Source organism: Sturnira hondurensis, unplaced genomic scaffold, assembly GCF_014824575.4.
Source record: "Sturnira hondurensis isolate 20B ecotype Veracruz unplaced genomic scaffold, ASM1482457v3 Scaffold0004136, whole genome shotgun sequence".
NCBI classification, from domain to species: domain Eukaryota; kingdom Metazoa; phylum Chordata; class Mammalia; order Chiroptera; family Phyllostomidae; genus Sturnira; species Sturnira hondurensis.
In genome coordinates, this window is record NW_028076767.1 from 20654869 (window position 1) to 20875722 (window position 220854).

At 45.5% G+C, this 220854-nt stretch overlaps 6 protein-coding genes and 1 non-coding gene across 15 annotated transcripts; 2 read left to right on the forward strand and 5 right to left on the reverse strand.

Moving 5' to 3' along the window:
* Positions 1-686: 686 nt before the first annotated feature.
* Positions 687-19190, forward strand: PROCR (protein C receptor). Of its 2 annotated transcripts, XM_037043932.1 has the most exons (5): positions 687-924; positions 15240-15468; positions 17621-17872; positions 18207-18482; positions 18720-19190. In XM_037043932.1, exons 2-5 carry the CDS (start codon positions 15390-15392, stop codon positions 18833-18835), a joined length of 723 nt encoding a protein of 240 aa, XP_036899827.1. In that variant the 5' UTR covers positions 687-924; positions 15240-15389; the 3' UTR covers positions 18836-19190. The 2 variants fall into 2 exon arrangements, with proteins under 2 accessions (XP_036899827.1, XP_036899826.1); XM_037043931.1 differs by lacking the exon at positions 687-924 and having other exon boundaries at positions 15169-15468.
* Positions 2677-87879, reverse strand: MMP24OS (MMP24 opposite strand). 6 transcript variants are annotated; one of them, XR_005066112.1, is made up of 6 exons: positions 87766-87834; positions 82402-82538; positions 7554-7636; positions 5657-5757; positions 2869-3065; positions 2677-2782 (listed from the first exon to the last, which is right to left on the reverse strand). XR_005066112.1 is itself a non-coding variant. In XM_037043933.1 (2 exons), exons 1-2 carry the CDS (start codon positions 87859-87861, stop codon positions 87517-87519), a joined length of 267 nt encoding a protein of 88 aa, XP_036899828.1. In that variant the 5' UTR covers positions 87862-87879; the 3' UTR covers positions 86152-87516. The 6 variants fall into 6 exon arrangements, 1 of the variants encoding a protein (XP_036899828.1); XR_005066113.1 differs by lacking the exon at positions 2677-2782 and having other exon boundaries at positions 2820-3065; XR_005066114.1 differs by lacking the exons at positions 2677-2782; positions 2869-3065; positions 5657-5757; positions 7554-7636 and adding exons at positions 62559-65257; positions 69632-69755.
* Positions 44735-86603, forward strand: MMP24 (matrix metallopeptidase 24). The gene is made up of 9 exons (XM_037043928.1): positions 44735-44803; positions 63240-63388; positions 67709-67825; positions 69520-69824; positions 76764-76925; positions 78207-78421; positions 80441-80579; positions 81992-82258; positions 84109-86603. The coding sequence occupies exons 2-9, from the start codon at positions 63333-63335 to the stop codon at positions 84444-84446; spliced, it is 1599 nt and encodes a 532-aa protein (XP_036899823.1). The 5' UTR covers positions 44735-44803; positions 63240-63332; the 3' UTR covers positions 84447-86603.
* A 481-nt stretch (positions 87880-88360) lies between the features above and the next one.
* Positions 88361-94805, reverse strand: EIF6 (eukaryotic translation initiation factor 6). 2 transcript variants are annotated; one of them, XM_037043930.1, is made up of 7 exons: positions 94705-94805; positions 94366-94477; positions 94155-94240; positions 92491-92666; positions 91872-92048; positions 91494-91675; positions 88361-88645 (listed from the first exon to the last, which is right to left on the reverse strand). In XM_037043930.1, exons 2-7 carry the CDS (start codon positions 94470-94472, stop codon positions 88636-88638), a joined length of 738 nt encoding a protein of 245 aa, XP_036899825.1. In that variant the 5' UTR covers positions 94473-94477; positions 94705-94805; the 3' UTR covers positions 88361-88635. The 2 variants fall into 2 exon arrangements, with proteins under 2 accessions (XP_036899825.1, XP_036899824.1); XM_037043929.1 differs by having other exon boundaries at positions 94676-94782.
* A 1837-nt stretch (positions 94806-96642) lies between these two features.
* SACK1C (scaffolding CK1 anchoring protein C) lies at positions 96643-102299 on the reverse strand. The gene is made up of 4 exons (XM_037043934.1): positions 101526-102299; positions 99385-99552; positions 99045-99169; positions 96643-98530 (listed from the first exon to the last, which is right to left on the reverse strand). Exons 1-4 carry the CDS (start codon positions 102021-102023, stop codon positions 97099-97101), a joined length of 2223 nt encoding a protein of 740 aa, XP_036899829.1. The 5' UTR covers positions 102024-102299; the 3' UTR covers positions 96643-97098.
* LOC118986064 (small nucleolar RNA U13) lies at positions 96644-96747 on the reverse strand. The gene has a single exon (XR_005066295.1). It is a non-coding gene; the product is annotated as a small nucleolar RNA U13 (small nucleolar RNA).
* An 8110-nt stretch (positions 102300-110409) lies between the features above and the next one.
* UQCC1 (ubiquinol-cytochrome c reductase complex assembly factor 1) lies at positions 110410-211480 on the reverse strand. 2 transcript variants are annotated; one of them, XM_037043935.1, is made up of 10 exons: positions 211414-211480; positions 196773-196877; positions 187641-187736; positions 186647-186754; positions 179816-179888; positions 173821-173878; positions 158921-159029; positions 122207-122284; positions 115172-115285; positions 110410-111915 (listed from the first exon to the last, which is right to left on the reverse strand). In XM_037043935.1, exons 1-10 carry the CDS (start codon positions 211435-211437, stop codon positions 111781-111783), a joined length of 900 nt encoding a protein of 299 aa, XP_036899830.1. In that variant the 5' UTR covers positions 211438-211480; the 3' UTR covers positions 110410-111780. The 2 variants fall into 2 exon arrangements, with proteins under 2 accessions (XP_036899830.1, XP_036899831.1); XM_037043936.1 differs by lacking the exon at positions 115172-115285.
* Between the last annotated feature and the right edge of the window lie 9374 nt (positions 211481-220854).

A 220854-nucleotide genomic window follows, 5' to 3' on the forward strand; every position in this document is an offset into this window, starting at 1 on the left:
CCCTTTACCATTATCAGGCATACTGAGTTTTGGAGGTGCCAAAACCAGTTCCCTGCTGATTAAGGTATAACTTAGTAGCATTTATTCGTCCAAGCTTCCACACTCGAAATTTCCAGAAATCCTGTCAGTTCTAGAAATTCAAGAGTTCTTGACCTTCCTATCCTCTCATTTGGGATGTGGTTACATCCTTGGGGTCTCTTCAGTCCCCGTCCTAGCACAGAAGCTTCCCCATCCTAATCCCCTGGCCCATTTCAGTGGCTGTAGCCCTGTAGAATATCCCATTCTTCCCAGAATGAAGAAGACCCCAGGGCACTATAGCTTTAAGAAGGTTTGGAGCACATTTGTCCATTTTCGTTCTTGCAAGTTCCCAGAGTTTGATCAGCATTTTAGGCCACAGTAACACCCACAAGTTTGGGCAGCGTGATGTACAACAAAATCAACCCTGGGTTTGAAGTGAGACCTGGACTACAATTCCAACTTCAAGCCCACTTAAAGCTTCTAAATATGACCCTGGAAATTGCCTCTCCTACTCCAAACTCAGCTTCTCCGTTTATAAAATGAAGGGTTTGAACAAATGTACCTCTGAGATCGTTCAACTCTCGCTTTCTATGATGCTAGTGTAATAGGCAGTTAGGCATGAACAGAGTAGGAGCAGATAAGCCAGGTGCAAACGGTCACCTGGCAGAGAGCCCTGGGTGCCTAGCAACCTCAAAACTACAAGCCCATGCATGTCCACTCCCTTAAACATTAAGCCCTGGAAAAGACATCTAGGCCTCAGCTGAGTTTCTTCTCCAGGCCCCCCAAAGCAGCAAAACCAGGTAGAGTGACACTATGGTGGACCTCTGGACCGGCTTCAATGACTAGTGACCCCCTAGTGCCCACCAATTAGTGGAGACCATTCATTGCCCTGAGGGACACAATGAGGTAAGCTGATGAATATGCTATTGAGATCCTCCCCTGAGACCTCCCGATAAAACCCTTAAGAAGAAGGACCCTGCGCAGCTCCCTCTATGGAGCATGCTCTGCTTTTCCCCAGGCCCATCTTTTCCCAAGGGCTCATTCTCTCCCTCTCTCTCTCTCTCTCTCTCTCAATTCCCCCACCTTAGCTCACTGGAAACTTTCCCCCTCTTCTCCCTCAAGGCATATTTTCTTTGTTCTTTGTCTCTTCCTTCTAAGCTCCAAGGGCCTTTCTTTTGCCTCTGTAACTTGTTATCTGAGCCCATTTTTTTCTACAGCTCATTTCTTCTACTTCTGTAAATAAACTTTTTCTTACAGTTCAAGTCTCGGCTCTGAATTCTTTCTTAGCCAGAACTCAAGTACTGAGGTTGCTGAACCAAGGTCTAATATCTGGTGTTGTTTTTGGAATGCAAACAAATACGGTCTCCTTTGGTCAAACATCCTTGGAAAATATCCCACGGATAAATATCCCGAAATGCCATCAGTTGATATGAGAATTAAAACCCTGACTTAACCCAAAGGGCCTGAGGTAGTACAGTGTAGAGGTTAAAAGTGGGGGTTTAGATTTGAGCAGGTCTGAGTTGGAATACTCGCTCCATCACCTATTAGGAATGGGGCTCCACCAGTTTTTCTTCTGAGCCTTATTTTACTCATCCATAAAATAGGAATAATACTACTAGCTCCCTAATGGTATTATGAGGATTCAGTGAGCTATTACATGTGAAGTGTTTGTCATAGTGCCTGGCAGAGGAGACACTAAAAAAAAATTAGGATGCTTTTGGAAACTTCTTGGAGGTGCCAGATGGATGGGAAACAGAGACTGGAATAACAACCCCCAGGGGCCCTGTATTAGTTTCCTGTGCTAATGTCACAGATTACCACATACTGGGTGGCTTAAAGCGACAGAACTTTCCTCTCTCACAGTTTTGGAGGCTGGAAGTCTAAAATGAGTTGTTCTAGGCCGAGTCTGAGATGTTGGCAGGGCTGTGCTCCCTCTGGAGGCTCCAGGGGAGAACCTGCTCCTTGCCGCTCCAGCTTCTCCTGAAGAAGAGAATGGTGCTGGCATTCCTTGGTCTATAGTTGCATCACTCCAGTCTCTGCCTCTGTCTTCACTTTGCCTCCTTCCTTCTCTGTGGGTGTGTGTCACGTCTTTTTCTGCCCCTCTCTTAGAAGGACACTTGTGATTGCCTTTAGGACCCTGGGTAATACAGGATAATCTCCCCTCTCAAGATCCTTGACTTAGTCACATCTGGAAAGACCCTTCTTCCAAATAGGGTAACATTTACAGACTGTAGGGATTAGGACCTAGTTATCTTTAGGGGGCCATTTCTCAGCCTAGCACGGGTTTGGGCCTGGGTCTTTCCCGGCTGTGAAACTCACTCAGGCCCAGTGGTTCTCCAAATAAGTCCTATAGCTCATCTTTTTGTCTCCCATTCAAAACTCTAGTAAGGATAAGATGTTTGCAGGGAGAGTGGAGCCAGGTTGCTTGATGATACAGGTCTTTTTTATGTTCAAGATTGACATACTCAATTTTTCTTTGTTTTCTTTTTCTTTCTTTTTTTTTCAAAGATTTTATTTATTTATTTTTAGAGAGAGGGAAAGGGAGGGATAAAGAGAGGGAGTGAAATATGGATGTGCAAGAGAAACAGATCAGTTGCCTCTCACACCCCCCCCAACCAGGGACTGGCGCACGACCCAGGCATGTGCCCTGATCAGGAATCGAACAGGTGACCCTTCGGTTCACAGGCTGGAGCTTAGTCCACTGAGCCACACCAGTCAGCACTGTTTTCTTTTACTACTTTGATGAAAACGTGCATTTTCCAAACTGTCACAGAACAAATATGACCATGGCTTTATATTTGCACAATTTACATGGTTCATTTCACAGTTATGAGAAAAAAGTTGTTTTACCTTTGGAAAAGGACTCTTTCTTCTGGACTTCATCTCTCACACTGTGCTTAGGTTGGATTCTAGAAGGCTGTAGTCCACCAGAGAAGTGTCAAACTTGAACATTTACTCGTGAAGAGACTCAGCGTACATTGCCCAATGTCTCTGAACCAAAACTGCCAGATTTGAGATTTGGAAATGGACAATAACATAAAGGATTTCTGTGGATTAAATTGTATAGTAGTCAAAATTCTCAGCACTGTGACTGGGACATATTTAGTTATTGATAAATATTCTCTTTCATGCTCTTTTATTCTTGTTTTTTTAGATGGGGGGTGTATTTATTACTTCTATCCACTGAGCATCTGCCCCCAGTAATCCAAAGTGTTATAGGCAGTCATTCTTATCCTCAAGAGTTTGAAGCATAGTGCTGAGCACACACATGACAAAGATTCCAAAGTAGTCAAGCCACAGTCCTTTCTCTTAAGTGTTTGGAATTTTGATAGGAAAGATACCTATTGGTGAATATTTGAAATCACAGAGTGTTCAAGTCTTCCTATGGGCCAATAGAGTTTGGAGGATGCACAGACTGTATCGAAACCCAAGGTCCGTACTCTTGAACTCTGTACTGAGTGGAACAAGCCTCAGACTATTGGTCAGAAGCCCTGGGTTCTATTATTACTTTAGCTAATATCTCTGCATGATTTTAGGCAAGTTGCTTTCCTTCTGGGGACCCAGTTTCCATATCTGGAAAATGAGATCATGAGACTATCTCTCAGCACAAAGAAATATTAACAGATTCATACAGACTTACTGCAAAAAAATAATCGAAAAACAGAATTGGACACACATTCACTGAAGAATATTTCCCCCCAAAAAATCATGAAGCAGAATAAAATGGTAGGACAACACTCAAAATAAAGTTTGACCATTAGCCAACGGAATAATAATGTCAGTAATGCTAGTGTGAAAATGGCTAAAAGATACCAGTGATAACAAGCATTCATATACAGCCTCTACTGTGTCCCAGGCACTATTCTTAGTACTTTCCATGTATCAACACCATTACCCTTACCACAACTCTCTGAGACAGTATTAGTATTATCACCATTTTACAGATTACAAAATTTAAGCTCAGATTTTAAAAACTGAAGGGAGTTTTAGTAACAACTGGCGTCTCACACTGAATAAGTGGTAGAGCCAAGATCAGGACCCAGGCGATGGATAATCTACTGCATTAATGAGAGTAATGGCAAGTGTATGAATAAAAGGCAAGTACGGAATAAAAAAGTGGAACTCTGACTTCTGCAGTGTCCTCTAGCTTTAGCTTCATGTGAGTCTACATTTGACATCGCCTCCCTTTTTGCTAGAAAGTCAGAGTAAAAAGTTGAATTCCCTGAAGCAGGAAGCCAAGGCACTTTTGTTCACCTTTGACCCAGTACTCATGACTACTTAAAGCAGAGAAGTATCTGGGACTTTCTTTTCTAGCATCTGGGGATCATGTGGTTCAAGTGGATTCTCCCAACTGCCAGCACTGAGTTTGCATGCTACATACTTTGGAAGTGCCAAGAAATAACTAGTTTATCCCTGGGAAACTTCCCGTCTTTTGCTCTTCAGAAATGCTTGATTTTCCCCTGACCGCAGCATATGCAAACATTTAGAGCAATGAAGAACACCTTGGTCAGAGCCCCAGAACATGTCTTACGATCTCATGTTTCAAGTGAACTTGGATCTGTGGCTACATCTGCCTAGAGAAACCTAGCCATCCTGGGTGTAGTTAGGCAAAAATACAGACTCAAGAAGTGACCGCAGATGGCCTCACAGTCTGGTCAGTTTCAGGCCCTGGGCCAGACAGTGATCTTGGAGATCTCAAGCCCTGAAACTGGTGCTCATTCCTTATAAGCAATTCAAAACAAAAACAATCTTGTACTATATAATAAATGGAAGCATTGCCAAAAGGTGGAAGCAATGCAAGTGTCCATCAAAGGGCGCATGGAAAAACAAAATAGGATATAAGTAGAATGGAATATCATTTAGCCTTGTCAAGGAAGAAAAATCTTGACATGTGCTACATGGATAAACTTTGAGGACATTATGCTAATAAAATGAGCCAGTCACAAAAGAACCAAACCCCCCACAAATGTTGTATGATACCACATGCATGAGGTACCTAGAGCAGTCAAATTCACAGAGAAGGAAAGTAGAAAGCCAGCTGTTAGGAGCCAGGGATGGGGGGCTGGGTTACTGTTCCGTGGGTACAGAGTGTCAGTTTTATAGGATGAACAGAGTCCTGGAGATGGAGGGTGGTCGTGGTCACACCACAAAGTAACTCGTTAACAACACTGAACTGTACACTTACAACAGTTAGAGTTGTAAATTCTGTGTTATGTGTATTTTACCACATTTTTAAAAACCATAAAATGGAAAAATATAAATGGACAGTGGCCCAACAAATTTCTGATTTGTTTCTATGGTGTCTACTTCACTGCTTGTTTAGGAAATATCCAGTTCTTTCAAAGAAAATATGTTTTTATCACGGGGAAACGGTGCCTGCTTTGCTGATGCCCAGAGCAGACACTTTCTCTGCCTATTGGATGGCACAGAATCAGCCTGGTACCACCCCAGGCTGGTGGAGGGCAGGGCATAGGCATCGCATGAGGGCGTGAGGCTCTGCCTGGGGCTCCTGGCCTTGTCGGCCCCAAACTCTACTACTAGAGAGAAGGAAAAAGCCTACTAGAGTGCAAATCCTTTCAGCAAACATTTATGGAGAGCTGATAATAAGAACATTTAGAATCTGTTAACTTAAACTTACAAGTGTTCAGAAAAACAATCTAAAACATGATGCTAAAGTATCAAGATGATGGTGTGACCTTTCCATACGACAATAAAGCATTGATCAAGAGTCATCTGCCTCTGCAAAATAATTTAACAGTATTTACACAATTGATCTGGGCCCAGACATTTTATAATTCTATAAAGTAATGAGGTGTGATGACTTCCTTTGCTGCCTGGTAGAGAAGATAATCCTAAAGGTTATGGTTTTATTACCCTGTAGGACATGAATCCATTTGTATATAATTTAGCAATCTCACTTCAATGTTTTTCTTTTTCAGTGTTTATATTTTATTTTGAACTGCCTTTGTTATCCCACTAGCCCCCTTATTAATGAATTAAATGAAGCATTGATCTATGCTCCTGTCTATTTGTATGAGAATTATGTTTTTAACATGCTGGTAATTATTCTTGACACTAGGTGTTAGACCCTGGGTTATGCAATATGCAAACCCATGATACTCCTTTGAGAATAGTTCCTATCGTATCCTCATTTTCCAGATAAGAAAGCTGGAAAGATTAAATAACTTTCCATGGGCCAATTATGTGACTTGCATTTTGCTAGTCACAGTTTTCTCTCCTTCCCTGGACATCTGTGTATTTGTTCATTCATCCAATAAACATCTATTGAGCACCTGTCATGTGCCAGATACTGTGCTAGGCCGTTGATACAGAAATGTTAAGACACATTCCCTTACTTATTACAAATTTTGGTGTGGAGGACAGATGCTTAAACATACATTTATCATGGAAGGAAGTAAGGGCTGTGTTGAGGGGAAAGAGTGGGCTGTAGTAGAACAGAAGGAATAGCGAACCCAAATTTGTGGACATGAAATCATAGAAGGCTTCCCAGAATAGGTGATGCCTACATTAATAGTCTTAGGTGGGCCAGAAAAGGGGGTGAGAATCACCTCAAGGTAAAGGTTCAGTTCCTTAGGGTAGCATGACAGGTCCTCCCATGGACTCCTGGCTATCTCTTTACATCACTTCTCCCTCCCCGCTACCTCTTCTGTTTTGGCCATACTGAAGTACCATTGATTCCTCAAGCATGTCATGTCCTTCCTCCTCTCATATATTCTTTTGCACCTTCTTCTCCTTCTGTCTGAAACAACTTTCCCCATGCGTTCTGTCTTAGCCCTATTCCCACCCCTCACCTGTCCTAGACGACCAGCTTAGGCATCTCTGCTCTGAGAAGACTTCTCTGACCCCCGGGCTAAAATAATTAATCATATTGTATTATCATTGTCAGTTTCCAAGGCTCTCCTGCCTACTTAATTATCTGCTTCCTGAGAAGGGATCTCATCTGCTTTAGGTCTTAGCACACAGTAAGTGCTCAATAAATGCCCACTGGATAAAAAAATAAAGCAGCATGTGAGCAGCTTTAAAGGAAATAAAAGAAGAGAGGATGGCTCTCAAAGGCTTTTAGAAATACCTTGTGGCAATTCAGAATAACAGAAACACAGAGTGTAGTGACAATTGCTATGGACTGAGCTAACAAAAATAGTATGTGTCCAGAGCTGTACTAGGTGATTCGCTCACATTACCTCATTTCATTCTCACAACAGCTCTGTGAGGCAGGTACCATTATTCTTTCTATTTTACTGACGAGCTCAGAGAGGCCGAGCAGCGTGCCCTGAATCCGCAACTAGCAAGGGGCAGAGCTGAGATGTGAACCCAGGCAGCCCATGGCCTCAGTCTGTACCGCCTCTGCTCTGGGGCTTGGGGGCAGTGGGGCATGAGCTGAGAAGACAGCGCAGAGATGCCCTTAAGGAGCTTATAGCACAGAAGAGAAGACAAGACAAGGCGGTAGACTGTGGCAATGTAGCTGCAATGGGAGACAGCATTTTACTGGTTTAGTGAGAAGAGTGAGAAGTTACCTCTAAGCTGCCATCCTGAAAGGCTTCCAGAAGGAGGTGGCATCCGAGCAGAGCCTTAAAGAGTGGGAAGGATTTGGAGAGGTCTAGAGAGAAACAGCGGAAGGATAGAACACATGTAGTAATAACTCATAATTCATGCATTTGGCACATTAACAAATTAAATATGGAAAATCATATGATCATTTCATTAGATAATGATAAAGGACCTGAGAAACTCAAAACATTTACTATAAAATCCCAGCAAACTATAGAAAATATAGACAGTAATATTGTAGTAACTACACACGGTATCACATGGGTACTAGACTCATTGGGGTAATCACTTCGTCAGGTACATAAACGTCTAATCACTAGTCGTACACCTGAAGCTAATACACTATCATATGTCATCTGTAATTAGAAAAAAATTAATTTTTATAAACTCAGCAAGCTAAGAATAAAAGGAATCTTCAATAAAGAATATCTATTAAAAACATACAAAAATCATATTTAGTCATAAAAAATCAAAAGCTTTCCTTTTAAACCAGGAAAATGACAAGAATATGTGGCAGACCCTGTCCAGCCAAGTCTGCCTCTTGTGGCTGGTGGCGAGAATGAATGCACAGGAGACAACAGTCCTGTGGGGAAAAAGGGAATGTCACGACTTCTCTCTCAAGGGGAGAGTGCCTATGGGTGCCTCGACCACTCCCTCAAGAGGGGAGCACCCCGACCCTTGCCTAGACAGGCTTTTATTGTTTTCCTGGGGTCTTACATCAGAGAAAGATTTATTATCTATTACATAGAATATTATTGTCTATATTTTAGGTACAATCAAGGAAATAAAAATAACATTCAGAGAGGAATGGCAATGAGCCGATTAGCTCTGTCCTCGGGAGAACTCATACAGGCTTTGGAAATTACCTTGAAGATAGACAATACACATTTGTTGTTTTAGACCAGGGTGAGGGAGTTTTAGCAAGAGCAAACCATAACAGTCTGTATGCATTTTCTAGGCCTGATTCCCACAGGAAAACTTGGTTTGAAGGTCTGGCTCCTGCCCACCACTCCGCTTCTGTAGGTTTTCCATACAGAGCTGAGTCACGTTTGCCAGGTCAAAACAAACTGGTCCCCTACAAGAATACTCTCTTATGTTTTCTATCATTTCTGTTCGACATTGTATTAGAGATTGTAGCAAGAACAATCAGTTCAGAAGAAACTGTGTAAAAATTAGAAAGGAAGAAATAAAACTGTCACTATCTACTAGTAATATGACAATGCATATAGAAAATTCAAAAGAATCTATAAATTATTACTAGAGTAAATAAGTTTATTAAGGCTTCTAGATAAAAATGTCCGTATAACAAAATTATCAGCATTTCTATGTATCAGCAATAAGCAGTTAGCACATGAAATGTCTTCTAAAAACCATTTTAAATACCATTTTAAAATATGAAGGACCTAGGGAAAATCTAACAAGGACTGAACCAGCTTTCTACAAAGAAATTTATAAAACTCTGAAAGACACTAAAGAAGGTGTAAACAAATGAAGAGATGTTCTCTGTCATAAATCAGATGATTCAATATTGCAAAGTTGTCAGTTCTCCCCAAAGCCATTAACACGTGACATGCAATATCAGCCCAAATTCCATCCACTTGATAAAATTATTCTAAAGTTTATGTGTAAAAGTTCAATATACAAAAATAGCCAAGATACTTTTGAAGAACAAAGTAGAAAGACTGGATCTGCAAGATACGAAGATGTGTTATAAATCTATACTAGTTGCAATAATGACATTGATTCAGGGAGAAAAAACAAACAGGCCACTGAAACAGAATGAGCACATTTGCTGTAAGTCAGAGGTGTCCCTGGGAATCATCAGGAAAGGCAGTCTTTCCATACCTGGTGCTGGGACAACTGGACAACCACATGAAAGAGACTGATCATGACCTCTACGTCACACCATACACTTAACGGTGAAAGACAAAATTATAAAGCTTCTGGTGAAAATAGGAGACTATCTTCATAATCCCAGGGTAGAAAAAGATTTCTTTAAGGCACAAAAAAGCATGAACTAACAGAAAAGACGGATAAAGTTGGGACTTTCTTAAAATTGGGGACTTCTGTGTGTCTAAACGCAAGAGAAAGTAAAAAGACAACATTTGTGGGCTCTGTGTTCAGGAAACCCAGAGGAACGGATGTGGATGAGAGTGGGATACATGGAGAGATAAAGCTAGAAAGACAGGGAAAAACCAAGCCAGGAACACCAGGCTCTCACCACTTGCTGGGCAGGCAAGAGCTGGAATCACAGTGACTTTATGAGGCTTCCTAAATTGGGGGGTGTCTATAGGGGAAAATCTTGAGTAACGTTTATATCTATTCCTTTGCCTCCCCTTCCGGAAATCATACTCAGCAGTGTCTGCCCTCCGTTCTTCCTGCTGCGGGGTCAGTTCTGTTTGCTGCCCCAAAGCCAAGCTCCTTTCTTATCTCTCCCACACACCAAACGCATACCGGGTTCTGGCACTTTGTCAGTCATCTCATTTATCCTCACCGGATGGTCTAAGAGTTAAGAAGGCATATTTTGGAGTCCAACTTACCAGGGTTTGAGGCCCAGCTCTGTCTTTTACTAGTTGGGTGTCTCCAAGCAGGTCAGTTCACTATTCTGTGACTCTGTGTTCTCATTTGTAACAAGGGGGCAGTGGCTGTTTTTTCATACTTTTCATAGGGCACTAGTGAGAATAAAACACATGTACTCCGCTTACTTAATACAGTGGCTTGCACATTGCAAGTTCTCAATACAAGTTATTGTTATTCCACGACCTAAGGTGGAGGTGGTCTATGAAGGGACCACATTTTGTTGTTATCTGAGTTGGGCCTGCTGCTTTAAACTGCGCATCCTCAGTACATAGGAGAGGAGGGAGCAGGCTAGTCCCTTGAAGTCTGGCTGGGCTCACTGCCAGTCCCTGGCTCAGCCCAGCTCCTGACAGGGCCTCTATGTACCCACTGGTGCTGCGCAGCCCTGGCCCCGCCCTGCTTCCTGTCTCCCTTATCTTCCCCCGGCATATGCTCTCTGGAGTGGGAAATGCCACCACTTGCTTCCTTCACTTCCTTTTGCTCAGTTAGACCCTCATTCTTTAGCTCTCAGTCAAATCTCAGCTGCTGGCCCTGGGCCCATTCGGCTCCGTGGTTATCTGCCCCTCGGCCACCCAGGCATGGGGCATCGCAGGCTCCAACTGTAGTGTCTCTCTCTTACCTATGCCCAACCCTGGGTGTGGAAGGAGGAAGGGGGCGCCCTTCAAGCAGTCTCCTCACCAGCTCTCCTTCCCCCAGTACTCTCTTGACTCTCCCTGGATGCAGATCCATAACCCCCATTATTTATTTGTCTGTTTGGTTTTTTGTTTGCATATTTATTTGAGATAAAAACATCCATTTGTTGTCCATTGTTGATTATGCACTCATTCGCTGCTTCTTGTATGTGCCCTGACCGGGAATCAAACCCACAACCTTGGGGTATCAGGTCAACATTATAAGCAACAGAGATACCAGGCCTCTTTAAGTTAAAAAATCCCTGCTCTGCACCTCCCTTGGGCAAGTTAGCTAAACTTTCTTGACCTTAATGATCTCATCTGTTACACGGAGAAAATGAGCCTCATGCTATCTACCCCAGAGGAACTGCACACATTTGGGGCATGTTTTATATTATACATAACATAAATACTCAAGCATGTCAAATGTACGTATTCAAAATGTGTTAATGGATTGTGATTCCCCCCCTAATTTTTCAGATACTACGTGTTGGGCTTAGAATTACAAACTTTGGCATCAGACACGCATATGAGCTCAAATTATAGCTTTCACTGTGTGACCTTAGGTCAGTTACTTAGAGGGGAAAGAAGAGCCCCAGTGTGCTTATTAATAAAATAAGAATGTTAACGAAACCTACCTCACAGGGCTTGCAAATGGATAAAGCAGGATTATTTATGTAAAGAGCTCAACGCTGACCTGGCCTATGATCAATGTTAGCCATAATAATAATTGTTGTCTTTGTCATTTGTTTTTCAAGACTCAGGTATGTGAGGAGGGTGCTTGGGATAACAACTCAATAACAACCAAGTGTGGTCCCTTCAGAGATCACTCTCCTCTTAGGACACAGGCAGCAAACACAAGGGCCAAGGGCTGAATCCGGCCCTCCGCCTTGCTTTATCCTGCCCGGCACCTTGTTTCTACCCAGTGGCCGTACTGAGCTCCTTGCCCCTAGTTAAGGAGTGGTTACATTTACATAGTGCTAAAATTACATTCAACCCTTTGAAGGCAACCATGATGCTGATGTGGCCCCCGGTGACAAGGAGTCTGACACCCCTGCCTTAGGACATGGAATAACAATAACTCATGTTGAGAACTTACAGTGTGCAAGGTCAATGTTGCCTCCTCCGTCCATGACAGATCTTAGCTGGTGAGAAAGACCCCTTTGCAAGTAGCTCTGTGGATGGTGGGGTGGTCTCTCCGTAACCCCAGGGACCCAGGCCTTGCCTGAATAGATCAAAGACTCATGGCACTCAGTCGGTTCAATCAGTCCAAATTGGTTCAATCATATACTTTATCACCCTCTGCCCCAAAGTACACTTCAAGCACTCAAGGGAGAAAAAAGGCAAAGCAAAAAGATGCACAGGCTCCCTAGGAATCAGATCAAGGCAAGTAAAACCAAAATGAAGTGCCATTTACACCAAACCATCTGACAATACCAAGAGTTGGCAAGGATTTGGAACAAGGGAACGCTCGTGCATTGCTGGGAATGTAAATCGGCCCAAACTTTCTGTAAAACAACTCGGCAGTATGTAGTAAAATTAAAGGTGCAGATACCCCATGACTCGGTTATTCCACCCCCAAGTTTGCAGCTACAAAGATTCTGCCACAAATGCACAAGAAGACATGCGCAAGAATGCTCATACCAGCACTGTTTGTGATAGTGGAAAACTGGGAGGGGGAAACTTTAATATCTAACAACAGGAGAACAGATAAATTGTGGCATATTGATAAAGTAGCAAATATAAGCAGTGGGGACTAATAAATAGATCTACATATAACAACATGGATGAATTTTATTAATATATCAGATGAAGAAAGCAAGTTACATAGGAGTATGTAACTTGGTACCATGCACTTTGGTACCAATATGCACTTTGGTACTATGTGTAGAAAGCTCCAAATATGAAAAATACTATATATTGCTTAGAGAGATATGTATATATAGATAAGTATTAGAAATGTAAAAAGATGAAAAATAGATTATGATGGGTGGTACTTTGGTGGGCGAGGGGTGAGAGATGCAGTTGGGGAGGCGTGCCCTGGGGACTTCGATCATGTTGGTGACATTTCATTTCTTATGCTGAGTGCTGGGAACATGTATGTTTGTAACAAAATTCTTCAACCATGAAATAATTCTTCAAATATAAAATAATTCATAATATTTCTTAAAGGCAAGACAATAACTGGTAGTGATTTAAGTCCTTCCACTTTTCTTGAGTCCCAGTTCAGGAAACAAGGCCCCCATTCTTCTAAGTAGACCATTTTGGTGAGCTGGGAAAACACTTTGATGTTACTCCTCAGCTCATTTGCAAAAACTAAGAGGTAACCGTGGACACTCTTATGTGCATTCAGATCAGAGAATGGGAGCCTGGTATGCGTCCAGGGTTTGCCCCAATTCCACTATGACATCAGCTCTCCCTCCAAGAAAAAAAAAGTTAAAAGACCCCCCCCCCCAGCCCTTTTTCTAACCCCATTCCTCAGAGGTGATTTCTATTGACAGTAACTTTCCAGGCATTTTTCCTATGTATATGCAAATACTCAGACACACACAGAATGTTATTTTTAAAATACAAGCGGAACTTAATCAACAAAGGAACACACAGGCAAAATATAACCAGAGACATTGAAATTAAGAACAAACTGCCAGTAACCAGAGGGGAGGTGGGAGGGGATAATGGGGGGAAGGGAAGGGTCGTCAGGAACCTGCCTAAAGGACACATGGACAAAGCCAAAGAGGGTGGGAAGCGGGGATGGCTGCGGGGGCAGTGCTGGGGGACAAATGGAGACAACTGTACTCGAACAACAATAAAAAAAAAACAAAAATGTTTCGTGCCTAAAAAAATGGAATTATTACTTGGACAGAAAGAAATATTTTAAACTAAAGAAATGGAATCACAGTCTATGTATCGTTCCCCACTTTATTCACATATCAATACATCTGCTCATAATGATCTTGCTACTCTCTTCTGCCATAACTTATTTTAAACTTTTATTTTTAATTCTACAAGAGATACGTGACCACATTCTAGATGCAAAATTTCCAAATACAGAGAGAGTGGTAAAACCCTTCACCAAATAGAGTGCAAAACTTTTTACAAGATTGCCGCCCCTAGCACGTGCGCGCATGCGCGCGCACACGCTCTCCGCTCCGTCGCGGGCTCCTCCCTGGAGGTAAGGCACTGCTGTATCTGCTGTACATCCTTCCAGACTCATTTACTCCCATAAGGAAATAGGCTGTTTAGATTGTGTGTGTGTGGTTGACACATACATTTCTAAACTGATCATAATGTCCTGCAACTTGCTCTCTGAAATTTATGCATATCATAACTACCTCATTCAGTCATCCATAAAGTGATATTTGTTATAATGCTACCTACTATGCGCACTACCGTAGGCACATAACAAACAAGATGGACAGCCTCTGTCCTCATGGAATTTACATTCTGGTAGGACATTCAGACAGTAGACATGTAGATAAATAAGTAATATAATTTCAGGCTGTGCTAAGTAATCTGATGAAAACAGAGTGAGGATTGGGCAGGGGGAGGTTTTATTTTAACTACTGCATAGTATTCCATTGTACGGACTTTCATACTTTAGGGGAGTAAGTTTCCAATTTTTCTACTTGCTTCCTGTAGTACTAAATACATTTTACATGCTATCCAAACCCATCACAGGAACATACATGCACAAAACCAAAACACACATATACAAACAAATGTTTCACAAAACGATGCTTAACTTTACCAACAGGGATACACTGAAATGTTTTATTCTGTTCTACTTCATTTTAATTGTTTTCATCGTCCACTAACAAGGTTGTGACCTAAGTTTAAAAACTACTGCTTTAAGTAACCAATCCTCTACTGAGATTTAGATTGGTCATAATTCTCTCTTATTACAAATAAATGATGCTGTGGTGAGATGCTCTATACTCATTTTGTGATTCTTACTGAGCACAAAATCCCCTGATTGTGTAACTACTATTTCCTTCAAATTGTTATAAAATGTAGCCAGCGTGCAAGAAAACTGAATTCTAATCCCTGATCTGTGGCCACTAATGATGAGACATAAGCTTTGGTCAAGTCCCCGAAACTCTCTGGGCCTCAGTTTCCCCATTAATAACCTGCTGGTCCCTATACCCTAGAATCTGCTCTAGGCTGAAAACAGATGCCCCACCCTCTGACTCATCGAGGGCAGGACTCCTCTTTAAGCTCCTGCTCCCCCTTTTCCGCCCACTCCCTGCTCCCCAGAAGCAGCTCAGGGAAAAGAAAAGGGCAGGTCTGAGCAGGAGGGGGTAGCAGGGCGGGACTGGGGGCGGGCAAGAGGGAGGCCGGCCCCCTAGTAGGAAATGAGACAGGGTAGGAATAACACTTTATAAGCCTGACGCCCTTTTCCTCCAGGCACCTCCTGGCCATCTTCCAGCCTCCTCTGTTCGGTCCCCTCCCCTCCCGGACAGTCCTCACTTCTTGTCTCCCGAGGCTGCAGGCAGTGGGAGCCCCCAGCCTGCCAGAGCCAGGAGCCCAGGTGGGGTCAAGAGCTCCAGTCCCACGATGTTGACAACATTGCTGCCACTGCTGCTTCTCCTGCTCCTGCCCCACAGGGCCCTTTGTAGCCTGGAAGCGTCAGACGGTGAGTCGTGAGTCGGGGCACATCTCCGGCCTTGGGATGGTGCCGGAGAGTTCAGCCTGTCTGAGTATGAGGGTAAGACCAGAGGAGTGTGTGTCTACAGCTGGCTGGATCTCTCTATAGGGCAGGCAGGGTCCCAGGGACAGGTTTGTAACCTAAATCCAGGTGAAGAAGTACAGTTCAGCACACGGGAAGGGGGAGATGGAGGAGGCTGGGGTCGGGGAGTGCTGGAAGAGGACAGGAATGGAAAGATGGGACAGGGACAGGTACAAGTGGGGAGGGAGTTAGCCTCAAGGAGAGGGAAGAGGCAGGGGTGAAGTCTGGAGAGGGAGAGCTGAGGGTGTGATGGTGGATGGGGGTGAGTCTAGGGAAGAAGGGAAGGCACCCAGAGACGAGGTGAGAGATGGGAGGAATGGGAAGACTTGGAGAACAGAGGAAAGACATGGAGAATGGAGGGAAGACTTGGGAAAAGCCCAGGGCTGAGACACATGATGCAGAAAAGGGGACCAGAGAAGGTGGAGGAACACTGGCGGCAGTGGGTGAGGCGAAGCTGGGGGAAGGAGAAGCTGTGCTCAGTGGGAGAAGTGGTGGGGGATAAGGCTGCCTGAAAGGCTCCATTTAAGCGCAGAAGGGGAATTCTTGCCCTTCATTGTCATTGCACGGTGGCCTCCTTTCCCTTCTCCTACAATCTCTACAGCTTCGGTCTCCCCCCTCTGAGAAGGATTGAATAATAACCAGTATTCAGTGAGGGCTCATTATGGCTAATGCACATATGGACTCACTTAACCCCCACAAAATCTCTACAAGGCATGCAATATTATTATTTCCATTTCACAGAGGAGACTGGGGCGTACAGCAGTTACGAACCTGCCCAGGGTTACCCACGCAGATGTTCTTATTCACACCCGCGGGCACAGAGCACTTCTCAAATGCCAACGTGGTCACGACACATATGCACAGATGTGCAGCCCCAGACTCATACCCTCCTCACACATTCTCCAGGCACCAACTCTGTGCCTGGCCGTTACGAGGTGCAGGAGGCAGAGATAAGCAGACATGATTCTAGACTAGAGGAGCCCAGCGCTGCAGACAGTTATGTGGAGTCTAGGGTCCCTGAAGCAGGTCCACTGTGTCTGGGAGGGTAAAGAAGGAGAGGCACCAGGAAAGCTTCTCCAAGGAGAACACAACCCAGCTGAGCCCTGAAGAGTGACTAGAAGCTCGCCAGGAGGCAGGACAACCCTGACAAGCAATTTACATGTCAGTCAAAAGGCAGCACAAGGAAGTCCAAGGACTTTGACATATGTAGGTACTGGGAAGAGGCTGAAGAAGGCAGCAGGGGCCTCATCCCCAGCAGCCTTGAAGGCTGTGCTAAAGACTTTGGACTTGATTCCGTGAACAGGTACCTTATGGGGAGTCAGTAGAGCTGGGCAGCTAAAAGTGCTAGACTTCAACTGCTCGAATTCAAACCTTGCCTTTACCATTTCCGCCTGTTTCCCATATAGACTGGGGTTAATAATAGTAGCTGCTGCACTAAGTTAATGGGAGGAAGGCACAAATAACATAATAATGTGTGTCGAGTACAGTGCCCAGGCACATAAGCCCAATAATAATAATTATTATAACGATTAATTATTGACAGGGCAGTGTGTCCCCGGAGCATTTTAAGCAGAAGAACACAATCTTAATTCTGGGAGAGGCAGAGGTCAGATTAAAAGGGGTGGCACTGAAGAATGAAGGCAGGAGTGTGTGAAAAGAAATCACCGCCAGGCCAGGTGAGGACCAACGAGGCCTAAAGGAGGGCACTGGCTGAGGAGTCAGAATTGGGATTTTTACTGTAGGTCAGGAATTGCGGACCAACTGGAAATGGGGGAAGGAAGGGGTGAGAGAGAGAAAGGAGATCAGAATGGGTCTTCCACCGACTGCCTGGATTACCCTGGAGCAAGTGGTTTCTCCTCTTCTGGCCTGTTTCCTCACCTGTAAAACAAAGATAATAATCCCTCCTGGCAGGATTACTGTGATCATTAAATGGGAGGGAGGGTGGGAGGATACTTTATGAAGGGCCAAGAAGGTGGGCAGCCAGCCTCTGGGTAGGGGATTATTATCTCGGCTACATGCTGACCAGCGGGGGACTAACCTGCTGACTTCCGCCCCCCAGGCCCACAGAGTTTCCACATGCTCCAGATCTCCTACTTCCCAGACCCCCATCAAGTGTTGCACCGAGGCAACGCGTCGCTGGGAGGGCTGCTGACACACGTACTGGAAGGCCAGGACTCCAACATCACGATCCTCCAGCTGCTTCCCGTGCAGGAGCCCAAGAGCTGGGCGCTCACAGAGGGAAGTGTTCGGCTCTACCTGCAACAGTTCCAGGGCGTGGTGCAGCTGGTGCACAAGGAGCGGGGTGTGGCTTGTGAGTGGGGGCTGCGTGCGGGGGCGGGGCCCAGGTGGAGCAGAGCCTATAGGGGGTCTTGTGGATGGGCGTGGCCCCAGGGGGCGTGGCCTTGTGTGGGCTGGCGGCTCTCTGGAGCCCAGTGGTGCCCAGGCACCAGTATTAGCTTATTGCTACCAGCTGGAGGCTGGAGAGGAGTCAATGTCTTGGACCATAGGCCTTCCATCAGGCCCTCGTCCTGTTCCCACAGTCTTGGGGTAGACCCACCCTGAACCTCAAAAGTTCACGTCCTCCTAATGGACATCCCTCACACCTTCTCCACACAGCCCCTTGACCCTGAATCCCCCATCCACAGTTCCTCTGACCATTCGCTGTTTCCTGGGCTGTGAGCGGCCTTCTGAAGGTTCTAGAGCCCAAGCCTTCTTTGATGTGGCTGTAAACGGGAGCTCTTTTGTGAGTTTCCGGCCAGTGGAGGCCACATGGGTGGCAGGGCCTCAGGCCCACTCCAGAGTGGTCACCTACACCCTGCAGAAGCTCAACACCTACAACCGGACTCGGTATGACCTGCAGGATTTCCTGCAGAACACCTGCATGAAGTACGTGAAGGAATACAACGTAAAAAGTTCAAAAGGTACAATGGCATTGGCAATGGGCCTGTGTATTGGGTGGGTTCCAGTCAAATGGATGGACCTGGGTACCTTGAGAAACAGGAGGCCCAAGAGTGGGGGGTTGGGACTGAGTACACATAGCTTAAGTCACATAGTGAATTAGCCCCCTTCCTTTGGGGCAGAAATTCCTTGGGTTTCGTCTCAAACCGCGGATTCCTTGGGGGTTTGTTCTTCACACTAACCCTCTGCATGTTCTCCAGAGAGCCAAGCAGGCCGCTCCTACACATCACTGGTCCTGGCTATCCTGGTGGGCAGTTTCATCATCACTGGTGTGGCTGTAGGCATCTTCCTGTGCACAGGTGGACGGCAGCGTTAATTACTCTCCAGTCCCCTCTGGCAAACTGTTCGACAGATGGGAGAAGATCTCAGCTCACTGAAACACCAAACAGATTCCCCATCCGGGACATTGTTTCCCAGAAAGTTTGGAGTGGCAGCTTCCTTCTCCCAGATCTGCCCACCCAGACTCCGGGAGAGAAAAGGGGAGAAGACTAGGAGACCGAGTACTTGGTTTATTAAGTACTGAACTGGTCCGAATGCTTCCCTTTCTTTGTGGAAAACAGATGATGGAGTTGCGGTGGTGGTGGGGGGGTCCATGGCCCATCCTCCACAGACGGACAGAATCGCCAAATAAAACAAGTCATCTACAACCAAAATAAATACCATTCAATGTTTCCAGGTGTGTCAGACGTGGGAAGGGACAGTGGTATGACGGAGGTAGAAAGAAATAACCAGAGAAATGGTAGAAGTGAAAACTGTAAGTATTATGGGAGCAAGGAGTTATTAGTTAATCCATCCACTAATAACTAATAAATTCCTTACTTACGTATAAGGCATTATTTTCTCTACTTTGCAAAACTTCTGGAAAAGTGGCCTCTACCCTTTGCTTCTACTTCCTTATTTCCCAAACACCCATCACCCACTGCGGTCTCACGTTTCTGTAAACTGCTCTAATGCCATCAGTGACCTCTAACTGTGAAACGTTCATCCCCCGTGGTATGGGCACATTTCACTTTGTGGACCAGAACACTTCTTACCCTGACTTCTGACATATCATACTTCTAATTTTTAGAAACTGTTCAGCCCCTTCATTATGTTTTAGCTTCCTCAGAATTCCATTGTGGGGGTCCTTTTGGTCTCCTTTAAACCATACCTTTCTGGATGACCTACCAACTTGCATGGCTCCAGATACCATCTATTGGTGGTGATTTCTTGTCTTTGACAGTATGTGTTTTGTCCGGAAACAGACTTGAGTTTTACTTCTTTGAGCTAGGCATTTTAACTTCTTTGGGTCTCAGTTTCTTCATAAACAGAAGGTGTGATAAAATATACAAAGGATACAATACCTCATAGAGGCATTATACCTCATAGAAGCATTATGCATATTAAATAAGAATATAATGGATATATAGAGATACTCAACAAATATAGACTGTGGCAAAAGTAGGTTTATGGTTGTGAGTCCGTGAAACACAGAGTTTATTCTTATATTATTATTTATTAATTATGGTATTCTTTTCCATATGAATGACTATGAAACTACTTTTGCCCCACCCTGTGTAGCACTTACTGTTGGCCCCCAGACACCCCATAGGCACTGATTCTTGCAACTCACTGCTACTTTAATATTTTGCAGACATTTTAGAGTCAAAATGTTCAAAATAGACGCCATATCTTTCTCCCCAAACCTGTTCCTTGTCTTCTGTTGTTTACTATCAGTCAAACAGAATCACCATCAAATCATATCAACATAAAGACCTACTTCCTCCCTCGTCGTGCCCCATGTACAGATTGTAATATCTGTAGACTCTTCTATTCCCTCCTTTCCACTCCACTGCTTTTGCTCCAGTGATCGTAATGCATCTATTTCTTTATGGTAGGCATGGGGGTGTGCCACCCAGTGCTACCTTCAAGGAGAGACTTGCTGCTCAGCCACAGGGAGCAAAGCCAGCAGATCGCCTCTTGCTGCTTCAGGTCCTTCAGTGTGTGCCTCACCTGCAGAGAACAGTCTCATACAAGGTCATGTGATGAATGAGCAAAGCAGGGGTATAAAAAGGTTCAGCCTTTCTGGCCTACTACAGGACAATTCTGATGAGCAGTATTCACTCCAGAACCCCTTGCCAGGTTGGTTGGCTGTGTCTATGTCAGATCTACATTGCAGCTTGACTTTACCCTCTATTCAATCCTGCTTCCTCTCCCTAGTTAATATCTTGCACCTCAAACTCTGCTTCAGCATCTGCTTCCCAAAAAACCCAGCCTGTGACAACCTCATTCTGTCACCAGCAGCTGAGGAATTTTCTCAATCTTTCGTCTGGACTATGGCCATAGCCTCCTCCTAATTGTTCTCCTGGTCTTTAATTTCTCCAAGTTCTCTTTCATCTTCTACGTAACATTTTTTTTAAAAAACATTGATTTCATCATATCATTTTCCTGTTTTATGAATTTCCCATACTCACTGAGCTAAATTCAGAATCTTCAAACTGACATTCAAGGATTTGTACAACTTGGCTCCATCCTAATTTTCAAATTTTATTTCTTACTACTTCTTTTTGCCCAACTCTGCTTTAGTTGATCAATTTTAAGAGCATATCTTTAAATGACAGAAGTAGTATCACAACAGTTGTGATATAGAAGTTTACCAGGAGAAAAGTGAAAGACTCCTGCTTTCTCCTTCACCCTACACCCTTACCTCAAAGTTATGCCAAGGGTCTCAGTTGCAGGCAATGGGAACCAACTCTGCCAAATGCAGGGGGCAATGAATCTATTCCAAGGTTATCAAGTAATTCCTTAGAGTTCATGCGAAGGCCAGCTAATGAGAGCTCAGAAAATAGGGGTCACTACCAAAGTCACAGCACAGGGGTGGTCAAGGTAAGGACACTACAGCTGGAACCACTCCCTCCCTCACCACTGTAGGCTGCCACCTTAAATAAATTCTACTCCGTCCAGTGTCTTTACACTCTGTTCAAGATTCAAAGTCCTGCTGGGAGCATTCAAAGGACCAAGCCTAGATCATGTTGCCTCTGCCTTTGCTGCAAGGAGTTGGGGGGGGGGGACTTCAGGTATGATATTTTTGGCTTCTCTTAGGGGATGTGGGACCCTGTCTCCCATTAAGATTCACACAGAGGAAGAGGTTTCAGATGTTGGAAAACCAAAAATAAACCCTAAATGTTCACCATGTCTCTCATCATCAGTTTATTTACTCATTCAGTATATGCTTATCAGTCACCTCCCTATATAAGGTTGTATACTGTGTACTTTGGAAGCTACAGAAAGATGAAGACATGATTCTTCTTGAGGAGATCATTGTTTACTTGGGATGATACAATATACACAAGCGAGGATAACATTAGGCAGGATATCCTAATAACTGGAATAAACTCATAAATAAATATGCCGTTTTGTGACTTACTGTTATAGCTCTCATTTATGTATTGAGTTAGAGTTTTTTGAATCCTTTAACTTGCATTTAACATATAGTACTGAGATCTTGTAAACTAGGTATTCTCTGCACTTTAGACTAGGAAACATGCTTAGTGAGGATAGTAAACAGAGTTAAGTAAGTACATAAAGTAAATGTCAGAGTCGGTATTCAAACCCATACCTTCGCGTTCTGGAATTGATGCTTATTCTTCTCTAGGAAAACTGAAGAAATCAGAGGAAACTGGAGGGGGCTGTGGCAGAAAATGTAGGATTTGTGGGCAGGCAAGATGTGACTATACAGAGATAGGAAACAGAACAGCTGGAATAATGGCACAGAGTTGAGAAAAGGCAGAATAAATCTTAAGAAGGATAACTAGCCCAATGTGATAGAAGAATAAAAGAATGGTGGGAAATGAGACCGGAAGGGTAGGCTGGGGTTTCATTGTATTAGGCCTCTGAAACCTGGTGAAGGGTGGGGAAAAAACTGTAAATGATTGAAAGTTGGTGGGCAGAAAGCTACAGAACTCTTCTTTTCTGTTTGCTCAATGTTGCCACCACGATAGTTCAGGCCCTCACTAGCTCTGACCTAGACTGCTAGCATCAGATATTACTCATTTTAATTCCCTCAAAAAGTTGCCATCAATATGCTCTTTCTAAAATATGCCAGTTATCTGCCCAGAATTCTTTAGTCCTTCCACTGTGCATAGCATAAAATCCAAACTCTGTAATACGAAGCGAAGACCCTCCACAACTCAGCACCAACCTATATTTTCTCTAGCTTTCTCTTCAACCCCTCTTAGTCCACTTGGGTTGCTGTAACAAAATTACCATGGAGAGGGTGGCTTAAACAACAAACATTTATTTCTTAGTTCTGGAGACTGGAAAGTCCAAGGTCGAGGTGCTGGCCTATTTGGTATTTGGTGAGGGCCTGCTTTTTGGTTCACAGGTGTCCATCTCCTCAGTGTTCTCACCTGGTGGAAGCAGGGAAAGAGCTCTCTGGAGTCTCTTTTTTAAGGGCATTAGTCCCACTCATGAGTGTTCTATCCTTCCAAAATCCCCACCTCCAAATACCATTATATTGGAGATTAGGTTTCAACGTGTGAATTTGGGTGGGGGTAGGAGTCCACAAACACACAGAGAAGGTATAGCAACCTTCTCCTTTCTCAACTCACCTCTTAGCTCTTCCAATTCATTCTTGTTTTCTCAAATATACTCTGTCCTTTCTGGTCATGCCATTTCATCTTGTATTCCTTTCTCTTCCTGGCTCACTCCTATTCATCTTTTGAAACTGAGTGCAAACGTCATCTCTGCTGTGAAGCCATCCATGATTCACCTACATACAGGATTTGATAAAATCTAATATTTTGTCATGATAAGCACTTAACAAACTAGGAATAGCAGAGAACTTATTCAACCTGATTAAGGCTATCTATTTTTAAAAGCCCACAGCTAACACCATACTTGGTAATAAAAGACTAAAACTTTCTCCCTAAAATCAGAAACAAGACAAAAATTTCTATTTTTCCTGCTTCTATTCAACATTGTATTTGAAGTTCTAGCATGAGCCATCAGGCAAGAAAAAGAAATAAAATGCACCTGGATTGGAAAGGAAGAAGTAAAAGTATATTCAGAAATGACATGATCTTATATGTAAAAAAAATCCTAAAGGATCCACAAAAAAAAGACTGTTAGAGTTAATCAATAAGTTTGGTAAGGTTTCAGTATACAAGATCAATATTTAAAAATCAATTGTATTCCTATACACTAGGAATGAAGAATTCACAAATGAAATTAAGAAGAGAATTCCATTTACAATAGCACATACACTCAAAACCATAAATCCTTGTTGAAAGATATTAAAGAAGGCCTAAATAAATGGGAAAGCATCTTGTATTCATTAATCAGAGACTTTATATGTTAAGACAGCAATATTCCCCAAACTACTCTATAGATTCAATAAAATCTCCATGAAAATCTCATCTCTTTTTTTGTAGAAATTGATGTCCTAATCCTAAAGTTCATATGGAAGTACTAGAGACCCAGAATAGCTCCCTCCAAAAAACTTGAATAAAAACTTTGAGGACTCACACTTGATTTCAAAACTTACTGCAAAGCTACAGTGATCAACATGGTGTTTTACTGGTGTAAAGACAGACTTATAGATCAGTGGAATAGGACTTAGACTCCAGAAATAAACCCTTATATTTGTGGTCGATTGACTTCCTACAAGATGCTAAGATAATTCATGGAGAAGGAGTAATCTTTTCAACAAATTGTGTTGGGACAACTGGATAGCAGAATACAAAGAATGAAACTTGAATCCCAACCTCACACTATCTACACAAATTAACTCAAAGTGGATCAAAGACTAAAATATAAGATTTAAAGTCATAAAACTTTTAGAAGAAAACATAGGCATAAATATTGACCTTAGATTAGTGAATGGTGTCTTAGATATGATACAAAAAGCACAAGCAACAAAAGAAAAAAATGGATACAATAGAATTCATCAAAACAAAATACTTCTGCACTTCACAGGACACTATCAATAAAGTAACAAGACACCCCACAGAATACAAGAAAATATTTATAAATCATATGTCTGATAAGAATCTAGTATCCAAAATACATAAAGTACTCTTATAACACAATAATAAAAAGACAAGTAAATCAATTTTAAAATAGGTACTTTCAAAAAAAGATACACCAGTGATCAATAAGCTCATGAAAATATGTTCAGCATCATTAGACATTAAGGAAATGCAAATCAAAACTATAATGAGATACCATTTCACATAATCAAGAAAGGCTATAATTTTTTTAAAAAGACAAAAAATAATAAATGTTGGGAAGATATGGAGAAGTGGAACACTCATACAATTCTGCTGGGCATGTAAAATGGTGAAGCCGCTTTGGAAAACACTTGATAGTTCCCAAAAAGTTAAACATAGAGTAACCATATGATTCAGCAACTCTACTCCTGGTATATACTCAAGAGAATTAAAGATATGTATTTATATAAATATTTATATATGAACGTTCATCACAGCATTATTCATAACAGCCAAAAGGCGAAAACAACCCAAATGTCTATCAATTGACGAATGGATGAACCAAATGTGGTATATCTGAACAGCAGAATATTATACAGCCATAAAGATGAATGAAGTAGTGATCCATGCTACAACATGGAATAACATTGGAAAGAAGAAGCCAGTCATAAAGAGCCACATCTTGTATGATTCCATTTATACAAACTGTTCAGCATAAGCCATCCACAGACAGAGAAAGTAGGTGAGTGGTGTCTAGTGCTGAAGAAATAGGGTGGTGACAGAGTGACTGCAAAAGGATACAGGGTTTCTTTTGGGGTTTCTTTTGGGGTAAATATTCTAAACTTAAATTGTTGTGATGAATGCACAATTCTAAATATAGTTAATTACATTAAATTGCATACATGGGTGAATCTTATAGTATGTAAATTATATCTCAATAAAATGTTTTGAAGTGGTAACAAAATAATCTTCAATATGAAAAAAGAAAGCAATAGCTCTTTAAATCAATGGCTAGCAAAAATTTAACTTGTTTTTTTAATTTGAAAAAAGCTTCTAAGCTTGCCTGGTGTGGCTCAGTGGATTGAGTACAGGGCTAGGAAGCAAAGGGTTGCGGGCCATATGCAGGGCACATGTGCAGGCCACATGTGCAGGCCAGGTCCCCAGTAGGGGGCGCACAAGAGTCCATCACACATTGATGTTTCTCTCTTCCTTCCCCTTTCCCTAAAAATAAATAATTTTTTTTTAAAAGCCCCTAGAGTTAGGTTAGGAGAGGGTAATTTTTTCTTTGTGTTTTCTCAATCCACAGTCTGCTTGATATTTTTCTGAGTCCACAGGGAGAATTAGGAGGTAGAATTATAATAAAATGTTATACCTGAACTGTCTTATACTGGTAGGGAAACCAAAGCTGGGAAAGACTAAGTGGCTTGTCCCAAGTTCCACAGTTAGCTGGCACAACTGGAAATGGACCTTGGGACGTCTCGCTTTTGACCCTGAACTGTTGCTGTGAGACAGGGCAGACGTCATAGGATGTAGCGGTTATGGAATTACTTGTAGTGATCCTCTGAAAGTTCATGTCCACATCCAAAAGGTGAGGTAAAGAGGCAAGAAAACAGTGGGATGAGAAACTGACCTTTTAGGGAGAAGGTATGATTCTCATTTCAAGGAGGTTCTAACAGAGTAGAGAGTGAATAGAAGATTCATCTGCCTATGCTTACACATGTGAATACTTGTTCATAGTTGTTTGACCTTGGGTTAGTCTGTGCCCCTCTCTGAAAGGGAGTTTTTGATTTCTAAAAGACACCTTCCAGCTCTGATAACTAGGATTCTGAGTTTCAAAGTCCAGACAGCTGGCATTTGGGCAACAGTAAGGGCCCCAGAAGTCCTACCCTTAAGCTTCTTGAAACTCGTTTGGAATGTAGCTTAGGTCTGAACTCAGCCCAGCCAGGAGGTCCAGTTGGAGTTTACACAAGAAATAAACAAATCTGGAATAAATTTAAACAAGTGACTTCCCGAATATTCTAACAGCCTCCTTCTGGGTGGCGTGGCTTACAAGTGCCGCTTGTAATTCCCTGCCGTATAATTCAGTTTAACATTTTATGGCTTGCTTCTATGCCTCCTGGCAGGTAGTCTCAGGTCGAGGTTACCGTGAACCATTCTTCCAATTCAGCCAAGTGTTGCCGGGGCCAATTTGATGCTAAGCATTGTGCTCACTGCTCGCAGGGACAGAGAAATGGATAAGATGAGATCTCTGCCCAGGAGCTCACAGTCTTGAGCATGCAAAACCACTCACCGTTTCCTACCTCCATGTCTTGTCCCACCGGAAGGGTTCAGAGACAATAATGCTCGTGGGGGTGTCATCGAGGATAACAGTGCCTCCTTCTGGGATACCTCTTGAAGAACCTGCCTGAGGCTCTTCTTGAGAAGATGTCACTCTTTTCAGTATTATGTCCATGGAGTTTGGCTTGATTTATTTTTTTTATCATAAATGTACTCATAAGCTGATAATAAACCATGAGCATTCCCCATTAATAATAAAAACCTTTCAATGTTGGGGTCCATGTCTTCACACTTTTTAAGGATCTTGTTGAGGTCTGCAAAAGCTTCTGCTAAACCCTTCACTGTGAATGTTCTTGGTGTATCTTCTTTTTCTTCTCCTGCAGTTTCCTTTTCTCTTGCCTCTTCTTCAGTGAGGCACTCCTGTCCCATTTCCATCATGAGGCAGTTCCTCAGGAGCCACACCCAGGAGCACCTCAATGTCACCCTTATCCACAGCCAGGTTAGGCTGCTCACCATGTCAGCCACAGCCTTGTTGACTTTTGCAACCTCTTCATTCTTGGAAAATCCTTTGAAGTCATAGATGAAGCTCTTGAGGGTCTTCCTCCAGATGCCATTTATACACTCCTTGGTGATATCACCCTAAGCCCAAGCAAGGTTCTTGACACAGTCATAGATGTTGTAACCCTTCCAGAACTACACCAGTGTCCTCTCATCGTCTTCCTCAATGGCAGCAAGAGCCTGGAAAAGGTCCTCCTCTGGGAGAAGGCCTAGAAAGCTTCTATAACTCCTTGGCCCAGTGGTTAGATCAAGGAGAAGGTATTTGGAGGGAGACACACCACTTTAACATCGCGATGAGGATGGCCAATAAAGGAGCATGTCTGGGAGCATCATCGATAATAAGCAAAATCGTGAAAGGTCTGTCATTCTCCAAACAGTACTTCTCCATGTCTCCGGCTTAACAGCTCAGAAGACATCGTGGAAGAGGAGCTGGGAAGTCCATGACTTCTTATCGCTCCTGTGTATACTGACAGCCTGTGCTTGCTGGCCTGCTTGAAGGCCCTGGCTTCTCAGTGGGCTACATCACAAAAGGTTTCAATTCATAGCCCGAAACATTGTCCCCAAGCAAGACTGTTACCTGGTCCTTAAAGGCCTTGAAACCTGGCATTGACTTGGCCTCCTTATACATAGAAGTCCTCTCAGGCATCTGTTTCCAGAATAGGGAGGTTTCATCCAAATCGAACACTGGCAAGCAATTTTCCTCCACAGTCAGCTTATCTAGAGTTTCCAAAAATTCTTTGGCTGCCTTCACAACAGCATTCACAGACTCCCTTCTCGTTATATAATGAATAACCACTCTTGAATCATTTAAACCACCCAGAGCTTGCAGTAAATTCACCATCAGCATCAGGTCAGGCCTTTTTTCCCTGCATTGCAAACAAACTTTTGGCTTTGGCCGTGACCTTCATGGTGCTGAGAGGGACACGTTTCTTGTCTAATTTTCAATCTAGTTCTTTAGAAGTTTCTCCATGTCTGACACAGGCCCTTCTCGAATTTTTGTTAGTCTCATTGCCTTCAGTGAGGCAGATCCATTAACAACTTCCATCGCTTTGGTCTTGTTCTCCAAGATCGTAGCTGCAGTGGAACAGGACATGCCTGACTGGTGAGCAGTACCCATCACTGACTTTCTATTTTCGTAATCCTCAATAACTTGGAATGTGGTTTCTAGGTTAATCACTCGACGTAGCCTCTTACTGGCAACAGTCGCAGCGGACTCTGTGCTTGTGGCCACAATAAACAAAACAACACGAGGCTGCATCAAGCCCCGGACGTGATGCAATCGGGAGATGCGGTCAACACAAGATACCCGAGGCTGCTGCCGGCACTCCGTTTTATAGCAAACTACTCTCTTATAAGTAGAAAGAGTAAACTCTAAAATAATAAAACATGTAGTATAGTAAATACTTAAACCAGTAACATAGCTGTTTATTATCACTATCCAGCACTATGTCCTGGACATAATTGTACGTGCTGTATTTTTATAAGACTGGCGGTGCAGTGGGTTTGTTTATACCAGCACCACCACGAATACCTGAGTGATGCTTTTCCCTCCCATGTTATGGTGGCTATGACGTCACAAGGCATTAGGAATTTTTTGGCTTCGTTGTAATCTTCTGGGACCACCATCGTCTATATGGTCTGTCACTGACTGAAACTCACCACCACACAGCATATGACTGTACTTCGATGTTTATTCTGAGTAAGATGGGAAGCCATGAGAGACTTTTGAGAGGAGGAGCGACATGATCTGACTTCCGTTTGAAGAGTGTCATTGTGGCTACCATGGGGGAAATAGAGCTTAGGGGGCAAAGACCAATTCAGGGAGCCCCACGGACACGTACACTCATTCTAGAAGCTCTTATAACAATATGGGTGGAAAATGATGATGGGATGAACCACGTGTTAGCGTGGATGGTGAAAGTACCTGGGCATTGGACGTATAATGAAGACAGAGCTGATAGAATTTGTTAACAGATTGAATGTGGGTATAAGAGAAATAGAAGAATGAATAAATGACTTTAAGAAATGCAAATCAAAGCCAAAATACGATGCTACTACTTACCCCCCAGAATGGTTAAACAGAAAAACGCAAGCCTAGAAAGGAAGGCGGGGGGGAAGACGATACTGGTGAGGATATAAAACAACTAGGATTTTCATACACTGCTGTTTGTAATGCAGACTGGCACAGCCACTTTGGAAAGCTGGTAGGCCCACTAAAGCTGAACATATGCCTCCTAGGTGTAGATCTAATGGAAATGCTTACATAAGTTCAGTGAAAAACATATATATGACTGGTCATAGCAGTATTCCCTGGAATAGCCCAAACTGGAAACTACCCAAACATTCATGAAGAATAGAATGGTGTAACAAATTATCCCATATTTACATAATAGAATATACAGCAATGAGAATGCACAAATTATTATATGCCTTAGTATAAATTAATCTCACAAATATAATATTGAGCAAAGGAAGCCAGACAAAAAAATTATATGCCTTGGCTGGTGTGGCTCAGGGGATTGAGCGCCTGCCTGCAAACAGAAAGGTCGCCAATTTGATTCCCAGTCAGGGCACATGTCTGGGTTGCAGGCCAGGTCCCCAGCTGGGGACAAGTGAGAGGCAAGTGATTGATGTATCTCTTGCACATTGACGTTTCTATCCCTCTCTTTCTCCCTCCCTTCCCCTCTCTCTGAAAATAAGTTTAAATTTCTTTAAATTATATAGTATATGCTTCCATCTATATAAATGGCAAAGACACACAGAACTAACCTATGGTTATGAGAAGCAGGACGTTGGTTCCCCTCAGGGAGCTGTGACTAGAAGAGGACACAAAGGTTTCTGGGGCAATGGTCTGTTTCTTTATCTGGATGCCAACTATGTCAACCTCCTCACTTTGTGCACATTCACTGAGTTATACACTTATAAATTATGCATTTTTCATATCAGCATTAGGTTTCCATAAATTTCACATTAAAAAGGAATGACTATGGTTTTTGGTCTGAGTAACTGGAAGTTAAGTTCTAATTTTTTAAAAGATTTTATTTATTTATTTTAGACAGAGGAGAAGGGAGGAAGAGAGGAAGAGAAACATCAATGTGTGGTTGCCTCTCACACACCCCCTACTGGGGACCAGGCCTGCAATGCAGGCATGAGTCCTGATTGGGAATCGAATCGGTGACCCCTTGGTTAGCAGGCCAGCGTTCAATCCACTGAGCCACAGCAGCCAGGGCTAAGTTCTCGTTTTTTGAAAGGGGCATGCTATAGGAGAAGTAAGCTTGGTGGGAAATGCATCAGTTTTGTACATATTCAATTTGATACTTAATAAGACACTTATTGCCCTGGTTGGTGTAGCTCAGTGGATTGAGCGAGGGCTGCAAACCAAAGGGTAACCAGTTCGATTCCCAGTCAGGGCACATGCCTGGGTTTCTGGCCTGGTCCCAGTGGGGGCCACATGAGAGGCAATCACACACTGATGTTTCTCTCTCTCGTTCTCCCTCCCTTCCCCTCTCTCTAAAAATAAATAAATAAAATCTTCGAAAAATAAGACACTTATTAGTATTATATTGATATTTATTTGTATTTCCATCCAAGTGGAAATGCTGATAGGCACTTGGGACAAGTCTAAAGTTTAGGAAGAAGTCTAGGCTGCAGACCGAACTTTGGGAGCTTAGCCTTTAGGTAATATGCAAATCCATGAAGCTAGATGGGATCACCTAATACCTAGTGTAGATACAGAAAATGTTTGAGGTCTAAACCCTGCAGATGCTCCAACAGCTAAAGACTAGAGATTAAAGATAAACCAACTAAGAAAACTGAGTAGAAGACAGTGAGGTATGAAGGAAACTAAGACAGAGTGGCATCTCAGAAGCCAAGTGAAAAAAAGTTCCAAGGGGAAGTGAACAACTATAACAGATGCTCCTGGTAGGTGGAGTAAGGAAAGGATTGATTCTTGATTCTTGATGGACAGCATTGGTGACTTTGGTGAGAGCCCTCTGGGTGGTGTGGTAGGGACAAAGCCTCATTGGGGAGGGATTAAGAAAGAAAATGAGGAAACTGATTTGAGACAATGAGTATGAGTAACTCTTTTGAGGAGCTTGGCTTGTTTTATTGGAGAGCAGAAAAGCAGGGTATAAAATACAGTGTTAATTAAGGGTATTAAGAAAAATGTGTGAGCCCTGGCTGGTGTGGCTCAGTTGATTGGCATGTCATCCCACAAATGGAAAGGCTGCCGGTTTGGTTCCCGGTCAGGGCACATGCCTGGGTTGCAGGCTTGGTCCCAGGTCGGATCACACACGAGAGGCAACTGATTGATCAATGTTTCTCTCCCGCATTGATGTTTGTCTCCCTCCCTTTCTCCCTCCCTTTTCCACTCTCTAAAATCAATAAGCATGTCCTCCAGTGAGGATAATGACAGAAGTATGTAATTAAGTATTGAAAGGAGTTACAGGGTTGAGAGGAATGTTTTTCTTTTAGATAATACAGCATGTTTGTACACTCACAGGAATAATCAATAGGAAGGGGTGATGTCAGCATCACGCTGACACCAAAATGAAAAGAAGAGACATTACAAGGAAGCTACAGATGAATATCCTGCACGCACATAGACCCAGAGATCTTCAACAAACTATTAATACATGCAATCCAGAAACACAGAAAATGGTTAATCTGTCACTACCAAGTGGGGTTTATTCCAGATAGTGAAATAATGGTACAACATTAAAAAAATCAATGAAGGTAACTCACTACATGGACAGATGAAAAAAGAAATAAAAATACATCTTGGGACCATGAAGGGAAAGTCAAGAGAACAGCAGATAAGGTCATTCAGGGCACTGACGTCATCAAGCTGCTTAATTAATCAAACCCGAAGCCACTCTTGCTGCAGAACATTTCACTGCATGAGCCAAGAAGATAACACTGGAGCTGAGATTCAAAGGCACTGCCGGAGTGAGCCAGGCAGCTAGTCAGGGGAAGAGGCTGCCAGGCAGAGGGGGCCAGCCAGGGCAAAGCCCTTGGACTCCAGTTGACCCTGCTGGAAAGCTGGTCACCTTCAGGGCTGGATTGAAGAGTTCCAGAGTCAAAGATTTCATGAGGTTGGAGAAACAAATTCACTTACTGGGGCAGATCTGAGCATCTCCTTTTCGTCTTCTTGAAAGTTGTGTCACATGGGAGCTGAAGGATCCAGTCACTGGCAATTTTGTCCCTGGGCTCATAAGATTGGAAACAACGCACTGGGTGTCTTCTTGTCAGCACTCGATCTATGAGACATGAAGAGATAAATCACAATAAGGCTTCTGTTTTAAACATTGGCTTTTACTTTATATATGTCCATATTGCCCATCTTAAATGTTTTTTATCTTGATATTTTATTAATATCAACTTAATAACTACATAACATTGAAAGACCATGTTCACTCAAATATTAGTTAAAAATGTATTTGTCAGTATATATTTTTAAATTTATTTGCCCCCATCTAATAATAAAAAATAATATTATGGAAAATATGGAAAACCAAAAAAAGTAGAAAGGAAGGGGGAAAACCAAATTTCACCGATAAATATTACTATTTAGAGATATTTCTCTTTAGAATTTTTCTGTTATCATTAAAGTAACTGGAATCATAGTGTATATTCTGCTTTATTTGTGTATCACTGTGATAACGTTAGTGTCATTACAAAATTTTAACGATTATTTTAATGGCTGCAGAAATCACCATGTCGCTGTGTCATAGCTTCTTAACCAGTCTTCTGTCCTTAGAATCTGTATTTGTTTTTACTTCCTCACCATCACAAATATGTATGGTGGTACATAAAGGTTTTTATCTACTAGTTAAAAAAATAAAGAAGGAAAAACACATGATAATCTCAATTGATGAAGAAAACGCATTAACAGCCCTGGCTGGTCTGCCTCAGTGGATTGAGTGCTGGCCTGCGAATCAAAGGGCCGCCAGTTTGATTCTCAGTCAGGACACTTGCCTGGTTTGTGGGCCAGATCCCCAGTAGGAGGCGATGAGAGGCAACCACACCCTGATATTTCTCTCCCTCTCTTTCTCTCTCCCTTCTCTCTAAAAATAAATAAATACAATCTTAAAAAAGATAAAAAGAAAAACAAGAAAAAGAAAATGCATTAGCAGAATTCAACATCCATTCACGTTGAAACCTCTCAACAAAACAGTAACGGAAGGAAATCTCCCCCTCCAAAGGGGATCTACGGGAGGGCTATTATAGTTTACGGTGGAAGACTGACTGTTTTCTCCTTAAGATTGGAATCATGGCAAGGATGTTCACTCTTGCCACTCCAGTAACATCCAGCAACTTCTAACTAATGCAACGAGGCAAGGGGGGCAGGAGAGACATGTGGAATGGAAAGGAAGAAGTAAAATTCTCTGTTGGTAGCCAACATAATCGTCTATGTAGAAAATGATATTAAATCTACAAAAAAAAAAAAAAACACAAACACAAACCTCTCCCAGAATTAATTAGCAATGAGTCTGGCAAAGTTCTAGAACACAAAGACATAATAAATAAATAAATTATACTTCTGTATACTGGCAATGAGTAATTGAAAAATAAAATTACCTATGGGCTTCTCACAGTGTACCCATGCCAGAGTAAATTGCAGCCTTGAACCATTGCCCAGCCTCCTTATCTGTGGGCTGTGAGCACCAAAGGGGGTTGTACAGTGTGAAAAAATAGACAAAGAAAAGAAAAACAAAATTAAATAAACAATGTCATTTACATTGTGCCAAAATAATAAAGTACTTAGGGATAAATATAACAAAATATATGATAGATATTTATGTGGAAAACTATAAAGCTCCAAGGAAGGCAATCAGAGAGGCTCTAAATACATGGAATGAGAAAACATGCTCACTGATTGGAAGGCTCGGTTCTGTTGCCACTTCTCCCCAAACTGACATAAAAAGTCAACACAAATTCCCTCAGGATTTTTGGGCAGATACCAGTAAGTTGACCCTAAAGTTTATTCAGAAAGGCAAAGGGACTGGAAAGCTGAAACCACTTTGAAAAAATAGAACATTGTTGGAGAGCTCGCACGATCTGATTTCGAGTTCCTCGACCACTCCACTAATAAAGACAGTGTAGTATTGGCAGAAGGAAAGAAGCACAGATCAATAAAACAGAGCAGGGAGTCCAGAAATAGACTGACACAAACACGGTCCATCGATTTTTTTTTTACAAAAGGATAATGGAGAAAGGTTGTCCTGTCAACAAATGATGCTGGAGTAATTGGACATCCATGTGCAAAAATGTTAACCTTGACCTGCGCCTTAATTGTTTTTATTTTAAAACTTTAGTTGGAATAGATCACAGACCTAAATGTAAACCTATGAAATGTTGAGAAGGAAGCAAAGGAGAAAGATCTTGGTCCCTTTGGGTTCGACAGAGTCCTTTAAACGCAACGTTAAAGCAACATTCATAAAAAGCAAATCTGGTAAATTGCACTGTAGAAATAGAGAGCATACCAGTGTTCCAGGGCTTCAGGGGAGAGGGGTTTTGACTACAAAGTGGTAACGTGGAAATTTTGTGTTTTGTTTGTGATGGTTACCTGAGTGTGCATTTGTCAAAACTCACAGAACTATATACCCCCCAAAGTGAATTTTACTGAAGTAAGTTATAATTAAGTTATATATACATATATACAACACACATGTATACATTTTTAAAAAGTTTTCCTCCTCATATTACTATCAGGTCACATCTCTAGATTCTGTATTTGTACAACTAACTTTTCTGAGCCCAAGATTAGGACTGCTTGAATCCCCGTTCACGTTTCGTTTCCTCTCATTCCAGAACCTAAAACGTCACCATTTGGAATGTATGCTTTTTGAGTAGGTTATTCTTCCTGTCTCAAGAAGGTCCAACTCCTATTATTAGGAGTGGTAAAATAACACGCCATCTGCCATTAGCACTTAAGCAGGGATCCGGTTATTGGGTTAACTAGCTGTCGTTGTGGATGGCAGAGGCAGGCCTCTGAGGGCCAGGACACAGGGCAGACGTGCTTTGACGGGAGGAAAGGGAAAGGCCGGCAGCCCAGCGCCAAGATGGGGCCCTAGAGGCTAGATGGGGAGGGGAGCAGGGATGGGAGCGCGCCAAGAACACACTGCGCTAACTTCACAGCTCTGCCTCCGGCTGGCTCTGGACTTCAGCCAGTCTCTTCCTTAAACTTCCATTTCCTCTCTTCTGAATCAGTCCAGTCTCTACTCACATCTGTTCCATAGTGTGACCAAGATCTTCTTCCTCTGTCTCCATTTATTCAACAGATATTTATCATAACGGACTCTAATAACACTCTCTTCTGGTGGTACAACACGAAAACCTTTGTAAGTCTGCTTATCTCTTTTGATCCAAAGGAAGAGGAATTAGCCCTAATTTCCAGGGATGGAAGCAGAGGCTCAGAAAGGTTAAGTGATCTACCCAAGGTCACCCTTTTAATTGAGGCCTGGACTCTTCCCATTATTTATACTCTGCTGCCCCCTACTGTGCACTTAGCATTAGGCAACACATAGTTGCTACCATGTAAGAGTGCTTACATTTATTCGTTAATGTAATGAATAATTATTGAGATCCTACTATGAGCCAGAAACAAAGACAGGCATGGTCCTGTGCACATGGAGCTTATGATGCAGAGGGGGAGGCTGAATTACACAAATAACTACAGAATTACAATTTGGATAAGTATTATGCAGTACAAGGCGCTATATGAGGGTGTAGATTAAGGACTATGTATCCTAGTCTGGAAGATTAGGGAAATCTTTCATGAAGCGGAATTCCTAGGAATGGATCACTTATTGGCTATGGAAGAGGTTAAGGAGCTCTCAGGTTCGAACTCGGCAGACGGAGCACTGTTACTAGATTGGGACAGCCTAGAGGGTGAGATTCTGAATAGAAAGAGTATGAGCTTGGCTTTGCCTTTTGCAGTTTGGAAATCCTGTGAGACATTTAGGTATAGCTGTGGAGTGAGCAATTGGACTTAGGAGTTCAGGAGCAAGGTCTAGGCTGGAGACAGACGTTTGGGAGTTGATGGAATGCCGATGGTATTTGAAACTGTGGCAACAGGTGAAATCTCTAAGTAAGAAAAAATCAGAAAGAGAAGAGGGCTTATAACTGCCCAGAGAAACTCCTGAATGTAAAAGGTCAATTAGAAGAGAAAGAACAGAAAAGGGAACCTGGAATGAGGAGCTTCAGGGTGTGATAGTATCAAAGCCAAGGGAAGAGTGCATTTCAAGAGGGAGACTGGAGAACCGAGGTAGGAGTTCTGCGTAGAAGTCACGTAGAGGTTGTGTGCCTGGCTAGTCTGTGAAACAGAGGCCTAGAGGTTGAGAGGACCAGGCCAGGACATCCTCGGAGACCCTCCAGAGGCCACTGGAGTTTGTTGTCCTGGAGCAGTAGTCTTCGTGCTTTTTCTCACATACCACCAGAAGTAATTTTGATCAATGATGCCACTCCATCATTAAAGGGTAGTTCCCTGAAACTGATAGTTTTAATCGTTCCTCTGTCACCTCCAGGATTTTTTATTGCCCCAGGCAATGTACCATAGTAAGGTCTGGGGATCTCTCCCTCTCTCTCTCTCTCAATGATTTTATTTATTTACTTTTAGAGAGAGGGAAAAGAAGGAAGAAAGGGAAAGAAACATCAATTGGTTGCCTCTCGCTCACCCCCCCAGCTGGGGACCTGGCCTGCAACCCAGGCATGTGCCCTAGGCTGGGAACCAGACCTTTCGGTTCATAGGGCGGCGCTCAATCCGCTGAGCCACACCAGCCAGGGTGGGATATTCCTTTCTTATGAAGATTAGCAGAACTACAATTATGAAGTCAAAGCCAGCTTGGAGCCTTAAGCCCAGGACCTTTCTCAGGTAGAATACATACGGAAGCTGAGGATCGGGAAATTAATTCCTTTAAAAATATCAATACACGAGTACCCTTTAGAAAGTCTTCACGTATCATAGGGATATCGCATACCCCCATTTGAAAACCAGTGTTGCAAAGGATTATGGGCAATCTGAAACTATTGCCAGGTTCCTGGAGCCTGAAACTGACTGATGAGAACAGCTGGCCCTGATGGAATCAGACCCCTACTTTAACTACCTGACACCTATAAGGAGTTTCAGAGATAGGCGTGGGTGGTTTGGGGGATCCTCCAAAGGAGCATCTGTCAACAGTTCAGGCATCTCCCACCAGTCCAGGGAGCCATCTGAAACTCCATCACAGCTCTTAGAAGCAAGAGCCAGCCAGCAGGGCCTGCTGGCCTCAGTGACATCAGAGTCCCATCCAGCTTAGCAACATGAAGGCGAGATGTTAACTGTGAGGCAATATGGCTGATTACGTAGCGCACCCCTCCAAACTATCCATCCCAACTCATTCTCTCAACTCCCATGGGCTTAGGTGGTGTGTGAGGTGTTAGGGTTACCCTCCCCCCCAAAAGAGCATAAACCGTAGGTCAAACCCTTGAGATAATGAGGGAGCTAATTTAAGGTCTTGTCATAACAGTAATACAGACCCACATTGTTCTTTCCGACACCTGTCTAATGCTCCTCTATTTAGACATAGCAGTTTTCCCAGCTGGAAAATAATTAGGTTGCTTTTGATCTTTTGTAATTATGAAGAAAGCTGCAATGAATAATTTTGTATGTTTGTCTTTGTACATATGCAAAGGTTATCTATCTAAGATAAATTCTCAAAATCAGAGTAGCTGGGTCAAAGGTGTGCTCATTTTCAAGGTAATTGAAAAGCTAATTCGTGCTCCAAGATAGTATCCAATTTATGCCCCTTCCAACAGTACTTTGCTCATGCCCTCTTTGACACTCTGTAATATCCAAAGTTTTTTTTAATATCTGCAGTCTTGTGAGAAAACAATAGCTCATTGTTTTAATTTGCCTTTCTTTAAATGCAAATGAAGTTGGTCTCTTAAAAGTATATATAAGTCCGTTCATATTTCTCTTTACCTGGAGCCCATTTGTCCTTTACCACTTTTGAACTGGGTGATATGTCCTTTTCTTATTGGTTCTTAAGAGCCGACGTGTGTTAAGAAAACTAATACTAAATATTTTCCCCAGTTTATTGTAAAACTTACTTTATCTCTGGAGGCCTGAATTTTTGAAACCTCCAACCTAAAGTGAACAGCTCTTCCTTCTATTTCAGTATATGTCCTCTGTTTGGGGAATGGCCTTCAGAGACCGTTACACTAACTTTTTAAAAAATTTAACATATTTATTTATTTAATAGAAAATATATCTGTATGATTTTTAAAAGGACACTAAGATGTCTATAGTAAAAAGTCTCCCTCTCGCCCTGTCCTCACACCACATAACCACACAGTCACCCTCCAGTAAGGCGTTCGCTGTCCCTTCCATACTCCACCTTTGTACCGGCAAACGAGAAAGTTCATTCTCTCTCTCTCTTCCCCCCTCTCTCTCCTTTTCTCCCATAATATCATTACATAAATAGTACCATACTATACCCAGTATTCGGCTTCTCGCTGTTTTTTTCATTTACCATTATATTTTGGAAGTATTTTCTAGCGATTCATAAAGTACTTCCTCATTATTTGTAATGGCCTCAATATTGATCCATTGTATGACCCTCACTTTGATTATGCTCTTAAGGGGAAAATCTAAGTGGAAAATACCCCCAAATCATTTGAAACTGGATCTTGAGACTGAGGCAGGGGACTGAACTGGGATTTCTTTACATCCTTAATGACTGGACCTTTTCCTCCCTCCTTCCTTTACCCCCCATTTTCAGCCAATGAAAACTTCACACAATCTTCCATTGCTTGTAACTTTTAAGCATGTGTGGTGTATATTGCACATAAAAAAATTACCCGTTGACACAGGCTCATCTCACATACCACTTCCTTTCTGAGGCCTCCCTTGATCTCCCCAATTTCCCCCGCCAGAGTGGCCGCACTCCCTCACAATCCTATACGGCATTGTAATGTGTTCAGGGTATCTGTCACATGGAATACCTGCTCAAGTCTCATCTTTTTTTTTTTAACCTGAAAACCGTCTCACTTGCCACAGTACCTTCAAGAGTGGCTGCTTAGTCATGTTTATGGAATCGTTAAGGCGATCGGTGAGCAAAGGTGCAAGGAGTTAAGCACATCCCCTTTCGTGTTGGGCTCTTGGATTTTAGTCCTGGTTTTGCTCTCTTCTAGGTGTATCACTGGATAAATCACCTCCCCTCTCAACTTTTCCTTAGAATCCACTTCATAGGACAGTGGTGAGGATTAAACGAGATAACGTTGAAAAACGGCTGGGCAGGTACCAGGCCCTCATTAAACGCTGGCTGCTGCAATAAGGATTCAGAAGAAGGAGAGAAGTCAGACAGACTTCTACATCTCTCAGATTTCAAAGAAGCACTTCATTCTTTCCTAGTTCTGTTTTAGGTTCTTTGGGGATTTTGTTTTATTTTTATGTTCTGTCTTTATTTGGGGGATAAATTTGGCCAGCTTCAGGCCTAGGGCCCCCCAGCAAGCAGCACAGGCTGCCCAGTGCCGGAGATTTTTGTGATCACCAGTTATTTCCTTCCTTGATAAGAATTATCTCTGCCCTGTGATTGAGCTCGTAAGTCAGTTTCTTCCTGTCAAATGTTAAAGGAAAAACATTCAATGACACTTGTTAAAGCACAGTGAGGAAGACCTGACTCACAGTAGGGGCACTACTGCAGTAGGCACAGGGTGCACTGGGCTGGAATTTTGCAGCGGGTGAGAGCAGTTAATCTCCACTATGAATCCACCATGGTCCAAGTGGAAGTTTATAGTCAGGAAGCAGGTCAAGAGTAGTGGACAGATAATTACTAAGGAGAATCATCAGGGGTCCAGGATTCCAGCTGAACGAACCTAACAGGATTCTTGCTGAAGAAAGGCCAGGATGATTAAACATCACTTAGGGATTGGTGGAGGATGAGGAACCCAAAATCAGATATCAAGGTGATCACCAGCTATCGAGGGTGGGGGTTTCTAATTAACCTGACTTCGCAGGGTTCAAAACTAGATTTGCAAGGAATCTTGGCCCCCAATGGAAGGCATTCTGATATCTGCAGTGAAGGAGCCCATGTGATCTGGGGGGAGGGGGATGGGGATGTTCCACAGCATGAAGAAGAGCACAGTGTCTCGGAACTTCAGAGCTTTTTAGTTCCGTTCTCAACTTTTCTTGCCTCATTGCAACAGCCTCTTAACCCATCTCCCGCTAAGGTCAAGAACTGTTGTGAGGAAAGCAGCCTGCACAGGGCTGAACAAACCAACCAATAAATGCAAGTCCCCCTCTAACTTCCTCCGCGCTGGCACCAGATTTACATGCCCAGAAGTCCTCTTCCGCCCTCTGACTGTGGACGAGTTACCCCAGCTCGCAGCCAACCTTCCACTGGCATCTTTACGTCCTCAAGGAGCTCGCTACCGCAGCAATTCTGCCCCTCTCTCTGCTGGAGCCTTCTCAGCCAATGTTTAGACAGTATTTTTGCCCATCTTGAAAACAAACAAAACAAACAACCTTTTTTGACTCTACTTCCTCCTCCAGCCGCCACATTTTCTCCTTCCATTTGTAGCAAAACTCCTTGAAAAAGGTAAATGTACTCAACATTTTCAATTCCTCTCCTATTCTCTCTTGAGCTTACTTCAATCAGATTTTTGTCCCCTGCATGACACCAAAACTCCTCAAGATCACTGATCCCTCCACATTGGTTAATCAAATGATCGTTTCTTAGTCATCACAGTATTTGATCTCTAAGCACCATTTAGCCCAACTGATTACTCTTTGTCCCTCAAAACACGTTCTTCACTTGGCTTCTGGGGTTTCTCCCAGTTTTCTCATCTTTGCCTGTTCCTTCTCAGTGTCTTGTGTGGATTCCTCTAACTTTAGAGGAATTTTGTGGATTCCTCTAACTTTTGTGGATTCCTCCCTCTATTTTTCCAACCTCTAAATATTAGAGTTGCCCCAGGATTGATTCATCAGAACTTTTTCTTTCTCTCTTGACACTCACTTCCTAAGCAATTTCTTCTGGTCCCTTGGTCTTTAAATATTGCCTATATTCTGAAAACCTCAAAATCCTCTTTCAGTCTAGATCTCTTTCCTGAATTTAGACCCACCTACAAGGCAGGCTACTTGCCAGTTCCACTTGGGTACTTAACCCACTGAACATCACCCACTTTTAGTCAAACCAAAACTCTCAATATTTCTTTTCAGACCTGTCCCTCCTGCAGCTTTCTTTGTGTCCAATAATGGCAACTCCATTTTTCTAGTTACTTGGCTCAAAAAGTTTGGTGTCATTTGTCCCTTGTCTTGTTCTCATACCTCATATCCAACCCATTGCCAAGTTTTGTCAGCTCTACTTCCAAAATTTATTGAAAATCCAACTACACTTCACTGTCTTCCCTTTGACCCTGGCCCAGGCCACCATCAGCCTGTACCTTGATCATAGCAGTAGCTCCTACCTGGGCTTTCCGCGTATTGCCTCTCTACCTGTTCTCGGAGCAGCAAACAAAGTGCTTTTGTTAAAGATAAGTCAGAAGTTGTCTCTTCTATTTTCAAAACCTTCCCTTGGCTTTTTATGTCAGGTAGTTGAAAAACCTTCCCTTTCATAACCCTCATCTTCTAATACCCTCACCTCTCTTCCTGTCCAACCACACTGGTCTCCACGTCGTTCTTCAAATTTACCAGGCGCGCCCTTGCCTCGGGATTCTTCACTTCCTGTTCTCTTTGTCTGAATTCATCTCTCCAAGACACCTGCATGGTCCACTCCCTTGGCCCCTCAGGTCTTCAGTGAAAATATTTCTATGTGATTGTAAATCTCTCTAATAGACTACAGGCAACAACTATAACTTAATCTTCTTTAAGTCTCCAATCCAGCCAGCACCCAAAATACATGTAACAAATATTCATTGAATGAAGAAATAAGAGAGGACCCTGACTGGTGTGGCTTAGTGGATTGAGTGATGGTCTGCAAACCAAAGTGTCGCCAGTTCGATTCCCAGGCAGGGAACATGCCTAGGTTGCAGTCCATGTTTCCAGTAGGGGGCGCACAAGAGGCAACCACACATTGATGTTTCTTCCCCTCTCTCCTTCCTTTCCCCACTTTCTAAAATAAATAAATAAAATCTTTAATGAAAAAAAGAAATAAGAGAAGAGGCGGAGGGAAGGGAGGTCTCCCATTTCCCTAAAGCGAGTCTGGCACAGATATAATGCTTCTTGATAATATTATCAGTATCAAAGTTTTTCCTAATATTCACTCAGTTAACCCTGTAGTTTACAAAGTGAATCTCAGCCCTTCATATGGTCCCTTTCATGAAGTGAAGAGGACAATTGTTATGAGTTTTATTTTACAAATGAGAAAACCAAGGCTCAAAGAGATAAAATGACTCGCCCCAACGCTCCCACGAAGCAGTGACAGCCCATCCCTGAGACCAGGATCTGACTCAGAAAGGGACTCTGCCTCATTTCTGTGAAGACGCCACCATTCATCCTTCTGGAATTGCCATTAGTTACTCCAAACTCTTTTCCCTCTTCCTCTTTGCCCAGTGTTTCCTAAATCTGTCTCCTTCCCTATTCTAGAAAAAAATGGGGTTCTGAGGTCAGATTGCTCCAGTTCTCCCACTTATGAATCCTGTGCATTTGGCAAACTTATTCAGAGTTTCTACTTCTCTATCCTAAATTAAGGGTAATAATAATAGTGTCTATTTCATAGGGTTTGTCTGTGAGGATTAAATGAGATACAGCACAGTAAAAGGTTTAGCCTAGTGCTGTGTACACAGTAGGTATTTAACAAATGTTACTCAACTTCGTTACCAGTAGTTCTTTATACCTAGACTATTGCAGTGGCCTCCCAGGTAATCTGTCTGCCGCCCGTGGTCGGTGTTCTGCACACTGGGATGGGAAGGGAACTGACGTGGAACATCTATTAAGTGCTAAGCACTTCATCCTTACAGCAACCTTAGGCGGTAATATCAGCATCACTTTATAAAGATGGAATAGAGCCAGGAGTTTAACATAGGTCTGCCCCTAAAGCATGTTCCCTCTCCACTCTTCCAAATTACCAGGCAACTATAAAACACCATTTTCCACACATCATCCTGCTCAAAACAAACAAACAAACAACAACAAAAAACCTTCGATCGCCACCACTCCCATTACCCTTCAGAACATAACCCAAATTCCTTATTCTAGGAACTAAGGTTTGGTACTGTTTCCCTCACTTCCCAGCACTTTCCTGTAGGAAGCTGCGTTCAAGAGAAGCTCATCTGCCCCAATCATATCCTGTCTGCTCTCGCCTTCCTACCTGACAAGACCTCTCCAACCCCCTCCTCCTGTTTGAATCCGCCCTTCCTTCGAGGCCTAGCGAGAGGCCCGCCTGCTCCACAACACCCTCCCAGGCTTCCCCACGCCCCCTCAGGTCTGCCCTGACCCCGAAGCTCCTGCCCGGATCCTTTTTGACACTTGGTGTTTGCTGCCCTGTGTTTCCTCGCATGGATGTTTTCCTCGCCAAGCTGTAAACCGCTACACTTCAGGAAGCCAGCCTGCTTTTCTTCTGTATCCAAGTAGTCCAGAGTCCTCCATATATCTAGAAAGTGCCCAATAATATGGGTTGTTTCAGATGACAGATGATCTTCCCAGCTGGGCGATCTCTCTCTCTCTCTCTCTCTCTCTCTCCTTCTCTCTCTCTCTCTCTCTCTCTCTCTCTCTCTCTCTCTGCTGAGGGAAGGAGCTTCACCTTAATTTCCCCTAATGTCTCCCAGGGCCGCCCCTCGAAGCACTCCTCGGCTCTGTTCTTCGGGTTCTCACCCTCCCTGCCCAGGGCAGACCCTCACACCCTCTCCAGGGCTGGGTATTCCTTCAGCTCCTTTCCCTCCGACCCGGCGCAGCTCCGGAGTCCCACGCCCAGCCCACCGCCCCTCCGACTCTTTCCTGGGGGGCCAGTCCTCAGGCTTCGGACCCTACGCCCCAGAGCCACCACGCGGCTCTGTCTCCGGGAGGATTCGCTCAGCCTCTCGCCCCGCCCTCCGGGCTGCCCCTCGGGCCCCCTCCTCCAGTCCCACCCTTCGGACCCGGCCTCCGAGCTGCTCTTTCCGCCCCCGGGACCCCTCCCCGGCCCCGCTCCGCGACCAGCGCCCCCGGCCGGTCGGGAGCCGCCGCCCCGCGNCCACTGTAGGATGATGACGACGCGCCAGACTCAGAACTGAGAGTGCCTTCTCGGCGGCGGGACAGTGAGTCCAGTGAGTGGCTCTTTCTTCCCGCCCGCGAACTCGTGGGCGGAGCTTGGGGTCGGGCTGGGGATGGACTGGAGGATGCCTTGCGGGCAGCACGGGGTGCGGGCGAGGCCGGGAGGCTGGCACTGCTGCAGCTACTGCTGCTGCCCGCGCTCTGCTGCCTCCCGGGCGCCGCGCGGGCGGCGGCGGCGGCGGCGGGGGCCGAGGAACGGGCGGCGGTGGCGGCGCGGGCGGCCGGGGCGGAGGCGCCCTTCGCCGGGCAGGTGCGGCTGGAGCGCGGGGCCGGGCGCGGGCTCGGGGCCTCGGGCAGGGCGGGGGGCGGCGCCGGCCGCTGGGGAGTGGAGGTGGCGCTCGAGGATTCGCGCCTGGGGTCCGGCCGGGTCCCGGGGCCGGGGCGGGAGGCAGCGCCCAGGCCGCGGGCCCGGAGCCGATTCAGCACCGCGGACAGGGGCGGCGGGCGAGGGCGCCGCGGGAGGGTCGGAGCGGGGCGCTGGCGGTGGGGTGTGTGGCCTGCAGGACTGTGTGTGTGAGGGAAACCGAACAACGCCTCGGAGTAGGTAGTAAGCGCAGCCAGTCCGCTGTGGGTTGGGAGAAGAACCCGAGGATATTCAAGCTGGAGGAAAGGATGGGATAGGGGATGGGGGGCGAGGGGACGGGGAAGGACCGGATCGCCGTCTTCACCTCCGAAGCTGTCACGTGCAAGAAGGATAGACCGTGCTGTGCACGGTCCCACAGGGCAGAACTAGAGCCAACAGGGGTGGGGGTAGGCGTCGCAAAAAGGCAAATTTCGGCTCAATATAGGAAGAAGTTTGTAACAATCGGAGCTGCTCAACCAGCTTAGGAGGCGGTGAGCTGCTCATCACTGGCATGTGCGAGCAAAAGCTCCGAGAGAGGATTGGATGGTTACATGCACAACAACTGCATAGATACATGCATAATAATAACAGTAACGCCAACCACCCTTTACTGCGCACTCACTATGTGCCTGGTGCTGTGTTGTATGCGAATTCGTAGTATCTTATTTGATCTTCATAACGACTCTAGGAGATAGCTGTAATTATTATCCCCATTTTACATGCCCACCTGTCCTTCCTTCAGGGGGGATAGAGAACTTAAGTAACTTACCCAGTGTCCCAAAGCTAGTGAGTGATGGAGTTGGGATTCTCACCTATGCATGACATTATTCTATATCCCATGGGGGTGAGAGCAGTGGACTAGGTCATTTCTTTGGCCTATTCCAACCTGCAGGTCTGCAAATCTAGTGAGTGACGTTGGTTTGAGATGGTTGTTTGTTGCTGAAGAAAGCCAGAGTTAGTGCCTTAGGAAATCCTAAGAGATGGAGTGTGCTTGTTAAAGCAGGCAGTCTATTTGTTCAGAAGAATCTGCCAGAGTGGAGATTGAGCACAGAGCTCAGGGGGCCATAAACTCTGAAATGCTGTGCAAAATTGTGTTTGTGTGTGCAAATGTGTTTTTCTAGGAGAGAATCCATAGCTTTCTTCAGACTCTCAAAGAGGTACATGATGCAAAAAAAAATTGGGTTGGGTAGAAAGTCTCTTTAGCTCCATTTGGTAGTTGTCTTCCAGAGACCTTGTAATTGCTGGCTGACTTTTAGTTAAAACTTTCCATAGCCCATTTTTGTTTCCAACTTTATTAGATCTCAACATAATCTATTCGATCAGTTTACACCCTATAAAAAGGATTGCTCTAGTCTTCCTGAGTGCACAGGGTGAAGTGGAAAGACCCTGATTTGGGATTTAGGAGGCCTGGATCCTAATCTGACCTTGGCCCACAGAGGTTTCTATGACCTTGGGCCATTTCCTTGCTTTTTATAGGCATGGATTTTACCATCTTGAATAAGAAGGGAGAGGGGCAGATGATCTCTACTCTAAAACCTTTTTATGCCTATGATATTTCAAGCATTAAGAGGCTATTTGCTTGAATATGTCAGGATTTGGAGAGAAGATTATGTGTGTCCATTCCTTATCCTTGTTAGCTTTACAGGCTTTGATTGTTCCACCTCTCTTAGCCTTTGTCTTTGCACTAAGTTTTCCTCTTACGACACAGGCTTTCCCTAGAGCGGCTATATTCATCCTCCAGGTCATTTTGGTTGCCCTTTTCTAGTTATCCTTGGACCCTAACTTTCAATAGATGTAAACCTGACCGCTGTCCCCAGATGTGGGACCCTGTGGTCCTGCACAAAGGAAGGCCAATTTCCTCTTTGGTGTTCAGGGCCTCTCCTGCTTCTGCCTGTCCCTTTGTCAGTCTCCTGACCCCAAAGCATTAGGCCGCTGCCTTTAGGAAACAATCTAGCTCCTGGATCCCTTTCCTGGGTCAAAACTGATAGCCTGGAACACAACACCCACCACGTGGATGACTTGTATCAGAGCGCGTCCCCTTTCATTTCCCCACACTGACATTTATCTGCCATTCTGCATCTCACTCAATACCTTCCCTCCAGCTCCCACCCTCTCCTTTGACGAAGCGTTCCCCTATCTGAAAGAGCTCCATGTGATCTGCAGCCCTAAAATTTTCACTTTGCTCCACTTCTTCTGGATCACTTATAAAAAATTTAAATCAAACAAGTCCCGGCACAGTCTCCAGGGGCCCCCTGCACTCTTAATCTCCTTTCATTTAGAGAAGTGACCCTTTATTTCCATCCATTGTTCCCTATCTCTAAGTGAGTTCTCAGGCCGTGAGAAAAACACCACCCTGAATGCCGTAATGACTCCATTTTCAAGGCCTAATATTTTGTCCAAAACTTTCTGAAAGATGAATTATACCCACTTCTCTCAACATATTTGCACCTAATTATCCCTGTATTTGAGTATGAGTAGATCACATGGTTGAAACCTGATAGAAATAGTGTTTTTTAGCTAGCAGATAATGTTGCTTACTCCTCTTTGTCTTTTGTAGCTTCTGGAGTCTGACTCCACCCTACCTCTTCACTCGAGGGCTGCCTTTTCCACTGCACATTGGTACACACACTTCGTCTGGAAAGGCTTGACTCTCCTATATTGTAAGACAGTTACCCAGGGTTCTCTGGACATCGACCCATGAAGTTTATGTCTGTGCCTCCACCAATCCATCTGCAGCCTCTCCTTAAAGTTCCAGGACAAGCTCTGCTTCTCCAGCAGACTTTCCTTGACTTTTCTAGTCATTTATGTCTGTCTCCTCAGGGGAACACTTTGAGGAAGCCCTAGCCAGTTTGCCACTTAAGTTTTTTAAATACTTAAACATTACCTGGCCAGTGTGACTCACTTGGTTGGAGCATCGCCCCCGCAAACCGAAAGGTCGCAGGTTCAATTCCCAGTCAGGGCACATGCCTAGGTTGCATGTTTTTCCCTAATTGATGCACATAGTAGGGGTGAGTGCAAGAGGCAACCAATCCATGTTTCTCTCCCCCAGTCTCTCCCTTCCCCTCTATAAGCATGCCCTCAAGTGAGGAAGAAAAAAAATTAGCACTAGCTGGTGTGGCTCAGTGGATTGAGTGCCGACCTGTGAACCAAAGGGTCGCTGGTTTGTTTCCCAGTCAGAGCACATGCCTGGGTTGCAGGCCAGGTTCCCAGTAGGGGGCACATGAGAGGCAACCACACATTGATGTTTCTCTCCTCTTTCTTCCTCCCTTCCCCTTTCTTGAAAAGTAAATAAATAAAATCTTAAAAAGAAAAAGAAAAAGAAAAAAACATTATTGGCAGTAGGGGGAAGTTATAGTTCTTAGGCAGGAACTTCCCCAACCAAAATGTTTTATTTTTTTAGCTCTCACACAATCCCAGCTATCAATGCTCACTGTTAAGTACTCAAGCATTCAATGATTCTACTCTATCCTTGATACCAGAGAGTTGTGTGGATCTCAAATAGACTCTCCTGGGCATGCGACCTCCACATCCTTTCTAAAACCCTTCTTAGGGATAGGTCTTAATGTCTATCTGTCCTTCCTTCAGTGGAAACAGAGGTTACTCCTTTTAGTGGTGGTTCCACAATTTCACCCTTGAGTTCTTTCGTAACCATTACGTAGGTTGTCATCTAGTGACAGTGACATACAGTGAAGAGGAGCTCAGAGATGACCGTGACCTTAGAGACCACTAAGTAAGCGCACAGTAGTACTTAACATATACTTGGTGAATTGCCATTCGTGAATTGCCCAAGAACACCAAGCCTGGAGGTAGGTGACTCAGAACTAGAACTTCCCCTGGTTCCCTGACTTCTTAGTTGAAAGCATCTTTACTATCTTTGGCTTTGGGTTCTATGTCTCTTTCACTATCCAAAGATGAAGCCCCAATTTTTTTTTCATTCAGTCTGTTTTTTCCTTTGCTTTCTTGAGTCTTTCTTTTGTACTTTGCACATCAGGGAAGAGGGTTCCCACCGATTGGCTTCCTATGTTTGGTTTATTTAAAGCATCTCTTTCTCTTATTAGTTGAGTAGAATGCCCCCACAGATAGTTGTTTTGTTTTGTTTTGTTTTAATTTTTGGACCTCCTAGTTTCCCGTTTGATTCTGGGCAAGATCGGTGCAGGTAGAAAGAGATATGCCAATCAAAACAGGCCACATAAGTAACAGTGTGACACCTGGTCCAAGCACATAATGAATGCCTGCCTTCTAGACCAGTCTGAGGGGTCTGCTCCAGGCAGATAGAGGATGTTCTTTGGTTTGTATCTGTGGTCAAGGAAAGCTAGAGCCCTGAATGAGCCTGGGGGGAGGGCAGGCCTCTTAAGAAGCACTATCAGATTCCCAAGCCAAAATTTTATTTCAGTGTGATCGTGGCCTCCAGCATATCTTTATTGTTGTGAAAAAAAATTCTCACTCTTAGACAGTTCTTCCCTTTGCTTAACCTGAATAGAGTTGCTGTATTTTTTAAAGATTTTATTTATTTATTTTTAGACAGAGGGGAAGGGAGGGAGAAGGAGAGGGAGAGAAACATCGATGCGTGGTTCCCTCTCGCGTGCCCCCAGTATTTTTAATTCATTTTATCTTACTATTACTGTGGTTTTTCTTATTCTTATAGGGTGCTTTGCACATTCATGATCCTGGCAACAATGCCGTGAGGTAGATAGGAAAAACACTGTGCTCATTTTATAGAAGAGCAAACAGAGCCCTGGCTGGTGTGGCTCGGTGCACTGAGCATCAGCCTGTGCACCAAAAGGTCATGGGTTTGATTCCCAGTCAGGGCACATGCCTGGGTCACAGGCCGGGGCCCTGCCTGAGGGTGTGGGAGAGGCAACCAACTGAAGTGTCTCTTCCTCTCTCCCTCCCTCCCTTCCCCTCTCTCTAAAATAATAAAAATAATAATAATGATAACAATAATAATCTTTTTTTAAAAAGAAAAGAAGAGCAAATGGAGGCTCAGAGAGGTGATGTGACTAGTTTACATTTGCTCAGGACACATGTGTAATAAACAGTAAAGAGAAGCCCAGAACTAGATTTTCTGTCCTTGGTCTGAGCGCCTTCCCCACGACACTAAGCTGTCCTGTCCTGAGTGACTGTGACAGTGGCCTTTTAGCTAATCCTGTCCACGTTCAGGTATGTCCCACTCCAGACCTTGAAGGGGTGGTTCTAGAGCAAGTAAAAGTCAATGATAATTGTACCGAATATATTAATCTAAGGAAATACTTTGCCTTATGACATGGCATAATTTGAACTGAAAATGAGAGGAACTGAATTCTTAGCAGACTGCAGCCAGTGCCTCCCCATACCTACATGTGCCTGGCACATTCCAGACACTTGACGAACATTTTGAAATTAATTTCATTGTCTGTACCCACCACTCACTTCCCTGAATAGTGCTTGGTACGTTAAAAAAATCAGTCCCTTTGTGGATGCATAAATGAATGCATGCTAGAGGCATACACAAAGTCTGGAGCAACGCTGAAGAGGGAGGAGATGAGGTTCCCCGATGAGGTTCCCCGCTGAGGTTGGGGAAGTCAGGGAATATTTTAGGAAGAAGGTCGATATTGAAGATAAGCCTTTGAGGGAAGAAAAGGATGGAGAATGGGTGGGGGGGGCAGTCCAAAGAGAAGGAAAACCACGAACCAAGGCTCCACAAAAGCATGCGGCATGTTCAGTTACCAGCAAATAACGTGCTGGGCCTCGGGCGTCAAGTTACTCGCTATTTCCAGTAAGAGAGCGTGAGAAGGAGACACTGAAAAGGGAGGCTGAGAGCAGATTGGGAAGCTGGCTTTTTTCCAGAGGCTGAGGGGAGTCATTAAAGGTTTCTGAGCACAGGAGTGACCTGTTCAGAGCCATGTGGACAAGGCGGAGGGACTGGGGCCCATTCCGAAGCTGCTCGGGGGTGTTGGCTCCTGCCCAGGACGCCTTCAGCTTTCTCAGTGCAACGCAGGTCTGTGCACCTGTGTTAGGGACCGGTGAGCAGCTGAGAGCCGCCAATGCCAGCTCTGGCCCTCTCCAGCTGAGAGATGCAGGAGCAGATCATCTGCGTTCTCCGGACTTCAGGACTGATTCCACTTATGTCCTTTACCAGTTTTTCTTCATCATCACTCCGTGCATTCATTTTAAAAGCCAACTTTGAACTAGGCTTTAATGATAGGTAGGATAACAGCAAAACCATCTGTATAAAAGATAATATTTTCTCCGAGATCATGCCATATCGTTATAACAAAGTAGGCAGAGAGAAAGAAGGCATTGTTCTTAACAACCTCTCTTGGCAGTGATCATTTAAAAAGTCACTTCTATACCATAAACACTCGTGTGTGCTGTTCTCTGTGCCCCAAAACACAGGGCCAGGAAGACGGGAGGCATCCTCCACCCCCTTCCTCTCCTCACCCGCCTCAACAGAATTAATCGCCAAGCCCCAGCAACCCCACCTCCTGAACGGATTTTTCCCTGTGTCCACTGTTGTCACCTGCACTGCCTCCACCTTAGTCACAGCTTGTCTCCTCGGGACTTCAGAAACTTCCCACCTGATCAGCCCCTCTCTCTCCAGTCCCTGATCCTTCTTCAAACAGCAGCCAGAGTGACCTTTTAAAAATAAATCTATAGGGAATCAGTCCTATCTGAAGCAAATATGGCAAAAGCTAAGACTTAACAAAGCTGGTTGGTGGTTACCCAGTGCTTGTTTTATTATTTCATATGCTTTGGGATGCTTGCAATATTTAATTTAAAAAACTAAAAACAAACGGAAAGTCTCATCATGTTCCTCCCACCCTCCCCTTGCTTAACATCCCTTTTTGGACAAAGGCTGAACTGCAGTCACTGTGGTGCTGCTGCTTCCCTTTAGTTTGTCTTACGGACATGTTCCGAAGGCACGCAAAAGGAGAGTGGAGGGTACTATGAACCCCCATGTAGCCGGCACCCACCGGGCCAAGGCCCTGCGTCACTGGGTCCTGCCCACCTCCCCGGCTCCCTCTTATGCCACCGCTAGCCACCTGGCCTTCTCTCTCTTTTTCTAATACACAGGCTCCTTCCTTCCCACCTCGGGAATTCAATGAAAGAGGTTTTTTTCCGGGATGCTCATCATTCCATCTTTACCTCTTTCACACACAGGTCTCAGCTGAGATGTCGCCTCCTCAGGGAGGCCATCCCTGACATCACAGCCACAGCTCCTGTCATGCACTGTCACGGCAACTTTTCCTTTTCCTTCATGTCACTGTTTGCAAGGAAGCCGTCGCCTTTCCACGTCTGTCTGCCCCACCAGGCTGTGGGCTGTGTGAGGAAGAGTCCATGGGGGAGACAGGCGTGTAAACCACTATCTGTAATGTCACATGACACGCTGTTAGTGAGGGCTGCACGGAGTGCCACTGGGAGCACGGAGGAAGTCCATGGGACCCCGGGGAGCCCTCCCAGGTGGCGTGGCAACCGAGTTGCATTTTGTAGAATATTTAGTAGTTTATCAAGGAGAGGCCTTGATAAAGAATGCATGTGAGAAGAACATTCTAGAAGAGGGAATGAAAAAGATACAGAGGAGGGAACCTGCAGGATGTGTTCTTGCAACCCAAGAAGGTCTGCAGTGGAGTAGCAGGTCCTCGAGGTGGGCGATGACAGGGTCGGATGTAAGAACAGAAGACAAGGCTGGAAGGGGCATTGGCCTCAGACGGTGAAGCGTGTTGCGTGCCCATTAAGGAGCTTGGACTTTAAGAACGGTGGTGAGGGACCAGAAAGCCGGCTCCACACTGAATCCAATTCCGCTGAAATAATAGAACTTTATAGGATTGCTTAGAGGTTACCTAGTTCAGCCATCTGCCTGTTACAGCTGAGAAGCTAAGGCCTGACTGTGGTCTTTGTCTGCCCTCTTCCCTTTTCTAACTCATCCTGAAGTCAAGCCCCAGGGGGCAGAACACCGGCAGGTCTGCAGGGAGGCCCTGGGAAGGGCAGGGAGATGGCTGCTCCTCACTTCTCAGAGACTGCACGAGGGCATCGCCACCCCTGGCCTTGGGAGGAGGCCTCTCTAGGACTGGAAGACTCACACATCCCAGCGCTGACCCCAAACCCCAAAGTGCCACCTCCCTGGGCATGGCGGTTGTCTGGCTTGTGGTGGCCTCCTGGGAGTGGGCCAAGGACACTGTGCAGGACGCCAGGGGATTCCCGTCAGTGCACTTACCGCCCACTCAAGAGCTCGTGGCAGCCAAGAGGCAACACGGTGCCATTAAGGTGCTTGTCAGGAAACTAAGTTGGGATTTGTGGGCGATCCTGAAAGCCCTTTTTAGATTGGCTGTGAGTGAAAGGCAAGAAAGACACAGTTCTGGAGACAAACCAGAGCCAGTGTGGCGGGTGCAGTGTGACAGCGAGAACCCTCCCTAGGAGGCCGGGATGTCAGGCCCCATTTTCAGTCCCTCTACCAACTTGCTCTGTGACTTTGGAGAAGTCATTTCTCCCTCTCTGAGTCTTGTTTTTCTCTTCTGCAAAACAAGCATGTTAAATTAGATGCTCTTCAAGTACTGCTGACCAGTGTATTTTCTGGATACCTGAATGGTTAAGCCTTCAAATTTGAAGTGTTCAAAAACCGGCTCAGCAGCAAGGCTGGGCCCTCGGTTGTATGGGTGAAGGAGGAAGTCGGGTTCCGGTGGGACGGAGCCTGGGGCAAACGGACACAGCGATAGGGCTGATCTCTGAGGAGTCACCAAAGGTGGCCAATCTGTCACTGGCAAGTGTTGGAGCAAGAACACAGACCACAGCATTGGGGGCCTGCTTCCTATTCGCCAAGATCTGCTCAGCACCTCACAGGCATCCCTTAGTTTCCCATTGCTGCTGAAATGAATTATCACCGATTTAGTGGCTTTACAAAAAACACAGATGTATTATCTTACAGTTCTGGAGGTCAGAAGGTCAAGTGGGACTTAGGGGGCTTAACGCGTCGGCAGGGCAGCATTCCTCCTGGAGGCTCTGGAGAGCATTTGTACCGTCTCTTCCCCAGCTTCTAGAAGCCACTTCTAGAAGCCACCGAGTTCCTGGGTTTGCGGCCCCTTCCGGCAGTGGCAGCACCTGGCATCTGTTTCTGTTTTCGCATCCCCGACTCTGAGCCTCCCCGTCGTAAGAGCCTTGGCGATTACACTAAGATAACATAAGATTATCTCTCCCCCCGACGGTCCTTAACTTATATCTGCAGAGTCTCCTTTGCCATGGAAGGTAACATGTTCACAAGTTTCGGGGATTAGGATGTAGGCTTCCTGGAAGGACTATTAGTTTACCTACCACAGTGCGTCATCTCACTGAATCCTCCTTGCCAGCCTGCTTTTATTGTCCTCGATTGAACAGACAAAGAAAAAGAAGTTGGGTCATCGCTCAAGGACATTCAGCTGCAAAGAGCAAAGTTGGGCAGTAGAAGTTTGGGACTAGAGACTCAGTCTCTGGAGGAGACTGAGAATTGGGCCAGGAAGCCGAGAGGCTGAACACAGGTTAGGATCGAAGCCATCTCACCTTTGGACCTGAGTTTCCTGAGACCAGGAAACCGAGGCAAAAGCCCAGTTGTAAGGACTGAGCTAATGTGGCAACGGATGGGGTGGGATGACCTGGGCCCACTCCTGATGCTAGTATGCAACATTACTCAATGGAATCTCGGTGTTGGGGAACTGAGGGACCATTTGCTGAAGTTAGAACTAGCCAAGGACATGGTCAGGCGAAGGACCAAGGGCAAGAGCAGAGCCGAGGCACGGAGGGCAGGAGCTGGCTATTTTTAATAGAAGGCTTTTCTAAGCGGGTAACATACTTTCTGCCTTGGTAAATTAGAGGTGATATGTGTTTTTTTATCCTCACCTGAGGACATGATTATTGATTTTTAGAGAGAGGGGAAGGGACAGAGAAATAGTGGGAGAGAAACATTGATGTGAGAGAAACACCGATTGGCTGCCTCTTGTACGTGCCCCAGTCAGGGACCAAACCCACAAACTAGGCATGTGCCCTGACTGGGAATCAAACCTGGGACCTTAGGGCTAGGGTTAGGAACCACACTCAAACAATTGAGCCACACCGGCTAGGGTGAAGTGATACATTTCTTCATGGCACAGGGCCATTGCTCCCGAAGGTCCTTACTGCAGTGGCTCTCACACTTCAGGAGGTAACCTAGTCACCATCAGCAGAGTCCCAGTTCCCAACCAGAGAGTCTGACAGTAAATCTAGGTTCAGGTTTGGGAGTGTGCACTTTTAACAAGCTCCCCAGACGACGCAGCGCTGACAACCCACCACGCACAGAACTACACACGGAAACATATTCTCGGTGTTTGGAGCTACAGGACAGTGAGGTGTTAGAGTTGTTTGTCATCTATCAGGAAAATAATGGCCACTATTATTACTATCTTTTGCTGAGTCCTTAATGCCCCACATTATGTTACTTAATCTCCACAACCACTCCATGAGACACACGCTAATGACTTGATGAGGGTAAGGGGCGTAAGCGGTAGAGAGGCCAAATAATTTGCTACAGTTGTGGGACGAGTAAATGGAAGAATTAGCATTTAAACCCAGCACAGTTTGTCTCCAGAGTGTACGCTCTTAACCCTGACCTTAAACGTCCTCTTCTCTAGCCATCTCGCTCCTCACTGCTCTCCACACCCCTCACTATGCCTGCTCAGGCCACCTGCCCAAACCGGAAAACCAGCTCCACTCTGCGCCTTGTGCTGGGAGCCTATCGACTGAGTGCCTAGTGCTTTCTGTAGAGCAGAGTTTAGGGATGAAAGAGCCTTAGAGGCTATTCTAGGCAGCCCTGTATGGGAATCCCTTTATTGTAGTGGTTCTCAGTTTTGTCCATTTCAGGGCAACTTGCATCAATGTCTGGAGACATCTGGCATCTAGTGGGTAGAGGCCAAGGATGCTGCTAAATGTCCTACAGTGCACCCGACAGCTCCCCACCATAACAGAATGATTCTACTCAAAATGTCAATAGTGCCAAGGTTGAAAAGTCCTGTTCTATAGCAAGTTCTGCCCAGCAATCACTCGCCCTGAACACTTCAATTCGTTTTCATTCAATAATATGTACCTGTGACAGGCCCTGGGCTAGGCGTGGGCATACCATGGTGAAGAAAACTATGGGCCGTGCCCTCAGGCATTGTGTAGTCAGGAAGAAGAGACTCCAAGTTCAACACGTGGTTACAACCCTATGTGATAAGGAGGATGGAAAGCTGGGTTTCAGATCTGTCTGGGTTTGAATCCTGACACTTATGAATCTCTCTGGACTTCAGTTTCTCATCTGCAGTCTGGGGATCAGAATTCCTGCTTCGTGGGGCCATCGCATGCTAGGGCGCCTAGCACAATGTCAGGTATACAGTAGGTGTTCTAAGAATAGCAGCTATTAGCATTGCGATTCTGATCAGAACAGTTCTGTTAAAAAATTGTTTCTTACAGTGAGTCAAGAGCTATATCCTGTACTCTCCCTTGCTGGGCTGGTTTTGCACTCGGTGCCAACCGGAACAGAAGTCCCTCCATCACCCACAGCCGTTTGGCTTTTCGAAGACTGTCATGCTACCTGCAGCCCTCCCCTCTCCAGCCTGCAAACCCGTTGTCTTCTCTCGTAGGACGCGGTTCCTCGCTTTCCTGGCTGCCCCCCTCTTAATCGTGCTCTAGTCTGTCACTGTCCCTTTTCATGCACAGCCTCTAGGACTGGACTCGGACCTCCTGAACATTGTTGAGACGAAGGCCTTGTCCCTATGACATCACCACCCTAGACAGGACCTCGGTTGCCTAAACTCTTTGATCAAGTTCCTTCATTCTTTCTCCCTCTCATTCTAGCTTTGAAATTTGACCCTTTCCTGCCTGGTCCTTCTGAACAGAGGTCACCTCTGGCCTTTCTGATAACACCTCCTCCATTGCATTTCTGGAGGGATCCCGACCAGGATCCTGACTATCTTCCCACTCCTTTCCAGACCTTACAGCCTGGTCTGGGCTCACGCCCAACCCCCCAACTGGCGTGATGCCCCTGAGTGCCTCCAGGAGCCTGCTCACAGAATTTCAACCACTCCGTCTCTCCCCTCCCCGCACACCGGGCCCAAGTCTGCTTTCCAAGAGCAAACAGCCCACCACCCGTCGATCTGCCTCTTGCTCCCTCCGTTGCGGCTTCTAATCTTGCCACCACCTCTGCTGTCTGCCACTCCCTTCCCTCTTCAGGCCACATTTTTTTCCTCCTTGTTCTCTGCTCTCTCCTTTGCCTACCACTAATCCTGAAAGTCTCCGCTTGGCTCCTCAGGAACCAAAATCCCGCCTTCTGGCCAGCAGACCAATCGCACCGAGCTGTGTGAGCTCCACATCCTGGTGCAGCCCAGCTATTTTGGTCCCTGCGCTGCACTCTGAGATTTTTCTCACTTCCCTCTGGGTTTACACCTCTTTCCGCACTTAAAGGGTGACAGACATCTTCGAGTTGGTTAACTGAGCTGTAAAGGTCAGACTTCTGCGTGGCTGGTGATTGATGAATGGGTCCAGGTATAAAAAGAAGAAAGATAGGTCATTTTTCCTTTAGTGGATTTTATCTTTTTTTTTTTCCAGATGGGACAATGGAGCCTATTGCCTCATTAGGCAAGGAAGTCAAACCACAATAGATTGAATTTCAGCAAACGGTTTTTTCAGCCTCCGATAGACAACAGGAACTGTGCTTGGTGGTTTCATGTGTATGACTCATTAAACCTTCCCAGGTGAAATCCCTTCCTCATTACCCAGACAGTGCCTCCTAGATGAACAGTTCATTCATTCATTCATTCATTCGGTAATTGTTTATTGTGCCAGGCACTGTGCTACATACTATAGCAAATACAAAAATAAGTATGAAGCCTCTGCTCCTCAGGAACTTAATCTGCTGAGGAAAACACATCAGCCAGTAGGTGTGATGAGCTTCGGTAGCTGTGTTTGGGGCCGTAGAGAAGTTAGGCACTGCAGGAGTCAGCGGTGCCCACCAGCTCTGCCAGGGAGAGTTAAGGGAGGTTTACCAGACAGGATGACATCTCAGCTGGACCTGAAGGATGAGTTTGGTAACACACATACAGAGAATGGGCTCTGTAGGCAGCAGGAACAGCCTGGAAGTGTTGAAAGGGCAGGGAATGTTTTGGAATTGGTATGAGTGGAGCATGGAAGACTTGCTTCAACATCAGGGGTTTCTGCCCAGAGCAGTCAGAGAATTGCCCGGCTCACAGAGCAAGCCAGCCACGGGGGCAGAGTTCAGCAGCAGAGGTTGGAACTGCCTGGTGGCTAATCCACAGTCCTTGGCCCCCCACCCTCTCTCTCACACACAGACACATGTGTGCACACATGTATGCACAGGCACCAGGTCCTACCTCAACGCCCCGCTCCCTGGTTTAGGGCTGTCATTTGGCCGGCCCCTCCTACTTGTGCCCCCTTGGGCGTCTGCCCCTGAGCTCTGAGGACTGCCCCCAGTGAAACTGGGGGGGAAGCAGAACCCAGAGAAGGCTGATCCATTCCAGTGTTTGGTCCCGAGCCAGACATTTACCCAGGACCTGAGGGCTTAGACCCTAATCCCTGTGGCTGCTGAGAATGACTCTGTGACCTTCAAAATGGATCCCGGTTGGCTCTGGGATGCTCCTTGCTGGAGCATCCCAGGAAAGGAGCCAGGTGAGTCAGGCTGCCCTTTACTGAGGGCAGCTACTCTAATTTCCCTAAGCCTCGGAAGGCTGGAGCGGGTTTGTGCCAACACTGCCCTGTTCCCTCTCTCCTACCATCAGCAGCCACGGGGCAGGAGGGGAGAAGATTCTTCAATTCCATGCTAGTTTGGAGGTAGGCACTCAAAAAATACTCAGTTGGCTGCCTGGTTCGCCAGTGGTATCTGTCCAGAGAGCCCCAGCCATTTCCCAAATGCCATAATTCATCTCAGTTGAATTTTTTAGAGAGGAATTGGATTTATTTTAGATTTGTACCACACCTCTTTTGGGAAGGCTTGCGGCAGTTTACAGATTGAAGCAATGTTCTCAAGTAAGACTTGTAAGGATAAAACATAACTTGGTGGTCAGAAAAAAAAGAAAAAGTAATAGCTTCTTGAAAGCATTGACATGCTTAACACTTGAACTATAAACTGGGCTGAAAGATTCCTGGCAGAAAGGCCAAAAGGGAAAACCATTGGGATGCCCAATGTTCATTTTCTGAAACCAAAAACCATACAGAATCTCCTGTAGGGAAAAAATTCCCTTGAGCTAAAGTTTGACATAAGTGATTGAGTCTGGTCCTAGGGAAGATGGGTGACAGGGTGAACAGTACACAGCTCCAGTCAGCTGTAGTTTCTTCTTGTGCAGTGCCCCCAGCACTGTGTGAGAGGTCATGTCCATAGGTCACCTGAGAGCAAACAGACTTGACCTTGACAATGTACTACCATTCACAGGACCCACGAGGACTGGCTCTTGGTCCAGGGAAAATGTGGGAGGGCAAGATAACTAGATTTCAAAATGCATATAATCCAAAGAGATAACGAACACCTTTTGAGTGATTATGTCAGGTGTATTGGTTCTTTCATCTTCATAACCATCCTGTAGATGAGGGATTATCGTTTCCATTTTACAAGCAAGGAAACAGAAGCTCATTTTGCCCAGGATCACACAGCCGGCCAGTGGTGGAGTCAGGATTCGATCTCAGGGCTGCGTACCTCTTCACCATTGTACCACCCTGTTAACTCAACACAACGATCCTTTTTTTTAAAAAAAATGTTTTTAAATTTATTTTTAGAGAAAGGGGAAGGGAAGGAGAAAGAGAGGGAGAGATGTGTGAGAGAAACACCAGTGGGTTGCTTCTCACACGTGCCCAAACTGAGGACCGGCCTGCAACCCGGGCGTGTGCCCTGACCTGGAATCAAACCAGTGACCTTTTGCTTTGCAGGACAAGGCCCAGCCCACTGAGCTACATGGGTCAGGGCACAACCCAACAATTCTTAATTAAATTTCCGTAAAGAAAGAGAACATGATGTGACATTCTGGCTGTGAGGGGGGAAGAGACTTGATGCTTCAGTGATACAACGTAACCGGGACTGAGAAGTTGGAGCCCCTAGTGAATGGATGGGGAGCTTGTCAGCTGCCCCGTCATGTCCATTTCCAGATGCCTACTAGAGTGTTTTGGCTGGTCTTGGGCCACCATCAAGCCACAAATGATTCTCTGTAATTTGTCCACTTTGTGAACAGATTATCACACAGGGTGGGGCAAATGTAGGTTCACAGTTGTGACTGCAAAACACAGAGTTATTCTTGTGTTATTTCCCATGCGAACAACTGTAAAGCTACTTTTGCCGCACCCTGCCTATCATCTCTCTCCACTTCCTTCCTTTCCAACCCTCTCTACTCTTCGCCACACAGCCCTCCCCCAAAGTCCTAGCCATGTTAAATACTTCTCAGAATGTGCCATGCTCCCCTGCAGCTCCAGATAATTATACATTTATATACAACAAGACTTAGCTCAGATTCCATCTCCACCTGAAGGCCTCCCCCCAGGTCTCCTTTCTCTCCGTCTCCCATGTGGCTAAGACACTCCCTCTTTGTTCTTCTACAGAACCCTGCACACACCAGATTGTCAGCATTGTGTTTTCACGGTGGGTTTGTTTGGTGGGTCTGTGAGCTCCCTATTCATCTTTGTACCCCCAATGCCTTGTACAGTGCCTGGCAGGTAGTGAGTGCCCAGTAATGTTTGTCAAATAGACATAATGAACAGCTACCATTTGTCAGGCACTTCCTGAGCTCTAAATATATGAGGTCTGTCCAGAAAAAGTCCAGCCGTTGTTCATATAATGAGAACAGTTTGCACAACATCAATGTAGCCTGGCAGCCAAGGAGAGTGAACTGGAACGCACATGCATGAACAATGACCACCTCACTGTACTACTCAGTGGGGGAGGTAGACGCTGTTATGTGAACATGTGTACTGTGTGGCCGTCACATTCAAAATGATGGAGTAAAGCAACAAATCTGCACCAAATTTTACATTAAGCTGGAACATTCCTCTGCGGAAACTATCCGGATGATTCAGAAGGCTGCAGCTGTGGGCAACCAGTGATTGGCAGCTTCATCATGACAACATGCCCGCTCATGCATCACATCTCACACAGAGTTCTTTGGCGAAACATCAAATCACCCAGGTGACTCAGCCCCTCTACAGCCCATATTGGCACTCTGCAACTTCTGGCTTTTCCCGAAAATCAAATCACCTTTGAAAGGGAAGAGACCTCAGACCACCGATGAGATTCAGGAAAATATGACAGGGCAGCTGACGGCTATTGGGAGGCCTGTGTGAGGTCCCAAGGTACCTACTTTGAAGGGGACCAGATCATTGTCTTATGCACAGTGTTTCTTATATCTTGTATCTTCTTCAATAAATGCCTCTATTTTTCATATTATATGGCTGGATACCTTCTGGGCAGACCTTGTATAGAGATGAGTAAAAGCCAGACTCTTCCCCTGAGGAACTCGGAGTCTGATACATAATGATTAGAGCCCAATATTGTAAGATCTATATGGTCTATCATAGGGGATTTAGGGAGCACAGAAGAGGGAGGAAATAATTTAGTCTGGGGAGTGAGGGAAATCTTCCAGAAGTGTAATTTATGGGCTGAACCTTAAAATAACAAACGGTTTTTGCCAAACTCTAAAGCACTATCATACTATCAAGCTGGAGGGGAAATGTAGGAAGGCATGAAAGAGATTCAGTGCTCAGGTAACTGCACGAAGTACTGATACCCCATGCCACGGTCTGGAATGAAAAACTTGTTTTAAACATGAAATATGAAGGAGATAAGGTTGTTGCTCTGTTGTGGATATTTTAAGACTTTATTATTCTGAAGAGTTTGTTTTTAATTGTCTCCGATGGATTTTATCACAAAGCAGTAAAGACATTGGAGTTACCCTTGGTGAAACAAATAACTTATTTACAGTTTCTGGTTTGCCTCCTTCCAAAAATGATTTGATTTGACTTGGAATAACAGACACATCCACAATTACACTGTTCATACAGGAACAAGCAACAGAACCAGTAGACAGGAAGGGAATGAGACGGTTTCCTACATTCTCTTTCCCTCCGGAGCTCGCCCGGCATCAGGACAATCCTCCGCGCATGAGCACAGGCTCTGCCTAGGAAGCTCCTATAAATGCTGCTTATGGATTCAGTGACTACACGGCCGTTTTCCTCACTTTCCAATTGATGCCACAGATATTTTCTGGCGATCTGGTTTCTTCAGGTTTCCATCCCCTCATGCTCTTTGGTGGAAATCACTGTCTTTACTTTGCTGCCCTTCAGATTCAAAACTTGTTTGAGCACCACCATCCATGCTACTTTCAGACTTCCTTGCCCTTTTCAAGTTTTTCCTCCTTTTTATTTTTTAATGACTCCATGCATAAAACTTAGCGAAAAGAACAACAAAAAAATAAGTTCCCCATGATACTATGACAAAGGACATTTATTATTTTTATGCAAAAAAATTTTTGACATCATTTCAGACTTTCAGAAAAGTTTTCAAGAATAGGACAAAGAATTCACTTGACTCCCGAACTATTAACATTTTACTACATGTTTCCTCTGTCTCTATTTTTTTCATGAGTCTTATTTTTTTTAAAAAGTTGCAATAAAATATATTTAAAAAATAAATTTAAAAAAACAAACAAACAAAAAAAAGTTGCCGACATCATACACCCTTACTTAAACCTAACTGCTTCAGTGTGTACTTCTTAAAAACAAGAAATTATCTTATATGATCATGCTATTATTTTTAATGTGTGCCCTTATAGGCTTTTCTATACATATATTTATGTATTGACATTTAATTAAATAATACATTATTGTATTTATTTTTATAATAGCTTGATTTTCTGGAGGGATTAGCAATAAAGGTTGTATATAATCTCATGCCAATAAGTATTCTACAGCATGAGTCTTCATCAGACTCTGATTATAGACACAGGTCTCTGGAAAGCACATTTTAACAGGCCATTTTATTTCTGTGAATGAACTGTTCGTATGCTCTTGCATGTCTAGTCATATGTCAGGGGAAACCACTGAATAAATGAGCCAAGAGTGAGGGTAAGTAGGGAGCCCTGAATGCAAATTTCAGCTCAATTCTGTAGTCAGTAGAGACCCGGTGAAAGCTTTATAGCAGGAGAGGAAGCCAACAAGAGCGTGTTTGCTGGAGATAGATGTGACGTGTCTGCAGTGGGGAGTGGCGGAGAAAGAACCAGAGCATGAGGCCACGAGCCCCTTGGGTAGAATGGTCGCAGGTATTCAAGGGCAGCTCTCTGCCAGGTGGAACAGCGCCGTCTCCAGCATAATGCCTCCTCTCTCCCGTGTCTTTCAGAACTGGTTGAAGTCATATGGCTACTTGCTTCCCTACGACTCACGGGCCTCTGCGTTGCACTCAGGGAAGGCCTTGCAGTCAGCGGTCTCCACCATGCAGCAGTTTTACGGGATCCCAGTCACCGGTGTGTTGGATCAGACAACAATCGAGTAAGATTCGCACAGCGCATTGTACCTCTGAACTTTCCGGACTTAACGCTTGGGCTCACACTCGCCATGGCCTCCTGTGCACATCACGTCCATCCTATTTTTCTATCTTTTACTCTGCACTGTCATCCCGGGAAACAAAACCCCAAGGTGTCTTTTCCTATGTGAGCTGCTGACGTGCTCTGCCACAGACTTGCTGTGCGACCTTGGACAAGTCACTTAACCCTTCGGGGCCTCAGTTTCCTGATCAGCACAGTGAGGGGTTTGGTTATAGATGATCTTAAATCTCCTCTGACTTGTGCTTCTAAAGCTTGCAGTTCTGTGAGTCCCACCTCGGGCATTCCCTGAGATGTGCACTTCATGCGGAGAACCCTTGGGTGGCAGGTCGACAAGTCTCAACTCCCTGTTTCCATTTCCCGAACACCTGCTGAGCGCCTGTGCAGACCACGCACGGTGCCTGAGCCTCCAATCCCTGCCCTCCACAGGCTCACCATTTAGTGAAGGATACAGTCCTCGGGCTACATCGATCCAGGACTCGGAAGGAAACACTGAGTTTCAGGGCGACACCTAGGAAGTCGTAACAAATCAGCCTGAGGATGGCTGGGCGCACTCAGCAGGAGTATGAGGAGGAGGAGAGGGCTGGGAGGGAGCCCCCCAGAGCGAGCTGAGAGGCAGCAGGCGGGGACATCTGAGAAGCCTGGGGCTTCGATGTCATGGCAGTGAGAATGGGAATGGCCACCGGGCTCAGCTGCTGCCGAGTGGTCAAACAGGGAGCCGAAAGGTGTCCGCTGAGTTTAGAAACAAAGAGGCCATTGTGCACCCCGAGAATGGTGGAGACGAGATTAGCAGTGGGGAGATAGCGGTGGGGAGAAGGGGAGGTGAGGAGTAGAGATGGCGAGTGTGGGAGAAATGTTCGAGAAGCTTAACAGAGAAAGGAAAGGGGAAGGGGTGGTGGTTAGAGAGGAATGAATTTTGTTTGTGTAAGTTTGGAGAGACTGAGCATGCTTAAGTTTGTTTAAGAAATGGTCATGCAAGTTATTAAAGCTGTTTAATGAAACCCTGAGAAAGACCTGGAGTGGGTCTCCTAAGGAGGTGGTGAGGGGTGGGGTCCCGAGCTCTGGTGGAGGAGAGAGCAGGGCTGGGTGAGGGTGCAAGGAAGCTGGTGGGTGGGGAGCAGGATCAGCTCCCACCCCCAACCCCCGTGGGTGAGTCACTCCTGGGGAGAATCAATCACTCTGGCCTTGAGCTTGTTCATTTACCAAGGGGAGTGTTAAATTATGCTTCTCAAATTCTAGTTTCCATTATTCTGAGCGTCTAAGCATTCCCAATTTGGTGAGTGTGGGGTTTCATGATCCGAAAATTCTGTCCCAACATTTCCTATCCCTGGGATTCTCTGACACAACGCGTTAGGTCGCTCCTATGACGCTGGGAGTACAGCGGCCTCCTTGGCCCCGCGGCCTCACGAGTGAGCTGGGCAGAGTGGTGGCCGCCTGTCAAAGCGGGGCTTGTTCTGAGGGTTCTGTGCAGATCTCGTGGCAGTGCATCCTGGGGCAGGAGCACTGGTGTCGCTGCGGAGGCACCACCTGGCCTTGGGTTTTACTCTGTTCCAGAAAGCCCCAGGCCTGCTGGACAAGGTTCAGAGTGTGGCAGGTGGACCCAAGAGGAGGAGGCAGAGGGAGTGATGATCTGAGGAAGGTGGAAGGCGTTTCCACTTGCAGTTCTGCACCCAGCTCTTTGCAGGACGGCTGGGAACGCTGATTTGGAAGCACGGAAAGGAAAAAGGCACTCACACTTAACACAAGATTTGAGTTGCAGAGGATGTTGGGGTAGATTCCCTGTTGCAGAGAAGGTGCCTGGTTCTCCTCCTAGGGACTGTCAGGGAAAGGAAGCTAGATTAGCCATTCAAGGTACTACTTTTGAGTGCCTGCCTTGGGAAATGCCACACATCATTCATTCATTCATTCATTCACTCAACAAACAGTTCCTCTAGCCCCACCTTGTGCTAAGCATGGGGAATAATAGTTCATTTATTCATCCAACTGAGTTCCAGCCCCTCCTCACTGTTTGCTGTATTTTACAAGTTACTCAATTCATCTGTGTTTCTTTTCTCTTATCTATAAAGTGAAGAACAAATAATTTCTGGTTATCTTACAAAGTTTAATGAATACATCACACCCATCCTATTTTTCTACATTTCACTCTGCACTGTCATCCCAGGAAGCAAAACCCCAAGGTGTCTGGTTCTCTGTTTTGAGAACCAGAAAAAAATTTTTTTAATGTGAACACTGTGAAAATTATCAATGTTTATTCGAATGCATGGTGTTGTTATTATTGCTTGTTATTACTGATTTCTGAGTTTAGGGCACTGTAGGTGATGTGGAGCATACAGAAATGAGTAAGGCCTGGTTAAGTCCCTCCAGGGGCTTTTAATATTTGGTTAAAATATTCTCCGTCTCTTCTCTATATTGCCAGTGGCAACTGCTTTCAACAACTGCAAATGAGGTCAGACTGTTTTCCCTTCCAGCAATCCCAAGCTATAGTTTAGTGAGTTATTCGTTATGCCAGCAGGGACTCAAATTCAAGGGAGGCCTGGGCCCCAATCAGCCATGATCTTTTAAATCTCCTGCCCTGCCCCTGTTTTTGTACACCCAGTGATGTCCCTGGCCCACTGTTCGCTGATACAGTAAACAGTTACCAGGATTTACTTTAGTCCCAGGCACTGGGTGAGTTTCGGGGACACAGTGATGAATATGATACAGTTCCTGTCCTCAAAGAACTTCCCATTTAATAGAGTGAACAGGCTAATAAATTTAAAAAGACAATACGGCATAGTAAGTTACACTCTGTGAACTACAGTTGTTTGGCCACTTTTTTTAAAGATCCTATTTATTCGTTTTTAGAGAGAGAGGTGGGAGGGAGAATGAGAGGGAGAAAAACATTCATGTGTGAGAGAAACAGGGGCCAACTGGGGACCTGGCCGGCAATGCGGGCATGCGCCCTGACTGGGAATCCAACCAATGACATTTCAGTTCACAGGCCAACTCTCAATCCACTGAGCCACGCCAGCCAGAGCTATCCACTTTTTTTTTAATCCTCACCCAACGACAGGTTTATTGATTTTTAGAGAGGGGAAGGGAGAGGGAAAAAAAGAGGGAGAAAAACATCAATGTTTTTGATGAGAAAGAGAGAAACATCAATTGCTTGCCTCTTCTACACACCCCAATCCCAGACCAAACCTGCAACCCAGGCATGCATCCTGACCGGGAATCACACCCCCGACATTTTGGTTTACGAGACGATGCTCCAACCCGCTGAGCACAGCAGCCAGGGAAGCCACTTGTTGAACACTTACAGGGAGAGGGAATTTGCTGTCTTCCAAGCTATGCCATTCTACGGTCAGATAGTTCTCATTCATTCATTTCATTCATTCAACAAATCATTATTGGACATCTGTGTCAGGCCCTGTGCCAGTACTGGGAATACAGGCAAGGCTCCTGTCCTCATGGGGCTTAGCCTCTGGTGGGAGAGACATCAAATATATAACTTCCATGGATGACAGATGCTATGAAGAAAAGCAGAATAGACAGATGGGCAGAAGAGGCCACAGTATATCAGACAGGGTGGGCAGGGACGTCCTCTCTGAAGGAATGACTCTTGAACAGACACTTGAACGAACCAACCATGTGAAGAAGAGTATTGCAAGCAGAGGGAACAGCAAATGCAAAGACCACGCAGTGGGAGAAATCTTAGCATGTTCAGGCACCGCAAGAAGGTCACTGTGGTGCCGCAGAGTGTTTGAGGGGAGGCGAGCGAAGGTGCCGTCAGACAGGTGGGCAGAGGCTACACCACATGGGCCGAGGTGAGGAGTTTTGACTTGATTCTAATGTTTGGAGAAATCATTGGAGGGTTTTAAACCAGGGAGTGATGTGATAGAATAACGTTTATAAAGCATTTTCACATATGTGCCCTCCTTTGAGGCTCATTACAACCTAAGAACAGCAACAACTTTAATTCTCATATTGCAAATGAGGAAACAGAGGCTCATGCCAATTCAGTTGCTTGCCTGGGGCCTTCCAATTAGTGGTAGAGCTGGAACTATCAAGCCCATGTCTTCTGACTCCCAGTCTCTTATGCAGCAATGTTTCCCCATATTCAGTTGTGAGAGAGTGGATGAATGAGTGAGTCAGTCCTGTTCCTGTTGGGGAACCCATCGGAGCCAGGGTTTCAGGGATGCACATTGCCATGCAGACTGAGACTGGAGACTGCAGGGTCCTCCTAGCGTGTTCAGTGACCACAGCGTATGTGTGTCTTCTCTCTGCCCAGATGGATGAAGAAGCCCCGATGTGGTGTTCCTGATCACCCCCACTTGAGCCGTAGGCGGAGAAACAAGCGCTACGCCCTGACTGGACAGAAGTGGAGACAGAAGCACATCACCTACAGGTGCTTCGACTTCCTCTCGTCCTCCCTGGTTCTGGCTCCACCCTCCCTGCTTCTTTCCTGGCCTGAGTTTCGGAGGCTCATAACTGGCTCTGTCATCAGGGTGAGGGCCAGGTACTGAGAGCCTGTGACTTTGCCCTCCTTGTGGCCTCCAGAGGAGGCTCTCTGCCTCCAACTTCAGGTTTCTTTGGTCCTTTGGGGGCTTCTTACTTGTGTTCTGTTTAGATTCCAATCGTTTTTAGTGACAGAACGTGGAGTATGGATGGTTCAGTGACTTTCAGCCGTGGTAAAGACCCACGGCTGAGCGGAGATGCTTAGTCTAATCGACTTCATGCAAGATTCCCAGCACAGATTCCCAGCCTGTTTCTTAAGGAGTGTAAAGGAGCCGAATCCCAGCAGTGCCATTCATTGCTTGTCTAGGGAAACCCAGGGCCGAGCAGGATCAGGCTCCAAGGCAGACCAGCAACCACGAGCAGGGATGTGCATACTCAGACATCGGAGTTCGGAGTGGGTCTGGGCGCGGAGCCAGCCACAGGGCAGGCTCAGGTGGGCTCTGCTTGGTACCTCTCAAGGCTCTGATTCCATCTCAGGTAGATGTCCTGAGTCCTAAAGATCTAAGACAGAGATCTTAGAGGGGAACCAAGGGCTCTCCTGCTGATGAGTTGTAGAGATCAGAACAGGATTTTTTCAGAAATCTGACAAGAGAAGAAAACTGTAGAAGAACCTGGGTCAGAAACTGGACAGACTCTTACGGTCTCCTGAAGAGGTAGAATAGATGGAGAGAAAAACTGGATTCTAACCCAACGCTGGCCTTACCTTCTATTACCCAACTGCTCTGAGCCTCAGTTTACTTACCTCTAAAATAGGTACTTTTTCCAGGTGTTCGTGGGACACAGCATCCAGAAGTAGTGATGCTGCATGTGGAGAACCATGCAACACGGATATCATAACCTTAAATAGCTAAATCTGTAACTGATGAAATCCAATACTGCCCTATACCAGCTTTTCGGTAGATAAGTAGTAGTTGCTGCCAACTGTTTTTTTTTTTTAAGAGACGTTTCACTTAAGCTCTCCACTGTTTAAATATTTTACAGCTTTTTATAGAATATTTATTTATTTGTTTGTTTTTAGAGACAGGGGAGGGAGGGAGAGAGAGGGGAAGAGAAACAGCAATGTGTGAGAGAAACATCAACTGGTTGCCTTTCTCGTGCCCCCAACAGGGGACCTGGCCCGCAATCCAGGTACGTGCCCTGACTGGGAATCAAACCAGTGAACTTTTGGTTCACAAGCCAATGCTCAATCCACTGAGCCACATGAGCCAGGGCAAAATCTTTTATAACTTTTATAAATGTACATATTATAAGTATTGGGAAAAGAACACAAATTTTAGAAAATGCTAGTCACCAACTTATTCTCTTTCCTCCAAATTGGAATGAAATCCTATATTTAACACAAACTTTGTCAAAGACAAAATACGAAGCATTGACTAAAGCTAAGCCACTCTGACTGAGGCAGGGATTGGGACCCAGACCTTGCCTACTCAGCCTCTCTTTCAATCCCCAGGGCACTGCCGCAGAATTCTAGGTGTCAAAAGTTTGAAGATCACTGGGCCACCTGGTAGCTGATGTTCCTTTTAGCTCTGCTAGTATCTGACTCTCTGTTCCTCCCTAACCAAATTCATCCCCCTCTCTCACCAGCATTCACAACTACACCCCAAAGGTGGGTGAGCTGGACACACGGAAAGCCATTCGCCAGGCCTTTGATGTGTGGCAGAAGGTGACCCCGCTGACCTTTGAAGAGGTGCCGTACCATGAGATCAAAAGTGACCGGAAGGAGGCAGACATCATGATCTTCTTTGCTTCTGGCTTCCATGGCGACAGCTCCCCATTTGATGGGGAAGGAGGATTCCTGGCCCATGCCTACTTCCCTGGCCCTGGAATTGGAGGCGACACTCACTTTGACTCAGACGAGCCGTGGACGCTAGGAAATGCCAACCATGACGGTAAGACCATGAGGGGACAGGGGTCAGTCCTGGGTTTCTCAGAAGCCCCGAGGAAGAACCTGAAGGATGTCATAGATGAGTTCCTGGTTTCTGGAACTTCTTGTCCAAGAACTAAGAACATAAGGGGTGGGAACTGTGGTCCCTGATGGTACTCAGCATGTGACCCACCAGAGCCAAGGACACAGAGATGGGTCGGATCACTGAGTCTAACTGAGCTGAGTCAGGAGGGAGGGATTAGGTCATGACGAAGATAGAGTCATGAATCAGAGCCTGGGGGAAAAGGTTTAAAAAAGCATTCAAGCTGAAAGTGGTAGGCTCTGGCCTGACAGATGACAGCTGCAAAGGCCACTCATCTTACGGGATGACGTGACTGACTCTCTCCAGTACGTCAGCCTCACAGGTGAATGACTCTAGCACCCTTGGAGAACCTTCGCCACTGTGATTTAACGAATAGCCACAGAGTCGATACTGTGCAGTAACAGCCACGCCGTTCTTCAGGTTTCCAGAGTTCCTCATCCACATCTACTCATAAGGCACATGTTCAGTAAGTAGGCAAGTGCACGTCATTTTTAAGATGAGGAGTCGGGTTCGAGCGGCACAGCTGAGAGGTGGCAGTGCCAAGGCTCACACCACAGTTCAGCTACGTGGCTGTGTCACTAGGGGCAAATAATTCGCCCCCAGTCTCCTCATCTGTAGAATGAGGGACTGGGGCAGGTGCTCTCTGAGGTCCCCTCCAACTCTAATGAAACTCGCTGCACAACCCAGGGGAGCCGCACATTGTACAAAAAAGACATGGTCTCTGCCCTCTGGAAGTCCAGAGTCAAGTCGGGGAGACAGATGGGTGCATAAGTCACCCCCTGACAAGCAGACTGTGCTGAAGGATACAGCAGAAATACCAAGAAATGCAGCAGGAGCCTAGAGGAGAAAGGAACAGAGGATTCCATTCTGTTCCATTCCATTCCAGACTATAACAGACAACTAGTACATTAATATTCTAAGGCCCAAGTCAAGTGCTTTACACATTGTATACATTATTACCCCCATTTTGCAGACAGGTAAACTGTATAGAGAAACACTGAGTAACCTAGCCAAGGTCCCACAGTTGGTGAATGATGAAATAAGGCTTTGAACCTGAGCATTACGACTCCAGGGACTGTACTCTTAGCCACCAAACTAAGCTTCCATGGCCCCTAAGCTGCAGGACACACCAGAATCACCTGGAAACTTTTTTAAAGAACACAGATTGCAGGCTCCAGGCCCCTAACCTTCTGCTATTCTGATTCTCTGGTTCTGGGCCCGGACCTGGGAATCTGCATGTAGCCTCTGAATGCCCAGGTGCTTCTCGAGCAGGGGTTCCATCACCTCAAGAAGCACTGTCTTCATCCCCAGAGTTTCCCTAACTTGTCTGATCATAAGAATCAACTAGGCTTCTTGTAAGACACATGGATTCCCACGTTCCTCCCTTGGGGATTCTCATTCTTCATCCCCGACACTTTGGGGAAAGACTGGGCATTCTTTTTCCTTGATGAAGCTCAGGCTGAGAGCAGACTTTACAGCCCATTTCCTCAGAGGCTGAGCCTGGTGTCTGTAGACAAGGCAGCCTCCTTGAGCAAACTTCCTACTTGCATGGATCAGGGGTCGTCAGCTCTTGGCTTATCCTCGAAAGGGTAGTCCAGGAGGCAGTGTGACCAAGGCTCAGCCCAGGCAAAGTAATAAAACTGCTCAGCTTCTCTTTGCCCCCTGCCCTCTTCAGATTTGTGTCCTTTCTCCTATCTAGCTCCATTTCCTCTGCCCCCGGGGCCCTTGCCTTCTGTCCTCGATGTGTTTGTTTCCTGGCTTTCAGAACTCCTGCTCTTTATCTCATTCTACGCTTGGATTAGTGTCAAGGAATAGCAGTCTGTGCTAACTGATAAGGTGTGTGGAGAAGAGAACTAACATTTTTGAACCCGAGTGAGATGCCAAGCACTTGTCCACTGAGGAAATTTTAGTTATAGCCCCGATAAAGATAAATGGAATCTTAAATGGTTGTTTTCCAGAAAAGCACTGGAGAGACACTCCTCTTCCTCTGCCCCGCCCCCTTCCCAGCTCTGGGGGTTTGCCTCTCTCACAGCCAGCCACTCCTTGCTGTGGGCTGGGAAGGAGCTGGGACCATCCCAGGCACCTCCTGACTGCCCCATCCCATCCTGATGAATGGCTGCAATTCTGATAGAAATTTCAAGATGGGCAATGTCTTCTTTGGACACGAGTCGGGACTCTTCCGTGCTCTGGAAACCAAGCATCAACTGTCCAGATCTAGGTCATAAACACAGCAACAGGGCCTTGGCTGGCGGGCTGGAATGCACCGATGGCCCCAGGATGGCATTTGGAAGGAAAAGAAAGGAACCAAGATTTCCTGAGCACCATATAGTACCTTAATTTCCACATAAACTCAGCGAAGGAGTGGGCAGAGACTCCTGGGAACTTCTTGTCTATCGGCTTTCTTACCTATCCTACATTCCCATTATGGAAACTTTCAAACCCACAAAAGTGGAGAGAATGACATTTATGAACCCCCAAGCATAATTATTGGCACTATGTCATTCCTATTTCATCTACCCTCTCCCCCGCACTTTTATTTTTTTGGCTGAGGTATTTTTAAAGAAAATCCCAGGCATAATCATTTCACCTGTAAATACTTTGGTGTACGCTTCTAACAGATTATTTTTAACACAACCACAAAATCAATATCGAACTCAAGAAAATTAACAATAATTTCTAAAAATCAAATACCTGGTCTGTGTTTTCCCAAATGACCTCAAAAATGTCTTTTCTAGTTGTTTGCTCGCATCAGGAGCCAAATGACAGCCATGCGTCGCACAAGGCTGCCATGTCTCCCCAGGCCCTTCCCTGTAAAACAGTCACTTGGCTTCTCTGTCCCGTGCTGCCCATATTTACTGAAGAAACTGGGCCGCTTGTCCTGAGCATAGTCGTTTGGCTTGACTAGATTCGGGTTCACTTGTAACTTGTCTCTCTTCCCCGTATCTCCTGAAGATTGGCGATTGGATCAACAGGCCTGACCAGATTCGGGTTCACTTTCTTGGCAAGAACGCTTGCTTCCTAGGTGGTGCTGGGCCTCCCCAATCCATCACGCCGGGAAGCACGTGTGATGCGGCTTGTCCTACTTTTAGTGATGCCAAGGTTGACAGGTCGGCTCAGGTGCGCCAGCCTGACCCAACCATTACAGAATTTCCATGGGGAACGTTTGATGGTGGGTTCGTTTTTTGTTTTTCTTCCTCCCGGGGAACTTTAAAAAGAAAAAACAAAAATTACCTAAACCCTAATCCAAAAGTCCTGCTTCAGAAACTGCTGGATCAGAATCTCTACCTGTGTGTTTAAAAGGCTCTCTGGATTGTAAGGGTGATTCTGATTCTCCAGCTCGTTGGAGTCTGGGTGAAAGGTAGTCTGGCCCAGCACTGGGGAAGCTGGTTTTGGGGACTGCTTCCCGGTACTTTCTGTCCTCAATGCTTCGCAATGAGTCAAGCGGTGAGGTCAGCAGAATTCACTAAGCTCTGCTGGGGAGGGAGCCCAACCCCAGGGAAGGCAATGGGACAGGAAGAGTCATCCAGACCAGCCGTCACAGGGTAGAGCCTTTCCGCAGTTACTTCAGTGACCCTCCCCTACCTTGGGAGCTAAACACAGCAGGGATCATGGTCTCCATTTTGCAGATGAGGCAAGTAAAGTTCCAAGTGGTCAAGAAAGTCATACAGTTGGTAAGTGGTAGAGCCCGGTGTGAACCAGGACTCTGAATGTTTAACCATCACCCCCAGTGATCTGTGGCAGGTAGTCCAAGGACCCCACCTGGAAAAATACTGAGCTTTTGGCACTGTCCTGTCCTGGCTACTGTCACCTAGCCCTCCCAAGCACAAAACTTGCCCTCAAAGAGCTCACAGTCCCAGAGCTCTGAGAGTGAGGGCGGTGCTACAATGTAGGGAGGAAAATGGTCAGTGTCGTAGAGACAATTCAGATAAACTGCCGGGAGAGGACAGAGGAGGAAACACTCACTGCCAGCGGGAGAAATCAAGGGGGGCTTCCTGGAAGACATGGCACTGAGCTGAACTCTGAAGGAATAAGGCTATTTCAGGGGGAAGGGACAACATTGCCAAAAGGACAGAGGTGAGGGGAGATGCTACAACTTTTGCACGGTTGGAGGAGTCAATCGGATGGGCCTCACCAAATATGGAGGTCTTAAAAGGAGGAAATGAGGCAGAGACAAGGTGTACTTGAGTAGCCAAGCAGACGGATGGGTACTCACTAAGAGGCCCAAGGCTTTGAGCTCCCAGCTGACAGGACCTGGGTCCTCACATGCAGCTCAACGGGACCTGGCTATTTAATGTGATAACTGTGTGCCAGGAGCTGGCATGAGTGCTTTACATTCCCGGCCTCGTTAACCTTCCCCTTGACTCTTACGAAGGCACCCTTATTCCCTCCATTTTACAGAGGAAGAGATTTAAACTGTCCTACCACTAGGACGGGGCAGCACTGGGACTCCTGGCAGTCTGGCTCCCGGGTACTGCACTTCCGACCACAGGGGTCTATCTTCTCCATCCCCCTGCTTCTCTGCTCACAAGCTCCGGGGAGTTCTCTGGCCCTGGCCCCTCTCTTCCACCTCCTCAGAGCAGCCCCCAGATCACGGGTCTCTTGGGTTTTTGTGCAGTAAGATGCCAGCTTCCCAGCTCTTCTCTGCCTTTTGGTCCCTGGAACAAACCCACTGCCCCCTCCTTCAAGGACTTGCTCCTGTTCTCCACCGAGACCCAGGCACAGAGGCTCCCAGAGTAACAGACCCAGGCTGAGGACAAAGTCCGGCCAGGCGCTTGCAGCCCTGCTCCCTGGTTTCCAGCTGAGGTCCTTGTGGATGCCCCCTAGGAGCCTGGTCAGAGACAGTGGCCCGAACAGCTTGTCCCAGGTGGAACAGGCCAGGAGCAGAGCCAATACCGGACCCCAGGAAGCGGAGCTGCCTTCCGCTGGCTCCAGCAGCCGTCTCTGTTTGGGATGGAGCTCAGAGATGAGCTCACCCTTCCCTGCTGCCAGAGGGACCAGGACCTGAGGAAGGAACTGGGGGCGGCCTGGCCTCCTCATGCCAGCTTGCCCTTCCCCAGCAGAAGGCAGCCCCAGGCTCTTGGCCAACCTTGCCCTGATCCCGCCCATCCTCCTTCACTGGAACACTGGTGGTGTCAGCAAGCAGCAGCCACGCACGCATTTGGGTCCGCCCCAGGGGGCTCTTCTCTTTTCCCGAGACTTTAGCCAGAAAGCCAGGAGACAATCTTCAACCCTGTTTGACCCTCACAGGGCCCTTGGCTGAGCTGGGGTAGAGCAACTTTGCCAGTGACACCTGGGCCCGAGTGGACACTGTGACTCCTAACAACCAACCTCCTGGGCTCCTGGCAGCCTCTCCTGACTTCAATGTGGCAGGAATGGGCTTCCCGCGCCTTAAAGCTGGGCAGTAAGAAGCAGGGCTCAAGGGCATTCAAATGCCAGAGGTCAAGGCAAGCAGGCATCTGTCACTGGACAGATGGGAGTCAGGACTGTTGACCCAACAGCCTACCCGACACCCAGCCCATTGCATTTTTTTGTCACAAAGCTGGGGTCACTTAATTCCCCCGCAAAGCCGGCCTTGCCCTATCCCAGTCTGAGTTTGGGGGAGAACTCCAGGGAGTTGGCTTTAAGAGGATCTGGTTGCTAGGACCCCACTGGCCTTGTGCCTCCCTTCTGATCGATGGACTTACTCCAGGCACCAACCCTCTCTGTCTTGTGTATGGTGCCCGAGCTGCCCCATGGGACCAGGCACTCTGTCCACATTATTTCATCCAACCCTCACACAACTCTGTAAGGTAGGACGGTCTTCACATTTACAAATGAGGAATGAGGCTCAGCGGGCAGACCCTCTGGCCAAGTTCCCAAAGCTGGCGGGGGTCTGTCCCGCTCAGGGGCCCATGCTCCCACCCACTAAGCAACACCGCCACCTCAGCTTCATGCTCAGGGTCCCATGCCCCACTTTCCACACCTGGACCTTGTGGTTTTCCACTCAGATTTGAATCCCTGTGTTGATCTTGACAATGGCTCGGTTCTTTTAGAACTGAGGTCTCTCCACACTGGAAGCTGCCACCCGACCAGAGCCCGGCCTGCCCCTGGCTCTCCTGAAGCGGACCTGCAGCCTGCCGCCCCAGGACGCCCCTCTGCTGCCCCACCACCTCTGCCTCAGCTCAGGCCCTTCCCATCTCACACCTGCACCCTTGTACTGGCTTCCGATCCCACCCCTGTGACCCACCCTCCTCGTCTCACTGTCCTCTAAACCTTCCTCCAACCACAGCCAGTGTGATGTCATCATGTCACCAGCCGCGCTCCTGCTTAAACCCCCCACGGCCAAGAAGCCAGTCCAAATTCCTCTGCATGGCATCACAGGGCCGGGCTTGCCAGCCTGGCTGACCTCATCCCCCTCCAGCCCTCCCCCCGCGCTTTGTTCCAGAGCCAAATGGAATGAAACTGCGTGTCCCTGGTCTTGTTTATAGCCTTCCCTCTGACAGGGGTGCCACCCCCACCCTCCTCCCCCTCCCGCCCCTGAATCCACTCTCCGACTAACTTCTCTTTCAAGGCTCATCTTAAGCGTCACCTTTACAAAGATTTCACGGAACATCTTCCTTTAAGTTTAAAGGACTCCTCCCTTCTCGGTACCCCCACCTGACCTCGTAGTCCTCTGTTAAGCACCCGCAACACCAGTTGCACTTATTTTCTTTCTCTCCCCCTACCCTCCATTACATTGAGAGTTCCGGAAGGCAGGGAGGTCTGATTTCTCCGTATGGCCCCGTGTCCGGCACAGGGCCTGGCACAAAGCCTACGGGTGTTTGCTGACATAACAGATCGACTGAATGATACCTAAGTGGGTGCCCCTCCCCCTCTCCGCAGGGAACGACCTCTTCCTGGTGGCGGTGCACGAGCTGGGCCACGCACTGGGGCTGGAGCACTCCAACGACCCCAGCGCCATCATGGCGCCCTTCTACCAGTACATGGAGACACACAACTTTAAGCTGCCGCAGGACGACCTCCAGGGCATCCAGAAGATCTACGGTGTGTGGCAGGGGGAAGGGGCCACCGCTTCCCCCACGGGGCTGGGCTGTGACTGCCTACCTGTTGTGGAGGGGGCATTGCCATCTACCCACGCAGCTGCTGTGTCTCTGACAGATGTCATTGCTGAACCAGAGGGGGCAAGGCTACCTCCCCACTCCCTACCATCCCCCCACCCTCATCTTGGGAAACGGAGGGGAGGGTCTGAGCTGCTACTGGGAGGGACAACAGTGAGTAGAGGCCCACTCCCTCCCTCCTCTTCTCTCCCCTCTTTCCCGTCCACACACCTCCCTCTAGCCTCCTGTGGTTCACATCTCAAGGGGTCCCACCTCTAACCAACAGATTCACACATCTGTCCAAGTAATAGTGATACAACATGATGAGTATTATAAATGGAGCTTTTTTCCTTAAATAAGAAATAAGAAGAAGTTAGGCTGATATCTTGATGAAATATGAGAAGCTTGCTACCATGCCTCCCTCCTAGTTCTCCGGTCAGGCTGGTATGTGAGGTTCTTGTTCTTGGCAAGGAGGTGGAGATGAAAGACCAGTTTTCTTGAGCAAATGCCTGTCCACGCAGCTTAGCCCTGCCCCCACTACCCCCAGGCTACAGAGCATAGAAGGGCTCTTTCTGGAGGTCCTAAGGGCCTCACAGAGTGGGTGGCCCCACCCAGAGCCCTGGAGCATAGGCAGGCTGTCCGAAGTTGAAGCTGCAGAGGGCTGGTCAGGGTGACAGTAACTGGGAAGTGTTTTGAAAACAGAATGGACAGGATCTGCCGACAGATCAGACATGAGGTGGGGAGAAGGACAGTGAGGACAGTAAGGTTTCTGGCTTTCGTAACTGCGGGGAATAGGACTGACCAGTCTGTAGCTCCGACAGCTGGGCTGGGACATTGACTCGGAATCCTTGGCATCCAATGTAGTAGCCACTGGCCACATTGGAGCGGGATAAAGAATGGAGGGGGAGTGAGGAGGTGGGGCCGGTGTGTGTGGAGGGACGCAGTAAGTGGGTTGGGACACTGAGCCTAAGAAGGGACATGTCCTGTCACAGCAGGAGAGAAGAAAAAGAAGATAGCAGATTTGAGGGCAGACAGATGTGCGTCCCGTTTAATGGCTGTTTTTCACCTAGTTTCTCAGATTGGGGGGGTGAGAAATGGGGAGAAAGGACAGGAGGCTGGAGTTGGCCCACTTGTTGGTCTCAGAGCTGCCTGGGTGAGGATGGGCAGGGCAGTGGGGGCAGTGGGGGGCTGGCCCCTTTCTAAGACGCAGCCCCTCTCTCCTCGGCAGGACCCCCCGCCGAGCCCCTGGAGCCCACACGACCTCTCCCCACGCTCCCCGTCCGCAGGATCCACTCACCGTCTGAAAGGAAGCACGAGCGCCAGCCCAGGCCCCCTCGGCCACCCCTCGGGGACCGGCCATCCACACCTGGAGCCAAACCCAACATCTGTGATGGCAACTTCAACACAGTGGCCCTCTTCCGGGGAGAGATGTTTGTGTTTAAGGTAGGGCTGGTCGACTGCCACCTTCCAGGGGTCCCCTTCTATTTCTTCCCCCATGGATCCAAAGAAGGCCGCGGTTCCGGGATTCGGCCTGCTATGGTGCCCGGATGAAAAACAGCCCAATGGCCAGGACAAGGGTCTCTTCCTGCTGCCTCTGAGTAAATCAAGAGAGAGGCAGGAAGACCAGCGACCCTGCACCTTCCTGGGGTTAGCGCTGGGGAAAGGTGCTGGAGACCAGCTTCTGGTCCGTGCCTTTAAGCAAGTTGCCTCCCTGCTCTGGACCTCAATTTCTCCATCTGAAAACTAGGGAGTCATTCCCCCAACAACGGGTGTACAAAGATCAAATAGCGCGTGGCCATGAAGATGGCGTCCTGGAGCAAGGGCTGGCACAGTGGTGGCTGTGTCCGTCTCCAGACCCTACCAGGGCTGACAGGCTGGTACTGAGGCGTGCCTGACGGAAAGCAAGCAAGGCTACCTTGTCACCCGTCTGGTCCTGTCCTGCTCTCCCTGGGCCGACTAGGGGCGGCCTGCTTGGGGCGTGGCAGTTGGGCTCTCAGGGAAGCAGACTCTGGGGTGGTGTTTGGAAGGCAGGGGTTTCATGAGGGAAGTGGGATCCGCAGGAGGAGGAGATAGGCAGCCACTAGGCCCACTGCAGAGGCATCGCCCCCCAGGGGTCTCTGGAGCTACGTCGACTGGTCAGAATTATCCCACATTAGGGTCCCGATGGCTGCAGCTTTATACCCCTGCCCATTGAGCCGGCAGACAAGGAAGGATATGACCTTGGGGGAACTCTCTGAAGCTGGGGCCATCCCAAGCAGCTGACCACACTCCCAGCCTCAGAGGCAGTAAGCCCTCCAGGAAAGGGGATCTGGACAGCACCCGTCTGTCACTCTGGGAGGCTGTGGAGGACCGCCCACTCCCCTCGTGGAGTTCCCCACAACGGGTTTTGAGCACCAAGCAAGAATCAGGCGCCCTGGGTCAGCCAAGTCCCGCCTCTCACCGAGTGGCTCTAGGAAAACCACTTCAGGCTCTGTCTATCTCAGATGCATCGTCAAGAGTTGTGAAAGTCAAAATAAGGTTTAAAAAACTGGCTGTGGAAGTGTCTTGTAAAACACCTTTAAACACTCTTTCCAGCCATTGCACCGTCTTCAGGAGTCACGTTCGTTCCTCTGTATTCGTGCATCCCCTCACTGAATGGCTCCTGGGCAAGTCTAGCTTTGCTCATCCTCATTTAAACGTAAGAAAACTGAGGTCCTAGGAGGAATGGGCCTTGCCCAGCGTGCCCACAGCCAGGGGCTGCAGTGGGACAAGGCACCGGTCTGAAGAGGAGGGCTTTTATCACACTCTTGGCTACTTGTCTGTCATTTAGTAAATCTTGACTATGTGCCCCATACTGTTCTAGGCACTTTGCCTATAATCTATCATCTGACTCCCCCCCACCCCCCCACAACCCCCCACCCCCCCACCCCCGCCACCGCTATTACCCGCATTTGCAGGTGAGGCTCTTTAAGTGCTGTGCCCAAGGTCATGCAGCTGTAAGAGGGGAAACCTGAATTCACACCCAGGTCTTGGGAGAATTCCCACAGTTTGCTTCCCATGGTCCTTGCCCTGCTGGATGGAGCCAGCCATGTATGAGGAGGGTGCTCTGCCCAGGATCAGTGACCATCTGAGCTTCCCACCAGCCCAGGGAGTTGCCCTGCAGACTTCAGTGACTCTCTGCTGCCCTCATGTGGTTACTCTGAGCCCCAGCATCATCCCTTTTGGCTCCTCCACACCTCGTCCCCGCCATCAGACCTGTCTGCTCTGTCTCATGGCCCCTCCCACAGCAAGAGCCATCTGGAGGCTTATGTGAAGAGAGTTAACGAGCATCCTGTCTTCCTCACAGAGCTTTGAAAGTTAGAAGCAGTAAATGGAAAGGCGTCACCGAGGGTTTCAAGGCTGGGCCCAGGGGAAGGTGGTGGGCTATTGAGCTGAGCACTAGGTTCAGAGGCTATGCCTCTTCCTCTCTTCCTTAACCCCCAGGATCGCTGGTTCTGGCGTTTGCGCAATAACCGGGTGCAGGAGGGTTACCCCATGCAGATCGAGCAGTTCTGGAAGGGCCTGCCCGCCCGCATAGATGCTGCCTATGAAAGGGCTGATGGAAGATTTGTCTTCTTCAAAGGTAATGTGGCCCGTGCTGAGGGACCTGGGATGGTTCTCTGCCCTCGGGACCCACTTTTGCCATCTGTAAACTGGGAGAGGTGGGTGGGAGGCAGGTGCACTCCCGGGTCCTTCCAGTCATGACAGAGACACTGGCCTCTAAAAGGACAGACCCCTGCTGGTAGGCAGTACACATTATGGGGAAGTCAAGTCAGGGAGTGCTTGTTGGGGGGTTATATGAGCCCAAGTCAGTGGGGCAACAAGCCTCAGCCACGTGCAGTAGAGGGCTGAATGGGCCATTGCAGACCACTGGTGTTCCCTGGCAGGCCACCGCGTCAGTTCTGTAAGAGTCCAGAGGGAGGGGGGTCACACAGCCCAGGGAAGGGGGTGGGGCTGTCCAATGTGTGCTGCACACCCACCGGGTGCTCACCCTGGGCTAGGTGGTTTCACTTCAGTTATCTTGACCTTGGCCAGACCCCAGGAGGCTAGGACATGGACAGTTAGTGAGAAGCAAGGAAAACATTCCAAGGGGGAAGGAACAGCATGGGCGAAGGCGACAGTGGGAACATGCATGTGTGTGGCGCCCTGCACCGGAAAGCTGTGAGGAGTGGCCCGAGGGGCAGTTTGGGGGCAAGGCCTGAGGAGCCTTATTTGCCAGGCCAGAATTTAATATTGATCCATCAGGGCAACCCTGGAAATTCACTGCTTCGGAGCAGCAGAGAGCTAGAGGGCAGGTGCAGAGGCAGGGCTGTTTCTGAGATGGTTGCTGGGAGCTGAGGAGAGTGCAGTCTGTAAGGCCCACAGCAGGGGGCAGCAGTGAGGCTAGAGACACCTAGAAGACCCAAACCAGGCCTCAAGAGAGGCGGAGCACTGAGAGGAGGAGGAAATGGGGTGGAAGGTGACACTCGCACTTTAGGGACTCTGGGAAGCTGAAAGGTGAGGAGGGAGGCAGCCCCCTGTGGTGGAGGTGAAGAACTCCAGGGAGCCGCCTTGGAAATGCCCAGAGGCTGGTGGGCCATCAGGGTGCTGCGTCTGGTGCTCAGATCCACTGGGAGATGTGGATGACACTCAGAGTTGGGTGTCGTTGGTGGAAAGTGGGGGGTGGATGGGAAACACTAGTGTGTGTGAGTGGCTGGGTCACCCAGACAGGAGAAAGGAGCAAGTCCCATGAAAGGAAAGAGGGTAAAGCATGGAGTGAGTTGCTGGGGATCTGTGACTGGCTTCTGGCCTCCCGTCCCCTAAGCTTTGCCTGGGCCGAGAGGCCTCTGTCTCCCACAGAGGGGATCCAGCAGGCCTAGGGATGTTCCCCCCACCCGACACTCTGGCTCCATGAATGACATCAGTCCCAGTAAGAGGATAGGCAAGGGGCACTAGCCACAACCCCTGGCATTGAGTGACTGGGCAAGGCTGATCCTGGGCTCCTCTTGGCCACAGGTGACAAGTACTGGGTGTTCAAGGAGGTGACGGTGGAGCCTGGGTACCCCCACAGCCTGGGAGAGCTGGGCAGCTGTCTGCCCCGAGAAGGCATTGACACGGCTCTGCGCTGGGAACCCGTGGGCAAGACCTACTTTTTCAAAGGCGAGCAGTACTGGCGCTACAGTGAAGAGCGGCGGGCCACAGACCCTGGCTACCCCAAGCCCATCACCGTGTGGAAGGGCATCCCACAGGCCCCCCAAGGGGCCTTCATCAGCAAGGAAGGATGTACGTAAGGGCCGGGCTGGGTGGGAGGGGTGCCAGCAAGGCCCACGGGCACCCTCTTGGGGTGCCCAGATTCGAGAAACACCACCTGGGGGCAAAGACAACTGCCTCATATCCACCCACATTCACACAGTAAATTCTCTTACCAGCTACCAAGCCACAGTTTCTCGTCTTCAGGGGTGAGTCGAAGTTGAGAGATGTTTTCACAGACTGACTGCATTCCTTCAGACAGCCTTCCTCAGTGGTCCTCGGGGTGCTCTCGGAGTTCCTCGGGTTATCACATCTGCAAAGCAGTGAGGGATATGGTGATTCGAAGGTGACTTTTCACAGGCCCCGAGGGCAGGAAGGTAGAGAGAGAAACCTTTTTGATTTATGAGACATTTTCCAAGCTCCTCCCGGAAGCCAGACTAGGAGCTTCTCAAGAGGAGGGGCTGGGTCTTGCCAGGGGCAGAGTGGCCTCCACAAATGTTCGCTGAACACGCCTCCACTGACACGATCGAAAGCACAGCCTGGCTGGTTTCATGCCCCATCTCCACCCCTTACTGTGAGTTTGGGCAAATCGCTCATTTTCTCAGTTCCTCGTCTATAAAATGAGGGTAACAATGGTACCAGTCTCACAGGGTTTTGTAAGGATTAAACAAGATAAATCATGGAAAGCCCTTAGACCAATGCAGAGCACATGGCCAATGCCATATATTTCAGCTGCTATCATCGTCATCATCATTATCTTGTTGGTGCATTTTAGTTTATATGGAATGACAGATTCATTCACTCCACAGTGATTACTCAGAACCAGGTTGTGTGGGAGGGCCAAGGATGGAGCAGAGAACAAGGCTTGTATTGCCGCCCAGCTCCCAGGCTAGAGGCAAAAAAAAAGGCAGCAACAAAGGCTGTAAGGGGTAGAAATGCCGTGAGAGGGCAAGGAGGCAGAGGGGCCACGTTAGAGAAGGTCCTTGGGAAGGACTCTCTGAGACGTCCCTGGTAAGAAAGCCGACAGCCACAGGGACAGGAGCGGCAGCTACCTGGTGGCTCTCCTGTGTATCTAATGCTTTATACACGTGGTCTTGCTTTCTGGGCAGCCTCAGAGATAGATGACATCAAGGACCTTGGCCAATTAAAGTCCCGGCCAGGGTGAGGAGCCGGCCAATGAGAGTCTTCTGAGAGCACTGCTTTCCGTCTCTGCACTGGTTGGCGACTGAGGCTGTTGCTGGGCGCCTTGGGGTAGCCCTCAGCCCTGCTCCCTTTTTTCCTCCCAGCCCATCCCCTAGAAGGAGCCCAGAGACCCTGCAATCAGTGCTGCAAAGCGATGTGTGCCAAGCAAAAAAAAAAAAAAATCCCTGATAAATGCGAAGAGATAGTGTCTGGTGTCAAGAGAAGGAGAAGTCCTGTTTCCTGCCTCCCTTGGCTCAGGCAGGAGCTGGACTGAGGCCCTACAGCTTCGGAGACAGTGCTGTCCAAGCCCCAAACTGGGTGCTCGATCTGACCCACCTGAGGGCGCCTGTGGCGCAGTGTGACAGGACTGAGAAGGACCCCATCTAGCAGGCACAAACTGAACTTACCAATTCTACTGCAAGCCCCTCAGTGGCTGCTCCAGGTCCCGGGTGCCCCTCTCTGCAGCTACACTCTTTGCAGGATGTGCCAAGCTCTGCGCTCCCCCATCCCCGAGCGTGCCAACACACTGCCCCCACCACCTCCGAAACCCACCCCTCCTTCAGAGCTCCTCCGGGGCTGCCCCAGGGCGGGAGAGGTGCCCCCCTCCATGCTGCCGCAGCACCCCACACCCTCGCACTGGCCCAGAGCGGTGCGGGGCACGTGTCTGGGAGTGGCACTGACGCGGGGTTGTGTTTCTGCAGACTACACCTACTTCTACAAGGGCCGGGACTACTGGAAGTTCGACAACCAGAAACTGAGTGTGGAGCCTGGCTACCCACGCAACATCCTGCGCGACTGGATGGGCTGCAATCAGAAGGAGGTTGAACGGCGCAAGGAGCGGCGGCTGCCCCAGGATGACGTGGGCATCATGGTGACCATCAACGACGTGCCGGGTTCCGTGAACGCGGTGGCCGTGGTCATCCCCTGCATCCTGTCCCTCTGCATCCTGGTGCTGGTCTACACCATCTTCCAGTTCAAGAACAAGGCAGGCCCTCAGCCTGTCACCTACTATAAGCGGCCAGTCCAGGAGTGGGTGTGAGCAGCCCAGAGCCCTCTCTGTCCACTCAGTCTGGCCAGCCAGGCCCTTCCTCACCAGGGCCTGAGGGGCAGCTCTGGCCACTGCCCACTGGAGCCAGCAGGGCCCTAGGCCAGGGGTCATGTAGTTGAAGTGGTGGGTGCATTGGCCTAGGCTGAACATGGGGCAGGGAGTGATGGCAGCTGTGCCCGAGAGTGGCTGTCCGGCACCCAGACGCCAGCCTTCTGTCCTTACCAGTAGGTAAGCTGCTCCCTACTCAAGGCAATAGGCCAGGCACCAAGCCAGGAGGCCCTGTGGTCACTGCATCCGGTGGTGTCCGTGAGATGCCACAGCTTGGCTCCTGGCTGGACCCAGCACCTTCTGTGGGAAGCCAGCACTAGTGTTCTCAGCCCCACCTGGGAGAAGCCACCAGTCCTGGTCCCTCTTTGCCAACACCTGCTGGTCAGATGTACCCCCCGCCCATACCGCACTGTTCTCCAAGGCTACAGGACCCCTGCTGCCAACACAGTGGGTAACAAGATGGGTTTCCCCTGCTGGCATACAGCAGATCCCTCCGGAAACCTGCTCCGTACATCAGGGTCTCCTCTGAGACCCAGGACTTAGGGTCACAGGCTGCAGGCAGGGCTGTGGCCCAGCTGGGTCTCACAACGACCTAGCTGTCACATCTTGAATATTTAAACGTCCTGTCTCTACTCTTTAAAGTCCCATTCTGCAAAGGCTGCTTGAGGCTTTAGATGAATTAGAGGTGACTGTTTTGGTTATGAGGCCAGCGTGGCAGGCCCTCCCCCATGTGACAAGGACCAAGGTGCTGCTAAGGCCACTCCATCGCCCATACACTCCAGGAGCTGGGCCCTGCTCATGAGGCCAAAGCGCTGGGACAGGAGCTGACCCCTTTTCTGGAGACTGATCTGAGTGTGCGACCACCCTTTACTCCCCTCACCCTGGCCCCATCCCCCAGACTCCAGCCCCACTGGGGCCTGTAACTTGTGGCCTGAGGGCTCAGCCTGAATGCCTGGGTGAGGCAGAAATGGCTCCAGGCCATTTCTCAGCCTTGGGGGGTAAGGGACTCAGAGCAGCTTTCTGAAGAACTGAGCCCACACCCCCCTCCTACACCGAGGCCCACTGAACCTCTCCGCCCAAAACCAGTGTTCACATCTCAAGCTTGGCCCTTGCTAGTCCAGCGCACTAGGCCCACCTTTCTGCATTGCTCTTTAGAAAAGGGCACCCCCAATGGGTCGTGGCCCCAATCCTAGGGGCCCACCCTACACTGTCTGGCAGGAATTCCTAGGGCTTGGCTTGCCTTACTCCAACCTAGTGGAGGCAGCCCTGCTTGTCACTGAGGAGTCCTAGGCAAGACCAGTGGGTTCAGTGATGCCTGCTGGCTCTCTGCCAAATCCAAGAGGCAGTGTCAGTCTTTAGGGTGCTGGCAGGGCTTTGGATGCCACCCTGGCCCTCTAACCCTATATGGGCCTTGCCACCACCTGTGGCTTCTGGTCTGCAGGTTGGCTTAACCTGTAGGAGACAGGGACTTCTACTGCCCGGGAACTGTCCCAAGCAAAATGTCTTGTCCCAGAGGCACCTATTGGGGTCCACTGTGTTCCCTGTCATTATCCTTCTTTTTCTCATTTTGGTCAAGGGCGGGCTCCCTGGGGCGGGTGGGGAACGATGGCAGAGATATTAGTGATTCTTAGGTTTGTACAGTGTTTTATACTTTGCAAAGCACTTTATTAGCTCACACCTGTCCACACACATGAAACTAGTGTAGGCCCTGGGAAGCCGAGGGTAATTCTCACCCTGCCCTCAAATGAAGCACAGAGAGGTTGTTACATGCCCAGGCTACCCAGTGGGCTGGCTGGGCCTCGGGTCCAAGATGAGATCAGAAGTGTCTCTTTTATCCATCTCTTCCTGGCCTCCCTTTCCCCCTTCCTGGTCCCTTTCCACTCCTCAGGTTGGTGCTCTCACTTCTTGAATGCTCTAGGCCCCCCAGGTTCCCCGTTGGCTCCTGGAACTACCAAGGTCAGGTGAGGAAGAGCAGGAAATGGAGGCAGGCAGCCCAGGCTGCAGATGTGAGGGATGTAGGGCTGGGCCCAGACAGGGCTCAGCCTGGAGGCTTCCAGTCTCGGATTCTCCTGCATTGTCTCACGGCCACCTGTTTGTCCATCGTCCCAGGGCAGAGCAGACAGAGGGGGAAGTACCGGGGGGCCCAGAGCCCAGCTTCCCCTCGGCCTGGGGAATGTCACAGCATTTCAATGTCAGTCACATTTTAAACTGATCAGCCTTTGTATAATGTTTTTTAAATCATTTCTAAATAAAACAAAAATACAGAGTGCGTCATTTCCCTTGGATGTGGGACAGAGGATCAGGTTCTGACAACTGCCTGAGAAACTTCTGGGAAGAGAGAAACAGGGTAATTCAAGGTGTCCAGGAAACGGTCCCATTCATCTCATCTGCCAGTCCAGCAATCAGACGCCCCCTCCCTCCAAAAGGCTGACTGGGGAGGCCCAGAGTTACTGGGGTCGCAGGAATACAGCTTGATAATGCCTCCCTGAGGTCCGGGCTGGAGGAGCAACCTCCCCTGGGAGGGGTCCGGGAAGGGTCACCGCTGCAAGGTCTTCTCTCAAGTCAAGGCACAGGGTGCAATGACCACAAACAAAAGCAACAGCCCAGCTCTCAGCAATAAGGGACAGAAGGGTGAGGTGAGGTGAGGTGAGTAGCCCTAGGGTCTTACCACGAGCCCTGGCCGGGTTCTGAAGTCAGTGACAGGGAAGGCTAACCCAAGACCCAAAGCTGTGGGGTGGGGGTGAGTCCATAGGTCTGAGGTGGATTGGTTACCAGGTGGGAACCGAAGAAATTCAGGGTGGCAGGAGGGGCCAGAGACCAGACGGTGCTCCGCGGGCCCCACCCCTGCACCTCCTCGACTTGCTGTCATGTCCGGGGCGCCAGCTGGGGTGGGGCACGAGAATGGGGGAACAGGTTAGGAGAAACACCGGGCCATGGGGGCAGACGACAGTGGCCGGACGAGGTGAAGCGAACAGAATGACAGACGGTGAGAGGCAAATCGGATGGCGGACAGTCAGTACCAAGAAGTGCAGGCGATGAGGAAGCGCACGTCGTCCAGCGGCCCCCAGGGGCCAGGCTCGGGCCGCGGTCTCTCAGGGCCCGCGGGTGCCGCGGGCTGGGGCTGCGGCTGCGGCTGCGCGGGCTCCGCGGCGCCCTCGCCGCCGCTCAGCTGAGCGCCCATGGTCTGCAGGAGTAGAAGCCCATCAGGTGCTGGGCCAGCCCCACGAGCCCCCTCGGGCCCCAGCCCCACTCCGGCGCTCACCTCGCGCTGCGGGAGCAGCAAGTTCCGAAAGAATCCCAGCGCCGACCTCCAGGTTTCACGGGCCTGCGCAGCTGGGAAGGGCGTGACTGGCGTCATGACGTCACAGATCGGCCGCCTGCCGGAAATTTCCTGGTCCCGGGGGCAGGGCCCAGAAAACGACCCCACCCACCAGCAGCCGGCCAATCCCGCCTCAACCTCCCAGGGCCCCGCCCCGCGAGCTGCCACACCAACAGAACGCCCACCCAAGCACCTTAAGGTAGGGTCCAGCTGGGGTTGATGAGGCTTGTCCATGGCATCCATGGCATCAGGCAGCCAGGCCACCCATCCACGTCGGCTCAAGGACAAGACTGCCCTATGACCAGGTGCCCTAGGGCCCTACACAAGGCTCTGCCAGAGGGTTCTCACAACAGCCCAGGGGAGAATTAAACCAGAATCTCATCCTTTGAAGGCTGCATGGAAAATGGGAGAAGCACGCAGTGGGTTGCGAGACTGTGGAGTGAGTGAGTATGTGTGTGTGTCCTACCCCAGTTCCTACCCCTGGAACAATGGTGAGGGCTGGGTGCAGGCTGAAGCTGCCAAACAAACAACACATTCATAATGCACAGAAGCTGCCTTTAATTGGGTGGCACAGGACTGTACAGCTCTCAGCCAGGAACCACAGGGACTGAGAGCCAGCTCATGGCAGATTTTTGCAGACCTAGCTATAGATTCAGGAGATGGGCACAGGTGAAGAAGGGCTGGGCATCCTGCCACTCGATACCCACGAGCTCTCTGCCACCCTTCTGCCAGCATCCAGGACAGACTGGGTAGAACGCTGACAGGGAGCCAAAGCTCAGAGCCAGGAGCCCGCAAAACAGCATGGAAGGTGATTCAGGTTAGGCTAGAAAGAGAGGAACGAGTATTTGTCAGTAGTTGCCTCACAGAGGACGCCTCACCCTCCACTCTCAAGGTGCTTGCCTCCACCCGTACCCAAGGCCCTTTGTTCCAGCTCAGCCCTGAAAAGCCACACTCAAAGCCCCTTCCAGATTCCTCTGATGCCATGAGCTACAATCCAATATAGAACTCTCAATGCTTAAAAACTAAAAGTAACTCCTTTCCTACTCAGGTGGATCAACTTATATTATTTATACAAACTGTTATTGGTCTTAAATTGGATCCTCAGAGGTCAAGTCCAACAGACAGGAAAGACAGGGACAAAAGGGTTCAAACAGGCAAAGGGACGTGCCTAGACCACAAATCCCCCAGTGGCAGGGCTCAGGCCAGGACTTTCCTCCTGCAAGTGATAGTCATGCGCATAATCGTAAAAATGAAGCACGTATATCCAAGGGCTGACTTTACACATTCATCGTAAGGTCTCACAGGCACCTCAAATTCAACGGGTTCAAAATCAAATGAGGCAAATGAGTTTTGTCTCTTCTTTCCAATACCCATTTCTTAATTTTCTCAAACTGCAGTGTTGACCAGTGCTGCTAACTATGTGACTTTAATGAGAACTTCTAAAATTTCACCAACAAATGAAACGTTTGCTCTAGTTTTTTAGTAGGTACCAATGATCAGGTTACAGAAATCTCTGTTCTTGGGTTGCTAAGAGGATTTTTTTTCCTTTAATTGATTAATGGTGTAAGTACTTTCTTTTTGTTATGAGAGCTTATGTTCCAAAAGAGCAAGGCGGGTACATTTTATTCATCAGCCCACCACTACAGTACGGCACCTAATAGGTACTCAAACAAAAGTGGCTGGGCAATGACAAACCACTGGTCCCACTTTCCTGTGCATACCCTTTCCACCACTCGCTCTCCCGACCTAACGCAGCTTTGTCAGTGTGGTCTCCGAACTGCCCCTTCAGAATCACACAGGGAAGCTTATTAAAATGACCACACACGGCTGGACCCCACTCCAAACTGAGGGAATCAGTAGCTGAGGAATCTTTGTCAACAAGCATCCAACATAGACCAAAGACCAAAAACACAGGTCTGCAGTCAAAACTTCTTGACGTGGGAATGGGGGTTGGGGAGCTGGATGAAAAAAGTGATGGGATTAAAAGGTACAGACTGGCAGTTACAAAATAGCACAGCATGGGGAAAACAGTGAATAACACTGTAATAACTCTGTATGGTGTCAGGTGGGCACTAGACTTAGGGGGGATCACTTTGTAATTACATACATGTCTAACCACTATGCGGGACCTGAAACTAATGTAACATTGAATGTCAACTGTAGTTGGAAAAACAAAACAAAACAATTCTTGACACGGGCACTCAGAGTCCTCGACACTCTGGGAACACCACTCTTCCCCTCCGCATACTCCTCCATCTCTGTCTGTCTGAAGTGCTTCCACTCTAATCTACACACAGTCAATTACCTACTCATTCTTTGAAGCCCGGACTAAGTGAACTGTGCTCCACCAAGTCTTCCAGGATCCCAGAAAGTGGCTCACCAGAGCTTCCCAAACCACTAAGGCACCTTTTATTTCTCCTTTGAAGGTAGCTAAGAGTTATGTGCGGCCACAACTTTCCTCGCCTGCTACGCTGGGAGCCCCTCAGAGGCAGAAGTAGCAGTAAGTTGCCGACTATCCCACATGGAGCTCATGGAACATCAGGCAAATGAATGGATAAATAAAGGGAGAATGAAGGGAAATACTTCCCACCATCAGTAGGAAGTCCATTACTGGGCATTTGATCTACTTTGCAGTTTCTAGCCTCATAAAGATGCCTGTGCTAGTTGGTTGTGGCATGCCTTGGGAAGGGTCCTCAATGGGGAATGACAGAGGGGGCCAAGTATCCAGCATCTGCTGCTCTTCCAAAGGAAGAAGATTCTAGAACACAGGTGGCAAACACAAGGTTCGTGGGCCGCATCTGGCCCTCCACCTTGTTTTATCCAGCCCGGCACCTTGTTTCTAACTGGTGGCAGTGCTGAGCTCCTTGCCCCTAGTTAAGGAGTAGTTATATTTATACAGTCCTAAAATTACATTCAGCCCTTTGAAGGCAACCACGAGGCTCATGTGGTCCCCAGTGAAAATGAGTTTGACACCTCTGTTCTAGAACCTTACACACCCAACTCTCCAGGGTTAAGGCCCAAGAACCCACTTTAAAAAACCCCACAAGCCCTAGCCAAAGGGCTCAGTTGGCTGGAGTGCTGTCCCCTACACCAAAAGGTTGGGGGTTCAACTCCCAGTCAGGGCACATGCCTGGGTTGAGGGTTCAATCCCTGGTTGGGGCACAAGGGGAGGCAGTCAATGTTTCTCTCCCTCTCCCTCCTCTCTCTCTCTCCTACTTCCCTTCTCTCTAAACATATTTTTAACCTCCACCCCAAACCCAGATGATTGTGATTTTGATGCAACCCGCACCCCCCAAGTCTGTTAGGCACCCAAAGTCTCCGAAGTCTCCTCAGTCCCTCAGAGCAGCCTCCCTTCCTTCCCTCGGTACACAGCTCTTTCTGTCTGTCTGCTGGGTGGGGACACCGACACACAGGCAGACACAAACTACAAAACCACATGGTAAGTGACGAATGAAGACAGACCTAGAGGGAAGCTTTGCCCAAGTGGCAATACACTAAACCGAATCTTCGAAACTGGGGTGAGCAGACGCTCAGGCAATGCTTGCGAGCTGCACACACTGACAGCGGTGCCCTCACCCACAAGAACCTACGGGTATGAATGCACTATGGTTCCCATTATAGGTGGCACCTCCTTCCCCTACTCTCCAAAGGTGGAAGAGAGACCCAGATACCTGTCAATGAGGGAATCCCGCATGCTGGTAGCAATGGTGCTAGGCTGGGAGTCATTCAGCTTGAAGACACTCTCCACCACCGAAAGCTCTGTGCTGGTTGTGTCTTGGCCACAGAAGGCACACCAGTCGTTCACCACCATCCCAGCAGCAATCACCTCGCTGCCTCGGTTCACAGTGCCTGCCTGCCAAGTGATAGGTCCATAGGGATCATGGCATTGACAACCCAAGTCTCTTCCATCCCTGGCAAGGACTCTCCCCAAATCCCACTGCCTGACCTGCTGCCCCAATCCCAAAATGAGACAGGTAATAACCGTAAGAACCCACAACAAAGGGATCTGCTTTAGCAAGAGACAGAGGTCAGAGAACAAGAACACTTACCACAAGGGGGACCTGAAGGAGAGAGGACAGCTCGTCCTGGTCTTCAATCGAAGTCTTGGGATGTACCAGCCCTCCCTGATTGCTGAAGACACAGTAGCTTCCTACTAACACCTGCTCAGCCACCGTCTGTCTGAAGACTTCCACCTTGAGCACATCGGCCAGGATTTCTTCTGTCTCCTGTCAGTCCAAGGTACTGTACTCAGGGGCCAGGACTTGCAGGTCAAAGAACCCAGGGCCCTTCATAACCAGAACCACCTAAGGCTTGACACCCTAAGCCCCTCACCTAGGAAAAGGAGGAGATGGTCTCCCCATACCACCCTCTAAACCATACTCAAGAGTTCAGCTGTCAATCATCTCTCCTGGCCCTGTTGGTAGGACCTGATGGGTCAATTGACCTGATTCTGAAGGATTAATACCCTCCCCAGCTGCTCTCTGACACTGACACCCACCATGAAAGGCCTCTATTATTGCTAGTTCAATGAGGGCCTGAAATGAGAGACCCGAGGCATAAAGAGAAACCATAAGAGATACCCCTAATTCCCACCTGATAGGCAAGAACAGTGGCTAACCATTTACTAGACCGGTCTTAGGACTCTTGGGCCAAGCCAGGCTGCCTTACCCTGTCCAGGTCTGGGTGGACCAAGGCCACGTAGTCATTGCAGGTGGTGACATTGCCCAGGGCTGAGAGCCTCTCATCTACCCGCCGGATCTGCACTGAGTCTGGGAGGGAGTTTCGAATATGCTGCAGTTCCTGGTCGGTGGTGTTGCTGGGTACAAGCAGACCATGTCTGTTCCCTGGAGAGACCCAAAGTGGAGGGTGGAACAAGGAAGGACGGTGAATACACGAGATGCCTGCTGAGCCCTGAGGGCTGAGAATACAACCCAGCCCAGTTAGCTTTCCCAGGAAAGCTTTGGGCCCAGACTCCAGCCCTGTAACCCAGTGATCCATTCGACACCAAAGGGGGACCGGGAGTCCCACAGGGCAGGCCAGAGGCGGCCCAGGAGTCTGTCCCAACCCACCCTACCCTCTTCGCCACCACCAACCAGGGGATCAGGACTAGCAGGAAGGGTCCTTGGCATCAGTTGTATATTTTGCCACTTAAAAAACAACACTGCACACCTACCAGAATGGTTACACATTTTTAAAAGACCATCAATACCAAGTGTTGGCAAAAATATATGGAGCAGCCAATAGGAATGTAAATTGATTAACTACTTTCAGATAATTACCTGGCATCATCTACTACACTGAATATTCAAATACCCTGTGACCTACCCACTTTCTCCTAGGTGTTGTATATCCAACAGATATACACATATGTATTCACTAAAAAAATACAGCAGCACTATTTAGAAGAAACCAAACTGAAAACTACCCAAATGTCCACGGTCAACAGAAGGGCAAATACATCATGGCACACTTACAAAAGATGCACTGTACCAACAGAAAGGACAGTGGGCAAGCAACAGTGACGCTGTGACAACAATGACTAAACCTCTGCCTCCCTCTACCTGGCCACAGTTCTGTGGACTTTTGAACTCTGTTACTCCCAACATTAAAAAAAAACCCTCCCCCTTACTTCAGAACTTGCTTCAGGTCCTTAGATCATGGTTAGGAATAAGAGTGTTCTGCCTTAATAAGAAAATCCTCAGAGGCCAGCACCATCAGATTTACGGTAAAAAAAAAATAACAATAATAATAAAGGAACACACGCCTATGTGACCCCAGTGAGCAGAACTAGAAATAAGGGGTGTCAGTAAAGGGAAACAGATCCAGCTCAAAAAAGAATCAATGGCCTCAACAGTGAGGGGTAGGAATTGAAGACTTAAATGAATAGAACAGGTTGATCCAGAATCTAAGCCTGTCATTTTTTTAAAGGCAGAAATGAATGCTCAGAAATCAAAAGCAACCTGCCCAGTGTTAGTAACAGAGGACAGGCATTCCAGTCTTGCCTCACACTAGGTGTGGCACCTGGTGAGTCACTTTAGCTTTCTCATCAAATTTGGCCAACTCCTAACTGCCAGGGTCTTCGTGAAGAAGGGGTGGAAACAAGTATAAGAGTGAAAGCACTTAATGTTATTTGTTGTCACTATGACCCAGAAGCCTTCGCCAGAGATGGTCCCTAACCTGCTGACACAGACTGCGTTAGGCCCAGGTCTCAGAGATTCTATGACAATGGACGAAAGCCTGAAAATCCCCGGGTGGTGACCCGGGTCCCCTCCAGCGGTGTGACTGAAGGTGCCGGGAAGACTCCCTCCCTCGGAGTCTTCCCCCTAGCTTACCCACACACATACGCCCGATGATGCGGCAGCCGGCGATGGACGCGTGCACCACGGGGATGGTCTCGGCGAGCTCGCCCTCGAACACACTGTAGGAACATGCTCTCGGTGGGAGGGGGCCTGAGCCCTCACTCTGCCTGTGTCCCCGACCCCCAGCACCCCTTCCCGCCACCCATCCACACTCGGCCATCGCGCTCCGGGGCTCCCGCCGCACCTGTAGAAGTTCTCTGACCCTCCGACGGCCACCAGGCAGTAGGTGTTGGTAAGTTTGGCAAAGCAGCCGACCTCACAGTTGTTCTCAAACGACGCTCGGACCGCCATGAGACCTGGAGGCGGTGGGGCCGGGAGTTCAAGGCCAGCGGATCCTCTCTCCACTGAAGTCCTGGTCCCCACGGCGTGCCGCGACTCCACCCCTCTCGGGCCCACGGACCCCCGCCCCGGTCCCGCCCACTGGGCCCCTTCAAACTCTCCCGCCCCGAAACCTCCGGCCGCCACCGCTCGTGACCCGGGGCGCTCGAGCTGACCCTCGTGATCGCTCTCCACACGGACTGACTAGGTAACACCAAGCTCCGCACACCACAGACCCTTCTCTGTTCCAAGTAGGTTTCCGTTTCCGCCTCCGCCTCGGAGACTTCCGGTAGATCCCGGCGCCCCCAGCCGCGCAGGCGTCCACTCTAGCTCCACCCTCTCGGAGGACGTAGAGGTCGCGATCGGTCGGGTGGTATTGCTACTGGCCCCGCCCCCAGCAGGCTCACATTCATTCGTTTGTCATTCATTCATTCGTTTGTCATTCATTCATTTATTCATTCAGGAACTTTTCGGAGGTACAATCGACCAACACATGTGGCAGGCTGGATATGAGGGACACGAGAGGAGGAGCCAGAATGTCTCATAGATGAGTTGATGATGGAGGAATTTACTGAAGAAAAGCCTGCAGAGGAAGAGCAGGTGTGGGGAAGGTGACAGATCGAGTGCGAGGTGTGAGTCACACTTCCGAGCCAGATCTGGAGCCCAGGGAGGAGTGAAGTGCTGAGATTTGGGGCTGAAGCCTGGGGTGGATGAGGTCACCCATGGAGGTAAGACCGGGTGAGAAGTGAGACCAGGACAGGGGCTGGAGAAGGAGGCGTGGCCAGAAAAGCAGAGAAAGCCAGGCGGAAGGAGGTATTGGAGAGGCTGGAGGATGGAGGAAGCAAGATCTTAGGGAAGGTCCAGAGTGGGCAAGGGTGTAGGGGCTGATCTTCTTCCACTATGTGCCCCTTGCATGTGCTCGACCACACTCAGCAGCCACTTTCTGACCCGGGATAGATGGTGCTGGTCAAGGAACAAGCTGTCCTAGATGGGATGTACTTGACCCCCATTTTGCAGGATCTACAAAAGCCACAAGAGCTCTCAGGATGTCTCAGTGAAGGTAGAGGGTGCTTAGAGACCCTTTCCTCCCCACTCCGTCCTCCTGTAGCCATCCACAGTCCTCCAGGGAGTCCTCCGTAACTGCCCTCAACGGTGCACTTCCCCAGCCCCCAAGGCGCAGTTCCACAACTCCACCTTCCTCGGAATACACCAGGCTGCAGCCAGGTCATAACATGTCTGCTTTTATTGATTTGTATCATGTATAACACTGTCTCGGGCAAGTGGTGAGCTCAGGAAAAGGACCCACTTGTCAGAGCCTGTGCTTCTAGGAACATTGAGCAAAATGTGTGTATGCATGTGTGTGGGTGCACCACACATCCTCTACATCCTCCCCCACTCATCTCCGATCCACTCCCTCAGCGCCCCGCCCTGCCCCAGTATCTCTTCACCAGGAATGCCTCTAACCTCTCCTCCATCTGTCCAAAGCCTCCCCATCCTTCAAAGCCCATCTCAAAGGTTGCCTCTAAAATATTTTCCTCACCACTCCACCATCACCGGGTCTGTCTGTCCTTCATTCCCTACCATCCTTTGTCATCAGTTTGCTTTTAATTAAGTATTAGCCTTGTCTTGCTGGCCAGTGGTTTAGGCACTTAATCTGGGGACTGTGTCTGATTCGTTTGCCAGCCCTATAGCATGCCCAGCAGGCTGGGTACACAAATTAGGTACAAGAAAATACTGGTTGGTACATGCTCTGTGTGTGCGTGTTTATGCGCATATTTATGGTCTGTGGATCCCGAAGGGTCTAGAGTGTGAATGGATGCATATTTTTGTGTAGCCATTCATTTAGCCAAACAACATGATGGTGTTTACAGGTGTGCAGCTTGTGGCCGTGAACCCTGTTAGTGTGCTACGTATTCTGTGCAGGCATTTGAGGCATCTGTGTGATGTGTGTATTTCATGTGCGTGGGGACATACGAATTGTTGATATTGTGTGTTGTGTCGGTGCTAAAACCAGTCATAAGAGTCAGAGACACAGGTGTGGGTGCCTACTCTGACACTTACTTAGACCTGATTCCAAGCAAGTCATCAACTCTCTGGGCCTCAGCTTCCAGGTTTATTTTATTTATTTTATTTTTAATTTTCCATGTCAGACGGGTAATGTACCAATGTCATAACAAGGTTTGTGGGAGGCACATGTCACATAAAAGCATGAACACCCAACTGTCACACTTATGAACTACCAAAGGATCAGCTTCCACGTTTATAAAATAAGGAAGGTTACACCTATGATCCTAGGGTGTTTTACCTACTGGAGGCATGTCTTGTAGGATATAAAGATGAAGGATGAGAAGTAGCCAGTGTGAAGTGCCCAGCACAGTGACAAATGACATTAACTGCAGGTTCTGTTTCCCCGTGTGTGAGTCTGTGCATATGTGTGTGTATAATAAGCAAGAATTCTGAGCTTATTCTAACCTGGGCTTCTAGCCACCCTCTCCTCCCTGTGCAGCCTCTGCCTGAGCTTCCACCCCAGAGTCTAGGATCTGAGCAAATCTAGAGTCTCAGAAGACGGAGGAGGGATATATCCCCATTGGGAGCAAGACTAGGACTCAAAGCGGCTTCGGAGCACCTTGAACTTGGACTTGTTGTACTTAGTGATGAGGTCCAGTTTGCTGTGGCCCAGGGTCATCCGTTTCTCTTCCTCGAATGGGCCATTGCTACTGCCACTGCGATGGCTACCTGTGAGGCCCCCAGGGAGGTCATGCTCGGGTCCCTGCCTGGTACCCTGCAATTGATGATACTTGGTGATGAGGTCCAGCTTGCTGTGGCCCAGAGTCATCTGCTTTTCATCCCCAGAGCCCACTCCAGGCTTGCGAGCATGGCTTGGTCCCGGGACACTATTGGGTCCAGGCCCCTCACCCCGGAATGGGCCAAACTTTGTAATGAGGTCCAGCTGGCTGTGGCCCAAGGTCTGCCGTCGCTCATCTGGACCCTGCTTGCCAGCCCTGGCTGAGGAATTGGCTTCAGGGAGTACTCTGGAGCCCCTAGCCTTGGGGTACTGTACCAGGAGATCCATTTGGCCATGGCTGTGGCTTGGAGGCAGCCTCTTATCCTCAGGGGTCCCATTGCTAAGTCTGGGGGGACCTGACTCAGGGACACAGCCAGCACCTTGAGCCCGGGGCAGGAGATCGAGCTGGTTGTGTTTCTGGGTTGGGGATAACCTCCTGTCCTCTCGGGCACGCTCCCCAGGCCAAACGGGGTCTGAGTTGGAAGTAACACCTGGATCGGGGCCTCCTGCTTCTCGGGCTCGGGGGAAGGGGATGAGGAGATCCAGCTTGCCATGACTCTGACTCAGAGACACCTTCTTCTCCTCCACTGTCTCCAAGCCTGTGCCAGGTACCCAACGACCTCGTGAGGGGCTAGGCTCCTGGCTTCCTGGGAGCCCATTCTCTGGGAGTCGGGACAGGGTGAGAACACCCCGGGACAAGGGGAGGAAGGAGCGCTGGCGAGTAGGCAGAGGTGACCCCCCTGCTGGAGTCAAGTGGCTGCTGCTATTGTGGTTGAGGGCAGGGGAGGACTGGGACCAGGGGGAAGCCCCCAGCTTGCCCAGGTTGGCCCTGGAGGGCCCTGGAGGGGAGCCACGGTTAGGATCTGACAGCTGGCGCTGTAGGGAGGGCTGGCCACTGGCCTTGCGACAAGCAGAGCCTGGGGATGTGGACCCCATGCCCGCATCACTGCAGCCACCGCCTCCTGGTAGAGCGAGGTAGGAGGAGCGGCCCATGAGAGGGGAGCGCTTGATGCTGCTGAGGCTGGTGCTAGAGGGTGGTGAGGACATGGGGCTTGGGATGCTGGGCACGAAGGCCAGGGCCACCGGAGGAGGACACTGCACCCTGGGGTCCTCACCGCCGCAGAAGCCCTCCACAGGCCGTGACTCGGCATACAGACAGCGAAACTCCCGGTCAAAGTCTTCCACGATGCGGCCCCTCAGCTGCAGCACCATGCTAGTGTGGGCCTGGCTGCAGAGCCAGGTGAAGCTGGGGGCAGAGTGTCAGGGTCAGGAGGCAAAGTGCATGGGCCTAGGCAGGAGTCACAGCCAGCAGGGCATACCAAGACAACTGCATCACCACGAGGGCCCAAGTGAGGGGGCAGAGCTCTGACTCCAGAGTCTGTACAAATCCTAGCCCAGCTAGTGGACTTGGGCACATGGTTGCCCATCTCAGGGCCTCAACTTCCCCATCTGTAAAATGCACCAGAGGCAAGGTTCCCTGAAGTCCCTCCAGTTCCAAGATAAAATAGTTATTTTCTGTGCCAATGACAATACAGTAATCCTTCCACAGAGCAAGCACCTCCAGGACCCCACCGGGGGGCTGTCTTGCTCCCCACACTAACCCCTGCGCCCTGCACAGTGCCTGGCATGGGCAGCTGCTCAGCCCATGTTGGCGGAGGTGGGTGAGTGAAGGAAGTCCAAAGCTGCCATACCCCAGGCGTGCTTGCCAGCCAGTGAGTGACCCAGCCCCAGGCCCTCTGCCCTCTGTCCCACTTGCTCACCTGTAGCTGCCTGCCACCACCTGCTCACAGTCCACGATGACAAACTTCTCCAGGGCCTGCCCCGTGAAGCGGCGGCCTGCCTTGCTGCAGTATGTGTCTCCACATGTACTCCGTACACGCATGTTCTGAGCCAAGGAGGGACAAAAGTTAGGAAGGTGACCTTAAGAGAAAGGGACTCAAGCCATGTCTAAATCTCACAGGGTCTCTGATCTCAATCAGCTAAGGGAAGCCGTTCCCCTAGTCCCATTGACCCCCACTGCTCACTGACCACCCAACGGCCTCTCCTGCCCTCCCTAACCCCCCACCCCGCCCCTGGTAACTGCCCTGGTCACTCACTGACCGGCAGGTGCCCCCCATTGAGGTCCATCTTGTAGCACATCTCCAGAAAGTGCCTCAGGTACTCCTGAGCCAGGAGCAGGTAGACGGGGACGCCGCGGCGGCTTGAGGCCTCCATGAGGTCGCACAGGAGTTCCATGTCGGTGAACACGTCCATCACCACGGCCACCACCTGGGGGAGGGGGAGGAGGCTCAGCTTTGTCGGGAGCAATGCCTGGGGTCCCAGGAAAAGAGCACTGGAGCGGAAAGCAGGTGGCCAGACCCCACGAGAAAGCCTGAACCAAAAGTGCTTTTAGCCACAACCTAGCCCAGCAGCTCATACCTTAAAGACAGGGAGGTTTCACGGTCTTAGCCCCCCAGAAGTTGTACGAAAGATTCTGTGTGCGTTTTTTTCCAAGGACAGAACATATATCTGTCAACAGAGTCTCAAAGACGACTGTGGATCGGCCGCACCAATCTAATGCTTCACTCTCCATGTGGAGAAACCACGGCCCAGAGTGGGGAAGGCGTCAGAGGCAGAATCCAGACCCCAATTCCCAGTCTGGTCCTCACAATCCCCTCACTAGCTCCAGCCTGAGCTCTGGCCCAGGGACTGTCTGTCTGAGGTCCCCTTCTCAAGGGTCAGAGCTGCATGCCAGGCACTAGGGTCTTCAGTGTCCTTTGCTAGACCTGCCTCAGTTTCTTTCCCTGTGAAGCTACAGAGGTCTGCCTGACCCCTTACACCTATGGACTCCCCTACTTCCGCCCATACCAGGTGGGACCAGAGATTCTCCTCCGGGGCTTATGGTCTCCCTCATATAATGGGCTGCCTCAGAGAAGCCCTGATAACCCCATGGCAACACCAAGCCCCCGACTGTCCTTTCCTGCCCTTCCCATTTCACATATCTGCTGTGAGAACCTCTTCTCCCGACCCACACTGAGGGGCAGATCAAAGCCTTCCCGCTCTAGCCACTCGGAACTGGGTTCAAACCTGCGCTCTGCTGCTCCCTGGGCATATGGCCTTGGGCGAGTTGCTTCACCTCTGGAAGCCCCTACTTCTTCACCTACTAAACAGAGGTAATGATAGCTACTGTGCATCTCAGAGTAGCTCAGTAAATATTCCTTTCCTGCTGCCTCCTTAACAAATGAGGACAGTGGGCATTGGGCAGCAAGAAAAGGAAGCCTTCCCTAGGTCAGTCAAAGTCAGTGGCAGCCTACAGCAGAAGCCTGGCTTCTGGCCCAGAGGTGGAGGGTCTAGATGGGGGATGGGGGTGAGGAGGCAAAATGCTGGGGGATGCCCTGGGCCATGGCACAGGCCTGACCAGGGGTAGGGGGAACAAGGACAAGCTGGAAAGATCAAAGGTGCAGGGGAGACCACAGCAGCTACTTCACTAATTACCCTGCTCCCAGTGCCAATTAGGCCTGCGCCCCCCTCCCCCCCCAATGCCCAGGGCAAAGGCTGGCCTGCCAGGGAGACTCTGAAGGTACCAAGGTGATCCCAGCATCCTGGCTCCTGCTCTGTGCGACAGACAAGCGCACTGAAGCCAACCTACCTCAAATCCTGCCTGGGGGCATCTGCCTTAGCCCCAGCTGGAGAAACTGGCAGGGGCGAAGGGTGGATGGGGACATTCACCAGGAGGCAGGGCTGTACCTGTGTCAGGACCCTTCCTCCAGCCCCGGGCTCTGGGCTGTTCTGCCAACTGCCCAGACCTTCCCGAGCACGTCCCAGCCCCTCTCTGGCCTCAGTTCCCTCTTCTGTAAGACAGAAGGTGGCTCAGATGTTCAGCCAGGTTGGTGTTTAGTTTGGGGATCAGAAACCTTCCCGAGAATCTGATGAAGGCCATACATCCTCTCCCAGGAGAGATGCAAGGATGATCCCTCTCTGCAATAGGCACTGCTTTGCGTGCATTTTTAGGGTGTCTGTGGAGTCCCTGAGGGCCACCCCCTGGCCTGTGCTTATCCTGAATGTCCGAGTGCCCAGGGGTTACCAAGACGAATGCAACACAGCTCGCCCTCTAAGAAGAGCCTGTGGTCTGACGGAAGGCAGAGTTCTAGTCCCGATGCTGCAGCTAAGCCGTGGTGTCCGTCCTTGGGCTTGTCCCTTCCCTCCCAGGACCTCGGTCTTCATACCTATGAAATGAATGTCTGAAGAGATGATGCTCTTACCTTGCGGGCCTGGCTGAAGAGGAACCGCAGGAGGTCTTTGATGTTCTTGGTCTTGTCCCGCTGAAAGTGGACCACAGCCTGGGTGGGGCTGAAGCCCGTGGCCTGTGGGATCTCGGGCCACCCCAAGTCCAGGTCCGGGGGGTCTATGTCAGAGGCCATGGGAAAGTAAGTGCCCGAGGTGACTTCAGAGAGCAGGCTGAGGTGGTCAGGCCCTGCAGCCTCCAGTCCCTGGGCCTCACCAAGCTCAGGGCCCCCGCGCACATGGCTGGTTATGTAGTCCACATCCAGGGCGCTCAGGAAGGGCAGTTCCCGCTCCTCCGAGATCACCCGCAGGTAGGCAGCCTCGCCCCGCTCCAGGAGGGCGTCGGCCGCCAGCCGGGCTGCCTCGCTGTGCTGCAGCACCAGCGGTGAGCTCTCCCGCCACCAGGGCTGCTTCAGCTCCTCCACCCTGCCCCGCAGAGGTCCGGCCATGCCCTGGGCTCCCTGGCCCCCAAACATGCTTGCCCACTGGGCTGCTGTCACCCTCCAGCAGGCTCCATGGCCCGCACCCCAGGCTGGCTGCACTGGGAAGGAGAGACCAGCAAACCCAGCTCCTGCCTGCCTGCCTGCCCTGTGCGTGTGGCAGGCCCCCGATCCGTTGCCGCTCTATGTCAGAGAGCTACGCTCCGCCCCATTGCCCCTGGCTTCTGGAACCTGTTGGGTCAGCCTCACCTGTTTGCCAGCTGTTGGGACTTGCCCTCCCAGGAAAACGTCAGTGGTAGGCCCTCAGCGTACTCCTGCCCGCACCCCCCACCCTGCCCCAGCGTTGCCCGCCCCATCCCCACTAGGCTCCTAGCAAGTTTCCTTCCAACCCTGACCTTTCAGAGGCCCCCTGGAGGTTGTATTATGACCCAGCTCAGGGACACACACATGTGTACACACAAACAGCAGGGTAGGTGAGTGACTCAGGACACCGAGGTAGACAAACACACAAGCATGCAGGCTGACCGACACACTGAGAGTAGACGAGACACACATACACTACAGGCCGACATGTGCAGACCGCACACTTGATCACATGGAAACAGACCCACACACTGGCTCGGAGACTGGCCATAGCCCCAGACACCCCATGATGGGTATATTGTAAGCCTCAGCACACCTGCACACAGGCCCTAAATAAGAGCTGAAGGGAGTGTCACACAGAATTGCGAAGAACACGGTCTGTCTGTCCCCATCTGGGCCCTCCTTTGTTCCCATACGGAGGTACTCGGTCACCAGTCCCACCCCCATCCCAGGGCTGAGCCCATCCTCCAAGGGTCTAGAGCAGTGGCCGTCACCCTGTAGTCCCCAAGAATAGCCAGGATGTGTTAAATGCAGGTCCCTAGGCCCCAACCAGCTGAGATTCTGTCCCAGAAGGTCTGGGTAGGCTCTCTGGAGCCTGCCTTTGTAACAAATGACACAGTGCATCCGGGCCAGGGTGCTGAGGCCCACCCCTGACAAAGGCTGTACTTCGAACACCCTCAACTCCAGGGAAGCTCCTGGCCTGCTGGGGACCAGACTGCAACCTTCCTCCCCACCTCCCCACACAGGAGCTGAGTATTAAATGGTTAGTGAGAAAGGGTGTTTCAGAGAATGGGGGGAAGGAAACAAACTACAAAGTCAGAAGGCAAACAGGGCTGGCAGGTTTCTTATCTCAGCTCCTAAGGGCCAGAGTCCCAGAGTCCTCAGAAGCACGGGTGGGAGGTTTTGCTCTGGAGCATGGGCACAGAAGATGGCAGAGGCTGGGGAGGCAGGCCGGGCAGAGGTGGCCATAATGGTGCAGGGCCGGCAGGAGGGACCGCCTCTCTGTGGAGGGGCGTGGTCCAGCGAAGATGGCCAGGAGACCCCACACCATGTCTCGCGACCCTGTCTAGCACTGACTGCAGTTTATCTGGTCTGTGGTCCAGTCCGAGCACGTCCATGGAGTTTCACACAGGGCTTAACATGCATAGGGGTGGTGGGTAGGACCCCCCCACATCGAGCTGAACCCTGGGATCAGAGATGAATGGGGCTGGGCTTTGTCTTCGAGGAGTCGAGAAGTGGAAGGGGTCACACGGTGGGGAAAGACACAGCCCAAGAGATGAAATGCTGGAACACTACGTCCCATCTCAGAGGCAGGAGCAGAAACTGGGACACAGGGAACTCAAAGGAGACCCTCCCCTGGGGTTGGGAGGCCATGTGAGGGGCAGGAGGCTGAGTAATCGAGGCCAGACTGTGGGCAGGCAATGAGCTACAGGGCAGCCAAGGTGGCAGGGCCTTCATTAGGTTCGTGTCCCCGGGTGGTTTAGGGGGAGAACCAGGGCCTTGTCTGCGTAAGAGGGGTGCTCCCAGGAGGGAAGGCAGCAGAGGTTCTGTGGTGCAGAGTTCCTGCATTTATCTCTCAGTACCATCCGTCTACCCGATGGTGTGTGTTTTAAAAACTATTTTTAATTGTGGTGAAATACACTAACATGTAGTTTATATCCTAACCACTTACAGTCCAGTGGCAGTGAGTACACTCACACTGCTGAGCGGCCATCACTGCGCTCTGTGCCCAGGACTCTCTCCATCTTGCAGAACCGAAACCCTGTACCCATTAAACGGTAACTCCCCACCTCCCCTTCTCTCCAGGCCCTGGCCACCACCACTCTGCTTCCGATCTCTATGAATTTGTCTGCTCTGGGTACCACACATATGTGGAATCATACAGAATTTGTCATTTTGTGGCTGGCTTATTCCACTCAGCATCATGTCCTTACGGTTCATCCCTGTTGTAGCCTGTGTCAGAATTTCCCTCCTTTCGCCCTGGCTGGTGTGGCTGGATTGAGCGTTGGCCTGCGAATCAAAAGGGTTTGATTCCCAGTCAGGGTACATGCCTGGGTCACGGGCCAGGTCCCCAGATGGGGGTGTGCAAGAGGAAACCAATCAACATCTCTCACAAACATCAACGTTTCTCTCCCTTTCTTCCTCCCTTGCCTTTGCTCTAAAAATAAATAAAATCCTTTTTAAAAGAGAATTTCCATCGTTTTGAGGGCTGAATAACATTCCATTGTGTGCTATACCACGTCGTTCATCCGTTCACCCACTGATGGACACTGAGTTGTTTCCGCTTGACTACTGGGAATAATGCTGCTCAGACATTGGTGTATGAATTTGGCTCTGTATTTTTGTATATTTCCCTCTATGTCCACACTTGTATTATATTCCATTTTTTCCAAGTTAAAAAAAAACACTGAATATTGGCAATTGTGTACGGTTCAACTCAACATACATGCCTTCACCTACACAGAACCGTGCCTGTGAGTGTCCGTGCACGTACTGTGGTGTTTGTGTGTCTGCTTGGCTGCTTGGCTGTCTTTAACCCTCTAGCTGCACCTCAGTTAGTGTGTATTCACCTGCGTGTGGGTGTGTATACACACTCGTGTGTGTGTCTCGGCGCATATCTGTTTGTGTGCCTGAGTGCCTGCACAGTGGTGGTCTTCCACCCTAACTCTGGTACAAGCGAGCTCAGGTAAGGGCAGGGCAGGGAAGACGGAGTCAGAGGGACCGTGGCCTCCTGTTAATGAAAGTGTGTAAATCAAACCATATCCCCCAGAGCTGCAGGGCTGGCAGCCCCTCCCTCTGGGCTGAGTGGGTAAAGGGCAACAGGAGAGAGACAGACAGACCCTGGCCATGGGCCTGGCCTAGGGGTGGGGCCCAGGGAGATGGGAACCATGCAGATAGCTAAGCCCAGACCCTGGCTACAGTGTGCCGGGCACAGGCCCTTTAATGACAGTTATTAAGAGGAAAGAAAAAGATATCTTCCTGTTCAGAAGGTGTGTCAGGCGCCTGCCTGGCATCGTTCTGCCATCCTGGGGGACATTTAGCCTTGTCTTTAACAAGCTGAGTGGCGCCTGGGCAGGTGACTGTCCTGTGGGGGTGGTGGGAGCAGAGGCTGGGCTGCAGATCTCCAGGTGCAGGCTGCCCTGAGGCCACACTGCCGCACACCTTTAATGTGGCACTCTGGGTCAGGGGAGATAAGACTCCTGGGGAGAAGCAGCCAGGGTGAGGAAGGAAGCCAGAGTGCACCCAGCTCCCCAGAATCAAAGCAAAGCAACTAAAGATCCAGAGACACAGGGCCAACTGGCAAGGATTCCCATTGGCTGGCTCGAGCCAGGTGTTAGAGGAGGAGAAGGGTCTGGAGATGCGCAGAGTGACAAGCAGGCTGCTCCAGGCTGGAGAACTAGAGGGGAAGGGGCATGGCAGGGAGGGAGGCAGGGGCAGCGGTGGGCAGGAAGGACTGTCAGAAGGGCCACCTGGGCATGCTCTGGCCCCTTCTGGCCCAAAGGGGCCCTAAGAGCGACCACAGCTCCCGGCCTTGTCCGTGGAGTGTGGCTCTCAGATCCGGCCTGTCATCCCAGCTCACAGGAGGCAAGGCCCTCTCTCCACTTTGCACACAGATGAGCATTTGCACCTTTCTTGGGCACTTGGGACCTGGAATAATGAGAATGGTGGCATTCTGGTTCAGGAAGGTGGCTGTGTCTGGGTCTAGACTGTAGACACTGAGCGTCTGCAGTCTAGACCCAGTCCTGCTCTTTCTACCATCCACCCCGCCCTCCTCAGCCCCCGGTCTGCCCTGGTCTGGCAATAAGGTCTTATCTTCCCCTCACATCCTTCCCTGCATCCTCTCCATCCCATCACATTCAGTGGTTGGCGATCTGGCCACCTCTCCTTCCCCTCCCCCGCCTCCCCTGTCCACCCCATCTGCCCTGCGTGCACTCAGTGCCTATTTTAGCCTAGCGGGGTGGTTCCAAGGTGAGTAAGACTCGTCTCTGCCCCGAAGGAACTCAGTCTACTAGGAAAGGTAGACTCATAACTATAAGCCACAGATTAGGCTGAGGTATAAACCAAGTGCGTGGGTACAGAGCTGATGACCCATTCTGGAACCTCAGAGGAACCAGGTCCCCAGCGCCCACCCCCTACTAGGGTAACAGCCCTGTGGCAGGCTCTTTTCCAGGTGGTGACTAGGAACTGCAGGGGCTGTTTTAGGCCACGGGGAGAGGAAGAGGGAAGGAGCAGGCCAGTACAGGCCCTGGGTCTGGTTCCTGGTTCCTGGGGGAAACCGCGGGGAGCCTCTCAGGGTCTCAGCTGCCATCTGGGAAGTAGGCTGGACAGCCTGGAGGTCTCCCGGTCCCTCAAGGGCTCTCACTGCATTCCGCACTCGTTGACATTACAGGTCAGTCAGAGCTTGAAGACGTCCTTCCTGGAAGTGCCCTAGTCAGGACTTCCGGGACCCCTTCTTCCCTCGGTAGCAGGAGGGGTCCTTGACCCGGGAGGGGTCTGGTCCTAGGCTTGCCAGCATGGCTCAAGGGAAGCCACCTGGAAGCCTTGGAAAATTTGTGAAGGGTAAGTTATCACCCAGCCAGGGGTGTGTGGGTGGGGGATTACGGCCAGGGGCCCAAGACCAAACTGAGTGCGAGGTGGTGGGCAAGGCACGGTGGGACGCAGTGGGGAGAAGGCGGTTAGACGCAGGGAGAACCAGGGCAATGAGTATAGGAGGGCTGCACCCAGGGGAAGAGGCCAAATACTTCGGGACTGCCCCGCTCCCGGCCCACGCAGCCACCAGGTGCCCTTCCTTCCCACTTCACCCGGATGGCAGACACCCTAGATTCTCTGGGCATCTAGACCGGCATGAGCAGCCCCTGCCCTCCCAGCCCTCACCTCTGAAACCCCTGGTCCCCACCTGTCCTCCAACTTCTGGTCTCAGGAAATGGTTCCCTCCTCCCCTCCAAAGCGCTGCCCTTGTTCTCAAGTCCTGGCTTCCACTTCCAGAGGGAAATAATGCTAATACTAATATTACTAATAGTAAAAAATAATAATAAATACCACCTAACATTTACGAGAAGTTTCCTTCCACTGAGTACTTCCCATCTCACCAGACTCCTCCCCTCCCCGCCCACACCTCCAGCATTACCCTGTGCTGAGGCCTGTTTTCACCCTGCTCTCCTAACTCCAAGTTTTCTCTATTTCTTCTCAGCTAGGCACCTCCCAAGACACCTCGGCTGCTGCCACAACCTCTGCAATCTGTATCCTCTCAAAATTCCCGTTCCTGAAACAGTCTCAAGCCCTCGCACTCGCCTGCTTACTCCCTGGCCCCACTCCCTGTAGCACACCACACTGACAGCCTCCTCCTGGGAGCTTCGCCTCTGCTGCCTCCCCCCTCCACCCCGCCCCCGTCCCCTCCCTCCCGTGCCAGGTCCTGCTCTTCCTACCATCCGCCCCGTGCTCCCCAGCCCCAGGTCTGCCCTCTGCCCTTCACCTCAGGAGCTCACGCGGCTCCAGGATTTCAAGTATCCTTTCCATACCTGACGAAGCCAGTCCTCCGCCCGTCCTACTCCTTCCGAGGTCCACCTGCCACCTCCCCTTGCCCCCCACCCCGGGGATCTCTGTTGTCCATAGTAGCCATTTTCAACCTTTTTCATCGCACGGCACACATAAACTAATCACTAAAATTCTGTGGCACACAATATGTTATACTTTTTGCCCATCTGACAAAAGAAACTGGTATACTTTTGATCATTCACACTGGACGGCTCCTGGGGTGTTGGCTGTTGTCATTTTCTGTTTGACAGTTTAAGGGAAAAGAGGTCAGTGCCCGACTAGTCAGACACGGCGTGTTTTAAAGACTCTCGTGGCACACCAGCGTGCCGCAGCACATGGGGAAAACCGCTGGGCAGAAGTCCCCCAGCAGAATGACCCCCGTGCAGGCACAGCCGAGGCGCACCAAGAGTGACGGGGTCGGCTCTGCTCCAGGGTCTCCTGGCGGCGGTCAGTGGTTTCTGCTCAGTGGCCCTGGTTCCCCAGGGCGCAGGGGGGGACAGTAATCCCCACACTGTCTATCTCACAGGGCACTGCAGTGAGCACTCAGAGAAAAAAAAACACCACAAAAAGAAGATTCTTCTCTTCAAGCTCCCCTCATCTGCCAGACATTGCTGTCTCCCAGCTCCCAGGAGCACTCTCTGATTTTTCATGGCCCTTAGCTCACAGAACTGTCACTGAGGATTACACGAGAAAGCAAGTGAAAACACCAAGCAGTGTCTGGCACAGAACAGAAATGCAAACTCTATCAGCTGAACTGTGTGGCCTGGGCTTGAATCTTAGCTTGACGTAACAAATAGCGATTACTTATGATTTTTTAAATTCTAGACAAAATTCAATCTTAAGGGTACTATTCACTACACTGTTCAGCATTCCTTATGTAAAGCCCCGGAAGACATTCTTCTCAGGAAAACATTTGTTTCTTCCGATAAGGATGTGCACATCCTTTCACGTGACAGAAGTACATAACTTTAAGGGCCTTCCCGTTTCTGCCTTCAGCTGCCAGGAAGCTCAGAGCCGCCGCAGACCCTACTGCAGATTTCCTCCCTGACCCACAAGGCAGGGAGGTGGGGAGACTGCGAGGGCCCTGCCGGGGGAAGACGTGGGCTGGGGCCCTTGTCACCCTGGGTGACCTGTGGGGGGCTGGGTCCCCACCCCTCACTCACATCAAGGGGACAAGAACGATGAGGACAATACCTAGTTATAGGGCTGCCGTGAGACAGTGTGTCAAAAACACTTCACAAACTACCCAAAAAGTCAAATGAAAGTTGGTTATGAGCAGCCGAGGTTAAAATGATCATGTTAGAAAACACGATTATTTTCCTTCTCCTGCCGACCAGCACTTGTGTCTTCTCTTCTAAACTTTAATTGTTTTGCAATTTTATTATAACCCTGTCTCAATTTTCTGTGGTCTTTTCTGAAAGTATACAGAGTAAAAATAAATGATAAAAGTCTTCCTAGAGGCAAGTCTCCCAAGGACAAGAAATCCTGTCCCTCGCCCGTTTGGTATAACAACAACACGCAACAGGAAAACACTGGGCTATGTGCAGCACACTCCAGGTCTTCATACAGAACCGTGAAAACGAGCCGAACTGTGTAGGTCAGACTGACAGAATGGCCCAGAAAGGGGCCTTTGGGGGGCTCGTAATGGTAACGATTGGTGATTTAGTCACTCACCCCTTCTTTCACTTACCTAAGCTTACACCGAGTGATGCTCACTGTGAGGCAGGCACCCTGCTGCGCACTGGAAAAACGAAGGCAAAGACCCCCAGTACAGGGCCCTCTGAAGGGGCTCACAGTGCAGGATGGAGGGTGGGTGAGTACAAGCAGCTTCCCCGGAGGGTGCTGCCTGGCGTGGGCAGGAGAAGGGGGCGCTTGACAATATGTGGGACTTCTTTCCTAAGGCGAGAATCCAGGTACAGGAAACACACAGAATGGTCCCTCCCGTAACCCCGGTGGTTCAGTTGGTTCAGGAAAGAAATGGGTAGAGACTCACAAAAACGAGCACAAGTCACACTCACAAGAGCCTTGCAGCCTCTGAGGGGCCCGAATTTTATCTTGAAGTAGGGGAGGTGTGGTCAGTGAAAGAGGTTGATGGCCAGAAGGTAAGGGCTTTGGGACATCACAGACGTGGCAGACTAATCTGGCCCTCTGAAGCGCAGCATCCTACACCAGCAGCGCTCAGTGTTTGACAAGTGCTCGCGAGGACAGGACGTGACTCTGAGGCCGGGACCATCTCCTGCTGGAGGCATTCGTACGGGGCCCGTGTGGACATGGGCCGACTGGGAAGTCGAGAGAGGCAGTCAAGTTCTGGACCAGGGCTGGACTAAAGGACCATCCAAGTTCCTCCTAGTCAGGGATTCTGTGATTCTAAAGCAAGCCCAGTAGCTGAACTGGGATCTGGGACTGAGGAGCTGCCGTGGGCAGCAAATGGGTTAAGGCTCAAATAACTTTTATATATGAATTAATGTGTAGAGTTGGGAGCCAAAATCTGTTCCATTAATTTTTCCATCCATTCCAGGAGCAGTTAGGTACACACAGTAAAGTTTATTTTGGTGCATGGTATACTTCACTCCATTAAAAATAAATTAATCAGCAAATTCCTGCCTGGCTCAGCTCTGGTTTATGTAAACAGTGCCCAGCTGTAACGCGCGACAAGGTGTTATTATCTCACACACACAGAGGAGGCTTCACTCTAGAGCTCCGCGCACGACAAAAGCATCTTAAACGCAAAGAAGGCGGTTTGATTTGTAATGTTTTCATAGAAGTGGGATATACCTCACCGTATAGAGTTTCTTTATATGACTCATTTTATAGCAAGTTAAATGAAGGAAGTTTGATGGGGAAAGGAGGGGCAGTATGGTTCCCCGCCCCCTTCCTTCAATTTAAAGAAAGTCCCCCCAAGAGATGAGCCATACTCAGAGGGAGGAGGGGACTGGCCCTCAAGTGCCCAGACCAAGGTGGCTCCGCAGCACGCGTTCCAGAAGTCAGGAAGGGCACAGAAAGCTGGGCACGGGGCTGGGTCCTGGGATGGTACAACAAAGCCAGGGACAATGTTCTCCTCTTCTCCCCAATATCTCATAAGAGGGGGGGAACAAGAGAGTAAAGACAGCATGTTCCTCACCTGGTTCATGGAAGGGCAACAAAGGAAACTTTGTTCTCAAAGCCTCTTTCTGAATGAGTTGGGATACGATAAGCCCTTGGCCATCAGAGGCCTCTGGGGTCCCCGACCACTAGGCCCGGTGGGCTGCGGCCCGGCCAGAACGGTGGCTCTCCGTGACCTGGAGGCACACGCAGCCGCAGAGACCCTCCCGACCCTCTCTCCCTGCTCTTGTCTCTGAGCTGCAGGGTTCTCCTCAGCTCACAGCAACCCCACCTCAGGTAAATTTCTGAAAGACTCTGGAATAAAGAAGAATCACGGACAGTTAATTCTGTCTTTTAATGGCCAACTCAACCCCACGGCTCTAAGCCAGGGGGCGAAGTGTGGTTGCCTGTTTTGACACAGTGGCATCATGAACTGCTCCTAGGTCACAGTGGGCCCTTGGTAGGGGTGTCCCCTTTCTGATACAACCCATCTCTTCTGCAGCCTCTGGGAAAAGCTGTTAGTCACAGGGGGCTACAGGGGCCGTGGGGAACGAACATGTGTGCTGGGAGGTCCTGCTCAGGGCCTCTCTTGACGGGGAGGACACCCAGAAGAGCTTCTCCCAGCTCTACGCTCTACCAGGTCAGAGTCCTGGGTACACTAGAGGAAAACCAACACAAACATGGCGAGGTATTTGACAGATGCTGTTCATAGGTCAGTGCAGGCCACTTCCTGCAGGGTCCTGGGCCAAAGAGGCACCTCTCTCCTGGCGGTTCTTCAAAGCCAGCAAGCCAGCTGCTCAGAGGGACCAGCCCATCAGAGACCCTCGTCATTATAAATTGGAGAATGAGGCTTCAGGACGCTCTGAGGATCTTTCTCCACTAGAGGGCGCCAGCTCACCTCCCCTGTCAGGAGCAGATCCTCACTGTTCATGGAGTCCAGGTACTGAATCTGCAAGGGTGGACAGGAAACAGAGGAAAGGTTCAGGGCAGGATAGATGTGAGATGACACAAGGAACCAGCTTTGCAAAGGAGAGTAGCAGGGCACGAGGGCGCTCTGACCAGGCCATCTCTCAGGCCAGGGGCATCTCTGATCTCCCAGATGAGTTTACTTAAGGAGGTTTGGAGAAACAAATCGCTGGGAAGGGTAGGGAATTCCCCATTACACACCCGAACAGACACACAGACACGCAACCCCCACCTTCTGGACTGAAAGGACTTTCTAGGAAGGATGGGTCAGGGAGATGAGCCCTTAGGGTAGGGGTGTGTGTCTGTTCAGAGCAGCAATGAATGGTACCCGAGGTGAGTCAGTTCCCTTCTCAGATTCAAGTTCCCTTGCCTGAGAAAGGAGATAGGAATGCGTACCTCACAGGACTCATGACAAGATCAAAGGACAGAATGCACACTGCTAGTCACTGGGACTTCCTTTCTTTTAAAAACCACGTATGTCTCCACTGTCTTCTAGTGGGCTCTTGCCCCATTGATGGCCCTAACTCCAGTGGGTAGGCACCAGTGTCATCCCTCTAGGATGGCTGGTGGAGTTTATCCACCCAAATGGCTCTGTGGCGGGGTGCACCTGCAATGGAGAACAGGAATGGGGGCAGGGGAGATGCAGTCGGGCAAGAAGCAGGTGATCTAAGGAGCGGCTGAAAGAGTCTCAGGAGAGCAAGGCTGCCTCTGGGAGGACTCCCCAGGCTGATGCTAATAAGGAGAGCAAAGAATGAGAAATGCTTTCAAGTGGCCCAGCGAAAACTCAGGTGAGCAGGGCCAGAGCAGGAGTCAGCGTGAGACTTAGAAAGATGAGACTCCATTTGGGGTAAGAAGGCAACTTGGAGGGTAAGGGGAGGGGCAGGAGTCCAGAGGCCTCATGTTATGCCTTGGATCAGGGGTTCCCAGCCTCCGGGCCGCAGACTGGTACTGGTCAAGGTCCGTTAGGAACCGGGCTGCACAGCAGGAGCCAAGCTTGAACATGTGCTTGAATCACCCCCGAACCATCCCCAACCCCTGGTCCATGGAAAAATTGCCTTCCACAAAGCTGGTCCTATGGAAAAAAAGACTGGGGACCGCTGCCTTGGATCCTCTGCCTCTTCCAAGAATTCCTTCACTTCCATTGTTTCCCCTCAGCCTGCTGACCTTCGAATTGCTTCAGGTCTAGATTTCTACACGTCCTGCTGTCCCCCAGGGCAAGGAGATCGACTGACCCATCAGCTTCCCCAAATCCACTCCTCTTTCCAACGACTCTGTCTCTCCCCAAGGACACCCGACGCCCATCTCCTGAGATGAAAATCTCAACATACCCTGACTGGCTCCTGGGGCCGTCTACCCCGCCAACCAGCTCCACAGTGCAGGACTACAGTCTGCTCGGGCCCCAGCTTCCTGGTCTCCCCTGGCCCCTCTTCTCTTTGTCCCTCCCTGTATCACATCACAGACTGATTTCTTCCAGGGGCAGCTGGTGCCTGACTGACCTCCTTGCCAAACCAGGAGCCGCCTCCTTGAGCACAGGACTCGGGTGCCTTAATCTCTGCTTTCTGAACAGCGTGCCCTGCACAGCAGCTGCTCAAACAGCTGGTGACAGAGCTGGCATCAAAGCGCCATGCGCCCCTAAGAGCCCCATCACTGGAATATGGGACTACTTTTTAAAAAAGATTTTATTTATTTATTTTTAGAGAGAGGAAGAAAAGGAAAAGAGAGGGAGAGAAACATTAATGTTTGTGAGAGATACATCAATCGGTTGCCTCTTGCATGCCCCCAGCTGGATACCTGGCCCGCAACCCAGGCATGTGCCCTGACTGGGAATCTAACCAGCAACTTTACGGTTCACAGGCTGGCACCCAATCCACTGAGCCACACCAGCTGGGGCAAATACGGGACTTCTTACAAGGGCAATAGTATATCAGCCCCTTCCTTTAGGACCCTGAGAGGTCCCAGCTATGCCCTTGTCATGGCCCCTGGCATAAGCCCACCGCAACAGATGGAAAGGTTGGGCTGGTCTTTCAGAAAACATAGCATTTTCTATGCCAATTGCTACTCCTGGCTGAGGGCGAGTCCAGTGAACAGTATGAGTCTCAGAATTCTCTGTGGGTGGGGCCCTCTGGCCACAGTGCCTTCTCTCTGGCTCTGGCAGATCTGAAGAACGGTCACACACAAGTTCTGGCTTTGGGGGCTCTCTACCCTTTGGGTCTGAAAAGCCTCAGCATATGGCTTTTCCAGCAATGAACGAGATGGTCCCATTGACCGTCTTCTCCTTAAGAGCTGGGGCCTGGCCTTCCATTTTCTGGCTGTTGGAGGCTTGCAGGCCAAGGACACACACACAGGTGAACAAGAGAACTACTGTGGGGTGAGGCCCCTCCAGCTCCAGGGGCTGGGCCCAGGAATTGAAGGTGTGACTCATGGGACAGCGTGAGCAGATGAGCTGTCTGGAGCAGCTGAAGCCTCTGGCTGCTCCATGAATCACCAACCAGCTCGGAGCTGCAAGCCAGCTGTGTGGGCCGACTCACCGGGAGACCCTGGAAGGGCCTCTACGTTCCTCCTCCCCGCTACTCATTAACCTGTTAGTTCACTGATCCATAAAGTGAGGGTTTCCCATCAATACAAGATCAGGGGACAGAGATCAAGGAGTGAATTCGCCATGGAGCTTTCTCCTAGAAACTTGGGTGTCAGGGAGCCCTGGAGAGCCAGGAGAGTGAGGAATGAAGTGGGGGGACCCTACTTGACTAGGCAAACTAAGGAAAAGCTTGACAGGTATCTACAGAATGCCACCTGGAGCCCAGCCCTGCTAGAAATCAGGAGCAGGAAACACAAATCCTGGGGTTCAAAGTGGGTACAGAAGGGGGGCTACAGTGGGTGGCTGCACTGTACTCCATGCCCATACTTTACAGGACTGTGTGTGCCAGGAACTGGTACAGCATTTGGGGCGCAGAAAAGTAATAAAATACGAAACAAATGAATGACTAGAAGTTTTTGAAAGCAGGAGACTACCCAGTGCCTTTTCTCCTACTCCCTTCCCCAACGCCCGGCCTAGCTCATGGTGGATACACAGAAAGTGCTCTTCTTCGATGCCCACTGCTGACACGATTTGGCCAGAATCCCCTCAGGCCTGCTTCTGGGAACTCAGCCTCTCACGGTCCTCTGGCAGCCCAGCACCGACAAGACCTCGGGAAGGGCCTGCTTCCCATGAGACTCTGGAGGGGAGGGGAAGGGCCGCTCACCTGTTTCCTCACGTATTCTACCAACAGTTCGAGCTGCCGAGGGTCTTCACATTTCTGGTTGAAGAACATTCTCCAGAGGGCAGCAGCCAGTCCGTGATCATCTGAAAGGAGTCCCTAGAACACAGAGTACAACGACCGGTCTTCCAGGGAGCATGGGAGGGAGAGCCATGGGGCAGAAGCTGAGGACACTGGAGACACTCTGAGAAATGGGGGAGCTACACAGCAGAGCTGGAAGGGGTCTTCAGAGAGTTATCTGGTCCGAACTCTTCATTTTCATACAGAGGAGAAACACAGAAACCAGAGGGCTGAGTGACTGGCTAAGGTGGATGCAGAGATGGGGCTCATGTCTCGTTGACCCTCCCAAGCCACAGCTCCCTGTTCTCAGCACTGGTTCCACTGCTGTCGCCAGGCACAGGCTCAAAACAATTCAGGGTATATATTTTTCCCCAAGATCAGAGTTGGGCATGGATTGCACCTTCTCATCTGGTCCAAGGACACATACCTGCAAGGCAGCTGGCCCTTTGGGGAAGGAAACTAGGCCCCTTGGCCTCAATGCCACCCAGCTCTAGACCTGCCATGGCTGGCCCAGCCACTCTCCAAGCAGAGTAACAGGCAGTCTGCCAGGATTGCCACAGAGGGACTGCGCAGAGTTTGTGTGCATGTGTGCCTAACACGGTCATTTCCGGCACAGAGGAGACCTCTGTTGGGGAGTCCAAATATCACAGAAACTAATCAGCAGCTGGGACACGGACCAGGACCACTTTCTAGCCTGGATCTCTAAGGGGGGCGGGGGAGGGTCTTGCTTCCTGGGGTAAGGGTGACTAAAGGGAAGGGCTCTGAGAGGCTGCTCTGTCCAGGTGCCAAGGCAGTGCGTGGAACCAGACGAAGTGCTGACCGGGAGTCAGAGAGCTGGGTCGAGCCCTGGCTCTGCCTCGGCCAGGCTCAGAGACAGCAGGCGATGCACTAAACCTGGTCTCCAACTTCTCAACTACAAAACAGAGATGAAAATGCTTGCCCTCCTCACAGCATCCTTGAATTGTAAACATAAGACGTAAAATGTTTTGTTAAGTGTAACGTGTCGCATACAAAGATTAGCAGCTTGCGCTGGCAGGCACCGTGGACAGTGGGTGAGACAGTGGGAGCTGGGGATCAGACCACTTGAGTTCAAACGGAAGCTCTGTCACCTGAAGGCTGTGTGGCCTTTGGAAAGCTAGCCCTTCCTGAGCCTCAGCTTCTCACTGGCTAAACAAGCCAGTGACACCTATCCCACCAAGTGGTGAGGACTAAGAGATCCCGGCCATGATGCCCTGGCTGGTGTGGCTCAGTGTGTTAAGCACCGGCCTGCGAACGGAAAGGCTGCCAGTTCAATTCCTGGTTAGGGCACATGCCTGGGCTGTGGGCCAGGTCCCTAGTTGGGGGTGTGTGAAAGGCAACTAATCAATGTTTCTCTCATACATGATGTTTCTCTCCCTCTCTATCTCCCTCCCTTTGCCTCTCTCTAAAAAATAAATAAAATCTTTAAAAAGAGAGAGAGAAAGAGAGAGAGAGATCACGGCCAAGAAAGACCCTGTAAGTGGCAAATCATTACACAAAAACCCAAGACCATGTATTTGACATACGCTGCGGGCTGACCATCTGGGGCAATGCAGGATATGACATCTGGCCTCAGGTCTGCTGCCAGGAAAAGCCACGTCCAGAAATAGTCTGCCTACTCCAACTGCCCCTGCTGAACACCCCTACAATCCCACCACTAAAGAGACTACCCTGGCACAATGGCTGAATCAGGAAAACCAGCTTCTTCCAACAGATGGGGACAGGAGCCAAGGACAAACTCAGGCACATCACTGTTTTCCAAGCCATTTGCTAACACAACAGCCTGCCTGTGTCTGAAGTGCCCTGGGCACACACCGAGCGCTGCTGGCAGCAACCCACCGGCACTTATGCAGGAAGGAACAGGAGTGTGAGCAGGTGTTATGAGGACTTGGAGAATGAGCACAGAGCACCGGGCAGCAAACGCCTGGGAGCCATAGCCTGCTGCAGACAGGTGGCCTTGGCAGTGGGTGAGATGGCTGGGAAGGGGCAAAACCATAATCAGTTCCCGGATTGTGGAAAGGAAAAGGATGTCTGAAGACTCAGATCAAAAGTGGTAACAGCTTGACTACTCTGAGTTCCTTCTCACACCTGGTTCCTAATGACCATGGATGTCAAAAAGAACGGGTACTATTGTCCCCATTTGAAAGAAACGTACACTGAGGCCTAGAGGTTATCTAGCTAATTGGTGGTAGAACTAGAACCAGATGCACTGGTGAGGTGAGAGGCCAGCGCTGACTAGATGTACTTAGGATGCACTACCTGGCACAGAGTGGAAATGCAATAGATGGTTAAATAAGTCTAAAAACCCAGCGTCAGCCTTCGTTCCACCACGCTGCTAGTCAGCCAGCGGGAACAAATGGGAGACCAGTCTGTGAGAGTGTAAATTTCAGACCAAGGAAGCAGGAAGAAAGGGTGCCCTGGGAGCAAATAGTAGGTTGTGTGGCAATTCTCCCACTATCTACTAGGGTGCTCACTTGCTTTCTCTCTGACAGAAAAATGGAAAAAGGCATCCTTCAGGAAACAAAGACACCTAGGTCTAGAGTAGCCGAGAGGAAGCTAAAAGGGACTGTCCTGGCACTACAGGGCTCTGGTGATAAGTAAGGGTTTAGAGTAGCAGAGTCTCACTCAGGGAGGACTGATCTGACACCACGAAACGGGTGGCATGAAGCGAGGAACACAGTCAGAGCAATGTGGTCTCAGCTCACAGGCCGCCTGCGATTCAGTTGAAGGGACAAAGCTAATAAACATCGAACAGGCCTAAACCCTGGAGACTGAGCGTGCGCCAACCTGCACAGGAAGACTCTGCGGTGGTGCTGCTCTGTTCACGGCTGGCTCCCCATTCTGGAGTCTTAGTTTCTGCAGCTGTTCAGAGGGAGACGCCCCCCCCACTAAGCACATTCCCCGTTATTCTCTACCACGGTGCTCTATTTGTAATTAAATACTTGTTCACTGCTTATTTTCTCATTGGAAGGTAATGGGGAGATAGTAAATAAGTAGAGAAGAACAAGACCGTATTTGTTTTTTATTCGCCAATATATTCCCAGTGCATCACACGTGGCAGGCACTTAATAAATACCTGTTAAACTGACGGATGGATATTGAGATTCAGAGTCAAAGACGGAGACCTAGAGAGGTCAGGGAAAGCTTTGTGGGGAAGTGGGGCCTTTGGGGATGGAGACTATATGGAGAACTACAGGACATTCTAAGCGGGAGAGAGTAATTTTTGTTTACTAAATATTTATAGAGGGGGTGCCTACAAGGTGCCAGGCCTGGAACCAGGCCCGCAGGGCCAAAGCCGACAGACTCAGCTACTGCCTGCTATACCCGGCTGTCCAGAGGAGCCTTCACCAGGCACAGCTCGTCTGCGGGGCAGTGAGGCAACTGGCCTCCCATTGGCAGGAAATGGGAATAAATGTGGACAGAACATGTCACAGTGTGAGAAGGTGCACCAGAGGTCTGAGGTTCCTTTGGACCAAATGTGTAGCAAATAGTGTCCAGGGTGTCCAGGGTGGGGGCACAATCCAAGCAAGAGTCTGGGAAAAGGGTGTGTCAGTATGACACTGTCCAGCCGAAATCTCTGCGATGATGGAGAAGTTCTACAGCACTGTCCACTACAGTCCCCACCACCCACAGGTAGTATGGAGCACCTAAAATGCAGCTAGTGCAAATGAGGAACTAAATGTTTAATTTTACTTTAACACATTTAAATCAAAAAGCCACATGTGGCCAGTACTGGACAGCACACGCCTAGAACCCCATGACTTCCAATGTGGTCTGCAGAACAGCTGCGCGCATCACTCGCAGCTTATTGTTAGCAATGCAGAATCTCAGGCCTCCCCCCAGATTTGCTGAGTCTAAATCTGAAGTTTACCTGCACATTAAAGTTTAAGAAAAACTGTTCTAGAATTGCACATTAAAATTACCCAGGGAACTTTTACAACTATAGATGCCTACCTATACCAGTTAAATCTAAACTTTTGAGGGATAAGGCCCAAATATTGGTATTTCTAAAAAGTGTCCCAGGTGATTAATATATTTCTCAAACTTTCCTACTCTTAAGAGTCACCTGGGGTACTTGTTGGAATACTAGGCCCCACTCCTATTCAACTGGAATCTATAAAGAGGTGCTCAAGAATCAATTATTTTTTACATTTTATTTATTTATTTTTAGAGAGAGGGGAAGGGAGGGAGAAAGAGAGGGAGAGAAACATTGATGTGATAGAGAAAACATTGATCAGTTTCCTCTTAATATGTGCCCTGACCAGGGATGGAACCTGAAACCCAGGCATGCGCTCTCACCGGGAATGGAACCAGTGACCTTTTGCTTTGCAGAATGATACCCAACCAACTGAGCCACACCAGTCAGGGCAAAAATCAACTCTTAAAAGTACCCCAGGTGCCCTGGCTGCACGGCTCAGTTGGTTGGAGCATTGCCCCATACACCAACAAGGTTATGGGTTCGATCCCAATAGCGGTACATACAGGAGGCAACTGGTTGATCAATCAATATGCCTCTCATTCTCTCTCTCTCCCTCTCTGAAATCAATAAAACACAACTCTCAAGTGAGGGTTTTTTAAAAAGCACTCCGGGCAGTTCCTGTGACCAGGCGTGTTTATAAGATGGCTCTTCCAGGATGGCCCAGGATGGGAAGAGATGCAGTTCAGAAGATCTTTATTAATATTGGGGGAAGGGGTCAACTGAGCCACCTGGTACAAAGACTTCAAACAAATGCTAATAGCATTTGCTTCTTCAATTCTAAGCTTCATTTTTTTAAAAAAAATATTTATTTATTTATCTTTAGAGGGGAAGGGAAGGAGAGAGAAAGAGAAACATCAATGTATGGTTGCTTCTCGTGCATCCCCTGCTGGGAACTGGCCCCTGCCGGGAACTGGCCTGCAACCCAGGCATGTGCCCTGACTGGGAATCAAACTGCGATTATTTGGTTCGCAGGCCCGCGCTCAATCCACTGAGCTACACCAGCCAGGGCTAAGCTTCATTTTTCAAAAAGATTTTATTTATGAGAGAGGAGGAAGAGAGGGAGAGAAACATCAATGTGTGGTTGCCTCTCACACGCCCCCAACCCGGGACCCGGCCCACAACCCAGGCATGTGCTCTGACCAGGAACCGAACCAGCGATCCCCTGGTTTGCAGGCTTGGCTCTCAATCCACTGAGCCACACCAGCCCAGGTTGGTCTCTAAGTTTCATTCTTTTATATACTGTAAGGTCTCTGAAATCAGAATATATCTCATTTAACAACTTATGTGTAGATTCAAGCATTTTTCTTAACTCCCATCCCATTCCCAGAAAGGCCATGTTAAATTAATGATGCCTGTGGTATGCAATCTAAATTGCTCTTATAATTGAGGCTATGTGGTGGATTGGGAATCAGGAAACCTCAATCTTAACCAGTCCTATAACTCTAAGCAAGTCATTTAACTTAATCTTTTTGTAAGCTTATCTCCTGGCTTTAATTATTATCTTTAGGCTGATAACATTTCCTCCAGCCTGAACTCTAGTTTCTTTCATCCTTTCATGCATTTCCTCCTTTCCTTAGTCTTCATCTACCCCATGCCAGGTACCATGCTAGCCAACAGAAATACAAACACAGTAGACACTGCCACGACCCAGAAGAAATCCCCACCCAGCCAGGATGACAGTTAACACTAATGCAGCCAGGCCTTGGAGTCTGGGGAGGGCAGGGTGAGCTGAGCCTGGGGAAGCTCTGAGACCATTTCCCAGAAAGGGCAATGCTTACATTAAATCTGGAGGTAACCACAAAGTGAACATAAAAGCACATGGTTTACCAAAAAAGATGAGGTATGATGAATCTTGGTGGTATACACACAGGTATTCATTATACCATTCTTTTAACTTTTCTATGTGTTTGAAATTTCCATAATAACAGTTAGCAGAAAAAAGATGAGACAGATGCTACAACACGGATGAACCTTGAAGACATTATGCTAAGTGAAATAAGCCAGACACCAGAGGACAGAACCCGTGTGATTCCACTTACATGAGGTATTCAGAGCAGTCGGCATTACAGAGACAGAACGCAGAATGGTGGTTTCCAGGGGCCGGGGGCGGGGGCGTGGGGGGACGGGGGGCGGAGAATAGAGAACAGTGTTTTGTGGGTGCAGAGTGTCTGTTCAGGAAGATGGAAAAGTTCTGGAGATGGACGGCGGTGACTACTGCTCAACAATGTGAATGTACTTAATGTGACTGAAATGGACACTTAAAGACGGTGAGAATGGTTAAAATGTTAAGTTATGTATATTTTATAATAAAAAAATGAGATAGATCTAATTGTTCTGATATGGAGGAATGCCCAAATATATTGCTCAGTGAAGAAAACAAGTCACAGAACAGCGTGTATGGTGCAAGTCCCATTCGCATAAAGAAAATAGATACACGGAGCCTGTGTTTGCCCAGCTGACCTCCGGGAGGACACCCAGTCCTGTGTTAACAAAGTTTCTCCTGAGCAGGAAAGTAGGCAGGATAGGAAAGCGGCCTTCTATTTTCTACCACAAACACTTATGTACAGTTGTATGAATTTTTAAAATGAGTAGGTATTGCTTTTATAATTAAAAACAAAAATAAAGTGTGCCACTTGCCTGGCAGATGGCCTTATTTACGTGGTTCATCTTCCTCTTTCTGGGGCACCGGGGACTGAGAGAGTGATTGATCCACCTAAGTCCCTCCATCCAGCTCCCCACAGGCACTCGACAAACGCTGGCTAGTGGAAGGATGGGCCCTTATTACATACTGCTCTCGCTCCCAAGCACAAAATCCTTCACTCTAGGTGCCATCGAAGGCGAAATAAACACTGAGCCACCACAGCAGGCCAGTCGTGATGCCCGCAGCAGCCTCCCACCGAGGCTCTCACTGCAAACCTTTAGAGAAGCCGCTGTTCCGCCCGAGGCTTCACAGATGATCTTACCTCATCATATCCCAAGATCGCTGCATAGAAATTATTTGTCATAATCATCATGTTCTTCTTCAGGATATAGGGATTAACCTATAAGAAACAAAATCACAAAAACAAAAGCATGAAAGAAGGGTACAAACCAAAAAGTAGGATCTTTGGTTTTAGCTGTCAAACACTCTTAGAACAAAGAGAGACGGCCCCCTAACAGGTCAAACTGCCAGTTCACCCCATTTCCCTGATCTGTGAGGATTTTCCCCAGTCTGACGGCTTCTTTTAGGTTTTGATGCCAAATTATGCAAAGCAATAACGCAGTTTAATGAGGTTATTATGTCAGGCTTTGTGCTGGATCCCATGAACACTAAGTAGAAGAAACAGGTGCTTGACCGGAGGAGCGCACAGTCTAGTATTAGAAAACAGACATGTAAAAACTGCCAGTGACCCCTGAACAACATGGGTTTGAACTGCGTGGGCTCTTCTCCCTGCAGACTTTTTTCCCAGTAAGTGTCTGTACTATCTTCCACCCACAGGTGGGAGTCTGCGGATTAGGGGGCCAACTCTACGCATCGATCTACACCAGTTTATATTGGGGACTTGCACACCCACAGATTTGGGTATCCACAGGGGGTCCTGGAACCAATCCCCCGTAGATACTGAGGGTAGTTAAGTTTGGGGAGAGTCAAAAGTTATACATGGATTTTCAGCTGCACAGGGGTTCAGTGTCAGTTCGTTTAGGGGTCAATTATCCTGCAATGTGTTATCTCAAATTCTATTCCAAAGTGGTAAGCCAGAAATGAATTTTGATATGAATGATCTCCGCTGGGGAACTGGGGGAGAATGCTCCAGGTGACATTTAGGTGGACCTCGGAGGAAGAGGAGCCTGACAGAAGAGAGTAAAAGGAGAAGAGGTGACATCCTAGACAGAATGAACAAGGTGTGCAAAGGGGCAAAGGCAGGTAAGAACATCTAGGGAGTGACAAGAGGGGGGAATGGTAAGGTGTGTTGGGTCTAGTTGGGTAATGTCCTAGGGATCATCAGAAGAGCTTGATGTGGTAAAGGGCAGAAGAAGGTAGTGACAGATGTGGGAACAGAAGGGGGAGAGGCAGGACACTGAGATGCTGAGGAGAAAGGGGGACTCTGAGGCCACAGACAGAGGAGAGAGTAAGATGGGCTGAAGCACTAAGTTGGTTAAGATGAAGACACTACTTTGGAAATGCTATTCCGGTGAGACCATTGAGACCCTGATAGGATTCCTCTCAGAGAATGGCCAGGGCGGCCTTCAGAGCCTAGAGTGAAGTTCACTGAAAGTCTCCACAGGGTCAAACTTTGACCTCCAGACCTCCAGATGTAGCCCAAGGGCAGGATCCAGCTTTCGTTCCTCTCCGAACCCCACATTACAGCAAAAAGCCTTGTGTAATGTGTAATACGTACGCAGTGGGACTCACTAAATATTTAAGCCGACAGGTTTTAGAAACAACCAAAAGTCATGTGGAACTTAATATGGAGAATAAGATCTGTGCTTAACAACCCTGACCATGGCCATCATTTCTTCCGCTCACTGGGCACTGGTGAAGGGGCAGGTGATTTGTGGACATCATCTCCTCTAATTGTCACCGGAACTCGGAGAGGTAGATGTGCTACAGTCATACTTTTACAGACACGGAAAACTGAGACCCAGACAGGTGAAGTGACTTGCCCCAGGTCCCACTACAAATGAGTGCTAAAACTGAGAAGGAGCACCCAGGTCAGTCTGATCCCAGAGCCCACGGGCCTTACGTTCTCTCGGGTTTCTGCCTTCAGGACGGTCATTTTACTTTGGATCATAAATCAATCACTGAGTGATTTAATCTTGTGGTTTACAGCAGGTCTCTGAAGAAGGGCCGAGAAGAATAGTGAAGGATTTAGTCAGAAAACCTGGGTTCAAGTCATAATTCTGCTATTACATAGGATGTGATCTTGGGTAAGTTAAGTAACCTCTGAATCTATTTCCTTATCTTTTAAATGTCTCAGACGCATGGCTGGTTTGAAGAGCAAATGAATTAGCATGTATTCATTCACTAATTCAACAGTGTATGCTGAAAGCTTTAGCAAGTTATGAACTGCTCTGTAAATTCAAGGAATTATGAATAATACCTTTTTGGCCTGTCTGCATAAAACTAGAATCAATTCTAATACTTCATAGTTATAAAAAATTTTCAAAAAGGAAAAAAGAATTGTGAAGTTTAAGACCAGAAAATGTAAGACTAGATACAGGCTAGTAGCACAATCCATGACCTTCACCCCAGGCCGAATCAGCCCTCCATCCTTTGTGTTTCCACAGCTCTCTGTCCACACTTCTCCACGTGGGTGCAAACATGGTTTAGAGTTGCTTACGTACCTGTCTCCCACTGGTCTATGCGCTACTCAAAGGTCATAAGGGACTCTGGCTGATTATCTCAGCACCCCCAGCACCCAGCCCAGCGCCTGGCCCCAAGCAGGGTTTACGACTGGAATGCTGATGACTGAACCCTCACAAGGGCCTGATTGCCACGCACAGCATGTTCTATCTGGCGGTACCCATCTGTCTGTTTCCTTTTTTTGCTTCTGAGTACCTTGCATGTTTCTGAAATTTCAGAAACATATACCGCCAAACTTCTACTGCCTCATCTTCTAGAATGGACTAAGGTGAAAGGAGAGAGATTTAATTCCTTCTGTAATGTGAGGATGGGACTACACCCAGACCTGTTGATACCTGCTTTGGAGCTTTCCTACTTCCATACTAGCTGTTTTCCTAATTGTGCAAGAAGAACCAGAGCCATAACCGGACAGTGTCAGAAATGTCAAACATGAAGGAAGGAGCATCTCTCAGGCACAAACACTGCGTCTGCTCACAGAGCTGGTTCACAGGTGGCATCAAACCAGTAGGCTTTGGAGGTGGAAGGGCCCTCAGAAATCGCCTAACTTAGTTCCTTTGAGAAAATGGTAAACTGAGACCCCCGAAGGAGAAGACACTTATCCAAGGTCACACACTCAGTGTGAAGAGTCAGGATTAGAACCCGATTTCTAGGTGAACGCTTCTTCCTATTTTACCATCTGCAGGGCGTTTCCAGAGATCACCCACACATTCATCCGCAAACCTCAGTCCTTGCTTTCCTGCGAGGTCTGCTTACATATGAACACACTTTGTCCTCGGGGTGCACCTGCATTCCGGCTGGCTATCACCCAGCAGGAGTGGAGAGCAAGAGTGGAATTCTTCATTAGCAAGGCTCTTCTACCTCTTTGTCCTATATCCTAACCCCAGTGACCTGTCAGCTGCCTCTCCCCTCCACCTCTAGCTGAGAAATGGCACACTGCCCCAGCGAGAGATGGTTTTCAGATATCGTCACCCAGGCTGGATTAGATCATGAAAAGGGCCCTTCCTGGAAGAGGGTGGAAGCTCGATTAGTGCAGACACATGATATGCAGGCAACAGGTGAGAGTAAGTGAGAACAGCTTCATAACCACTGGACTCACTCACTGGGCCCTTCTAGCCAGCCCAGCAGCCAAGGGGAGCTGGATATTCCTTCTGGTGAGCCTCTGTTGGGGTTCTACTCTCTCCCTCAGCTCTTGTTTGCTGGTGTGCAGATCATTCGGTGTGGAGCACCCCGTCCATGAATACACAGAGGGAGAAACTCCTCCCAGATAGCACCAGGCCGTCTCCTCGTTAAACGCTTTTCCTTTCCATAGTGCTGGGCTTTTTCTTTTTTTCTTCATAATGCTTTGCTTTTTATGAAAACCCATACATACAGCACCACCACAAGGAAAAGGTTCCTTTTATATCAGTTACTCATATTTTCCCATTTATTTAAGCTATTAAAATTCATGCAGATATTTTATAAGCCATCAGGATTTGGTGACTGGTATTACTGAATGTTTAATAATAAACTAAACAGAAGAAATCAGAGGGTTAAATGATGACTGCAATTCCTGTAATGACTTAATTAAATTTTTATTGAGTATATAAACTATGATGTCATTTCTAGCCAACCATGGGTGTGCTTTCCCAGCATGTCACAGGGTGGGGGCACTCAATAGGAGGCTAGGCTAAATGAGCAGCGAGTCTCAGCTGAAATGGGGAGGGGAGCAAGGCTCATGTAACGCACTCAATAAATTATCCGTTCATTTTTAAACAAAGTCCATGAGTTATAATATATTTGCCATGCACTTTTTATGACATAATAAAAATGTTACCTTAAGGATTACTTAACACATACTACAAATGTTATAGCAGAGGCAGGCACAAGGGGCAAAGAAAACAAACACGAGCAGGCCAGAGACGGGTCCTGGAGTTTACGTCCCGGGGGAACAGCACAGTATATTAAAAAGGGAATGCAAAAGTGGGGGGGGATGCACGGGTTCAGGGTCACCAGTCGGCAGATGAATGAATGCGACAACCAACAGGGAGCACAAGTAAAGCAATAATGAATCTTCCAAGGCACATGTTTAATTAATGTAGTATTCTTGAGGAGGAATATTAGCTTTAAAGAGATGCCAGTTCATCTGAGGCCAATTCACTGCCTTCTTTCCCCTTTTTGCTGCTGCTGCTCCTAAACACATTAATGTGACTGCTTCACAGAGAAGTCTGATTATGCAGATGAGGGTACTGATGGAAGACCAAGTTTAAACTCCTCCGCAAGCTCTGCAAGGTTCTTTGTGATCTGCTCTTGGGGTTTTTCCTGCCTCACCTCCTCCTGCCTTTCCTCCCTTTCACCTCGTCCTTCAGGCAGAGTAAACTGTGAGCAATTTCCACAAACACGCCATGTGCTCTTACAGCTCTTAAGCATCCTGCTGCTGGAATCCTCCTTTCCTTACTCGGCGAGGTGCTAACTCCTTCTTCTCTAAGACTCGACTTACAAATTATCTCTTTAACAAAGCCACTGCTCTCCCTAGTCTGCAGGTGCCACAAAAGTGACTTCAGTCCAGAAACTGTTCACCGTGTGTCAAGAAATATGCTAAGGGCTTTACATATATGTGAGCTCATTTAACCCCTCCCAACAACTCTATGAAACGGGCACTATTACTGTCTCCACTTTAGAGAAAAGGAAAGAGGTTTAGGAAGACTAAGGGTTACACAGCCAGGAAACAGTGGGTCAAGATTAGAATACACAGCAATCTGACACCATAAATAACGTGGCTGCCCCTTCGTGTGCTCTACACCTCAGGTTATCCGCAGAGGCAGGGCTAAGAAGTACTAATATGGTCTTGGGTACACACAACTCAAAGAATCCCAGTTCCAATGGTAGGTAGAGATGAGCCAGCAGATGGGTCATCAGTAGCCAGTTACTAATACCTCAGACATCTCTAGTAAAGCTAAGTCCCACTTCTGGAAAAACTTGGGAGTGGAGAACAGTGTAATGATGGTGTGGAAGGGGAGAATGGAAGAAGGTTGGTATGAACAATCCAAGAACTAATGAGCATGAAGCTTTCAGGCTACTAGCTTGAGGCAAAGTTGCTAACAGAATGAATGAATGAATGATAAAGGGTGGCTAGGGTTGCTGACTGAAGCATAAGAAATACATCAAATTCATCGTAAGGTTAAGATGCAGTGCAAAGACTGCAGGTCAGGTTTAGTTGTCGTTGTAGCAGCCGGGAATGCCAGCAGCATGCTCTGCAGTATCAACACCATGGGCCACTGTCATTGCATGACAACAGGGTATGTGCACTGAACATCATCCAATCCAAATTAAATGTTAGAAATTAGCTTGGTGTGCAATATTATGTGAGATATACAGAAACTGGTAAGAATAGATAGAAGAGAAAAAGGACGTGGAGAGGCCAAATACACATGTGTCCACCTGAGTCATTCACTTGCTTTATGACTGAGGATCTTTTAGCAGCGATCCCAAAATACAACAAATAAAACTAGCACTAATTGGGTATGTGTGTACATGTGGGAATGTGTGTATTAGAGATGCTACATGATCGGCAGACAAATGCAGAACCAGTAGGCTTAATTTCTGAATGGTCACAGAGTACAGGAGTCATTTCCTCAGCCTGGAAAACAGCCAATCAAGATACAGCTGTCCTTGAAAATGACAGTCTTTTCCCGGCTGGACAAGGCATTCACGCACATTAGTAAGTCTGTAATCACCTTGAAAAGAAGCTGATAGATACATTTTAAGGTCCTGGGGAGATCAAACAATCACAGCGATTTAATTTTTTTCCATACCAGGACATACAGACAAGAGGAAGATAGCTAGAATCCACTCTCATTTCTGATGGTTTTTTATTGTACCCATAGGACAAGTCTCTTGCATACATATTACATTTAGGCGGGTCAATACAGGTTTGAAAAGGTTGCTGTTTTACCAGCAACATTTGTACCAGCTGTTTGTACCAGCACTGATGGCACAAAGTCCTAGAGGAAGCAGTTCTGAGGGCCTCCACTGAAAATCTGTACTGGTAATAATCACGATGGTAGCAGTAACAATGAGCACACATTGAGTTGGATTTGAGAGGATGGATATGACCTCGAGCCTCACAATCATACTCTGTACTCCAGGAACTCTCAGACTAACTGCTACTTTTGTCTCAATTCTACAAACAGGCAACAGAGCAAAAATACTATGTGACTTACCCCCAAAGTCACAACCTGCCTGTGAAAGTGCTGGGACTTCTATCTCGGACAGCCAGTCCCTAAACCTAGGTTCTTCTCTATACTGTCACACCTTTCTTCTGATCAGTCCTATCAGAAATGGAGAGTCGCACAAGCAAAAGGATAAAATTGCTAATTTTGGTGCTTTGCAAAACAAGAGTAAAAATCTGAACTTTTATAGAAACAAGATGCAATTCAACAAGGTAAGTGCACAGTAGCATACCTAAATAAATAAGTAGACTGACAGACAGCTAGAGAAAAGGATGAAAAAGTGTTTGACTAAGAGACATAATAAAATCCCCGAGCTAATTAATCCCTGATCATGAGCATATTAATGAGAAATGTGAAAAGGTAGTCATAATTGAACATATTAAAACAAATGCCGCCATGGCTGGTGTGGCTCGGTGGATAAAGTGCGGGCCTGCGAACCACACAATCGCGGTTCGATTCCTAGTCAGGGACATGCCTGAGTTTCAGGCCAGTTCCCAGCAGGGGACACATGAGAGGCAACCATACATTGATATCTTTCTCTCTCTCTCTCCTTCCCTTCCCCTCTAAAGATAAATAAAATCTTTAAAAAAAAAAAAAAGAAATGCCATATACAAAGGTCAAAAAGTTGGTTTTCCCCTATTACTGTAACAGGTAAGATCTCTGCTTTAGCTTGTACTTAAGAATAAACATGGGAAAACCAGAGAAACTTCAGTGAAAGATGTCAGGTAGGTGTGGTCACATCGGGCTGGCACTTACCACAAACTAGGGGACTCAAGGTTCTATGGCCAATAGAAACACCCAGAGGGGGTTTCATGGGCTGGCCTGGTTGTGTCCCTCACCAGCCTCGATGGATCAGCAGGTCTTGAAGATACTCTGATAGTGTCCGAGGGGACTCACTTACTCTCTCCGCACCCCTTCCTTAGGGCTGGAACCTACTGCCCAACTCCACACGAGTCAGCAGGCTGCTGCTCCTAGAATCCTGTACCCTCATCACAGAGACGGGCACACAGTCCAAAGTAACCTAATCAGACTCTCACTTCTGAGGAAAGACGTCAAAAGATAGAAGGCACCTGAAGTTGGATTATCCCAACTAATTTTTGCTACAAATACTGAGATCCCTAACCTTCCTTGTATCTTTCCTATCTGAGGCATGTAGTTAAATTCCTTTTTCCATTCAGTGACCTTGTTACCCTCTGATACATTCCGTTTGCTTCAGGTGTCAGAGGTCAATCTCTGGTGCTTGCAACCAATGGGTGTACTGTCATTCATCAATTCAATAAAACTTCTCCATAGTAAAATAATAACATGATCTACATTTGTTGAATATCTACCACATGCCAGCAACTGTATCACTGAAAGTTTTATGTTATCTCTTTAATCTTCACAATAATCCTAAAAAGGGGGTATTATTATCCCCCTTAATAGAAAGAGCATCACCTCATTTTCTGTGAAGTCTTTCAATTCTCCAAAGCTTGCTGCTTTTGCCTTCACATGGTTTTTTTTTTTAATATTTTATTTATTTATCTTTAGAGGGGAAGGGAAGGAGAGAGGAAGAGAAACATCAATGTATGGTTGCTTCTCGTGCATCCCCTGCAGGGAACTGGCCCCTGCCGGAAACTGGCCTGCAACCCAGGCATGTGCCCTGACTGGGAATCGAACCGCGATCGTCGGGTTCGCAGGCCCGTGCTCTATCCACTGAGCTACACCAGCCAGGGCTTTGGTTTTTAATATTTTCACCGGGAAGATTAATTGTAGTGTTTTAATAATCTGTTTACATGCTGCACCCTCACTCCCGCACCGCATTAGACTATGAGCTCCTTGTGGGCAAAGACGGCACACACCGCTCGGCATGTCTGCAGAAGGAGTCACTATAATATTTCCCATCATAATCACCTCTTATATTATTGATGCCCATGCACTTTCACGAATTTCAAAAAGCTCCCTGGGTTCAAGAATTTGGGGAGCAGTTGAGCAAGTCTGTGTACATGCTGCTGCAGTCTTTACGGTTTTCAAACACAACTCTAGCCCGAGGAGGCCCAACCCCTGTCCTTTTAGTCTGTCCTCACATGGCCCCTGACACCCCATACCCACCTCAAATCAACCTCTCCCAGGAAATAAGTTTCAAGACCACCTTTAGTCCCATTATTACTATCTGCAAGATTTCTAGATTTGGAGTAAAAAGACTCATACACAGTTTGAAGTAAGAAGGAGAGCCACTGATTGAACAGAGAAAGGACTCTGAGATTGCAAAGGTAAGAAAACACAACATGGACCGCTGAGTTTCCGCAGTCACTGGTCTCTCTAACAAGGTAACAGGCAGCTGACTCTCTGAAGTGAACAGGTTAAACACGAACAGACCCTTGCCTGCTCTATCCCAAATGCTACAGAAGAATAATTAGGCAACTTTGTAAAAAGTGCCTTTCTGCTCATACTTCTAAGTTTAAGAAAGGGCTTATGCCCTGCTAACAAGTGCCAAGGCATGAAAGTTTTCGTCAGGTGTTGGTTTTCTGTTGTTAATACAAGGTTTGGAAAGTGAAAACAGTTTAATTTACCAGTGGTCACTAGTGACCAATAATCAAGGTAGAACCACTTAGCAAGACAACGAAATATAAGCAGAGGACAGTGCCATTCACACCTACTGGAATGGCTACACATATTTTTTAAGAAAAAGGGAAGTAAGTGCTGGCGAAGATGCAGGGTAAAACGGAACCCTCGTGCCTCGCTGGGGAGAACGTGAAATGGTGCAGCTGCTGTGGAAAACAGTTTGATCATTTCTTAAAAGGTGAAACACAGAACTGCTCTCTGACTGTTCCAGCTATTCCATTCCTAAGTACATATCCAAAAGAATGGAAAGGGGAGACCGGAACAGATGTATATACACCAATGTTCGTAACAGCGTTATTTACAATGGACAAAAGGTGGAAACAACCTAATTGTTCATCAGGAAGTAAAGAGATAAACAAGATGTGGTACAGACATACAATGGAGTACTATGCAGCCGCAGAAATGAATGAATTTTGACATACGCTACCACACAGATGCGCCTTGAAAACACTATGCGTAGAGAAGTCAGGCAGGCACAGAAGGGCAAATATTGTGACCCCAAGTATAGGAGGTACCGAGGACAGGCAAATTCATAGAGACAAAGTGGAACAGAGGTTACCAGTGGCTGGGAGAGTAGAAATGGGGGAGTATTTAATGGGTACAAATTGTCAGGGATGATATAAAAAGTTTTTGGGAGAGACAATGGTGATTATTACATGACACTGTGAATGTATTTAATCTCACCAAATTGTATACTTATAAATGGTTAAAATAAAAAATATTCTGTATATTTTACCACAATAGAAGAAAATTCCGACAGAAATGGTTCTTCTCCCACAAGCATTTCAATCTGAAGCCTCTCCTGAATACTCTCCTGAAGAGTGACCTGAAGCCTCTCCTGTAATACTCACCCCATTCTGAGCAGCAGTGGCATGAAGCGATTTTCATTCCTTGCTACATGGGCCATCAACTGGGCACAGAACTCTACACCGTCTTGTACACGTTCGATAAGCATATATGGAGGGCCTACCAGACATAGCTGGAGGTAAAAGGTAAGTAAAACACAATACTTGTCCTCAAGAACTTTGCAATCTTGTGTGAAAGGCACACCACACACAAATGATGAGAACGCTTAGCACACTGCATGTAAGAAATGGCAATGGGGGACCTGGGGGCCAGGAGGCTTCAGGGATGAGGCGACATTTATTACACTGGGTATTACATGATAAACAGGAATGAGAACTTTTTAGATGGAAAAGATGTTAGGTGCAAAGCCAGAGAGAGGTGAACAGTATAGCATTTTCAAAGGAAAATCTGTAACAAGGAGATCATGATGGGAGGAAGCAAAGGTCAAGGTGGAACGGTAGTTTGCTTTTGATTCTAAATGGACTAAAATACCGCATGAAGGAAAAACAAAGAATTCTAAGCACAGGGAAGTTGCATGGGCAGATTAATTTTCAAAAAGTAACTCAGAGGCAGGAACACCAGAGGAGGCTGCTGCCATGGCTCAGGTGGGAGTTGGTAAGAAACTGAATTAACATTAGTGGTAAGAGGAGTAAGAGGGTAGGAATGTGTCCAGAGAAATGTCTACAGCAGGTCAACAGGATCTGGTATCAAGTGGAAGTGGGGGAGAAAAGGTAAGGCCGTGACCTGCACCGCGTCAGACCTCACTGCATGTCAGCTGAAGAAGGAATGCAGCCACAGGTACATGTAATCGTAAGCTGATGACTCTGTGACCGTGACAGCGCTCAGGGCAGACAACCAGTCCTGAGGGTTTTAGCAGTCACTGTGCCCTCAGTGTCTCCTATGTTGCGGTAATGGAAAATCTTACTTGGACAAGATGTAATATGAGCAAGATGTGTATTTAGATTGAGCCCGGTAGGCGTCTCCAGCGGAGCAGGAATATAGCACCAAGGCCTAGGAGTCTGAGCCCCTTTCCCAGGAACTTGCTCAATCCATGTCAGTGGACATCACTCCTTTGGGATCTCTGTGTTCCACCTGCAGCCGTGAGATCTAACTACCGTCAGCAAGGAGATGCTGACACCCCTTAGCTTTTGAGACACTTGCAGGCTCCCAGTTGCACCCTGGACCTCATGACTACGCTTATGAATGCAGAAAAGCTGCGGACACAGTGATGCTTTTTTAATGATTTTCTGTTAAATTTAGGCAGACAGTGGAAAATTACAGGGTGGATGTTCCCCATTAATACCAGCCACCTCAAATGCACAGATGCACAAGCCAGCCAGCTGAAAACAGACAATTAACAGGTTAGTGAATTCTTTGCTAATGGAGCCTGGGCACTCTCACTTGTCCCGGTGCTGAGGAGCTAAAGAACCTAGAGGCAACACTGAGCTCACTGACCGCAGCCAGAGTCCTTCCCCACTCAGTGATTCCAAGACAGATATCACGCTGTCTGGACAGCAACATTTTCTCCAAGAATCCAAAACCTAGCCCATTCCTAATCTTGAGATTCCTACCCCTTTCACCAAATAGCCCCGCCTTCTCTCTCTCTCTGAAGTAACGGGGAGCCAAATAGATGAACCACTCTAATGAGCTGAAGCACACGTTAACTGGTGACTTTTGGTGGGCAGAGGAAGTCAGAATAAAGTCCACAGCTCCAAACAGTAGAGTGGACATTTCCATTGTTCTCCCTGGGTTATAAACTGCTTGCCCTCCACTGTAGTTTCTTTACTGCTCATGGTTCAGAACCACGCAATTTCTGAAATGCTGCCCCTGTGGCAGTCTGAGAAAGAGTCTGCTCCTGCTGCAGAGATGAGGAAACGAAGGCTCGAAAAGGTCCGGGGACTCTCACAACCACCACTCTGCCACAGATGCTGGAGATACTCACAGAAATAAGGTCTTCTAATTCCTAGTCCAACATCCCTTTATTTTAGGGCTCAAACAGAATTGCCACTCAGCTGATTGCTTACGGAATCCTGCAAAAGTAACCCGAGAATGCTGAGCCTGGGTTCTGGGTAGGAGCGACATGATCACTTCTGCTGGAGTATTAAGGAGGCCAAGAGCGAGAGGCAAGGAGTGACGTTCGGATACTCCCCAAAAGTGGGACAGACATGTGGCCTTATGAGCTCTGAGCATGGCCCCACCTCAATAGGATAATTCTTTTTGTCCTCTTTTCAGTAAAATGTTCTCAAAAGGCTAAGCGTCTTATCCAAAGGAAAAAGAAAACCTCAATTAGAACGGTGCATCTGTCAGAGGTGCTCTCTCTGTTGATTTGTACTCAAGTCCCATTTGGAAATGCTCTGAAATCTAAGTAAATTCTAGAACCCAAAGCTCCACTTCCTCATCTTCTAACTCTGAAAAGACAAATCTCTGAGTCTCAGTTTTTCCATGAAAATCACACAAAACTGCCTTTCCTTTTTCTTTTTACATGATCATGTGAGATAAAAATGCTTTATAGTAAGTGATAAAACAAATACCAGCAAAAATCTATCTAGCTTTCAAGCACTGTTCACAGAGTTGCTGTAAGGCGAGGAGGGTGGGTACTCCAACGATCCCTACCTTCCAGAGAGAAAACTAAGAAACACACACTAAGGACCCTGCCCAAAGTCACGTGGCTGGGGTGAACCTAAGCCCCCGAAGTCTGGCTTCAGTGCCCAGGCACTCCCCATCACTGTGACACTGTCTTGGAAAGGAGTTTACAAACCCACCCCAGTCCTCCACCCGCGACGCAGGCCTGACAGTCTCTGTCCCCTCCCTTCAGTACTTGGGGCTGCCTGGTCTCCTACCCCATCCTGCCATCACTCTCAGCCCTGCCCTAGGCCAGTTTCTCCAGGACCTCTGCAGAAGTAGCAAAGCAAAACAAACAAACAAAAACATCCAAGTGAATCCATACTTAAACAGATTTCATATGTTTAGTTTGGAACTTAACCTAGGAGATAACCAACTTCTCTTCTCTGCAAAAACTAGATTATAACCCCTGTAAAATCACTTCCTTCTGATACCCTCTCTACCAACAGCATTTAGGGATTAGCACGGGGTGGGGGGGTGGGGCGGGAGGGACATAAATGATCCTTGAATAAATAAATGAAATGAATTAAACCATCCTTAATAGAGCCATACAAGTTAATAATGCTGCTGGACCTGGAAGAAGAGAAATTCAATAATGCCTCCATCATTCAACAAAGGTGTATTCAGTGCTGATCACACACAAAGCCCTCTTCTAGGAGCTGAGGCTCCAGCAGTAAACAAAAGGTATCCTACCATCCTGGAGCTTACATTCTAGGAAAGGGAGGAGGGGACACAATAAGCAAAATAAAATATATAGAATGTTAGATGATAATTTGGTGCAACTGTCCTAATCCTGTAATCCAAGGTCCTTTGGGAACTGCCTGGGACTGTGAGGAACAGCAGCGGGGTGGGTTGGGAATGTGCTCTGCTCAAAGCAGGGAAGCACTGGTGTGAAAGCAGGAGACACTGCTCAGGGAAGCACTGGTGTGAAAGCAGGAGACACTGCTCAGGGAAGCACTGGTGTGAAAGCAGGAGACACTGCTCAGGGACAGAACCAAGGACATAAGATGGAAGACCGACTATAAGCTCCTGGTGGACAAGGCTATGGTTTGCTTCCATCTGTATGCCCTGGCACACAGCAGGCTCCGAATGAACACTTCAGGACAATGCAGAGCCTCTGGGGACTGTGAGGGAGAAGGGGAAGCCACAGCCTCCACACAGACCATTCTGCTCCACACCACCATGCTGGATGAGAGGGGACCAAGGGGAGAGTTGAGGAAAATCAATCAAGAAAATATTATCCAGACAGTATTTTACCCATATACCTGGCACACATGTCTCAATATTTATGTCAATTTTTAATTGGGGTTAGACTGGTTAATAAAATTATGTAAGTTTCAAGTGTATGATTCTATAATACCGCACCTGTACAGTATACTGTGTGTTCACCATCCAAAGTTGAGTCTCCTTCCATCACCATTTATCCCCCATTTACCCTCCTCTACCTGCCCCACTCCTCTTCCCTCTGGTCATCACTACACTGTTGTCTGTGTCCATGGGGAAAGAAGTCTTCCTTTCCAACCAGGCCCCTTCAGTTCTAACCAACTCCATAGGGTCATTCCCTAGCATTTTAGGGCAACAGCAGCGAAGAGGGGTATTACAGCTGCCTCACCAATGGATCCAGAAATACAGCACATCCAGGGCATTAGCATCATTGTCTGGCTCTATTGTAACCTAGGTCTTAGCTTCCAGAACTTAGCAGAGCCACTGTCTACTGGTGGTGCCCAGTGAGGGGTTAGACCCACAGAACAGAGCAAATGGCTGCCTTGAAATGTTTTTTTTTAAATAACTGCTGAGGACACAGCAGGACACAGAGCTGAGGGATAAGCACCCCTCAGCTGGGCACCACCAGAGCTGAGGGATAGCACCCCAAGGTGGGACACAGAGCTGAGGAATAGCTCCCCAAGAGCTCCTCGAGGTGCTATTGCAATCACTCCCTTTTCTGAATTCACGATTTTACAGAAAGCCCAAATTAAAATGCAAATGTTACCTGAGACCATTAAACCATTATCTTAGTAGCCTCCATTAACATTTTAGCATTAATTAGCTTAGCATTAGTTAAAGCAGCAATAGGGAACTGACTCTAGAAAATGTGGTTGGGAGTCACTCTGGGAGTTCACTGACTGATTCGCTACCATCTGATGAAGGCCTATTCCATACTAAGCATTGTGCTAGGCACTGGAACTGACTTTAAGAGAAAAAGATCAGAAAAGGTCTGTAAGACAAAGACAAATGGAGGGTGTGTACGGTAACTCTAGGGAACGGCAAAGGGAAATGGCTTGTTCAGTATGATGTAATGAATCAGAAACAATGATTCAGCAGTGAGTTTAGCCTCTGCTCTGCTACTAATTTGTCACACTGAACAAGCCATTTTTCTTGTTAGGACTAAGTGCCCTCAACTGGAAAGAGCTGAATTGGGATCATCACTGTGGCTGCCAAGCTTCTAGGAGATTGCAGCCAATGAAGTGGCACAAAATACAGGCCTCGGCTGCTTTGCAATTCTCATCAGCTGTGTCCAGCCCTGACTGGGGCTTCCTCCCATCCGCCAGAGCAGTCTGGACTTCCACTACAGTCCCACGGGTCATCACCAAGTGGGGTTCTGACATCCACATCTACCCAGACAAGACAACTCCGGCGTGCTCCAGACTCCACACTGGACCCCAAACCACGGCCGTCTCTCCTGGGCCTTTGAGCTGAGCACAGCAGGGATGCAGTCAGCTATTCCAGGGCAACAAGGCAAGAGAGGCTTGGAGAAGCAGGAAGTCTGGTACACTGCTATTCACTCTTGTAAATTCTATCATGGGTTGGAAAATTCTTATCTCACAGACTTTTTTCCAAGCTGGAAGGAGCCTTAGAAATAAATTAACCAGGTCCAGCTCTCCACTTCAGTCTCCCGGTTAACAGTGGAACCAAGTCACTGGAAGAGACTCTGTTCTTCAAGATCCAAGACTAGTGAGTGGTTTTTCAACTCTTCCATCCCCTCCTCCTCTAGATGGATGCTCTTCCCTTGGCAACTGACACAGCTTGGGACCTAAAGCACAACAAACGATAACCATTTTCTGTCTTTGAAAGAGAAGAGGTACAGCCATAAATACATAAGGACCCCAAATACCAGGCAACAGCGTTCATTTAACAGCCGCAGAATCTCAGCAACAGGGCAGGGGACACGGAAGAAAAGCAGGAGTGTGGGAGACACTTGGAAGGCGACTGAGCACTACATGGGAACTGTCTCCTCCTTCCCCCACAACCAGGCACAAACCACAAGCTTTCTGATTCTTAACCCCAGCAGCTGAACTGCTCCAAGGCCCAGAAAAGGGGCAACACACACAGTTTACACCTTTTATTATTCTGATAGAAATTTCTCTCCTGGGAGCAGAAAGGGGTCAAAAGTCCAAAACCAAAAATATATATCTTTATAAGTCAGAGCAAAGAAGCATTAAAGCAGTTATTAAAAAAAAAAAAAGCCTCAGTGAACAGAGCAGAGTAGGAGGTGTTAGAAAACTCACTCCAAGTAATTTATTCGCTGGGAACCACAAAGGGCTTTCCTAAGAACAGCAAAAGCACCATTAATTTCCCCAGTACCCTCCTTTCAAAGGGCTCCAAACACTTCACACATACCGTTTTAAATTGTCCTCAAAGGCTCCAAAATAAGGGGTTTCTATTTCCCCTGGTTCAGATGGAGAAACCAAAACATTCGTGCCCGCCCTGCTCTGTCCAAATCATCCTAACAGACTTGGCCAACACTGACCAAGTGCCTGTGATGCATACGACCCAGGCCAGGCGGAACAGAAGATACAAAGATTCTGAAAGCTATAATCACTGTCCTTCGGAAAGTCGGAATCCAGCGGGACCACGACAGATGCGTAGATAAATCCTTTTGAAATAAGGCAGCCTACATCAGGTGCCACAGAAAAGATCCAAATACAGTGCCCATTTTGTCAAGTGCCAAAAATGTGCCAAGCAATGTGTTAGTAAGTCTTCACTAGCATCATATTGTTTAAGTCACACACTATGTGTGGCCTGTCTCACAGGGGAAGGAATGGAAACAATGAGTGGTAAAGAGACTTGCCTGCAATTTCAAGGCCAAGTACAGCAGACCAGGAACTAGAACCCATGTCCACCTGGCTCCAAAGCCCATGTAATGAATGGTAACTAAGTGCTGGCCTTTGGACATTTTAGAATGAACTACTATCCACCTTTACAAGGTGGATACTTCATACTAAAGACCATAGGAACCCTCACTAAATTTGGTGAGAATGGCCTGTTTCCCTGGCCCCAAATTGCACGTATGTGTATTAATTTGGATTCTCCATTATAGGGATGGTTCTTGTGGGTCAAGAAGCCAAAGGTAATTGTCTTCCAAGAGGGAACAGAGTTCTCTCTGGGCCAAGAAAGGCTGAATGGTCCTGGGAAGTCCCCGTTCCATACTTCCATGCATTATCATCTCATTAACACAGGGGACTTTCCTCCCATCAGTGCATGGGTTAGTCATTAGTTTGGTCACTCATTCATTATTTATAGTCTACCTACCTGAAGAAAAATTAAAAAAGGTTCCAGTTGGCTTACAATAAAAGGCACGGGGTAAGGCCAAAACAGCAAAAACTTCAAATCAGTCAGACCTGGACCTGTGACTTCCTATGGAGGCCAAGTCCTCTAACTTTCCTGCCCCTCGGTTCTCCTGAGCTGCAAAATGGGGACACTCGCACTCTACAACAGGCAACTTGTAGGGATTCGAGGAGATGGTGTCTGAAAGACGCCTGGCACAGAGTTTGGCCCACAGTATGCATCTCAACCAAAACAAAAGTAAAAGGAAAGAGGTGAGTAATAAAGTGTGCGTGAGAGAGAAAGAGGATAATGAATAACTGTATCAAAAGATCTCAGTAAGAGAAGCGCTGCCCTTTCCGGCAGCCATGGCAACGGGGAAGCAGGATCGTTATTCCATTCTCACTGTTAAATAAAGGGAAGCATGCAAGTTCATCAGGACAGAGAAAGCTCTTAATTCTAAATGCAGAGAGGCTCATGTATACACCAGGGAATGTGCATGTGCACACACGCACTCACTTACACCATTTTTCTCTCTAACAGGAACAGGGAAAAGGCTCTCTGGAGCCCTGCTGTCCCTCTGACACCACACCACTGCTGTGCAGTGAAGTACTGCAACAGTTAAAACATTTTTGTGCCAATATTTTAAGAGTGCAGAAGGTTCCAAATTACATGTAAAATAAACAATGCCAGACTGTGAAAACTCTTGGCTGCAACGTTCTCTGATGTTAACAAGAGTTTCTTTATTACTGTAACCTTTCAGAAGTGAATAAAAATTATTTCTCTGCCCTAGTTTTGCCCTCCAGTAAAAGGGAAGAGAACAGTGACCATGGAAAGAGCTGTACAATGACCTCTCACGAAGGCTAGGAGGCTGGGAAGGGGGCAGTTTCAAATACAAAGCCTTCCATATATGTTTCCAGTCAAAGGTCAGAAATTTAGTTTGTGCTGTGCTGATCATATTGTAAAATTTTACATTCCCAATATTTTTAGGTAACTAAAATGCTTAAGGGGACAAAAGAGCATTTGCAAGAGCTCAAATGAAGCTGATGCTATGGAGAAACCCCGAATGTTGACCAAGGCACTTCAGTAATTCGGTGAACCTCCTTACTCAGAAATTGAGTCTGAAGTCCTCGTAAGAAACAGGGAAGATTTGTGGTGTCATACATTCTGAGACAAAACATATTACGAGGCAGGCCTTTGAGTCAATGACTGTGAACACTGGACACACAGAAGGGTCTCAAAATGGAGCCACTGTGGGTAAAGAGGGAGAGCTTCCACACTGCAGGAAGAGAAGGGGGAAGGTCGCCCAACAAAGGCGAGCATGCTTTGTCCTCTCACGCTTCTGCCTTTACCCACACAACTTCTCTGCCAGGGACATTCCTCTTGTCTAGCAAACACTTATCTGAAAAGGCACAGCCCAAATGTCATCTACCCCAATTTTTTCTCCTGTGGGACTTCTTAGCAACTTTTAATTATCACAAGCAATCTCTAAATATTATAATCACCTGTTTATATGTGTCTTCTCCTACTAGACTTGAAGTCAGGGACAGTACCTTCATCATCTTTGTATTTCCCTGCCTAGAGGCTAGAGACAGAGTAGAACCTGGAAGCTAGCGGGCAACAATAAAATAGATGGAGAGATGGGTAAAACCTTGTTTGTGTCTGGGAAAAGAAGTAAGACAGAGAATGATGAACTGCTAAACAAACAGAACACAAGCTCTGGGATTCGACACAAGGCTAGCTTTTCAGACTTTCGCAGAGCTGTAGAATGTTAAGTCTGGAGGAGAATTTAGAAATCCTCTAGCTCTCCTCCCCAGAGAGGTGCAGCGATTCAACTTACTCAAACGCACCCAGAGAGCAGCCGGCCCGGCCAGCATGCCTTTCACTGCACCACACCATCCCTTCTCTTTACCGCTGCAAACTGTAGGTGTAAATATTTATTTGGCAACAAGATGAGAAATATGATTAACACTACTATTGAGAGAATGATATTTCCTTATAAACAAATGAACAATGGCTGTCATGCTAGGAACCCACATAACTCACTAACACACAACATATGAGCTGCACAAAAAGCTGAACAGAGTCACCACGTGACCCAACAATTCCACTCCTACGTATGTTCTGCCCAAAATGAAAACGTATGTTCAGACAAATGCTTGTATGTGAATGTTCATAGCAGCATTATTTATAAAAGCCAGAAAATGAAAACCACCCAAATGTCTATCAACTGATGAATGGATGATAAAATGTGGTTTAATCCATACACGACTAACTATAAAAAGTAATGAAGTACTAAGACATGCTACAATACAGATGAACCTTGAAAACATTATGCTAAGTAACAGGAACCAGACATAAAAGGCCACATATTATATATAGTTTCATTTACATGAAATGACCAGAACAGGTAAATCCATAGAGACAGAAAGTATAGTAGTAGTTGCCAGGGGCTAGTGGGAGGGGGAATGGGGAGTGAACGCTAATGGGCGTGAAGTTTCTTTATGAGGTGATGAAAATGTTTTGAAATTAGACAGTGGTGATGGCTGTGTAACATTGTAAATTTACCAAAAAGCACATTTAAGATAGTGAATTTTATGGTTCATGAATTATACCTCCATTTTTAAAACTGATTTTTCAGAGAGAGACAGAAAAACACTGATTTGTTGCTCCACTTATTTAAGCATCCACTGGTTGATTCTTGTATGTGCCCTGACCGGGAATCAAACCCACAACCTTGGTGTATTGGGACAAAGCTCTACTCAACTGAACTCACCCAGGCAGGCATGGCTACCTCCATTTTTTAAAATGGAAAAAAAAAGATACAATCTCTGCCTTCTAGGTGCCAACAATTTAACTTAGCACCAACACAGAGAGACACTAAAGAACTCATAGGTTCAGCATTAGGCAGCAAACGATGTTATATAAGTTAGAGGAAGAAGAAAGCGATACTTTAATTACAAATCTTAATGATAATACTACACTCAGAGTTTTTGATGATCTTTTCAGGCAATACAAAGCAGTAATTAAGAGCACTGGGCTCTAGGGTCTGGCAGGTTTAGGTTCCAGTCCAGGATACCACATGTACTATGAAAGCCTGATTAAGTCACCTGACTGGCAGGCTAAATAGCGGTCTTCCCAAAGATATTTGCACACTAATTCTTGGAGTCTATGAATATTACCTTACAAAGCAGGAAAGGATTTTGTTATTGTGATTAGATTAAGGATCTTCAGACAGGGTGAGTACCCTGGATTATCCAGGTGGGTCCTAAATGTAACCCCATGATGCTTATAAAAGGGAGGCAGCGGGCACTCAGACCCACACAGAAGAAGAAAGGCAACATGACCACAGCAGGAGACACTGGAGTGATGTGGCCACAAGCCAAGGAATGCCAGCAGCCACCAGAAACTGGAAGGGGCAAGGAGCAGATTCTTACCGAGCACATCCAGAAGGAGCGTGACCTTGCAAACACCTTGGTTCCAGCTCAGTGAAACTGACTGCTGGCCTCCAAAACTATGAAAGAATAAATTTCTACTGTTCTAAGCCACTGAGTTGGTGGTAAACTGTTACAGCAGCTGTAGGAAATTAATACACCAACTTCTCCGAGCCTTAGTTTCTTCTGTAAAATGAAGATGGAAATATTACCTATCTCACAGGTAAGACTGTTGTAAAATGTAAAATTCGAATGGTGCTTGTAAAGTGTGCTGCGAAGAGGGCATGCTCAAGAAATGCTGGCTGCTATTACTGGTGAGCTCTGTTTGTGCATCACGCCAAAATCCTCAACTTTCACATGTCACTAGCTCACGTCCATCCAGACCCTGCTCTTCTTTGCAGGGAGGGCTGGCAATCAGGAGGCTTGAGTTCTTGTTCTCCAGTGGGCTTCTAATGTGCACTTACTCAGCTCTCCCAGAGCCAGTTTTTCCATCAGTTAAAAACGAAGCTCAGACAAGAGCAGCAGCTCTCAAACTGAAGGAATTGTTAAAACACAGACTGCGGGGTCCCACTTCCAGGTTTCCTGACCAGCAGACCCAAGGTGGGGCCCCAGTGTTAACAGCCTAAGGTCCTCCGGGAACATCTAATAGATGGAACACTCCACTAATAAACACTGCTGTATCAGGCTGAAAGAGCCTTAAACTAAATTCTCTTCCTAGGGAGAGAGTGGGGGATGAGAGTTATAACTATGAGGTATATGGTAAAGACTAGTTTTAACTCTTGAACTAACCAGAATGAAAACTCTTAAGCAACGGTGGGAACAGGAGGAGGCTGTCTCCTTACCCAACATGCTGGCTCCATTTTAATTTATCTTAATCCCACCTTTCTGCTTTTTCACTGTACCCCCTCCCCCTCCCGCTCTCCTCTAGAAACACATCTAGGTGTCTCCTGAATTCATTTATTGGCTTCGCCGTGCACAGCATAATACTGCCTTTGTTCGTCTCCCGGCCCAGCCTCTCCAAGCACTGTGTTCAGTCTCGGTAGTCCTCTACTCTTAAAAAAACATAAGCAAGGAGTCTCTGAAAAATAATTGTAAAATCGACTAAGGCAAATTCAGACGATGTGGAGACATTCAGACTCGAAATGTTGGAAAAAGAAACAAATTCAGAACATTGTTAGCATTCTCATCTGTCTTTTTCCCCTTAATCTCTACTAGTTCTGTGGAGTAGGAAACCTCTGCCGTATTAGATTAGAAACTCTGAATAAAAAGGGCCTCAGGCTTGGGAAAAGGGCCTCAGGCCTCAGGCTTCTTGCGCTGCAGAAATGGAATGCTCCTAGATTCAAGAAAGGCTGTCCTCTTGGTCTTTGGAAGTCCCTGGTAGCACAGCACGGGGGCTGTAAGCTGCCATGAGGTTGATTTGGGGAGATGTCAGGGTATGGCAAAGGGCAGCCCGGACTGGGGGTGGGCATACCCTCATTTGGGTCCTCGTTCTGCTGTTTCCTAGCTGCATGACCTCAGGCAAACCAATTAAATTCTCTGAGCTGCCATTTCCTCACTACAGAAATGAGAGGGTGGAAAGAGTCCCATGGCCTTTACCTGGAGAAGAGCATTAGAGACCTTCTGGGAAGACTTTTCAAACTATACATAACTGAGCCCCTTCCAATTGAGAACCATTTAATGAAAGAATCTCTGAGACACCCAATCTAACATTCTATAAAGTGTTTTAAAAGTATAAATGACCAGAGAGCCAGGAAACCCGTGAGGCAGGGAGAGAAAAATGAACTTTATTTTTTTTTTGGGGGGGGGGGTGGCACATGTCAGCAAAATTGAATCTGGATGTGGCATAAGAAGATCACTCATCAAGTCAGGATTTTGGAGATACTACTGGCCAGACACTAATAACAGAAACAAGAACCTATGTTCCCTCAACAAGTGGGTACCATGTTAGGCATTCTGTTAAGACATCAGAAACCCTAAGATCCTTATCCCATCTAATGGCCCTGACCTACACCAACCCATAATTATAGCGTGTCTTATCCCAGAAGTCTGTGCAAAGTACTGCAGAAATACAGAGAAGGGCGTGACCAAATACTAACCTTACCTGGGGTGTTGGGAACAGCTTCTTGGAGGGAGTACGAGCCAGCTGTGCCTTACAGTGCCATGAGCCAAGAAGGCAGAGGTTAAGACCACCTCAGACGGAGGGAACAACATAAACGAAAGCCCAGAAACATAAAAGAGCATGGCAGCCTGTGGCACGGGTGAAAAGGTGGCATGAGTGGAATGTGTGTTTGAGTGTACATGTGCATGTACCTGCTCATGAAGAAGTTGTGTGTGGGTGGAGTTTGTTTGAAATCAAAGTTGAAAGGCAGGGTAGGGCCAGAATGTGAGGATTCTTTCCCCCCAATTTTCCATTTTAAGAATTTCAAATTCATTTTTTAAAGATATAAGACAATACAAAAATCTTGTATAATCTTTAGACTCACAATTAATATTCTGTGACATTTGCTCTATAGCTCTCTGTATCTGACTCTTAAACTATACGGCTTGGACTTTGTGGGTCCACATTCCAGTAAGCACTGTAAATGTATTTTCCCTTCTGTATGATTTTCTTAATAGCATTTTCTTTTCTCTAGCTCACTTTACTGTAAGAATACAGTGAATAATACATATAACATAAAAAATAGGTGCTAATCAACAGTTTATGTTATCAGTTAGGCTTCTGGTCAACAGCAGTTCGATTTGGGGGAGTCAAAAGCTGTATGTGGATCTCTGAGTGTGCACGGTCTGAAGGAGCCGTTGGCGGCCCCAACACCTGCGCTGTTCAAGGGCCAATGTCACACATACCTATACACACATCCTTTTTTCTTTTGCTAAATTATCTGAAGAGAGTTGCAAAGAAAAGCTTTTACCTAAAAGTACTTCAGCATGTGTCTTCTAAGAACAAGCACATTCTCCTACATAACTAGGAGGATTGTCCCATATGGCTTTGCTAAGAAGTTTGAACTTTGTCCTGTACATGATGAAAGCCCTCACAAATTTCTAGACAGAGCAGGGACATACTCAGATGTGGGATTTAAGAAGAAAACCTGTGGTTATTGTTACATGGTGAGAGGGCTTAATAGAGTGGAGAAAGTCTAGGAACTAGTTAAGAGGCCATGAGCAACAAAAGGGAGGTGGTGAGCCCCAGCTGGTGTGGCTCAGTGGACTGAGTGCCGGCCTGACAACCAAAGGGTCTCTGGTTTGATTCCCAGTCAGAGCACATGCCTGGGTTGCGGGTCAGGTCACCAGTAGGGGACATGCAGAGGTGACCACACATTGATGTTTCTCTCCCTCTCTTTCTCCCTCCCTTCCTCTCTCTCTAAAGATAAACAAATAAAAGAGAGAGAGATGGTAAAGACTGACAGGGAGCAGAGGAGGGGATAAAATCCAAAGATATCTTGGGAGGAACTTTGACAGGCCAGCTACATGCAGATGAGGCCAGAGTTGAGGATGACTCTAAGAATTCCAGCTTGGGGGACTGAATTGATAGTGATGACACCAGAAGTAAGGCAGGACACAGGACGAAGAGGTTCATGGAGCTATTCTTCCCTTGCCTGCTGAGTGAGATTATTTAGGAGAAGCATCAGTGACCTCTAAAAAGGAGGTGTGGAAAGTGGCTTTAGCTGTGCCCGATGCATGCAGCTCTAAGCAGTATTATAACTATGGAACAAAAGATAACTGAATGGAACAGGACACCTAGGGAGATGGAAGACAAGAGATGTGATGGGTCAGACCTTAAGCTAAGTACTTAGCTTACAGAGTACTTAACCAGGAGTATTACAGAAAGGCAGGCCAGTGTCAGTGCACTGAGGCAGCCAGGTCCTCGAAAAATTGAATTAGGTCACTGTCTTTTTTGTAATTCCATGAGGTAAGCTGAAGATAGCAAAAGGGCGTCAAATTCACTCACTCACTGACTCATCCGGTCAAGAAGCATTTACTGAATGCCAATGATGTACAAAGCTCCATTTTTGGTACCGCAGGAATACAAATGTGCATGAGACCTCAGGAGCCTCAATCTACAATTGAAGGTTAAAATGGCCACGAGAGAGACAAATGACCATGTGGCACATGACTGGAGATTCATACTTAAGTTCAAATACAGAAAGATTTATACATTCTCTTTCAGGGATACTCCCTGAAATAGTGAATCCAGTCCAGCCCTCCGGAGGAGAGGCACCTGAGCCATCACCAGACTGGCATGCTGGCTGCAAGCACCCAGGCATCCACTCAGTTGGAAAACCACCAAAAGTACATACTACTCACTGGTATAGTCTTGCTACATCTTAAAGTCCAAGGGTCTGAAACTTGTGTAGGGAAAGGTATACATCTACTAGAAGTACATCTTCAGTTGGATGCTGCTGAAATTCATTAGCCAACCCCAAAATGGAATTGCTCTGCCTTCTAAGAATTTAGCCTTCTCTCCCCTAATAAACAAGTATCCACTCCAACAGCTTAGGACATTTTTAAAACTTTCAAAAGAAGAATTGATATCTGAGAACAAACGTACATTCTTTTTTTAAAGATTTTATTCATTTATCTTTAGAGGGGGAGGGAAGGAAAGAGGGAGAGAAATATCAATGTATGGTTGCCTCTCCTATGGCCCCCACCAGGAACTGGCCTACAACCCAGGTATGTGTCCTGACTGGGAATTGAACCACGATCAATTAGTCTGGTTTGCAGGCCCGTGCTCAATCCACTGAACTACACCAGCCAGGGCTGCACATGTACATTCTTATTTAAAGGGCTCGAGCCAAAAGGATTGCTCTGTATTTACACTCCACGATTTATACCATTAACCACAAAAGCTATGCCACATGGGAGTTAAACCTTAAAGTGGTTCTCATCTTTTAAAACAATACCTTTGGCAGTGAGTTTTAATTCTGACCTAGAGATGCAAAAAATAGCAAAATTTTTTATTTCATAGTAAAACAGAGGAGTTTGGTTGAAGATTTTTGTGGGAGGAGGGAAATGTGAGTAGAATTACAGAAGCCTGGAAGGAAATTTCCCCCCCAAAACTGAAGTACTTGTAATTCTTATTTTTACCACCCTTTATAGATATAAAGCCTTTGTTAGTTAAGAAACATAAAATACCTTATGTATAAATTTTTTTAATCAAATAATTCCATTAGAAGATGGGAAGGCCTGGAAAAAGTAACTGAGAAAATAAGAGTGGAGAAAACAATATTTCATTTCTTTTTTTCTTCCAATATTTAAGACTAAGAGCAAACAAATGTCCTCCAAATAAAAAAGCATACCTCCCCATCCCACTTTTTCCAGTGTTTATAATAGGCTTCCAAAACTGTCTTCTCTCATGAGATAGTCACTGGACACGCATTCAGCCAAGGGGCAATGCAAGCCACTTTAGAGACTACAAAGACAGATGTATGTGATCCCATTCCTCCCCACCCTGCCCCCCAATACAACTGGATGGCAGTCAACAGACATGAATGACAATGATACAAATAGAAACAGTGAGAACCAGAAGAAGAATACATATAAATTATTATGGTACTTCCAGGTAGAGGAGACTGGGATTGGCTTCCAGTTTGAGGTGAAGGGACGTGGAGTGTTAAGGTAATCTAGGTTTATGTACCAAATGAGGAAAGAAAGACACAAGACAGGAAGAGCAAGGCATTCAGCTTGGCTGGAGCAAAGTATGGAAAGCAAGGATGGAATGTGATGTTCAGTGAGTGCTTATTATGTTCCAGGCACACGTGCTAGAATATGTTTTTACATATTTAAGGTTCAAGAAGAGCTAAGGGAAATCAGTTTGGAAAAGTAGTCTGGAGTATGATCCCAGAGAACCTTGCAAAGAAAATACTGGTACTGAAAAGCAAAGTAGAACTTTACAAAGGAGTCCAGTTCAGCCCTAAGCTCCTCTACCTCCTCCTAGGCCCTCTGCACCATCCCATCAAACAGCCCTGCTACAGAGACAGCAGGAGACCCTGAAGTGACAGGCAGTTCATCATTATTCTGGAATGGTGCTCGCAAAAAATCACCTGGAGTCCTGCTGAGGCAACTGGCATGCCAGGGACCCCTGATAAAGATAAACTTGCATTTTCTCGACTACAGCCCTCCCCACCCCTTCCCACCTAGTCTCCAGGGCTTGGAAAGCTTTTAAACCTGCTCGTTGTAAGCCACAAGGTGGAGATGTCTGGCAGGACAGAACTGAGAGGAAGTCATTTGGCCAGCCTAAGGTTACCATTAACACTTTGAGCCACAGCCTTGAGCTAATTTTTATGTTTGTTTTTTAAGTTTGGTTGAAATGTCACAAATGGAAAAATTAAGTAAAGCACCCTGTTAGCCACAAGACTGGACACACCTGGCTGCAAACCCAGCAAAAGAAACTTACTTCATTAGTAGGAGAGGGAGAAAGTGAAATTTACATCTGAAATCTGCCTGCACCAGGAGAAAGAGCTGAGGCCAAAGGCGCTGTCTGTTTTTACAGCTGTGTCAGGTCTTAGTTCTCTACCCTTACCAACACTCAGGAGTGAGGCAAGGACCCAAGGAAAAATGGTCTCCAACCTCTTCAGCTGCAACGAAGCTCACAAAGGTTTTTAAGAACCAGTTAATGAAATAAAACAAGACCAGATGAGGTGATATAATGAACTTTATTTCCACAGCTAATTTATATGTTTAAATCCCAAAGAGTGTTTTTTTAAAAGTCAGAACACTCTAAATTACTGATGTGATTTTTGTAACCTCAAATTTAACACTCGCTTTTTATACCAGCTTCACTGAAGATGTATGTATGAGTCTGCCTCATTTTTCACAATAGCTGGGCTACTAAAAAGTGGGTAAAAAGCAAATTTTTATAAAATAAAAATTTTCCCACCAAATCAGACTGGAATTCTAATTTCTAAGGAGTCCTTGATTCAAATTCCTGATTTATCATTAATTTGCAAGTGACTCTGTTAGTTCTCCATCTTCCCCACACCGATCCACTCAGGTAAAGTAATAGCCTCTAAGAATTCTTTGGCACAAGAAAAATCACTACTACAGTGATGAGCCTTATAAATTCTACTTTTCATATGAATATTCTTAAAAATATACACCCAGGATGCCAAATAACACAGATACATCTGCAAATTACCGCCTTTAAATCACAGGTTCTCAAAGCCTGAAAAGAGACTTTAAAATCAATGTAGCCCACTGTCATTTTTTTTTTAAATGAAAAACTGAAGCACGGAGGAGGAAAGACTTGCCAGCTGGGGTCAGAACCAGGCCAGACTGGCTCCTTCTGCCTACTTACTACTTTCTCCAGCCACGTTGTCCCTCACTTTCCTGTTTCTTTAGGTTTTACACACACAGACGTCTGAAATCCCTCTACATACACACACAACTTAGAAGTGGTTAATATATTATTTTCTGCCTGTCTTTTAAAAGCGTCTGCTTATACCATGAGATTGGAAAGGGGGAATCAAGTCAATTATGACAGGAAAACAGTAACGGTAATTCCCCAGCTCTTCCAAATCTCTATTATTTTTAAGTCACCATCTTCCATTCATAGTCTTTATAACTAAACTAGAGAATGGCGTTTCCCCTCATGAAGGCAAATTTAAGAGTCTGTATTTAGGGATTATTATGCACATCCAAAATCTAGCTATTCACCCTGGCTAGAAGATTCAGTTGGTTGGAGCATCATCCCATATACTAAAGGTTGTGGGTGCAAGTCCCTGTCAGAGCACTGGGGGTGCGGGTCAGGTCCCTAGTTGGGGCACATCCCAGAAGGCAACCAATAGATGTTTCTCTCTCACAATGATGTTTCTCTCTCTCTCTCTCAAATCAATGAAACATAACTTTGGGTGAGGAGTAATAATAATAATACCTTGCTACTTAAAGCATGGTTGCCCCTTCTTTACTCTACCAGTGGCACTGACATCACCAAGCTTTTTAGAAATGTGGACTCTCTGGCCCTTTCTCAAATCTACTGAATCAGAATTTATATTTTAACAAGATCCCAGGTGAATTTTAGACATGTTAAAGTTTTGAGAAACATTGATCTAACACACTTCTCTATAGGGCAGCATCATATCTAGAATAATTCAGATAGAAAAAATGGTTGAATAAAATGGAAGAGGAAAAAGGAGGAAAGACTAATTTTTACAGGAGGACTACATGGGTGTACACCTGGACCAGAGACTAATAAATAAAGTATGATTTATCTGATAAATAAGTGGGCTTTAAAACAATTTCAGAGGCTGAAGTTCAATTTATTCATCCCATGATAACGGTATAAGCAAAAGAACTGTGGATAACACAATTGTATAAAGCATACAGTCAAGCAGAAGGAGCAAACACTGTAAGTAATACAGGAGAAGGCTCCAAGTGTTGAACACTGTGATAGAGATATAGATGGAGGTCCAAAAGGAAATTCATGGAGGTGAGGCAACTGAAAGATTCCTGTGGTCCACAAGTCAATAATCTATGTCTTATGAAGCTATTCGGGTTTGGGACAAACCGTGGCCCACATGTCTCTAGTGGTCCAACTTCCAGCAGAGTTTAGTCAACAGTGGTAAGAAAAACAAGGCTAACTGATAGAAGAGCCACCGTGTAACTGCATGGCAATCAGTTGAGGCTTTGGCTAGCCAGGAGGTATCACTGATCCTCATTAAATGGGGATGCTATGAGCCCTGGCTGGTTTGGCTCACTGGGTTGGGTGTCATCCTACAAAGCAGAAGGTTGCCTGTTTGATTCCTGGTCAGAGCATATGCCTGGGTTATGGGTTTGGTCCCCACTCAGGGTACGTACAAGAGACAACTGATCAAGGAGTGGAACCATAAAAATGGAGATCACATGGAGTGTTAGCAACAGGGGAGTGGGAGGAGGAGAAGGGGGAAGAAGGTACAGAGAATAAGTAGCAAAGACGGCAGGTAGAAAATAGACAGGGGGGGCCCTGGCTGGGGTAGCTCAGTGGATTGAGCGCGGGCCTGTGAACCAGATGATCGCGGTTCAATTCCCAGTCAGGGCACATGCTTGGGTTGCAGGCCAGTTTCCAGCAGGGGCCAGTTCCCTGCAGGGGATGCGCAAGAAGCAACCATACATTGATGTTTCTTTCCTCTCTCCTTCCCTTCCCCTCTAAAAAGATAAATAAATAAAATATTTAAAAAAAAAAAAGAAAATAGGGGGGAGGCAAGAACAGTATGGGATATATAGAATCTAAAGAACTTGTGACACATGGACATAAACTAAAGGGGAGAATGGTGGGACAGGGGGAGTGCAGGGTGGAGGGGAATGAAGGGGGGCAATGGGACAACTGTAATGGCATAATCAGTAAAATATATTTTTTTAAAAAGAGGCAACTGATCAATGTTTTTCTCAAACACTGATGTTTCTTTCCCTCTCTTTCTTCCTCCCTTCTCTTCCCTTTAAAAATAAATAAATAAAATCTTTAAACAGGGATGCTTTGAGACTGCCCACACTACCCTATGTACAGAGATAAGCAGTAAATATCTGAGAGCATGTGGAACACTCGGCTGGTTGAATACCTTAAAGATTGCTGATCCCATTCTGGGCAGCTGAGACAGCAGAAAGCATGACAGTGAAAAAAATGAAAGAGGAACCAAAGAACACAATGACAAAGACAGATGAATACTGACTCCAAGATAGGTGATGATGATAATGGCAACAGCTAAAACTCTGATATATCATCTTCTTAGAATGAACAGAAATGGCAACGGTCTGTTATCCCAGAGAAAGACACATAAGTGCCAGTGAAGTGTTCTATAGGTGAACCCATGTCCACTGTGCTTCCTGTACAAGCAGATCCTCTGAAAACATGAGATTTTAAAAGACCCCAAATCCAGACTCTCAGTAGGCAACCATCATGTCCATAAGTTACTCTCAATGACTACAATTTTATGCATAGAGTAATCACAGGAAACTACTAGGCTTATGTGAAAATAATTACAATAATTAAAACATGGGTGAAGATTGCCCACTAAACTCCCATGCAGCACGGAAAAATCTCCCAGACATATCATTGAGTGAAAAAGAGGAAATTGTGTGTAAGTATATAAAAGATGATATCATATATAATAAAATACATACACACAAACTCAATACTACAAATTTTCCATAGAAAACATAGGAAAAAGTCTTAAAAGATATATACCAAAGTAAAACAGTAATTACTTCTTGAAAGCAAATAATTGACCAGGCTAAAGATTGATGATTACAGGGATTTTAGTCTTAGTTAAAACAGTTGGCAGCTCCAGTCAAGATGGTGGCATAGGTAAACATGACTCACCTCTTCGCACAACCACATCAAAACTACAACTAAAATATAGAACAACCATCATTCGCAACCATCAGAAATCGAGTTGAATGAAAGTCTGAAAATTACAGAATGAAAGAAACCACATCCGTCCAGGCTGGTAGAAGGGATGCCTCAGGGTGAGGAGTCCCAGCCTAACACCAGGCCCTCCGGCCCAGGATTCCAGTGCCAGGGAGGTAAGTCCCCACAACTTCTGTCTACAGGGGGAAGAAACTTCTGGAGTACCAAGCAGTTTCTCTTAAAGAACCCACACACAGACTTACTCAGACTCACTTCCTCTGAACTCCAGCACTGGGATAGCAGCTTGAAAGGCACCAGTGGCATACAAAGAGAAACTGAAGTGTCTGAAATCAAGGCAAGAGCTGGAAGATAGCTTTTTCCCAGAAGAAAGGCAGATAGAGGTCACTGCCCCTTTTCTGAACCTTCCCCCCCACAGAGCCACAGAGCCACAGAACCAGCTGGCTGCTACTATATCTGAGACTCCATTGACCTGGCTAACACTGTTTGCCCTGACCTGGAGACTCAGTCCTACCCAACTTAAGGGCCCACCCAAGCTGCTTTTCCATATGAATGGCTGGCCTTGGCTCATGTTTCACAACTTCCTAAATCCTCTCAAACAAGTAATAGCCAGCCTCAGTGAGCCCCCAGCCCCCACATCTCTTGCTAAGTGGCCCCCTGCCCACCACCAGCAGCAATCAGCCTAGATTCACAGCTTGGCTTAGCCTGGGAATCTCCAAACCCAGCATAAGTAGCAGCCATCTCAGATTGCTTTATAGCTTAGGCACAGTGGCCATGGGCAGAACACAGCTGAGGGCTGACCATGCCTTGAACCACCCAGGAAACCATGCCTTGAACCACCCCAGAGCCTGTGCACCACCCAGTGGACAGCTACAGACCATGTTGGAGCACCACCACCCTGCCCCCACACAGCTGATCCTCCACGGAGAGGAGAGGTTGGTGGTCAGTGGTAACAGCCAGTCCCTGCAACCTGGGTAAAATCCCTCTCATTGACCTACCAGCAATCAAGGCTCAACTACAAGGGGAGGGTGTACTCAGTCCACACGAAGGGTGCACCTCAAGTATTCAGCTTGGGTAATGGGGGGGCTATGCCACTGGACCCTACAGGACACCTACTACATTAGGGTTAGGCCACTCTACCAAAACAGGGAGTCATAGCAGCTCTACCTAATACACAGAAACAAACACAGGGATGCTGCCAAAATAAGGAGACAAAGAAATACGGCCCAAATGAAAGAACAAATCAAAACACTAAAAAAAGAACTAAACAAAATAGATATAAGCAATCTATCAGATGCAGAGTTCAAAACACTGGTTATAAGGATGCTCAAGGAACTTAGGACCTCAACAGCATAAAAAAGATCCAGTCAGAAACAAAGGATACACTAATTGAAATAAAGAAAATTTTACAGGGAACAACAGTACAGTGAATGAAGCTGAGAATCAAATATCAATGATTTGGAACGTAAGGAAACAAAAACCAACCAATCAGAACAAAAAAAAGAAAAAAGAATTTAAAAAAAAAAGGTTAGTATAAGCAGCCTCTGGGACAACCTCAAGCACTCCAACATCTGCATGAATGGGGTGCCAGAAGAAAAGAAATAGCAAGAAATTAGAAATGTATCTGAAACAATAATGAAAGAAAACTTCCCTAATTTGGTGAAGGAAATAGACATGCAAGTCCAGGAAGCGACAGAGAATCCCAAACAAGATGGATGTGAAGAGGCCCATTCCAAGACACACCAAAATTAAGACATCAAAGGTTAAAGATAAAGAGAGAATCTTAAAAGCAGCAGGAGAAAAGCAACTACCTACAGGGGAATTCCTATAAGACCGACAGCTGATTTCTCACAAGAAACTTTGCAGGCTAGAAGGGATTGGCAAGAAATATTCAAAGCCATGAAAAGCAGGGACCTACAGCCAAGACTGCTCTACTCAGCAAAGATAGTCTTTAGAGTAGAAGGGCAAATAAAGAGCTTCCCAGACAAGAAAAAAACTAAAGGAGTTCATCATTATGGAACCATTATTATATGAAATATAGAGAGACTTATTTAAGGAAAAGGGACTTATTTAAGAAGAAGATAAAAACCATGAGCAATAAAATGGCAATAAATACATATCTATGAAAAATTGAATCTAAAAAAACAAACTAAACAAACAAGAACCTCTGTTCTTGGATTCAGAGGTCTCGGATACACAATCATGGATACAGAGAGCATTTTGATGGTTTCCAAACAGGAGTGGGGTATGGGGGAATGGGTGAAGAGGTGAGGGAATTAAGAAGTAGAAATAGGTAGTTACAGATTAGCCATGGAAATGTGAAGTACAGTACAGAAAATGGAGTAGCCAAAGAACCTACACACATGACCTATAGACATGAACAATGGTGTGGGGATTGCCTGAGGGAGTAGGGGGTGCTGGATGGAGAGGGGAAAGGGAGAAAAGTTGGTACAACTATAACAGCATAATCAATAAAATATAATTAAAATATTTTGAATTTTGAAAACAATTCTAAAGTAAAAACATATCTAGTATATATTAAGTAAAAAAAAGCCAAGACACAAAACAGTATGTATATAAGCCCATTTATGTTATGTGAAAAGAATATAGAGTTATACATCTGTATTTGTATAGAAAACAACTAGAGAGATACTCATCAATTGTTAACAGTTATTACTTCTGGGAAGTTGAACTAGGGAAAAGACACTTATTTTTTACATTAAATGCTTTTTACTGTTTGACTTTTATTCTATTTATGGCTTTTATAATACGGCCACAAATTCTGTTTACCACTCAATCTGCAGGGCGAGCTTTGCTCTGTAATAAAAGAAAACAAATTAACCCATTTTGTGACCCTGTATGATGATTCTGCTTTACTTTAGATGCTTCAAAGCTGCGAGGCAACAAAATGAGAAAAAACAAAGAACTACAATCTACTAAAACATGGTCTAGACACATGAAATACACAAAATACACAAAGGAAGAGAGTATATTTATGTAACCAACTGTATTCTAATGCTTTGGTTTCATTTTTCCATTGTTGTCATTCTATGTTATATAAATACTATATATTCTCCTTTCTCAGGTTAATATTAAATGCACTAATGTGCCTTTTCAGTAGATAACTTGCCAGAGTATTCTAGGTTGTCAGTGATCAAGGAGCTTATTTTTCAGTTCCTGAGGATACTGCAGGCCCCTTACCAAGGCCTTTTCATCCAAACTAAATTAGAGGAGATCTGGTTCAAACCCTGAAATCAGTGTCAAAGCACAGTGTCCTTAAGCTGGGTTATTATTTGATTTCCTCCATTCGTTCACCAAATCCATCCCTCCAACCACCATGACTTGGGTTTAATAACCCCATCTCCGTACACAGGATGTCCTCACACTGACAAACCTCGATAATACGTGGAAACATATCAAGTGTCTGTGGCACATCAGTCTCTGCAGACGCAGAAGTGACTCTAGCTGAATTACTATTTGCATCAGTTGCATTTCACCTCTATCTAAAAGCAAGGCCATTCTATAAACTCAAAATGGATTAAAGACTTAAATGTAAGAATTGAAACCATAAAACTCCTAGAAGAAAACTTAGGCAGTAAAATCTATGACATTTCTCATAGCAATATTTTTGCTGACATATCTCCTTGGGCAAGAGAAACAAAAATAAAATAAAATAAACAAAATGGGACTACATCAAGCTAAAAAGTTTTTGCGCAGCAAAGGAAACCATCAACAAAACAAAAAGACAACCCACTGAATAGGAGATGATATTCACCAATGATACATTCAAAAAGGGGTTAATATCCAAAACTAAGAAAGAACTCATACAACACCAAAAAAGCAATCAATCCAATTTAAAAATGGGAAGAGGACCTAAAGAGATACTTCTCCAAAGACATACAGATGGCTAATAGCTGTATCAAAAGATGCTCAATGTCACTAATCATGTTATTCTATAAACATGTATGACTTATAATACATCCATACACTTTGTTTACCTCTCAATCTACGGAGAGAGCTTTGCTCTGTAATTAATCAAATGAATCCATGCAAATTAAAACCATGATGAGATAGTACCTTGTTCCTGTCAGAATGGCTATCATCAACAAATCAATAAACAACAAAATGTTGGGAAGGATGTGGAGAAAAGTGAACCCTCATGCACTGTTGGTAGGAACACAGACTGGTGCGGCCACCATGGAAAACAGTATGGAGGTTCCCTGAAAAATTTAAAATGGAACTGCCATAGGACCCAGCAATCCCACTTCTGGGTATATATCTAAAGAAACTCAAAACACTAATTCACTGTAGCATTATTTGTACAGTTCGTTGCAGCATTACTTACAATAGTGAAGTTATGAAAGTAATCCAAGTGCCCCCAAATAGACGAATGGATAAAAACAATGTAAATATATGCAAAGGAATATCATTCAGCCATAAAAAAGAATGAAATCTTACCATTCACAACAATATGAATGGACTTTGTATTATGATAAGTGAAATACATCAGACAGAGAAAGACAAATACCATATGATTTCATTTATATGTAAAACCCAAAGAACAAAATAAATAAACAAAAGAGAAACAAAGATAAAGAGAACAGGCATAATAGTTGCCAGAGGGAAAGGGAATTGAGGGGATGGGTGAAAAAGGTAAGGAAATTAAGAAATTGGTAATTACAAAATAATCACGAGTATGTCAAGTACAGCATAGAGAATATAGTCAATGATATTGTTATAACTATGAGGGACCAAAAAATAAAATTTATCTATAAAAATTGTGCATTTAGCCCTGGCTGGTGTAGCTCAGTGGATTGAGCATGGGTCTGCAAACCAGACAATCGCAGTTCGATTCCCAGTCAGGGCACATGCCTGGGTTGCAGGCCAGTTCCCAGCAGGGGACCCAAGAAAGGCAACCATACATTGATATTTCTCTCCCTCTCTCCTTCTCTACCCCTCTAAAGATAAGTAAACACAATCTTTAAAAAATTGTGCATTTATTCTTACATGTTTAAACTTCAGTCACCTTCAAAATACTCTCCATTTGATGCAATACACCTATTGAAATACACCTATGTTTTTCCACTGCTTAAAACAGTTTTTTAATTCATTGATTTTGGTGCCTTTTTGTGCTTCTACTGTTTTTTTGTTTCATCTTTTCCATATCAGCAAAACGTCTCCCTTTAAGGACTTTTTTCATTCGGGGAAACAAAAAAGTTGCTCAGGGTGAGATTAGATGAATATGGAGGGTGGGGCACAGGGGTCATGCTGTTTTTGGTCAAAAACTGAACACTCAGCATAGTGTGGGCAGGTGCACTCCTAAATCACCCATGATGAAATGGACAAATGTACTGAAAGAGTCTTCAAAAAATTCACTAAAGCCAAACACAGCCTCTCACAACACCACCAGCTGGTACACTGATACAGATGGGTTCCTAGAATACTCACCTAGTGGGAAAGCCTATACTACAAGGCACCCACCCTTCAGAAGATAATTCAGGTTTTTTGGGGCCCCCTCTCGTATGTATATTGCCTGGTGGGTACTTGAAATTTCAGGGGGACCACTATATAAAGTGTATAATTGTCTACCACTATGCTGTACATCCGAAACTAATACAAAATAATATTAAATGTAAACTATAACTGGAAAATAAAATAAAAGCAAGGCCATTCTAGCATACATCAAACTTCAACTCAACCTCTCACTGGGGCTTCCAGGACCACATCCGACAGCACTCACTTACCCCCATGACTCTGCCGCGCTGCTCGACATCCTCCCACATAAAATGAACTATGATACGACACATGTATTTCCCAGTCCGGCCTTCCTGCTTCATTCGCACTAGGCACATCCTGGGTGGGAAGAAGACAGAGAGTCACTGGCTGCTTGCATTTTTCACATCATATATTTCCACTGAAGGTCAGCTCATCTGAGTGACTTCAGCAGAGCACAGAATAAAAACATTAGAAGTGGTTTTTTAAAAACTGTTGCTGAGGTGCCCTGACCAGTGTGGCTCAGTTGGTTGGGCATCATCCCGCGAAGTGAAAGGTCGCTGGTTCAATTCCTGGTCAGGGCACATGCCTTGGTGATACATTCAGTCCCCAGTCAGCGTGTGTGCGAGAAGCAACTGATCGATGTTTTCTCTCTTACACTGATGTTTCTCTCCCTCTCTTTCTCTCTCCCCTCCCCTCTCTCTAAAAATAAATAAAATCTTACAATAAAGATATTGTAAAAATATCTATTAAAAATAAATAAAATCTAAAAAAAAGACTTTTACTGAGTTGTAACAGAGATACCATAAAGTATATAAATTGTAAGTGTTCATATTATTCACACCCATGTGAGCACCACCCAGACCAAGACACGCACGACTCAGAAAGCTCCGAAGGCTCCCTCACACATGGAAGGAGCTGCCTGTAGAAGAGAAGTCAGCCTGAAACCTTCCTTTTACTGACGAAGACGGAGTCCTGCAGAAGGCAAGCAGTCTGCCCAACCACAGAGCAGTCTGCACAGGCAGGTAAAGTGCTGTGCTGTCCAGTATGGAAGCCACTGGCTACACGTGGCCTCGTGAGCACTTTACAAAGGGCTAATTCAAGTTGAGATGGGTGTAAGTTTAAGATTTCAAAGCTTAATTCAAGAAAAAGTATATAAATATCTCAAAATTTTTACACTGCTTGTATGTTGAAATGTTATTTCAGATATATTGCATTAAATAAAACCTATTATTGAAATTAAGTTCATTTTTCCTTTTTTAAGAGAGCTAGTAGAAACTGTTATACTAAATATGTGACTTGCACTTGTCTAGAATATAAATCACAGAAAGTATTATGCTTTCATCTGTGTAATTATCAAACTGTTTCCCCACTTAGAATGTGGCTCCATTGAAGGCAATTATCAAGGCTGGTTGTTTATTATCATTGTATTTCCAGGGCTTAAGTGTAGTAGACGCTTGATATATATTCGCCAAATAAATAAATGACTAAACTCAGGACAAAGTTTAGGGCTCTTTCCCCTATACCACCTTGCCTTTAATCAGTCCAGAGGGCGCTGTCTGCTTAAGACTTTACATAAAAATAAAGAATTACATTTTATTAATAAATACAATAGTATATGTAATAATATATAAGAATATAAACAGGGTCATCAACTTTCCAAGCTATTTGCTAATCTCATTCTTATGACCACACTTAAATTTCTATTATCTCTCATCCAATAGTTACTAAGCAGTGACATCAGGATTACTTACCTAAAGACAATTCCTGTGATTACTGTGGAATATTCAGACGACACTGACAATTCTATCTCCATGAACTAATCCTGCCCATTAACATCTACTAGCAACACCATGGTACAATGGAATGATTCCAGCCTGGCCTGCCTCAACATCTCTTTCAGTAACTCAGATGGAGAAAAGAAAACACACTTATCAAATTTGCAGATGACAAGAAGCTGGGCAAGAAGACAGATATGCTGGATGACCCAACCATGAACCAAAAATACTTCAACAGGCTGTTTTAACAGGCTGAGTCTGAGAGAACGAATTTGAACCCGAGTAAATCTAAGGTCCTGCCCTTGGGGCTAAAAGAACAACTGTAGAGGCACAGGATAGGTGAGTCATATCTACCTATGTATGAAAACATTTTACGGGCTTAACTAATAAATAGTATGTTTGAAGGGAGGCAAGAGAGGTGAGGCTGTCCCCAAATTAATGTGATTTTAGCCACAATACCAGAAATACAGTTTATCTTCAATATATAAAGTGAGATTTAAGTGAGATAAAGTAGGAACTCAGCACGGATCAGACTACCTGAAATTCTGTCTATAGTTTGAACACTGTATTTTTAAGAGACAAAAGGAAGAGACAAAAAATATTTAACCTGGAGGAAAACAGGAGTGTTGCCTTAAATATTGTAGCAAAGTGATTACACTGTCAAAGAGTTAGATTCAGAACCAATGTAAGGGCCACAGAAAGAGAAAGAATCACTCAGCATTAAATTCTGAAAGCAAAACTTTCTACCAGGAGTTTTTAAATATCCAAATGATGGAATGGATACCCTCAAAAAGTAGAGAATGGCCTATTTCCGAAGGGCAAATAAATGTGTGGTGGAAACTCAGCTACCTGACCACCTGATCTCTAATGTCCCTTCCAACCTTGGGATTTGCTGATTCTGTGATTCTAAATTGTAGCCTCTGAACCTAGTTTGTGCCTTAGAAATAACACTTTGTGACAATATAGAACAGGTCATGGAAAAAGATTTGGTCACTTTTTATGATATAGGGCATATTTCGAGCAGAAACAAACTGGGGAAAGTTCAACAGTTCTTTTCATAAGACTTTTCGTAAAGTTAATCAAACTATTCATGTCAGCCTCTCACCTAAAAATAACTGTGTGTTTTGATGCTTAAGTGTCGTCAGAGGCCAATTCATCAACAGCAATAGTGAGGTAATGGAATTCTTCATTTATTTGAAAACTCTGTAGTTTGTTAATACACCTGCCCTCGGAGGTTTAAAAGGCACAGATTTTCTCAGACCATAAACTTACTAACTATATCAACACGGGGCAAAGTGTTTTTTGTTTCGGAGCTATTTGTTCTATAGCCCTTACAGGTAACAGGAGGCTCAAAGGGCTATCTGGGTTGAAAAGATAAAGCAAATTGAGGAGACTTTCAAGATGCCAATGAGCATAAGTTAAGCTCCTAATGTGAGAGTGAATATTAATAGTTGGAGGGTGTGGGGAATAACTGAGTGATGGCTAAAAAGGGCCCAGCTTCCAAGGCACAATTAATCTCCCAAGGGCGACCAAATCTGCCATATATACAATTAGCCCTACAAGAGAATACGGTAAGTAACCCAAGAGAAGTACAAAGTGCAAAGGGGTTTGAGAGGATTACTTTTGGTTGAGCATAAACAGAGAAGGTTTCGTGGAAAATGAAACATTATACCTGGGGCGTGGAAAGATGAGCTGAAGTTGGACAGGTAGAGACAAAAAATAAAGAGAACTTCCAGCAGACGGAACACTATAAGCAGGGCAAAGGAAGGCTCGACACACGTAAAGGAACAATGGTTTTGTGGGAGGGCAGGGCTAGGAAACAGAAAAATATGCTAGCGAGGTCATAAAAGGCTTTGAAACGCTATGCTAAAGAAGTCTGGACTTTATTCAATAGACAATGGAGAGCCACTGAAGAAGGGGTATAATAAATAACATTAGCACCTTGGCACTGAGAGCAGATGAGTCTCTGAGAAGTTAACTCTTTCTTCCCAGCCTCAACCCTGTAATCAAACATTAACGTCACCACGGCTGAAAATGACTTAGTGAATATTTACGTTACTTGAACTGTGGTATTCAGGACAGTCTGATCCAGAAGTATAAGCTAAATGTGCGTGTGCCTTTTAAGAGCTGAACAACTGGCCTTGACCTGACCAGCGTGGCTGAGTTGGTTGGGTGTTGTCCCACAAACAGAAAAGTTGCAGGTTCAATTCCTGGTCAGGGCACATGCCTGGGTTGTGGGCCAGGTGCCCTGTCAGGGTGTGTACAACAGGGAGCTGATCAATGTTTCTCTCCCCCTCTTTCTCCCTCCCTTCCCTTCTCTCTAAAAATAAATAATATCTTTTTTTTAAAAAAAAGAGCTATGTAACCAGCAAAGTTTGTTATGCAACCAGCAAAATTTGCTATAAACTGTACCTATTATTGCTGATACTAACAGTTTAGAAAATACAGATTCAAGCCTGCTAAATGAAAGAAGAACAAATTCTAATTACTCCTAAAACATTGTACCTAATTAGTTCAATAGACATTTATTTGATGCAAAACACTTTCAAATAAACCACATATAACTCAAGTTATAAAATCAAAACAAAGAATCAGTCTTCTCATCAAAAAGGAGTATAATGAAGATTCCCATGAGTTAGTTCGATGGGAAAACACGATTCTGACCCACAGGGCTGCCCACTCACCAGTGTCATACTCAGCTAACTAAAAGCTCAACTAGTTTTCACCCTGAGCTTGTGAATCAAATTATCTAGGTAGTTAAGGACAGAAAGTAGTCCTGGTGTACAGAACTTTTGTGTTTTCTTCAAGGAAAAAGCACTGTAGAAGGCGGAGCCCACATCTTAGTCAGTTGCCTGGGATGTCCAGACCAAGCAGCCAAAGGTCAATTCTTAAGCCACCTGACCTTGTGGCCTACACATTCAGTCCACTCCTTTCTCTTTACTATCTGTTTTAAATAGGGAATACTTGCACGTGGTGATAAAAACTAAGTCTCCTTCCTACTCACAACCCCAGCCACCCTGTTCTTTTCCCTAAGACAACCACAGTTAGTAGTCTTTAGGCATCTTTCCAAATATAATCCACAAACTTGTATGAATGAATATGTATTCTTTTTACATAAACAGTAGCCTTCTTTTTCCCCATTTTTCACAGTGGTGGTATTCTACATACACTGTTCTTACGTTGAGAATATACTTACTCTGCCACAAAAACTGTGGGTGAAGAAATCTCAACTCCAACTGTTTCAACCACAAATACCACAGTGACCCCAGTGAAAGCATTTTTCTTAGATGCCACAGATGATAGATTTCCACCAATTTACACAGCAATCATTAGGGTAACATCTGATCTGGGCTGAATTCAGCTTATCTGGGAATATTTCCTATTCTAAACATGACTAAGAAATAGGAAAATAGTGTGCTATAATAGCATTATGTTATTTAATCTTTATAACACTCTATTAGGCTAGTGTTCTTCCTGGCCCCATCTTACAGATAAGGAAACTGAGTCTTGGGGAAATAATTTGCCCAGAGTCACAAGCCTTTAAGTGTCAAAGGAGATCTGAACCCTTGATAACCTGATCCCAGAATTGTATTGTTTTCCTACCTCCTTTAATGACGAGAAGAAACCCTCCAGAATCCATTTACTCCATTTTTTATTTAATCCCCACAAAAGCAGTAATTTAGTAGTTTCAAAACTAGCATCACATTAGAAACAGCATATCAGAAGAGAAAAGACTGGCTAGCTGGAGACAAGCATGACTACAACAACAAAAGTAATTCCTGGCAGCCTAACAGGAAAGAAACTAAAAACATATTTAAAACAGACCCCAAAACTAGAACAGCCACTGAGGTCCAACAGGGAGGGCAAACCTACCCAGTGCAACTAGGAGAAGACAGCCTACCAAAATCAGTAAAAGTTATCAGGGCCTCCTGAATCATCCAGAAAATGTGTCTACAAAAACATGTTAGAAGGTGAAAGGAAAGTGAGTGAAACTAATTCAAAATGGTAAACAAAAGATCTGATAATCCTGGCACCCACTGAAAAACCAAGCTAGCCCTTGTCATAGGTCCTGACCAAACAATAATGTTTGAGTCATTAAATAAACTGTCCCACAACAACTGAGAACACTAGGCTTAAATAAGAGAACAGAATAAGCTCTACTTCCATTCACATCAAGGATGCACTCCTCATAACAAGTTAAATGTGGAGAGGTCAAATTACATTTTGCTGCTGATTCAATTTCATAATTTCAGAGCTGTTCTGGGAGGAATAGAAAAGGAGAGACTTTCATGCTAAAACATAATAAAAATTGCCCATAAGAATGCAACATAAACTTTAGAGAGGCAACTGCCTGCTCAGTTTTGCTGTGAACCCAAAACTGCTCTAAAAAATAGAGTCTATTTATAAAAATCTTTTTAAAAAGAGACAACCTAGATTAGGACAACAAAAATATTTTTAAATGAAAACTGGCTACCTAAAGCCCTGGCTGGTGTAGCTCAGTGGACTGAGCGCGGGCCTGTGAACCAGACAATCGCAGTTCGATTCCCAGTCAGGGCACATGCCTGGGTTGCAGGTCAGTTCCCAGCAGGGGCCAGTTCCCAGCAGGGGATGCACAAGAAGCAACCATACATTGATGTTTCTCTTCCTCTCTCCTTTCCTTCCCCTCTCAAGATAAATAAATACATTTTTAAAAAAACTGGCTACCTAAAAGAAGTATATAAAAATAACAAAAGGCTGGGCCTGGCCAGGTGGCTCAGTTGGTCAGAGCACTGTTCCATGCACCAAGAGGTTGTGGGTTCAATTCCTGGTCAGGGCACATACCTAGATTGCAGGTTTGAACCCCAGTCAGGGCACATATGGGAGACAACCAATCGATGTCTGTCTGTCTCTCTCTCTCATTAATGACATATCCTCAAGTAAGAAATAATAATAATAATAATGGGCTGAATGTTTAAAGAAGCGAAAGACAATATGGCAATATTCTTGCATTAAATAATTAATTTAATCATTCACTTATCAAGCATCTACTAAGCACCTACTACTATCACTTACTAAGCACCTACTCTTAGTACAGACTTAATCTTTGCACAAACTATTATTCTCTGTTTGGAGCAATTCCAGTTTTTAGTTATCCTCCTAAGTTTGATAATGTTCTTAAACCTACAATTTATTATTGAAATTTTAAGCTTCACAGTACTATCCTTGCCTCTCAGTGATTCCAGTGGCTCATAAATAATACTGATTTTTTTTACATATACAGAAAGCAAATAATCCAACTAGCAAAGAGAAAAAGGAATGTTCAAGCCCTAGTGTCTAATTGCTCCCTAATATCTCCAAAAGGTAAGCATAGAGGTGGGAAAAGAGCAGAAATACTCACTGACCAAGAAACTCAAAACAGAACAAGATATAAATTCTGCATTATGGCAAATAATAATGATTACTACCACTTATTAAGTCCTCTAATATGAGACTTGTCACTGTAAAATACGTTTGCATTCACTGTGTCATAAATCTACCAAACCACCTATCCGGTAAAACTATGCTGTTTCACAGAAGACAAAACTGATGCTCTGAGAAGGTTAAGTAACAAGGTTGTACAGCGGTGAAGAACAGCTAGAACGAAGCCTGAGTTTCCCTTCCCCTCTTTCTCCCAAGCCACAGAGTCTCCCGGCACAGTGTCAGCACTGGCTGTTTCCCCCATTCTGTGAAAGTGCAGCTCCCAGAGCCTCTTTCTGCTGGATCAGACAAGGAGGAAGAGAGCACTGCCTGCAGAGTTCAAAGGAACGAGCCTTTCCTAGTCTCTGCCTTCCTCCTCTCTGCCTAAATCTGGGAGAAAAGAATTCTTGTTATTCCTGATGCTGACCTCCTGCCATGTGCTGGCAGCTCTGAGCATCCTGTCTCACTCTGTTGGGGCCTTCTGACAATGCCAGTTGTGTTTTGGCCTTGTTTCTCCCTCATGGTAGTTTATAAGCTGCTCGGAGTGGATCTGATTTTGAATTAAATGAAAACTAGTGGGCACTTGGGCAGGTCAGTCATTCTGGCTGCTACGAAGGAATCCAAGGGGGACTTCCACGTAGCCTGTTTCCCGTGCTGTGCCACCACCTGAGGCCAAGAAAGCAGAGCCTACATGGCCACACTCAAGCCTCAGCAGTGTGCTAATGAATAAGTTTATTTATTTGTGAGCTGGCACACTGAACCTTTCCTGGGGCTTGTGTACATGGCTATCTCCACCTGGTTTCCTAAGCTCCCTCCCCACTAAGCCTAACCTTTATGTGGGGGGCACGGGGACCATAACACAGTCTGTGGGCAAAGAAACAAGTAGGGTGAGGCACTCCCTGAAGCCATCTCACCTGACAGAGAGCCTCCTCCAAGAACTACACCTGGCCTGAGGCCTGCCTGTCAAATCCACTATAAAGAACAATCTCCTGGGTAGCAGGTACCAGCGTTCACAGGTTATGCAATGTTAGTAAACTGATGCTGCAGAGGCCTTTGGTTTGGGCAAAAAGCTACATGTGTGGGTGTTGGAACAGAGCAACTCTGGCTGGGGGAGGAAGAAAAAGGAGGTGCACATGGCCAGGGCTCACCATATATAGCAGGTTTGGAGCTGCTGGAATCCAGCATGAGCTCAAAAGCCCTACAGCTACATCAGACTGCATCGGTGGTTTTAAAGAGCCCTCTTGCAAAGGCTGCGAGTGCCTGCCAGGGCAGTTCTCTGGCTGGACTGAGACTGGAACCAGTCTGTTTTCCAGCCCCTTCCCACCTCCACACTTTACTTCTCTTCTTTCCCAAAGGCTTCTTCCCCTAGGTTTATAAACACATTTCAGAGTTCCCCCATCTTAAAATAAAAATAAAAAATAACAAAATGCTCCCTCTGCCCCATTTCTCCCTCTAGTGATCATCCTCTCATCTTTCTTTCTCACTTGCAACATCTTAAAAAACTGTTAACTATTACCTCTTCCCCTTTTAATAACTCCGTAAGACCTTATGTCTTCCAGTTCCAGCCCCCAGAGGCCCATGCGACCGCTTTCCTTGACCATCCCCAGGAAGCCTCCTTCTCCCTGTGCTCCTGTAAGATCTGTGTGTCTGCTGAATGCACTTATCACCCTGTACTACTTTCGGATTTACTTGTTGCCTCACCCAGGGCACACACAGTATGTGCCAAGAAACACAGTTTTATATAGGTGATGGGCCAGTGCTATGCCTTTCATTTTCAGAGGAAGAAACCACTGTCACCCCCAGGACCATCGAAAGGGACACTCAGGCAGGAGGTGAAGCGCTGTGGAAGAAGCAGTTCACAGTCAGCTTTGGAATTGTGCCTTGGATCCTCTGTTACTGATAAACAGGACCATGACAAATCCCTTAAAAATGGCCAAACTTGGGGGTGGGGTGGAGTAGCTCCGTGATTTTTAGATTGTGTTCTCAGAATCCATGGAGCTATGGAAGGGTCCTTCACCAGTGCACACACTGTGGTGACCTGAAGTGAGCAGGTCATTCCCACTTCCACCAGAGTAACAATTCTTTCATCTACCAGTACTCACAAACTGTAGCTGAGCGTAAAATTTCATTAACAAATATAAAGAAAGAAGCCCTGGCTGGTGCAGCTCAGTGGATTGAGCACAGGCCTGCGAACCAGACAATCGCAGTTCGATTCCCAGTCAGGGCACATGCCTGGGTTGCAGGCCAGTTCCCAGCAGGGGCCAGTTCTCAGCAAGGGATGCACAAGAAGCAACCATACATTGATGTTTCTCTTCCTCTCTCCTTCCCTTCCCCTCTCAAGATAAATAAATAAAATCTTGAAAGAAAACTCTGTTGGTAAAAACAAACAAACAAACTTGAAAACCATCAGGTACCTCTGTTTGGGATGCTTTCTCATCCACTCTGCCTTGCTAACTTCTACTCATCATTCAGACATCTGTGTGAACGTCATCTCTTCGATGACGCCCTTCCTGACTGACCCACACGCCCGACTAACTGATGTGCCCCTCCACTCCCACAGAGCCCCGTCGTCCCCTCGAAGAGCACCTGTCCCAGGTGTATTTTATTAATGATTTGTTTACCGTCTCTCTTCCAAACCCTAAGCCCTGTGAAGGCCAGGAACAAATCTTCTGCGCACAGTAGGTTCAATTACAGGGGAAATGCTATAATTTTGTGGATTTAAAAACAATCAGGTACTTAATAAAGTAATGGTATTGATATTAAATATTACTACTGTCAATTAATACTAAATATTGGTATATTAATAAATAATTATTTAATTAGCTACTTTGGTAGTTTTAATTACCAATAAGGAAAACAACTTAATACTTACTTGGAGGTAGCTAGACCCACACTTAACCTTCCTCTCCACCACGTACTAACTAGATTTTTGGCCAAGTTCTCTGATTTCTCTAACTTACTGATTCTTCATATTTAAAACTGAAACAAACTAGTTGTAAGAATGTGTGAGATAATATATGTAAATAAATAAAAGGTAATATCTATAAAGGACCTAGTAGCTATAATATCTATAATACACAATTTTAAAATAATTCTTTAAAATACAAACTGCATTTTATTCCCTCCCAACTCCACCTCCATCATAGGCATAGTCTAATTTTATTTGTTCCATTGCATTTTCTAAAATTAATCTGTGCACTTAGAAGGTACTAGCATTCCATGACAAATCTGTTAGCATCTATAACTTCAACACAAATTCCAAAAGCAGAGCTCTGTGGCTCTCACCTGATCGGCCAACAGGTAAGGCCGGGACACTTCCAACCGCCACGGGAGCCAGGTCAGATCTGAGGCCATCAATTATTTTATAAACATTTACTGATAAAAACTAAGAGTTAGAGATATGACTGAGGAAAAGAAATAGCTCATTTTCATATCTTACTTAAAAGGTAATAAGCCCTGACTGGTGTGGCTCAGTGGGTTGGATGTTGTCTTGCAAACTGAAAGGTCACCGGTTCGATGCTTGGTCAGGGCACATGCCCAGGTTGAGGGCCAGGTTCCCAGTTGGGGGCCTGTGAGAGGCAACCGATAGATGTTTCTCTCCTTCTCTTTCTCCCTTTCCCCTTCCCCTCTCTATAAAAATAAAGAAATAAAATCTTTTTTTAAAAATATTTTATTTATTTATTTTCAGAGGGGAAGGGAAAGACAGAGAGAGAGAGAAATATCAATGTATGGTTGCCTCTCGTGGGTCCCCTGCTGGGAACTGGCCTGCAACCTAGGCATGTGCCCTGATTGGGAATCGAACCACGGTTATTTGGTCCGCAGGCCTGCGCTCAATCCACTGAGCTAAACCAGCCAGGGCCGTAAAATCTTTTTTTTTAAAGGCAGTAAAAATAATTCTTGTTCTCAATGATGTCATCATCCACAAGGAAGACTGATACATATATAATAAAATATAAAAATGCTGTCTGATGAGCGCTATAACAGAGGCATCCAGACTACTAAGGGAACACAAAGGGAACTAACTGCCTTCAGACGGAAGGAAAGGCTTCAAAGGGCAGATGATATCTGAGCTGCATGAATGAAAAATAGGAGTTGTCAGGTGGAGAGGAAGGCGGCCATCTAGGCAGAAGACAATTCTGTACAGAAGACTTGGTATTTCCGAGATACAGGTTCTCCTTCTTGCAGAGGAAGGAGTGGTGGTGGTGCTGGTACCTAGAACAGTGCCAGGCGAGGTAAGTGAGGAGTGGCATATCTAAGAAACACACACTGTCCTGAAACAATGGCAATATCCAGGATTATGTGTGTGTACTAATCCAATCTGCACTGAGCAACATTAATTAATTATTAGTTAACTGGCACAAGGAGAGGGAAGTTGCAGGCCAAAGACCAGTTTTCAGGTGCTACTGCTTATAACCCAGTAAGTCAACTTAATGGGCGTCATCTTGAATTTTTGTTTAAAATGAATTCAAATGGAATAGAAAATATCAGAGATCATCTGACCTTGTTAGGATAAGTTTTACAAAACTATTGTATCAGATACATGTGTGCATTCTGGGTCACAATGTAAATGCATTTGTTACTAAGGATCATGGTTAAAAAATAAAAGCCTTTGAGGTGGTGACTGGTGAAGGGAGTGAGGGAAAAGTCACGGACTCCCAGGTTTCCGGTGTGAGCGCCTGAACAGATGGTAACACTGCTGACAAAGACAGGGCGCAGAGGAGGGGGCCTACTTTGACCAAGTCCTTGTGGGGATGCTGGACAGCCCAGACAGCAACCTCTCTCAGCACTTCTTCGGCAGCTACAGTCAATACTAACATTGTTCAGCAAAGACAAAGAACACACAGTCACGGCAGCTGCAAGTTCACATGAACACACAACAGATAAGGGCCCTCTGGAGGGGTCCCAGTCCTAAATCCCAACACACAGAAAAACCTGAGCTCCAGAGAGAGCAGAAAGGATAAGGGAAAGATCAACACCTCCAGGGAACGAACAGGATGTGAGGAATCCTGCCCCTGTTCAAAAGTCACTCCTGGGAACCAAGCAAGCGTTCTGGAAAGTCCACCGTCAGGGTATTCTGTTTCCTAGGTGGTTTGGGGGGGTTGGAAGGACAGGGAATTCCTGCCACTCTAACGACTGCTTTGTAAGCCTTACCACCTCCCTCCCGCACACTCGCACCTCCAGGAGGCATTTCTGTCCCTTCACACCTCTAGCAGGACCCCTGAGTCCAGTAATATCGAATTGGGCTGTCCCTTAGTCTCCCTCCTCGGAGCTTCAGGACAACAGAAAAGGATTGGAAGGACAAAGCTTTTCCTCAGACTTGGGGTGGATCCATTACTCTTCCTAACACCCTTAGAAGACAAGAGTCCCCCACGTCTTCTTGGGGATCACAGCATAGCTGGGTCCCAAAGGACCTTCCTGGTGACCCCTCCCCATCCATTCCTCCTCAAATCTGCCCAGACACTTCAGACAACTGGCTGCCCTTTAAATATTCTTGTTCTTTTTTTTTCCACGCACACACCCATTCCTTTATTGTGGTAAAATAAATGAAACATACATTTTACCATTTTAGCCACTTTAAGTGTACAATTTAGTGGCACCAATTACATTCACAATGTTATGCAACCCTCACCACTATCTATTTTTAAAACTCATCATCATGCCAAACAATCCCTCAACTATTAAGCAATAACTCCCCATTCCTGTCTACTCTCAGTCCCTGATAACCTCCGACCTACATCCTCTCTCCCTGACTGTGCCAACTTTAGGTACTTCGTATCAGTGAAATGATACAGTATTGGTCATTTTGCATCTAGTTTATTTCACTTTCTATGTGCCTGTCTATGATCTGTTTTCTCCTGATATTCCCTCTTCTCTGACAGAAAGTCTCCTCACCCTTCACGGTACATCTCAAATGTAACCTCTACCACACAGACACTCTACTCATTTTTAGAGGGGAAGGGAAGAAGAGAGGGAGAGAAACATCAATGTGTGGTCACCTCTCACACCCCCTACTGGGGACCTGGCCCTCAACCCAGGCATGTGCCTTGACGGGGAATCGAACCAGCAACTCCTTATTTCACAGGCCTGCACTCAATCCACTGAGCCGCACCAGCCAGGGCACATCTGTTTTCCACTAGACTAAATTTCTTGAAGGTGCAAACCATGTCAAATCCCTCTCTCCAACGCCCCACAATCCTTAACACATAGTAGGTTCTCAATCTGAGTTTGCTGATTCAAATTGAAAAGCTAGTGACTCATTCCACCAAAGCCTGTAGATCATAAGAACTACGGGAGGCAGGGTAGCGGGGAGATGAAGGGTAGATTTGACGCAGACAGCCTCTCGCCTCCCACTTAACTGGTGGTGGTACTCCCCGCTCCTCTGAGAAATTAAACCAACCTCAGCACAGAAGACTCGGCAGACACGTTTGGAAACGGTGGTCAACTTGAAAGAGCTGCAAGTAGTTTCAAGGTTCTCTCAGCTGCTATTAGTCAGGTATTGACCTTGGGATGTGGTCACAGGGATTATGTATTTTATTTTGCCATCCACTCCCTCTAACACTCTGATACCTCTAACTATGCGGGCAATAAAGAGTCTTTCATACAGCCTCTGAATATTATCTTTGAGCTCCTCTGGGAGCAGCCTAGCCTCTCCCAGTGAGTAATTCCACAGGGCCACCTCTGCAGTCCTCCCCTCCTAAAAAAGTAGTTTTTCTCTCAGTATATCCAGCTCCCCTCCCTCCAGGGGGAAGCCTTTCCTAACCTCCACCATTCAGACAGGAGCTAATCTGCCTTCTCAGCTGTCTGACTAAAAGGCACAGCATATTTCAAAGAAATAGGTAGAACTAGTGAAGGTTTTGATTGTTGCAGCCTCCTCTGTGCTCCCATAGCACTGCTTCAGCAAATTCACTCTGGGACTGAGCCATTCTGATTTATAACTGACCCCTTCACACGTCTTATCTCCCTCAGCAGACCCTGAGCTTCTTAGAACTGTTGCGAATTTCCAGCAAACTGCCCAGGACATAGTGTGCCCTTAATAAACTACCAGCAGAGGGGAAAAAAAACATAAAATGAACTGCCACCTTAGGTCCCTCAGCCGATCTCGGTGACTGAGTTCAGAAGAAGAAATATTTCAGAGGTGATCAAAACCAAAAAGTCTTTATATAGCAGTCAGGCCGTGATGCGCAGCTCAGCGGAAGGCAGCCTCAAACAAGGGTCCCTTTGACAGGGCAGCCGTGCCCATGTTCCTTAGGCACTCACTTCGGTCAGAGTAGTAAACTTGGTTCTGCAGAATTTACTTTCCCAAGGCCTGGCAGCTCAATAAATACATTCCCCAGCCCCCACTTCAATGTCTCTCCTATATCCTTCTGACCTTTAATACTGTGCAACATTAGATGAAAAATTAATTTTTTTGGCTACTTATTTTGCAGCTGAAGAAAAATATACTGTTTAAGGTGTCAAATATTTTTACATGCAACAAGCCCGGCATGAATCTAACCTGTATGCACATTTTAGAGGCGCAGGCATAAATGTCAGCGCTATAATTTGTTATAGGTTTCTGATGACCAGCAATGAAATGACCACGGATTCTCACAATTCAAACCACTTTTACGTAAATGTGAACTTTCCTAAAACAGTCCAGGGAGAGAACTTTCCATCCAAGCTCACGGAGCCTCTTAGAGATACTGATAGCACTGTTCACTGGGCTAGGTGTTCCTTGAGAAAATCCTACAAATATTAGCTTCTTTCTGGGACTACGCTTTGACCTTTAACAAAAATGTGCTTCAAGACACCAGTTATGAAAATGAAAGGAACAGTCTGTAATGCCTGAACAACTTCCATTTCATATAATTAGCCCTGCTGAAGGCTACACGTTTCAAGCTAGCAACATTTAAAAAAAAAAAATACATTTGATGACTTCATTGAAATTGCTCACTTACCAGACATGAAGAAGAGTTATAAGAAACCATGAGTTGAATGTATCAGGCATCTGACATCCTAAGAAATAACAATAAAGTATAAATATGAACAGGTTTAGAGAAGAAATATTGATTATCTTTTAAATATTGGCAGGAATTTGTTCAACTAAAATACACAGCAGTTACGGGACTTTCTGATGATGCTATCGGGGTGGGCCGGGAAACCCCGGGGGCAGGACCCCGAGTTGGAAGAGCACTGACCGCAGTCAGACAACCAGCCTTTCAGTCCCAGCCCTGCCACCGCCTTGCTGCGCAGCTCTGGGCAAATCAATTCTCTTCCCTGCGCCTCAGCTTTTTCACTTTATATAATGTGACCAAGATGAGCTCCATGGTTCCTTTCAATTTCCATGTAATTCTGTTATTTTCCCTTCCTGGTCTCAAGTTCTTCTGGAAAACTAGACAGACACCGCCTTGCCTACTTCGCTTATTAAGGACAGGCTTTTTTCACTTGCACCCCGCTGAGAAGTCTAAGTTCTTCTAGTCTCCTTTTCCTGTCTTCTTTCTTTGAGGTGACCCAGTGTGTTACTGAACGGTTCACCCAAAATAAATACCCAGAAGGAAGAAGTGGGGCTCTGGGGAGCTGTAGCCAAGTAAGAAAGCAGACCATTTCTAACAAAAGGCTCCAGGAATGACAAAACTGGGCAGGACTCCCTTCTCCTTGGTTTAAGATACCAAAAATCGGTCAGTGGTCAGGCATCCCAGCATCTCTGATCTCTTAAGAAATGCCTCTGGCTGGGTGAGGGCCCCCCCCACCACTGAATATATTCTCCTTAATACACGACAGAGAGAAAAGGTGAAGCAAGAGGATAAAGAAAAAGGAGAATCCGTGGGTCGAATCTGTCCTTTAGAGCAATGACTCAAGAAATAAGTGGTACCTTCTGCCTTTCAGAAAACAGTGAAGTATGCAACCTACTAAATGGTAACCAGTAGGCGCCATGAGGAGAGAAAACACAGAGCGGGACCCCTGTGAGGAACACTAACACACCAGTAATGATAAAGAGCTGTAATCCATCGTGGGCTTACTTTGTGCCAAACGTTATAGGAGGCGCTTTACATGCACCAGCTCAGTGAGTGAGTCCTCCCGACAGTCCTAGGAAGTGGGGATTGCTATTGTCCCCATTTGACAGCTGAGAACACTGGCTCTTAGAGGAATCAGGACAACTGCCCGGAGTCACAGCTATGAAATGAGACATGTGGGACCAAATTCAGATCTGCCTGATTCCAGGCACTGTGGTCTTCACTGTCAATCGCCCACCTAACATCAGAAACTAACATTCACTAATGGCCCGTACGACACACCAGGTCCACCACTAGTCACGTCAGTACATCGCCTCACTTAATCCTCACTTTACCCTGAAGGGAGGCATTAAAACTCTCATTGTAGAGATGAGGAAGCGGGCTCCAAAGAGCTAAGTAACTTGCGGGCAGCTGCAATAGTAGCAAGCAAGTGGCTGGGCTGGGGTTTAAGTCCAGGTTTGTCACAAAGTGACACCAAAATATTCTGGTGAGCTTACTGGGAGGTGCCCAGCAGCTGTCAAGTGGACTTCCTCTTGGAGCCCAGCAGCAGGGAGGTGAAGGCTGGCCATACAGCTATTAAGACACATGCCATCTGAGAGTGGGCCAACCACCCTCCACCTAGAACAAGAATAGCCATGAGAAACTCTCAAGCCCGGATCTGAAGTTGGGTCTTTTTTGGATGCTAGAACAAAACATTAAAAAGAAAAGTTTTCTTGGAAGTCTGTCTTTCAATCTGGAAAATGAAATTTGGCTGTCTCTAAAGGACAATCTGTTCAACTGCTACCTCTACATCAAAGCTTCTTAGCAGCCTCCAGGAGCCTTTCCAATTTTCTCAGAGAGGGAATCAGTTCTGGGGCTGGAAAGCACAGACAGACAGACAGGCCAGCAACTGGACCTGGGTCACAATTTTCCCTTCTGGGGATCAGCTCAGGACTGAGGATGGGAAAAGAGCTGGCATATGACTGGTTCCCTGTACACATTGGGGTCAGAACAGAAACCCACAAGGTAAAGCCCTAAAAAACAAGACCACTCAACAAGAAAACACAGCAGATTCTTTAGCTCAATGAAATGAGTTCAAACACTTCGAAGTTAAAACCTGCCATAGAGTCTTTTGCCATAACCACACTCTTGCTCCAACACACACTCAGTGCATTATTTTCTGAGACGAGGCACTTCCTTCCTCAACACCGAGTTAGATAAAATTCATCGCTGTTATAGGAGTCGGTGTTAACACGGTTGTTTGCTTAATGCAGGCTCTGGGGTCGAACTGCCTGATTCCAGGCAGTAGTACCATGACTACTTCTCACTAGCTTCAAGACTCAGAATAAAATTACTTAGCCTCTCAGTGCCTCAGTTTTCTTCTCTGTAAAAATGGGGGGAACAAGAGAAGCTATGTTATAAAACTTTTGTGAAGACTAAATAATGCCTGTAAAGTGTTTGGCAATATGGTTAATATTTAATAGGTACTCAATAAATTTTCACTGTTGTTATTTTTCAGTGAGTTATTTAAACACTAGGGGTTCAATTATCTTAGAAAAAACTCACTAATTATTTAAGACTGTGTCAACGAAATGATGAACTCCAATCATTGACTCATTTATTAAGGAGCCTCCTCTCAAAGTGTTACATGTCAGGGCCTAACCACGAAACAGCCCGCAGACTACTGACTGGCCGCCTCTGATCCAAAGTGCCTTTCAAAACAGAACTGGTTTCCAAAAGACCGGTTAGCAAAGCTCAGAGAGGATGCACTGGTTTATGCACAGCAGTGGGCTGCTGCGGTATCCCACTGGTCTGAACCCACAGTTCCTGGTTCTGGATCAAGATCTCTGAACACTGGCTCCGAGACGACAGTCTACTTCGGCATTTTATGGGGACCTGTCCAAGAGGCTGATACACATGTTGTTTACTCACAAGTACACTGCAGGTAAACCAATCATTCTTATACATTATTCATCAAATATCACTAGCCTCACTTTTGCTGGAGTGAGGATGAGACTGATAAGCTACCTGAAATTCTCCATCCTTCCAAACAAGCACTAAACTCTCAGGACTCTAAAGATCAAGCCCTAAAATACCAAAACCCAAGGGACCAAGGACCACCTGAAAGGTATAATATAAATATACATATTCTCCTCTTTTACCTCAAATCTGTTGGGCCTACTCTTTAGATTCTAGGATGAAAAAAAAGTCAATTTCATTACTTTATAAATATTCTTTATCTGCATTCAAATGGTACTTTTCAGATTGGCTCCCTTTTTTTATATTCCCTAGCCACAGTTTGGAACCACTTTGATTTGATGTTAAAATTTTTATTTTATTTTTTATTTTAGAGAGAGGGGAAGGGAGGGAGCAAGACAGGGTGAGAAACACCGATATAAGAAAGAAACATCGATATAAGAAAGAAACATCGATTGGCTGCCTTCCGTATGCATCCTAGGGGACCAAACCTGCACCCCAGGCATGTGCCCCAACCAGGAACCAAGCCAGTGACCTTTCTGGTTCCCAGGACGATGCCCAACCAAGAAAGCCACACCAGCCAGAGCTTAGTTTGATTTTAAACTTTAATCCACCCACAAATGACAAAGATGGACCACAATGGAGCAAGAACACTCTATGGTTCTAAAAGGCAATTATCAAACTGAGTCTTAAGAAACCTGAAGTAAGAGTGGTGTCACTGAAAACTGTGCGGCTGCCTCCCCAGTTAACTGCTTCAAGAGGCAAAGCTGGGGCAAAGCTCACCGAGATGCACACACTTCAATATAGAAAAACATCAGTTTACTATGCTAACAGAGCTTCTCACAGGCAGTTCTCATTTAAGTATAATAAAATACAAAACTACTCGGATGAATCACAATTTCTCACTTGAAGTTACACTCACTCACAAACAATATGTCACAGGGGTAAAGTTCCTGGGTTTTAAACCAATGACACAGGGTCAGAGCTGGCTGAACCCAATCTGGACGGGTCACTTAGTCTCTTTAAGTTTCAACTGTTTCTGGAAACACAACAAAAATGAAAATAAGAATAAAAGCCCTTCCTATCCCTCAAGGTTATTTAACTTTTAATGAAAAAATATAAAAGTATACCATGTAATTGTGAATTATTAGTATATATGGTAATAATTTTTATAAACTTTTATTTTTTAAGTAGTTTACAATAAGGTTATAAATTGAAACTTAAATGTCTCATTATCTGCTATATTAACTCAAGAATCTTCAATAATGAGGACTGGCTAAGACAAAGATAACTAATAAACATCGTTTCAAAATAATTATAATACATTTCTGAGTTATTTACTGAATCAAATAGTAAATGGAAGTCTGAGGATGAGGTTTTAATATCTGCTGAAAAATACTTAAGCATATAGATTAAAGAAACTACTTTAAAAAATCCAGCTTCTAATATTAATAGTTTCTTCATCAGATACAGAAAAAATCTTTTCCTTTCAGATTAATCTTTCCCAAAACGAGAAACTGTTCAAGATTAAAAGAAAAACAAAACCGTTTTCTTCCTTCACTATGAATACATAAGAAATAGAAGGTGGGTACTAAAGCGGAATCACAACTTAGTATATAATATGTTCAATTTCTAATATAATGTCAATCTGCTGAAACAGTAAAAACAAATGAAACTTGGATTTGGTTTTAAAAAACTAAAATAGTTATTAAATAATGAAAACTGCATCTAGCTTTATTTTTGTGAACATAGTTACATATAAATATTTACTGTTTGTGAAAAATACCAAGTACACATGATTAAGTGTTTGCTGCTTGGAGGGTAATGGCTGCCACCATGGACAAGCCTTGCACACAATGCCTCCCCAGCAAATGTGTGGGACTGGAAACGGCTTAAACCTGCCCAATAACTTTACAAGTACCTGCTTTAATTAAATTTGTTTATAACTACAACAGTCTACAGCATCAAAAGGAACACTCTGCACAATCAATGGTTCACAGTGGTCTAAGGCAGTAAAGCCCTTTGGAAAGCAACTTATTGATGGGATATAAATAATAAAATTATATGTGCCTTTTGCCCCAACAGTCCTTCGGCAGAAAAAAGAAAATCATGAGGCACATTCCTGGATTAACTGAGACAATTAAAAACTAGAAACGGCCCAGGCTGGGTGGCTCAGGTGGCCAGAGTGCTGCCTCCAGTGCCAAGGCTGCGGGGGGTCGATCCCCGGTCGGGGCACACACGAGAATCAATGAATGAATACATAAATGAGCAAAACAACAAATCGCTGTTTCTCTCTCTCTGTTTTTTTTCTCTCTCTCTCTCTCAAATCAATCAGTTAAAAAAATTTTAATGAGAAATAAAGGGGACCAATTAGCAAATAGTTCACATTGAAATGCTAAGTAAAACATCTAGAATGTAAGAAGGCTGTTCACATGAGTACATATTACGATGTAAAAAAGATGCATGCGTGGACAAGGAGGGTGTTAGCGTCAAAGCGCCAGGCCAGTGGTTTTCGGCGCACCACTTCAAAACAGGCAACGCCTGGCTATTCAGCCAGGGCACTGACCTCTTTTCCCTTCGACTGTCAAATTAAAAAATGATAACAAACAACATAGCTGTCTGGGGTGAATGAATCAAAATTATACCTATTTTTTTGATCAGCTCAGCAAAAAATATATCTTTTGGTGTGTGTGCCACAGAATTTTAGTAATTAATAATTAGTTTATGACATGAAAAAGGTTGAAAATCACTGTACTAGACAGATTTTTCCCCAAACTTCTTAAAATATTTTATTTATAGGGCTCCTCTAGTCTTTGTTTATTCCATTAAAAGAGAAAAATTAGCAGCTTTTATTACAAACGTTGTGAAGGAAAAATGATTTCACTAGTGACTTTAAAAAAATATATCCTATTAAAAAACAAACCATAAAAAATAAAAAGCAAATTCATTTTCCTTTCCAGAACTATCGAAAACAGTAACTTACTTAGAAAGAATTCCTCGAAGTCAGTTTTCTTCACACAGCTAGTGTACATGCGCAGTGCCGCAATCTTAATCTTCTAGACAAAGAAAACAGAACCAGACTCAACACACGACCAAGTGGACATGCTCTGGCCATCAGACAAGGTCGGAGAACCTTCTATTTCTTCAACTAGAAGGAAGAGTCCAAACCTGTCTCTAGGCAATTTAGTAGCTAAACAAACACAAGATATTTCTTTCTACTTTTAAACTAGTCATTCATACAGACTTCACACAAGTTACGCATTTCAGGGCTTTAGTATGAAAATGTCAAAAAGATTTTTCTGATATTTATGCAAAATCTCTCCTCTGATTCAAGCCCATTTCACTACATGCAAGTCTCTAAACCACGGTTTCACACCCACCACATCAGTTCTTTGTCATCTGAAACCCTTTATTACTAAAAAAATCACTCATTCTTCTGACCACAATCGATCAAACAAACAAACAAACAAAAACCTTAATACTTTCCTTAGAGGAAAAAGTATCCCTTCCTTGAGTCTTCTTTTTCTCTTGGAGGAAAGTCATTTTTTCTCCCTAGTTATACAGTTAACTGATTAACAGAAGACTGTGTTTATAAATAAGAGCTTGTAATGAATGTAAAATATAGTAGGAGGACTGACCTTTTACTATTTTCCAAAACACTAAGAATTTTCTTAGAATTTTGATCTGAGTGGAAGTTTTAATTTATTCTCTGAGCTGTAAACTTAAGGTTTGTATATTTTACTATATGTACATTATGCCTTAATGAAAATAAATAAGTTCTTTTAGGAGTTGAACTGTAGATCTGAAGACCAACTCAGTACTAACTAAATAGGTATTTCTAAGGACTTTCAAAATATTTCCTTAAGGATACAATTAAATAAACTAGCACATCAACAAAAGGCTTATAGAAGTTTATTTATTCTTAAAACACCCAGAGAAAATTACAAACTCAAATATGCACAAACTAAAGAAAAATATGCACAGACTGAGAATGACATAGCAACTAAAGAAAAACCAATCTGGAATGTTAGTAGTGGTATATTACTATGGTTCAAAGTCACCAAGTATATTATATCTCCAGTACTATACAATCTTCATATTTCTTTATATTCTCTAGAGTCAGAACAACAGGACTTTCATAGGCAGAAATAACCATAACAAATAAAGGAAGGATTATGTATGTCTCTGATTGAAATTAAGATTTTTTTATTTGCCAAGTTGAGGCCTGTCATGATTTCAAGGATCTTAGATTAAAGCTCACATAGGGAAAAACAGAACAGAACATGTTAACCAGCAGAAATCAGATATACTTATGTAAGGAGTGAATCGGCATTGGAAGCCCATGATTAAACAAAAGCCATGGCATGACACTAGAAAAACAGCAAATTAAAGCTAAGAAGAAAGATATAATAAAGACTAAGAGCAGAAGAATTGAACAATAGAACAAGACTAAGAGCAATAAAATTGAACAGAAAAACATAGAAAATCAAAGAAACCAAAGATGGGTCTTGAAATACCAGTAAAATGGTAAAACTTTAGTCAAACTAATAAAGAAAAAAAAAAAACAAGAAACAGAGAAGATACAAATTACCAACATCAGGATCAGAGGGATCATCACAAACCCTAAGGATTTATCAATAGTATAATAAGGGAATATTAGAAAAAACTGTATTTCAATACATGTGATCACCTAGATGAAATGGACAAATTCCTTGAAAAATACAAGCTATCAAAGCTCACTAGCATAAAAAAAAAACATGAATAGTCCTATATCTATTAAAGAAATTGGATTTGTGGTAAAAACCTTCCCCCGAATAAAACTCGACACTCAATGGCATTCATGACAGGATTCTACCAAACAAAAGAAAGGATACCAAATCTACACAAACTCTTCCAGAAAACAAAAGGAAAAAACACTTCCCAGATCATTCTAGGAGACCAAAATTATTTACTCTGATATCAAAACCAAAACTATAGAATCAGAGCCTTCATGAATATAGAATCAAAAATTCTGAACAAAATATCAACAAATACAGGGTCCAGCACAAATAACACCCCTCTTTTATTACAAAATCATAAGCATGTAATTCTATAACATAACAATATCACACTCAAGCATACCATATGACATTTTAGGTGATATGTTCAAATTAAAACTATAAATTATTACACCCATATTGTTACCCTACCAACCACACTCAAGCAGGCCTTACTTCTGCCAGACCCTACAGAATACATCAATATTTAAAAAGAACAGTCCTGGCTAGTGTAGCTCAGTGAATTGAGTGCAGGCTGTGAACCAAAGGGTTGGGGGTTCGATTCCCAGTAAGGGCATGTGCCTGGGTTGTGAGCCAGGTCCCCAGGGGGGGCCACACGAGAGGCAACCAAATGTTTCTTTCCTCCCTCCCTTGCCCTCTCTCTAAAAATAAATACTTTAAAGAAATAAAAAGTCTTTAAAGAAATAAAAAGAACAATATATTATAACAAATCAAGTGGTATTTACCCCAAGAATGCAAAGTTGATTCAACATTTGCAAATGAATCAGTGTAACTCACCCTATCAGTAAGCTAAAAAACAAACCTGCTTAACTTCACTAACAACTTCAGGTTCTTGGAAGTATCTGACACAGAACATATTTTGGAAAGCAATGGTCTGTACCATCACCAAACTAATGATATCATTATCCTAATACTTTGGCCTTGACTGGCCTATTCCTATTCTTGAGGCAAGGAGTTTAGGACACCTGTTAGCTAGCTCTTTGCTTCATTCAGTAAATAATTTATTGGGTATCTAACTCAATGCCTGGCATTGATTTGGATGCTGGCAATAGAGCAGCAAACAAAGCAGTCAAAAACTCCTGCCTTTGCCTGGCTGGTATGGCTCAGCTGGTTAGCGCATCATCTAGTACAACAAAAAGCTGGAGGTTCAATTCCCAGTCAGGGCATGTACCCAGGTGGCAGGTTCAATCACCAGCTGGGGCATGCATATGGGAGGCATCCAATAGATGTTTCTCTCTCCCATAGATGTTTTTTTTTTTTTGCTCTCTCTAAAATCAATAAACATAGGCCCTGGCTGGTGTAGCTCAGTTGATTGAGTGTGGGCTGTGAACCAAAGGGTCACCAGTACAATTCCCAGTCAGGGCATATGGCTGGGTTGTGAGCCAGGTCCCCAGTAGGGTCCACGTGAGAGGCAACCACACACTGATGTTTCTCACCCTCTCTTTCTCCCTCCCTTCCCCTCTCTCTAAAGATAAATAAATAAATAACCTTTTAAAAAATAAAATAAATAGCCCTGGCTGGTGTAGCTCAGTGGATTGGGCGCCGGCTGCGAACCAAAGGGTCACCGGTTCGATTCCTGGTCGGGGCACATGCCTGGGTTGCAGGCCTGGTCTTCAGTGGGGGCCACATGAGGGACAGCCACACATTGATGTTTCTCTCTCTCTTTCTCCCTCCCTTCCCCTCTCTCTAAAAGTAAATAAATAAAATATTTTAATAAAAAAATAAATAAAATAAAATAAACATACTTTTTAACAAAACTCCTGCTTTCATAGAACTTATAGTCTATTCAACTATAGACGCATTTACAGTTTCAAGTAAAATTCCCAGTGGCTACTTCTTGATTTTTTTTAACTCTACAGTTCCCTTCAGATTCTCATATAGAGAGTCCTTTAGGTTCACAGTTAATCACTCTGCCTAAGGAAAGGCAGACTTGTGTCCAAGGCCCAAATCTTTCCTTGAGAAGGAGGATTTCCTCCACAACATGTTCATGAAGAAAGCATTCATTAAAAATAATGAAGACTTCACCAGATTGGCCAGGTGTTTATACAGTGCTCATACTGTGGCCATCGGGAGCATTTTATAGTTCCTCACTTTTCCTACAGTGAAGCCAAACCTTTATACTTGGGTGAGCCATTTTCCTGGACAAATCTCTAAAGCCAGTCCCTAATACCATCACCAGGGACTGGAAATAACAACTTAAGGAAAGAACCTCTTCAAAATTCACATATTAATATAAGTGAGCTTCGGTCGTTCGTATCTGTCAAGTTATGGAGGCAGGTGAACTAAATTTCCACCCAGTCAATATGTACAAATTATTCTGGTCCTCAGATGACATTGTTTTTATTTCATTCTAACTTTGGAAGACTTCATAAATCTACCTGACTAAAACAGAAACACTTAAGAAAGCTTTAGGAAGTGAAAATCAACTCTCCCGTGAACACACATTTTGTCCCGTCCTACAAGGTGAAAAACAAATCTAGTAAAAGGCTAAGAGAAGGGGCTCTGAGGTTGTCGGAACCTTCTACTCTGTACAGGAATTCTTTCTACGGCATTCCCAAGCCACAGGCAACCATCTGGGCCCCTGTTCATTAAGTCCAATGACCTTGTGAAGGCACCTATCCCACTGGAGGACAATTCTTACTAGGTTTTTGTTTATTGAACTTAAATCTGCTTCATGTAACACTCATTAATCATCTGCCCACTGGAATGCGTCAGATTAGGTCTTCCTTTTCTTTATGTCCGGCCCCCCGAATACCTGCGAACCATCCTGTCTGCCCTTCCCAAGCTAAGCATCTTTATTCCCTCCACCCACTCTTCATCCAACACAGTTTCTACAGCCTTCACAAGGCCCAGTGCCTCTTTCTGAAGGCACTCCAGCTTGTCAGCTGTCCTCCACAACTGAATAATCTTTTGAGGAAATGCTAATCTGGAAACTGCCTATTCTATGACACGTGGCTGAATCTTGTAAATGTTGTGCTTGTCTTACTTGATATTATTACTATATGAAGATAATGAAAAAGCTTGGTTATTTCAGAATAGTCAAATAGGTAAGGAAAAGCTACATTTAAATTCCTAAATATGAACCTAGAAGAAAAATAAAACTCCATACAAAAAGATTGCAGAAAAAGATGGAGGAAAAAAGATTGATCCTGCTGATGTGGACAGGCAAGCAGGTGTTTTACTCCCTAATCAAAGGCATGTAAAAACCCCAAACTCAAAGAATCTCACCAGTACATTCCAAAACAAGTATCTGGCCATAGATTTCAGAGTCAGAACTTCCTGAAAAGAGTTCACAATCTTTCAAAATGGAAAGTTATACCTGCATTTTCCCACCTGAATTATACTAGAATGTCATCTTTGATGTTTTGATATCACAAATTAAAAAATTCTAGTATTAAAAAATAGCAAGTACGCACTGCCACATCACAAAAGATTTTTAAAATACAAATATTAGAAACTTAGTTGAGATCACAAGGGAATACAGAAAAATTAAAGGCAAACTCAAGCTAAAGCAGCAAAGAAATTTTCTGGTGGTTTAATAATCCTCCAAATGGTAGCCAACTTTCCCTCTGGAATTATTAAAAAACACACTAGAAAAAGAATATAGTAGTGACCAAGTGAAACCAAATCATCAAGAAATGAATAAAACAGTACTTTTTTCTTTTCTTTCTGCTCTCATTTCCCTTTTCTTTTAACTAACTTCTGATTTTCAAACAAAATGCATTTTCAGTTTTTCTATCCAAATGCCATAATCACAACCATTTCTTTTAATAGGGGAAAAGATTTTGGTTAATAACATTATCAAATATACCAATGATTACCAATTGTCAAAGAATTAAGAGGCAGAAAAGATGACTTTCGTGAACATAACTAATATTTCTTTGATGATTAAGGAGGCACTCCAAAACTTTAGGGTCTCAAGAATATCATTACTACCTCGTATGTGTGTTATTTTCTATACTTTTCAAAAGCCCCTTACAAACAAAATGCCCGTGGAATCACTGTTCACTTTTCGGAATTTATGTAAAAGGAAGGTTATAGAGAGAAGCCTATACTTGGTACAGTGAGAAGCATCAGGAAGATAACCACACATTATAAGAGGAAACTAAGAGTAGAAGTCTAATAAACTGAAATTCTAATTTGAATCCAATTTGTTAAAATGGTATAAATGGTATTATTTTATAATTTGGGCAAAACTATGATGTTATCTAAGAAATAGGTAACATCTATTGGCTTGCTTCGATTAATATATGACTTATGACTGATTAGGCTTATCCAACATTCTAGCAATTTTAAAAGGCCCTTCTGCTGTAATGGTAGAGAGAAACTGGTAGAGCTGAAGATGACTAGAATGAAGAAAACTAAATGGCTAATGTTTAATTACTTTCATTGGTTACAGGCAATGTTTAAAAAGCCTACGGGCAGTATGCGCCTAATGCAGAAAGAACATTCATTAACTTATAGCAATTACTATAGATCAGATAACATGCTAGACCAAGAGTTGACTAGGCATGATACAGCTAGCAAATATGCCTCCAGAATAAGAATTATAATAACTCAAAGTTTTAAAAAAGAACTATAATAAATCAAAGGGGCAATTAATTTAAAAGATGCTTATTACTAAAATTTTAAAGGAAGTCACTACAATGACCTAGTGAAAATCATTTATGAATATGGACACAGTAACATTTCCATAAGAACACTGCCCATCAGAACATCTGGCCCGTCTAATTCCTTAGAACTCATCTGTGTGACGTGCCATGTAGTGAGAACCTGGAAAGCCCAGTCTTGTTGGCCTGCCTGCTACAGAGATACTTCCAAGGAATCAAGTTGAGGGAACAGAGGGAATATTTCAGTGCCTCACACTGTGCAGATCTGACTCAGAAAGGGGGTCAGGGTGCTACAACACATTCTGAAGCTCTCAAAATAGTGTATGAATTTCACAGAAGTAAAGCAAAAGCTTTAAAAAATCTTCTCTAAGGAGCAGAAAGCACAAAGCCCCAAAGGAAAAGTGAGAAGAACTCACAAGCCCTTACCCATTTACTGTATTTCAAAGGTCCAGTGAATCCCATGGCTTCTATTATCTTCGTGAAGACACCAACCTTTTCCTCAACAGGCTCTGAGAAATCCTTGGCAGTAGAAAGCTATTTTTGGGACCAAAAATGGGACCAAAATTAGTGGCAAAAATACTTTTTTTTAAGAATGTGTTTGTTTCTCACTAGGTCTAAGAGCATTTTTATTGCTTAGCTTTTCATTTTCACCTAGAATTTTTAATTATCACTTTTCTGGTCATCTTATCACTCAGTGCAAACATACCAGGTCCTCCAAATTTCGAAACAAGACATCCCCACCTTCCCAACCATACGCCTCCTTATCCATGTCTGGAAAGTGATCAATTCTGGGTGTCAGAATAAAAGTTCTATAGGAAAGAGTACTTCCAAAAGGAAATTGTGACAACACCCACCCCCACCACGTCCCAAAGAACAAGTCTGAGAAGAGGAATGTTCTACACTTACTGACATAACAGAAATTAGAAAGAAAAATACCGTCTAAAAAAAGTCAAATAAGCACTGGGTAAATGTTTTTAGACTCTTGCATTTTCTTAGTATAACAAATTTTATTAATGACTATAGAAGACGAATCTAGAAGTTTGCAAATAACCTCCAAGGAAAACCTGTTCTAGTGCTAAGCTTCTCCAGGCAGGGTATATAACCAATATGAAATTATCCAAAAGTTAAATATTACTTTATTTTTAACATGCAAAAATTTCACAAAGACGTATTCTACAGCTTTTTCCAGGCAAGACAGTACAACAGAAGAAAGAGAGGACATGGGATCAGAAGCCTTAGCAAGTGTTCAGTTGGTCTGTCACTTACCATCCTTGTGACCTTGGGCAAGCCACCTCCCTTTCCTGAGCTCACCTGCAGTGAGTGAAATTCCTTGCCTCATCCAGCTAACAATTTTGCTGAGATTCAAAGAACACCCGTGTGACAGCATTCTATGCACATAGAAAGCAATAATAATTCTCACCTTATCTGCGGTGTGATACTTCCTACTCAGCTGTATGTCTATTCCAGGAATCTGTTCTGAGCCACCACATGCTAGGGACTGGCTCATCTGGGGCCACTTGGGGATTTAAAAAAAAAAACAGATGTAAGCAACACTGAACATCACTTAATTCACTTACAGGGTTCCTCTAAGCAGAGCTGTTTCAGAATAAAGACCACAGAATCTTTCCAGCCCAGTTCCTGGCAATCTGGTCACCAACAGGATTCAGGATTGGTACCCGGAATGTGGTTGGGTATATGGTAGATGCTCAATAAATATCTGTTGAATACATGAATAAATAAAAGGAGTCGGCCCTAGAAAACTGAAACTAAATACATCTGTTACCTTTAAGAACTACAGCTGCAATAAATACCTACTTAAATACTGGCAGCAAAGTGTATACAGAGGAAAAAACCCAAAGACTTTCACAGCAGTTAGTTTTAAGCTTGAAACCTGCTGTTGCGACTTACAAGCTAGACAGCCATGGAGAAGTACTGAAACTCAGCTGTACTGAGGACAGAAGGAACTGACACAGTGGTCTCCCCCTTACTCAGGGTTTCACTTTCAGTGGTTTCAGCTCCCTGTGGTAAATGCAATCCAAAAATATTAAATGGAAAACTGCAGCAATAATAATTCATAAGTTTTAAATTGCACATCAATCTGAGCAGAGTGAGGAAATCCCACGCCCTCCCACTCCATCCCGTCTGGGATGTGAACCGTCCCTTCGTCCAGCGGATCCACACTGCACACGCTGTCTGCCCCTCAGTCACTCAGTAGCTACAGTGGTCATCAGACTGCCCGCCACAGTTTCACCGTGCTTGTGTTCAAGCAGCCCTTACTTTACTTAACAATGGCCCTAAAGCACAAGAACAGTGATGCTGGCAATTTGGATATACCAAAAAGAAGCAGTAAAGTGCTTCCTCAAGTGGAAAGATGACTAGAATACAGCAAGATACTTTGGGAGAGACCACATTCATATAACTTTTATTGCAGTATATTGTTACAATTGTTGTTTACTTATTAGTTATTATTGTTCATCTCTAACTATGCTTATACATTAAATTTACCATAGGTGTGTATGTGTAGGAAAAAACACAGTAACAAGGGCTCGGTACTACCTGCCATTTCAGGCATCCACTGGGGGGTGTTGGAACATATTCCCCATGGCTAAAGGGGGGCTACTGCATATGTAAAATGCCTTTTACAAAATAGACACTCAATAAATAATAGACACTTTCATCATCATCGCCATCATCATCATTCAGATCAGAATTGCCTTCCTTTCATGTTCACTCATTGCATTTGAAAGTATTTTGGCAATATAATAGCAAAATTATTTATAATTATTATATGCCAAGTATTATGCAAAGTACCTTACATATATTACCTTATTCAATCCTCACCATAACCCTTTTAGGTTAGTATTACTATAATCAAGACCAATAAAAATAGCTGTGAAAATAAATTCCTAAGAAAAAAACTACAGGCAAGAGATCCTCATTGTAGAGTGAATACGGGGAAAACTGGGGGAAGAGTCCCATAAGGAAGGAGATGGTTAATTAAATTAAGGTACTCAATGGAAAACCTGGTAATCACAGAGATTTTTTAATAGACTTTACTTTTTAAAGCAGTTTTAGGTTCACAGAAAAACCGAGCAGAAAGTACAGAGAGCTCCCACATATGTGTCCACCCCCCAAAACACACACCCCACCCCCGACTATCAGCATCCTCCACCAGAGTGGTGCACTTGTGACACTCAGTGAATCTACAAAGACACATCGTTATCACTCAAAGTCCTCAGTTTACATTAGAGAGTATTATTTTTAGCAACATGGAAAAATATGGATAAAATTTTAAGTAAAAATATGAATGCATATGGACAAGCCTAGAAAGGAACACACTGACACACTGACATGAAGAAGTTATTCTGTTAATAGTAGAACTATGGATGAGTTTAAGAATCTAGCTTCTGAGCCTTCAATAATATTGTGTTATCTTTAGAATAAAAAGGGGTGGGGAGGGGACAGGAGGAGGGTACACCTTCAACTCTGGCTATTTCCAAGAAGACATGAGACACTTGAAATGAAAATAATTTTTTGGTAATTCTAATGAAGAAAAAAATGGCATTTCTAATTGTGGAGAGTTACTATTTACTTTTCTTTCCTTCCAAACAAGGATATTAAAAGATTAGTCAGGATTCTTCTAGTCAATCCAAGGACACTTAATGCTTTTATTCATAGGTATCAAGAAGGCTTTGTAAAACACAGACTAAACACAGAACACCTCCCATTACATCACAAACATCAACGTAATGGTCCGTCTAAAACACAAAGCACTTAGATGGGGTCAAAAACCATACCCAACAGCAGTTTCAGCTTTCGGGGGGTGTTCTCTTCTATCAAATGACATCACTTTCTCTCTGTCCATAACTCCAGGAATAACCAATGGATTCCTTCTGCGACTGTCTCACCACCTGCCGTGTTTCTGTCCTACGACACTATTCATGACCTAGCATTTCACACTGTACTGAGCTACCTGATTGCCTAGGTAGCCAGTACTTAGGAAAACAACTGGCTTCCTCACACCTACGCACAGTGTGAGTACACACATTTACTTTTCTGTACCCCTGTGCCCTCCCCAAAGATTCCCTTGACCTTTAAAGATATCGTTTTTCCTTCATTTAAATTGCAAAAATAGCAATAGTTTTTGTAAAAGAGAAAAATACCCTGAAATACTCAAATGTCACCTTTTTCAAGGAGGCCTTCTCTGACCATTTTATCTAAAATAGTTTTTATTGCATTATCTTCTATCATAGCAACAGTAGCCTGTTCATTTCATTCACAGTACTGGTTACAGTGTACAATTATATACTTATTTATATACTTGCTTTTTTTCTACCACCACTACCTAAAAGATCCATGAGAGTAGGAACTAGGCATAATACCAGACTCAAGTATGGCACATGGTACGTGGGAAACACTCAAACATTTGTTGTATGAACAAATGAAACCACCTGTGTGGTTATGTCTCATTATTTCCTTTCTGTCCTTACATTTTTCATTCATCCAACCCCTATCAAATGCCCAGGATGTGTCAGCTCTTATCCTAGGACTTAGGATAGGAACAGAACCCCTATCCTTAAGAAGCTCATAATCTTGTGGAGAAGAGAAAGACTCACTATCCAAGAAACAGAACCAAACACTACATTTTAAAGCCCACCCACCATACACACAATAAAAGGTTAGCGAGGACAGAGAGCAACTAGAACTCGCACAGACTGCTGGTGGGAGTGCAAAACAGCACGATCACTATGGGGGGTTATTTGGCAGTATCTCCTGAAGGTGAATGCATGCATATCCTACATGACTCAGTCACTCCATTTCTAAGTGTCTACCCCAGCAGAAATGTGTGCACATGTTCACCATAAAACACATATAAGAGTGTTCATAGCACCACCATTAATAAAAGCCCAAAATGGAAACAAGTATCCATCAATAGAAGAAGGGATAAATTAATTGTAGTATATCCATATGATACTTTATCACGATGAAAATGAATAAAACTCTTACTACACAAAGCAACATGGTGAATTCCTAAAACAAAGTTAAACAAAAGCAAACACAAGAAAGTACGTACCACATGTATAAAAGGCAAAACAGCACTATGGTGTTCAAAGTGAAGGCCATGGTTAACCTTGGTTAGAGGTAGGGACTAAAGGGGGTCAAGGAGGCTTCTAGGGAACTATTTCTTGATCTGGATGCTCATTATGTTCATTTTGTAGTAATTCACTGAGCTGTATAATTATGATTTATTCCTTTTTCTGTTATATTATAGTTGAATAAAATGTACAAAAATTCTCAAAGATATGGAATAGGCAATGTGAAAGAATGGCCTAGAATCATTAGAAAAGCGAGCAGGCAAGAGAAGACGGGTGAGAAGGCAGAGGAGAGGAAGCATGGCGTAACGGAGAGAGAAGAATGCTGAGTCAGACGACTTGGGCTGAAGCTCCAGCTCTTCCTACCTAAATCTGTTCTGAGAACCAAATAAAACAACGTATGTTAAAGAGATGTGTAAACTATAATGCGTAATATAAATGTAAAGACCTGCTCCAGACAACTCCAATGAGAAACTCTTTCTTAAGCAGCCCCTTGTTAAAAGAAATATAAATTTTTTGCCCTTATATTTTGCTTCTCAGAAGGTTCTGAAAATGAAGAGACCAGCAAGAAAGGGAGAGAGAGTCGGAGGGAGGGAGGGAGGGAGGGAGGGAAGGAGGGAAAAGGGGGAAAGAAAAAGGAAAGAAGGGAAGGACTCCTCGATTCTTGAATGCCATGGGTGTGCCTGGTCCTTTTACCAAACCGTAAGCTCCACCAGGCACAGTCTACCTTAAACGTCTTTTATTTTCTGACCCAGTGCTCAACACCACTCTGGGCATGGAGTCGACACTCAATAAAAACTAGGTGGATTTTTTTTTTAAGTAGAAGGACAACCTGGAGAAGGTCCAGAAAAGAACCACAGGCATGATCAAAGAGATGAATGAAAGGTCTTAGTGGAAAGGTTAAAATGAATTGAGGCTGTTTAACTTGGGAGCAAAAGCAACTGAAGAACTAAGAAGTAACTTAGAATAACAACACTTGAGCTGGAAGAAATCTCAGAGATCTAAGTCCAACCTTTTCATTTCACAGGTGAGGAAACTAAGACACACAGGGAAAGGTTACAACTTAAGACAGGCTTAGCACAAAGTTTTTTTTTTTTATTTCCATTTACACAGTGAGGAGAAAATTAACTCCAGTAGCATGAATATAAATAGCAACAAAAATACTAATTACAACTTACTGAAGATTTCCTACATGCCCAGCACCTACATGCTGAGTGCTTTACTTACATTTACTTCACAACCACCTTGCAAAATAGAGACTATTTCTTTCCCCATTTTAGAAATGAGGACACTAAGGCTTAGAGAAGTTCATTAAGAGGTAGAACATACGTATATCCAGACAACCCTACATCAAACAGCTGTCAAAACCTTAAGTAGAATTGAGTAATACAGGCTCATGCACACTTAGCAACCATTCTCCAAGAAAAGAAACCAGGGCTCCTCAGAGAAATTGTTGGGTCTCCGGCTAGAGCAAAGAAAATACAACATGAACCTGAAATATCTTGTGGTGCCAGGAAATACGGACGTGTTCCAAAAATGATGAAGGCACCCTGGCCCGTGTGACTCGGTTGGGCATCGTCCCACAAACTAAAAGGTCACCAGTCCGATTCCTGGTCAGGGCAAGTGCCTGGGTTGCAGGTTCAGACCCCAGTTGGGGGCACCTACGAAAGGCAGCCAATTGATGTTCCTCTCTCATATCGATGTTTCTCTCCCCCATCCCCTTCCCCTCTCACTAAAACTTAAAAAAAAAAAAATTTAATGATGAAGGCACATAGAAAAGAATTTGAAGGAATTCCTAAAAACCAAATCTGGGACAATTTGATCAACAAAATAAATAATGAGAATGATGAATTATAACTCATAGAAGAAGATTAATTCAGACAACCAAAAAAAGTTTCTGATATAAATAAATAATGGAATAAATAAATGGGGAAGTGATAGCTCTTTCTTACCAGAGAATTCCAATCAATAACTACAGCAGTAATGCTAGAACTAGAAAATCACCATTAAGCATATACCCCAGGTATGATTGTTGCAGTGAAGAACCAGTAACAGAATGACCATATGATGCAGAAATCCCACTTCTAGGTATATATCCAAAAGAATTTAAAACAGGATCCTGAAGAAATATCTGAACATTTATGTGTATTGCAGCATTATTCACGATAATGCTGAAAAAAAGATGTGGAAGCAACCCAAATGCCCATCGACAATGAATGGGTAAAGAAAATGTGGTATATACATACAATGGAGTATTATGCAGCCTTAAAAAAGGAAACCCTGTTACATGATATAACATGGATGCAACTTGAGGAAATTATGCTAAGTGAAGTAAGTCACAAAAGAGTAGACTGTGTAATTTCACATACCTATGTGAAATAGTGAAAATCAAGCCAAATAGGAAGAATAAAGGTGGTTGCTAATAGCAGAAGGTGGGGAGTTAGTGTTGAATGGCTACAGAGTTTCAGTTTTTCAAACGGAAACAGTTCAAGAGATGTGTTGTATAACAATGTGAATGTACATGACACTATGATTAAGGCGGTAAATTTTTTTTAAGATTTGATTTATTTATTTATTTTTAGAGAGGGGAAGGGCGGAAGAAGAGAGGGAAAGAAACATCAAAGTGTGGTTGTCTCTTGTGCGCCCTCTACTGGAGACCTGGCTGCAACCCAGGCATCTGCCTCAGACTGGGAATCGAACTGGTGACCCTCTGGTTTGCAGGCTGTCACTCGATCCACTGAGCCATACCAGCTAGGGTTAAGGTGGTAAATTTAATGTTACATTCTTTTATCCACATTTTTAGTATTAATTAATGTTGTATATCATTTAAAAAAAAGAACCATCAATGAACACTAAAAGTAGTGAGCAAAAAGATCAGAAACAGAATACTTACATAGTCTCAAAGTTATCTTCTCACGTGATACTTACTAATGAAATATGGAAAAATGATAACTCTAAAGTGGGGGAAGCTGATAGACACCAATTTAATAACCACGTGACTAAAGCTAACATCACTAGTAATAATACAGATTGGTATCAATTATCCCCTGATGTGATTCACTGAGAAAGAAACAATATCACTTTTGCCAAAAACGTATAACCTCAATCTAATTACAAGAAAATATTAGACAAACCCAAATTGAGTGACTACAAAAGGACCCCTCATTAGGGGAAAAAACTAGTAACACTGGAAAAAGGTGTGTTGATTAGTTAATACTATTATATCAATGTTAATTTCCTAGTTTCAATAAGTGCATATCTGTACTTGAACAATAATTAAATTTAAAAAAAATTAAAAACTAGGTTACACAATCTAAAAACTAGGTTAAAAAATCTAACTACAGTTACACAGGATGTTAACATCTGAGGAGGCTAGATGAAGGGTATACACTATTTTACAACTTTTCTGTAAGTTTCAATTTTTAAAAAGCAAACTCGTCATAGTATGACAGAACTTGAAGAGACTATTTAGAAAAGACAGCCCTGGCTGGTGTAGCTCAGTGGACTGAGTGCGGGCCTGCTAACCAGACGATCACGGTTCAATTCCCAGTCAGGGCACATGCTTGGGTTGCAGGCCAGTTTCCAGTAGGGGATGCACGAGAAGCAACCATACACTGATGTTTCCTTCCTCTCTCATTCCTTTCCCCTCTAAAGATACATAAATATTTTTTTTTAAAAAAAAAGACAGAGATGAGTACAACGTCTCCAGCTTTTTAAAAATAATATGGTTATAGCATTTGACACTGCCTTAGAGACCACCTGACACTATGACTCATCCAACAAAAGATTTTTTTTTTAATCCTCACCTGAGGACTTTTTTTTCATTGCTTTCAGAGACAGGAAGGGAAAGAAACATCAATGGGCAAGAGAAGCATCAATCAGCTGCCTCCCATATGCTCCCAGTGTAGGAACTGTGCCCGGACCAAGGACCGTACTTGTCCATACCCAGGTTCACACAAGACCACACCTGGACCGAGAATCGAACCCACAACCTTTCAGTTACAGGTCAACACTCCAACCAAGCCACACCAGCCAGGGTCCAACAAAGGATTCTTTTATATCATGCTCTTAACATACAGTCATCAACCACTGCCTCAATGATGTCTAGCGAGAGAAAATTCACTGTCAAAATGCAGCTCGCATGCCCCATTATACCACGATTCTAATTAACACAGTTCTTCCTCATTCTCAGCCAAATTTGCCTCCCTGACAGACATGTGCCTGAGAACGTTATTCTCAGGCACAGGTTTCCAACTCAGGGTTCTCAAACATGAGAATATACTGGGTTGGCCAAAAAGTTCATTTGGTTTTTTCCGTAAGATGGCTCTATAGTAGCACTTGGTTGTCTGAAACAATTTTGTTAGACTGTATTGTGATAGCTGTCATATCAGCGTGTATTTAAAAAAAACTTATCAAAACTGGTGTATTTTTGTGTAGCCATTTTAATACTGAAGAATGAAGATGGAGGAAAATAAGCAACATTTTTGGCATATTATGCTTATTTCAAGAATGGTAAAAACTCAAAAAAAGATTTGTGCAGTGCATGGAGAAGGTGCTGTGACTGATTGAACGTGTCAAAAGCGGTCTGCGAAGTTTCGTGCTGGGGGTGTCTCACTGGACCAGGCTCCGCAGTTGGGTAGATTGACTGAAGCTGACAGCGACCAAATCAAGACTTTGAGAACAATCAACGACACCTCCATCAGAGACTATAATGGCAGGGTTTTGAAAATAATTTTAATATCAAACAAAGGCTAAGTAAATAGAATAACGTGTAGTCATTAAAAATGTAATTATGAAATCTATCTAATAACATAAATAGTTATCTACTCTAATAAGTGAAAAGGTACCAGAACATAAAATTCTGTGGATATTTATGAAGGTACTTTAAGAAAAAAATGAGCACAAACACACAGAGACCAGGAAAAAAACAGATGTTTTCAGGTTTGAAGTCATGAGTGATTTTTATTTCCTTTATTACTAAATTATTTGTATGTTTAACAAAAGTCAGTAGAAAAAAAAACTTTCAAGAAGGGTCCATAGTAAACTACAATAAATCCTGAGTCAATGGTAAATTAAGGCCTCAAATAATTCTCTGGATTTAGTGCTCGTAAAGAAAAAAAAAACAAAGAAAGAAACATTTCTTCCCCCAAATAAAAGTGTCTATGAAAAGAAAACTGAAGAGAAGTTCACTCGGATGAATACCTGGAAATACTCCCGACAGCAGAAGTCATCGGACCGCAGCATAGCATCCTAGGCTAGCTTCCACTGCGGGGGTATTTGGAAGCAACGCCCTAGACACTATACTGTAGGAATCCGTCCTGAGCTGCCTCCACAGAGACCCAGAAGTGGTCTCATGAGGTTTCTCCATCACACAACTTGGTTGGCTGATCTATAAGTACGTGACATTGGCACATAAACACTAGGGTTTTCACACCAACCAAAGGAACAATAAACCTTACCTGGGAAGTGCCAAACAGAGACCTGCCCCACCATCCCTGTGTAGGAGACGAAGGTACCAGCCAGCTGCACACCGGAACCCACTGGGAAATGCTGATCTGGTTCCTCTAAAGAAAGAAAAAAAAATAGTCTGTCAAGAATTTGTATCAGATTCAACATGTAGGAGGCAAAGAGCACACACAAGTTTAAAAATCCCAGCAGAACAGGACACATGGAAGGAGAACACCCAAAGCAGGACCAGGATCGAGCCTCCCCACGCCGTCACTTCAAGGATAAGATGCACCTTAACCTGTTCATGATCCACGGATTGAAAGGACTTAGTGAGAGACGACTCAAGCAGGGGACAGAGGCTCCCTCTCAGGAGAGGAATAAAATAAGCAGACTTCAGGCATTTGACAAAAGTATCATTTAAATTAGCGTTTGCAATGCCTTTTCAAACTGGTTTATCTGTTATTCACAGAATTTTTTTACAGTGAGCAGTGCTGGGATTACCAGCATCCTCAAAATGATAAAGAAACCAGGGCTGAAATTTGGGGTGGGAAAACACACTTGGGCGAGTCAATTTCCAAAACAAAAGAGAGATTAAATGGCTGAGCTATGACTGTGATTCCGTTTTCCCCTCTGGCATTACTGACTTCAGAACCATCTCTGGGCCACAGTGAAAGGCAAGGCTGGAGAAAGGAGGAGCTCTGTCTTGCTAAATGAGAAATCTGCTTTATTTTATGAACCTGAAACACGCCCCACTGTACAAATGGCGTCCATGTGGACAGCACTGGAAATCTATTGTAGGAACCAACTCTGGGGGAACCAAGGATTTCTTAAACTTGACCTAGAGACCTTATAGGGTCACAGTGAGGACTGGATACACAAATTATTTGAAAACAATTTTCCAAGCATAAACTATAATACAGGAGTCAAAGATTTGGATTCTAGTTTAAACTCAGCTACTCTAATATGATCTCTACACATAATTTAAACTCTACGATGCTCGGTTTCCTCATAGCAATTATTAGTAATACAATGGTACCTCGGTACTCATCGTTAATTTTTTCGGAACTCGTGAGGAGTGCCGAAACTGACCAGTACCTAACGATGCAGCACTTTCTCTTGTGGGGCGGCATCATGGCTCCCACAAGTTCTAGCAAGTGGGACAAGTCCCTAACAAGTACCCAGTGCTGAAACATTTTTTTCTCATCAAAATGGAATGAGTAGGACTTCCACCAAGATGGAGGCATAGGTGGAAACACTGTGCCTTCTCCCACAACCAAGTTTGAATACAACAAAGGTTTGGAGAACAAAGACACAGCCAAAGAACAGAAAATTGAATTATACGGAAGTCCAACAACAATGAACTGTTCAACAGGGATGGTAAGAGGGGCGGAGCCAGCAGTGGAGCAGGGTCAAGCAGGAAAGATCCCCAGACCTAGGCGCGCAAGAAGCCCAGACACAGTCAGGGTGTAGGGCAGACTAACTGCGGTCGCACATTCGCGCATGGCGAGACGGACCATGCAGGCCTCAGGGGGCGAACCCAGTGGTGGAGGGCTGACAGCGGTGACACACTCGCGTGCAGTGGGACGAAATGTGTGGGCCCCAGTGACAGTGGTGGCTGCAGCGCCGGTGGGGGGCCGCGGCCGCAGGCGGCAGACGGGAGACAGGACTCCATTGCTCCTCTTTGACCCCGCCCCCACATACAATGTCACAACCCAGCAACTGAGTTGCCCTGCTCTGGTGAACACCTAGGGCTCCAATCCTGCTACAGAACAGGCACAAACAGCCCAAAAGATGGTGCAAGAAGAACTCAAAGTCCCAGAGCCAATAACTCTCAGCGACCAAGAGATTGCCAGCCTCTCAGAAGCACAATTCAAGACACTGTTTATCAGGATGCTCACAGAACTGGTGGATTATAGTCACAAATTAGAGGAACATATGAAGGCTAAACTGATTGAAATGAAGGGAGATGTCCAGGAAACCAATAGTGATGGAAAGGAAACTGGGACTCAAATCAGTGGAATGGACCAGAAGGAAGAACAAAACATCCAACCAGAAAGGAAGGAAGAAATGAGAATTCAAAAAAATGAGGAGAGGCTTAGGAACCTCCAGGACATCTTTAAATGCTCCAACATACGGATTATAGGGGTACCAGAAGGGGGAAAGAAACAGCCACGAGTGGAAAACTTATTTGAACAAATAATAAAGGAGAACTTCCCCAGTCTGGCAAAGGAAATAGACTTCCAGGAAATCCAGGAAGCTCAGAGAGTCCCAAAGAAGTTGGACCCAAGAAGGAACACACCAAGGCACATCATAATTACATTAGCCAAGANACAGTGAAAGGACAGCAAATTCACAGTTATTAACAACCACACCTAAAACAAAAGCAAACCAGTAGGACAGCTAGATCAGGAGTGGAACCATAGAAATGAAGAACACATGGAGGGTTAGCAACAGGGGAGTGGGAGGAGAAGGGGGGAGAAGGCACAGAAAATAGCAGACAGTAGGTAGAAAATAGATAGGGGGGAGGGCAAGAATAGTAGGGGAAATATAGAATCTAAAGAACTTGAGACACGTGGTTATAAACTAAGGGGGGGAGAATGATGGGGGAGGGAGTGTGAGGGTAGAGGGGAATGAAGGGGGGGGAATAGAACTGTAATGATATAATCAATAAAATATATTTTAAAAAATGCAATGAGTACAGGGTTTGACAAGTTCTGAAGCCAACAAGTACCGAGGTATGACTATTCTTATGAGCACTTACTATGTGCCAGGCACTTTTCTAGGCATTTATATGAACTCATTTAAACCTTCCATCACTACCCAATGACCTAGGTACATTGTTATTGTCCCAATTATACAGATAGAGAAACGGAGGTATGGACAAGTGACTTCCCAAGGCCATATAGTTAATAAATGGCAGGGTTAGGATGTGAACCCAGGCAGCACAACTCCAGGATCCATGGTAATTCATGGAATGAGGACCAAGGGAATATCGTCAAAGTCCCCTCCAGCTCTAAAACTGTAGGACCTAGTCTTCAACCAATTAAACCACAGCACAGTATGGTGGAAAGAGCCATGTACCAGGAATCAAAAAGTACGGGTCTGAGTCTTGGCTCCACTGTTAGTAAGCTACAAGCATTCATTGCTTCCTCTATAAAATTAAGAAAAATCCTTGCTTTTCAGGATTTTAAGAAAACTCATCAAACGTACCTTGCAGTGTATACAATTCAGTAAGTATTAAGGTGAATCTGCTTTTCAGATTGACAGGGATAGAAGAAGAAGTTATCTGTTAATAGTAGAACTATGGATGAGTTTAAGAATCTAGCTTCCGAGCCTTCAATAATATTGTGGTATCTTTAGAATAAAAAGTGGGGAATAAAAGCCCTTTAGAATAAAAACCTTTTAGAATAAAAGGTGGGGAGGGGACAGGAGGAGGGTACACCTTCAACTCTGGCTATTTCCAAGAAGACATGAGACACTTGAAATGAAAATAATTTTTTTGGTAATTCTAATGAAGAAAAAAATGGCATTTCTAATTGTGGAGAGTTACTATTTACTTTTCTTTCCTTCCAAACAAGGATATTAAAAGATTAGTCAGGATTCTTCTAGTCAGCCCAAGGACACTTAATGCTTTTATTCACAGGTATCAAGCAGGCTTTGTAAAACACAGACTAAACACAGAACACCTCCCATTACATCACATACATCAACGTAATGGTCCGTCTACAACACAAAGCACTTAGATGGGGTCCAAAACCACATCCAACAGCAATTTCAGCTTTGGGGGGGGCGTTCTCTTCTATCAAATGACATCACTTTCTCTCTGTCCATAACTCTGAAAAGCAGATTCACCTTAATACTTATTGAAGGGGCAGAATCTTCTGCCCCTTTCCATATCAGTTGGTAGGAAGGGGCAGAAGAGAGGGTAGAATTTTAAACCTAGAGATGCTTTCTAAAGTGTCTCGTAGTCCTAAAACTGTACCATTTCCAATAGGCCACTCATGGCACTTTGTTTAGAATGAAGAGTCGAGATTAAAAATATTTTATTTCAGCTGAGGTTTGATCTGCTGAGATGGTTTTCAAGTGAGAGACAAGACAGTTACTGGACTTTGTTAACTAACACTGACAGGTTTACCAGAATCATTCAGTGTCAGATGTTCCTTCCCTAAAAATGTAAATATGGTATAAGATGAAACTTCTGCAGATTTAGGCCCAAAGGAGTGGGGGGTGGGGGGGAGTAAGAGAAAATTACAAGTAGAAACAATGAAAACTTTTGGAAGATTTTATGAAGAATTTCAAGCCCTGGCTGGTGTCGTTCAGTGGATTGAGTACGGGCCTGCGAACCAGACGATCGCGGTTCAATTCCCAGTCAGGGCGCATGCCTGGGTTGCAGGTCAGTTCCCGGCAGGGGCCAGTTCCCAGCAGGGGATGCATGAGAAGCAACCATACATTGATGTTTCTCTTCCTCTCTCCTTCTCTTCCCCTCTAAAGATAAATGAATAAATATTTTTTTAAAAAAAGAATTTCATATTTTTCCCAGGGTTAACAAAATTTTTCTCTGTAATTTTGGCTCTACTTGGTCTTCTGCCAATATGTTAAATCAGTTCTTATTCGAAGAAAGAGCAATCGGCTCCATACTGTCCATCTCCAACCCCACAACAACTGTTCTTGTCCAAACCCTTAACTGAAATTGCTGAGGTATAACAGGAAGGGTGTTTAGAACACCCTTTGGGGTGTTCTAAAGTTCTTTGGGCCTCAGTTCTTTGGGCCTCCATTTTCCTTATGTAAAGTAGGAATAACAAAAGCTACCCCAGCTGCCTGGTTGGTATAGCTCAGTGGATTGAGTGCAGGCTGCAAACTAAAGGGTTGCTGGTTCAATTCCCAGTGAGGGCACACGCCTGGGTTGCAGGCCAGGTCCCCAACGGGGGGTGAGAGGCAACCAACACATTGATGTTTCTCTCACTCTCTTTCTCCTTCCTTTCTCTTCTCTCTAAAAAAATAAATAAATAAAATCTTTTTTAAAAAAAACAGCTACCTCACAGGAGTGTTCCAAGGATCATTCGTAAAAACACTTTGGTAACAGTAAAATACACACACAAAGGCATCACTATTGTTATTAACAACTGTTACTGAATTATGTAAGTAAACCCCTCTTTCCCCAGCAAACAGTCGTAGCAGCAAGAACCATTTCCTTAAAATATTATTTTGAGCCTGGAATTCCCTTTCTCAAAACCTCGCAGGAGGGTCCATCCACCTCTTTAGTTAAACTCACACGGCCAATCTTTACCAGCTGGGCCCCTGCAGACTCACTATAGTTACACACTCTGCCTTTATTTCCCACTTAGCGGCTCTAGAGCCTGACTCAACTCCTCTGGTTTCAGAGTCTACCCCACTCCACACGAGCTAATCCCCTGGCAGTCCCTCTGGGACTCTCTTCTTCACCCAAACCGTGGGCTCACTTGCTTCGGGGAGTCTCCCTAGACTTCAAGTTCTGGTTCTGCTGACCCTATTCAGCTCTTTTTCCTTTCCTCCTCTTACAATATTTCATTTAATAAACATAAATCAGTGGAAGTACTTCTCTCCCTCTTCTAGGTACTAATACATTCCCAGTTAAAATATTGCTCTAATTTAGGATAATATATATACCATTACTAAGTGAAAGTTTTATTGTCTTTTTGCCTCGCCAACACTTCAAAACCAAAATTTTAAGGACAGGTTTCGAGTTATTTCCTATGCATTTTATAAAATGCACATAGTTTTATTTATATTCCAAATCATTCTGACAGCCCAGCTCTTATTTTTACTATACTTTAATCGGACCACTAACCAATCTGTTTCTGCATGTAGTTTTTAAGACACATAGTATTTACTTTGGCTCACTCATGAGCCGGAAAAGGCTTTACAGGTAGTCAGTTCTCTTATTCCCTACAGTTACATTTTATAAAGTGACCACAAGTAGAGTTAGCAAAGACTGAACCACTGCTCCTAGGGGAAATGCAGGGTTAGGTTCCTGCGAGCCTCCATTCACAACATTTCCATCAGCCAATCAATACATGGCCTTGTTTCATGTGTTTCTGTTTAAACATACCTTATTTAATATATATTATTGATTCATTAACATTGAACTCACAGCCATTGGCAAGCTCTGTAACTCACTCCTGAACAAAACTTATCTAACATACAAATTTTCTCCATAATAACATCACGGCCTTTTTGCACTTTGTATCATTAGCACTTACCACTATACTTGGAGGCCATCTTAAACAGGGAAATCACCAAAAAGCACAAAAATGCAAAGAAAACCCATTTATGCGTACATACATACCCACAGCACTAAACAGACCATGAAAAGGATACTTGCTTACAGTCTAAAAGCTGAAACAAGGAATAGAGTATGACCTTGTTTGACCTCAGCAAGAAGCATGCATGTTGTAGCTCAAACTTTTCACCCCTTTGCACACACCCACAAATGAGTGCAATACTCCATGAGTACTGATTTTGGAGTGCAAATAAAATTTAGCAAGTACCACCTCGGCAGGCATGGCTCAGTTGGTTGGGTCAGGGCACATGCCTGAGTTGCAAGCTCCATGCTCCGTCTCAGGTTGGGGTGCTTGCAGAAGGCAACCAAGCAATGTTTCTCTCCCTCTCTTTCTCCCTCCCTTCCTCTCTCTACAATTTTTTTAAACATTTTTTTTAAATTTAGGAAGTAGTCCCCATTATCTGTAGGGGATAAATTCCCAACCCCCCGTGGATGCCTCATACCATTTCACTTAAAGGAAGCACTTTATAGCTTCCCCTTGGAGTATGTGAATTGCCAGCATCACTACTCTTGTGCCTTGGGGCCATTATCAAGTAAAAAAAGGATTACTTGAACATAAGCACTAAACAGAAAAACAATAACAAACTCTAGTGAAAGAAAAAACTGATTTCCAGAGATGCCATATTACATTATCTAAAGTTTCCAGTTTTCAACAAAAATGTATGAAACATAATTTTTTTAAAAGATTTTATTTATTTATTTATCTTAAGAGGGGAAGGAGAGAGGGAGAGAAATATCAATGTATGGTTGCCTTTCGTGCATCCCCTGCTGGGAGTTGGCCTGCAGGGAACCAGCCTGCAACCCAGGCATGTGCCCTGACTGGGAATCAAACCACGATCCTCTGGTTCGCAGGCTCGTGCTCAATCCACTGAGCTATGCCAGCCAGGGCTTGAAACATAATTCTTTTTAAAAATTATTAAATTTCTCTCCATACACAGCAGAGAAAAAATCAACAGAAACCAGTGCCCAGACATCAGACATACTAGACAAAGATTCTAAACCAGTCAGTTTAAATAGTTAAGATCTAAAGGAAACCTTATCAAAAGAACTATAGCAAAGTATGAAAATGATATCTCACCAGACAGAGAATACCAATAAAGAAAGAAATTAAAAATAAAAATTCTCGACTTGAAAAGAACAATTTAAAAAACCAAACATTTCACTAGAGGGGTGCACAGCAGACTTGAGCAGAGGAATCAGTAGCTCTGAAGACACATCAACTGAGATCATCCCACCTGAATCACAAAGAGAATAATAATAAAGACAATTGAACACAGCCTCACAGACCTAAACAACACCACCAAACATACCAACATATGTACAATGGGAGTCCCAGAAGGAGAGGAGAGAAATAAAGGCCAGAAAAAATATTTGATCTATAATAGTGTCAACAATAAAAAATGCTTTAAAAATAAAAAATATATAAAATAAAACATTGAAAGAAATACTGGCCAGAAACATCCCAACTTTGATTTTAAAAACCAGTTTATAAATCCAAGAAGCTCAACTAACTCCAAATAAGATAGACTCAAGAGATCCACAAACAGACGTATCATAATCAAGCTGCTGAGAGACAGTAACAAAGATAAGGTCTTGAAAGTAGCAAGAGAAATGACTCATCATTTCCAAGAGATCCTGGATGACATTAAGAGCTCATTTCTCCTCAGAAACCATGGAGGCCAGAAGGCAGTGGGATGAAATACTCAAAATGCTGGAGGAAAAAAAGATGATCAAACAAGAATTCTATATCTAGCAAAACTATCATTCAAAAGCAAAGGAAAACAAAACTTTCCAGATACGAACTGAGGGAATCTGTCAATAACAGATTTCTGATCAACAACAAATACTAAAGAGAGACCTTCAGGCTAAAATTAGACCTTTGACCCTACAATAATGTAAATCCACCTGAAGTAAAGTGCACTGGTAAGGGTATCTATTTAAACAAATTAAAGATACAGTGTAAATGTATTTTTTGCTTGTAATTATTTTTACTTTTTAAAAGACAACTGAATAAAACAAGAATTATAAATCTATGTTGATGGGGACAAAATCTATAAAGATGTAATTTGAATGACAATATTGGCACAAAGGAGGGGGAAGGAAAGGAGCTGTATATAATCAAAGTTTTTATATACTGCTATTGAAATCAAGATAGCAGTTAGACTGTTATGAATCAAAATGTTAATTATGTTCCCCAGAGCAAACACTAAGAAAATAATTTAAAAAATAGCAAAACCTTATACAATATACAAAAATTACCTCAAAATGGGTCAAAGACCTAAATTTAAGACCTAAAACAAGGAAACTTATAGAAGAAAACTCATGAATGAAAGGGGGGGAATGGTGGGGAAGGGGTGTGCAGGGTGGAGGGGAGTAAAGGGAGGGAATGGGACCACTGTAATGGCATAATCAATAAAATATATTTTAAAAAATGAAACATACACTCCAATAATTCCACTTCTTAGTTTATACCCAAAAGAAATGAAAACAGGTTCTCAAACAGTATTACACAACCTTATGTTCAACGTAGCACTATTTCACGGTAGTCAAAAAGTAGAATAACCTAAGTGTCTTCTGACAGATGAATGGACAAACTAACATGATATATATACACAATGGGATATTATTCAGCCTTAAAAAGGAAAGACATCCTGACACATGCTACATCTGGACAAACCTGGAAGACATGTGCTAAGTGAAATAAGCCAGTCATGCACGGACAAATACATAGTGATTCCACTTATATGAGTTACCTAGAGTAGTAAAAATCTTAAAGACAAAGAGTAGAATGGTGGTTACACCAGGCTGAGCACAGGGGGTCATGGGGATTTAGAGTTTCAGTTTTGTAAGATGTAAAAAGTTCTTCAGATGATGGTGGTAATACTAGCACAACAATGTGTATGCACTGAATATCACTCAACTATATCCTTGAAAATGGGCCCTGGCCAGTGTGGCTCGGCTGGTTGGAGCATCACTCCATAAAACGAAAAGTCGTGGAGTCGATTCCCAACCAGGGCACATGCCTAAGTTGCTGTTCCGTTCCCAGTCAGGGCATGTGCAAGAGGCAACCGATCAATGTTTCTGTTTCACATCAATGTCTCTCTCCCTCCCTGCCCCTCTCTCTAACACCAATGAGCATGTCCTAGGGTGAGGATTAAAAAAATAAAAAATTGTTAAAATGGTAAATTTCAGGACATGTGCATTTTACTAAAAATTTCTTTTAAAGTACAGAGTAGCTTTCTGCAATTTTCAGTACTGTCAAAGAAAAGTGAAAATGATCACTAATGAATGCCCAGGGCAGCTCATAAAACTTTAATAAGCAAGGCACGCTGCACTGCTCAAATGTCCAGTTCCCCTGCCGGAGCAACTCAGCAACAGCAGTGTTTTAGTTCCCTGCTCCTTCCCAAACCCATCAGCGGAGAGGGGAAAAGCACTGGCCAGTAAGTCTGAAAGAAGAAAAAGTAGAGGAACACTAATGAGAATGTTTCAGGAATACTGCCTGTCTGTGATTCAATTTTCTTATCAGTAAAATGGGAAAAATAACAGTGCTTACCTCTCAAAGGGCCGTTGTAAGGACTAAGTTTACATATATAAAGGATTTAAAAGTGCTTAGCACATGGTAAGTGCCCTATAAATGTTAGCTGTCAATATTATTGCCAGGAAATCTCAACATCTTGCTTCAACTACATCCTTTATCACAGTGCTCTCTCTCTCTCCCATCCTCCCTCTCTCCTTCCCCTGAACACCAACTCTCCAGCTACAAAAATAAAAAACAAAAAAATAAAAAACTTCTAGTTGGATATTCTCAATGGACACTGATATTAATTCAGTCATCAACAGCTGACCTGGGACTCACTGTGAAGAATCCTCCTTCTGCCCTGGCCGGGTGGCTGGGTTGGTTGGAGCATCACCCCGTACACCAAAAGGCTGTGGGTTCGATCCCAGTCAGGGCACACACCTAGGCTGTGGGACCCAAGTCAGAGCGCACATAGATGATGGCAGACTGATGTTTCTCTCACACATCAATGTCTCTCTGTCTCAGGTCAACGAACATATCCTCAGATGAGGATTAAAAACAAACAAAAAAAACTCCTCCTCCCTCAACCTCAACATCTAACCTCCCACCAAGCTCTACAGGCTCTTTCCTCCTGAAACCATCCCTTCCCCTTAACACCGCTCCTCCCGTCTGAGCACGGCTTTCGCCGCTTCTTCCAGGGTTACTTAAGTAGCTCCTTCCTGGCCTTGGGCTCTCTAATCTCAGCTCTCTCTGATCCATCTACAGGGATCTATTAAGACAAAAATCTAAAAGTGGGCATGTGTTTACTATATTGATTTTAAAGCCTTTTTAACACTCTCAAAATAAATTTTTTAAATTTCAATTTAAAAATTAGAGAAGAAACAAAAGTGCTCCCTGAATAGTGGTGGTTTTTGGAGGAGAAAGCAACCAGAGACAAAAAACTGCAAAAGGGTAGAGAGAAATCTGGGGGAGTGATGGATATGTTCATTATTTTTATCACGGCGATGGCTTTTCAGAAGCCTACCAGTGTCAAAACTTGTCAAATTGTACAATTAAATAAGTACAATTTATTGTATGACAATTATTCCTTAATTTCAAAATTTTACATCACAATAAATTAAAAAAAGATAAAAGACTGAAAGATAAGTCGTGACAAAGACAGTAACAGAGAAAAACAGAGGCAGTAAAATTTCATATACCCCATGCAGCAGTATTTTTGCCGATATATCTCCTAAGGCAAGGGAAATAAAGGAAAACATTTTTAAATGGGACTATATCAAATTAAAAAGCTTCTGCACAACTAAAGAAAACATCAAGAAAATGAAAAAGAAACCTGCAGTATGGGAGAAGATATTATGATATCTCAGACAAGGGATTTCTTTGATCTCCAAAGAAATCATACAACTCAATGTCAGGAAGTCAAACTATCCCATTAAAAAACGGACAACACACCTGAATAGACACTTCTCCAAGGAGGACATACAGACGGCACATAGACACATATGAAAGGATGCTCAACAGCACTAGCGATCCGAGAGATGCAGATTAAAAACACAATGAGATATCACCTCACACCAGTCAGTGACTATCACTAATAAATCAACAAGTGCTGGCGAAGATGTGGAGAAAAGGGAAACCTAGTGCACTGTTGGTGGGAATTCAGAATGGTGCATCCACCGTGGAAAACAGGATGGGATTTCCTCAAAAAACTAAAAATGGGACTGACTGCCTTTGACTCAGCAATTTCACTGCTGGGAATATACCATAAGAACACTGAAACACCAATTCAGAAGAACTTATACACACCCCTATGTTCATAGCAGCGCTATTTACAATAGCCATGTGCTAAAAACAGCCTAAGTGTCCACTGGTAAATGACTGGATCAAAAAACTGTGGGACATTTGCACAATGGAATACTACACAGCAGAAAAAAAGAACTCCTACCTTTCACAACAGATGGGTGAAAATGGAGACTACTATGCCAAGTGAAATAAGTCAGTCAGTGAGAGACAAATACCATATGATCTCACCTATAAGAGGAACCTAATGAACAAAATAAACTAACTAGCATAATGGAGCCAGAGGCATGGAACCAAGAAACAGACTGACAGCCACCAGAGGGGAAGGGGGGAGGGGAGTAAGGGTGGAAGGAAGGGGAAGGGACTTGTATGAATGATCTACATGTTCCTGTAGTCAAGGAACATGTATGAATGACCCACAGACATGGACAACAAGGTGGGGACTGACTGTGGGGGTGGGGGATGGGCTGAATGGAGGAGGGCAAAGGGGGAAAAACTGGGACAACTGTAGTAGAATAACAATAAAATATTTCTTAAAAAATTGAAAAAACTTAAGTGAGGGAGAAAACAGTAAATGCTCCCCCCAAAACCTTAAAGAATAAATCTTCCCATGCCCTGGCTGGATAGCTCAGTTGGTTAGAGCATTGTCCTGATATGCCAAGGTTGTGGTTTCAATTCCTGGCCAGGGTACATACAGGAATCAAGCAATGAATGCATAGATAAGTGGAACAAGTTGATATCTCTCTCTCCCTAAAAATCAATGAATAACAATTTTTAATAACTCTTCCCTTGCTTAAAATACTTCAATGGTTCCCCTCTTCCTCAAGATACACCTCCAGCTCCTAACCATGATAGAGAAGCCCTGCCTCCTCTCCTGCCATTTCCTCCTAAGTGCCCCGAGTCCAGCTACATAAAAGTGTTTAGTTACTTGGTTGTCTGGCATTCTTAGCACAAGCTAATGCTTCTCTTCTTATGCCCTCTCACCCATTCTCTAACTGTGCTCTCATTTAGTTCATACACCTTTCCCTGATCGATGCTTACTCTCAGAGTAGGTGCCTCTCTACTCTGACCCCATAGCACCTGGTGTAGACTTCTATTGCAGCATTCCAAGTATTGTATTAGTTTTCGGTCTCTCCTACTGGGTTATAACGCTGAGAGTAAGGTCTGTTTTTTATCCTCAGTTCCTAGAATGTAGTAAACATTCAAAAGGGATTAAAAGGGAAGAAAAGCATTTAAACATCACTAGTATCAGTTGATTCTCTGATCAATACTATCGAATTTACTGTTAAGAAAATCTGAGGCTCAGAGATGTTAGGTGACTTGCTCAAGATCACACCCATAGTAAGTAATGGAGCCAAGCTTTCAGCCTAGGCCCTTCAGACTCCTAAACGTGCATTTTCCTGTATTTATGAGGTCATCGAAGTGCCTAACCCAAATGCCTCTTTGGGGCAGGAGATCACTAAATATCCGCTACCTTCATGTTTACTGCCACTTTCAATTTGTCCTAAGGGGGCTTCCATTGCTTTGTCACATAATACATTATAATACATGTTAAGAAGACTTCAAAGAATCACAGTATAAAGTGAAAGCAACTTTCCTTATCTAAACTTACTTTATACCTAAGATGAATAGAAAAGGATAAATAGCACAGGGGATGACTAATAGAAGGCAGATCCAACTAATAGAATCCACCTATAACAGAAGTAGATTCTGTGGAAGCTCCCACCTAAAAGGAAATGAACCTGAAACAGTCCACATGCTCAGGAGCAAGAATGTTTAAGATAGCTGGGACATCCACTAACTTCCAAAACAAATCAAGGCGTTCATTGTGGGTATACAGCCCAATAAACTTTTCGTCTCTTCCCCCAAATATTCATCTGAGGAACTAAATAACTCAGGACATTTCCTCCTCAGTCCTCAGATCTGAATCAGTTTCTGGCCTTGCATCAACAATTACTCCACCACGTGGATTTTCTACACGTTATAATAACTATTCTTCAATCTATTTACTGAGCAGTAATCGCAGGCACTGCACTTAGCTAGGCTAACAAGAAACCCACGAAGTAAAACTGCAGTCCTTGTGAGCCACACAGAAAAAGATGAGAAACACAAGTGTAAAATAACAACTCAAAAGATAGCCACAGGCAGGAGCAGAAAGCGTCTGCTATGCAAAAAACCACGTCCGGACGACCCAGGTTTTGAAAGACTTGCTAAAATTATACTCTCCCATCACACCATGGGTAGCAACAAAACTCGGTATCCTCCTAACTTTTCTACTGCAACTTTATTTCTTTTTTACTTCCTAGAGGTTGCAATATGCTAGAAAGATCGGGACTGAAGCACAACAGGTGCAGTAGCTTCCCATAAGGGTGCTAAGAAATGGAGTGGTCCTTCCTTCTCTTCTTCATTCACTCATTCATTCATTCAACAAATACTTATTGAACACCTATGGTACGCCAGACACTGTGCTAGGCAAAGTGAAAATGACAGCTATGACCCCGGTTCTCGTGCAGCTTTCAACTTAATCATCTATGACCGATAAGAACTGACTCACTGATCTCTAAAACAAATCCAGGGAACCTCAGAATCCGAAAGCACCGCAGATTAACGTCCTCACTTTTCACATGGCACCTGAGATCTGAAAGTGACTTGCCCAACTTCACACTGTATTTCAGTGACATAACAGGGTCGAGATAGAACCCAGGTCTCCCGAAACTCCCATCAGTGCCCCCACGTGCTGCCTCTCCCTGAGGGAAGGGTATCACAGGTGGTGACTAAGGGAAACCACACTGCATCGAATTTAGGTCGGATGCCACTCTCCTCCTCCAAAGAGAAGGGAGACGCAGCCAAAAGGAGGTGGGGAGCTGCCTCAGTTTCCCCGCAGAGAGGCGGCCGCGCAGCCTCGCCGCCCACGGGTTCCACTCCCGCATTTCCCTCCAGTTTCTCCCACCCCGTCTTCTCCGACCCCAACCCCGGGTCCCGGAGAACGACCGTGCAAAATCACTCCTTCACTCACAAGGACTCGCAGCAGCAACGCCATGTTTCTCAACAACCATTTCCGGGTGAAGGGTGAGCTTCCGGAGTCCCCGCTGCCACCACTCCAGCTCTAGGTCGTCCGTTGGCTAGCGGGTGCCCGGCAACGGCAGCGCAGGCGCATAAAGGCCGCTGCCCGGCGAGCTGGGTGCCGGAGGCTGCAGAACCCCATACATCCCACCCGGCTTACCCTCCTCCCTCTTTCTGTCTACAGCTGCTGCGTCACAGAGGCTGAAGCCTTCTCTGCAACACCGGCCTTCCTTGACCTATGGCTTCGGGGTTCTCCTAGCTCTCTCCTTAACCCCCGACTCACCCAGCCTCACTACTCAGCGCCCACTTGTCAGAACCCCTCTTTTCCCCCCACGAAGTTCTCCACCTCCCAGGCTCTTGGGAGCTCCCTTAAAAGACCATGAGAAAGGGTAGTAGAGGGACACAGTACAAGACTGAGTCCTGAAAGTCAGGGGAAGGGGACAGTCACGTGCTGACCTGCAGTCTGGAGAGGAAGGAACTTTTGGGGTTTCTGGTTGTGTGGTGGTTTAATGGAAACATGTTTGAATACTCGTAGGAAATTATTGTAGAGATGAAGGTGCAGGAGAAGGAATAAAGGGTGTGAGAAGTTCCCTGAGGAGGTGCCGGAGAAGAGGCTTGGCTAGAGGACCTGTTCCAGTGTACCTCAAGAATAGTAGAGAGAAGGTGCAGTGCTGGGGTTGGTGGGGAGCAGAGGGACAGGATGCAGAAGGACTTATGCCCTTTCATTTAGTTGACAAAGACCTGTTACATATTCACTTAAGTCAGGGGTGTCAAACTCATTTTCATCAGGGGCCATATTAGCCTTGAATCGCCTTCAAAGGGCTGAATGTAATTTTAGGACTGTGTAAATGTAACTACTCCTTAAGAGTTAAGGGAGAAATAAGGTGCTGGGCTGGATTCAGCCCGTGGGCCTTGTGTTTGCCACCTGTGACTTAAGTGCTGGACAGAAGACAAGTGTGGATATTGACTTTCACAGAGCTCATTGTCTGGTGGAGAAGGTACACAAACGTCTAGCAAGCCAATAAAAATATAAAATAATTTGAAGTTGGATTAAGTGCTGTGAAGGAAACAGCTAAACTAGAGAACAACATGGTAAACTAGATTTAGAGAGTGTAGCCAGCTAAAACCTCTCTGAGGAGGTGATGTCTAAATTGCAATCCAAAGAATAGGAGGCAGCTGGCCGTGAGAAGTGACTTTGAACATGCTAGTTGATCAGCCAACATTGGGAAGGTGAGAGAGGGAAAGAAGATTCCAGGACAAGAGTCCCGAGATGGAAGAGAATGAGGGTTTTTATTGTAAGAATCCAAAGAAGACCAGGGTAGTATTGGAATTAATCTTAATTAATTGAAAGAGATAATTGAAAGAGATAGGTACACTGATAGGCAGAGGCTAAATTGTGCAAGGACTTCTAAAGGAAGTCTAGATTTTATTCTAAGTATAGTATGAAACAAGTAGAGAATATTAAGCAGGGGAAGACTGTTTCGTGTTTAGGAAGCCAACTTCAGAGGATTGAATGTCGGGCTCTGGGCAGGGCATGGGAGAATTGGAGGTGGGGGATGGGACAGCTGTGAACAACAATAAAAAAAACTTAGGCCTGGCTGGTGTAGCTCAGTGGATTCAGCACTGGCCTGCAAACCAAAGGGTGGCTGGTTCAATTCTCAGTCAGGGCACATGCCTGGGTTGTGGGCCAGGCCTCTAGTGGGGGGTGCACAAGAAGCAAACACACATTGTGTTTCTCTCCCTCTCTTTCTCTCTAAAAATAAAATCTTTTTCTAAAAAAGTTTGAACAAAGTAATATGAGAAATAACATCTCATTATTTTAAAAAACAAAATTATTTAAAAGGAAGCTAACTTCAATTACTATATGTCCAATAGAATGAATCCAAGTAAGCTAAATGTGAAAATGAAAGAGCAATTAGTAGGCTAATGGTCTCTGAACACTAATGATTTTAGTATATAAATTTAGTTTTGTTTTTATGCAGACTATAAATATTTCCCTCAATAATCTTTCATATGAAGGATTTCATCAGCTGAAATGAAGATGCTTTCTGCACTCAAGCAGGTAGCTTCCCTGTGCGGCACTGAAAAACAATGGTGTAGTGCTCCCACACGTAAGTTAGGACAAGTGGCATCACTTATTAAAAAAAGATAAGAAAAACATTCTTATTAATCAGACTCAAGAAGCAAATGTGATAGAAAAACTGTAAATTTAAGACCCAAGTAATTAATTTACACAAGAGAAGATGAACTGAGATGTTGGAGACAAGAAAGTGGACCGAAAAGATACTAAAGATGTTCAGTTTCCTTGCTGATGGTTCTTCTCTCTCTGTGAACTAGAGTTTTTCCTACTTAGGAATGCAGTTGGTTTGAAATTTTAGCTTAGAAGAGTAGACTTAGCTTCAAGTTTAACAGAGAATGAAAGGAAAGGAGGCCAGTAAAACATGGAGGATCCCGTTGAAATTGCTGACTCTTCTTTTCTCATTTTAATTAATTAATTTTAAATTGAAAGGTGATTCATGATTACATTTTCTTTTCTAAAAAGTAGCATGTTACAGATAAAGCTAAAGTCCCTTTTACCACCACCTTGAACCCCAAGCCCTCCCACCCTCTCTAAAGTTGAATTTCCTTCCAGATCTTTCTTAATGCTTTCACATACATATCCACATACATATCCACATTCCCTTAGAAAATATATCATTCTCATTGGTATGGGTTGTTTTTTTTTATTTACCTGACAACAGACATTTTATTTTGCTCCTTTTTATTACTCAACAGTTTCTTTTTTAAATTCTATATGTTGCTCCATATAGATCCACTTCCTTTCAATGGTGTTTCTATCATATGATAGAGTTGACAGATAATTTCCTTTTTGTCGTTCATGTAACCAACATTTTCTTTTTTTTAATATATTTTATTGATTATATCATTACAGTTGTTCTATTCCCCCCCCTTCATTCCCCTCCACCTGCACACTCCCTCCCCCATCATTCTCCCCCCCTTAGTTTATAACCACGTGTCTCAAGGTCTTTAGATTCTTTATTTCCCCCACTATTCTTGCCCTCCCCCCATCTATTTTCTACCTACCATCTATGCTATTTTCTGTGCCTTCTCCCCCCTTCTCCTCCTCCCACTCCCCTGTTGCTAACCCTCCATTTCTATGGTTCCACTCCTGATCTAGCTGTCCTCTTGGTTTGCTTTTGTTTTAGGTGTGGTTGTTAATAACTGTGAGTTTGCTGTCCTTTCACTGTTAATATTTTTCATCTTCTTTTTCTTATATAAGTCCCTTTAGCATTTCATATAATAAGGGCTTGGTGATGATGAACTCCTTGAACTTGACCTTATCTGAGAAGCACTTTATCTGTCCTTCCATTCTAAATGAAAGTTTTGCTGGATAAAGCAATCTTGGCTGTAGGTCTTTGGATTTCATGACTTGGAATACTTCTTTCCAGCCCCTTCTTGCCTGTAAGGTCTCTTTTGAGAAATCCGCTGACAGTCTGATGGGTACTCCTTTGTAGGTGACTGTCCCCTTATCCCTTGCTGCTTCTAGGATTCTCTCCTTCATTTTGGTCTTGGCTAATGTAATTATGATGTGCCTTGGTGTGTTCCTTCTTGGGTCCAACTTCTTTGGGACTCTCTGAGCTTCCTGGATTTCCTGGAAGTCTATTTCCTTTGCCAGACTGGGGAAGTTCTCCTTTATTATTTGTTCAAATAAGTTTTCCACTCGTGGCTGTTTCTTTCCCCCTTCTGGTACCCCTATAATCCGGATGTTGGAACGTTTAAAGATGTCCTGGAGGTTCCTAAGCCTCTCCTCATTTTTTTGAATTCTCATTTCTTCATTCCTTTCTGGTTGGATGTTTCGTTCTTCCTTCTGGTCCATTCCACTGATTTGAGTCCCAGTTTCCTTTCCATCACTATTGGTTTCCTGGACATCTCCCTTCATTTCAATCAGTTTAGCCTTCATATGTTCCTCTAATTTGTGACTATAATCCACCAGTTCTGTGAGCATCCTGATAAACAGTGTCTTGAATTGTGCTTCTGAGAGGCTGGCAATCTCTTGGTCGCTGAGAGTTATTGGCTTTGGGACTTTGAGTTCTTCTTGCACCATCTTTTGGGCTGTTTGTGCCTGTTCTGTAGCAGGATCGGAGCCCTAAGGTGTTCACCAGAGCAGGGCAACTAAGTCATTGGGTTGTGACGCTGTATGTGGGGGCGGGGTCAAAGAGGAGCAATGGCGTCCCGTCTCCCGTCTGCCGCCTGCGGCCGCGGCCCCCACCGGCGCTGCAGCCACCACCGTCACTGGGCCCACACATTTTGTCCCACTGCATGCGAGTGTGCCACCACCGTCAGCCCTCCACCACTGGGTTCGCCCCCTGGGGCCTGCGTGGTCCGTCTCACTGTGTGCAAATGTGCAACCGCGGTCAGTCTGCCCCACACCCCGACTGGTTCCGGGCTGCCTGAGCACCTAGGTCTGGGGATCTGTCCTGCCCAACCCTGCTCCGCTGCTGGCTCCGCCCCTCTTACCGTCCCTGTTGAATGGTTCCTCGTTGTCGGACTTCCGTATAATTCAATTTTGTGGTCTTTGGGTGTGTCCTTGTTCTCCAAACCTTAGTTGTATTCAAACTTGGTTGTGGGAGAAGGCACAGTGTTTCCACCTATGCCTCCATCTTGGCAGAAGTCCCAACATTTTCTTATTTAATTTTTTATGAATTGATTTTGAAAGAGAGAGAGACATGGACTTGTTGTTCCATCTATTCATGCATTCACTGGCTGATTCCTGCGTTGCCCTGACTGGGGACCAAACCCAAAACCTTGGTGGGTTAGGGCGACATTCTAACCAACCGACCTACCCAGCCAAGGCCATAACCAATATTTTCTCAAATAATCTTATACACAAGAACAAAAATTTCAGTGATGCCAATCTACTTCTATGTGATTTTTCATCAAAATCATTTGCTAACCTAGGATTTTTCTCCTCTAGGATTAATAGAGGAGAGAGCTGGTAGCTGGACTAAATAAAGGATTAGCTCTCTCCAGGTCAGGGAATGAATGTCATCAGCACAAAGAAGGTGATGATATTGTCAAGAAGGTTTGAGTGATAAGTCAGGAAATCTGCATAGTGAAGAATATAAAGAAAGGACTAGGCTGTCAGGAAAGAAGGGGGTTTAAATGAGTAAAAGAAAATGTAATGAAAAAAAACTGAGTGAGAGCTTAAAGGATAAGAAAATGTTAAAAAATGTGATTTTTTTTCATTTAAGGTTTTAGGGTTAGAACTGGTCTGAATGATGACAAAGTGCAGGGAGTGACTGTGGACAAAAGCGGCGGAAGTGAGGCAGAGGTGGAAATACCTGGAATGGAGGCTTTCAAAGAATTGAGAGCTCATGATGAAGAATGGATCATTTACACGGACATTTGCTTACCTAGGATGATGGCTAGATTTGGAACGAAGAAGCCTGACATCAAAGTCTTTGATAAACAGAGAGTGTCCATGAAGTTGGAAGTAGTTTGACCGTGTAGCACAAACCTTAAAGGAGCACCAGGTAGAGGGGTAATGGCTTGAAAGTGGCATTGGAAAATGAGTGAATGAAGACTCTGTCAGTCTTAACACACACCGGGTATAAAATAATGACAAGCAACTTCCCAAAGAAGGAAGGCTACAGGGGAAGTCATATTCAAAGAGTTTCCTTTTTGACAGAAAGTAGGAGGAACTTCCTGGGAACAGGCAGAAGATATAAAGGAGCCTGTCTAGCGTGGAACCCATGGAGGCTGCGGGTTTCGCACGGCCTCCCTCACAGCGCTCTCCCCCTGCTCCTCAGCCTTCACTCCCCCATGCTGCTCAGCTTCTCTCCACTGCCACTGCTCATCTGCTCCACGTCCCCTCAACACTCAGCCTGAAGCCCCAGCAATTTCCACCGTTGTCTCAAAGCTCCCACTCCCTCCCTACATTCCATCTTTCTCTTTATACTAACCCTCAGAATTTTAATACTTCCTTCTAGGCACCATATTGAAATTTATCATTCATTAAAAATATATAGATTTGTTTTTTTAAGATTTTATTTATTGGCCCTGGCTGGTGTAGCTCAGTGGATTGAGCAAAGGCCTGTGAACCAGAGGATTGAGGTTCGATTCCTAGTCAGGGCACATGCCTGGGTTGCAGGCCAGTTCCCAGCAGGGGGCGCACGAGAGACAACCATACATCGATATTTCTCTCCCTCTCTCCTTCTCTTCCCCTCTAAAGATAAATAAATAAAATATTTTAAAAAAAGAACCAAAGGGTCTTTTGGTTCTTTTTGGAGCCTGCCTGAGAACCAAAGGGTCACAGGTTTGATTCCTAGTCAGGGCACATGCTGGGGTTGTGGGCCAAGTTCCCAGTAGGGGGCGTGTGAGAGACAACCACACATTGATGTTCCTCTCCCTCTCTTTCTCTTTCCTTTTCCCTCTCTCTAAAAAAATAAAGAAATAAAATCTTTAAAATTTTTTTCAAAAAATCAAATGGGACTCCTATCTCATACCATATGTCAAATTAACTCAAAGTGGAACATAGGCCTAAATGCAACAGCTAAACTGCAAAACTTTCAAAAGAAAATATAAGAGAGTCATGAACTTGTGTTAGGCAAAGCCTTCTTAGATACAACAGCAAAAGCACAGATAACAAAAAAGTAGATAAATTAGACTACATAAACATGTAAACCTTTGTGTTATGAAAGATACAATCAAGAAAGCAAAAAGATGTGGAATAGGAGAAAATATTTACCATCATATATTTGATAAGGGACTTGTCTCCAGACTATATAAAGAATTCTACATTTCAATAATAAAAAATAAAGACTAAATTAAAAATGGGCAAAGGCCTGGCTGGTGTGGCTCAGTGGAGTGAGTGCAGGCCTGTGAACTAAAAGGTCACTGGTTGGATTCCCAGTTAGGGCACATGCCTGGGTTGCAGGCCAGGTCCCCAGTAGGGGACATGTGAGAGGCAACCACACATTGATGTTTCTCTCCCCCTCTTCCTCCCTTCCCCTCTCTCTAAAATAAATAAATAAATCTTGAAAAAATAAAAATGGGCAAAGGATTTAATTAGCCATTTCTCCAAAGAAGATACACAAGTGGCCATCAAGTTAATGAAAAGGTGATCAGCGTCATTAGTCACAGGGAAACACACACACATGATGAGATACCACTTCACACACCCCCTAGTGGCGATAATCAAGCAGACATATGGCACAAAGCGCTGGCAAGGACGTGGAAAAACTGGACACCCCATACATTGCTGACGGGGATGGAGAGTGGTACAGCTGCGTTGGAAGAGAGTCCGGCTTTCTCTCCAAGGGAAAAAGCATACAATTGCCATATGACCCAGTGATTCCATTCCTACATATACATTCAAGGTAAATTTAAATGTTTATACAAAAATTTGTATATGACTTCATCACAGCTGAAAAGTGGAAACAAATGTCCATTGACTAGTGAATGGCTAAATGAAATGTGGTTATTATGCAGCAATAAAAAGGAATAAACTGATACATGCTACAACATGGATGACTCCCCAAAACATTACACTAAGCGAAAGAAGTCAATCACATGAAGCTACATTTTTTTATAAGTATGAATCCATTTCTATGAAGTGTCCAGCTGCCTACTCTCAATGGCCTATTTCTGGACCTCATTACCAGAATTGCTTAATTCTGAAATTTTAAATGTATGCCATTCTGTGTTTCTAGCATCCATTTATTTCAGCTTTTATCCTGTCATTTAACCTTGCTGAGACCCCCAGGCTCTTAAACTCTTCTCGTTGTAGTCTATCAACCCCCTCTTCTTTTTACCGCTTCTCCAATCTAGCTCAGACATGTGGTCTATTATTTTAATTGTTCTCTTGCCAACATTAACTCCTTTGCTCAAATGTCCTTTTATCCTGCCCACCTGGAAAGACTCCAACCCTGTGACTGTCCATTTAGTATTATGCCTACATCTAGATTATTGAGAACAATTGGAGAAAATCATGCATGGGGACTATTGATACCCCACAAATGGGGTTACCATCCTCTATGACGGTCAACTCTGCCCCTCTTCTCTGACTCCCTGCTATTTATAACTGCATGAGATTCCTAGGGCTGCCATAACAACACACACACACACACACACCAGGTGGCTTCAAACCCTGGAAATGTATTGTTTCTCAGTCTAGAGGCCAGAAGTCCAAAATCAAGGGGTTGGCAAAACCACGCTGTGTCTGAAGGCTCCAGGGTAGGATCTTTTCTTACCTGGTCCTCCCCTCTGGCAGCTGCCAGCAATCCGTACGTTTCTTGCTTCGCAGCTGTATCACTGCAATTTCTGCCTCTGTGATCACACGGCCTTCTTCTTCTGTGCCTGTCTCCGTGTCTCTTCTCTCTTTAAGGACTCCAGTCACATTGGATTAGGCTCACCCTAATCCACCTTGACTACATCTACAAGACCCCCTTTTCCAAATAAAATTGTATTCACTGGTATGAAGGTTAGGGCTTTAACGTACCTGTGTAAGGGACACAATTCAATCCATAACAGGAACCTTTTCCGCATTCTTCATACCTTGACTTTGACCCCTTCCTACAGTCTGTGAAAAGATGGGCTCACCTTCTACTTCACAGAGAAAATAGAAACTATAAGCCATCAGAAGAAAATACAACTTCCTACCACTAAACCGAGTACTCGCTTTTATCATCTGCATGTATCCTTTCTTCTTTGTATCATTTCACTGAAAAACTGCTGCTTTTCCTGTTTAAAGCGAATCTCTAAAGAGTTTTTTGGACTTGATGTCCAAAGCTGACCTCATCATCTTCCTCTCAAAATCTTTTTCTCCTTCCATGTTCTCTTTTTCGTTTTTGTTGAATAGCACGCAGTTTACCCAGTTGCCCAAGCAAAAAACCACAGGATTCACCCTTGACTTTGCTTTCCCCTGACTCTCTCCATCCCAACACTCCCCGAGTCCTACTCACAGCAGAAACACAGTGTCCTTGGGCTTATACACTGCATGGCTGTTAATGAAGCCCACACTTGCACTCACATTTCGGCATCCACATTATACTCAATTGTTTCACAGCCACCTACAGAGTTCCTTCCCACCTGAAGTTGTGAAATCACATTTTTTTTCACATCCTGTAATTGTTCTGTTGGTTCCCTGCATTCAGATGTGTAATCTAACTTTTTCCCCTGTTTTATTTAATCTCCTTTGATTCAGCCTATCACAGACTTATCATCCTAGCATCCTTTGAGATCTTTATTTTTCTCTTTTAATCATGCATGAAAATTGAGGACATGATCTTTGCGAGATATGAGAATTCATGTAAATTGCTAAGCATAGTATGTGGCACCTGATAAGCCCTCAATAAGCATTAACAATTGTGATTGGTGTTACTACGCCAACATT

What these genes read in the sequence shown, in the direction of transcription:
- UQCC1 (XM_037043935.1), bottom strand. Translation starts at nt 211,437, where the DNA reads ATGGCGTTGCTGCTGCGAGTCCTT. An exon ending in ATAACTCTTCTTCATGTCTG is followed by an intron (nt 159,030 to 173,820) that starts GTAAGTGAGCAA and finishes CTTCCCACCCAG; the next exon opens with GATGTGCCTAGTGCGAATGA. An exon ending in CGATCTTGGGATATGATGAG is followed by an intron (nt 115,286 to 122,206) that starts GTAAGATCATCT and finishes TCTGTGTTCTAG; the next exon opens with GGACTCCTTTCAGATGATCA.
- MMP24OS (XM_037043933.1), bottom strand. Translation starts at nt 87,861, where the DNA reads ATGACGCCAGTCACGCCCTTCCCAGCTGCGCAGGCCCGTGAAACCTGG. An exon ending in TGCTGCTCCCGCAGCGCGAG is followed by an intron (nt 87,688 to 87,765) that starts GTGAGCGCCGGA and finishes CTACTCCTGCAG; the next exon opens with ACCATGGGCGCTCAGCTGAG.
- SACK1C (XM_037043934.1), bottom strand. Translation starts at nt 102,023, where the DNA reads ATGTTTGGGGGCCAGGGAGCCCAGGGCATGGCCGGACCTCTGCGGGGC. An exon ending in TCTTCAGCCAGGCCCGCAAG is followed by an intron (nt 99,553 to 101,525) that starts GTAAGAGCATCA and finishes CCCCTCCCCCAG; the next exon opens with GTGGTGGCCGTGGTGATGGA. An exon ending in TCAATGGGGGGCACCTGCCG is followed by an intron (nt 99,170 to 99,384) that starts GTCAGTGAGTGA and finishes TCCTTGGCTCAG; the next exon opens with AACATGCGTGTACGGAGTAC.
- EIF6 (XM_037043930.1), bottom strand. Translation starts at nt 94,472, where the DNA reads ATGGCGGTCCGAGCGTCGTTTGAGAACAACTGTGAGGTCGGCTGCTTT. An exon ending in TCCACCCAGACCTGGACAGG is followed by an intron (nt 92,049 to 92,490) that starts GTAAGGCAGCCT and finishes TTGGACTGACAG; the next exon opens with GAGACAGAAGAAATCCTGGC. An exon ending in TCCTTCAGGTCCCCCTTGTG is followed by an intron (nt 91,676 to 91,871) that starts GTAAGTGTTCTT and finishes ATCACTTGGCAG; the next exon opens with GCAGGCACTGTGAACCGAGG.
- PROCR (XM_037043932.1), top strand. Translation starts at nt 15,390, where the DNA reads ATGTTGACAACATTGCTGCCACTGCTGCTTCTCCTGCTCCTGCCCCAC. An exon ending in TAGCCTGGAAGCGTCAGACG is followed by an intron (nt 15,469 to 17,620) that starts GTGAGTCGTGAG and finishes TCCGCCCCCCAG; the next exon opens with GCCCACAGAGTTTCCACATG. An exon ending in CAAGGAGCGGGGTGTGGCTT is followed by an intron (nt 17,873 to 18,206) that starts GTGAGTGGGGGC and finishes CCCCATCCACAG; the next exon opens with TTCCTCTGACCATTCGCTGT.
- MMP24 (XM_037043928.1), top strand. Translation starts at nt 63,333, where the DNA reads ATGCAGCAGTTTTACGGGATCCCAGTCACCGGTGTGTTGGATCAGACA. An exon ending in TTGGATCAGACAACAATCGA is followed by an intron (nt 63,389 to 67,708) that starts GTAAGATTCGCA and finishes CTCTCTGCCCAG; the next exon opens with ATGGATGAAGAAGCCCCGAT. An exon ending in AAGATTTGTCTTCTTCAAAG is followed by an intron (nt 80,580 to 81,991) that starts GTAATGTGGCCC and finishes TCTTGGCCACAG; the next exon opens with GTGACAAGTACTGGGTGTTC.